The 288,358-nt window shown below is 42.1% G+C and overlaps 8 protein-coding genes and 2 long non-coding RNA genes across 26 annotated transcripts; 6 read left to right on the top strand and 4 right to left on the bottom strand.

The window, feature by feature from the left end:
* Nucleotides 1-50,324: 50,324 nt before the first annotated feature.
* Nucleotides 50,325-56,088, bottom strand: LOC140706867 (uncharacterized). The gene is made up of 2 exons (XM_078385537.1): nt 53,776-56,088; nt 50,325-51,168 (listed from the first exon to the last, which is right to left on the bottom strand). Exons 1-2 carry the CDS (start codon nt 55,696-55,698, stop codon nt 50,524-50,526), a joined length of 2,568 nt encoding a protein of 855 aa, XP_078241663.1. The 5' UTR covers nt 55,699-56,088; the 3' UTR covers nt 50,325-50,523.
* Nucleotides 56,089-63,578: 7,490 nt separating this feature from the next.
* GFRA3 (GDNF family receptor alpha 3) lies at nt 63,579-86,757 on the bottom strand. The gene is made up of 8 exons (XM_072989885.2): nt 86,381-86,757; nt 79,106-79,399; nt 76,600-76,692; nt 74,717-75,050; nt 73,770-73,882; nt 72,431-72,565; nt 70,134-70,282; nt 63,579-69,432 (listed from the first exon to the last, which is right to left on the bottom strand). The coding sequence occupies exons 1-8, from the start codon at nt 86,433-86,435 to the stop codon at nt 69,310-69,312; spliced, it is 1,296 nt and encodes a 431-aa protein (XP_072845986.2). The 5' UTR covers nt 86,436-86,757; the 3' UTR covers nt 63,579-69,309.
* A 50-nt stretch (nt 86,758-86,807) lies between these two features.
* LOC140704432 (uncharacterized) lies at nt 86,808-93,921 on the top strand. 2 transcript variants are annotated; one of them, XR_013541793.1, is made up of 3 exons: nt 86,808-87,176; nt 88,159-88,263; nt 93,449-93,921. It is a non-coding gene; the product is annotated as an uncharacterized LOC140704432 (long non-coding RNA). The 2 variants fall into 2 exon arrangements; XR_012083619.2 differs by lacking the exon at nt 88,159-88,263.
* A 5,354-nt stretch (nt 93,922-99,275) lies between these two features.
* Nucleotides 99,276-115,863, bottom strand: CDC25C (cell division cycle 25C). 6 transcript variants are annotated; one of them, XM_020789916.3, is made up of 16 exons: nt 115,681-115,863; nt 115,077-115,276; nt 112,425-112,522; nt 110,794-110,827; nt 109,608-109,641; nt 108,849-108,929; nt 108,445-108,546; nt 106,332-106,445; nt 105,437-105,517; nt 104,725-104,877; nt 104,416-104,517; nt 103,771-103,878; nt 103,197-103,295; nt 102,949-103,082; nt 102,702-102,813; nt 99,276-99,863 (listed from the first exon to the last, which is right to left on the bottom strand). In XM_020789916.3, the coding sequence occupies exons 2-16, from the start codon at nt 115,262-115,264 to the stop codon at nt 99,723-99,725; spliced, it is 1,581 nt and encodes a 526-aa protein (XP_020645575.3). In that variant the 5' UTR covers nt 115,265-115,276; nt 115,681-115,863; the 3' UTR covers nt 99,276-99,722. The 6 variants fall into 6 exon arrangements, with proteins under 6 accessions (XP_020645575.3, XP_072845990.2, XP_020645583.3 ...); XM_072989889.2 differs by having other exon boundaries at nt 115,776-115,861; XM_020789924.3 differs by having other exon boundaries at nt 115,761-115,831.
* Nucleotides 112,556-121,305, top strand: LOC144586772 (oocyte-specific histone RNA stem-loop-binding protein 2-like). 2 transcript variants are annotated; one of them, XM_078385536.1, is made up of 5 exons: nt 112,556-113,899; nt 118,804-118,902; nt 118,990-119,094; nt 119,345-120,532; nt 120,815-121,305. In XM_078385536.1, the coding sequence occupies exons 1-4, from the start codon at nt 113,877-113,879 to the stop codon at nt 119,547-119,549; spliced, it is 432 nt and encodes a 143-aa protein (XP_078241662.1). In that variant the 5' UTR covers nt 112,556-113,876; the 3' UTR covers nt 119,550-120,532; nt 120,815-121,305. The 2 variants fall into 2 exon arrangements, with proteins under 2 accessions (XP_078241662.1, XP_078241661.1); XM_078385535.1 differs by lacking the exon at nt 112,556-113,899 and adding an exon at nt 116,063-116,282.
* LOC110077210 (uncharacterized) lies at nt 119,486-139,877 on the bottom strand. The gene is made up of 3 exons (XR_012083620.2): nt 138,647-139,877; nt 120,797-120,889; nt 119,486-120,496 (listed from the first exon to the last, which is right to left on the bottom strand). It is a non-coding gene; the product is annotated as an uncharacterized LOC110077210 (long non-coding RNA).
* On the top strand, nt 122,870-138,605 carry FAM53C (family with sequence similarity 53 member C). Of its 4 annotated transcripts, none has more exons than XM_078385528.1 (6): nt 123,156-123,376; nt 127,582-127,824; nt 131,193-131,359; nt 132,822-132,879; nt 136,417-137,144; nt 137,923-138,605. In XM_078385528.1, the coding sequence occupies exons 3-6, from the start codon at nt 131,330-131,332 to the stop codon at nt 138,184-138,186; spliced, it is 1,080 nt and encodes a 359-aa protein (XP_078241654.1). In that variant the 5' UTR covers nt 123,156-123,376; nt 127,582-127,824; nt 131,193-131,329; the 3' UTR covers nt 138,187-138,605. The 4 variants fall into 4 exon arrangements, with proteins under 4 accessions (XP_078241656.1, XP_020645624.2, XP_078241654.1 ...); XM_078385529.1 differs by having other exon boundaries at nt 123,156-123,509; XM_020789965.3 differs by lacking the exons at nt 123,156-123,376; nt 131,193-131,359 and adding an exon at nt 122,903-123,002.
* Nucleotides 139,878-140,026: 149 nt separating the features above from the next.
* Nucleotides 140,027-158,283, top strand: LOC110077165 (C-terminal-binding protein 2). Its single transcript, XM_020789946.3, has 9 exons — nt 140,027-140,484; nt 144,396-144,550; nt 145,132-145,276; nt 146,532-146,738; nt 147,666-147,880; nt 151,573-151,703; nt 151,829-151,956; nt 152,757-152,877; nt 153,353-158,283. Exons 1-9 carry the CDS (start codon nt 140,436-140,438, stop codon nt 153,522-153,524), a joined length of 1,323 nt encoding a protein of 440 aa, XP_020645605.1. The 5' UTR covers nt 140,027-140,435; the 3' UTR covers nt 153,525-158,283.
* Nucleotides 158,284-158,826: 543 nt separating this feature from the next.
* Nucleotides 158,827-237,678, top strand: KDM3B (lysine demethylase 3B). Of its 2 annotated transcripts, none has more exons than XM_020789904.3 (24): nt 158,827-159,974; nt 170,277-170,444; nt 170,910-171,023; nt 172,083-172,188; nt 174,466-174,590; nt 177,844-177,912; nt 178,861-179,439; nt 183,269-184,508; nt 186,538-186,739; nt 196,186-196,400; nt 198,651-198,803; nt 209,726-209,833; nt 211,244-211,371; nt 212,753-213,029; nt 216,106-216,353; nt 218,390-218,656; nt 219,331-219,502; nt 220,268-220,358; nt 220,509-220,639; nt 225,176-225,295; nt 226,150-226,289; nt 229,472-229,648; nt 235,248-235,382; nt 236,429-237,678. In XM_020789904.3, exons 1-24 carry the CDS (start codon nt 159,804-159,806, stop codon nt 236,507-236,509), a joined length of 5,217 nt encoding a protein of 1,738 aa, XP_020645563.2. In that variant the 5' UTR covers nt 158,827-159,803; the 3' UTR covers nt 236,510-237,678. The 2 variants fall into 2 exon arrangements, with proteins under 2 accessions (XP_020645563.2, XP_020645553.2); XM_020789894.3 differs by having other exon boundaries at nt 212,750-213,029.
* Nucleotides 237,679-255,064: 17,386 nt separating this feature from the next.
* Nucleotides 255,065-281,371, top strand: REEP2 (receptor accessory protein 2). Of its 6 annotated transcripts, none has more exons than XM_020789862.3 (8): nt 255,137-255,319; nt 255,977-256,049; nt 264,174-264,250; nt 265,537-265,657; nt 270,409-270,522; nt 270,811-270,958; nt 271,802-271,962; nt 273,024-281,371. In XM_020789862.3, exons 1-8 carry the CDS (start codon nt 255,288-255,290, stop codon nt 273,096-273,098), a joined length of 801 nt encoding a protein of 266 aa, XP_020645521.2. In that variant the 5' UTR covers nt 255,137-255,287; the 3' UTR covers nt 273,099-281,371. The 6 variants fall into 6 exon arrangements, with proteins under 6 accessions (XP_078241657.1, XP_020645521.2, XP_078241658.1 ...); XM_078385533.1 differs by lacking the exon at nt 255,137-255,319 and adding an exon at nt 255,372-255,498; XM_078385534.1 differs by lacking the exon at nt 255,137-255,319 and adding an exon at nt 255,617-255,691.
* Nucleotides 281,372-288,358: the final 6,987 nt, after the last annotated feature.

Raw genomic sequence — 288,358 nt, 5'->3', positions numbered from 1 at the left:
CACATGATCTTTTAAAGTTTATGAAATTAATATTCAATGTTTTCCTCCACCACTGTTATTTAATCTCTGCCCACCCACTCCCGAAATAAAGAGACGGACACAGGTGTTGAAGTTAACTAGGGCCCTACTTTATTGCTTTTAACCTTCAATCACTCTCCTCATGCAGAGGGGCCTGGACGTCATGCGGATCCCTGGGGCAGGCTCTAGGGATATCTCTTACTCCTTCTCCAATCCTAAGCGCGTGAGTCCCAAGCCCCTGGTCAGAGTTGTCCCCTGAACAGCTCGTACCCAGATGGCCACAGATTGGGAAGAAAAACCTCCTTATCTGCCATTCATCCAATTGTCTAGAACTAAGACATGCAATGGATGGGACTATACCTTATTCACCCCTCATCCCAGCAAGTGAAACGCTAGATCCAGGTTGCTGTGATGCTGGGCGCAGTAGGACCCCATGTGCTTTTTGGGAACTCACTGAAACTCACCTTCTCTTCTGCACTACCTGACAGTTTGACCTATTTAAACGTGACTCAAACCTAGAATAGCCCTCAGAATCCCATGGGTAAACAGTGTGGGATAGGCAAAAATACGTCCGCCCACCTTTTATATGCCAATCAGGTGAGGTGGACCCAAAATTCCTATCCAGCCCCAAAGCGACCACCTCAGCCACACTGGACCCAGGGCGGGCAGGTTAACTCAAAGGAAAAAGAGCTGGCTGGGGGCAGAAGGACCTTATAATTGCACCAGCATCCAGCCCCAGCACAGCCTTGTGGGAAGTGCCAATTGGTGCCTCTACCTGCCTATATCAGATCAGGAGACATGGGAAAAATAGTTCCATGTGAGCGTATGAATCCATGCCGGCAGAGGTATACATTGCCCACCAGTTCCAGAAATACAGAGATGGACTCAAGCGTTGGAGTTAACTAGGAACACACTTAACTGATTTTAACCCCTCTATTGAGGGGTGGGTTGTGAGGGAATTGGTTAGGGACATGGAAGGGATGAGGGGAGTGCATAGTGGGATGCTTTTTGTCCATGTGGGGCAGAGGAGTCGTCATGTAGCATGGTGTGGGATTGGGAGAGGAAGACCTCCTGTAGGGGAGCCATACGGCTGGGAAGAAGGTAGAGTGTGTATGTATGAGAGGGGAGTTGGGTGGGTCTAGAGCTGATGGTGTTTTTTTTGAAAAAGTAATAGTATATCTGGGTATGTGCATATGAAGAGCAATGATGGGGAGCTGTGGGTAGAAGGAGAACAGAGATGTTCTGTCGGTTGCTGGAGAGAGGGAGGTGTGGGGAGGGCAGGTCAATATGATAGTGGATGAATTCAGATGTAGGGACTGAGTGGAGGGGGTGGAGACTTGGCTAAGGAGTGAAGCATATATGGAAGACAGCAGGTCTGGATAGGACCTTGTATTCCTCCCAAGCATTTACTTACCTTTTCTGCTAACAACCTATTTTGTTGTTTAGTTGTTAAGCAACTAAACTATGGACCAGAGCATGACAGGCCCTCCTGTCTTCCATTGCCTCCCGGAGTTTGGTCAAATTCATGTTGGTGGCTTCAGTGACTCTGTCCAACCATCTTGTCTTCTGTCGTCCCCTTCTCCGCTTGCTTTCACACTTTCCTAACATCAAGGTCTTTTCCAAGGAGTCTTCTCTTCTCATGAGATGGCCAAAGTACTGGAGCCTCAGCTTCATGATCTGTCTTTCCAGTGAGCATTTAGGGTTGATTTCCTTCAAAATGGATAGGTTTGTTCTCTTTGAAATCCAGGGGACTCTCAAGAGTCACCTGCAGCACCACAATTCAAAAGCATCAATTATTTGGCAGTCAGCCTTCTTTATGGTCCAGCTCTCACTTCCATACATCACTACTGGAATAACCATAGCTTTGACTATGCGGACCTTTGTTGGGAAGGTAATGTCTCTGCTTTTTAAGATGCTGTCTAGGTTTGTCATTGTTTTACTCCCAAGAAGCAGGTGTCTTTTAATTTCATGGCTGCTGTCACTATCTGCAGTGATCATGGAGCTCAAGAAAGTGAAATCTGTTACTGCCTCCATATCTTCCCCTTCTATTTGTCAGGAGGTGATGGACCAGTGGCCATGATCTTAGTTTTTTTGATGTTGAACTTCAGACCATTTTTTGCGCTCTCCTCTTTCACCCTCATTAAGAGGTTCTTTAAGTCCTTCTCATTTTCTGCCATCAGAGTAGTATCATCTGCATATCTGAGGTTGTTGATATTTCTTCTGGCAATCTTAATTCCATGTTGGGATTCCTCCAGTCCTGCCTTTCGAATGATGTATTCTGCGTATAAATAAGCAGGGAGACAATATACAGCCTTGTCATACTCCATTCCCAATTTTGAACCAATCAGTTGTTCCATATCCAGCTCTAACTGCTGCTTCCTGTCCCACATATAGATTTCTCAGGAGACAGATAAAGTGGTCAGGCACTCCCATTTCTTTAAGAACTTGCCATAGTTTGCTGTGGTCCACACAGTCAAAGGCTTTTGCGTAGTCAATGAAGCAGAAGTAGATGTTTTTCTGGAGCTCTCTGGCTTTCTCCATAATCTAGCGCATGTTAGCAATTTGGTCTCTAGTTCCTCTGCCTCTTCGGAATCCAGCTTGTACTTCTGGGAGTTCTTGGTCCACATACTGCTGAAGCCTACCTTGTAGGATTTTGAGCGTAACCTTGCTAGCGTGTGAAATGAGTGTAATTGTACGGTAGTTGGAGCATTCTTTGGCACTGCCCTTCTTTGGGGATGGGATGTAGACTGATCTTTTCCAATCCTCTGGCCACTGCTAAGTTTTCCAAACTCACTGACATATTGAATGTAGCACCTTAACAGCGTCATCTTTTAAGATTTTAAATAATTCCACTGGAATGCCATCACCTCCACTGGTCTTGTTGTTAGCCATGCTTTCTAAGGCCCACTTCACTTCACTCTCATGGATATCTGGCTCAAGGTCAGCAATCACACTACAGTGGTGCCTTGACTTATGACCACAATCCATTGTAGAAGATATGCAGAACTTGAAATGGTCGTAAGTCGAAACACCGTTTCCCATAGGAATACATAGAAAACCCATTAATCCGTTCTGGCTGGAAAAAAAATACCAATAAATAAATAAAATTAAAAAAAACTGGAACCCCATAGGAATGCGCTGGGGCCAAAAAACAAACACACCAAAACAAACAAACCAACAACAACAAAAAAAAACCCAGCCAGCCCCAGCAGAACACTATGGGGCTGGGAAAAAACACTCAACCTCCCCCCACAGGCAGCCCCAGTGGAATGTGATGGGGCTGGGAGAAAAAACCACAACCCCTACGTACACAGTCAGCCTCAGCGGAATGCTATGCAGCTGGGAAAAACACTCAAAAACAACCCCCCACACACAGCCAGCCCCAGCAGAATGTGATGGGGATGGGGGGAAAACACAATCCGCCCATCGCCAGTCCCAGTGGAATGCCATGGGGCTGGAAAAAACACACACAAAAACACCCCCCGCATAGACACAGCCAGACCGAATGCAATGGTGCTGGGGAAAAAACACAAAAAATTCACAGCACAGGAGGAAAGGCAGTATAACTGGAAAAAATAAACCAAAACCAGTTTTTATCTCTTACCTGCTCAGGATCTTTACCTGTATAAGGAGGGAAGGTGGTTAAAAATTCAAAAATTAAACCAAAATTAGTTTTCATCCCTTACCTTCTCAGTGTCTTTACCTGCATGAAGAGGGAAGGCAGTTAAAATGGAAAAAATGAACAGAAACTGCTTTTGATCTCTTACCTGGTCAATGTCTTCACCTGCATAAGGAGGGAAGGTGGTAAAAATGGAAAAAATAAACCAAAATTAGGTTTGATCTCTTACCTGGTTGTTCTCTTGGCCTGTATTAGGAGGGAAGTCAGTTAAAAAGGAAGAAATAGCCCAAAATTAGTTTTGATCTCTTACCTGGTCAGTGTGTTTACCTGTGTAAGGAGAGAAGGTGTTAAAAATGCAAAAAATAAACCAAAATTAGTTTTATCTCTTATTCAGTGTCTTTACCTGAATAAGGAGGGAAGGCAGTTAAAACGGAAAAAATAAACACAAATTAGCTTTGATTCCTTACCTGGTCAATGTCTTCACCTGCATAAGGAGGGAAGATGGTACAAATGGAAAAATAAACAATAATTAGGTTTGATCTCCTACCTGGTTGGTGTCTTGGCCTGTATAAGGAGGCAAGGTTGTGAAAATGGAAAAAATAAACCAAAATTAGGTTTGATCTCTTACCCGGTCAATGTCTTCACCTGTATAAGGAGGCAAGGTTGTGAAAATGGAAAAAAGAAACCAAAATTAGTTTTGATCTCTTACCTGGTTGTTCTCTTGGCCTGTATAAGGAGGCAAGGCAGTTAAAAAGGAAGAAATAAACCAAAATTAGTTTTATCTCTTACCTTCTCAGTGTCTTTACCTGAATAAGGAGGGAAGGCAGTTAAAACGGAAAAAATAAACACAAATTAGTTTTGATTCCTTACCTGATCAATGTCTTCATCTGCATAAGGAGGGAAGGTGGTAAAAATGAAAAAAAAACATAATTAGGTTTGATCTCTTACCAGGTTGGTGTCTTTACCTGCATGAGGAGGCAAGGTGGCAAGAATTGAAAAAATAAACCAAAATTAGCTTTGATCGTTTACCTGGTTGGTGTCTTGGCCTGTATAAGGAGGCAAGATTGTGAAAATGGAAAAAATAAACCAAAATTAAGTTTCATCTCTTACCTGGTCAATGTCTTCTTCTGTACAAGGAGGCAAGGTTGTGAAAATGGAAAAAATAAACCAAAATTACATTTGATCTCTTACCTGGTAAATGTCTTTACCTGTATAAGGAGGCAAGGTTGTCAAAATGGAAAAAATTAAGCAAAATTAGCTTTGATCTCTTACCTGGTTGGTGTCTTGGCCTGTATAAGGATGCAAGATTGTGAAAATGCAAAAAAAAAGAAGCCAAAATTAGGTTTGATCTCTTACCTGGTCAATGGTCTTCACATGTATAAGGAGGCAAGTTTGTGAAAATGGAAAAAATAAACCAAAATTAGGTTTTATCTCTTATCTGGTTGGTGTCTTGGCCTGTATGAGAAGGGAAGGTAGTAAAAAATAAAGAAATGTAAACTGAGTTTTGATCCTTTACCTGGTCAGTGCCTAACCATAAGATATGTTGTTTTACCTAGAAGATAGTTATGTGATACCTGTTAACATTTATAAACCATTATCTCTTTAAATTTTGAGCAAGTAATTAACACTATGAATATGGAAATAAATACAAGAGAAATCAATCCAGAAAGAGAACTATTAAGCTGAACAAGTCAATAGATCCTGGCATATTAACACATTAAATGGGTAAATATTTCAGATACAATTATCTTTGGAACCCTTCAGACTTGGAATCAATATGTAAAGAGGTCTCTTGTTCATTTCTGAACAACATAAATAAAAACTTTTTTTCTAATTATGGTTACTAAGGAAGGAGATTAACTGAACACAATCTAATGAATTCTAGGGATGAAATACACAGATTAATCATGCAGAGTTTAATTTCCAACAACTACACCCACCGCTCCATCAGAAGGGGGGCACCCAGAAAAGGATCCCCACAAATGCTACTCTTTCCCATCTGTGTGAGACGTCTGTTATTGAAATCCAGCTTACATCTGGCTGCCCCCTAAAAAACCCATTTATCTCCATTAAAAAGCAACAGCAACCTCTCAAAAGTACCACATCAACTGCCCTGCCAGACCTCACCACCTTAAACCTACACTACCCAGGCAATGCCTTAATGTAGTTTCCAGAGCTATTGACAAAACAGGAAGCAATCCTGTCCTTTGATACAGAGTACATTTCTACAAATTATGAACCTGAATGGCTGAGAAAGTCCACAGTTAAGCCTGGATGAAAGGTAAATGTAAGTAATTTTGAAAAGCCAAGGCCTCTCTATCTGACTCTGGTCCTAATGGCTGTTGAGGCAGGAAAGCAGCAAGTGGGCAAAGATCAACTGTCAAGAACTTAAAGCACTGTTGTTCGAGCAATCATGTGACCTCAGAGGTCATGTGACAACTTCTCTCATTATGTCCTCAGAGGTATGTCAATAGTTATTTAAATATCTCTCACACTCTTAAGCCCAACCAGGCTGCTTGCAAGAGTGAAATAAAAGTCTTGTCCTGTGGATCATAAATACTTCTGCATGGGCTGCTGTCGGGCTGTTCTGTTTTTATTTTTCTCATAAGCTCATAAATGATAAGCCGTATCTCCAAATGAGCATCCATTAACTATCTTAATTAATGAGTGGAGCTATTTACCTACTTCTTTTTAGGTCAAGAGTCAAGAATGGAATATTCGAAGATGTTGAAGAACTAATTGCCAATCAAAGCACTATTTATGTCACAGAACCCTGGTCCAAATTCAGAAAATGTTAGCACTAAAATAAATCTTTCTTTTCACGTCCTGACTTAGGTCACAATCCTAACTAGCCAGGCTGGCTAAACCAGACTCTCACAATTAGGAGGGAGATGCCTGTTAAAGGTACAGTGTGCTATTTCCCTCAAATGCAAGTCCTTTCTGCAGCTGCCATGAAACCACTGCAACACCAGTTTGTGCTGTAGAAGGCTAAGCCCTTCCTAGTGCATCTGGTGCAGTCAGAGTGCCCCATGACATCTGCCTTTCTCTCATTTAAACGTCCACCCACCCCACTGTCTGAGAGAACCACAAGAGGCAGCCAAAGAAAACTTCTGTTTATTGATCTATAGGATGGCCTCACATTACTCCCTCTTCCCCTTGCCCTAGCTCATGATTAGTGGCAAGGTTAGTGACTAGAGCTGTGTAAAGTTATACTTCAGGCAAGAATTCTTAGGCGCTGCTTCCCAGGGATCCTATAGTCTGCTGTCCATCTGACACAACTCTACACAATTCTACACAACTCTACATGGCCTGGCCCTTTCACTGGCCATCTTCCGGCTCTCCTTCCTGGTTGGGTAATGTTGAGTTTGCACTTGGACTCTCTTTTCTGTTTTTACTCAAATTTGGGCAGCTTGGGTCCCTTCTACAATACTAAATTAGTGGCATATGATTGGAGGGCCAGCTTGAATCCCTACCACTGTCAATCCACCTGCCCCTTACCTCCTGGTTCATGATTGGGGGGGGCAATTTGAATCCCTCCCACCCTCACCTCTTGGCTCATGATTGGTGGGGCCAGCTTGTATCCATTCCAGTGATATCTTCCCTACCCCCTACTTCCTGTCTGATGATTAGGGCACCAGCCTGTATCCATGCCTTGTCAGCAGCCTCACCCTTATGAGTCATCCCATTCACACAGCTCATGATTTGCAAACCATGCATTCCTTCCCACCCTTCCCATCTTTATCAATGAAAATAGGGTTTGTGTCCCTCCCTTTTTCCTGCAATATCCTTCCCTAGGAGCACAGCCCTGAGCTACCTTGTCTAATAAAGAAACTTGACCCAGAGTTGTTGTACATAGCATTTTATTGAGCAGATATCTCTCCTCAGAAGCACTCCTGTACCTTAGACAATGAGTAGACAGACAGCAGAGAGACATGTGCAAAGTACTTTTGTGTAGCTGTGCTACAGCTGATGCGTAGCTGTCTGACCAGACCAGCTGCAGGACTTGGGCAGTTCAGTGGCTGCAGTCACACATGGCTGGGTGCTTTTGGAGCTGCACCTGTAGCACAGCTGGCTGTTGATTCCAAATCTGGATCAAGGTGAGTGTACCGGTGAAAACCATCCTTGAGCCTTGTCAGGAATTCATTTGGGGATTCTGTGGTTTTTTGGGGTTTTTTGAACAATCTCATATATTCTCTGAAGGTTTCACAGCCTTTGGCACTCCTAGTTTGAGACCATGAATTACAGCATTTCTCGACGCTTTCAGCAGGTGGGCCTCAGCAAGTTTATTAGGATTGGGATCAATAACTCAGGTTATGAGGGCTGCTGCTTCAGGCCAATAAACTGTTCCATTGCCATTGGGTATTTGTTGAACCCTATGAGTAGTATACCAGGCGTAGGTCTTAGCAAGAGCCTGACATTTCTCATCTTCACGTAGGAGGCTGCTCAGAAGAGTGGTGAGTAATAATAATCCATTGGATTAATCCAGGTACTTCTGAAGGGCCTCTCAATATGGTGGAAGATCTTGTTTCCAGTTAAATAAATCAGCAGTGGGGAATGGGGTATGGGCCAGAACTAATTTATTTCCCATTGGAAGCTCCATTAAGGGGAGAACTTTTTCCACAGGTTAAGGTGTAAAGCGATCTGGGGGCACTCCCAGTGTGGTTTGTTTAGAGGTTGTGAGGTACAAAAGCTTACCTAGAGCTGTTCTGTGTTTACTATTATTTGATAAAGGTTCATTTTCCTCCCTGTTTTTCAGACAATCTGTTTGCATAGGTGTTGTAACACTGTGGGCATCTTGGAGGCCTAATGTCTCCAGAAGCTCAACTATCTTTGGTTTCTGATTTAGCAAGTATGACCCATCTGCCTCCCTTTCAATTTCAATGCCCAAATAATATGTTGCATCAACTAACTCTGATTTCTACTTCTTTGTTTACATGGCATACAATCTCTTTGTACTCTGTTGCCTTTGAGTAGCTACAGTTGAGTTATCTACATAGGGAAGGATAAAAGTTAAATGTCCATTTCTGCTTGTGGTAAACAAGCACTGATCTGTATCACCTTGCTTGAAGCCTTGTTGCAATAACATTTTCTTCAGTTTCTCATTCCATGCTTGAGCATCTTGCTTCAATCCATACAGGCCTCTCTTTAGTTTGCATACAAAATCAAGATGTTTCTTGTTCTCCATATTTCTGTTGGAACTCTTTGGCAACTAGTCTTGTCTTGTAATGCTCCACTTCTCAATTTGCATTTGTTTCAACTTGAATACCCACTTGCACCGGATGGTTTTCTTGCCTGGTGGGTTTCTTAGTCAATGTCCATGTCTCATTTTTGTGCTTCTCTCTTTCCTTTTGTAACTTTTCTCTATCTGGTGCCTTCAGCTGCCAGCATTTGTTCAATCTCCTCTCAGGTTGCGGGCTCATTTCTCTGTGACAACCTTGCAGGGTAGGCCAGTTTAGAAACTAGTACACATTTGTTGGGTTGCGATGAGTGTCTGGTGACTGGTCCTGGAATGTCTTGTGGCACAAGTGCCTTTTCCAGTTCAACAGCCTTGACATCTCCATCTGTGTCCCCTTCTCTTGGTGTACTGGTCTCAGTTTGCATGTCATTGCCTTCCTGCTTCATATCTGGCTCAGGTTGCCGAGGGATTGGCATAGCTCCATCTAGGGGAGGTTCAACATAGTCTTCTGTTCCACTTTTGTCAGCTTTCTTTTGTTAATCAAAATAAACCACATGTCTCATGTTGATTCCACCTGTCTTCAACTTCATTGCTTTATATCCTTTGTTGTCAGGAGCACAGTCAAGCAAAATAGTTCATTCAATTCTAAAGTCCAGTTTATGCCTTCTCTGTTTAGGTATATAAGCATATGCCAGGCTTCCAAAAACTCTGATATGTGCTATGCTTGATAGTAAAACAAAACAAAAACAAAACATCCAGGCAGATGCTAGCTTTTGAATCCTGCAAGACCCTTCACCAGACTAAGTGTTACAGGGCTTTAAACAAAAGGCTTTAAACAAAGGAGCACACAAATGGCCATGATTTAAGAAATGTTAATGTTTCTTGTGACTCACCCCCTAGCTCTGTTTGTAAGATTTTACTGATCTAATAAAAGTATCACCCACCCTTGCCTTGAGCTTGTGTATAGAAGGATCACAAAGATTTTTACTTTTTTTCATAGTTCCCAAGAGCAATGTTTTCAAACTTTGAGTGGGAACCCCATTCAGACATTGATTTACAATATATAAAAGAACATATCAAAGCTGTTCAGGGTGGACTGGGGTCTATATTTCTACATAACTACAACTTCTTTTGGCATTTGCAGAGAAGATACTTGTGATAAAGATGAACTTCTGCCTTCTTCTCTTCTGGTGAAAGATAATGGCACAAAAGGTGTATACAAATGTCTAATGAATATAAATAATTCAGTTTCAGAGTCATAAAAGTTAATAACTGTAGCAAATAACAGGACTCATACAGTAAACCTCCTAGGAATCTTAGCCGTCAATGAGTGGCAGGTATATTAACTGGAGATGATTGGACTGTATCCAGTCAGTTTATAAATGGAACAGTCAGTAGTCGGAGTACACTACAAGAATGTAAACACCAGACCTATCTGATGAACATTTAATTAAGCTGGAGAGGTAATGCAAGATGCATGTAGCTTTTCTAGTTCAAAAGTGGTACATCAGTGGATGAGTTATCAGGAAGAAGAAAACAACTAATGATTCTCACTTAACGAAGAGTATGTTTAAGACAGGTTTAAAGTAGTAGGTTAAATGGCTTCTGAAATATATTTGTTATTCTAAAATGATAAGATTAGTCCAGGCAATATCACAGCAACTGACAAAATGATGTTTAAAAACCCTTTATAATATTTTTATTTTTATTTATTATATTTTTATAGCCTATTCATAACAGAAGTTCTCTGGGTGGCTCATAAACAAATATAACATTAACATTCTACACCAAAACCTATTGAAATCAAAAGCACATTTAAACATACAGATTTTAAATTGAGGGAGCTGGGCTTAAAAGGGGGGGGGGAAGGTAAATAATTTTAATGGACCTGGATGAGGGAAAAATTATTTGTCTGGTTCCAAACAGAGCTATCTTACTGTCAAGATTAGGCCAAATCAGAGAGGCTCACACTAACTACTCAGCCACATTGCCCAAACTGTTGTGGGTAATATCCAGGAGGGTAAATGTGTTGATAGCTGGGAGAAATCTTCCTGTCTGATTCCCTCCTGACATTTTAATTCACTTTAAGCAGTGCTCCAGGGAGTTATCAAAAATCCACAAGGTTAGGCATTTTGACTCACACCAAAAACGTAAGTTAGGAATACAAAAAGTACCAACAAAATACACAGTGGCCTAGTAGATGATTGAAGAAAGGCCTGGTTTTAAGCAGCAACAAACCTCTTACTCCAAAATAACCAAAGAACTGTAAAATTCTGGTCATCATATTCCATTCCAAAAGAGTAATATTCATATTGTTTTGGATGTTTCTCCAACAAGTCCCACTATTTTTAACATTTTTTTTAATTAAGAAATTCCCATTCTGGCCTGTTCCATTCTGGCTTTTACATTTTTGTTGTTGTTTAGTCATTAAGTCGTGTCCGACTCTTCGTGACCCCCTGGACCAGAGCATGCCAGGCCCTCCTGTCTTCCACTGCCTTCCGGAATTGGGTCAAATTCATGTAAGTAGCTTCAGTGACACTGTCCAACCATCTCATCCTCTGGCGTCCCCTTCTCCTCCTGCCTTCACACTTTCCTAACTTCAGGGTCCTTTCCAGGGAGTCTTCTCTTCTCATCAGATGGCCAAAGTATTCAGGATCTGTCCTTCCAGTGAGCACTCGGGGTTGATTTCCTTCAAAATGGAGAGGTTTGTTCTCTTTGAAATCCAGGGGACTCTCAAGAGTCTCCTCCAGCACCACAATTCAAAAGCATCAATTCTTTGGAGGTCAGCCTTCTTTATGGTCCAGCTCTCACTTCCACACATCACTACCAGAAAATTCATAGCTTTGACTATGTGGACCTTTGTTGGCAAGGTGATGTCTCTGCTTTTTAAAATGCTGACTAGGTTTATCATCGCTTTCCTCCCAAGAAGCAGGTGTCTTTTAATTTCGGGGCTGCTGTCACTATCGGCAGTGATCATGGAGCTCAAGAAAGTAAAATCTGTCATTGCCTCCATATCTTCCCCTTCTATTTGCCAGTAGGTGATGGGACCAGTGGCCATGATCTTAGTTTTTTTGATGTTGAACTTCAGATCATTTTTTGCGCTCTCCTCTTTCACCCTCATTAAGAGGTTCTTTAATTCCTCCTCACTTTCTGCCATCAGAGTGGTATCATCTGCATATCGGAAGTTGCTGATATTTCTTCCAGCAATCTTAATTCCAGTTTGGGATTCCTCCAGTCCAGCCTTCCGCATGATGTATTCTGCATATAAGTTAAATAAGCCGGGGGACAATATACAGCCTTGTCGTACTCCTTTCCCAATTTTGAACCAATCAGTTGTTCCATACCCAGCTCTAACTGCTGCTTCCTGTCCCACATATAGATTTCTCAGGAGACAGATAAAGTGGTCAGGCACTCCCATTTCTTTAAGAACTTGCCATAGTTTGTTGTGGTCCACACAGTCAAAGGCTTTTGCGTAGTCTATGAAGCAGAAGTAGATGTTTTTCTGGAGCTCTCTGGCTTTCTCCATAATCTAGCACATGTTAGCAATTTGGTCTCTAGTTCCTCTGCCTCTTCGGAATCCAGCTTGTACTTCTGGGAGTTCTTGGTCCACATACTGCTGAAGCCTACCTTGTAGGATTTTGAGCGTAACCTTGCTAGCATGTGAAATGAGTGTAATTGTACGATAGTTGGAGCATTCTTTGGCACTGCCCTTCTTTGGGGATGGGATGTAGACTGATCTTTTCCAATCCTCTGGCCACTGCTAGGTTTTCCAAACTCACTGACATATTGAATGTAGCACCTTAACAGCGTCATCTTTTAAGATTTTAAATAGTTCAACTGGAATGCCATCACCTCCACTGCCCTTGTTGTTAGCCATGCTTTCTAAGGCCCACTTGACTTCACTCTCCAGGATGTCTGCCTCAAGCTCAGCAGCCACACTGTCTGGGTTGTCTGGGACATCCAGATCTTTCTGGTATAATTCCTTTGTGCATTCTTGCCACCTCTTCTTGATGTCTTCTGCTTCTGTGAGATCCCTACCATTTTTGTCCTCTGTCATGTCCATCTTTGCACAAAATGTTCCTTTAATATCTCCAATTTTTTAACAGATCTCTGGTTTTTCCTTTCTATTATTTTCCTCTATTTCTTTCCACTATTCATTTAAGAAGGCTCTCTTGTCTCTCCTTGCTATTCTTTGGAACTCTGCATTCAATTTTCTGTAATTTTCCCTATCTTTGTTGCATTTTGTCTCCCTTCTCTTCTCTGCTATGTGTAAGGCCTTGTTGGACAGCCACTTTGCTTTCTTGCATTTCCTCTTCTTTGGGATGGTTTTTGTTGCTGCCTCCTGTGCAATGTTAGGAGTCTCCATCCATAGTTCTTCTGCACTCTGTCCACCAAATTGAGTTCCTTAAATCTGTTCTTCACTTCCAGTAAGGGATTTCGTTTAGATTATACCTGACTAGCCCAGTGGTTTTTCCTACTTCCTTCAGTTTAAGCTTGAATTTTGCTATAGGAAGCTGATGATCAGTGTCACAATCAACTCCAGGTCTTGTTTTTGCTGACTATATAGAGCTTCTCCATCTTTGGCTGCAGAGAATATAATCAGTCTGATTTTGGTATTGCCCATTTGGTAATGTCCATGTGTAGAGTTGCCTGTTGTGTTGTTAGATTAGAGTGTTTGTGATGATCAGCTTGTTCTCTAGACAAAACTCTATTAGCTTTTGCCCTGCTTCGTTTTGACATAGTTGCTAAAATTGCAACTATACAAATAGCTACTTGAGATAGTGGGACTGTAACTCTAAATAATTATATTTTAAAATTAACTGTCCAAGCTCTGGAAGGTAAGAAAAGCACAAGCCTTTCTCTGACATCTTTCATATTCAGAATCACCCCTCTTGCTTTTCTGTCCAATGGGGAATGATATAGGTATCATACCTATGAACTTGGCAGTTCTATGTGAATTAATGCTATACCCTCTGAGGAAATAAACAAAACAATAAAAATGTGTTGAGAATTGCTGCATTGCTTGATCTTCAGACTCAAGTGTCCAGTGCTTGTTTTGGGGAGAGGGGCAGTCAGGAGACAGAAGAGATATGGAGCAAAGACATGTGAAAAGGGCTTGTCCTGTGACCTGTTAGGTGTGCGTATGGGGACACTGACAGCAATGGGGATGTGATGGTATCACGAGAAACTGTTGCTGTGGGGGATCAGAAGCACTGTAACATCCTGGCATATATAAGACATCTTACTAGGTGTGGATTCAGAAAGCAATCATTTCTTCAAAGGATCTTAATATCAGATTTAAGAAGAGTGAACCAGCATCCTTCTCTCCCCTCTGTATGGATGAGCACTTTGAGGATGGAGCAATGCTGCTTTGCCTTTAACGACTACATGACTGGCAAATACTGCATTGCTGCAGTTGGAAAAGCTTCAGTTTCTGGGTATATGTTTTAAGGAGGCTGAAAGCTTGTTGTGTGGTTCATCCAATTGTCATGTGACCTGGTGCATTAGTGAGTATTGTACAAAACAATGACTTTCATTGGAAATAAATCTTTTTTTAAAATACCTCTTCTCCCCAAAGTACAGGAGTTTTGGCCTTTGCATGCAAGCACTCTAATGTAGGGTTCTGAATAAATAAGTATTTATTATTGTGTAATTCAAACATAAGCCCAGTGTTCATTTGATATTTCCCAGGGCCATCTAAAGTGCATTTGGCAGGGTGGATCTTTGCCTTGAAGTTTCCAAGGGCATCATTTTTAGAGGCAGGAGTAATGTAAGCAGGATTTAATCATCCAGGATCTTCTCCCATACTCTTTAATAAATTGCCTTTGTGTGTTCAGTAAATGCCAGCTTATTTCTGCAATGTGCTGCAATGTGTTACCTACGCAATTATATTTCTCCCTAGCAATAATACTCTACAGCTAATCTTTGGTAGATAGCTGGCATTCTAGACACCACCCTCTTAGCACTGAGGACATTTCTTGTTCAGCTAGTTAAGTTCATAGTAACTGTGAAATGAGAATTTCCAAAATATAAACTGATATACTACAGAACATTTGGAACATCAGTGATGTCTGTTCCACTCCCTCATTGCTTTTACTTTCGGACTTATAATTTCCTCAGAGAGTTGCTAATTTTCTAATTGGTCCAGCTGCCTTTAGCAGGAACCCCCCTCTCTCTCACACACACATACATACCAATACCAAAATCTTAATTGCGCAATCAACAGATCATTGCAATATTAAAGTAGGATTAAAATACCAACTTAGTACATCAGTAATATCATACCACAAGTATTTATCAAGAAACATATTATGAAGTAAAATAATACTAATTTTTACACATGAATATAAACAATATATGGCAATTGTTTGATTATTTAAGCCAATTTAACAGGGAACCTCAAATAAGTACAGTATTAAATCTTTAAAATCTTTAACATACAACATTTGACTTATCATCTCAGGGACTGTATTCATACCTTTGAACCCTTATGACAATTTATACCAACATACACATTAGCCAATTAATATTTTTGCCAGCATGAAAAAAAGATAAAGAGAAAAGGTTACCAAAGGTGGGTGTGAGAGAATGGTGATGCTATCCCCACCTCCTCTTCCAGGTCTCGATAAGTTTCCTCTATCTCTTGGAGCTACTAACTATAATTTTTGACAGATACCCCATTCCTTAGTTCTATAAGCATTGGAAAACCCATGTTGGGAAATGATCTAAATGGAAAGGAGACCCACCATGGGCATGAACTGTCTTGGCTTTTACTAGGTTTTGGCCACAGGCTTTTATCTTAGTTTGAATAGGACTAGGTACCTCAGTATGCCAGTCATTACTTACTCTGGTATAGACCAGTAGGATTAGATTACATCGGAGAACAAAGGTTGGCCATGGTAACGAAACTGACCATGACTAGGTTGTTATAACAGACCCCAGAGGTAGCAACAGATGTGGAATAGAATTTGAAACTAAAATTGTAATGGAAAGTCCTTGAACAAAATTTTCCCTTGAATCTTCTAAGAAAAATCATAGCACAGAGGAAAATGAATTCTGGGGAGCATGTAACAAAGAGAAGGTAGCTGAAGAAAAGAAGCTAATTGGGGACAGAAACAAAGATCACAGATAAGCTGTCACTAGGGCTGAAAGCATGTCTGTGTTGGAGGTATGTGACTGAGGTCAAGTTTTGTGTTAGAGATGTTAAAAGAATCCCATGCCTCAACCTTGAAGACTAAATACAAAGCTAATTTGCAAACTCAGAGAAGTGAGAGAAGCTCCTGTTGTGACACATGTACACAATTCACCCTTAAGGATTTAGAGTAATTGTGAGTTATATATAATATCTGAAATACCTTGGTATGTTGTAGGCTCCTAGTGTATCCACTGAAAAACCCATTGACATTAACATCTACTACCTTAATTGTCCCATTGACTCACTGCAAGACATCATTGTTGTTCTCTGTAGTCTGTGGGACTCCTATGGATAGATGGATCCAAAAGAGTGGGCCATCCAGATTTAAGTGAAGATCCAATTGAATGTCTTTTGTGACAATTAACCAGCAAACTCTCAGCATGGTGGAGAGGGAAGTTGTCCACTGAAATACATGTGAGTAAAATGCTGCCTTGGATGTAAATACAAAGTTATTATCTTCATATAAAACAGAGCTTTTGTGTAACTGTTTGCTTGTTTATCACTTTTATGCTGACCAGCACTGGGATTCAAGGTGGCTCAACTACTTAGAAGTAACATAGCTACCTAGTGACTTTTTGATAGTGAGCACTGCAACTGGTAATTACAAAAATAATTTTTAAAAGACAGAAAATGTAATGTATGACTTACTGAGGTTAAGAAATAAAACAAGACTCCCTGGAAAAGACTGTGATGTTGGGAAAGTGTGAGAGCAAGAGGATAAGGGGATGACAGAGGACAAGATGGTTGGACAGTGTCATTGAAGCAACCAACATGAATTTGACCCAACTCCGGGAGGCAGTGGAAGACAGGAGGGCCTGGCATGCTCTGGTCCAGGGGTTCATGAAGAATTGGACACAACTTAATGACTAAACAACAACAAAAAAGAAGTAATACTTAATTCCTTTCAAGTGTTACATGTTAAAGGCATTTTAAGGCCACTTGAGAAGCATTTTGACAAGAATTTTCCATATTTTCTCCCATTCTCTCATTTGGACCGCCATCCCAACTGAGAATCATCTGACGCTGAAGCTGATGACATTTTGACACCAGGTCAAATTCTTCCTGTTCCAGAAGGCTTTTAATTGAAATAATATCAGCTGTGGGTACTGATGGCAACTTTTAGAGTATATATTTTAATTGTATTTTAATTGTTTGATCTTTTTTACTGTAGTTAAATTGCTCTAAGCCACCCAGAGTCCTTTGGGTAGTGTGGGCAGCATATAAATTAAATAAATAGATTAGATTAGGCATCCTTCATTCTCGAGAGACAATGGTAAAAATAATAAATGAATAAATGAATAAATGAATAAATGAATGAATGAATGAATAAATAAATAAATAAATAGATTTACGTGTCAAATGATTTGTGTGTGTGTGTGTGTGTTTATATACAGTAGTTACCTGCATTTTTCTAATTTGGTTGGGAAAACTGCGCAAGGCATTAATGACACAACACAGTGAGTTACTTTCATGGTGGAAGCAATGATAATCTGGCTACCAAGAAGTAATGAGCATTACAATTAGTTATTTTTAAATCTAAACATTTAAGCTTTGATATACAAGGTGATGCACATATTTAGGCATACAAAGCAACAAAGTAGTTGAAGCAACAGAAGAAGAATAAACTCCAACTCTTGATATGGAGATTAGGCTGCAGAGTAAGTGTGGGAATGGATGGTGCTAGGAAGGATGAAGAGATGAACTGTGACCGTCATGCGAACCATGAGTGATTCTTGCAATCTATCCACATTGGCCCCACCACTCAAAATGGTGCTGGCTGGTTTATCACGACAGCAGTGGTGGACATCAGGTGGGGAGTACAGGGGGGCAAAGACCTAGGTTGGGCTTAAGCAAAGGCACCAATAGCTTGACACACCAATAGCTTGTCAGATAAATCTTCCTTGGATTCCTGGCTACTTGAATAAATTAAAAGCAACTGATTAAGCATCATAAAGGCCAGGCTTCTGAGAAACAATGCGGTGAATGCACTTAAAAAAGAATGAGTACCCCAAAGGTGCTCAGGGAGTTGTCAGTCCCTTGGCAGGTCACAAGGCAAAGCTGCCAGGCTTGTGTTTGTTTAGGCGGCTGGTCCTAACTCCCAAGGTCTGCAGGCCTGTTAGGCATGCATTGCTGCCCTTAAATACACAGGAGTTGGGTCAACAAATTTCAGAAAGCGCAATGAGCTCAACTACAAATAACAATTTTTAAAAGATCTGTTCAAGGAAAAATATTTTTCTTGGAGTATTTTTCCCCCTTCTCATTATTGTGCTTTCTTTTCATCTTATTTATTTGGGACAGACATTTTGTGCTTCCTTATCCCCTCTGCCTTCTATGACGAAGTCCATTTGTTCAACTTGCAAATAGCCCAAAAGGTTTAAATGAAACCAAAACTGGCTTGTTGGAACTACTGTCTTGATTATTCCAGTGAGATGCCCTGTGAACAGAGCTGACACAGGCATTCTCAAATATTCTTTTAAACTCAGTCACACATTTTTTTTCTGATCAGGCTTTAAACGTCCAAGCTCCAACAATGTGACTGAGTAGAAATGAGATCCCATAAGACAAGCTGATTGCAGCTCTCATAAAAATACAGTCCCAAGGGTTGAAAGTTCATGGAGATCCTAGACCTCCACAGCTGATATACTGGCTCACTCAAGAAAATTAATCATACGTGCTCATCACTGTCTAAATGGAATTGTGGAACAAAGCAGAATCATCTCAGTTATGCTTCCTCTGTCTGCATAGCTATGCTCTTGTTTCCTAATCATTGTTTTCTTGGCTGCTCAATCAATTTCCTTAACTTGCGTTGGCCCCACATTAGTTCTCTAACCCTGTTCAGAAGGCCAAAGCAAAAGAGTAAACTCGTTTAGGAAGCTACCTAGCATTTCCTTTAAGACTTATTTCTGACATTTGTACCATTGAATCATAGGCTCGTGGAGCTGGGAAGGACCCTGAGATTCATCAGATCCAACCCCCAACAACAAACATATCAATCTTTAGTTACGCAGTCATAGATCTAGGAGGAAATCATCTCATGATTGGACCAAGAAACCTGATACGCTTCACCCCTATCAACATTCCTTTCTCTGTATGCTCTTTATGTGAGCAAATCACACAGGACAAGTCTGCAAACAGCTGCTGTCTCCTCTACAATATTGTTTTGAAGACACACCTTTACCACAGTGCCTACTGGAAACTGCCAAATGATAATGGCCAGGAAGAGGGCTGGTATATTCTGTCAAAAGATCTCATTTGCTTAATTGTTTAGACAAAGCTGATATCTCTCCAAACCACAGAGTCATGCCCCTTGAAAGTCCATATTGTTTGTGATCTCACAAAGCGATTTCATTCCTGTTAGTTTTTGTGATCTCACAAAGCAATTTCATTCCTGTTATTTTTATCTTTCCATTCCTCTGATTTTTGTATTGCTGATATGAAACAGTAAACCAGCAGTGTGGACTCAGAGAACAAATGCTGTTTAGAACACCAAATAAAAGCATATCCTTTACTGGACCAACTAATTGTTAAAAATATGAATGTGCTCCAAATTGTAACTTTAGACAACATTGTTGAGATCAAACAAGTTCGGTAAAGTGCACCTCTTCCTTTAACAGGAGCCTGGCATGCAGACCTGAAGGGAAAAAAGGTTGCTTGCTACATTTCCCTTGGGGTTAAAGGCACGGGAGGGAGTTCTGTGGTGTTATCAGGACAGGGTTTTCGGAGTAGGGGCCCAGGACCTCACTCAATAACACGATTCCAAGCAGGAGGCATGGCACACCAGCACTGGCTTAACTGTACAGTAGATCAAAATAATTGAAGAATATTAATATAAATATTAATACTGTATGCATATTACATTAAGGTAATATGCATATTAACATTTGTCTCGAATGTGCAAGACTTGAGCAGGGCTGCTAATTACAGGGCATTCGAGAAGACACGGATTGGACAACATATCAGAAGTTTTTGGATTACAGCCTCCCCCCCATCTTTGTTGCTTTGTCAAGTAGGACTGATGGGAGTTGTGATCCAAGAACAGCTGGATTGTCACACTTTCCTCAGCCCTGATCTGCAAGTTCCACCATGGGTACAGAACTAGAATCAGGACAAGTAAGGGGACAACAACACAGGAAATACTAGGGGCTTGAGTTGGGCAGCTTTGCGTTTTCCCCGTTGCCCATGTGATGCAAAGGGAAATGCAGATCAGTCCAAAGTTTTGCCCCTCCCCACAAATCTTTATTCCCCCCCCCACTGGGGCTTCTACTTTCAAAAGAACAGATCCATTCACATTGCTTCAGACAGGTGATCAGTTCAACTGATACATAAAGGGAGGATTCTGTGGGCACACACGCACGCACACGCACACACACACAAAATGGTGCTTTGCATTTTAAAGCACCTCTTACCTCATGAGAAAGGATGACCTGCACGTGCCAACACACAGAGCAGAAAAGCCAGCACATACACTCTCCAGCAAAGTCATTCTCTCTCTCTCTCTCTCTCTCTCTTTGGACAAGGCGCTTCTTCTTCTTGTCTTTTACAGCTTCTCCTCCCTCTGTGGGCAATGCTACTCAGGGCTTACTTTTAGATACAAGGGTACACTGGGCAGAAGGCTTGTAGGCATGTGGATCTAGAGTGATGTGGCTTATGGACTGGATTACTGGGCAGTGGAATGGCTTTCCTATGGAATGGCATTGAGGAAATCTTTGGTCTGTTTCATGAGCAGCGTGACTATTTCCTATTGGCAAAAAGGGCTGAGGATTTTTCGCAGCCTGGACAACAGAATGAGCAAAAAGGCAGATATTGTACTTGACTGCTGAGACAACAAGGCTTTGACCAAACTTGAAGATAATGGAACGATATCGTTTCGTTTAGTCGTTTAGTTGCGCCCGACTCTTCGTGACCCCATGGACCAGAGCACGCCAGGCCCTTCTGTCTTCCACTGCCTCCCGGAGTTGTGTCAGATTCATGTTGGTTGCCTCAATGACACTGTCCAACCATTTCGTCCTCTGTCGTCCCCTTCTCCTCTTGCCTTCACATTTTCCCAACATCAAGGTCTTTTCCAGGGAGTCCTCTCTTCTCATGAGATGGCCAAAGTATTGGAGCCTCAGCTTCAGGATCTGTCCTTCCAGTGAGCACTCGGGGTTGATTTCCTTTAGAATTGATAGGTTTGTTCTCTTTGCAGTCCAGGGGACTCTCAAGAGTCTCTTCCAGCACCACAATTCAAAGGCATCAATTCTACGGCAGTCAGCTTTCTTTATGGTCCAGCTCTCACTTCCATACATCACGACAGGAAAAACATAACTTTGACTATTCGGACTTTTGTTGGCAAGGTGATATCTCTGCTTTTTAAGATGCTGTCAAGGTTTGTCATCGCTTTCCTCCCAAGAAGCAGGCGTCTTTTAATTTCGTGGCTGCTGTCTCCATCTGCAGTGATCATGGAGCCCAAGAAAATATAATATGTCACTGCCTCCATATCTTCCCCTTCTATTTCCCAGGAAGTGATGGGGCCAGTGGCCATGATCTTAGTTTTTTTGGATGTTGAGTTTCAGACCGTTTTTTGCACTCTCCTCTTTCACCCTCATTACAAGGTTCTTTAGTTCCTCCTCACTTTCTGCCATCAGAGTGGTATCATCTGCATATCGGAGGTTGTTGATATTTCTTCCGGCGATCTTAATTCTAGCTTGGGATTCCTCCAGTCCAGCCTTCCGCATGATGTATTCTGCATATAAATTGAATAAGCAGGGGGACAATATACAGCCTTGTCGTACTCCTTTCCCAATTTTGAACCAATCAGTTGTTCCATATCCAGTTCTAACTGTTGCTTCCTGTCCCACATATAGGTTTCTCAGGAGATGGATAACGTGGTCAGGCACGCCCACTTCTTTAAGGACTTGCCATAGTTTGCTGTGGTCCACACAGTCAAAGGCTTTTGCATAATCAATGAAGCAGAAGTAGATGTTTTTCTGGAACTCTCTGGCTTTCTCCATAATCCAGCGCATATTAGCAATTTGGTCTCGGGTTCCTCTGCCCCTTCGGAATCCTGCTTGTACTTCTGGAAGTTCTCGGTCCACATATTGCTGAAGTCTACCTTGTAGGATTTTGAGTATAACCTTGCTAGCGTGTGAAATGAGTGCAATTGTCCGATAGTTGGAGCATTCTTTGGCACTGCCCTTCTTTGGGATCAGGATGTAGACTGATCTTTTCCAGTCCTCTGTCCACTGTTGAGTTTTCCAGACTTGCTGGCATATTGAAAGTAGCACCTTAACAGCATCATCTTTTAAGATTTTAAATAGTTCCACTGGAATGCCATCACCTCCACTGGCCTTGTTGTTAGACAGGCTTTCTAAGGCCCACTTGACTTCACTCTCCAGGATGTCTGGCTCTAGGTCAGCAACTACATTATTTGGGTTGTCCGGGATATCCAAATCTTTCTGATATAATTCCTCTGTGTATTCTTGCCACCTCTTCTTGATGTCTTCTGCTTCCCTTAGGTCCCTACCATTTTTGTCCTTTATCATGTCCATCTTTGCACAGAAGGTTCCTCTGATATCTCCAATTTTCCTGAACAGATCTCTGGTTTTTCCTTTTCTGTTATTTTCCTCTATTTCTTTGCATTGTTCATTTAAGAAAGCCCTCTTGTCTCTCCTTGCTATTCTTTGGAAGTCTGCATTCAATTTTCTGTAACTTTCCCTTTCCCCCTTGCATTTTGTTTCCCTTCTCCTCTCTGCTATTTGTAAGGCCTCGTTGGACAGCCACTTTGCTTTCTTGCATTTCCCTTTCTTTGGTATGGTTTTTATTGCTGCTTCCTGGACAATGTTTCGAGCCTCTATCCAAAGTTCTTCAGGCACTCTGTCCACCAAATCTAATTCCTTAAATCTGTTCTTCACTTCCACTGTGTATTCATAAGGGATTTGGTTTAGATTATACCTGAGTAGCCCAGTGGTTTTTCCTACTCTCTTCAGTTTAAGCCTAAATTTTGCTATGAGAAGCTGATGATCAGAGCCACAATCAGCTCCAGGTCTTGTTTTTGCTGACTGTATAGAGCTTCTCCATCTTTGGCTGCAGAGAATATAATGGAACGATATGGATAGGCTAAAAATTAGATAATTTCAGTGCCCCCAAAATGTACCCTGATAAGATGCTACAGTCACATTGTCTGCTGCAGAAAAAAAGGGATGATTTACTGGGAATAAAGACAAGTGGTGCAATGCATTTTTTTCCTCCCTACTTATCATCTACTAACACAGAACTGAATTTTAGGGGCACAGGTAAGGGAGCCTGCCAGAATGCAGGAAAATTAGAGGTTTACAGGGGAACAAAAAGATAATTCTTACTTGAGACAAGGAGACTCAAGACTCAGAGTCAACATTCAGTCACACTCACATTCATGCTTACATGCAGATGCTTTTCGTTTAACTTTTTCTCGTGTAATTTTTTTCTTCTGCAGATTCTGACTGCTCTGGGCTCTTTGGGCTTTAGTTTGCTTTGATCTACAGTTTTTACAATGGGTTAGATCACTCCTTCTGGGATATTGTACACCTCCCTGGTCATCATTTTTATTACACATACATATGCACCCACCCACACCCCCAGTGACTTCACTACTTTACCTTACATTTTTTCCTTCTGGTTTTCCCATCTGGATTCTTCTGGATTGGTTCCTGAGCCTTTGGGAACCTGTTCCTTGTAATAGATATCTTTGTTTCTTTAGGAACACAATGAGCTTCAATTAGAAGGCAGGCAAAACATTAAGGGCCAAACATAGCGTTTTACAAACGGCTAACTCTGTCTGATTTTATATAAATCTAATTTTATCTGATAATTTAATCCACATTATTCTGCACAGCACTTTTCATGTCATCATTGCACTGTACTGTGTTACTCTCCACAATTGGAAAGCTATACAGCAAACACCTTCTGGCCCATCTTAATACCTGGTCTTCTTCTGCAAATCTTCCAGGTCATGAGCAAATTGGTTTCCGCCCGGGTTCCTCAACACTAGACCACGCATTAATTCTCTCGTATCTAGCAGAGAAGTACACAATCCAATTTAAAGGGAAACTATTTGTGGCCTTCGTTGATCTGAAAGCGGCCTTTGACTCAGTCAACAGATCCATTCTGTGGGGAAAACTAGCTACGTGGGGAATTCCCCCCCGTCTCCTTTTTCTAATACGCAAATTACACCACGCTAACTCCTGTCAGGTTCGCTATAATCATAGTGGTTCCGTCTCTGAGAAGATCCCAATCTACAGAGGAGTGAGACAGGGATGTATCTTAGCTCCATCTCTATTTAATCTCTTTCTAGCCGATCTCCGTTCCCAGCTGGCATCTGCCGAAAAATCTGCCCCGTTCCTAAATAAGATACCTGTTCCCCTTCTGTTATATGCGGATGATGCTGCTCTCCTCTCTATATCTAGTCTTGGTCTAAGACAACTTCTCTCCTTGTTTCAATCTTACTGCTTACGTAATGATCTTGTAATTAACGCCGAGAAAACCAAGATTATGGTCTTCTCAAAATCCTGGAAGCTCCTTCACTGGAAAATTAATAGCCAACCGATTGAACAGGTGAGATCTTTTAAGTACCTAGGCTTACTTTTCCACTTTCAACTCAAGTGGTCGGTACATAGAGACTCTGCAACTGCATCCGCTTCACATTTGCTAGGAGCTATAACCAAATTCCATTATAAAGATGGGAACCAGTTTATCCCAGCTGCCACCCAAATTTTCCAGGTAAAACTGATCAATCGCCTACTCTATGGAGCTCCAATTTGGATTAATGCGTTGGATAACAAAGTTGACCTATTGGCTGCCTCTTTCTATCGCCGGATTCTAGGGATTCCAAACTCAATTAAATTATCGACCATAGCCCTAGAGCTAGGCACGCATTTACCCTCAACGACAGCGTGGGCACTTACCTTTAAATTCTGGCTCCGTCTCTTCTTTAAATCAAACCCAGACTCTCTCCTTGTGCACCTACTTAAAGATCATTACCAATCTAAGTGGTTTTCACTTTGTGAAACCAAACTTGAATCGATTGGTATATCTTTAAGCTCCATCTCTAATAGCAACTTCGTACAGGCGCTCTCTATTATTAAGGAGAAACTATGGGAGTCTGAGTATATTTATCTAGTTTCCAGTATTAACCAAACATGCTCCCCAATTTACTTCGGTATCTTCCCCACCTTTGGCTCCGGTCATTTTTATATACAGTCCCTGCTGAACCCTCTAACCAGGAGGGCTTTTATGTTAGCGCGGATGAATATCTTCCCTTCCGAAGTTCTCAAGGGACGATATGCCAGAATACCCTTTGAAGAAAGAACTTGTAACCTCTGTGGATTAGAACCCGATTCAGTTACGCATATTCTATGTCATTGTCCAGAGCTAAGAGATCTCCGAGAGCGTACTCTAGGGCCAATCATTTCAGGCTTTCCGGGTCCCCCCCAGTTTTTGACAGGTTTTCTTCTTCATGACTTCTCTCAAGAAACAACGACTTTAGTAGCTGAGTTCCTTGCACAGGTTCTCACCTCCCAGTCCCCAAAAAAACTAACTTGACTCCCCTAAGCACCTCTGCGGGCTTATTCCCCCCCTCCTTACTATTTTAATTATTTACTTAACTGTATGCTCAACTGTTTCTTGTTTTTATGCCAATAAAGGTTGTTGTTGTTGTTGTTGTTGTTGTGTTAGAAATTCTTTGATTCCCCTTTGATTTCTTTTATATTGCATGTTCACATCATGAATCTTATCCCCTGTTTATCTGCTAAAGAAGTGAGAGGAGGAAACCTTGATTACCTTTGTTTACAGCTTATTAGGTACTGTATTTTTCATGTATAAGATGCCCCCCTTTTCTAACCCAAAATTAAGAAATCAATATTTTAAACATAAAACAGAATACATTTTTATTTAGTAATTAGGTAAAATTTACATACCAGTACTGTCCCTGTTGCATCTGAGCACTACCCTACATGCTCCACCTCCAACGTGTGTTCCAATTGATTTGTTCAGCATCAGCTGACGTCAGTTACACAACCCTCATGACTGGAGGCAGCCTGTTTGCAGAGGCAAGGTATGGGTCATTTTGTTCTCGCCTCAGCTTACTTCCATGTATAAGACGACCCTCAATTTTTGGCCTAACGATTTTAGGAAAAGCTAGTGTCTTATACACGGAAAAATACGGTAGTAGCTTTGTAAGGGCACCACTTGTAGGGTTATGAATACAACTGCAAACAAGTGGCATACAAGGCTCTTCTTGCTCTCTGCCAGTATCATCGTTTAGTTGTGTCCGACTCTTCATGACCCCATAGAACAGAACACGCCAGGCCCTCCTATCTTCTACTGCCTCCCAGAGTTGACTCTGCCAGTATAGCTAGTTAATATGAAGAGACTTGGGGAAACCTGAATTCCTTCGTAGAACTTCACGAGTGAATCTGCATTCCCCTCACTATGTAGCCACACTCTAAGAAAATAGAAGTCCCAGCTTGAACAGATAGTGACAATAACACCCACAGAGAGAGAGAGAGAGAGTATGCATACTGGAGACATCACTAACTTCTTGTGAAAATATTAGTTTTCTAATGCTTACATAGTATATCTAAAAATTGTCCATACAAAAACTCAGAAAGCAACGTTATCATCATCAGTGAAATTTATCATCTCATATGAACCTGCAAGTTTTCCTTTTTATAGTATCTGTTGCTCAAAAAAAAACACCTCTCAGTAAATAATGGAAGCTGAAAATAGGGTTGTGCAATGAAAGAACTGTACTTAAACTGCAACTCGTATGATAACAAAACAGAGTAGTTGCAACTTTAGATGGCTATTGGTCTGTATTCTCTAGAATATTTTCTTTGCACAGAACCATGTCTGAAACATTCAGGCTGCAAATACCTGAAGTCACTGTTGCTGCTGCCCGTCAGTCTGAATACAGCACTACTAATACAGGACTGGTTATATCTGGGTGCAGTACAGGAGGCAATCTTAGATAAGCTTTTACAAGGCACTTCTGTATTGAATAAACATGGCGGAAAACATTTTGGAGGAAACATTGCATTACGAGCACCATTTGTGCAGCTTCATGTAATATTGCAATGTCAGATATCAGCTAATCATGAACGTTATTGATTTGGCATTTTCTGTTTATTGACCTGATGATTTCAAGCACGTCCCACAGTTTGATTTGTGTTTTTTTCAGAACATAAATCCAGCAGAAAAGTTTGTCAATCTGGCCTGATTACTGGTGGTTTATCTGTACAGAAGAAATCTAGGTTGTGGAGGAATAAGAATGAGTTTGGCAGAGAAGGTGGCAGGAATGGTTACTACAATTCTCCAGGGAGCCTCCCCTTTCTTGCCAAACATGTTTCACAAATTGTTCAAAACTATGTGCTTAAAAAAAAGAGAGACTGCTATTAATATGCCTCAGGAAGGAAGAAAAGTTATAATTAAAGAGAATATGGTCTCCCAGGCTCTGAGTTGTCCATCATTAAATTCTGCTTAAGGCTGATGTCTTGTGTAGCATTGATAATTCTAGAAAGAGTCCAATTAAAGTATTTCAAGAAGACATCCCAGTACAACTTCACATTGATTGCCTTGCTAATGTATATTGAGCTTTAGCTAAATACAGCCCTGGGTGCTGTACTGGAAAGTGTAGGAGCTCGCCGTCCAAAGCTCTTAATCTTTTTTCTATTGATTTGACCACTAATGATATAACCTTCTCCTTTAATTAACTGACATCTGCATTAGGCAGGACAAGAGCTCCCCTCTAACCAGAGTTTCCCACCCGTTTTCCCCCTCAAGTTCTCATGCTGAGGAACATTTCCTTCCAGTGACGATAATATCTCTGCCCAAACCTCCTTCCCCACAAGAACAATTGGTTTCTTCTTCATCATCCCATGTCCCTTTTCTGCACATGTTGGGATCTTTTCACTTATGTCCTCTTTTTCGGCCCAGGAGATGTTCAGCAGAGGAGCAGCTTTCAAGGCCAGTTCAACACAAGTTCAACACAGTGCTTCCAAAGATGTTTCAGTGAAGGCAGCAAGCACTACATCAAAGGTTTATACAGTGCTGGGTGTGATTGTTACTCAAGTGTTGGATTAGGACTGGGGGTTTCAGGGAGAGACTAGGGTTGAATTACACACTCCAGCAATTCTAAGATGATGATTCGAAAACATAAGACATAGTCTTTGACTAATATTATACAGCAGATACTAGTTTTAACAAAAAACCTAAGTATCAGTTAAATATCAGTGTAATATGTATGCTGTTCCTAATATTGCCATTTTTGCAGCTCTGATGGTGTTATTTCAGAGATCTGCAGCTGATTATAATAATTTATAAAATTCTGCCACATTGTTCCCAATGCCCTGATTATTATGGGGACCACTGAAATGTTTTTCATCCACAAGCAAGTTATTTCTGTTGCCAGGTCTCTGTATTTTATTAAGTTTTCCAATTATTTATCGTCAACTTTGGCATCCCCTGGAACTGCAGTGTCAATTATCCAGACATTTCTTCATTCTATTACTGTTACCGTATTTGCCAGTGTATAAGGCGACTGGGCGTATAAGACGACCCCCCAACATTTCCACTCAAAATGTAGTTTGTTATATACTTGCTGTATAAGACTACCCCCACTTCCGCATGCGTGATTCTGGTTCCTTTTGCTGGGAGAGAGCGAGGGTTTCCTGGAAGAAGGACAGCATCAGCGCCGAACAGCAGACTGTGGGGAAGCAGCAGAGAGGAGGCAGCCATTTTGAGAGGCAGCAGCCATGTGGTCGCATCTCAAAATGGCTGCCTCCTCTCTGCTGTTCCCGACACTCAGCTGTTCGGCGCTAGAGTCAGGCTGTTCCCAGGCTAGGAGCGGGGCTCTACTCGGTCTTACTACCTAGTAAGTGACTTAGCTGGGAGAGAGGGAGAGTTTGCTGGACCTGCACCCAGCGTACAAGACGACCCCCCCCCACTTGGAGGCATGTTTTTCAGGGCCAAAAAGTCATCTTGTACACAGAAAATATGGTATGTCTAGTGTACTAGGCTCAAGGTGTCGGTTCCTTTGAATCTGAAAGTCCCACAAGATTGGTGATTTTCAAACACCTTTTCTACCTGATGTTCCCACAGAATCTTGGATGCTGCCAGATTATATTTTTTACATAATGACTCTATTGTGCCTTGCTTTGTAGATTGTCTGTGCAGTCTTTGGACATTCACAGATGAGGTGTGACAGAATGTCATCTTTTTGTTGGCAGAGTCAACATTTGCTGTTTGCACTCCAAGAACTTGCCCATTCTCCAAGAGCCTGCCACAGGTATTTTGGAATACAGAATGACAGAATTCATAATCCCTTGGCATAGTGGCTGGGATTGTTCTATCCATAGACATGCACAGTAATTGAAAGCACCATAGCACAAAACTCCACCTGCATAAGACAAAATCTACTATGCCTTGGTGCTGGTGGTGTAAAAATAAAACACCAAATGTCAAGGAAAAATAGATGGGGGGAGGGAAATATCATTGTACTAATTGGTCAAAGGCAACATCATGTGGACTGCCACACTACAGTCCACAGAGGTACATAGGTAAAGGTAAAGGTTCCCCTTGACAATTTTTGTCCAGTTGTGTTCGACTCTAGGGGGCAGTGCTCATCCCCGTTTCCAAGCCATAGAGCTAGCGTTTTGTCCGAAGACAATCTTCCGTGGTCACATGGCCAATGCAACTTAGACACGGAACGCTGTTACCTTCCCACTGAGGTGGTCCCTATACTTGCATTTTGCATGCTTTTGAACAGCTAGGTTGGCGGGAGCTGGGACAAGCGACGGGCATTCACTCCGTCACGTGAATTCAATCTTACGACTGCTGGTCTTCTGACCCTGCAGCACAGGCTTCTGCGGTTTAGCCCACAGCGCCACCACGTCCCTCAGTGCAGAGTTACAGGGCAACAAATGCTCCATCAAAATAATCGCTAGATCAATTTCTCTTTGATGGAAAGAAGCCACAATATTAGGCTGTGTACTGCTGGATGTGTTCCCCACTGTTACTTCGCTGGTTTCCAAACTGACTATAAAGAGGTATAGGAGTGGATTCATGGTAGTACTGGAGAGGCAACCTAGGGCTTATCAATCAAAATTCTACGATGTAGTTACACCAGAGGAAGGTGAAAGGCATAACTTACTGTCGTGTTTCACTGGCAGTTGACAAATCCTTCATTGGCTTCTTGGGTATTCCCCAACACACCAGACTGTCACATGCCCAAAAATCGAAGCAGAGGTTTGTTAACTGCCCATGAGAAGCTGCTGCAGGTTATGTCATTCACCTTCCACCTACTGTACACAATTAGATTTTAGCCATTTTTTTCTTTGTCCATTACATTTATATCCAGACTTTCCTCCAAGGACTGAAACACAGTGTATATGCTTCTCTTTCCCATTTTGAAAAGCAGCAACAATCCTCTAAAAAGTTACAATGAATGGACATACTCCAGACTTACGTTTAAACTTAAAATGGCATGCTTACCGAAACATTGGTCTAGGAGCCGGGCAGAGAAGACAGCTTGCTGTTTCAGCTATGCCTCTGATTCGCAGAAGAGAGGGGCAGTATGAAGGAATGAACATGCCACTTCCACATTTATTTAAGAAGAAAGGTCAGTGTCTGGTTTGCAGCCATGGAGCGTAATGGCCCACCAGTGTAATGCTCTGCTGGATCTCTGGCTGGCTGATAGGCAGAGACTGGCTATTGCAGCTAATGGGGTTTGGCTGGTCTGTCTAGATCAGCAGTGGGCAGGCTGTAGCTCTTCAGATGTTGCTGGTCTCCCATCATCTTCACCACTAGGCAGGTCTGGCTGGGACTGGCGGTTGGGTGGGTGGAATCCAACCAACATCTGGAGAGGAAAAGCAGGTTTCCCAGTCCTGGTACAGCTGTTACCCTCTGTGATAAAACCTGACACTAGATTCATAGTGGCACTCCACAATGGATTCCCACGGAAAAGAATACATTTCTCACTGCGTGGAATCTCCGTGAAGCTGCTCAAATGCATGTTATGTTAATTGAGCACTAATGGTTTGCTACAATGAAAATGACATGCTCACCTAGATACAGGTTTAGAAATCTGCCAGAGATGACTGATGGCTGTTTAGGTCATCCCTCTGATTAGTGATGTGCTTAATAGCTTTTTGCATTTATGACAGCCTCATGGGTAAAAGCAACATAACTAAAGTCATCTTGATGAAATCATTCTTCTAATTCATCAAAGAGAGCTGGGATGACAGAGAGAGGGAGAAACCTGAGGTGTCTTGTCCTTTTCATTACGTTCTTTCCATCAAGGACAAGGGGCAGCTACCAGTGAATTATTCCCCCCCCCCAGAAGCAAACCAACCTATATCCTTTGCACACCACGATCTGTGCTATGCCATGGCTCTTTACTCTCAGTAACGTGCCATTGTTTGCACTTGTTTCTGTTTTAAAGGAAGAGTCAAAAAATGAAAGGGGCCACATCTGCTGTGTACATGCTACAGAAGTGTGTTCCGAACTCAGTTATTGAGACAGCAGACATCCACAGAGCAACAAGTAATAAGATGATGGCACTGGGCCAGTTTGAAAACAGAAAGTGCATTCTCCTTCTGTGATATTTGTGTAACCTTGAAGGGATGTGCATTTGTCTATGTGAGCACAAAGACGGGTCATTCAAGAAGGGAGAAATGTTCCCAGAATACGTAGAAATGTTCTCAACATATGAAGACTAAAGAGTATTGTGTTGTTCAGTGGGAGTGTGGATTGGTATTATTATGTAAGCCAGCAGTTCTGTAAAGCTGCTCAATGTGTAGAAGAAATGAGTTTTCTGAATGGGGCCTTAATTCCAGCATTTCTAAAGAAAAGTGTCATCTTATTACTGGTGACCAGGTGCTTGCAGACAGAGTCTATCCAGAATCACAGTGTGGATTTCGAGCTAATAGATCCACCACTGACATGGTATTCTCCCTCCGACAGTTGCAGGAGAAATGCAGGGAACAACAGCCATTCTTAGTGGCCTTCATAGACCTTACAAAAGCATTTGACTTGGTTAGCAGGGATGGCCTTTTCAAAATACTTCCCAAGATTGGATGTCCAACTCGTCTCCTTAACATCATCAGGTCCTTCCACGATGGAATGAAAGGCACTGTAGTTTTTGACGGCTCAACATCAGATCCCTTTGACATCCGAAGCGGAGTGAAACAGGGCTGTGTCCTCGCACCAACACTTTTTGGGATCTTTTTTGCTGTCATGCTGAAGCATGCCTTTGGAACTGCAACAGAAGGTGTCTATCTCCGGACTAGATCAGATGGAAAGCTCTTTAATCTCTCTAGATTGAGAGCGAAGACCAAAGTCCAACTGAAATGCATGCGGGACTTCCTCTTTGCAGATGATGCAGCCATTGTTGCCCACTCTGCTGAAGACCTCCAACAACTCATGAATCGTTTCAGCAAGGCCTGCCAAGACTTTGGACTAACAATCAGCCTGAAGAAAACACAAGTCATGGGCCAGGGCGTGGACTCACCTCCCTCTATTACCATCTCCACACAAGAATTGGAGGTTGTTCATGACTTTGTGTACCTTGGCTCAACCATCTCTGACACCCTCTCTCTAGATGTCGAGCTGGATAAACGCATTGGGAAAGAAGCTACCATGTTCTCTAGACTCACAAAGAGAGTATGGCTCAATAAGAAACTGACAACACATACCAAGATCCAGGTCTATAGAGCCTGTGTCCTGAGCACACTCCTGTACTGCAGTGAGTCCTGGACACTTTGTGCCCGGCAGGAGAGGAAGCTGAACACCTTCCATATGCGTTGCCTCCGACTGATTTTTGGTATCACCTGGCAGGACAGAGTTCCAAATAGAGTAGTCCTAGAACGAGCTGGAATTTTCAGCATGCATACATTACTGAAACAGCGACGTCTACGCTGGCTTGGGCACGTTGTGAGAATGGCTGATGGTCGGATTCCAAAGGATCTCCTATATGGAGAATTAGTGCAGGGAAATCGCCCCAGAGGGAGACCACAGCTGCGATACAAGGATATCTGCAAGCGGAATCTGAAGGCCTTAGGAATAGACCTCAACAGATGGGAAACTCTGACATCTGATCGTTCAGCCTGGAGGCAGGCAGTGCATCACGGCCTCTCCCAATTTGAAGAGACCCTTGTCCAGCAGGCCGAGGCAAAGAGGAAGTCACAAAGGAAGCAAAACCAGGGAGCTGGACAGGGGACAGATTGGATTTGTCTTCAGTGTGGAAGAGATTGTAACTCTCGAATTGGCCTCCTCAGCCACACCAGACGCTGTTCCAAGTCCTCCATACAGAGCACACTACCATAGTCTTTCGAGACTGAAGGATGCCTACACATACAAGTGTGAAAGTGTATGTCTCCTTGGGAGGGGTGGGAAATAAAAATGATGCCTCTGTGTCACTTTTCACGCTGAGGGAGACTTGGAATCTGTATTCAGTCGACTAGCAAATATTTATCACAAACAGTTTAAAACATGTCTCCACCACTCAATTCTCTTCCCTGAGTCCTCCAAAGGTGGATTAGCTTTAGTTCACAGAGTATGTTTGCAGGTGGTGAAGGAGGGTTATCTTCACCACACCGCTCACCCATGCAGCCTCAACCCCTGTTCAGGCCTGCAGGCCTTCAGTCTGCCTTCTCTAATGCCCTTTGCCAACTCATGTAAGCATTTGAACTGCTGTTTGCTGCCCAGATTGACAATTGCTCAATGGGGGTGAAATCCTCCCTCTCTTCAGGGCCTTTCTTCTTTGTTTCTGGAGTGATTCCAAGAGTGGCCTCTGCCTTGTTGGACTCCTAGGGGTCTTCCATAGTGAGCCCCTTCAGCCAGTAGCAGCAGAGGAAGGAGCCTAAGGAGTTGGATGCCCTTGAATGCTGCAAAGCCAGTGTACACAAGAGGACCTGCTCTTCCCCGCTCCAATCTAGGGCATTGGCCTAGCTCAAGTACGGTAGTTAGCTCAAGTCTGTGGAGTTTTCCTAACTCCTGCTGTGCAATTGGTAGAAGGCATTAATAAAGTCTGTGAAAAAAAGACAGCATATAAAATAAACACAGAATTACTTATTTAAAAGTAAAGAACAGTTCCCAAATTTCCAGTGATTCATAAATGATTTCACAATTGTTTAACTCATACAAAAACTTGTTTATAAGAAGAAAAGATCCATTAACATGAGGTTAAGCCAAGCACCACACACCCTGTTTGTCAGTAGCTCAGTGGCTCTAAGATTGCCACTGGACACAGTGGATATGCTTCCACAGAAGGAAGTAATGAATGCTTCGTACATGATGAGTAATAAGTGAATCAGAAGCCAACAAACCTGTGGAACAAAGTATGATCTCCAATTCTTTTTCACAGATCTGATAGTATCTGTATTCTGTATCCCCTACCCATCGACAGCCAATTTCAGTAAAGATTAAGATGCTTCTTCTGGTAAAATTGTCTAATTAAAACAGAACATGAAACATTCAGCTCAAGTTACCTTTTAGGACTTCTTTCTCCCGTAAGGCCAACAAGCGTCTCTTCTCAGCACTGTATCAGATGGGCACCGGGCCAGTTCCTCAGCAGAAAGGGTGCTGCATTAAAGTTTGGCACATTGTGTCATTGGTAGGTGACCTACCAATGTTGTTTTTCCCCCCGAATATTTATGTGTGTCTGTCTGTGTTTTCGTCTGACTTTATTTTGGGCGAATATAATGGCACTCTATTTCATTAATTATTTTGGAAGGTAAAATGTCCTTATACAGATTAAAGTTTGGCTCTAATAGAATCAGACAAGTAAGTTACTGGGGAGGGGGGGGTCAATGCAGATAACTCAATTAAAGCTGTATTTAAATTTAAATTGCCATATTTATATTTAGAAACTGCTGGAATTGAATGAATTTATGTTCATAACCACTATTTTCTCAAACACACTCATCCACCTTAGCAATCTTGCACAATTGTTTGAAGCATTAGATCTCCAAGATTTTTGCCATTGCCATTTCTTGTTACCATCCAGAAGGAGGGGTGGCTCAGGGCTGTGTCATGCTGTGGGAAAAGGAAGCAAGAAGTGGCCACAGACACGGAAGAGAGGATTCAGGTTGTTGTTGCAGCATTTTTAATTTTTAAAATTCCTCTAGTTGCACAGAGGAAGTGCAGGGATTCACAGAGCAGAATAGCTTCAAGTCTCCCCATAGTAGATCACCCCTTTTCTCTCATCAAGTGGCACTTACAATCTCAGTAACTCACTCTAAGACATTGGTTCTTCTTACTAAGGAATACGAAGTTTCATTTATTTACAATTGAACAGAACAAAAAGCATGCGGAACAAAAATGACTGTTTACAACCACAGGTCTCAACAGACTACTTGACTGCATTGATTGCTTCTAGAAGATTCTACAAACTACACACTAACTGCTAACAGATTAAAAAAGAGGGAGTGAAAATGATACAGAGCAGAGAGGCAAGGCTGTCTTTGAAATCAGAGGCAGGGAAAGAACAATTAACTACCGCTGGATTGATAGACAATCATCCCAGCCCAGAAAGGTTCCTCCCAGCCAGGCCTACTAGCGGCAGCATACAAACTTGAAATAACTCCAACAATTGTCCGAGGCACTTTTGCACATTGTGTTCTTTTCAGGGCACATCTGGGAAAACTGGCTCGCCAGAATCTCAGAACACAAGAACACAGGAATGATGAGACATGGGTGAGAGGTCAGGTGCAAGCACAAGCTACGTTGTGAAATGGAGAATTGCATTGTTGTTGTTGTTGTTATACTGTATTCTTAATCTGCCGGGCAGACATTCCCCAAATCATCTAGTTTCCTTATGCAATGGCTGAAATCGAGTAGTAAGTTGCAATTAGAGCAGGCCTGTTGAATCGATGGGAACTTAGTGATTCTTCTCCATAAGTTCTATTAATTCATTGTGCCTACTCTGGTTGCTTTTCACTGCTGGAGTTCAACTAATATGTTATTCTTTAGAAATAACAGATAAGATAGGAAGATATTCTTAAATGGGGAAGACTGCAGATGGATTTGATCATATTCTTAATCGGCTTGTCATTCTTCAGATGAATTTAGCAGAATTAACCAACCAATTCAGCTTTTAACTATCTGGATCAGAGATTTTTTTTAAAAAAATTACTTCTTTCAAGTTCTGATTTGGAATATATAAGAAACACATTTTGTTTCTGCTGTGGCCTTATTGTAGCCATATAGTATGAACTGTGGCAACTTAAGCCATTTCTACAATATTCACCACTCAAGTGCCTAAGAAAATCCCCCAAATCAAAAAAGATTATAAATGTGTGATGTGTCCAAGAGACACTGTAGGCCAGGGATGAGCAATTAATTTCTATAGGGGGCCACATGAAAAATCTGAACTGTGTTTGGGGGCGAACCAACTTTACTTAAAAATAGGCCCCCATTAGGTGGTATTAATAAGTCCCCAACTTGTGGGTAGTAATAGGCCCCCACTGGGTGACGCCCTGCGGTGAACGAACCACAAGGCTGACAGAATTAACTCCCTAAACTTTTTAGGGAGTTAACTATGTGGGCGCTGTAATTCATTCACCATTGGGGGGGGGGGAGAAAAAAAACCCGACACTGAGCTAACTCACCTGTCCTTCGTTCCCCCCTGGCCTTCCTCTCCGACTGTCTTCTATCCTGGGTAGGCGACGTGATGCGTCATCACGTTGCCTGCGCAAGGATTGCTTCTGGCCTCTTGAGCCGCAGGCTGCAGAGCCTGCGGCTCAAGAGTAACAGTCAAAACATACGAGATCCCAGCATCAGATCTCGCAAGTTTTGCTTACTGCCGTGCTGGGTGACCGGAGCTGGAGCTCTGGCTCACTCAGCAGTGACAGGCGGGCCAGACAGGAGCGGCTTGCAGCCCGTATGTGGCCCACAGACCGCACTTTGCCCACGTCTGCTATAGGCTATGCGAATAGGAAGGGCAACTGCTGCTGGCTCAGGAGACCTACTGCCAGATTCCCTTTTTATGCCATGTGTCAGTTCTAGCTTAGGGATATTTTGCTGTGGCTTGGCTTTGGGCCACCCCATCATGCCACTCTCTCTTTGACAGAAGCATTCTCCAAATGTGGCCAAGGAGAGGAAGGATGAAATGATCACAGTGTCCTCCATCCCATTAGACTGCTTCCTTTTGTTACATCCATGAGTATTCGTAATTTCCTTGTAATACATGCTTGGTGTTTTGGTCTTGCACAGCATACTGTATATGGCTGCTTTTCAGGTCTGCAAAGATCTCTCAAATTTGGAATGGGCCCCCATTTTACCTGCCTGCCTGCTTTCCTTCCTTCCTTCCTTTTGTATGCCCTAGCTATGTAACGTGTGTGTGTGTGTGTGTGTGTGTGTGTGTGTGTGTGTGTGTGTGTGTGTGTGTGTGTGTGTGTGTGTGTGTGTGTGTGTGTGTGTGTGTGTGTGTGTGTGTGTTTATAAGGAGTAGGTCTGTTAAAATGTCTCAGCGTTGGAATGCCCCCCCCATTTTGCTAGATGTTTGACAAGCATTTGTGTGTGTGTGTGTGTGTGTTTGTGTTTAATCTATTTTTAACCCAGTTTTCTCCTTAAAATGGACACAAAACGGCTTACAACAACTAAAAGATAATATTTAAGATTAATAGCAATGAGAATACAATACTAAAAGGATTAATGAATACAATACCAAAAAACATAAGCAACACCAAAAGGCATTCAAAATAGTAAGGTACAACAAACCATTAAAAAAAAAACTCTTGACAGCTGTTCATTCAGGGAAAGCTTGCCTGAAGATAAAGGTATTTGCCTTGTTGCGGAAAGACAGTCTAGCCTCCTGTGGGAGGGAGTTCCAAAGTCTGGGAGAGTAACAGAGAAGACTCTTGTGTCCCCCACCAAAGGCACCTGTGAAGGTGTTGGAACCAAGATTACCTCCTGATGATCTTATGAGCCAGGAACAGGCTCAGAAAGAGAGATGTGGTCCAAGCTATTTAGAGTTTTATAGGCTAGAACCATCACTTGAATTTTGCCTGGAAACAAATTGGCAGCCAGTGGAAAAGCTGTAAAATGGGGTTTTGTGATCCTTCTGTCCAACCTCAGTTAGCAATCTGCTGCTGTGTCATGGACGTGTGTGTGTGTGTGTGTGTGTGTGTGTGTGTGTGTGTGTGTGTGTGTGTGTGTGTGTGTGTGTTGAATAAATCTGGATCTGCCCCATTGTGTCAATTTACATCTTGTAATCAAGCCACATATTTGTGTTTTTTCCCTGAAAAATCTGCATTGCCTGTAGAATTCATATTTAATTGTATTGTTTACTTATATAAACATAGCACCCTGTAAACATAGCACCCGGTTCCTATCTGTCAACAGCTGAATAGGAAGAATGTGCTGGGACATATATTTGCTGGATTGTAATTCCAGCAGTTATCTAGACCCAAGAGAACATAAATACTGTCTAGCACAGCTTGTTCCTGCACTACAGGCTAATTGGGCCTTGAAAGGATTTATAAAAAAAAATTCATCCTCCATCTCTCTTTGCTTAATTTCATCTCATTATTTCCTAGTTACACTCCTTGGAACGCACCAAGTAACAGCACTTGAAGCGGAGCGACTAGGCTTGATTTAATTTCTGATCCATCACTCCCTCCTCTTTGAAGAGACGCATGTGCATAATGAACCCTGTCACTCTGAGTTAATAGTGACCCAGAGTCTAGCTGCATGCCTCAGTGGCAATAATGACATACTCCATTAGGCCACGGCACAATGCTCCTAGAAGCTGGTCTCTTTCCAAACCTCAAGTCCAAGAAATAGAAAGTGGCACCAGGAGCTGGTGTGTGTGTGTGTGTGTGTGTGTACATGTGCGGGAGTGTTGCAGGGAGGGCAGCATAAACCAGGTATACTAAGAACAAGGTATAGCAAAATAACAAAATATTATGTGTGCTTTTCCTAATAGAGAACCTATTTCTGAAGTTTAGTTGTTTCATCAGAGTCCTGCCTCACAAAGTGGGGGGTTTCAAATATTTTTTTACAGAAAATTGTTTGAATCAATCAAGTCTATAGAAGAATAAAGAACATTCAGAATAACCTAATTATCAGTGAATGAGAACCCGTATGCAGAGGAAGACATGAAATGCAAAATTATGAGGAGAGGTTCATTTTCATTAGAATAGCTTGGAAGGAGAGAAGAGGCTTAGCTATGAGAAGAAAAGCACATTTATTTGGGGTCTCACTAAAAAGAATGGAGAAATAAACCAAAAGCTGAAAGTGATCTTTCATCTGTACTTGATACACTTAATGACAAAAGTGCCTTGTTTTAATCACGTTGAATAATAAAAGATTCAAAGCAAGAAAATGTCTGAATAGATAGTAATTTTGTCGCAGTTCATAGCCTGCTCTGTTAAATGCCAACATTTCCCATCATAGTAAAGGAATCAATATAGGTCATTTATTGATGACCTTTCGTGGTTCTACAAATGTTCCAATGAACGTCTTAAATGGTTGGGTTAACACTTCAGATTACATTTATATGTGTGAGTGCATACCCACATGAGTGCACAGGGGCCAAATGTTATCTGGTAATGTTATCTGGTAATGGAAAAGTAAATAGAGATGATATTTATTCATTTGCCAAAGACATTCCCTTGGCCTTGAGATTCAAGGTAAATGTCAGGACAAATTCCCCCCTATTATCATAACAAGCAGCTTTGTTGGTGATGTTACAGCCTGCCCTCTCAACTAATATTTTAATAGACACGGAGAAACGGGTGGTCATAGGATGGTGACAAACTGCACAGCTTCTGTGAGAGACACAGAATGGGTACTGAGAGAGGGGGAAATGGTGACAGAGGACAGGGGCAGTGACAAAAAGAATGTGAGCAGAGTAGATCGAAGGAAAAAGTATGAGAGATGGATAGCAGAGAGGCTCTAGTGTCTTAAAAGGAAACTGATGGGTGGTACTGGAGGCCAAGGAGAGAGGACTCAAGGGGACAGGAGACCAGAAGGAGGCATACCAGCGGGCATTGGTACGTACATGGAAACGGCCAGAGAGCCAAAGCACTGGGAAGAACAAAAAGATGGAATTTTGCTTATTCATTCAAAATGGCCAAACGTCTTTAACAACAACTACTACTACTACTGCTGCTGCTGCTGCTGCTGCTGCTGCTGCTGCTGCTGCTGCTGCTGCTGCTGCTGCAGCAGCAGCATCATATATATGACGTATATATGATGTATATGATGTATACATGTATGTACTGTATATGTATATGATGTATATATGATACAGTATATATATATGATGCAGTAGTAGTAGTAGTAGTAGTAGTAGTAGTAGTAGTAGTAGTAGTAGTAGTGGTATATACTGTGAAGTCAGTTCTGACTTAATGGCAACCGTTTCCAGGGTTTTCTAGGTAGGTAGTACTTAGAAGTGGTTTACTGTTCCCTTCTCCTGGGGGCACCTCTGGAAATGTTCAGCTGACCCATGGCTACATAGGCTGGCTCTTCTCTTGACAAGCACACTGAAGAATCAAGCAGAGCTATACAGTCAGGTTATCTTTAACTATCAAAGTTAACTATCAAAGTTAAAAGGCCACCTAAAGATTTTGTGGTACATTCTACTAGAGTCAAGTTTACCACTGGGTGCACGTGTCCTGGCTGCTATTTGACCATGATCCAGGGGCTCAGCGATGCACAGAGCTGACAAGGCTACTGCTGCTGAGACTGAAGCGTGCAAGCATGCTTTGCAGAAGCCAGGAGCCAAGTGTTGCTACTTGAAGGCGTTGTCTGCAAGTAAAGAAAAATCCTGGAGGGGAAAAGAGCACCAAAGCATTTGGGGTGGCGGGGGGGGGACTGGATTATTAGACCCTCATGGAGTGAGGTCAGAGGGAACCATGAAGGGCAGGATAGATGAGTGGAAGACTCATACAGTAAATTAACACCAGCTTGGAAAGGGGTGCAGGGAAATGGAACACTCTGCCTATGAATCAAAATGTCAGGGAGAATCAGTCACACATTAGAACTACTGACTGAAAAATAAGATAGAAAAGGTTGAGATTGAAAGTCACAGCAATGTTTCCTATGTGTTTAATCTTGTGATGGCAAACAAAGATAGTTGCTGCTCTTATTCAGAATAAAGGCTTCCTGCAAAAGTACAAGTATCTAAGTCCAAAAAGCTGTAGCTTGGGGGAAATAGCCTCTATGATTTCCCATTTCTGAAAAATGAAGGGAGAAAAAAACAGGGGGAAAAAACACAAAAACCTCAAGCAATTCTTCCTTTATTGCCTTGAATACATAATGGATCTCTAGGGATCTCTGACAGAACTAGTTTCTCAGAGCCACTAGCACTTAGCAAAATTGACTTCAGTTAATCAAAAGATTATTTCAAAATCCCTTGGTCTCTGGCTTTTGTTGGCTGCTAGTCGGGGAGGTTGCAAAATAAACTGTTATCTCAGCTATTCTGAATTCAGAGAAATTCTCCCCCACCCCCAGTTCACATCTGTTTCGCCTGTACTGGAATGCAGCAAGGATGTGTGAGGGTTCACTCTCTTGATTGAGAATGTTATCCTAGGGCCATTCACCACAGACTTGGCTTCTGCTTTTAAAATTCAAACATTTATTTTTGGAACATCTAAACAACTATTAATGTTTAATGTATTCTCGAAAGTTTATTTTAACAGCCAAGAACTCTCCCATGCCCAATGGGGTACAGAAAGGATTCTTATTTTGAACAATAAATGGGTTCTCCACCCCACAATCCCAACACTCTCGAACATCTATAAATTCCACCTTGGTTAACGCTGGCTTTCGTGGTGTTGACAGCAAGGACATCTCTCCTCAGGTTGCACATTCATGTCCCAGCAATCTCTCTCCCGGGTCTGTGGTCTCCTATGTTCTGGAAGGTTTTTTTTTTCATATCTCCACCCCAAGCAAATAGATCATCAGGCTATCTCTCTCTTTTCTCTCTTTATTCTAGCCATCTTTTCTCAGATCTGCCTTTCCCACTCCCTGGTTTCTTTCTCTCCCCCAATATGCGGGTTTGTGTACTGTCGCTCCCCTCTTTTTCCTCTCCCCTTTTCCTCGGGGCACCATTAGTCTCTCCCACCTATTAGTCTATGCTATGGATTCTCCAGCCATATGCACTTCCAACCTGGTGGACAGGACTTTTCTTATCTTTTCAAATCAGCCTCCACTTCTTTTGCCTCAAACCATTTTCTCCCTTTTTATTCTCCCTCTGTTTTCCTGCCTCTTCTGACTGGCCAATTCTTGCACCTCTAATTTCTGCTCTTTCTAACTGACTTGTCACATCTCTCAATGGTTGCTCCTTCTCCTTGGGCTTTCTTTCTTCTTCACTCACCATCTGTTAGATGTTCTTTCTTCCCCTTTCCTTAGGACCTCCTCGTAGCTATTCTCTAGTGTTCTTTCCCTTTTCTCCATCAGGATGATGGGACAGCCAGGAATGATATCATACCTGCCTCTATCCTCAGACACACCCTTTGCCCATGGATCCTGTCGGGACAAATAATCTATGTTATTATGATCTTTCCCCATATGGTATTGGACAGTGAAAGCATAAGACTGCAAGGCCAAATACCATCGTGTCCAACTATGATTAATTAATTTGTTTCAGCCATCGCAAAGGGGCATGGTCAGTGATGAGGATGTAGGGAGCTCCCCGCAGGTAATATCTTAGAGCATACATAGACCACCAGATGGCTAGTGCCTCATTTTCAATCACAGCATATTTCTGTTCCCACGGAGTCAAGTTCATACTAAGATAAAGGGTGGGGAACTCTTGCCTGTCCCTCTCTTGGGACAAGATGGCTCCTAACTCCCTATCGGATGCATCTGCAAACAGCAGGAAGGGTTTTGAAAAGTCCGGGGTATAATGCACGGGTAAATCACACCAAATTGATTCAAGCAGCTGGAAGGCGCCATTGGGAGCTTTACCCCGAGGAATCTTTTGGGGAGACCTTTTTTTCGGTTAGATCGGTCTAAAGTGCCACTATGGTAGTGAACCTAGGGATGAACTGACAGTAGTACCACACAAGTCCTAACAATTGTTGGACCTCTTTCTTGGTTTTGGCTCGTGGCCAATTTGTGAGTTTGGTTATATTTTCCCTTTAAGGTTTGATCCCCCCCACTTCCCACTTGGAAGCCCAAATAATTAACCTTAGACTGGGCAATTCTGCATTTTGAAAAGTTTACTGTTAACTTAGTCTCTCAAAGGGGCATGAGGACTCTGTGAAGGTACTGCATATATTCATCCCAGGACTCACTGAACACAATAATGTTGTCTATGTACACTGCTGCACAATCTTTTATCGGTACAGTATTACCATCTTGTCCATACGTCTCTGGAAGGTGGCAGCACATTTCAAATTAGCTGATTTTTCTCCCTGTCTTTCTTCTCTGACTTTCTTTCCCAAAATATGGAAGAATTTTGACCTTGGTTTAACAACTACTTTGTGTTTGTGTAGTTAACTGATGAAAAAAGGAGTCAGCTTGTGAGATTTTCCTTTGCTTGGTGTCACTTTATGCATGGTAATGATCACAAGATATAGACCATCTTGGTTACTCCCATTGGTGTTTGTCAACATTTAGGTTGTCCTTTGCTATGTAAAGCTTGGTATCATTTTTCCTGCTGGCAAAATATTCACAGTATTGTACAGCAATATCAGGCCATTTCCTGGTGTTTTGAATCATGTACAAAAATACAATATCTCACCATCATAAACAGGAACTTTAAAAAAAGAATTGAATTAATTTTTTTACTCTCCTCAGTGAGATACATAAAACTAAACTCATGTTATGCTTTTGAAGAGTATTCTGCTTATATACTGTAGGTAAGCATAATGGGTGGTACCCAGCTAGCAAAATTAAGCATGTTTAAATCCAAGTGATTGTAACCATATTCAGGTGTCTATAGCTTGGCATCACCTTGTTATCCAAGATAGCCTTATCATTGGCTACTAGTGATGATAGCTTCAATATTATCTTTAGTATCAGACGAAGTATGCTTCTGAAGATTAGTCATTTGGGAGCACACGTGAGCACATGTTGTATTCATATCCTGCTTGAGAGTTACTCATGGGAGCATCTTGTTGGCCACAGTGGGACTAGAACGTATGATCAGAAGTTGGGACGAGAGAGATATTTGGTCTGATTCATCCAGCATGGCATGTCTTATGTATTTTGGCCTAGTTCCTAGATAACTCTGGATCAGATTGCATCCTTAGTACGTGTCAAGGTAAAAAACCTATAGCTGTGCCTTGCTTTACCAGAACCTATTTGATGAAACCAGTTTATCACAGGTTGGCTTGGAATAAGGAATGCATGGATTTGCCTTTTTGGAGTTCAACTCCCAGAATTAAAAAAAAGAAAGCGAAGCTTCAGGCAGAAGCCCTGTGTACTACATGTGCTGTTATGATTCTCAGGTAGCAGAATGTTTTGAATACGGCAAAAGACAAATAACCTCACTTTACATTGTTTATTGGAGCAGAGCAATTCCTCATTGTAGTGGAATATAATGACTTAATTAGGTGTCCAAGCCTCTTAGATGGCAATGCACACATCCAGCCCAACCTGAAGTCCTTGCTTCCCTTACTTCCCATGAGAACTGTTAGCACTGAGCTCTCCGGAGTATGTCTCTTATAAAGGGTCCACACTACACCGCACATAACTTTTGACTCATAGAATCATTGAACTGTTGAGCTGGAGGGGATCCCATTGGGCATTGAGTCCAAATCTCTGCTGAAGCAGGAAATCTATAACTATAGCTTTCGTGACCAATAGCCATCTAGCTTAGGTTTAAAAACCTCCAATGAAGAAACATCAACCACCCACTCTGAAGCAGCCCATGTGACCGTCAAACAGCTCTTACTGTCAATATCTTTTTCCTTATGCTTAGGTGAAATCTCCTTTCTCATCATTCAAATCTTACTGCTGTGGGTCCCACCCTCAAAAGTAGTGGTTCTCAACCTTGGGTCCCCAGATGTTCTTGGACTGCAACTCCCAGAAGCCTTCACCACTAGCTGTGCGGGCCAGGATTTCTGGGAGCAGTAGTCCAAGAACATCTAGCGACCCAAGGTTAGGAACCACTGCTCTAGAGCTACAGTAAACAAACTTGCTCCATTGTTCACATATGTAGCTCTTAAAACGTTTGACTCTAGCTGTCGTGTCACCTCTCAGGCTTTTCTTCTCTAGGCTGAACATACCCAGCTCCCTCAACTGTTTCTTGAGGGAGGGCTTGGCTTCCAGACCTTTAACCATCCTTCTTATTCTCTTCTGCATGTGTTCCAGCTGCTCCCCTCCATAGAAGACTGATGAAAATTGGGCAAACAGGGCCAAAAACGTTTCACTTTTGAGAAGTGAAAGGAAGCACAGAGTAGACTATGTCTAGATGGGCGGCATATAAATGCAATAAATAAATAAATAAGCTGTCACTTATACCCTGAAGTAGTCTGGTTCATTCTGTCACTTCATCCTGCTATACAGCTAGACCGGGCCTAGACAGGTTATGGGTGGGGAACCTTTGACTCTCCAGAAGTTTTGAACCACAAGTTCCAAACATTCCAAAAACTAGGGAATTTGGCAGTTGAAGTGTAAAACACCTGGAAGGCCAAGGATATCTCACTTACTCTAGGTCAGTGTCCCCAGATCTGGGAGTCCCCAGATGTTCTTCCCAGAAGCCTTCAGCACTAGCTATGCTTGCCAGGATTTCTGGGAGTTGTAGTCCAAGAACATCTTGGGACCCAAGTTTGATAACCACTGCTTTAGGTGACATAAGTGGTCACCCAGATTTATAGCTTACTATATGTACCACCATACATGAATATCGTGCATTCACACATGCAAAGATCTTAAATTTTCTATAAATGAGAGAGAGATATGAAGGCTTTGTTATGTAATTAAAAAGATTTTACATAAAGTATTAATTTGAAAATCAATGTTTTCAAAACAATTGCAAAACAATGTGGGGAAATTTAATTGTGTTCATCTATATTGTAAGCCACTTTATATGCTGTTGAGGTTGAAAGACAACATAACGCTTTTCTAAAACAAATAAACAGAAAGGTATTTTGTTGATACCACAGACATTAGCCAGTCAACTCTATCCACAGCTGTTTTCTCCAAACTGAACCACTCAAATATTGTGTAATTTAGACTTCCTCAGAGCTCTTCCTAACTTTAAAGACTTTACAAGAACAGAGCAGAGCTTGGACATTTTGGACACAAAAGTCTTTAATGTAATGATATGTTTAAGTACAGATAATATGTGATAATGTATAGCATGATATATTCCCTGTTATCCTGAGTTATTTCCCTTTACCCTAGAAATAAAAAAAATATGGATGGATGGAAGGTTCTGGGAGAAATAGTGCAAAAAAAAAAAACAACAATCACAATTTCCTAAAATCTGCAGGATCTTCCAGAGAGAATTTAAGTAAGGATGCACAGAAGATTGTAGTCTTGGAAGCATTGCATCCAAGAACGTCCTCCGGAATTTTTCATGTGGAGAAAGGGCAAAGCTTCACAAAGGTATAGTACAATTCATTCATGTAGGGCATGACATGATAACACATCTGCATTTTCTGTGTCTGTGCACAGAAGCTTTGATCCTTAATGTCACATATGGTAACATTTAAAACATTGCAAACAGTGGGAGGAAAATCTTCAGAACTTTCACACTGATAGCACTAATGTAGAATACAAGAAGTATATGTTCTCCAGCAAATATTTATGCTGAACTATAGGTATAACATGAACAATCTAAGGAGAATTGGGAGGGAAGTACTGATGAACAGGCTTAATATCTAAAAATGTACAGTGTATTTTGTACATCATCAGACCCTGATGTTGGGAAAGTGTGAAGTGTGAACGTGTGTTGTGAGAAGGGGACGACAGAGGACGAGATGGCTGGACAGTGTCACCGAAGCGACCAACATGCATTTGACCCAACTCTGGGAGGCAATGGAAGACAGGAGGGCCTGGTGTGCTCTGGTCCATGGGGTCACGAAGAGTCGGACATGACTTAACGACTAAATAACAACAAAATTTTGTACCATTACTGCCCTTATCATAAAATATTAATTATTCATGAAAATGACTCCCATGTTTTGGAAAGCCTTTTTCTGGGCCACTGCCTATAGATGCCTATGGCTGTGTCATATGTTCAATAAATTTAGTGGTTGGAATATCACAACCTGCCTCCAGCTATTTTCAGATTGGAACATAGGCATTATATTACAGTTAAGAGAAATCCTGGAGTCTAATGCATGTAGGTCCAGGATGATGCTGATGCTGATGCTGATAATAATGATGATGATGATGATGATGATGATGATGATGATGTAAATATACATCTTGCCTCTGGAAGAAGCACACTTCAGTAGTCCCTGTAGTCATTGGGGCTTTGGGAAAAATATCAAGAAATTTCACACAGTATTATAAGCAGTTTCAGATCTCAGAAATCACACCACCATCAGAGCTACAAGAAACGGCAATATTAGGAACAGCATACATACTGCACTGATATTTAACAGATACTTAGGGTTTTTTGGTTAAAACTTGTATCTGTTCTATACTACCAGTCAACATTTTTATAATTTTGACTGTGCCTGGTGTTTTTGAACAGCAGCAACAACAGCAACAGCAGCAACAGCAGCAGCAACAACAACATCTCACTATATCAATTCCCAACTCATTATGACTCACTCTAGGGTTTCCTACATAGAAAGTTCTAAGAGGTTTGCCATTTCTTCTTTTGGTGGTACTCTGGGACTGTGCAGGTTGCCCAAGGCTACATAGACTGGCACTTCTCCCAGTGTTTGTAGAGTATGAGAAATATTAATGTTTGAAGATCTTGAATTAGTATCATGCTTGTTGCGTTTAGCCAGAACAGGTCTTACAGCTGTTTTGAAATCCATGTCCTTTTGTTAGAGCACAGCAAAAGGACATCAGAAAGTGCTTTATTTGTTTGTTTGTTTGTTTAATTTATATCCCACCCATCTAGTCAACAGACTACTCTGGGCAGCGTACAACATATAAAATAAAACAATTTAAAATATAACAATGATATAAGACATTATAATCATAATCAAACTGATTCAAGATGGAAAAGGTGAAAAGAGTAAATCAAGTAGTGGTTGGAGGGAAGGCCTGCCTAAACAGCCAGGTTTTCAGTTGGCTTTTAAAGATGCCCAGCGAAGGGGCCATGCGGATCTCCAGAGGGAGATTATTCCAAAGGTGAGGAGCCACTGCTGAGAAGGTCCAGTTTCTTGTTTTTTCCTTCCGTTGGCGTTAGGCTCCTCAGCCTTACCTCCTGGCTAGATTGAGTGATACGGGTATATTTTGGTGGGAGTAGGTGCTCCGCCAGGTATCAAGGCCCTAAACCTGGGATCTCAAACATACGGCCCGGGGGCCATTTGCAGCCCCGCTGGACGATAGTTTGTGTCCCCCGCCTTGCCTGCCCCCGAAGCGCCCACGCTTCGGGGGCAGGAGGGTGCAAGAGGCACTGTCTTGGGGGAGAGCCGGCGAGCGAGGCCCACTGCCGGCCCTTTTCCCCGAGCCGCCGCCAAGCGATGCCTGAGAGTGGAGCTCACTCCCAGCCAGTCCTCGAAGAGTGCCTCCAACAGCGCCACCAACAGCAGCTGCTGCCGCTGCCCATTCCAGGGAAGCAGCTCTCTCGCTCTCTCTGCACCCCCAGCACCAGCCCAGCCAGCGGCCACCTCAGCACCTGACAATGCTTCTTCCTCCTCCTCCAGCCGCCTCAGCTCTGGAGGCTGCGTGGGCTCGCCTCGCAAAGTCTGCTTCTCAGTCGTGGTGGGGGTAGCTGCTACTGCTGAGTGCGCCTTTTTTTGAGAGGGCCCCTCAGAGGAAGGTTGCCGGACCTCTGTGTGTGTGTGTGTGTGTGTGTGTGTGTGTGTGTGTGTGTGCGTGCGTGCGTGCGTGCGTGCACGTGTACGTGCATGCATGGGTGCGCACATGTGGGGGGCCCACCCCATTCTGTTTAATTTCGCGGGTACTAATGGGGGCTTTTCTCCTTTGGGAAGGCAATTCTGTGATGGTTTTTTTAAAAAAATTATGGCGTGTCCTCCTCCCCCCCCCCGGCTAGGTGGTCGCCGGCGCTCCCTCCCTTCTCCCCTTCTTTGTCCTGCTGCTGCTGCTGCTGCTGCTGGTGGTGGTAGTAAAGAAGGAGCCAGAGGGGGTCGTGGCTGGCGATGAGGGCTCACACGCCCCTCCTCCTCCTCGGAGCCCCAGCCGGGCTAAGGAAACTCCTGGGTGGCTTCCTTGGGCTCTTGCTCCACTTGGCAGAAAATCTGATGCGGCGCAGCCTCACCCAGACTCTGCCTCCAGCGGCCCCCAAGTAAATTGAGTTTGAGACCCCTGCCATTTAGGGCTTTGTACGTAAGCATTAAAAGTTTGAAATTGACACGGAATAAAACGGGCAGCCAATGCAAAGTGGCCACCATGGGAGAGATGTGATGATATTTTCTCACACCACTAAGGAGTCTGGCCGCTGCATTCTGGACCATTTGAAGCTTCCACATCAACCTCAAAGGTAGCCCCACGTAGAGTGCATTACAGTAGTCTAATCTCGAGGTTACAAGCACATGTACCAAAGTGGTGAGCAGCCCAACAACATTATTTCCAGCCACATGGTCCTGCCTGCAACCAGCTTCAAAATCACCTTGAGATAGTTTGTCTGGCAAACATTTACCATGAATTTTGGGGACATTCATTTCTAATTTTCTGCACTGACCATAAATTACTGGTGTATGCCTGAAAATGGGATTTTTAATCTATGAAAGCTTGCGTTAATGGTTTGATTTTCTTTTTTGCAATCTAATAAAGGTATTGCAGTTTTTCACATAGGTATTGTGTCATGACCACATGGCGTTGTTTGAGGCTCTTTTTTTCATTAAAAGAGATTAAACATCATCTGAGAAGTTTGCAAAATCCTGTACTGCAATAAATAATTGGAATACAAATCCAGTTCTACTAGCACAGATTATGTAAGCTTAGGTTGATTTTCCTGCCCCCTCTGTGTATATCGATGTGATGTAGCCAGCACACGACTCCACTGAAGGTTAACTTACTGCTAATTAACTTTGATTCAGTCATACAATCAATATAACATCCCTCGGTTATTCATTTATATACTTGCTCAGCTTGCCCATATCCTGCTTGTACATGTCTCTCTGCACTTGATAGCGTGCGTTCTAACTGCAGAAGGCTGGGCAGATGTGGCTGATGCATTTTCCCACCCAAAGTCCCATTTGCTAAGCCAACATACAGTTACTGCAAAATTAGCTTTATTGTTTCATTCTTACTAGTTGTGACAAGGTTCGTCTTTAGCCGGGGGGGGTTGGGTGGTAAAGGCGGGAAACAGGCGCGGAGGCGAGTTCGAGTCTTGAGAAACAGCAATTTTATTTGTATGAACACTTAACTCCACTGGATCGAACGGATCCTTCAAAACTTCATCAGATAACAGAGTATACCTCTTGGGTCTAACAACCGGCTGACCCATCGCATCATCTACCAAGGGGCCGGGCCAAACCGCTCGCGATCCGTCAAGGGTCTTAAAGGCGCACTCCTGACGGCGCAGATGGTCCCACAGCAGGGGTGGCGGGCCCAATCCCCCTCCGGGGGTTTCTGTTGGAACTCGGGCCCCGGGCGGATAACTCTCCGTCCCCCACCATGGTAGCCCACCGGGAAGACCGAGACCCTCCATTCTAGGGGTTCGTAAGTCCTACCCCGACCGCTAGTAGCTGGAGGCTCAGGCAGCAGTCCTCCGCCTCCCGGTAAGCTTTTAGCGCCTGGGGACCCGTCCGCTAGGCTCTTGGCGTCCTTTAGCCAATCCGTCTGCACACCTCTCGTTGTGCATCTGCCCAGCTCTCCTTCCCCCAACCAACTGAACTCCCGCGCAAAGTCTCCTTCCCCTTTCACCTCCTCCCACATGATTAAGTCCATCTCGGCTCCGCCCTCATCCACCAAGCACACTTCGGTAGGCCTCCTCTGTAGCTCTTCCTCATTCTCTATTTCTACCAGTATCCCCTCAGCACAGCCACTCGCGTCCTTCGGGCTCTCTTCTTCTGGGGACGGCACACTGGGTCCCACTCCTTCACACGCCCCCCTCTCTGAGTGGGCCGTCCTCCAGGGAAGATTCTCCTTCTCCCCTTCCTGTCGAGAGAAATAGTCGGCATTAGAGTGTGCCTTCCCCTTCCTATATTGTACCTGAAATGAGAATGGTTGTAAGCTAAGATACCACCTGGTCAGGCGGGCATTGGTATCCTTCATGCGATTAAGCCACTGCAAGGGTGCATGGTCTGTCACTAGTATGAACGGAGCCCCCAACAAATAATACCTCAGGGCGTGTACTGCCCACTTCACCGCCAAGGCTTCTTTCTCAATTGTCGCATACTTTTGTTCCCGATTACTCAGCTTTTTGCTTAAGTACATTACAGGGTATTCCACCCCCTCCCTCCTTTGAGACAAGACCGCGCCAATTCCCCTGTCGGAAGCATCTGTTTGTACCCAGAAAGGTAACTTGAAGTCCGGAGCATACCTAGAAGGTAGAGTTGCCAAGGTTTCCTTAAGCAGTCTGAACGCGTGCTGTTCTGCAGCACCCCACACCACACCTTTCCCCTTCCGTTTCCGCGTCAAATCTGTGAGAGGAGCTGCCACCTCCGCAAAATTGGGCACAAATTGTCTGTAGTATCCGGCTAGTCCCAAAAATTGTTGAACCTCCTTCTTAGTTTTGGGCACCGTCCATGATACAACTTTGTCCACTTTATCGGACACCGGTTGTATTTTGCCACCTTCCACCTGAAACCCTAAGAATTGTACACCTCTCCGCGCGATCTTGCACTTATCAGGATTTACTTTCAGCCCAGCTTGCTCAATTTCCTTGAGCACCCTCCTTATGTGTTCCAGATGTTCTTCCCAGGACTTACTATAGATCAAGATATCATCGATGTAAGCCCCCGCAAAATCTTTAACTGGGGCTAAAACTTGATCCATTAGTCTTTGGAACGTTGCGGCGGCGCCATGCAACCCGAACGGCATTTTCCTGAACTGGAATAACCCCTGGGGTGTCACGAAGGATGTCTTTTCCTTGTCCTCCTCTCTTAAGGGTATCTGCCAATAACCTTTAGTAAGGTCAAGTGAGGTCAGATAGACCGACCCCCCCAATTTTTCTAATAGGTCATCCACTCGAGGCATGGGGTAGGCGTCAAATTTGGAGACTTCGTTCAATTGTCTGAAATCTACACAGAGCCGCATCTTCCCATCGGCCTTTGGCACCATCACCGGGTAGCTACGCCAAGGGCTCCGCGAGGGTTCTATAATGCCTAGTTGTAACATTTCTTCAACTTCCTTACTTATAGCCTCTCTAAGGTGGTACGGCCAGGTTCTGTTCCCTGATCTTGTAACAACCCCTGCTGGGGTGTGTATCTCGTGTTGTATTAGCTGAGTCTCACCGGGTACCCCTGAAAACAAATGTTGGAATTCGCCCTCTAGCTGCAATAAGTCTTGTTGTTGTGCCGTGGGTAAGGTCTCATCTATAGGTAACCGGCCCTCTATCCGTCCCCAAGAATCAACTTCTGGTCCAAATTCATGCTCCTCTACTTCCCCCCACAAAGCCTCTCTTTCTTTCCACTCCTTAAGGAGGTTGACGTGAAAGATACCTTTCTTCTTAGTCTTGTCTGGCATATATATCTCATAGTCAACATCTCCTATCTTTTGTACCACCTCATATGGGCCCTGCCAAGTCGCGAACAACTTGGCTTGTTCAGAAGGCATCAACAACAAAACCTTTTGCCCTGGTACGAACTCCCGCACCTTCACTCTTTGATCGTATCTCCTCTTTTGCCCGGCTTGGGCCTGGCCAAGGTTGGCCTTGGCCAGCCCCGCTGCTGTTCTTAGGTGCTCCCTCATTTCGATCACTTGTTGAATAGTTATCCGCGCATCGTCTGGACCTTCCTCCCACCTCTCTTTTACCAGATCCAGAATACCTCTGGGGTTCCACCCATACATTAATTCGAATGGAGAAAACCCGGTAGAGGATTGTGGTACCTCCCTTATGGCAAACATTAAGGGTGCTACCAACAGGTGCCATCGTCGGGGCTTTTCCATGACCAATTTCCGCAACATGCCCTTTAGGGTCTTGTTGAAACGCTCCACTAAGCCGTTACTCTGAGGATGATACACGGCGGTGTGGATGGGTTTCACCTCTAGGAGGCGCCATAATTCTTTCAAGGTTTGGCTCATGAAATTCGTGCCTTGGTCGGTGAGTATCTCCTTGGGGAACCCCAGCCTCGTGAATACCTGCATTAACTCCCGCGCTAGAACTTTGGCCGTGGTGGACCTCAGTGGGATCGCTTCGGGGTACCGGGTGGCATAATCTATGATCACCAGAATATGAGTATGTCCCCCTTGTGACTTGAGCAGCGGTCCCACAATATCTAATCCAATCCTTTGGAAGGGGTGATCCATAAGGGGCAACGGGATTAACTCAGCCCCCGTGGGTGGCTTCCTTTGGGTTTTCTGACATTGAGGGCATGTCGCACAATACTCTTTCACCTCCTTCCGCAATTCAGGCCACCAGAATCGTTGCTCTATTCTGGCCCGCATTTTCTCTTCCGCCAAATGCCCCGCCAAGGGAATATCATGAGCCAATTCCATAACTTTAGGTCTCCATTTGGAAGGTACCACCAACCTTCTACTCGTATCCTCCTGCACATAGTACAGCAGATTATTATCCATTTCCCACCCCCTTTGTCCTCTTACAATGGTTCCCGATGGCTGAGCCGCCAGCAGGGGCTCTCGCAGCGACGCGTCATCCTGCTGCATGGCTCTCACTTGCTCTCGCGACGTTCTCTGCAAAAAATCGGACTGATCCTTACAAACCTCCTCATCCCCTTGCAGCCCTTCCTTTACCGACCCCACATTGCGGGAGCCCACCCAGTCCCGACCAAGCAACATTTCGCGCGTCAGTCCTGGAACGACCCCAATTTTCATTTGTCTCTCATCGTCCCCTACTTTCACGGTAGCCCACATAGTTTGATACTTTTTAAGGTCCCCATGGATGCATCGCACCGACAATCCTCCGTCCTTCTTATCGCCCGGCAGATCCCTCACCAGGGTCGTCCCGCATCCCGTGTCTATGAGGGCTCTTTTTTTCATCCCATTCACCCAAGCGTCTATTTCCCATCGTTCCGAGGTTGGGCCCTGAGTTTCTACCGCGCGCGTTAATCGCCCCACCCACGAACAGTCAATCCCGGGGCAATTTCTTTTCACGTGGCCCGGAACCCCACAGGAATAACAGATGATCCGCCCCTCTTTGTTGTCCTTCCCTACCACTCCCGGGGTGTAGAGGGGGCGCCCGTCCTTGCCCTCTTTCCAGCCCGTGCCCGGCGCGTAAATCCTCTGATCCACGGTAATAGGCCGGACGGGCTTGGGTGCGAACGGCTCGAAACTTTTCCCGCGCGCTCTAGCAGGTCCGCTCATGTCCGTGCCCGCCTTCGCAGTAAGGTTGGAAGTTGAAAGCGAAACTTCTCCTCCTCGTGGTCGCTGTTTCTCCGCCCAGGGGGCGGTCACTTCCTTGCTCGCTTCTTCCGTGTTGCTGAAGTCCTCCAGCAGCGTAATCGCCCTCTCTAGCGTTTTCGGGTTGTTCTTCTGCACCCAGTTTTTAGCGTTGGTTCCCAAGGACTGTACCAGCTGTTCCAGCACGACTGCATCCACTAGCCTTTCCCCATCGTTTTCGGCTGGTTTCAACCACCTCATCGCATTAGCCCTCATTCTCTGTGCAACCGTACGCGGGTGGGTTCCTGGCTTCCACTTCAATTCCCTCAGTCTTTTCCTATAAGTTTCCTCCGTTAGGTTCAGGGTGCTCAAAATAGCGTTTTTCACCGCGTCATACCGCGTTGCCTCCTGAACTCCCAAGGTATCAACCACCTCCTGCAACAAGCCGGTGAGACACGGTATGAGCACCAGAGTCCACTGGTCTCGTGGCCACCCCGCAGCCGTGGCCACCCTCTCAAACGTATGTAGGTATGCCTCAGGGTCATCCGTGGCAGTCATCTTCTGTATTCGGATTGGCGCCGGCCCCGCCACCAGGCTGCCCCGTACGCTGGCAAGATTCCTGCCACCCCTCTCCTCCTCGTTCCCTCTCCCGCGCATCTGTCGAGCCATCAAAATCTGCTGCTCGGTCAGGTTTTCTATAAGTCGAGCTTGCCTCTCCATTGCTTCGCGCAGCCGGTCCACCTCTTGGTTTCCCGCCACTTCCTTCCCCCCGGCCCCACGTTGGGCGCCACTGTGACAAGGTTCGTCTTTAGCCGGGGGGGGTTGGGTGGTAAAGGCGGGAAACAGGCGCGGAGGCGAGTTCGAGTCTTGAGAAACAGCAATTTTATTTGTATGAACACTTAACTCCACTGGATCGAACGGATCCTTCAAAACTTCATCAGATAACAGAGTATACCTCTTGGGTCTAACAACCGGCTGACCCATCGCATCATCTACCAAGGGGCCGGGCCAAACCGCTCGCGATCCGTCAAGGGTCTTAAAGGCGCACTCCTGACGGCGCAGATGGTCCCACAGCAGGGGTGGCGGGCCCAATCCCCCTCCGGGGGTTTCTGTTGGAACTCGGGCCCCGGGCGGATAACTCTCCGTCCCCCACCATGGTAGCCCACCGGGAAGACCGAGACCCTCCATTCTAGGGGTTCGTAAGTCCTACCCCGACCGCTAGTAGCTGGAGGCTCAGGCAGCAGTCCTCCGCCTCCCGGTAAGCTTTTAGCGCCTGGGGACCCGTCCGCTAGGCTCTTGGCGTCCTTTAGCCAATCCGTCTGCACACCTCTCGTTGTGCATCTGCCCAGCTCTCCTTCCCCCAACCAACTGAACTCCCGCGCAAAGTCTCCTTCCCCTTTCACCTCCTCCCACATGATTAAGTCCATCTCGGCTCCGCCCTCATCCACCAAGCACACTTCGGTAGGCCTCCTCTGTAGCTCTTCCTCATTCTCTATTTCTACCAGTATCCCCTCAGCACAGCCACTCGCGTCCTTCGGGCTCTCTTCTTCTGGGGACGGCACACTGGGTCCCACTCCTTCACACTAGTGGTAAGCCTTTTGGGGAAAAATAAGTTGGAAGAAGGCTGAAGTTAAGAATGGTCCTGCAAAGGGAGCTGCATCTTGTGCCAATTTTTCCACCCATAGGTAAAAGCCTAGTTATCTCTGTCATTTATCAGGTACACCACTGTAGCACAACTGTTTAAAAGTAGGGCAATGTCTCCCCACCACCACCACCTTAATTAGACAATAATTCATTGGCTCCATGTAAGCCTTCATCTTCTAATTATTTAGTACACAATTTAATGTCATTAAACATCTTTTGAGTGGATGGAATTGCTCTAAAAGCCTTCACTCCAGAGCTCTAATATTAGGTTCTTGGCAACCATCCCTGTGTGTGAAAAGCAGCCAGTTTGTTTACCAGGAATTCAGACTCACATTACAGGGCAAATTAGCAGCCAGCTATTAGTCTGATTCAAGCACTTAACAATTACTGATCATCTCCTCCTGGTCTGTGGATAATGGAAGTGATCAGCTGCAAATGGAAAAGATGAGGGGCTGTTTGCTTGTGGGCACTGCAAAGAAAGCACAGCTCAAAGTAACCTCTCTTGACCCCAAGCTTTTTTTTTTTAAGAGAAGACTAACATGGAGAGAGGCATTCTGGAGGAGGAGCTTCTCCACTAGAGATCAAACCAGCTCTTGCACAAACTCATCATCACTAGAGCAGAATTTCAGCCACAGTGTCCCAGAGGCAGAAGTAATTAGTTGCCGCTGCTCTTTATCGTGGGGCTGTTTCACTGGAAACTACTGCAGGACAAGAGTGACTGAACATTACCATGACTGATTACACAACAAATGTGCATGTAGTAAAATTCTGCAGAAGACCCTGGGAGCATGGAGGCAATGAAATAGGTGCCAATCCCCTTTTTGGTAGTGTGACTACCTCTACCTCTACACAGTAAATCACAATTTATCACTCTCTCTTTCCTCTCCCTATACTCTCTTTTCTTCCTTGTCTATCTCCCTTTTATATCCTGTATGCTCTTTCTGACTGGCTCTCCTCCTGAATTCTTTCAGCCAATCAGTTTATTTCTGTTGTTACCAGCTAAACCTGGTGAAGGTTCTGTCACAGGTAGCAATACACACCTGAAAATCCAAAGGAAAGGGTGAATGATACTTTTATTAGACCACTAAAAATTACAAAGACCCTATACAAGATGTCAACAGGCTGGGCACCACAGAGCTGTGGATGGTGCAGAAAATATAAAAGTTCTGAAATCATGGCCAGATATGCATGTCATTTAAAAAAATACTTATACCCTAATTTTCCACAAACTTCCTAAAAGAATTAAGACAGATAAAACCACATTCAACTCATAAAATAAAATCAAGTAAATTTGTCCCACCATAAAACCATTAAAATCAAGTGACTCTATTAAAATCTCTAAAATCAACAAAATGTACCATTAAAGGCACCACAGCAAGGCAGGCTATATATCATGTGCTAGTTTTAAAAAGATGTGTTTTTACTTGCTTCTTAAAATCAATCAGAATGAAAATACTGTAGATCACAACTCTGAAGGGAGTGCATTTCATAGTCTGGGAGTCACACAGGCACCTTTCCTTGTGGCACAGTGGTTAAAACCGCTGTACTGCAGCCAAAACTGTGCTCACAACCTGGGGTTCAATCCCAGGTAGCGGCTCAAGGTTGACTCAGCCTTCTATCCTTCTGAGGTTGGTAAAATGAGTACCCAGCTCGCTGGGGGGGGGGCAATGTGTAGCCTGCATAATTCACTTGTAAACCACCCAGAGAGTGCTTGAAGTGCTATGGGGCGGTATATGAGCAGCACAGTTTGCTTTTTTGCTTTCCAACATGCTTGTTAGGTAGGTCTCTGAAACTGCTGATGTTTCTAAGAGAGCCTCTCCTGAAGATCTTAACATCCAGAAAGGCTCATAGTAAGGCATGTGGCCCCTTAGGTAGATACGAGTAGTAGGTAGATGCTGTTTAGGACATTAAAACCAGGACCTTGAATTGGGCCAGTAGGCAATTGCCAACAAGTGCAAGTCTTTCATTACTAGGACCATACAATCAGAATACGATGCAGAAATTAACAAATTAGCTGATGCACGTTGCATCTCTTGAAGATCCTGGGCCCTCTTCAAGGGCAGCCTCACACAGCGTGCACTTCAGTATTCAAGATGTGATGTAACCGAGGCATGGGTGACTGTGGCAAAGTCTTTTTATTAAAATTAAGTTTCAAAATGGGCTCAGGCAAACTGAAATCTGAGGTGTAAGTTTCAGAGTCCAGTGCTAGTGGTACTGACTAGCAACCTCTTGTCTAACAAGACTGACAGAGATACTTCAGTGAATACCACCAGAGGTGGAATCTGAAAGCTATACCTCTGATATGTCTCTACAGTCCTCATTTTCAAACCTACATTTAACAAAGAAATTTGGCATGCACATCTAGTCATGATTTCTTTCTGCACACCAATAGCTCTGTGGTGTTCAGCCTGATGATGACCTGCACAGGGTCAAAATCATGTGTTCATGATTTATAATAGTATAATAAATATATAATCTACTCTTGCCTTCAGATTGTGTACCACAGTGGTTTTCCTCTTCTTTTTTTGGTACAAATCTGAAAAGTTATTCTTACTATTGTATAATCTGCCTCTGCTTCAGGGGACACATAAGAAAGAGGGAGGCACAGAGAAAGAAAAAAATAACTTTTTATTCCTCTCTATGATAGCTTGCTTTATGTTCACGTAGGCAAATTATTTGGAAATAGGTGGCATATAACTGTGGATTGGTATGTGACCCAAATGCCAGCTTTACTTCCTTAAGGCGGCATCACCCCTGTTTCTAGGGTCTAGAGATGGGCACAAACCACAATTCAGTGGTTTGACTCAATTTGGCTTGGCACCTGTACAAGTGTTACGCAGGCGCTGTGCACTCCCCTCTCCCACCTCATTTGGATGCTTGCCCATTCCCCGGCTGAAGTGCACTTCCCTCCCCTGCCTCCTCAAGATGACTGCCCACTCACCAATCACAGTGCACACTGTGTTTCCTCTGTCTCCTCCAGCAGTCACCCACTGAGACAAGGAGGCAGAGCAGGGCAGCCTGCAGCATTGCCTTTGAGTGGGCAGCTGTTGGAGGAGGTGACGGAGGGAAGTGTGTGTTGTGATTGGTGAGTGGGCAATTATGCTGAGGTGGGAGGAGGGAAATGCACCTTAGCTGGGGAATGGGTGAGTGCACAGAGGAGGAGGGAGAGGGGAGTGTGCAACACTCGTGGAACACCTGTCTAAGCACTGCACTTAACTGGCCCAAACCACTGACGTAGAGATTCATGCCTGACCTAGAGATTCATGCCAATCTCTAGGTCAAACTATACACTACAGATAGCATATCATTAGAACAGGGAAATCCTTAAGTGTTGAAAATGGCCCGGTTTTCAAAGATGGGATTTTTACACCTTCTATATTTGCAAGTTGGCAGATACAGGGTCATCAGGAGGTAGACATGGAATTCGTTTTGCAAGTATGATTGTTTAGACACCAAGACCTGGCAGAGTTATGTTTATGGAACAATAATCTTAATTCTGCTTCTGTTGACATGCTGTCTGGCTTATTTAAGCCATAAAGTTTTGTTTCTGACCTCAAAATATTGTCGAACACCATTATTGATTTTTCAAATCACTTTATAACAAACCATCATGTGCCGGTCTATACATACTAGGTTCTGAACGAAGCCTGAACTGGCTCCTTGCACCACAAAACATGTCTTCATAAATGAATTTGCACTGTATTTATAACAAGTCTGTCTAACTGCATGGATACACCAAATGGATATACAGATCTATATAATGTAGAAATTCCGTTATATCCCACCTTTTAGGCTGAAACTCTCTCTAGGAGCAATTATAAATTGACCTTTTTTTTTTTTAAAAAAAAGCAAAATTAATGAAGTATTGCTTTAGGAATAAGAAACATTCATTTTTACATTACACATGTAAAGCATTAGGGACACATTCAAAACAGCCGCTTTGGCTGTGTACAGACAGCAGCTTTATACAGTACATCACAGAAGTGAGTACACCCTCTCACATTTCATAAATATTTTAGTATATCTTTTCATGTGACAACACTGAAGAAATGACACTTGACTACAATGTAAAGCAGTGAGTATACAGCTTATATAACAGTGTAAATGTGCTGCCCCCTCAAAATTATGTAACACACAGCCATTAATGTCTAAACCACTGACAACAAAAGTGAGTACACCCCTAAATGACAATGTCCAAATTGGGCCCAAGTAACTAGTTTCCCTCCCCAGTGTCATGAGACCCGTTAGTGTCACAAATCTCGGGTGTGAAGGGGGAGCAGGTGGTATCGCTCTCTCTCTCTCAGACTGGTCACTTGAAGTTCGACATGGCACCTCATGGTAATGAACTGAGTATCTGAAAAAATGAATTGTTGCACTACATGATGTCTTAGGCCAATGGTGGCAAATCTTTTTGGGCTCGTGTGCCCAAACTGGGGGGAAAAAACAGTGAGTGGGGGGGCGCAGTGGCAGAACCAGAAGTGACAGCAGAAGGGGGAATCCCAGGCACAGAGGTGCCTTGAGACCCCACTTCGGATCTGGCACCAGTATCAACTACTCCGGATCCTGACTCACTGCCTGTCGCGGCGCCAGCACCATGGCTGCAACCACCTCCTCAGGTTTGGCGGGAGGGGAGGAAGGAGCAATCTGGCAACATATGGCTCGCATGCCTCCAGAGAGGGCTCTGTGTGCCAGCTGTGGCAAGCATGCCATAGGCTTGCCATCGATGGAAGCCTCTTCTAAAGATGATGCACAAGAAAGCCCCCATATGGTTTGCTGCAGAGAAGCAGACTAAGGACATGGATTTCTGGAACCATGTCCTGTGGTCTGGTGAGACCAAGATAAACTTATTTGATTCAGATAGTGTCAAGCGTGTGTGGCAGCAACCAGGTGAGGAGTACAAAGACAAGTGTGTCATGTCTACAGTCAAGCCTGGTGGTGGGACTGTCATGGTCTGGGGCTGCATGAGTGCTGCCGGCACTGGTGAGCTACAGTTCATTGAGGGAACCATGTACCATGACATACTGAAGCAGAGCATGATCCCCTCCCTTCAGAGACTGGGCCGCAGCGCAGTATTCCAACATGGTAACAACCCCAGACACGCCTCCAAAATGACCACTGCTTTGCTAAAGAAGCTGAGGGTCAAGGTGATGGACTGGCCAAGCATGTCTCCAGACCTAAACCCTATTGAGCATCTGTGAAGCATCCTGAAATGGAAGGTGGAGATGCGCAAGGTCTCTAACATCCACCAGCTGTGTGATGTCGTCATGGAGGAGTGGAAGAGGACTCCAGTGGCAACCTGTGAAGCTCTGGTGAACTCTATGCCCAAGAGGGTTAAGGCAGTGCTGGAAAATAATGGTGACCACACAAAATATTGAAAGTTTGTGCCCAATTTGGACATTGTTACTTAGAGGTGTACTTACTTTTGTTGCAAGTGGTTTAGACATAAATGGCTGTCTGTTGCGTTACTTTGAGGGGACAGCACACTTACACTGTTATCCAAGCTTTATACTCACCGCTTTACATTGTAGCCAAGTGTCATTTCTTCAGTGTTGTCACATGAAAAGATATACAGTGGTGCCTCGCTTAACGAGCGCACCGTATAACGACGAAATCGCATAGCGATCCGTTTTTTCGGATCGCTAATGCGATCGCTCAACGTTTTTCCAATAGGGGAAAATTCGCTTTGCGAAGACCGGTAAGCGTTTCGCTTACCGATCTTCGCAAAATGAACCCCAACGATCAGCTGTTCGGTGGCCAAAATGGCCGCCGGAAGCCTGGAAATGGCCCAAAATGGCCGCGCGCAGCGTTTTCGCGCCCTCGCTAAGCGAGGGAAGGCTGCAAAAATGGCTGCCGGCCATCCTGAAGCATCGCTGAACAGTGAGTATTTGGCCCATTTGGAACGCATTAAACCATGTTTAATGCGTTCCAATGGAAATCCCTGCCCCGTTCAACGATGCTTCAGCATAGCGAAGGTTAATCCGGAACGGATTAACCTCGCTATGCGAGGCACCACTGTACTAACATATTTATAAAATGTGAGGGTGTGTACTCACTTCTGTGATATACTGTACATAGAAGCAATACAGTTAAGTTCTAAGATACTGTTTGGCCCTCCTACATATATTTGTTTTTGAATGTCCCATTAAAGTTTCTGGACAAATTGGTTTCATGAGGTGTTGGTTGTGCTTCAAACTTGAGAAATCTTCACATGCACCATTATCAATGTGAAGAACATAACAGAAATACGTGTATATCTGTTCCAATGTGAATAATATGGGTACGATCACTGCCTGTGAGGAATAACTTCTATACTGTACATCCACTTTTTAAAGAGGTACCCATGTTAGTCAGTTTTAGCATGTAAAACAGAAACAGAAATAAAAACATAAGTACATTGTGGAATCTTAAAGATTAACAGATTTATTTCAAGGTGAGCTTTCATAGATTAGAGTTCACTTCCTCAGACACATGAAATGAGATATTTAGCCATAGGTTTATTTACAAGTGTATGCTGTGAAGATGGGGGCCCTAGTAAAATGGATATAGCTACACAAAATGCAATTTCAAAGCAACAATCGCAGTATCAATATCAATAAGGAAATGCGAGAGAATAAATGACATAAACATTCTGACATAGCTAGATGAATTAGCCATTTGGCTTTGGCTCTCTTTGAGGTGCAAAAATGTGCAGCCAGGGAAATGATTCCTATTTTTTTTTCCAAATCAACTTCTGATTCTGTGGCTATAATCAATAACTTTGTCTATGCACAAAATATAATTGATTATTAATAAATTTATATAATATATAATACATACGGCTAAGAATCCTTGGACTTTTTAAAGCTTTTAGCCACTTTTACCGATGAAATCTGTTTCTGGTGTCTGTCCTATGTGGTTCTCCCCCCCCCCACACACGCAATTGTCACTTTCAGCTCTGCACCTGCCTTGGGAAGTTGAAGAATTCTGATACTGGCTTTTGTGCGCTGTAATTTCTGAGGTCACATTGTGTCTGTTTCTTCTGTTCTGTAGACACTGTCTTGTCTGCCCTGTGTAGAGTGTAAAAGCAGCATTCCTGGACCAGAATGTCAAGTTCACATCAGCAAGTGAACATGCAAAGGAGCTCCCAATGGTGTGGGTGATATTACTGGGGCCAGAGTAGACCTGGGGATTTGTAGCAGCGCCTTTCCTGCCTCTGTCACTGTGTCATGCCTCTTGTGTTTCAGCAGCACTCATTGAAGACTGAGGAGGTGTCTGTGCCATTATATGTAGACTACTATCACAATGATTTAGGCAAATGGATCCTCAGTGCTCTTGATAGTCACTTCCACTGATCCAAAGTTAACAAAAACATGCTGGATAGGATCATTCTGAGAAAGGAAAATGGATTCTCCCCCTTGCCTTTTATGGGAATAGAAATATCAATATTCACAGCACTCATTTGTTTGTTTATTTAAGCATTTCCATTTTGTCTTTCCATTTTTCAAGTCACCAGGGTAGCTTACAATTAACAATAATCAATCACACACTTTAAATGGAAGAAAGAGAAAAAAAAACAAGCAACAGTAGGCAAACAACAAAAAAGAGCAATAAAAAAGTAGTAAGTGCTCATCAATTAACCGCTCAGACCAATAAGGTGGTTTTAACCCGGCGCCTGAAGTATCACAGAATTAGCGCCAGGAAAACACCTATAGCCATTAGAAAGAAGCAGGACTTTCAGCAAGGATTCTGGAAAACAAGCAACTTCACAAGGGAGAAGACATGATCTTTCGGCTACCCTAGTCCTCAGATCTCCTGACATCAGAGATTGAAACAAGCCCTTTCAGTTCTACCAGTCAGACCAGAGTCTTTTAGTATCAGTTTAATACGCTCATTTTATTAGCCACTTGATTAAACCAGCAGAAGTTTCACAGGCAAACCTAGATGTACCTCAATGTTTCAGCTTGGATTTTACCCAAATACAAAATGTTGCATTAACATTCCCTCCAAATGGAGAGGCAGCTGGTAGACTTTGCATGCCTGATGCCACGTAGCATCCAAGAAAGGACTTAAGAGCACTCGCCTCAAGAAGGATCTCGTCCAGAACAAGATGAGCACTGTCTGTTGTAGGAATTGCTGAACAGCAATGCTTCCATCTTATCCGGCTTCAACTTTAGTTTATCGTAACCCTCCTTCATTCCATCACTGGATCCTAGTATATGTTCAGGACATCCTTTGTCATATCTGGATTGCACGACAATTAGAGATGCTTGTCACCTGCACAATGAAGACATCTCTAAATCTTCAGCCAGACCCTTATTTGGGTTTATTGTGGATATGGAACAGCATGGAGCACCAAAGAGAATCTTGAAAGACACCATGAGAGATATAACATTGGAGGCTCCCTGCATTATCTCCTTTTCCCATCAGTTGGGCTAAGATTTCATCCAAAACCTGGGAAACTTCATTTTGGGATACAATTCCCAGAATCCAACAACCTTTCTGGGTGGTAAAGACCAGAAGGGACTGTGAAGAGCTCCAGAAGGATCTCTCCAAACTGGGAAAATGGGCAGCAAAATGGCAAATGCATGTAAAATTAATGTAAAATTAATGCACATTGGGGCAAAAAAATCAAAACTTTATCAGCTAATGTGTTCTGAGATGTCCATGATGGATCAGGAAAGAGATCTTGTGCTCATGGACAGCTCGAGGAAAGTGTCAACCCAGTGTGCAGCGGCAGTGAAGAAGGCCAATTCTGTTAAAAGGGGGAATTGAAAATAAAATAGTTAACATTATAATGCCATTATACAAAACAATGGTAAGGCCACACCTGGAGTATTGCATACAGTTCTGGCTGCCGCACTTCAAAAAGACATATTGGAACTGGAAAAGGTGCAGAAAAGAGCGACTAAAATGATGACTGGGCTGCGGCACCTCCCTTATGAGGAAAGGCAACAGCGCTTGGGGTTCTTTAGAGAAAGGGTGCCTAAGGGGGGAAATGAATGACATATTAAATGATGCAGGGCATGCATCAAGTGGATAGAGGGAAGCTCTTTTCCCTCTCACGCAAAACCAAAACCAGGGGACATTCATTCAAATTGAGTGTTGGGAGATTGAGAACAGACAAAAGAAAATATTTATTTACCCAGCGTGTTGTTAGTCTGTGGAACTCCTTGCCACAGGATGTGGTGATGGCATCTGGCCTAGATGCCTTTAAAAGGGGATTGGACAGATTCCTGGAGGAAAAGTCAATCGCAGGTTACAAGCCATGATGGGGATGTATAATTTCCAGTCTTAAAAGGATGGTAACTCAGAAATGTCAAATGCAGGGGAGGGGTATCAGGAGAGAAACATCTCATTGTCTCATGTGCTCCCAGAGGCATCTGGTGGGGGCACTGTGAGATACAGGAAGCTGGACTAGATGGGCCCTTGGCCTGATCCAAGAGGGCTCTTCTTAATGTTCTTAAGGTAACCCACACTGTACCTCACCCAGCTGAGGAAAATATGATGTGCACAAAGCCCTGATTGCAACAAACACAGATCAAGGAGCATTCCTTGAGCAAATTTAGTTCTGTTGGGAGAAGCTTCATTTGTCCTGGTGCCTTCCCTAACTGGGAGTCAAACATTAAAGGTAGCCTATAATTAGAAGCAGAAGTCCATTTAAATTTGAAAGTCATGAAATCAGGTAGACTTCCAAGACCAAACTAGCATATGCGTAGAGAAAGAGTGTGCTTACCTCCCAGTGACTCATCACAAAAAGTAAGCTGACTAGCAAAGGAAGAACCTCTACTGTGACAGATCAGATGTTTATATTATTTTAGTAACTGCTTTTATAATAATCAGCTAACTCTAATATATAGTATGGTTGAGCCCTCAGAGAAGTCGGAGAGTAGAGAAAAACTCTGGGAACCTCTTATTGTTTGTTTGTTTGTTTGTTTGTTTATTCATTCATTCATTCATTCATTCATTCATTCATTCATTCATTCATTCATTTCTTTTCCATTGTAGGGAAGCTAGGACCCCTGCTATTGTTTTCAATGATTGACTGCTCTCCCCATTTTATTCCAAGAGGACAAGGCCCAAGAGACAGGGTGATGGAAAGACTGGTGTGGAAGTTCTTCTCGCCTGACCTATAAAGAGCATCTGAGGGACAATGTTTCCTCTGTCTAGTAATATAAATGCAACTAAATTCTAACAATACAGACTGCAAGGAAAGAAGAGACAGATCTGTCTGGCTTAAATTCACTTTTATACTTTTTGTGAGGCTGCCTACGTGTTGACATTCAATGCTTCTCTTGCTGAATGAAAAGGAAGACGACTCCCAGTGTTGTGATGGTAAACTTTATTTTGGATATTATGGACTGAATCACATTTTGAAGATATTGGAATTTACATTACAGCAGCTCTGAATGTTCCCACTGCTGTTATGTTTGCTAAGAGACCTAGATTCTATACTGAAGACTCTTGATAACATTTTAAGGATTTCTATTGCCCTGGTCTTTCTTTTTCAGTAGAGACATAGGAGGAATGGTCAACGTACCCAATACAACAACTATTGTAACCATGTGGGTAGTATGAAATTATGCCACATTGGAAAGTCAGCAGAGCTCAGCACTTAAATGACAGATAATGGAAACACAATTCTAGTGGAATATACTAAAAATAAAGAGAATTGAGGTTTGGGATTGGAATATGATGCAGTCCACTACAGGTACACTGCACAGTTTTGCCCTGTCCATTCCTACACAAATGTGGATAAACAGTGCTAGAGGCTGTTGGAAAGAAGGTGGTGAAGCCCTCTGCATGCTTCCCCATCCTTCATCTTCCATGGTGCAAACGGCTTGTGATCTGAAGGAGAATACATTTGTGATGGGGAAAGAAAGAAACCGGAGAGAGGATGATGGGCACTTTCTACATCCTAACTGGGGAAGGAGAGGAAGACAAAGCTCTCTTGGGACCCTACACTCTGCCTAAGAGTAATAGGCCTGCCATGAGCTGGAATGTGCTCTTAAAATTGTAAGCCACCTTGAATACTATTTTCTAGTGGAAAGGCAGGATATAAATGTAATAAATAAATTAAAATAAATAAAATCATGCACTAAGCATAATTCTTAATTCATGACAATTTCAAAGGTTTATTTTTGTAACTGAAAATTGCTACGTTGATGTATCTGTATCACTTGTGAATCCGTTTTGGGCACAGCCACTGCAGGTGTTGTGCAAAAAAAATTAAGCCTGATCTAACAATGAAGCAAATATAGAAAACAATGTTGTCATTATTAATTTTAAGAAAAGGAATTTGTCAATACACTTACCTGCAAATGAAGATCTTTCCATGGTCTCCCAGTCCCTCACCTGGGGACAGCTGCAACCCACTTCCGTTGCCAAGGGGGTCCTCAGCCTGTTTCTGCTCATTCCCAAGCTTGGATTCATAAAAGACTTCAAATGCCTTGGACCAGTGTGATCCACATCTTGCCAAAATTGTATTGCCATCCCCCAATTGTTAGAAAAATAAACACAACCTATCCTGTAACAGTTCTAATGTTCTTCGCATTTAAATTCTTTTGTTTTTAAAGCCATGCTTCCATATTTATTTGTACAGTCACAATAGCTACAGACAGACACTTAAAGGCTGAATGCCAGCCCTTTAATCATCGTCGTCATTAAAGAACTGGGATAATGATAAACTATAGTGACTGCAGAATGGGTCACCAGGCTTAGGCGAATCAGATATCATGATTTGATACTGGATGTGCAGTAAATGCACACAAAAATAAGGCAAGGTTTCTCTCTGTACTAGTGAGCAGTACAGAGGCTCTTTCACTGGGCAGGAGTAACAAGGAACAGGTGTCCGTTACTGAAAGCGGCAGAGTACAGACAGGAAACCTGCGGCCGTGACTGTCCGCAAAGGGGATGGTCCGCTTCCCTCCAAAAAAAGCCAAATAAAACAAAGCCCCCAAATTAATTAATCATTTTAATCTAGATGGGCCCACTGTGTCGTAGTGTTGCACGCTATGTACATAACTTACGCTAATTTATCACAATGGAGCTTCATCTGCAATGCCTGGAAACGTTCCTGCAGATAATTTCCTCATCTGTGGCACTCCTTGACTACAATTCCTATTGTGTCTGACTGTTAACTCTGCTGGCTATGCCTGATGGGAGGCAGCCTAGTCATTCTAGATAATGAATGCCAACTGAACTCAGGCCACCAAAACATTATCTGGTCTGAAGACAAGAAATGAATGGATTGCAATACTGACCACACATTCCATAGACACTGGACAAAGCAGAGTTGCTGAGGCTGACTTGCTGCCTCTTCCAGAAAGCAGTCAAGTCTAAACTGAGGCAACAAGGTAATGGTCTCATGTAAAGGGCACAAAGTATTAACCTGTCTCTCTAGTATTTAACATACTATTAATTGTACCATAGGAGAACACCACAGAAATCTTAACATCCAGAATTATTAGACCACAGATAAATGTTTAGTGTTACAAAAAGCACAGAGAAGCCTAGAAAGTGATCCCAGGTTATCCCACACAGCTAAGGGCTTGCCTCTATGGTTCACAACATTCAAAGTCTGATGTCCCTTCAGGGAATTGTGACACATAAACCCTAAGTACGCTTGTACGCACCATCTTATGACAGCCTGAAGGGTCTGCACAACATTGGACAAGGAGATAAACACGGAAGCCCAACCAGGCCAGATGGATTATATTTCTTATAAGCAGTAATAGAGGAAGGTAGGTTGGGCAGAAAGGTATGAAGAGCTGAAGCTACCATCCAGCATCACTAAATTCAAGACAGCTTTGTTTTGTATGATTAAAGAAATTGACAAGTATACAACATCATGGTTCTGAATACCAGTGGATAATGAGGTGCATCAGATTCCTGTCCTTCATCTTGCACTGACACCAAAACATCTTGGAACACACTGAAAACATTTCAGTTATCAAAAGCAGTCCCACAAATCTGCCTGTTGCTTTTTTATTTCCCCTTGTGGACGACAGGAAAAGAATCAGCCCACAAGCCTAGAAGAGTGACTGAAAATGTCAAGAGTTCTGGCAGAAGGGTGCACATCAAGGAGAGGCCAGCTGTGGTCCATGCTTCCTCTCTGGCATGAAAGAGATATCCCTCTTCATGGAAGTACATGAAAGAATCAATGCCGATTTCATTACATTAGCCGAGTAACAGAAGGAGACCCATCAAGGTCAACAGGGGTGCAGAAAGCCATGCTCCAGAATCTATAGGATTAGGAAATGCTTTCTGATGCTCCACCAACTTTTTATTTTCCCCAGGTTGCTAAAAAGGCAGAGAGAGGGAGAGAGAGAGAGGGAGGGAGAAAGAGAGAGAGAGGCTGAGAATTCAGTTCATTGTTGGGTGCATGTAAAATGCCTTCCCACAGTTATACGGCATCTGCTTCTTCACAGCTTTTTCTACATAAGGATCTGGAGACTTCCCTTAGGTGATCACTTCCTTGCTTCAATTCAGCTTCACTCAGTTTCCACTTCTCTACCTTTCTCAGAATTCCATCACTGTTTTTCTCCCATCCAAATTCTGCACTGGGTTGCAAAGTTTTTTTTTGTTTTTTTCATATAAATGAATTACATTTTGGTACACATGTATTTCTTAACCCATGACATTTATTATTGTGCACATTTTTCAGTTATACACATTTAATTATGCCTGCTTGCTGGTATGTAATTTGATGGGTGGGGGGAGAGGAAAGAGAATGTCAGTTTTCTCCTGAGGACAGGAACCTTAAAGATTCAATCATCCTCATTTATAGTTCCACAAACTGGATACTGGATTCCTTTGTAAAAAACTCTTGGTTAAGGCAAATTTCTTTTCCATCCTTATGTTCAATCTTCTCTCAAAACAGAACTAATAACCTTATTATGCAAACCAATAATTTTCATATACATGCAAGACCTTCATCTCCACTTATGTTAGAAGTGAAGAGGCCAGTTGCGGTATATCAAATGGGCTCAAGAGATTCATACCTGAGACATTTTTGCACTGAAAACTGTGCTGGTGCTGGTGCCATCTGCCTGGATGTCTAGGGAAGGTGTGAGCTGCAGCACTCTTGGCACTTTTTCATTCAGCACCCTTGTCACCTGGTTCAGGCGCATCTGTGACTGAATTGCACTTCCTGTAATGTAGAGAATATATAGGAGATTATGTGAGGATCTGGAACTATATATGCCATCAGGGTTCAATTCCTCGGCCATGGGGAGACCTGTTCTGGGCCTCTCGGTTACAAACAGTGTTCTTGGGAGGACCTCTCTATCTATAGGATCAGCATGCATTGACTCACTTACCTGCTGCCTGAAAATGCTAAACAAAACCCTCCAGAAATACGTATTTAAATGTATTTCCAGAGTATAGCTACCAGAACTGGCCGCTGGAGGGAGTCAAAAACCATGCAATGTACAGCATTTGATAATTCAAATATTTTTCTTTTCTTTTCTCTCTTTTTTTGCATCCATGGGGAGGCGGAGCTTGGAACGAATCCCTCCACAGATATCATGGTCCTACTGTAATGACACTGTCAGAAGCTGGATGAACAAGCATGTGGGTGGGAGAATGCTTTCTTCTCTGTTGCTCCCAAGTTTGGCAATGCACTCCTCATGAGGTTGTGATCAGTTTCAACTCTCACTGCTTTTAGATATGGTTTGAAGGAGCAACTCTTCACAATGGCTTCTAAAAATTTATTACTGAGTATTGCACTGCTTTTCATCAGTTGATTAGGATGATACTTTAACCGTCTTGCTCATTTTTTTTCTAAGTTCTATTGATTATTACTGATCTCTGAATAATGTATGTTTGTTGCCTTAACTGTAGTTCCTTAGAGCATTGGTTCCCAGCCTTGGCTAACCCAGGTGTTCTTAGACTAGAATTCCCAGAAGCTTTCACCACCAGCTGTGCTAGCTGAGGATTTTTGGGATTTGTAGTCCAATAACATCTGGGTTACCCAAGGCTGAATCATTGCCTAAGAGGAAACATAGGGAGAAAAGGAATAAACAATAAAATAAATATGGTCTTCACTGGTCTGTGACAGAATTCTGTGACAAAGAGAATCAGGTGTTTCACATGAGAATTTGGATGTGTAATTTACATGATATTTGTGATGTCTTCTACAGACAGGGTGGTCAGATGCAAAAGAGGGCAGGCTTTCTATACCTACCGTAACCATTGTGTAGAAGATGATATTTCAGCAGTTATCGCTTCATTGATAAGTTACGTCTATGCAGCTGTGATTATATAGATGCAGGGGCCTTGTTCTGTTTTATAGCTGGTCACCCTATCTGCTTCTGGAGCATTTTTGCAGTTCATTTATTGCAGTTTACTTCTGGTGAACAAAACAACACTCTGGTTCCAATGCTATCTACCACTATGCCTGAGCATCAGAATTTATCCGGGGATAGGGAAGTCTTCCCTTCATGTAATGTGTCGGAAACACAGAGAAGCTGGTGTTTACAGCGTTCTCCATGGGTTGGTGAAAGTAGTGACCACATCTTAATAAGCATCTCCAATAAACGAAGCCAAAGGTGAGCTATTAAATATTTAAATTAACAGATTTAGCTCCTTATTTGATGTCACCTGGAAACTTTTACTGTCATAAAATGTTTAAATCTTAATACAGTATTAGAGCATATCATATGAGAGGCAGACAATGACAGACAAAAAACAGAAGTCTTGGACACAGGTGTAACTGGCCTCTGATTTGATTTTCTCTTTATCAACAGGATTAAGGAGTTGATGCTCTACTCTCTTGGGCCAGGAGAGTACCTAGTTCTGGTGGTGTGAGGCTATGTGGTTGTTCCCTGATTTGCCTAACAACCACGCCCCCAGGGCATGTGTACCTTGTTCACATAACATAGGCTCCACAACTTGTCAAGCACAGCTGGGTTGAGCAACCCAGTGCCGGAGTCATTCTCCATCGGTCCTCTTTGACTGCTACGTATTTATTTTCAGCCCCCAGAGAGGTCCAGTTTTGAAGGCATGGGGGCCTTCATCCCTGGGATTTTGCCTGGGAACAGAGCGGACCTTCCCTGAACCCTCCATGGCTTGGATTATGTCTCGGTTCAATCCTCCCCTTATATATCTAGTTATCAGTTTCTTTCCAATAGATGAATTAAGGAAGTTTACAACAGAAAACTAAATTTTTGTAGATATATGGAATATATGTTTAATTAATATAGACATGATATTATAGGAGGGAGGGAAAAGTCTGGCTTGATGGATCAAACCTCTATCAGTTAGGATAAAGCAGCATCATATGTCCATGTATACTTACTGAGACATCTGTTGTTAGCAAATAACTCAAGAATTTGATCACAGTCCTCCTTCTGATTGCCACTCTTTGTGCAGGAACACCAGAGTGTGACCTCATCACTGGAATTGCTGATGTAATTTGGGGTCATGGCTGTACCTAATTCAAATTTCAAAAAGCCAGAGTCAGAATTTGTTCTTGAAGAATCCCAAATCCAAGGAGATTAGAGACATAACTACCAAATTAGGTGTAATTTCTGTAAACTCAGGTCTGCCATCTGGCACAGAATACATTGTTCTGAGAATCTCAGCCTTCATTGAAGTTAAGCATGAGTTTCTGTGCCTCGTGGAAGAAGAAAAAACCTGAAAATGTTTCTCTTTTCATTTCCCCATCTCTAGAGATGGGATTTGGGGATTTTTTTGGACTACAACTCCCATCTTTTTTGCTACAAAAAGAAAAGGCAAATACTATTTTAACTGCATGAACAGAAGTATAATCTCCAAATCCCACGAGGTACTAGTCCCCCCTCTATTTGGCACTGGTTAGGCCTCCTTTTGAGTACTGTGTCCATTTCTGGACACCGCACTTCAAGAAGGATGCTGACAAATTGGAACAAATTCAGAGAAGGGCAACAAGGATTATTAGCGGGATGGAAACCAATCCATATAAAGAAAGACTGAAAGAACTGGACTTATTTAGCCTTGAGAAAAGAAGACTGAGAGGAGATGATAGAACTCTTCATTTATTTAAAAGGTTGTCATTAAGAGGGGGGGGGGTGTCAGGATCTGTTCTGGATCATCCCAGAGTGCAAGAGATGCAACAATGAGCTCAAGTTATAGGAAGCCAGATTTCAGTTGAATATCAGCAGAAACTTCCTAACTGTTAGAAGCAGTAGGGCAATGGAACCAATTACCTTGAGAGGTGGTGAGTACTCCAACATTGGAGACATTCATGGCAAATTTAGACAACCACCTGGCAGATATCCTTTGGTCTTTATTCCTGCCCTGAGCAGGGGGTTGGACTTGATGGCCTTATAGGCCCCTTCCAACTTCACTATTCTAATTCTCCATTCTAAATTTCATTTGACAGAGACACCTTACTGAAATCAAAATTTTGTTCACCTTGGAGAAAGGTATAAAACAGAAGGCTCTGAAGCCTAGCTAGACCTAGTTCTGTCTAGAATCCTGTTCAGAAAGAAAGCTCCCAACTAACACCAAAGCGAGAGCAGAGAGTTTAGGAAGAGCTAGACCTCAAAAGCCACCATACAACAAAGTCTATGGCAGCTTGCTTTTGCTCTCACCCCTGGACTAATGACATAGCCTACACCAGTCTCAATGCATTTCTTTTCACCCAATGCACATACCAATCATCCCCATGTAAGCCTCCAGACATGCAGCATGACTGTGCTTCAGAGAACAGCCATCTGAGGATGTGCTTGAAGGTTTGCATTGTTTTTGGAAGTCAGCCAGTCGAGATCTAGTGAAAGACAACCGTAATCAGAATAAGAGTCTCCTTCACTACTCAAGGCACCTTGTCCTGTGTTTAATGGTTAATCTGTCCTGCATTTAACATGATAAACCAAAGTGGCTTCCTATACAGAGTTAAGCAAAATAGGAGCACATAACTCTAAAGTAATCTCTTGTCACATATGGGCAACTTGAAGGCCCAAGGTCTGGATGTGGCCCATTAAGGCGTGGTTTTCTCTGTTGCTGGTCCTACTAAAAATGTGCTTAATGCACAGCTTTCCTGAACTTGGTTACTGCCTCTCTTGAACATGCTTTATGTGATAGTGTAAATGTATGTATTGAATACATGTACTCCAGATGCTGGAGTCCTTACTGCCTCCTTATAATGAAGCTGACAAAAGGCTGAGAGAATAAAATAGCTCCCAGTTATGTACAAGTTGCCCATTCTTAAGCTAGCTGATATCCTATTTTAAAAATCCACAGACTCCAGTTTTTATGCAGCCCAGCACTATATAAATAGTTAGGAACTTTTCTGCACAATGTAACACTGTATTTGCTTTTCTTATTTCATCAAATGCATGTCACATGTTAGGATCCCATGTGCTATAAAACAGTGGTGGCTGGGAGATGCTGGGAATCAGCTGTGGGGTTACAGGATGAGTTACAGTATGGGAATCCAAGGTGCTGAACCTATCACGGGAACAGAATTCAGCACCTTAGATAGCGTCCACAAAGTACACGCTAAAATTCAAGTGCCCCTGATGTTGAGGTCACCAGCCACCACTGCCATCAAGCAGGCTGCCGTGGTCATCCCAAGGTGCTGTTGGTGCCCAGGCCTACTTACTTGCAGATATTGTCCTTCAGGCAGGAGTCCAGCAGGACAAGACAGTTGGGTTTGCTGGTGCTCTGGAAAGAGCACTCTGGGACGATAGTGTTCCAGCGTCGCTCCCCACAAATCTCATCCTGGCAAGGGCAGAAGAGGAGCGGCCTGATGAAATCCATGCTGACTCTCTCAAAGAAGTGCCTCAGATTACGGTGGCATTTGCGTTGATCACAGGGCTGCCCTGCACTGCAGATCTGGGCGTAATTGGAGCGCAGGCGCATGCACTTGTGGTTCAGCTGGCAAACATTGACAGCTTGCAGGCAAGGATTTGTGGTGTCCACAAAGACACGTGAACCTAAAAAGCCACAGAAATGCAAGGAGAATATAGTGAATTCCAGAAAGAGTTTCCCAGAGAGAATTAAGTTCTCAGAGAAAACAGTTAAGTAATCTCTAGCATCAGTCCCCGGTTTAGAGAGCCATTTTCTGGCATTTCTCCTCTACCTCCCTTCTTTTGTCATCTACCTTGGGTTGTATTTTTACATAGCAGGCTTCTTGGGTCATCTATGTATTCTGTCAACAGAGAGCCTTACTAGCTAAATAAATAAATAAATAAATAATGAAATAATGAAATCAAGAAAAATATTTGAAATACCATCCCCCATGTAATATTTCTTGGAGTATCTAGAAGAAAGCAAAATCAGTAAAGTTTCTTTGGTCTTTTGCAGCTTCGTCATCAAGCTAGGCAACAAAAATCTAGATTACACAAGTGACAGCTTTTGTAGACTGGTGGATACAACCTAGGGTTTTAACATCTTTGGAAGAAGCTTTTTTTCTCCATCCTGCTGCCTTTACAGGCAGACTTAGTGCAGAAAAAAAGAGAAGGCCTTTGCAATGGTTGCTCCCAGGAGGTGGAATACCCTCCCTTGAGAAACCAGGTTGCTCCCCACCCTTTGTCCTTCTATAAGTAGGCTTTTAATAAGTACATTGCTGCAAAGAAAGGGGATTTAATGAAGTTCTTTTTCTGTTTTAAATTTATCTTTAAACAGTTTTACTGGCTTTCTATCTAGTATGTTTTAATCAATGTGTTTTGCTGTTTTCCATATTATAATTCATTGTATTTTAAATCGTTTCTGTAGTTGTATTTAAAAAAAATTGTAAACTGATCAGCTTGGTCAATGATTGCCTGTTACACCTTCCCATATACAGTGGTGCCTCACTAGACGATGATAATCCGTTCCACTGAAATCGCTGTTGAGCGAAATCATTGTCTAGCGAAAAGCATTTCCCCATTGGAATGCACTGAACCCTGTTTAATGCGTTCCAATGGGGAAGAATCGTCGTTTAGCGCAGATCGGCCATAGGAAAGCCGCTTTGTGAACCACGGATCAGCTGTTTAAATCGCTGTCTTGCGAAGCTTAGGTCCCGAAAACACCTGTTTGCGAGCGCGGAGGGAGCTGTCAAAATCGTCGTCTAGCAAAAATCGGTTTGCAAAGCAGGGACCAAACATTGTCCAGCGAAATTCCCCCATAGGAATCACTGTTTTGCGAATCGCTATAGCGATAACAAAAAGCCAATGTCTAGCGAAAAAACTGTCATGCGAGTTAATTGTCTAGCGAGGCACCACTGTATCATGTTCTAGTCCCACCCATTTAATTATGTTGTCCTATTTCATTTACAAGGTCATTGTCTTCATCCATGGGCAACACAGATCAGAGGACCATGTCTCCCCTGCTGAGACTCAGACCTTTATCTATTCTTCTAGTCATTCTAATCCTCATTCTTTTAAGTAACCTTTAAAAGTTCTGTTGCCTGCAAAACCTTTCCTTCTTCCTGCAGAAATTTACCCTCATTCATAGCTCCAAAATAAAAGAAAGGAAGCCAAATATGCCATATGTCGGCTGTACCTGAGAGCTGGGTTTCCAGGTGTTTGTATCTGGTCTTTGAAGGTTCTTCATCTACTACATCCTCATATGGAGACACCTCCAAATGAAAGTCAGCTGTGCAAAAACAAACACATAAAAACCCCATAATTTCCTCTCTGCTTTTGTCATCTAATATTTCCAGTTACTCAAAACAAGAGGACAGCTTTTAAAGAACCATTTGTTATCTTTCCTTCTAATAAACATCCTCAACTAGAGTCAATGGGGTGATCTTGTTAGTGTAGTCTGTCCCCCTGCCGTTATTTAATTTTGTTTTTTCCCCACTGCATTTACTTGCCTGAAGTTAACCTCTGACTTCTTCCCAGGGATGCCAATACTAATAACCTTATTGTGAATGTAAGGATTACTTCCTTCTTCTGAGAGGATAATTATGTTAATCTACTGCACAAACAATAAAGATGCAACTGATGAAACGGGCTGCAGGCCACAATACCTTAGGGCAAGAGGGGCGGAGTTCTGTTAGCAATCTCTTTTTTTCTTTCTTCTGATACCCGAACTTCAATTTTATATCTGCTCTGCTGATGTTAAGCTTAGTGTCAAAGTATCCCTAAGTAATATCACTGTCAAAGGAAAGACTTCCAGAAGGTGAATTTTCTGAATCATAATTAAATATTTAAATATTTCAAAAGATAGGTGTCTTCTCTGGCAAATTCTGCATGAGCAGCACTTACCATTGCATTAGCTACAATTGAGAACTCTAGGAGCTGAAGACCAAAAAATATCTGGAGGACCAAACTTTACGAACCCCTGAAGGAGACAATACTTTTGGAGTTTGCTGTCAGGTCCAAGGCTGTTCTTCTCCTAGGATTTCAGGTACTCTTCTCTTCCTCCCTCTACTAATGTGTCATGTCAGGGGGTCTGATACCTGAACATGCCCCCAAGAGCCCTACAGAACTTTATAGATCTCTTGGGAAAAATCAGAAGCTTGTGTTTGTCACAGCTGGCATTTATCCCCCCCCCAAAAAAATTGGATTAATTCTTGAATGAAACCAAACAATAATTGACAACCACATCAAAATTGATCTGAGTATCAAGGTTTAAGTCTTTTCATGGTTTCACTGATTCCAGGCAACATCAACTTGTCTATTTCTACAAGCTTTATTCATCTACATGGCATCTCGGTTCCATAAGCACAGAAATAATTGATTATTGTTATAAAAATGCAAAAGTCTTAAAGGTATGAAAAACTGTAGGCATAAAATAGATACAAAAACTAAAGCTAAATTACAGGCAACTACTTAGGTCAGAATTCAATCCAAGATACAGCAAAACATATTTTAAGAGTAAAAAATAACATTTCAATTGCATTCAATTGCATGTAAGCGCTTATAAGCTAAAATTCTCAAAAAATTGAGAATACAACTTTTAAAAGTTGTTAAAAATAAGAATATATAAAGTAAAAAGCATTTCCTAGCCTTTAAAAGCATATAAAAATTCACACAAATTACTCTTACATGCTCACACAGCCAGGCCAATTTGAATTTATGGAGGGAAATCAATGTTGACTGTTGTTGCTTCTACATTGCTACATGATTGTTATTGGTATCTGGTGTGAGCAGCATTACATGGAGTGTTGCCTTGTCTTGCCTTGATGAGTTGAATTCCTGAATGCCTGTGTGTGTGGCTTATCTCTCTATATTTATAATTCTTTTAGATGTTCACATCTCCCTCCAATCTGTAAAAAATCTCTTTCTCCGATGGTCTACAGTTCCAAAACATTTTTTTTTTGGACAGGAATCTTAATTGTTGTTGTACTACTGTAACTCCAGTTTTGTAACTTAATATCTGGCAGGCTTCCACTATGGCAACATCATCATTGTTCTGACTAAAAGGTTTAGAGTCTGGAATAACAAAGAAATCTGGAATCCCAGAATATCATCACAACAGAACCTTGTAATTCCAAGATACTGAAACTACAAAGAGTGCATATAAGACCTGCAAACTTCACCTCCATATTTACAAATTAACAAATTAATTAATTAATTAAAAACATTTCTGTTCCACCTTTCTCCTTAAAAAGGACTTAAGGTCTTCAAGGACATAACTTAAATATTTAAAGCTGGAAACAATGAGTATACAACAGTGGTTTGCAACATTCTACAGCTGACTAATTGTTTTGAAATGACCATAGTAAACTATTATTCATGCCTCATTTTTAAAAGCACTTTCATTATCACAGCTACTTTTTCTACACACACAACTTTAATAATTTTAACACTCTATAACAGCCATTTTCTACCTTCTTTTGGCCACAAATCTTTTAGGATCTCTTCTTGGATTCCTGTCAAATACTGTAAGGAAAGACTTTGGCTGTGTGCAAACAAGGATACAACACAAAAAGATGAAGCTCTGCCCCCTCTTTAAATGTGGCAGATGGCCCCCATAGAGAATGACTGCTCTATACACACAAAATTTCAAATCTCGGCAAATGGAACTACAAAATGAGGAGTGACCCATTCTCCTATCTCACCTTGTGTTGAAGCAGAATGAACAGTCCAGTAGATGCGTAGGCACTGCTCTTCCTGCTTTCGTGTGCGCCTGTGACATTTGCAATCCTTAAAATAACTGGTTTGAATAAACTTTTCTGCCTCTAGGCACCTGTCCCTGGCTTCATGGTGCAGAAGGAAGAAACTGCTCTTAGCAAACGATTGGGAACAGTTTTGCAGAATCTGATAGGATGCATTGCAGGCAGAGTCAGCCACACAATTGTTCTCAGCTGTTATGCAGTTGTTCGAGTGTTCAAAAGCTAGAACAAGGAAGCCTCCTGTTTAAGAAGAATAAGAGAAAGTATTACCATTTCACTTATTAAAACAGCCGTTACTTTCTTGTCTCATAATTCAGGTTTCCAGGGCAGCATTGAGAAGCTCATGCTTTTTTTTAATTCTCAGAATGTAACTGGAATGAATATTTACTGTGCCTTTGTCTTGTCACGGTCACAAAAAGGAACAGGACACATAATTCAGGACACTGTCAAAATCATCATTTTATGCAGACCAGTTCATGTGCTTGTTTTACCTATCCTTTTGCACATGTAATCAGAGTGACAAAAATGATGTTGCAATGTGAATTTTACTTTGCTCCTGCAAAAATGTTTCCAAAAGAGCTCTGATGATTGTGCATTTATCTACATCTTGCTATCAGTAGTAAGAAACTCCACTCCTAGCATTAAATGCTTTTTGAAGTGGAAGAAAATCCTACACTTTCAAGTACTCTGCTGTCATAAATTAGTATCTTTTTTTACAGCAATTTCTAATTGACGTTCAATTATTATTTGGTATTGAATTCAGGCAGAACCAATAGTTTTGGGGGACGGGGGTAGCAATGGAAATGGGCACAAACCACTGGTTCAGCAGTTTGGCACTGCCCATTTTCAGACTGAACAGCTGACTCGCAGTTCAGCATCCTGGCCCCTCCAGTGGATGCCCACTAGGAGGCAGCACCTGGAGAAGGCGGGATGGGGCACTGCCACTGAATGCACGCCTCCTGGAGAGGGGAGGGGTGCCAAACCTCAGATCAGCTATGCGGCTGGGAAACGAACTGCAGCACCGAATTGCTAAACCAGCTTTTCATGCTCATCTCTCAGTAGGACAGCAAGCTGTGCAGATCCTGGCCATGTGGAGAGGCTGTGTCCTGAAGAAGGATCCCTGCAACAGCCCAATCATCACAGACCAGAAGCTACTGCCTTATGCAACAGATGCAGCTTGAAGTCTTCACAACAGTGTTGGATCTTGCTTGCTGTCATGCAGGAAAGCTGCATGGCTCTGTCGTGATCTGGGTTGTGGGGTGGAGCCAAGGGAGTTACTGATAGGATATTCAGAGTGGGATGGCATGGGCAGCATAGATCCAGACAACACCAGCAGCACAGCAACAGGGCGGGATGGCAAGATGTGTAGGTGAACAAAAGGGTTCTCCTGAGATTTGAACCAATTATACGTTTTGTTTCTTTTTCTGCATGTGCTGGGTAGGAATTGTTGCCTCCTGGAGGGAACCGAGCTTGCAAACTTGTTTTTCTACTTGTGTGCCCCTTTGTGAATAGTGTCTTGTTGGCTGGGGTTACTGGGCTGGCTGCAATCCTCTATGTGTGCTGTGGGTCATAGCAACATACCTATGCAGGCTGTGTGGATGTACTCCCTGTGTCTGGGTGGGTGTGGGAGTGTTGTTTCTGTTCCAGATTGCGGTTAGAGAGCATGGTGACCATGCGCATGGAGAGAGTGCCTGTCATTTTTACTCCATTTGTATTTTTCAGAGCTGCCTCTTCCCTCCTCTACACACTTAATCCATTCCAGGCTGAAGAAGTAGAGGACTGGATGAACATTACACTAACAAAGAAGAAGGGTAACTGATGGTTGGTGTGGGTTTTTCGGGCTCTTTGGCCATTTTCTGAAGGTCTTCCTGACGTTTTGCCAGTCTCTGTGGCCGGCATCTTCAGAGGACTGGAGTAGGAACTCAGTCCATGTTCCCGGCCGTGAAAGCTTTTGAGAAAGAAGGGTAACTCTTTCTCTGATGTAATTGGTGTACAGGAGTTTTCGTTTAACCACATTTACATTAAATTCAGAAGACTATTATGGCTTTCTCTATAAGTCATTTTTGGTTTGAATTAATTATTTAGGAGACTCCCTACCACCTTGAAAGAGGCGGTAATTCGACCACTCCTTAAAAAGCCAAACCTGGACCCAAGGCTGGTGGCTAACTACCGACCAGTAGCGAATCTCCCTTATTTGGGCAAAGTGTTGGAGCGGGTTGTGGCTGGGCAACTCCAGGCGCTGCTGGATGAAACAGATTTTCTGGATCCATTTCAATCGGGTTTCAGGCCGGGTTTTGGTACAGAGACTGCCTTGGTCGCCCTGTACGATGACCTTTGCCGGGAGAGAGACAGGGGGAGTGTGACCCTGTTGATACTCCTGGACCTCTCAGCGGCTTTCGACACCATCGACCATGGTGTCCTTCTGGATAGGCTGGCTGGGTTGGGAGTTGGGGGCACTGTTTTACGGTGGTTCCGCTCCTTCCTGGCTGACCGTGTCCAGAGGGTGGTGCTGGGGGACAGTTGCTCTGCCCCATGGCATTCATGTCATGGGGTTCCTCAGGGCTCGATACTGTCCCCCATGCTGTTTAACATCTACATGAAACCGCTGGGAGAGGTCATCAGGAGGTTTGGGCTGAGGAGTCAGCAATATGCTGATGACACTCAGCTCTACCTCTCGTTTTCCACCAATCCAGGTGAGGCGGTTTCTGTGCTGAACTCGTGTCTGGACCTGATAATGGACTGGATGAGGGTCAATAAATTGAAACTCAATCCAGACAAGACGGAAGTGCTGTTAGTGGGTGCTTCGCCAGACAGGCTGGAGGGCCTTCTCCCTGCCCTGAATGGGGTTACACTCCCCCTAAGGGACAGGGTCCGCAGCTTGGGGGTGCTCCTGGACCCCAGTCTAACACTGGAAGCCTAGGTGGACTCGGTGGTCAGGGGCGCCTTCCTCCAGCTGCGGAAACTATACCAGCTACGGCCCTACCTGGACGAGCGGAGTCTCATGACAGTTACACATGCACTGGTAACATCCCGTATAGATTACTGCAATGCACTTTACGTGGGGCTGCCTTTGAAGACGGTCCGGCGACTGCAACTGGTTCAGAATCGAGCGGCGCGGCTGGTGAGTGGTGTGGCCGCCAGGGAACATATCAAGCCGATTCTGTACAAGTTACATTGGCTACCAGTTGCTGCCCGGGCCCAATTCAAAGTGCTTGTTTTGACATATAAAGCCCTAAACGGCTTGGGCCCTGGATACCTGAAGGACCGCCTCCTTCCATATGAGCCTACCCGGCAGTTAAGATCTAGCCAGGGGGCCCTTTTGAAAGAGCCATCCCTCAAGGAGGTAAGAGGGATGGCTTGCAGACAAAGGGCCTTTTCGGCAGCTGCCCCCAGACTATGGAATGCCCTCCCGACTGAGATTCGTCTGGCGCCGACACTGATGACATTTCGGCGCCAGGTCAAAACCTTCCTGTTCCAGAAGGCTTTTAACTGAAATAATATTAACTGTGGGTCTGATGGCAATTTTATATATATTTTAATTGTATTTTAATTGTACATATCTTTATTGTATTTTAAATGCTGTAAGCCGCCCAGAGACCTTTGGGTAGTGTGGGCGGCATATAAATTAAATAAATAAATAATAATAAATAATCAATTGCTCAGGTTTGCCAACATATGCATAAGGGAGGGTTCATTCACACATTGCATTTGACATTATATGATGAAAAGTGACTGGTCTATAATCTGTTATTTTTCATGACATACTCTGCACAACTGTCCACAAATAAACACAATTGCATTGAATTTATTTATAACCCACCACATGGCATATCAGTGGTCTCAGAGTGGACCAACAATACCATATCAGAAACACAGTTTCTGAACCATGGGTTTGTAACCACGCATGAAAACTTCAGAAAAACATGAAAGGTTTCTCTGAAGATAATCATTATCTCCCATCATACCCAAGAAAAACTCATGGAAGTAAAAAAAAAGTTGCCACCTATTCTATTCTATTCTATTCTATTCATTCTTTCATTCTATTTATTTATTTATTTATTTATGATAGTTTTACCATGCCTTTCTCCTTAAAGAAGAGCCAAGGTGGCTTAGCTTGTTAAAAGACAACACTCCATTCAAAAGCTTTAAAAAACTAAGTAGACAAATATTTTTAAAGGATCAAACAAATGCCACACTAAAAATGATAAACAAAATCAACATCAAAACACATCTAAAACAACCAGGCACAACAGTGCAATCACTAACCATCATACTAACATCCTGTGACAGGCGGGAAAAAATAAAGGGCTGAAACAATGATGTCTGGTGTAATTTCAGTGTGGAAGTCAATGCTGGGACCTCTAATGCTACTTAATACGGCATCTTCTGTCCATACTGAGTGTTGATGGTGTAGCACAGGGATGGTGCAACACATTATTCTTATGAAAGATTATTAGATACAGTGGTTGTACACTAGCTCTGGGATACATCTGAATATCATTTTCTAGGCATGAATAGTAGGAAAAATGCTCTTGTTCTCATGTTGTGCTTGTGCTCTCTCCATATCTGATTGGTCACTGCAGGAAACAGAATGCTGGGCCAGATAAGGCTTTTGCCTGATCCATCAATGTGCATCTTATCATTTGTGTGTGTATAGGTTAATTACCACTTTTCTTGGTGTAATCTCTCTCTCTCTCTCTCTCTCTCTCTCTCTCTCTCTCTCTCTCTCTCTCTCTCTCTCTCTCTCACACACACACACACACACACACACACACACACACACACACACACACACACACACACACACACACACACACACACACACACACACACACACACACACACACACACAGAGAGGGAAAAATATGAAAGGCTGGGGTATACCTATTCAGTTCAGTTCCATGAGTTCTAGCTTTTGTTTCAAGATTAAAGTACAGTGGACCCTTGACTTACAGATGGCTTGACTTACAGACTTTTTGAGTTACAGACTTCTCTGGCCGCAAAATTTAGGTTTGACTTGCAGACTGAGATTTGACTTACAGACCAGAAAAAAACCAAAATGGAACAAAAATGGCCTGTTACGGGATTAATCGGTTTTCAATGCGCTGTAGGTCAATGGAGACTTGACTTACAGACTTTTTGACTTGAGAACCGCCTTCCAATACGGATTAAGTTCTCAAGTCAAGACCCCACTGTATTGACAATCAGTCCTGTGCTGAGAAAAGATGCAAATGATAATCAACTGTGCGCAATACATGCATGAGAAAAATTACCCTGAAGATACCTTATATAATTACCTGAAGAGGTCAATTATAAGACCAACCCCATGTTTCAGTAATAAATCCTATTGTGTTCTTTGGGGCTTCCTGTCAAAGCCATTCAGGACTGTGGATTTACATGTGTCTCTTGTCCCTCATCAAATGTTAGGAGGCCAACATACTTTATCAACAAAAATATATTGCACATTTTCCTTAGTATAATTGTCTCATTATTTTTTTTTATTGGAACAGGTCACTTGTCAATGTACACAGTACGAAGTAGAAAACCGAATTCTGTTTTCACACTTGATTAAGCACTTTGACCTTCTCTCATGAAATCCATGAATGTGCCAATGCAGGAAGAGAACAGATCCAATCAATGTATGCTTTATGTTTCTAGTACAGATATAGGGAAGACAAAATGCATCTTTAGGATCTTTTCATCACAACACTAATAAGCTGTGTACGTATTTCAAAACAACCCAAAATGGTTTATACTGCTATACTAAAATCTACCTTAAACAGAATGTGCATTTAATTTTACAGGAGTTCTCTTCTGCTTTCTATCCTGCATTAACAACCTAAGTTAGATCAGACCAAGGGTCTATCAGATAGATTAGACAGACTCTATCTAATAAAGCACTGTGTCGTTTGACAAACTGTATCTGACAGGTGTATCCAGGGGAGCTAAGGAACAGAGCAAGAGGGAGATAGCTATCTATGCTTGCCATGAAAAGCACAAAAGAGAAGCACTTTTAAGTCAAATATACAATTTAGTTATGACATAATATGGAGCTGCAGATTGCAATGAGATAAACAAATAAATACACCATCTGTGAAAACTCTCCTATTCAAATTCCATACCAGGAAAAGCTCTAAAATGTGTCGCTTATAGAAAAAAAAGGCTTTCTTTTAATGGGGAAAGGGACTTTGTCCACTGCAAGCCGTTTCTGTCACATGCAGTTGAATTGCTCTAATAACTCCTGTCCCGGAGAAAGGATCGGTGTCTTTCTTCCTTCCGCCTGGAAATCGTTCCTCTGGCACCTGCTGAAAGTTTTCTGCGAAAGCCCAAGCTCTGCCGGCTACTTCCACTGGAAATCACCCCGCTCATATTTAGTCCGGCAAAACTGCTTGGAAAATACAGCCTGATCAGAGTTGTTCCTGATCCGACCCGCTGGGGATGGTTAATTTGAAAACGACGATTGATTCAAAGGGTTGTCATCCGTCGGAAGCAACCTGGAGGCAGGCAGCAACAACAACAACAACGAGAAAGCAGAGAAACTCGGGCTCCCGCTCAAGGCGCTTCGCTCTTGCGTTTCCCCTGCAACCGCCATCCCTAGCACCGCGAGGGTGCCCGTCCGGAGCGCACCCCAAGGCGCTGGCAAATGGTAGAAGGATCAGGCAGCCTTTGGCTTCCCCGCTGCACAGCCAGACATCGGGCGCCGCAGGGGGCTACAAATCAGGACAGCGGGGAAAGTCAGCGCTGCGGCGCCGCCGAGCTAGCGAGGATCGCGCTCGGCCCGATGCTAAGCGCCCTGACGCGGGCATTAGCGTCCTGCGCGGACTCGTCTCCTAACAAGGCGCGCCCGAGGCAGCAGCCCAAGATCTCCTTTTCCCCTCGGCGAAAAGAGAGGAAGGACCAGACCAGACCCGTTCACGAAAAGCAACGGCTGACTTAAAAATCATCTCCAGTCCACACGCCAACCTATGGGCCGGTCCGGTGACGGCGCCTGGGAGGGAATGAACCGAAGCGCCACCCGACAGGCACCTCCATCCCATCCCATTCTCTCCATCCGACTCGTCGCCCGGAGGCCCGCGCCCCGGGATGTGAGGGAAACCCTATGCCGGGAGGCGCATGACCATGCCCGGGAGACGGAGCTGCGATGCCATCCCCCGCCGGCCAGGTACCCGCCTTCCCTCTCTGCCCGTTCCCCCCCCCGGTCCCCCACCCCGGTCCCCTTACCGGTTCGGGAGAGCAGCAGCCCCAGCAGCAGCAGCAGCAGCAGAGGGAGCCCCATGTCGGAGGGAAGGCGGGAAGGCGTTGCGCGCGGGGCGCTCCTCTCCGACCTGGTCCTCCTGAGGGGAAGCCTCACCTGCGCCACTAAGTTTGGCGGGGACGGGGCACCGGGCACCTCAGCTAGCCCGCCTCTCCCTCCTCCGTCCCGCTGCCTGCGCAGGGACTGGTCTCCCCGCGCTGACTTGCCAAGGGTGGGTGAGTGGGTGGGTGGCTCCGGGTGCGCGGACGCGTGCGCGCGCGTGGAGGCAGAGACGGGAGGCGGGAACTCTCGATCCGCGCGCGAGGGGAGGGGTGGCGGCACCCTGGCGGAGCGGGGCGGTCATGGCCTGTCTGCCCGCGGGACCGGGGGGGGGAGAGAAGGTGGTGGTGTGTGGGGAGCGCGGCAGAAGTAAGGGGGCTAGGCTAGCTCTCCTCCTGCGGAGCTTCCCCCGCCGGCTTCGTTCGAGCTTGGGGGGTGGGTGGGCCTCTTCCGGAACTGGGGCTTTTCTGTGCCAGAAGATACTCCAGATGGCCGCCGAGTTTGGCCGGTCTCTAAATTATGTGTCAACTTGTCGAGCCCCGTTCCTGACAGGAGCAAAGTGGTGTGCCCTGTGCCAGAACCTCCGTTGCTGAACCAGAACTGGCTCATTTTGCGCCGGAGGCACGGAAATAAATTTGCGACTGGAGGCGTCCGTCATGACAGCCCCCAAAAGGAGAGCAAAAACATGGAGGAGACTGGATTCGTTTCTATCAGCAGCTAAAGGTCAGGTCTTTTGCAAACTTTATGGCTCTTGCTTGCCCGTTTAAGAGCAAACCCCTTTGCAGTACTTGGTATTACAAGGAGGATAGCTTGCAACAGTATGCTGTTCCTTTTCTGACCCTGTTATTGTAAAGATTGTCTAAACTCAGAGAGAACTGGGGGAATCTGAGGAGGGCAGCTGGAGATGACATTGTCTCCCCTACTCAGGCATTCCCTAGGCTTTGACCCTGTGAGCCTTGGCTCCACTACATCACTGCTAAGGCAAGAGCAGACATTGTGCTCCAGTCTTTCTTGCTCTTTGAAAAGATGAGAGAACAGGCAACATTGAACCATGAGCACACAGGACACTGCATAAAGTTTAAAATTCACAGTGCTTCATTGCATTTGAATTTATGAAATGTGCCCTTCTAATGACATGGCTTGTTTGGGACATGAAACGGATACTTTATATAGCTTTTCCCCCTGTACCTCTTACTTTTAGTTGCTCAGTGAAACACCTCCTTTGCCCTTCTTACAGTGGCTCTGAGTAGTAACATAACCTGGGCCGGGGGAAAAGGTGGACCATACTGTATTTAACTTTGTCAGGCAGCATTGCTCCTGTGACTATGATTTGTGAATGGGGCAGACATGTCCCTCTGTGCCTCCATTGTCAGACCAAGCTAAGATGCCAAAATGAGAAGACTGGAAATCCAAACATATCTGGTACAAAACTTGGAAAAATTAGTTTTTGACTGGAGCTCCTAGAATCACCAACCAGTTGGGGAATTCTGAGAGTCTTTCCACAACCCTAGCTGCTCCTTACCTGGGGCAGTTGTCTTAATGAATATTTTAGCATGGCAGAACTGTAGTTTAGGCAGGCATTTGCAAGAAAAAGGAATCCCATGCTTAAGTGCTGGTGACCAAACATAAAACAAAGCACTCAGCTTAATCTACTGCTTATATGAGATGGTGAAAGCTAACTTTTCTGTTGCACTTTACCTTACAGAGAGGTAATTGTGATCACCGTGGAGCAGAATGGAATATACAGCTTTATCACTGGGATTTAATCCATCCATTTACTATGTTCAGAAATAATTCCCTTTTTGTTAAGGTATGAAATAAATGTATTAAGGACCCCTCTTAGACACACACACCCTAAAATGGTAAGGGTTTTGAGTATTTCGGACAAGCTGACAGCAATTTAATCAGGAGGCTAAACTTCATTACGAGCCTAGACTCCTTCTAAGCTTACTCAAGGAGGAATGGTCACAACTGAGACAGATATATCCATGTTCTTCAGGACTCGGGGATCACATCAGTAGAAGAGAATTAATAGTTCCAGTGGTAATGGAGTAAAAAAACTACTGAAGAATAGCTCCTGGGCTGCAGCACTTGTGGAATATCTTTCATAGACATTGCAGTGACACTCAAAGTAACAGTTGCTAGTATTGTGCAGAAAAAGGCAACACTAAACCACTTCTTAATATTTTATACCTTGAAAACCCTATAATGAGACAATCCAAAATGGAACATGTGGTAGTACCAGAAGATGAGACCTCCAGATCAGAACACTTTCAGTCAGTTACTAGAGAAGAGCAAAGAACAAGTACTGTAACTGGATTGAAGATCGATGCAAAATCATAAAGCAAGAAATTGTATGTTTAAACCTTACAGTGCCTAATGTGAGTGAAGTAAAGTGGACTGGAATAGAACATTTTCAACCAAACAATTATGATGTTTCATGTTGAAAATGACAAGCTCAAAAGAAAGAGTGTGGCTCTAATAGCGAAGCAAAATGTAGCAAAAGCCATTATGAGCAATAATACAAAGTGTAATTGAGTAATATCAATCAGACTTCTTGGAAAGCCTATCAGCTACAGATACTTTTATACCAATGTTCAGGAGAAAATTACACACAAAAACAAGATGTGCTGATTATCACATGAAGTGGAATGGAGAAGTAGGAAATAAAGCTAAACCTTATTAAAGAATTTGGCATAGGGTCAGATATGAAGCAGGGGAATTTTGTGAAGCCACCAATTTTTAAAAATTGCAAATATATGCTTTGGTCAACTAAACAGAAAACTATGCACATGGGTGTTTTCAGACAGCCAATGCAGAAATCAGTTTTAAACATTGCATATTTGAAAGCAGAAGATGAAAAGGCTGGATTCTGTCAAAACAAGACCAAAAACAGACTGTCATACAGACTATCAATTACTATAGAAAATTGCAGTAAAGCTGAAGAACACCACTAAAACAACTATTGTGTCAAAATATAATTTTAATAACATTTCTGATAAATTTAAAATTCTTATAAAGAACTGATTTGCATTACTCAACTGACTGTGAACCAGAAGAGTTGAGGGCTGAAACCAAATATATTATGAGGAAATAATTCAAAAGGACTATTCTTTTAATCAAAAGAAAAGAAAAGCCTTGATGGATGACTGATGAAACTCTTGAAACTGGTAATGACAGATGAGAAGAAAAAGTAAAAGGTGACAGAAGTAGGGTGGAAATCCCAAATGCAACTTTTCAGCAAGTGTCAGGTAGGCACAAAAGGAAATATTATAATAACCAATACAAAAAAAAAAATAGAAGAGAACAACGAAAGAGGGGAAAAAAGGATCTTTGATTCAGATCAAGAACAAGTGAAAATTGGTAGAACAAACAAACACTAATAATTTGGGATATACTGTTGACACCATATTACTGGAAGAAAGCAGCAATGACTTCAAATTACTACTATGGAAGATTTTAAAAAGAAACTTAAAACTATGTTCACAGCTGAAGATAAAAACAAAACTTTCATTAGAGAACAATTACATAGCTGTAATGTTGACAAGGAAGCCATCAACATTGTTAAAGATATTTAAACCTATTTATTTATTTATTTGAAATGCATGCGGGACTTCCTCTTCGCCGATGATGCAGCCATTGCTGCCCACTCTGCCGAAGACCTCCAACAACTCATGAATCGTTTTAGCAAGGCCTGCCAAGACTTTGGACTAACTATCAGCCTGAAGAAAACACAAGTCATGGGCCAGGGCGTGGACCCACCTCCCTCTATTACCATCTCCATGCAAGAATTGGAGGTTGTCCATGAATTTGTGTACCTTGGCTCAACCATCTCTGACACTCTTTCCCTAGACGTCGAGCTGGATAGACGCATTGGCAAAGCAGCTACCATGTTCTCAAGACTCACAAAAAGAGTATGGCTCAATAAGAAGCTGACAGCATACACCAAGATCCAGGTCTATAGAGCCTGTGTCCTGAGCACACTCCTGTACTGCAGTGAGTACTGGACCCTTCATGCACGGCAGGAGAGAAAGCTGAACACGTTCCATATGCGCTGCCTCCGACGTATTTTTGGTATCACCTGGCAGGACAAAGTTCCAAACAGAGTAGTCCTAGATCGAGCTGGAATTTCTAGCATGTATACACTACTGAAACAGCGACGCCTACGCTGGCTCGGGCATGTTGTGAGAATGGCTGATGGTCGGATTCCAAAGGATCTCCTGTATGGAGAACTAGTGCAGGGAAATCGCCCCAGAGGGAGACCACAGCTGCGATACAAGGATATCTGCAAACGAGATTTGAAGGCCTTGGAAATGGATCTCAACAGATGGGAAACCCTGACATCGGAGCGTTCAGCCTGGCGGCATGCGGTGCATCACGGCCTCTCCCAATTTGAAGAGACCCTTGCCCAGCAGGCTGAGGCAAAGAGGCAGTCACGAAAGCAGCAAAATCAGGGAGCTAGACGGGGTACAGATTGTATTTGTCCTAAGTGTGGAAGGGATTGTCTCTCTCGAATTGGCCTCCTCAGTCACACTAGACACTGTTCCAAGTCCTCCATACAGAGCACGATACCATAGTCTCTCGAGACTGAAGGATGCCTATGATGACCCCGCCTATCTGGACTACCAGTCCACTAAGACTTGGAAGGGAAGCTATGAAGGAACTAGAAAAGATCTTTAATTTTAAGGATTTGTTGCTGGAGACCAAGGTCAAGATGATAGATTTTACTCTACTACTATTATGTATGTGAAAGCTTGACAGTTAAGAAAAGTGATCAGGAAAAATGGATTCCTTTGAGATTGGTGCTGGGGGAGAATTGTATTGATACTGTGGATTGCAGAAAGACAAATAAGTGGGTTCCATATCAAATGAAGCCTGAATGGAAAAATAACTTAACATAGGATATTGTACTTTGGGCATATCATAGAAACATAAAACTAAATTAAAAAGACAGTTATCCTGGGAAAAGTTGAGGGCAGCAGGAAAGAGACTAAACATGACATGAATTGGCTCAATAAGGAAGCCACAGCCTTCAGTTTGCAAGACCTAAGTGGGACTGAGAATGAGAGGACCTGATAGGATTGAGAAACATTGGAAGTGAGTTGATGGTACACAGCAGCAACAGGAGACCACATTGTTTTTCTATTTTTGCTGCAACATAGACTTATATGGTTCTGCATCTAGAAATTCTTATACCGATGGGACAATGGCATTTTTCTATATTTTTGGACTGCAGGCTTGTTCTTTTTCTATAATTTGTATATAACAATCTCTGCTCTTGGAAGCAGATTCTGGGACTAAACCTTGGCATAAATTCAGCCCTAAAGGAAAGTGTGCTAACTTGGTTCCTTTTTAACACCCAAAGAAAAGTAAGTGTTCTTTAGTGACTATGGAAACAACATCCAGGCTATGTTAATCCAGGTGATATAACAGTTGCTGAAGGAAACGTAGAGCTCTGTGCACAGCTGCCCCTTCTCTGTATCCAGTCAATATTTTATTAAGAATGAATCTGGATATGTAAATATATTGGCAGCTCATGAAAAATAAGACAAAAGTTTAAGAAATAACTTCAGACAAGTCATGTGCAATTTTCTAAACCAGTTTCATATGATTTGGTTGCAGGGACTGTAGAGAATACAATCTTTTCATCCTTTCTCACCAGTGTTTGCTAGTAGCTTGCAGAAAAGTTGATCCACTTTTTGGCACAAGTCCTCTGTTGAATCAATTGAGAGAACTAATTAAGACCCTTCCAGAACTGGATCTGGTAACTCTTTGATATTGTAAAAATTCCACATGACCTTTAAATACTACAATAACTGGGAGAGAACAAAACATGTTGGGTGGAGGAGTAACAAGCTTTCAAAGGTTTGTGTATTCTGCATGAAACCTTTTCTTCTACTGCACACCATCTTCTTAACTGAAGTGCACTTGGGGTCAAACATTTGTCTGTAGCCAACTACAAAAATTTTGGAAGAAACATTGCAAGAATATAGTGGTTAAAATCCAATAGTAAGTCACAACTAAAACAGACCCACTGAATCCATGGAGACATAGTGAGTCAACACCTGTGTACATTCCAGTGATTCAATGAGCTTACTCTAGTTGTTAATACAGTATTGAATTTCAGCCACAAAGTTTATGGAACCTTTTAGAATTGAGTGTGAAGTCAACTCTGTATGCACCTATGTGCTGAAGAAGAAGTTTGGGACAACCATTGATGCTCACGCTAGGTCTTACTCCACCCCCATATTACAAGCTAGTGGTTACGCCTTGAAACTAAACTTTGTTTCCCTTTGTGTGCTGCTTTCCTGGAGATATCCATAAAGATTTCCTCCATTTTGAATGAGCAACAGACGCTTTGATCAGTTGCCACCTAATGGAAAAAAGGCCAGAATCCAGTTTGTTGCCATGTAATGTGAAGTTATGCAGGTGTACCATTGACAGGTAATACACTTAGCCAACACAAATTGCACAATTTGATTATGCAGTTGGTCACATGGTTCCTGTCCCAACTAGGGGTTGGCACTTCCACTTTGGTGCTATTGTATCTCCTGCAGGCGTAACGTCAAGTTATGCCCATCTAGCTATGCAACAGGATTTCATCTAGATAGTTACTGCTTTAGAATTCAGTGCTTGGACCCTTTATTCAAGGCAAGAACATGAATGTCCTGACTGCAGGAAGCTGTGTAAACACTACTTTGACTAGGTTAGTATTTAGAACAATACAGTCGCCTCATTACTGGGACAGTGACAGACACACACAATGAAGCCAAAGCATGTATTATCAGCACCTGTGCCACACAGAATTATTAACCTCCAGCAAACAGCCCAGCAAAAGCAAATGTCAACATTTGAAGGACACAAATACAAGCACTGTTTTTTTCTTAACATCTGTTCATTATGTACCTCATAAAGCACATTCTGCAATTTAGTACAAGATGTTCAGAAAGAGAGTCTGCATATGGGACTTAAAACCTCTTTGCTTTTGTCTTCAGAATGAAAAATGGATGTACCTGACTTCAAGATATTCCAGCGCAGAGGAACTGTGTCTCTTTCAGGATAATACAGAAAGCATTCAGCTGAGAAGTTTTAAGAGCCGTTTCCTCCCTTTTTTTAAAACTGTAGGCTCTTTAAGAAGACTTGACTAAGGCAATTGCACCAACAATATGAATATCATAATCTTTATAGTATGGCAACTATTTTAAGTTGCACAGAGTTAAAAAAAATAATACCAGGTTACAAGCTACTCACTAATTTAAGGACTATGTTGTTGTTACTGATTTTAATTGCATTCTGACTCTAAGGAAACCTTTCTCTTTTGCTTTTAAACCTCAGAGATGCATCTAATGAGGTCAGAACTTCTTTACAGCATCAATGAAGCAGGAAAGCCTGCCTCTTAACAAGAGAGACATAGCAAAATATATTTAAACAACAGCTTCTCCAAAACAAAGCAGCAGCATAATTTTAATGTTAAGGAAATAAAATAATAAAAACAAGTACTTTCTTTGTACACATTTTCATGGAGTTGAGCAGTAACAACATGTCACGAATAATGACATTACAGTATCTGTATCAACTTATATTTTAAAGTAATGTAACAAGTGGTGATGATTTTAACTGGAGTTTTAATAGAAATAGCAACACTCTATGTTTACTTTTCCTGTTTGCTTCTGAAAGGCACTTTAATGTGTTTCAGAAGCATTTTGAATAGAAATTTTCATGTTTAAGATTCACCCCCCCCCCAAACCAGAGCACAGGTTGCTGTCCTCTGAAGATGCCGGCCACAGAGATTGGCGAAACGTTAGGAAGAAAAACTTCAGAACGCGGCCAAAGAGCCCGAAAAACCCACAACAACCATCACCCCCCAAAGTTTCAGAGAAATTTTTAAAAGAAGCAACAAGGTATGCACTGATCTAATTGACAAAAAAAAAGTGAATAGTAAAACTGTGCTAGCAAAGAATGGGAAATTTTTAATTTCCAAAGTGTAGCCTTTCACCAGATATGTAAAATGGTGATAATATTGGCCAAAGCACAGATTGTGTCCTCATGTCATAAAAGGTCCAGATCCACAGTTAGGCAGCAAGGCCAGTCTTACCAGAGGGTGAAGGGAGTCCCCTCGCGCAGCTGATTCTGATTGGCAGCTGGGGCAGCTCCCTGGCCATTCTCAGATGACTGAATTTTGTGTTCTGCCTTGTCCTGTCTTGCACCCGAAAAACTAGACCACTGACCTTCAGTGTGTGGTTTATGATGCCCTCTTGCTGCCAATGCTGGCAGTTTTGGCTTCCGTACTTGCAACGGAAGGACACAGCATCTTGGTTTTTTTTGCATCAGGCAGCAGCAAAATATCTCGAACCAGCTCTGGATTAGGCAGATGTTCTCAAATAGTGACAACCATCACAGTGAGCTCTCCCAGCTGGATTTGGGGTTATGCAATAGTTGAACAACAATGAAAATGAGTAACTGCTCAAGCGTTTTCTATTTTGCTGAAATAAAACCGCAGTTAACGACAGGGATTGAAACGTACCAGCAATTCATTTATGGGTAGCTTTTAGATAATGAGACAATAGATAAGGTAGACCAAGCAGACAAGCCAAGCAGTGCATATTAGAAAGAAACAGTGCTTGGTGTGCATCGCAGGGTAAATGGTCACCACCAAATTCCAGGAAGCATTTCTTTTAATTTTAGTAGCTTTGTAAATTTGGCAAAAGAAGACATTTTAAACACACACAGCTCAAAATCAATCAATCAATCACAAGTGGCCACCAAGTAGCAGTTCTACATCTTTTTTCATTCAACTATCTCGTATATATATAAAAGTTAACATTAAGAAAGCCAGTAATAATTTAACAATGAAAGGGCAAATTGAATGACGATTGACCCATGAAAATCAGAGGTGGCACCAAGTAGGAGACAGGGAAGCTTATTTTCACTACTTTGGACTTTGTGGATCTCTGTCTAGAATCCTGTATCTCTGGCCAATTCATTAGATTTTGTTTGTTTTTCATTTTTCCAATTTTACCTTTATTTAGTCCCATTCTGCATCTATTTGCAACATTGTAAAAGTTCTCATAAAAAGGTGAAAGGATTTTTTTGGCTGTTCCTGCAGTAGTGAGGGTTTTTTTGTAGCCACTTTTGCCTAATATAAGCAACCAATGTTCATAAATTTTTAGCAGTCACCCACAGAAATTCATTTTTGTGTGTGTTTTTTTAAACTGGAGAACAGCATCACAAAACTGGGAGAAATGATGTTTTGAATAATATGTATTCACTTGGGAAGTAGAAATGAGGCAAGCTGGCATTAAAATAAAAGTAGTTTTAATTCCTCCGTGGTTTTTAACTCTTTAAGAATCACAGGCAAGAGACATTTGAACAAGAACATCAGCTTAAAAAAATTCTGAATCTTCTCATTTTAAGATGTTCTTTTCCCTAGCTTTCCTTTTACTCTCTGTATCTCCCTGTTTGCTGTATGGGCTGTAATAGCAGTTTACCTCACCTTGGTCAAAACAATACTGGATGAGTGTATACTGGCAGAGATAGAGACGGGCCAGTGCCTTGCAACAGGAGTTACAATGAGGACTAGTGTTCTGGAGAGCCTGTGGTAAGGAACAGTTCAAAAGAGAAAGCAAGACTTAATGATCAATGACGTTTTAGAAATATTGTTGGAATGTCACAAACACGTTTTCTACCCTCATTTAGAAATAATGTCACACCTGCTGGCAAACGGAAGCACTATTTAATGCACACTCAGAAAGGGGCATATGACAGGAGCAGACAACAGTAAGCAAATCCCTCCCTCTCACACACATTTATACCACCTGAGAAATCTTTTAAGACTTTCAGCTCCCAGAATCCCCAGTTTGCATGATGCCTGGAAATGCAGCAGCTCTGGGCAGGCGTTTGCCATTTCTAATGGCTGGCTGTTACCACACAAGCTAAACCAAGACAGATGGGTCAGCGTAGCTGATAGCAAAAAAGAGGACAGAAACAGATACAGATTGAAACTTAGGCAGGCCAGCCCCAGAAATGTTGCTGCTTGAAGCAGAATAGCAAAATGTTCCCCACCATTTCTTGAAATCAAGATGCACGTCACCCTAGGCCAGTCAGGTTATTTTGGCACCTGGAGAAAAAATTTTTTTAAAAAAATTCCACAAGTATTCTTTCCTAGCAGCATCATATGATCTGCCCTTTGTTGACAGCCAAAGTATGATACCTGAGGCATCTGCTTCACTCTGCAAAAAAGCAAAGCTTGACCTCAGGAAACTCCTGCAGGAAGAACAGTGTTAAGCTTAAGCCTTTGTTATTGGAGGCGAATCGAACTATGCACTACAGACAGCATGTCATTAGAAGAAGGACTTCTTCAAGTGCTGAAAGAGGTCTGAAGACAACCAGAGCTGTTTGCACCTCCTGTGGTTTACAAATTAGCAGGCTTGGTTTTGTGGTTAGTAATCAGGAGACAAAGATGGGCTTTGTGTTCAGGTCGGATGACTCAGAGGGAGTTTCCACTGACAGGCTGTCTGGAACTTTAGTGCTTGAGCCTGTGTCTCTCGGCAGAAAAGATGGACACATCTTAATACCAAAGGGGTGTAGGAGCACCAGCATTGAAGAACTGTCTCGGGGAAAGGGCAGAAGGCGAAACAAGAGGAAAGGAACAGCCATAGGCTAGGCTACTATATATGCAAACCACTGAGAGACCCTTAAAAAAGGAAAAGAAATGACAGGGAATCTTAACCTTAGATTACTCCATCATAAACAGATAAGGCCTGTAAGGATAGTTGGACCAAGAGGAAGGCCTCTCCTAATGATCTCAACACCCGGACAGGCCCATAAAGGGAGACATGGACCTTGAGATACCCATTTAGGACTTCATAGGTTAGAATCGGCACTTTGAATCATGTCCAGAAATGGATCGGCAGGCAGTGGAGCTGCTGTAACAAGGCAGTTATGTGATCCTTGTGTCCAGCCTGCTAGCTGTATGGCAGCCATGTTTTGGACCTGCTGAAGTCTCTGAACACTTTCCACAGGCAGCCACACATAGAGTGCATTACAGTAATCCAGCCAGGATGTAACTAAGGCATGTGTCACCATGGCCAGATCGAACCTCAAGGAATGGATGCAGCTGACATCATTGCTGTTTCCAACCTCTCTTACAGAAATCTGTATGTAAGTATGCCATCTTTGAGAGATGCTAATTTAGTTACCTGGGGTGTCGGGAGGGGAGAGGCAGGGTTCTGCGCTATTGCTTCAAAAAGGCCCTCAAGCACTTGCGTATTATTTGCATTTTTGCAAGCAGGTACTCCCAGATGTTGGAGGCACTTTTTACTCTTATAATAATGCATCATTGATTACATGAGCATACAAATTCAACTTAAATAGCTTATCCATATGCTCTTTATGCTGGATGAGCAAAAATTGGGCAAGAGCAACCAAAAAGAGAGAGATAAAAATGGAAATCCATGGTGCCACCAGATTATGACTGAAATTCTAAATTTAATATTCATGTTATGTTCCACATACTAAGCAGGTAACACATGGACATATTGTGGAGCCCAATAATCACCAACAACTTGACCAAAGGAACTAAGGAGAAGGTAAAAAAGAAGGACCTTTTCTGGACCAAGAAGAAAGACTCTTGCTGTACGTTAGGAACATGAGCAAATTTTCTGTCACCCGAAGTGTGAAGGCAAGAGGAGAAGGGGACGACAGAGGACGAGATGGTTGGACAGTGTCATTGAAATGACCAACATGAATTTACTTGACTGAATTCTGGGAGGCAGTGGAAGACAGGAGGGCTCTGGTCCATGGGGTCACAAAGAGTCGGACACGATTTAACGACTAAACAACAACAAAGTGTTCATAAACAACAGCCTATTTCATCAGATCTTGATGGAATGGACTTCAGATTGCAAAAGCTTATGCCTTAGTAATTCTGTTAGCCTTTTAAAATGCTGCATGGCACATCATCACTTTTCTTGCTAAAGACTAAGATTTTTGCCCCTTAGGAAATTTTCAGCTCTAGTATTTGAGGGCAAAGAAATGAATGAAAGGTGACTGCCAGGTCTCAGGACGATACCTATGGTAAGCAGGGCAGGAGGGGGAAAAATAATTTCCTGGTAGAAGTAACATGGATGGCTCAGCCTGGTCACATACCCCTTTGTTTTGCCCTCAGATGGCCTATCAGAGGTGCGACAGAATTGCTTGCTGTTGTGCAAGCAATAGCCCTAAAGAAACCACTTAGTATTCACACTGTTCCTCAGCACATGTGGTTTAGCTGTCCTCCCTTCATCTCCTCCCCTGGCATTGCTACCCACAATAAAGAAGCAGCAAAGGGGTTCCCACCTTCAGCTTGAGTATTGCAGTGGTGCCATCTGGTGGCTAATCTGTTGTCTGACAGCTTTTGTTTTTTTTGCTTATTTTACAGTCCTTCCTCAAAGATTCCTAAACCTTCAATTATTTAAAATAGCCCAGAGCTTTAGGACACTCTTCTGTTTTAACAAGATATTATTATGCTGGCTCCATAAGTCTAAAAAGCACACACTCTTTCACAATTGCTCTGGGCAGAAGTAGTTTATGATGATAAGGAGGATGTAGTAACATGGGTTTCACTAGGTTTTTGGACTGGGTACTCTGTAGCCAAGTCACATACAGACTGGATATTTCTGGGAGATTTGACCCAGGAAGATGCTCTCCTATGTTAAAGTGCTTTGTTTTGATTCTCCACACATTGTAATCAAGGAGCTATCAGATGTGATTTTCTAAAATTGTAACCTGCTGGCCACTACTACTTGCACAAAGGCAAAGGTGTTTACAAATGAGCCACAGTCCTTATATTCCAGAACAGTTTATTCTTCTTTATAAAACCTGACAAACAAATGCAGAAACCCTAAAAGTAGGGAAGTTTTCTTACTGGCAACTACTGGATGACTTGGCAGTTTAGCTTCCTACCTCCAGACAAAACTTATGGGACCACGTGGGGACCACATGCATGCAAGCTAGCCCCTAAGAACCGTGCCCAGCTTTCTCACAGGTACCCCCCACCCCACCTCGTGGCTCCCCTTCTGCTATGAAGCTGGGAAGCACAAGCGCCACCTCACCCGAGTGAAGCCTGTGAGGTGAAGGGGCCTCTCCGTGGGTGTGCCTCCTTCAGTGCCATGTGGTCCCAACACGTCGACTTTTTAATCGCCTCTCAGCAGCCGCCTCTACTGCTGAGCCCTCAGGCTTCCTGATTGCCAGGGGAGAGTCCAAGGAGAGCAGAGTGACTCTCTGGCCTCCTCACAGCTTCATGAGGCGAGCAACTTGATCCCTCCGTTTCCGTTCTCCTGCCCACACTTTGCTTTTGACACGGCACTTGAGCAGCTCGGCCTTGAAATCCTGGTGGTGCATGGGGCAGTAACCCTGAGGCTCACACAGCTCCTGACAGAAATGGAGATGCATCAGAATATACGTTTCTTTTAAATCTGTAGGCTCCAAGAAATTCACCCCAGAAATATAAAGTTGCAATAAAAACATCCAGTAAAGTTTTGATATGTATGTAGTCCCAGGAAACGAATTTTCATGAACCACTTCTGCCATACACTCATGATCTCAGGCACAATACCCACACAAGGTTACAAGATTCCTATAACACTATAATACATGCTGGGAGCTATGAATGTTGTTGGGTTGAAATCTGGAACAGCTACTTGGGTGCCTATAATTTACAGAGAGAAATAAAATTGTTCACAACTCCATCTGCAGCAGCTATGCGAGCTAGATCTTTGAATGTCCAAATCAGACTACAGGAACATAGATTGCAGGACTGCCTTTGGGGACAAACACAGGAACTTCAAAAACTTCAAATGGTTTGATAAAGTGCAGCTAGGTGGTTCACTAGGACTCATCAAATTATTCAGGGGATGGATTAAGTGGATAGAGGGAAGCTCTTTTCCCCCTCAGGCAACACTAGAACCAGGGGACATCCATTCAAATTGAGTGTTGAGAGAGTGAGAACAGAAAAAAGAAAATATTTATTTACCCAGTGTGTTGTTAGTCTGTGGAACTCCTTGCCACAGGATGTGGTGATGGCATCTGGCCTAGATGCCTTTAAAAGGGGGTTGGACAGATTCCTGGAGGGAAAGTCCATCACAGGTTAGAAGCCATGATGGGGATTGTATAATCTCCAGCCTTAGAAGGAAGGTACCATATTTTTCTGTGTATAAGACACCCCCATGTATATGACGCCCCCCCCACTTTTCTAATCCAAAATTAAGAAATCTAAGTGGGGCTTAGCAAGTGTAGGGGGAAAGAGATCAAAGCGCTGCAGGATCGCTTTGATCTCTGCTTCCCCTCCACTTGTTTTCGTTCTCTCCTCAGTTTACATCCATGTATAAGGTGACAGTCAATTTTTAGTCTAAAGATTTTAGACAAAAGTATAGTCTTATACATGGAAAAATATAGTACATCAAAATGCCAGATGCAGGGGAGGGGTAACAGGAGACAGGTCTCTAGTTGTCTCGTGTGCTCCCAGAGGCATCTGGTGGGGCCACTGTGAGATACAGGAAGCTGGACTAGGTGGGCTCTTAGCCTGATCCAGCAGGGCTCTTCTTATGTTATGTAAATGAAACCCTTCCCATCAATTTTAGCATACTACTACTGATGATTGTTGTGGGTTTTTCGGGCTCTCTGACCGTGTTCTGAAGGTTGTTCTTTCTAACGTTTCGCCAGTCTCTGTGGCCGGCATCTTCAGAGGACAGCACTCTGTGCTCTGGTAACACTGCTCTGAAGATGCCGGCCACAGAGACTGGCGAAACGTTAGAACAACCTTCAGAACTTGGCCAAAGAGCCCGAAAAACCCACAACAACCATTAGATCCCGGCCGTGAAAGCCTTCGTGAATACATACTACCACTGACTTTGGCTGTGTGTGGTTTCAGAAACAAATCAAAATGCTGGTTTCAGTCCTTGAAGTCCTCTATAGTTGTCACTGTAATATCTCACACTTGGCTGCTTCTATACAAGCCAAAGTGCTCCTTTTCAAGGGCAGCCATCTTAGGCTGCCTAGGTCTTTCATAGACTGGGTAACTAGATCACTTATCTGTATTTGAGTTATTTCTGTGCTACGATTTCTACATAATATTTCTAGAGATATACACCCCTGAAAAAGGTCTATTTGTCTAAAATGCCTTGAGATACAGTCTCTCTTTTGCTAGTTGCTTTCCAAGATTTAAGGAACTGGAGGCAGGGACTTCTATGTGGTGACACTCCTTCAGAAGAACATATTCCCCTTGCAGTGTTTGTCTAGAACCTAGGTTAGTGCATTTTAAGTGCCACATCAATTTGTCCCAGCTTTTAAATGAATGACTCCCAATTACTTCTTGGGGGGTTTATCAATATACATTATAATGATGTCTGGTGTTTTCTGGCTTTCGTTACTATACATAACTGTATAAATGTTTTGCGTTACATCATAAAAGCACTCTGAATGTTGAACAGAAGCCTCCTGGTACAGTGGTTAAACTGCTGTACTCCACTCATGACCGTTCAATCCCACGTAGCCGGCTCAAAGTTCACTCAGGCTTCCAAACTTCCAAGGTTGGTAAAATGAGTACCCAGCTTGCTGAGTAGGTAATGTGCAGCCTGCATAATTAACTTGTAAATGAGAGAGTGCTATAAGTGCTATGATGTGGTATATAAGCAGCATGCTTTGAACACCAAAGTGTTCAATAATGGGCAAAATCCTATTGGTGCAAGTTCACATAACCAGGTTAGAAGGCCATAAATATTTAATGTAAAAAGATGGAAAGTTTCCTACCCCCATCCCCCTTTCAAGTTTTAAGTCTCCTTCGGCCTTCCTTTTGCCACGAGGAACTCTTTGAGAGCGTCAGGAAGTGAGGGTGGGGAGGAAGACTTTAATAGTAAAAAATGTCCTGCTGATTCACTGCTGGTGGTCCGGATCCTGGTGATGATTTTTTTTCTTTTCAAGACTCCACTCCACCCCTGCATCCCAAGGCTCTCAAAGGCTTCCCCAGGATGAAAGGGGGCCCAAGGGAGCCTGGTAATCTGAAAGGGGAGGGGGGAATAAGAAACTTTCCATGAGTTTAAATTAAATGTTTCTGATACATGATCCAGATTAAGGTCGTGCAACAGGATTTTGCCCATGGATGATTAAACACCAATCTTTAAAGGGTGATAGAAGCAACCAATCCTTTGAACAATGTGACAGATAATTATGTCACAGCGCTACAAACCCTTAGGTCAACAGTCTTGTTGTTACCTTGTATGTGGAGAAGAAGTCCTTGTAGCCGCCCTGAAGGACATAAAGTTCAGGATAGTGCAATGCAGGATACTCATTCATGGCTCGGTCTTCTTCCCTCAGGTAGTGACACCTTTAAACAGTGGCAAGGTCAGAACAGTAAGTAGAAAGGAAAAAAGGAGGCACCTTGCAAACCACCTGGCCAAACCCTGTCTGTTCTCCTGCTCTCTCCCTACTCCCCGGCTGCCTGTCTGGGACCTTCACTCACATCTTGGGGCCCCTCTCAGAAGAATATTCGCAATGGAACACGAGGATGAGACGCTTTTGCGGCGCTGAGGGGAAAAGAGGCTTCCTCAGGAAAAAATCAAAGAGATCCTCTTGCCTGTGGATGTTCAAAGCCCCCTGCAGTGGGAGACAACAAGAAGGGTCCATCAATAGTCCAGGATAACAACCCTCGTGCAACTCCCAGACCAGTTGCTTTCTTGGTTAGGGTTCCTCTGGCAATGAGCCCTTCACCTTAATATGACCCACATGATACTCATAGGGGTAACGACAGTCAATGGTGAAGAACTTCTCTATAAGGCTTTGGAACTGATCTTGCAGCAGAGCAGCCATCTACAAGAAGAGGAGAAGAGCACTCACATGTAACACAAGTACCATCAGGCAGCTTTGCCTTCTTTGCAAGGCCGTTGTGAGAATAAAATAGGCAATGGAGAGAGAATCATATACGTCACCCACAGCTCCTTGGAGGAAGAGAGGCAGAAAGTATGACATAAATAGAAGTGCAGGTTCTTTCTCTCCCACTCAATATATTCTCATTAATGTTAAGGCCCGATCCCTTCCCCATCTGAAGATCTACCCTCTTCAGGGTTAGAGGACAGGTCTAGGAGGCACTAACATAATGTTGGTGTTGTAGAAAAAAATTATATATATATATAAAAAACCACTTTAGGAAACAAACAGCAAGACTTTCAAAGAAGCATCTGGGATTTTTACAGAATGAAGCAACAGCAAAGGAAGGAGGTTGGGAAGCCAGTATTCATTCAAAGTAGAAGAGAAAGAACAAGTATGTAAAGCTAAGAACACATACGGGGGAGAGGGAGGGAGGGAGAGAGTAGTAGTACTCATGGCTCACAGTCTCAGCAGAGATGTATTTCAGGTCCTGATGCCTCCCTGTTACTGTTGGCAGTGCATACACCTAGAAAGACATAACCACATTGTGTTTCTGGCTTTGCAGAAGCTTCAAAGGCTCCTGGCACTTCTAAGCCTCAGGTAGACAGATTCTGGGTTGAAGGTGGTGATCCTATGTTCACTTCCATGGGACCTAGCAATGGTGCATTCACTAGGGTTCCTTCTGACCAAACAGCCAGAATCCTACATTTATTTTTAGGTGTGTCAGAGATGGGTATTCAGGGGTGCCCACATCCCCTTGGTAGGTACTGCTCTCTTGAGGCTGTCAGGTTGGCGAGTGCCTAAATAAGACTTAAGTATTGCCTATCAACATGCATGCGAAGCTTCCCAAATGCTTGGCGTTGACTCAGGCTTCGAGCAGCATAGCGTAGGAGCAAGTGCTATTAAATACGTGGAAAGTGTGCTTTTCCCAGCATACGCTGTTTTTTTCAGATATCTTGTATACATTCAAGCTCTACATGGCCAGAGAAGGTCTGTTCTGGTACACCATGTCAGCCTTCATTTCCCACCACCCCAAATGTTAAAGGAGCCAAAAGAAACCTACACTAGAGAAATCTCCAATCAGTTGCCTGATGCCATAGTCTTGATCAAGTGCCCTGATGATTTCCATGTCAGAAAGAGAGACCGTCTTCTTCAACAGCATCATCTAGAAGGAAGGTGGCAGTCCTCAGTATGATGGAAGCAACTGAGTCACTGATACTCTAATTTGTGTGGCTAAAAAGAGACTAATACGTGCAATATGAGGACTGACTGACCAACATCTACTGCCTGCTAGCAACACCTTACCAGGACTGTTACTCTACCTTCAGGATAAGGGTCCTAGAGCTCAGACTTGAACCAAGCAGGAGCTTACCCCATCTGGCTCCTCTTGGACAAGGTTGTTGTTTTGTTTCACCTTGAGGACAGTTTCATCGCTGTGGACCTTTACTGGCCTCTTCTGCAAGGGCTTGTTCAGTTTTTCTGGCAGTGATGGGGAGCGGAAGAGACGGCTCTTGTTCATGGAGACCTGCTCAAAACCACACATGAACGAGAAGACTGTCAGGAGAAAGCCAGGAAAACTCTCACAAGCATTTAGAAGGCATCAGGGCTCATGTGCTTTAATGGTAAGCAGCATGAGTCGCAGCAGGATTTTAGCCATTCTTTGTTAGTTCCGGAGTGGGAACACACAATTTATGGGCCAGGTAAGGCATTTTTGTCTCTCCCCCCCCTTAAGTGTGAATGCTATACTTTGTACAGAATTATATACTTTGGCAAAATGGGACCAAAGGCAGATTGCAAGAGAGTTAGAAAGAAAAATAGACTTCAAATACAATAAAGCTAAAAATATTAAAATAGAATTAAACTTATTCTGTTATTTAAATACAATTAAAACACCTTAAAATCTCTTAATTAAAATACTAATAGTCCTTTTCCTAACAAAGAGAGAAAACCAAATCCAGGTGTTTGAAGCTACTAATTGCCAAAGGCCTGCCTAAAGAAAAAGAGTTTTGCCAGCTGGTAGAAGAAAATAATTGTAATTACTACAGGTATTCGGACATGGAGCTTGGTTTAAACTTTGTACTTGCCTCACTGACATTGATGTCCTGGGTAAGGAGGGGTCCAGAGAGCAAAATAGCCATGCTGGAAAGGTGATCAGCAAGTGGTTTCTGTGGAACAAAATGAGGTAGTCAGGTACACAAGAAGCCAGAGCTCTCTTTCACATTTAGGAGTAGTATGTAAGAGGAGTTTTCAGCAGGCATTGCTTGCCCTGCTCTCTTTTGGATTTTTCACCGTTCTGTATATGAAGGCTAGGAAACAATTAACCCCTTATGTTTACAAGAGCACAGTGCAAACTTCCCTTTAATACCACTATTTATATACAATTTAGACTGCAATCTTGCAGCCGGTCAGCTGGTCCCCAACAAGCTGCAGAAGTGCCACTTATGCCCCTGGTACGCTGGCTGAAAACCCCACTGAGAGTTGTACTGCTAGCAGTGTTTTGCTAACAAGTGTTTGGGGGAAGAGAAAAGGACAGACTGGGGAAGAGCTGGGATCTACAAACCCCTTGTTCTCCGAACATGCCCCTCCCCCATGGAAGAAAACCTATGCTGCACCTGGAGCAGATGCTCCACTGTCTCAGTGGTGAGAGGTAGAGGGGTGTCTACAACAAAACACAAAAGGGGAGGAAGTTTCTTTGCAAAACAAAAGGCAACCCATGTGGACAAAACATCACAGTTCAAGAGTTCAATATCACTCGTGAATTCACTGATCAGGACTGAGCATGGAGCAAACCCCTTCTCAAATTCCACAAGGCACTCCTTTGTTTCATAACTTGGAAACCTCAACCCCTTACTGTATTTTAAGCAAATACTTTAGAACCCTGGCGGAGGGAAATGACGATGGCTGGAAATAAAACTGGCCTGCATCTGCATCCTGATCAGCACAGTTGATTACCGGGGAACCTTCTCATCCCCTCCTCACCTCTGCTTCCTCTTGCTCATCAGGACAAAGCTCTGAAAAGGCACCTGGAATTCTTGGTGGTGCCACTGTAGCGATTGGGCTGCCAAGATCTTTCATCTCCAGCCTTCCTGCTCCCTGCCAGGAGAAAAGGCCCACAGCTATCACTTGCTCCTCCTCATGCAGTAACAGCACTTATTCCAGGTCATTGGCTACTGACACCAGCGACCATTTCAGTTTCGTAGAATATATGGATGTCTCCTAGAACTGCTAGCTCTGAAATTCTATGGCTTGTAGAATCCATAATTCTGCTGATTCTCCAATATTCTTGCAGGTGCAACTGTGTGTGTGTGTGTGTGTGTGTGTGTGTGTGTGTGTGTGTGTGTGTGTGTGTGTGTGTGTGTGTGTGTGTGTGTGTGTGTGTGTGTGTGTGTGTGTGTTTTGGGTTTTTTTAGGTTAGCCATTCAAGACGCATCTGTATGCAATGGCTCATTTATTCCTTCTGTGACACACACCTCTTTAGTAATAAACATCACTTGTGATGCACACACATACCCCCACAACAACTGTTGGCACCTAAAATCTAACAATGCAGAGGTCTTACTCATGAAGGGACCACACTATGGCTTCCATCCACCATCACTGCATGCATCATGCTTCTCCCCCCCACACCGACAAGGCTTCATCTCCATTCATGCCTATGGGGAAGGCGTCATGAGGCATAATTAATTCATACAACCTGTAATTTGAGCCCGTTATTACGTGTCTTGCACCCTGGGATATTTGAGCACAGATCTGGCCTCTTCTCTTTATGACAATCTTTCAAGTATTTGAAATGTCCTATCATTTTCCCCCCAGGGCTAAATATGCCCAGTTCTTTCAGACTTTCATCACATCGCTTGATTTCCAGTCCCCTGATCATCCTTGCTGCCCACTTCTGAGACTGGCCCAATTTGTTGGCATCCTTCTTAAAGTGCAGTGTCCAAAATGGGACACAGTACTCAAGATGAGGCCTAACCTGTTATGAATAGAGGTAGTTCTGAGAGTTCTTCAGTCAGTTCCTTCAACACTCTTGGATGCAGTTCATATGGCCCTGGAGATTGAATTTGTTCAAAGTAGTAAGCAATTGTGTGACTATTGGTCAATCTCAAGCTGCAATCCTATTCCCTCCATGTGTACTTCATAGACAACTTTTTGGGAAAAGATTAAGCTAAAGTAGGAATTGAGCACTTCTGCCTTTTCTTTGTCATGTGTTATCATTTTTCCATCCCCATTGAGTAGCTGAGCCGCTGTTTATTTTCTCTGTCTTTCGCTACACAGGTATCTGAAGAATGCTTTTTCATTGCTTTTACGAAGCATCTCTTGCTAACTTCAGCTTATTCTCAGCTTTTGCCTTCCTGACACCATCCCTGCAATTCTTTGCTAACCATTTATCTTCTTCCTTTGTGGCTTGGCCTTCCTTCCACTTCCTACACGTGTCCTTTTTATTTTCAAGTCCTCTTTGAGCTTATTGTAAAGCCACAGTGATCTTTTTGCTGTCTTCCAGATTTTTTTTCTTGCTGCAATTATTTGTAATTGTGCCTTTAGTAGGCGTCCTTCAGTATTGAGAGATTATGGTAACGTGCTCTGAACAGAGGTCTTGGAACAGCGTCTAGTGTGGCTGAGAAGGCCAGTTCGAGAGTGATAATCCCTTCCACACTGAAGACAAATACAATCTGTCCCCTGTCTAGCTCCCTAGTTTTGCTGGTTTTGGGACTGCCTCTTTGCCTTGGCCAGCTGGACAAGTGTCTCTTCAAAATGGGAGAGGCCATGATGCATCGCCTGCCTCCAGGCTGAATGCTCAGATGTCAACGTTTCCCATCTGTTGAGGTCCATTCCTAAGGCCTTCAGATCCCGTTTGCAGATATCCTTGTATTGCAGCTGTGGTCTCCCTCTGAGGTGCTTTCCCTGCACTAATTCTCCATACAGGAGATCTTTTGAAATTGTGCCTTTAGAATTTCATTTTTTAGAAACTCCCATCCATCTTGGATGCCTTCTCCTGTTGGGATCTCCTGCCATGGGACCTTACCTATGACTGGACTCGCTATGATTTCCAACCTCAGGTAGATTAGAGCAGCTAGTAAGAATATAAAGTCACCTCCACTGCATCATAGCAGGCCTGCTGTGAGATGGGTAGTCTCTTCTGGAACAGCAAGGACTTTGCCATGTGCCATCCTGGGTGCTTAAACGGCCTTCCTTCCTGGGATGAGGAGAAGGGAAAGAAATAGTCTTTAGCACTGAGAACTGACTCTAATTTCAAGATCAAAAATTTTCAGGAAAGATAGTGTTAGGCAGCTTGTAGTTGTCCACATGGGATAGCTACCTCAGCCTGCTGGGAGTTGCAGTCCAGCCATGTGTTCCTCAGCCAGGCAAGCATCACTACCATAAAATGGAGACCATGTGCTCAGACGCCGTGCCCTTTGGGCCTAGAACACCGCAGAGAGCCCATTCTGCCTACCTGTCGGTTGGTGGAAATACCCACCTGTGGCAACAGGTACTCACATTCTCCTTGTTTAAGGAAGGACTGCTGATCTCCCTGCTGCCTCGGCGGATGCCGCTTGGGGTGCTGCACAGGACCTGGGGCTTCAGTGCCAAGGGGAGGAAAATTATCAGCGTTTGCTGCAAATACTGATTGTGACTCTCAGAGCAGTGGCAACCGGTGCCCAAGATTATAATGACCAGTAGTGAATGATTGCCCCATCTTCCAAGAACTGGTCCAATCCCCTCTGAAAGCTATCATCACTTCCTATGGTAGTAGAGCTCAGAGTCCAACTATGCACTGTGCAAAGACCAACCTAACCACATACATTGACCAGAGAAGAAAACACAAGCTGCTTGTTCCTCCCTTTGTTGCCTGGCACACTCGGTTCCAGAGCTGGCTGTAGCCCTGCAACTAGAAGGTAGAAAAAGTGCTCTGCTTCCCCCACCCCCACCCCCGGGCCCTCGAGAAACAAGAGCTACTAACTGGTAATCCACCAAGACCATCACCAAGGGATGGTCTAAACTCCCCTAAAGTGCCTGCTTGACATGACTTTGAGAAACTGCCCTCCTCTTCCTTTTCCTTCCACCCCTTGTCTCTTCTCTGTGTGCCTCATTTCCATAGACTGTACCTCTAGTGGCAGAGCTCTACTTCTCTCTCTCTCTTTCTCTCTCTCTCAATTTATATGAGCTGCTTTGGGAGATAATGCTCGAGTGTAAAGAAGGGTAAAAAAAATACAGCGAGAAAATAAATACATTCCATCCGATGGGATAGATGCTCACCTGGAGCTGCTGCACACATTGCCTCCTTGAGCCTCTGTTGGGAGAAAAAGGATGTTGGAGCACCCTAGTATGGGCAAATTAGGCAACAAGCCCCCAAAGGTGCACTGGGATGACAACATTCGGCAGACAGAGATGTTCCCCAGCTCACCCATTTCCCAGGGGGAAGAAGACAGGCTAAGGTTCCTGGCCTTCCCAAATCTCACGAGATGACTTGAAAAACATGATGCCACACATCCTCTAGCTTATTAATAGGGCAGGCCCATTTTTATGAACGGGATGCACACGCAAACTATTCACTCACTTTGCCCGAAAAAATCTGCCTGAAATCCTGGACAGTTACTGCCGGACAGAGTTGGCAATATTGGGCTGGGGGACCTGAGGATCTGACTCAGTATAAGACAGCATGCAAATAAGCAGCAAAATGCTATGAACTTCTTCAGTTCATAGCAAGTCCAATGGGATCCTCAGCGCTGAACCAGAAATTACCAGCTTAGGAGAAGTGAGCAAAATGTCATTTGGAACTCGTCAGAGGACAGAAGCTACAAAAGGAATCACCTTACTTTTAAAAAGGTTTTAAAGCAGCAGATAAGTACATTCCCACTCCAGCCAAAGGGCATATTTCACAACATGCTATTCTTCAAGCCAGAGACAACTGAGAGGAAAGTCTTGGAGATCTTGGTAAGCTTTGCTCAAGAGACCAAGCATTTCCACAATGTGCTCCAGATTCACCGGTTCTCCTGGAAGCTTATAACTCAGGCTCAAAAGAGGAAGCAACTGTCATCCATGATCCCTCATTATTCTCAGGTTTCAAAGCAGAGCAACATTTAAAAAAAAAACAACCCTAAACTAAACAAAACAAGTCAAATACTACCCTGTTTCCCTAAAAATAAGACCTAACCTGAAAATAAGCCCTAGTAGGGTTTTTCAGGATGCTCGTAATATAAGCCTACTCCCCAAAATAAGCCCCAGTTAAGTGAAACTCCACCCTCTACCATTCTGCAGCAACCAGAAGAAGATGGCATGACTGTATTTGAGTAAAAGTAGTTTGTTTTACATTAAAAAATAAAACATCACCTGAAAATATGCCCTAATGCATTTTGGAGTAAAAATTAATATAAGACCCTGTCTTATATTTGGGAAAACATGGTATTAACCTCTAGAAATGTGTACTATAGGCAGAACTTACTGGGGATCTTCAGGACCTGTTGAGCTCTTCTGACCTGCAGTGGGGCAAGAGAAGGAGTGGGGAAAAGAAAGGATTCAGAGGTAAAAGAGAACGGATGGAATGAAAGCTAGATGTTTGTGATCAGAGGCAACCATGAAAATATCCCATGGGCTGCGTGGGCTTCTTTTCCACTTTTGTGGCTCCTCCAAGACACCTTTGCACCTACTTTTTTAATAATTAAAAAAGGGAGCATTGTTGCTCTTGGAAGCCTTTAGAAATGATAAGTGTCCTCTAAAGCAAGTTTTATTTCAGGACTATGATGTTTCCATGCACTCTATATACCCTGAAAACCAACTGATAGGGCAGACCCCAATCGTTTTGTATAAGGAGAGGCAACATGGTCTTCTAGATGTCATTCAGCTGTAACTCCCATCATTCTCCAGGCCAATAGGGAATGATGAAGGTTGCAGTTGCAGACCAACAACATTTGGAGGGAGGGTCACCCCTTGGCTGCCTGCTGTAGTACGAATGATTCTTAAATGCAAGGAAACGAAAGAACGGTGTTTTCATTTGCAGCAGCTTAGCAATCCCCTTGCATAGGCTTCCGGGCTCCTGCTGGTCCTACTATTGCTGCCAGCTGACACACCCCCCCCCCCGACAGTGCATGTTGGAGAGAGCACAACACTGCTCGATGGCAACTGTGAACTTTAGATTGGTACATCTGGTCACTTTTTAAAAAACTGCCATTTGGAAAACTTCATGGGAGCATGAAATACGAGTTTTTGAATTGAAAATGAGGCTGTCTTAGCACTGAGTTTATTTAAGAGTCTAATCCAGCCTTCTCCAACCTGATACCCTATATATATTTATAGGGAATGATGGGAGCTATATTCCACCATATCTAGGTGATGCCAGGCTGCAAACAGCTGACCTATGCCCTTCAGCATTCCTTATCTGTTCTGTCTCATAACCCCAAAACAGAAGGTCAACATAGAAGGACAAAGATTAGAGAAGACCTATTTCTTAATAGAATGTAGCACCAGGGCTCCTTGCTCAGACTCCTAGATAATACAGAGATACAGTAGTACCTTGGTTTGTGAACGCCTCAGTTTACATAATTTTTGGTTTACGAACCGAAATGCATAAGAAATAAAGCCCCGGTTTACGTTGTTTTCTTCCCCCCTCCCCCGCACTACGAAAGGGTTTTCCCAGGGTGTACTGCACCTATAGCGCCACCCCTTTTGTAGCACAATTGGAGTTTCAGATTGCAAAATTTCTGTACTATACTTATTCTACAGAGCAGAGAGGATGGTTCATTTGGATTGAAGGTGCATTGTTGCTGTTGTTGTTTAGTCGTGAAGTCGTGTCTGACTCTTCGTGACCCCCTGGACCAGAGCATGCCAGGCCCTCCTGTCTTCCACTGCCTCCCGGAGTTTTGTCAAATTGAAGGTGCATTAAGCCCCATTAAAGAAAATCTAACCAAAATGGCTTCAGCAGTTCAAGTATCCCAGCTAACTGGTTTGAACAACAGAGTAACATAAAGGATGAAACTGGCTGGCAAGCTGGCCGACAGTGATAAGGGACACTCTCATAGATCAAATGACTTTTTTTAAAAAAGCAGCAGAAGGCAATGCTGCGGCAGTGGTCGTTACCAGTTTCCAGTGTTCCTGGGGAGTGGCTGAAGCTAAAGGCCATTTCCTCTTCCTCGTTACTGAGATTGGACAGATCTAGGCAACGTCTTGGAGTATCCCTGCAAGAATAAAACTATAATGTTGGTGCAGAGAACAGGCATACAGCTGATACAAATTCTGTGTGCTGTCGCAGCTAGACCATTGGACTTAGGCTCAAATAGTACCAGGTTCCAAATTCCCACTGAGCCATGAAACTCACAGGTTGTTCAAGTTGTTATTGGATCATTCTCTCTCTATAGAACTCAAGGAGTCATTGTGAGGATAAAGATAAGCTGGAAGAGCCATGTTGGCCGCTTACAGCTTGTTGGAGGAAAAGCAAGATATAAAAGCAACTAATAAATTAAAAGATCAATTTTCAGTACAAGTTTTTAAAAGAAAACATAAGGCTGTTTCAGTTGTACCAGCTTTGCAGGGTTTTTTTTCCAAGACTTCTTCTGCTCTATGAATTTTTAGGCAAAGAGACCATTCTAATCTGCGGCTGGATTATATTGGGCAGCCATTCTACAAGACATCACTGGTGAAGATGACTAAAATGCCACACCATCCTACATTTTAAATTATGCTATTGCTACTTTTTCTTTAAAAAAATGTGTTTCCTTCTTGTTACAAGTTACCTTGAGAATGTTTATACTGAAGACGTGCACAGAAATCAACTACCTAAGCAACAGAAATACATGAAAACGTTTTCCCCCCTAACAGCTATGATTATTTGAAAGGAACTATTTATTTATGAAAAGCAATTCAACAATGTGGTTTAATTCATACAAATGGGATCTTGTGATGTAGTGGCTAGAATTGGGTTCAAGGCTCCATTTGGCCGTGAAGTTCATCAAGTGATCTCAGGGCAGGAACATTTGCTTGCTGTGAGGATAGATGTGGGAAGATTTTAGTCTAAAGTTCCATCTTGTGGCTATTAAGGGATATATCAGTGGTGTTTAGCATAATCAAGCTATTGTAGTATAAAGATGCATTGTTCTATGATTCTCTCTCTGAGCATGTGTGGAATGTGTAGACAAGATAAGTTTCTCGACCCTCTTTGGCTAAATCTTCTCTTTATGTAAATGATGGTACTTAATAAAAAAGACATGCCTCCGGAGAAGAAGGTAGACATTTTGCAGACATCTTCTTCACCGGTGACATGCATCATAACTAAAGACTTTCCCCACACTTTTGTATGGTACCAAAATGATAAAGATCATAAAGTCTTCAATAATCATATGATAAGAAAGACTTTGTTATGGATTTGGAATAAGACACAAAAGAAAATGTAGACTAAAATTCCAGGGTGGGTGTCACCATTCGAAGCATTTATACAGCCAACCTTAATGGACTTAACAAAACTTTTGAGGTATAGAGATTTGCTTAAGGACTACAGAGGAGCTAGAGGAGCAGAAAGCCTTTCTAGATTGGTGGATGAGATTACAACTAGACTCCAGGTATGTAAAAGATAAAATAGTGGACTTTTATGAAAAACAAATGGCATTTGATAAATTAGCGTTAGGAATAGGTGATAAAATAATTTTTTAAATGTACAAATATCTCCTAAATATGAAAATGGAAGATGAAGTGCTAAAAGATATGATAAATTGGGCACAAAACCTTAGTAATATTAATTTAGAAAAGTGGGCACAAATTTGGCAGAATATTAAACTCATAAAATCAGTAAATTTAAAAAAAAACGTTTTATAGATGGCATATGACTTCCGCTAAACTGTCTAAAATGTATGAGAATATCTCCAACAAATGTTGGAAATGTAAAATCTAGGAGGGTAATATTTATAATATCTGCTGGACATGTAGGGAAGCAAAAATTATTAGAGATCAGTACATGAAATGTTACAAAAAATGTATCTTGTGCAATACCATTTAAACCGGAATTGTTTTTATTGATTATTATGCTTGAAATTATAAAGAAATGAGATATTTGATAATAAATGTAGTTACTGCAGTGAGAATACTATATGAGAAACACTGAAGAAAGAAGTACTGTCTCTTGAGAAGTTGACAGAAAAGATACTGGAAGTGGTGGTGATGGATGTACTAACAGAAGCATTAAATGAAAGATAATTTCAAAAAGGACTCAAAAACTGGGAATGATTTTATAATTGGATTGGAAATATGGATTGGAAAGTATAGATAAAAGAAGAATGTGAAGGTCCAAAGGAATTGAGAGATTAGATACTTTGGTAAAAATTGCTAAATTGTTTCTTTTGTGATCTTTCTTTTTAGAATAATTGTGGAAGTGGATGTAAGAATATTCTTTCCCTCTCTGGAATTTTACCCCTTCCCACTCCTTACCTATCCCAATTCCTATTCCCTATTCCAATTCCCATTGAAAATGAACAAAATATATAAAAAAATTACGATTTCTGTTCTGAGTACATTCATTTCTGTGGCGCTTTTATTCACCATCTTTGTTCACTGGCCCCAAACTCACATAACAAATATACACACACACTTTCTGGAGATACCCATCAGAAAACATAACCTTCAAAACTACCTAATATGACTTACATTGTACGCACTCCTTGTATTACTCATGTAATCTTACAAAACAATGTACTGTGAGAAAGCGATTATTTTCCATTCTATAACGGTATCCTGAACAATTACCCTGCTAATGTGCTTAGATTCCCAAATTCCCGGGTTAAATTCATGACTGGGTTGAGATGCTGTTCTGGAGTAAAAGGCAGCAAGATCTCGGCTTCCTGGCACACATTAAACATCATCCTGCAACTCGACTGGCACTGATGGTGTGAGCAAGAATGATCAGTCTCTCTTTGAGGAAAATTCTCAGACATGATGAGCAAAACCTGTGGAGAAAAAAGTTTTTTTAAAAATATCTTCCTTTACTCTTACTATACGCAGAGACACTTAAAATGCAAATACATAATCATATCACATAATGAAAATAACAGTCAAGAAAATTGCCAAAAGCAGCAATACAAAAACATATTACATTTCGAGACAAATTTTGACAGCAAGATGGCCTTTAAACATATACAAAATCCTTTCAGCAACGACTGACATTTGTTATGTGTTTAAATAAAAAAAAAACAGATTCCCTAAAGCTAAACCAAGCGAAACGTGACGGATCAGAGACCGAGTTAACTAGTTCTCGATTCTTTCAAATTGGATTGTACAACGGCCATTATCTACGTCCGCGCTTCCAGACGTATATAACCCCGCGTGTATCCCTGCAAGGACATTCGCTCACCCGGGTACCACCTGAAACGGGCGGCGGCGGGGCGGCGGCTACCCCAACTGGCCCATCGCTCTCAAACCCAAAGGACTCACATCCCTTCCACCCACCCAGGGCGAGGCCGCCTGGAAAATAAACAGAATCCTGGGTCCTTAAACCTGCCGCCAGGTCGTCAGCCAATCCCTGCACACCGCCCACAACCTCAGCCAATCATCGAAGCACAGAAGAAGAAAAAACACCCGGCAACTCGTTTAACAGCATTTTAATTGGAAAACGTTACGTCGCCGGGAATCTCTCAGATCCAATAGGAAAAGAACTGGCAGACGGGGCTTTGTTGTCACGCTTGTTATGGTTCGACGGCCGCTGAGATTTCCGCCCTCTTTTGTTGCCCTTTGAAGCCCAGCCAATCGCTTCACAGAGACAAGGCCGTCTTTTCTACCACTCCGTGTTGATAGGCCGGGGGGGAAAGGGGGTGTTTCAAACCCCGCCCTTCCCACCTCCTGGAGGCAGATTTAAATTGTGGGAAGCTAATACTAATAAGGCTCCTTACGTAGGCTGATGCAAACGATGCAATGTGTGGGTCCTGCACCGGGTGGCTGGGCTGCTGTGGCCAACAGGTATCTCACCTCTTGAATTCCGAGGCGGCAGAAGTTTTGTATTGGTCTGAGGACGCTGGAGTAGTGGCTGCAAGGGGTTCTGTTCTTTCGTTCACATTACTGGATGCCGCAGGGGTGCAAAATATACAGCGGTTTGCTTACTAGCTGTAGGGCATCATCGCAAAACAATGTTAATGCCAGCTGAAGATTATGGGAAAAACTATTCAGGACCACAAGCCTTGGAACATGAAAATTATTCAAGACGTTCTTAGCCTGCTTAATCCCCCCCTTCCGTCATCCATAATCATAGTTATAGCTAAAAGTGTGCAGGTTTGTGTCACAACTGCTACAGTTCTCAGGAGATTATTTCTGACTGTAATTTGCAATAACCAAGTAAGAGATAAAGTAAGGGGATCCACCTCTATACAGAGCATGAGCTGGGATACAAAGCTGAAAGTAGCTTCTATCTTTTAAATTAGTCCTTTAGGTTAGGAACTTGGTTTATGAAGGTTTTAATGAAGATTTTTAGGTGTGTTAGAAAGGAATTGTGTAAAATACCATGAGAACTTTTTTAAAAGTGTATGCCATTCATTGACTTTTAAAGGATAAAGCAAGATACCAGAATGTAGTGAGAACAAAACTTATTCTCTTGCTTAAATGCTGGTGTCATCCCGTAAATTTTTGCTTCTTCAGCTGCAGAAATTCTAGAATGCAGCCAGCCTTTAATTAATTTTTCCATTAGATGTTGAGCAGACCCATAATTTTTCATGGAAGAGGAATTTGTTGTGAAGTTCAAAACAAATAAGAATATCATGGAGGCAAGAGACACATGGGTGCAAGGCTGCACAATGCTACACTACACACACCCCATGCCAACAACAACCATGTAGCAATGGCAGCAGATGAAGGCAACATAGATTTAAATTAGATTCAAACTGGCCTTGCTGGGCGAGCACCAAAGAGTTATTTTCTCTGTGTGTTATTCTGATAAAGACTAAGAAAATAATTTCCTTTAATATATTCTTATTTTTTAAAACTTAGATATTTTAAAAGATGCATTCTCTGACTTTCCCCCACCCCAATGTGCCTTTTTAGGCTATAAGCCTAAAATTAAACAAGCTGATGTTGCCTGATTGGAAATGGCTGTCTGATTTTATTCTGGAATTAACCCTTAACTGAGATAAACACCAGCTGTGATGAACACATGCTTCTGATTTTTTCCTAGAGATCTATAAAAAACTCTGGAGCTCTTAGAGAGATATTCAGGCATCAGACTCTCGGGTCCAATAAAAGTATCATCTGCCCTTGGTAGTCTGTAAAGTGTTACAATATTTTGCTTTTCTCCATATTTTCTTTTGCCAATGCTACTTATTTGGAAACTGCTATATTTTATTTGGCATATGGACTGCAACCTATTTTATCAGTGCCATTCCACAAATGATTATGCCAAATAAAATGCACTAACGGTTCAAAAGTGCTACAAAACTTTCAGCTGCGCCAGACTAGCACAGTTACTGCCCTCTTAGTTTTTTCATATTAGTATATGCTATCTATGATTAAAAATTCATTGCAGTAGATGCCTTGAGTGGTCAGGAAGTGTAGCTGGAAACAGGCAATGTTCAATAATATAAAATACATTTATTAAATTTAAAAAGGTATGTGTACCAAGCTTGCTATAATAGCTATTTTTTTCCTGCCGGCAAGTCTGGAAAGTTTGTACATCCCCAAACATGTGAGGCTGTGGCCTAACACTGTGTGATTCAGGCAACCCTGCGCATGACAAGGTTTATCCATTCCTTACAGATACAATTATTATTAAAATTAGTAAATGTTTTGTGGGAAGACCAGAAAAGGATAACTTGAGTTTGGAAACTTCATCTGTTCGAAAAGTGGCAGTCAGATCAAGGGATTCCTATAGTGTTTAATACAGTCTAGCACACTGGTTCTTAACCTTGGGTTACTCAGGAGTTTTGGACTGCAACTCCCAGAAGCCTTCACCACCAACTATGCTGGCTGGGGTTTCTGGGAGTTGCAGTTCAAAAGCATCCGAGTAACAAAGGTTAAGAACCACTGGTCTAGCATGTTGCATTTGGAAGGAGATGTAGAGTAGAACAATATAAATGTGGACTTTTCTTCTCAACTTTGTATGTTTAAATTAGAATTCAGTACAGTATAATAAAAGTCCACAGAAAACACCTTATGTTTGTCTCATAGCTGCTGGACAGCCTCAATAATGTCTAAAACAGGAGGTTTAAATCTTAAATTGGGTCTCAAATTAGAACAGTTCTCTTGCTGCTGGATATCAGCTAGTTAGTTCCTCAGGGATTCTTGTCAGTATAATACAAAATTTTACTTTCCCAAGCTATGATCTAGTTTGCAGAAACTACTTAAAATAGTAAACGTCGTTGAATAAAAGGTCATTTTGATTTCATGGTGGATAATGTAACAATAGTGATTGCTAGACTGAGGATTATGACATCATATCTGTAGATGGTAATTCATTTTCGTGGTCTGTAATCAAAGCTTAATTTTCTTGGAACAGGCCTCAAGCTGAGCCCTCCTCTCCTGGAGTAAAGATGGTGAGTGTGGGTGTAGGCACAAGGCCACATTGGGCAAGAGAATCCAGGCCAGGAGGATCTGGGTGAGTTTTATTAGGGGCGCTGTTGTAGCTTTCCAGGGCCTTGAATAATTTCTGTTCTCTCTAATATTGCCTCTTTATCTTTTACAGGTCTGACGTGGAAACAGATGAGGTTGTCTTGCAAAGGAGGCAGAAGCAAATAGACTATGGGAAAAACACAATTGGTTACCAGTGTTTTGTTCAGCAGGTTCCCAAGTGAGCAATGACTTTTGCTTTTATCAAAGTTTCTATCCTCATATAGCAGAATGTTGACATCTGGGGCCTTTCCAAACAATGATGGTGGCTACCAATGCTTATTCTGTAACCCCAGCCCAAATTTCAGTATTTGGCACATTCACTTTTGTATCCTCTCTAGAGGTACCTTTGTGAAGCTATCAGTCTGTCCTTGTGTTTCTGTTCTGGTAGGCCTTCACATGGCCTGCGTAACGTTCATATTTTGTTCCAGGTTTGCTCGGCGGTTGGGTGTTCATCCACGTACTCCAAATAAATATAAGAAGTACAGTCGCCGTTCATGGGACATGCAGATCAAGATATGGCGACGAACATTGCATAACTGGGACCCACCTGGATTGATCAACTATGATGCTGAGAGGGAAGTATTTGCTAGTTTTTATTGGTTCCTTTGGACTGTTTCGGGGATAATATTTTGATGCCCCAGATGCCCAGTGTTTCCACCAAAACATTTTACAATGGGGAACTTGCCAAAGACATTCATTAACCAACAGATCTGTACTTGCTCTTGTTTCTGTCTTAGGAAAAACTATCTTTGTTGTGCAGCATTCTTTGCCAGCAACCTGGTGACCCATTTATAAAGTTATTCATACATACTATTCAGGAATTGCAGGCAACGTGTGTGTACACATACATAAACACACATACTCTCCCTGGTATTCCTTATCACCACGGAGACAGTTTTCATTCTCAACAGAGCTGTGATGCTCCTCAATGAGAGCAAATGGTCTTTGTGTCTGCCAGAGCTTGAAAGTATTTTACACTCTGTTTTGAGAATACCCAAGGCGCAGTGTTCACATGTGCATAGACAAGAGAAAGAAATACAAGTGTACCATAAAAGTGAGGAAAATGTGACTGTCTTCATAGTTTCAATTACTTAGAATTGTTGACTGTGTTTTGACACCTAGTCAGCCTTCTCAGAGTGCAGGTGATGGAGAAATAGCTAGCCATTGGTGTCCAACTATTATTAGTGATTTTTAAAAAACCTTGCATCCCTTTCCCAGTAAAAGATATGGTCTAAGGAAGTAAGTTTTCTAGGCTTAATTCTAGGGTAGGTTGGAGAAATCTTTTTTTTCTCTCCTGACAAGGGCCAAATTCCCTCATGGGTATTCTTTCCAATAGCCATAGGGAAGCCATGGGTAGGACCAGGCTGATAAACACACAGGCTGCCCTCTTTTTCTGGAACTGAATATTGGCAGAGGGATTAGACCAATTCTTTCCAGGTTGCTCAGTGTAGCCATTTGTTCAATGTAGCTGCCTGGTTCAATGTGAATGAAGCTGCTCTTTCTTTGCAAGGCAGGAGTTGGTGACCAATATGAATCCTGCATCTGATCTCTCGGATGAATGGCTTGGTGTTCAAGGGAATCTGGAAAAGAAGTATAGAGAAGCATTGGGAGGACAGGTATCAGAATTAACATCAGCTATGCATCTCAAAGCTTCAATCTGAAATAGTTACTGTACATCACCAGGACATCTTGGCTGTGACGAGCAAACTTAACAGAATCCTCTTGATGATATGTGAAGCTGTGGAGTCCCAGATCTCTACCAGACATGAGTTCCTAAGGGTACCTTTACTATTACAGTGTGGAAGAAAGGGAAAAGGGAACCCTCCCCTCCCCCAAGGGTACTTACTAACCATGGTCCCTTTAGACTATTTGTTTCTCACCATTTCTTATGTTTTTAGTTTGCTGGACTGTCACCTTCTGGATCCTTTTCTATGTGGCTGCCTCGGAATGCTCCTTCCACTTGGGAGAGTTTCCTGAAAGACACAGAAGACTGTCCGTTTCATTCCTGATTGCCAGTTTCATCTCTTAGAACCCCAAAGAGGCAGTGCCTTGAAAGGGGAAATCTGAGATATTCTTAAGTCTGTGATCTCTGTAACTCATTGATGTTGCTGGGCTTGCTATGATACTCACAACATTTTGAGTGGATGAGGCCCATTTCTACATTTCTGCCAAGGTTTGCTTGATGCAGTCTTCATTCACACTAAGTGTTTACAATTGCTTTTATGTCATCCATTTAATTCAAAGAAACTTGTCACATTTCTATTGATGAAGTGCATGCAGAGGACATAAAGTCAAAAAATATTACAAAAGTGTTGCTCTTGCCTGCCGTTTCATCCATTGTATGTTTTGTGCAAGAGTACCAGTTGAGAATTAAAGCTATAACAATGTCTATTTGCATCTAAATTGCTTTGGAAACTGAGCACCCTTATTCACCTTATCATTAGCCCCCCCCCCTTTACTCTCAGCTAGTTCTGATCTGCTTGACACTAATACTGTATTACAAGAAAGCCTTTCCTGAAACTGGAGATCCTTCAGTTGCTTGGCTGAGATTTCCATCCCCAAACTCGGGTAGGAAATACAGAATGCATATGCTTCAATTTCCATTGAAGTTGAAGGGAATGACGTTTGTGAAAGGCGAGCACTTTTGTCCCTGTCAAATGTGAAACCGGTAAAGGGGCTTTTATGTATGAGTATCCTCCTCACCTCACAGTGACAGAGTTTACTTCCTTGGGCTGCATGATCACTGCGGATGGTGACAGCAGCCACAAAATTAAGACACCTGCTTCTTGGGAGGAAAGCGATGAGAAACCTAGACAGCATCTTAAAAAGCAGAGACATCACCTTGCCAACAAAAGTCTGAATAGTCAAAGCTGTGGTTTCTCCAGTAGTGATGTATGGAAGTGAGAGCTGGACCATAAAGAAGGCTGACCGCCGAAGAATTGATGCCTTTGAATTGTGGTGCTGGAGGAGACTCTTGAACTGCAAGGAGAACAAACCTATCCATTTTGAAGGAAATCAACCCTGAGTGCTCACTGGAAGGACAGATCCTGAAGCTGAGGCTCCAATACTTTGGCCATCTCATGAGAAGAGAAGACTCCCTGGAAAAGACCTTGATGTTAGGAATATGTGAAGGCACGAGGAGAAGGGGACGACCGAGGATGAGATGGTTGGGCAGTGTCATCAAAGCAACCAAGATGAATTTGACCCAACTCCTGGAGGCAGTAGAAGACAGGAGGGCTTGGTGTGCTCTGGTCCATGGGGTCATGAAGAGTTGGACACGACTAAACAACAACAACATCCTCCTTAGGTACTTCCTGGGATCATGGGAAGGTTTCTTGGGAGGGAAATTTGCCATGATTGTATGGCTGTAGTCTCTCAATATGGCTGGGTTACTGAAACCTAGCCTGAATAATACAGTCACGCCGTGCTCTGACTCTTCTTCAGCTCGGTAACTTCATTTACATATTTAAGCAGGTACAGTTCATTAAGCTGTAGAGTAGCATTGCTGTCAAACATGTGCCCATTAATGCATCTCTTGGCAGGTCCACAAATATTGCTTGCTTTATAAAGAGACTTGTTGAGTTGTGTCCAACTCTTAGCCAGAGTTTAAATTTTAGATTGATGAAGGCTTGACAAGAGATGGTCAGAGAAGAAAAAACACTCTTAACATGTTTACAGACAAGGAATATGCCATTGGTTTTTTGTTTTTGTTTTGGCAAAACAATATTTCACATATAGCACCACTGAGCATTTTTGCTGAAAGATAGATGAGTCTTGCTCTAAGTGAGTTTGGCTCAAATTAAGCGCTCCGCAGAGGTGGAAATTGCCTCTCAGCAATGGAGTGGAAGGAATGGGCCAGAGGCGGGGGTATAACATACCATTCTCCCAGAGGGTCACATCGGACTACATTCCCCGTAGTGCTTTGCCAGATGGTACGGTCCATGGGCGGGGAGAAAAAAGAAAAGACAAAACCTGGGGCAAGAGAGGAAGCAGCAGAAAGCTAAGATCTGCGTTGCCCTCTGTTTTTGGGGGGCGGGCGGGAAGGGGGTTGTAGCAGGTGCGCAAGCCCTTTCCTGAAATTATCCTGTAAGTGGTTCCTGAGGGGGATATGATCTCCCTCGTTTTGTGGGAGTGGTTTGGCGCAAGCAGGTCGATCCACTCCCGACCGAGGGGGGGGGAAGAAAGAGAGGGGGCTGGCGGGGCTGGGAGCCCGGGCTACCGGGTGGGGGCGGCAGCTGGACGGCGAAGGGTCGGTCAGCGGGTGCTGATGCTGGGGTTGGGGGAGAGAGCCCAGGAGCAGGAGCCTCCCCTTTGCGGATGGTTGGTCCTGGTGCTGTTTAGTGTGGTGGTGGTGGTGGTGGGGCTGCGCGCGCAAGACTATTGGGGTCGCCCAACCGCTGTGGCTGCGGCCCCGCGAGGAGGTGCTGGAGCCGCCGCCGCCGCTGCCTCCGGCTGGCACGGTGGGTACCCGGAAAGGTGGCGCGGCGGCCAAGGGGGGGGGGGCTGCGGCGCTCGGATACATCTGTGTGTAGTGTATAGAAATACGGGGTGGGGACGACGACAGCGATGGATGAGGAATGTTGGCGATTCCAGGTGTGAGGGGGGGAGGGGGTGCCTTTGTGAGGGGCCTGGTTTATAAACATCTGCTGTTGTCATAAAAGAGAAGCGCGAGGCTGAGGCGGTTCGGTTCGGTTTTTATGGCCTTTCATTCGGGGTGGGGGGTGTTTCTTCTTGGGGGGGTAGTGTTGCGGAGGGGGAAGATATGGGGTTGGAGGTTGCTTGTGGGAAAAGTGAATCTGTATGGGAATTTGAGGTAGAATGGAGGGCCTTGTTGGAGAAACGGGGCGGAGGAAACGGGCGGCGGCGGCGGGGGGGCGAAAGAAAGTGGCTCCCCTCGGAGGAGGGTGGGATGGTTCTGCTTTGTTAGCGATTGCGTCCCCTGTGGATGTTATTTCTAAAACTAGGTGGACGGGACCCGTTCTTTAAAACAGTGTGATAATAATCACACCCTGCATGGCACCGTCTCCTCATGGAGTCTCACCCTGTGTGTCTACTCCGTCAGGGAGGCTGGAAATTGCTTCAGGCCTGCATGTGTTTTGTGTTCAATGAATGGGTAGCTGGAAAGGAATTGGGGTCCTCGCGAAATCATGTCAGCTAGCAAAGTGGCTACAGCTAAAACAAAAGAAACAAAAGCCAGTCCACTTTTGTCAAGCTATTGCAGTTCTCTGAATCAGTTTTAAAGACTTCAGGTATAAGTGGCTTGAGGTACGGTGGCTTTCTGTGATCTGAAGCAACGTATTACAATAAGAAGGAATGGGGTAAGATGTAAAATCCATTGATAATTGCCAAAGAGCAGGAACTGGAAAACATGAATAACTTTACCAAAAGCCTTTATAGTGAAGAGTAACCTGCAAGAGGCATGGCATATCACATAAGACATATTAATTACAGATTTTGTTTTTCACCCTGTCACCGAGACCCAAAATGGGTATTGTACATCTTTTATCTCATTTTATTCTCACAATAGTCACACTACAGAGGTCCTCCTGCAGAGGTGCTGACTTATCCAAGGCCACCCAGTAGGCTCCATGACTGAGCAGGGGTCTGAATGTCAGTCTTTCAGATGCAAATCTAGTACTTGTGGGTGTCAGATGTTAAATTTGCCAGGATTAAGGGGTTTGGTAAATTGCTGGTGGTAGAAGATTTCTACACCAGGGACAAGGGAGGGAGGACTTAACTCCAGAAAAATATCCAAGGCACCTCAGCACACAGAAATCTATATACATCTATGCAGTAAACAGTTTATTAAAAGGAAAATAGTGGGTTAACCTCTATTATTGTCTTGCTTATATAGTTCTATTGATGTATACTGTATGCATGAATACAGTGGACCCTTGACTTACAGACGGCTTGACTTACAGACTTTTTGAGTTGCAGACTTCTCTGGCCGCAAAATTTAGGTTTGACTTGCAGACTGAGATTTGACTTACAGACCAGAAAAAAACCAAAATGGAACAAAAACGGCCTGTTATGGGATTAATCGGTTTTCAATGCACTGTAGGTCAATGGAGACTTGACTTACAGACTTTTTGACTTGAGAACCGCCTTCCAATATGGATTAAGTTCTCAAGTCAAGATCCCACTGTATCCAACTACTGTATAAAAAGTCAGCCTTCAAAAAGTATATAATAAGGAAGATGGGGCTGAATACAAGCAAATCTGCTTAAGCCTCTTACTAGATTCCTAAAAATTACTTTTCACCTTTGTTGTTTGTATAATTTGCTGTCTTTGGAATGTTGCCATGCTGTCTATTAATGAAATGTTTCAATATTTTCTTCTTTAAACCAATCACTAGTTTATCAACAGAACCTAACTCTTGTATTGCCACTTGGTGATAGCTGGTAGTACTTCAATACTTGGCATACAGTTTCAGAAAAGATACAGTATAGGTAAATTAAAGGTGCAAAAAAGAGGACTTAGAGGGTATATGTGTTTTTTATTTTTAAAAATGTAGGCTTTTGGTAATGAAGAATGTATGTAACGTTTAGCAAATATGGTATGTAGACATGGTTCAAGAGTTGTATGGGCTGCCAGTTTGTCTCACCTGAAATAAAATGAAACATGGGCTTTATCAGTTGACTCTCCTTATCTACCATCTTGAATTAAGTGAGTTCACAGGTATCCCTTTATTTTTGTTTTCCTTAATGAGGATAGGGCCAGTTCTAGTGCTCTTGCAAAAGGTACAGTTAATGCTAGAGCTCTATACCCACAGGAAAGAAGTCTGATGGAACTTGGTAGCCTTTATTGCTGAGAAGGCATACATAGGATTGCAGTTACTGTTTTGAAACTGCGAGTGTGCATACCATTTTACTGTTCCTAGAATGAACACCATAAATAGGTTGTCTTTACTTTGCCTTTTTAGCTCTGATACATCTTAAATGTTACTCACCTTGGTTTTAAAAATGCACATAAATGATGCTGTGTGGAAAACCTTAATAAAGTGATAGTATAGGAAAAGATTCTCGCTCACTTCTAAAATATAAGATGTGCAGTAAATAAGTTCTAATTAACTGTTCCTTTGGAATGCATCTCCTCAGAATGCTGACATGGAAAATTCAGCAAAAGGATTGTTTACCAGTATCAAGAGAGGACTAGTAAGCAGGATAAAGGTGTCTGGCAAATAATAGAGTGTAGATCTTGTGACATCTCTAATATATTGAGTGCTGAGCAGTGCTGATAATGATAAATTAAATCAAATAGATTGTGGATCTGGTTTCAATTTTGCTAGACTTTCTTATTGTGAAAATTTGTACCCTTTGCCATAGTTTAAAAACACAGAGTGCATCCTTTATGTTTGTATACAGAATTTGCAAGGGCAAACTTATCCCAAGTTACTTAAGGAATCAAAAGCAAATCTGAAAGTGGAGGCCAAAATGAGACCTACCCTGTTTTCCCGAAAATAAGACCTAATATGATTTTTCAGGATGCTCGTAATATAAGCCCTACCCCCAAAACGAGCCCTAGTTAAGTGAAACCCCGCTCTCAACCATTGTGCAGCAACCAGATGACATAACTGTATTTGAATAAAAGTAGATTGTTGTCCATGAAAAAATTAAAACATCCCCTGAAAATAAGCCCTACTGCATTTTTGGAGCAAAAATTAATAAAAGACCCTGTCCTATTTTCGGGGAAACACAGTAGCATGGTTGAAGTCTGGTAATATTGAAATGAAATGGAAAATAAATGCTAGGAAAACATTATAATACAATGGATGGACTGCAGAGGTTCATTTGGGGAGACCTGGGTTCACATCCACATGCTGCCAAGAAATCTCACTGACTGGGTATGGGTTGATCAGTGTTTAACTGAGGAATAGGGCACACACAGTTTAACAGATGATGGACTTGAGTTCTCATCATCTCTTAAGTCTTGTCTGTGCTAGCTGTGGCTGATGGAAATTGCAGCCAAGTGATACTCTCCATGCCAGTCTCCCTCATAACATGCATAGTTATGAGAAAAATATGGCAGAGGGATCATGTTTGCTGCCTGATTGTTCCTGGGAATAAAGGCAGGGCAAAGAGGTTCCCAGTGTAGTGTAGTTATTAGTGTGATGGACTAGGACTCTGGAAAAGAGAATTCAAATCCTCGCTCAGCCGTGGAAATTGACTGGCAAAGTGGAATTGGTGAAACCACTCCTTAAATATCTCACTTACCTTGAAAGCCCTATTAGTGTTGCTATAAGTTGGTTCTGACTTGATGGAGCACATGCACGTGCACACATGCACGCGCGCGCACACACACAGGTGTAATAAGTAGTTTTTTGAAATCTATCTGGATAGATAGTAACTCAGGTCAGGTTGTGCAATAGCGGAGGAAAGAATGTGGCATTGGATATGGAGGCTGGGACCTTTATCTACAATAGCAGTTGTACTGATAGCCATAAGTCACATCTGTCACACACACTGTACCATGGGAACTTAGCTGAGAGAGAAAGAGCATCGTTTCTTCAAGTCTATATTTGTTTCTGACTTCACCTGCTTCCTCCATTTTGCAGATGTGGGTAATGTAAGGAAACTGTGTGTCTATTTTTTAAAAAAATAGAAGGAGCGGAGAGAACAATTACAATGTGTGAAATACTGTATATTAACATGCCTGTTTCTTGCAGGGTCCCTAACAATGTCATGGAATATGGCTAGTTTGTGATGAAGACAACAGCTTAGCAGATGTGGTAGCTGATGATGATGCTTGAACACAGCTGGATTTACTGAGGGAGGCAGAAGGGTAGCAGAAATCTCACAGGGGTTTTGGGGCTAAGTCCCTGCAAGAAACCATGATCACCCTGATAACGGAGCACTTGGAGAAACAGAGCCTAGATGAACTGAAATGCACATCCTTCAGCATCAGTTTGGTAAGATTTGTTCTGCCTTGCCATGGTACTAAAACTGAAGTCAGTGTTAGAGATACCTTTTGCATTTTTCTTTAGGCATTTTGTTGATGAACAGGAAAAGACTGAGATAGTGCAGCTAACTATGGCCAGGATACAAAGAACTGTGAAAGTAGTGCTGTGAACTTAGAGACTCCATTGTTTTTGTTGAACAGCTTTCTGGCTGTGGTGCTTGGTAAACTGCTTTAGATGCTGAATAGGGCTTCAGAAGCAGGTTTATCATATAATAAGAGGACTTTTTAAACAAGAGGTATTTTTGGAAAATCTCATGGGCTAGCCTAAGCCCATTGCATGATCCAATAATTCTTGTATTACAACCTACAATGTATGTTTATTAATGACCAGTAATAGGTTATGTGATGTAGGAATAGGATTTCTATGACATGTCATATTTTTTTCTGCAACCTGTGTTTGAGCTTATGGGTGGGTGAGGAAGGCCAGATTATTCATAAACATGTTTGAACTTCTTATGGGTTCAAATGTAGATTGCACAGAAAATGAGAAATGTCATAGAAATCCTCCCCTTAAAGATGTACTGTAGGTGCAACACTCCCTGAAATACATGTGTGTTTTGTTGTTGCTGCTTTGTTTTCTTTTGTTGCATTCAATTACTATTCACTTCAGATTTTTCTGCGCTTTAGTCTATATCCTGGAAAAGCTAAGAAACACTGAACACATTTTGGTGTGATCATCACAGGCAAGGATTGATCAGTGCCCATGGAATTACTCATATGCCCCCTCCCCATGGCCAGAGGAGATTTAGAGATTTTAAAAAAGCTTTTTAGCCTATGAAGAGATGAGAGTACCTGTGTAGCAAGAGAAGTCTTTAAAATTCAGTGAGGTTATGAGGAGACAAGACTATCTGTGATTCAGAATTAAGCTTACTATCCCTCCCACATCTAGCCATTGAAAAATATTGCCCTCCCTCAGGCATAAAAATGAATAGATCAAGAGCTGCTTCTGATCTCCAAATCAATTTCTTCATACTATTGATAGATTTTTATTACAAAAATGGGCTGCGGTTTTAAAGTTGGGAATGTGGTACAGAAAACATAGCTTTCCTTTCCCTTTACACGTGACATCTGTACAGTTACACACTAGTGCTGTGCTAGTAGAATATAGGTTCTCATGCTCCTGACATTATCACTTGCATACTGTTAAGACAGCATTCTATACAATACATGAAAGTAATCTTCATTACCATATGGCAATGCGACTAGGGTAAACAGATCCTTAAAGCTGATTATTGGTCATGATAGGCAAAAGTGAAATCTGCATGTTTGGAGGGGTTGGGATACAACTGACTTGCAGGTGAAAAAGGCCTACTGGTGATGAAATCATGATTATGTCCTATTTGTAAGGTTAACTGGTTGATCACTAAAGAAATAGAAATTTTAAACGATGTGCATCTTTGCTCTGATTAAACATGGCAATTCTTACATTGCTGTAGTGGAAGAAGCAGCTGGAATTTAGTAAAAGATAGCAAGGATAAAAGGAGTGTTGACAGGTGACAACACAGAGTACTTAAGAGGATGGTGTTTGCAGAAGATGGGCTTCAGATGATAAATAAAACTGAATCGAAGTTAACTTGGATCACATAAGCAGCCCATGTTACTAGCAGGTGTTTAGCCTGAGGCCCTAGCTTGGCCTATCCTGTTCTACTACAAAATCCAGACTTTGTGACTGGAATAAATTAGATAAATTAGAAAAAGCTGTATACGTTTACTTCAGTCATGGACATATTTACATGAAGTGAGTTGCTCACCTCCTGTTCTGTTCCTATTTTCTGCTGCTTTTCCTTTCCATATCCTTTCTGATAGTGTTCCTACTGCTTCTCTTCCCTTCTGGTTTATAAGGAAGGATAAGGGATGGGCCTCATGTGTAATCTCTATAGTTTTGCAATCTGTTTAGCCAAGATTTGTGCTGTTTTAGGTACACATATACACTGTACCTCTAGAGTCGATATCAGTAGCTCTTCAATGCATGATATGCACAATGTTTATTATATAGAGAAATGTATATGGAGCACTCTTGGACTTCTAGTGCTGAAAGATTACTGTGTGTCTTGATACTAGAAGAGTAAGATACATGCCATCCATTGCATGGCTTAGTGCTAGATTCCTCACAGTGACGTAAAGTCATGCACCTAGGTGTATCCTTGGCCAAAAAGGCTTCAAAAGAACACATAAAAATCAGAAATGTCTCTGCTTCTAGTCTAAAATGGCACATCACAGAAGGAAGAGAGTGTGGAAGTTTGCACCTTGGGTACTTATATGTACCCAAGAGTGGTCCTCACTGACCAGATAGGCGGGGTATAAATTAAATAAATAATAATAATAATAATATGGGATGTTTTGGCTTGCTGCAAGTGGATGATACATTGTGTGGCTGAGTTTCATAATTTGCAGTTTTGTTTTAAACATGTGACATATTTGGGAGACTTTTACACAAAAGTAATTTGGGAGTGCAGAATGAGGGACAATAATTTAGAGATGGAGGAACAAAGATTTAAAGCTGTAGGTAGGAACTGGATTATTTGATTAGAGACAGCTTTTTCTTAAATACTGCAAGATGTGCGGGAACCCTTACCAACGCCATCACTTTTAAAAATATATTTGTCAAAGATTGCCTACACTATAGCCATAAAAGCCAGAAATTTTGTAGCTTTCTCTTTTACCATGCTGGTCCTGTCAGCAATACAGACAAGCAAGGGATAAATGTGGTCTAAAATGATTGCTATGGTTTGACTACACAGATATGTCCCAGGTTAATGTTACACCAGCTGTTGCTGTGAACACAGAAAGGTCAAAGAACCTTTTGTCATTGAATGACTGGGTTCTGATTAGCAGCCTTCTGTCTAGAGAAGGGGACTGAAGGAGAATGAAAGTGAGGGTGATGAAGCAGAAGAATCAAGATGCTGATCCAAGGTGCTTACTTTAAAATATATATATATTCAACCTTATTTTTATTCTTCATTGTATTACATTGTTCCTTGTTTGAAGATTTTGGAGCCCCTTTCAGAAAGGAAATTGGCCTGCAATTTTCCAGGTTCTCCACCAACCTCTAGCTTGTGCGCATGTACCTTGTTTCCCAATTACCCTGTTTGTGTATGAAATCTAAAGCATTTCTGGATCTGTACTTTCTGCATATATTTTAATAGGAACAAAATTAGCTTTGCAAAGAAATCTTCTCTACCAATTATTTCTGTAACCTAAGGAGGGGATGCCCAACTCGGAAACCCAATGATAAATGTGCTCCAGTGTTTGAATTTGAAACTTTACAAAGGAGTGTTTCAGTGAAATATGAAGCATGTACTTCCTGATTCTTTTTAGGTCTGGAGTCCATGGTGAACGTGCCTGGAAATTAATAAGTTAAATCAGCACAAAGTCACTGCAGGTGCAGCCAGGAACAGAACTCATCTTTTCCATACAGAAGTTTGAACACTGAGGTGTAGACTTCCAAGAATGGGATGTGGCCTAATGAAGCTTTTGCAGGGAAGGTACAATCAAGAGCATAATGTTATCTGAGCAAATGAAGCCCTGTAGCAGAGAGCTAATTTTTTGGAGTGGAAAACTTTTATTAGCTTTAACCTCCTGGATAAAAACAAAAAAGACATGTTACTCTATCAGCACAACTGGAAGCAAAACATTGTTACAGGGGTGGTGGTTGTGAAAATCGCAAATCCTCTAACTGTTTCTTGCCCTTGAGATTTTAGTTAAGAGCATATTGTCTGTTACTGCCAAACAAGAGATGTGTGTGTGTGGGAGGGGAGATTAGATACTAGCTCATTGCTTTATTTAGTAAGAGGAAATTATCATTTATTCCATCTAATGGCTAGCTCTCCAGCACATTAAGAGAACTAACTTTTTATAAAAATTATTTTTGTTCAAACAATATGCTTCACTAAAGAATAGTGTGGTTGGATATAAGTAAAAATTTAAATATTTTCCATGGCTATTCTCAAGCATTTAAATTTATTGGTCTGACTTTTCACTCTGTCAGAAGTTGAAGGGAGCATCCTGAAACCTTTCTTATTGCCTGAAATCCTGTTGCAGAGCTTTGTGTGTGCAAAGGGAATTATATAATCATCAACAAATAGCTACTAATTAAAGATTTTCTTTGTTGATTTGGGGTGCATGCAGCAAAGTCATGTGCACCCTGAAACTGCTCTAGAAAGATTTAAGTCAGCAGTGATTTGCCACTATAGCTGACATCATTCTCTTTGCACACACAAAGCTGTGCAAGAAGATTTTTGCCAATGAATCTAATATAAATAGGACACTAAAAGGAAAATTTAAAGATAAGGATGTGTAGGGGAGGGGTATCCGGAGACAGCTATCTAGTTGTCTCATGTACTCCTGGGGGCATCTGGTGCGGCCACTGTGAGATACAAGAAGCTGGACTAGATGGGCCCTTAGCCTGATCCAGCAGGTCTCTTCTTATGTTCTTTATGATAGCACAATGGAAGGAACTATCAGCCAAACTGGAGCAAGTTAGAGTTTTTATTTAATTATTCTCCTTTTCCTGACTTTGGTTTTTAATGTTCAGATTAAAACAAGTTTTAGAAACTTTTCGTACAGACAAAGTTAGCCCTGAGATGGGTGGAGTTGGGAATCATTGTGTGTGTAAGTATGTCACTGTTTTAAATTTCATTTGCCAACTCATTCACCAAATGAGTTTGGCTTTTGAAAACAGTTGCTAGCACAGTTGCACAAAAGCCAAGACCTAAAAGCCAAATTAGAAGTCCAATCACATTTTGTGACTATGGTGATCAGCAGGTGACCCCAGGGAGTGTCATGGGAACTGGGAAATTCAGATAATGCATGATATCTCAATGTTGACAGAATCCCATAGCTTATACTGGGATACAGTGATAAGCCATGTGTTGGGAATTACAGAGCCAGAGGTGCTTATAAGATGCTGATCCTTGCTGTGATGACTCCTTGTGTTTCCCTCCCTAGCCTTTGCCTGATCATGCTGATGTGGCCAGCTGTGGCAGCCCCTTCCAGATAGCACCTGGTAAGAGCATCTGGCTGGACTTCCACCTTTTGTGCCTACATCTGTTTCTGTCTTGTCTATCCTTTTAAACTCACAGTGTTCTCTATGTGCAGTTAACTGCTAGTAAGATTAGTCTGCTTTCCAGAGATAATGTATTTTATGACACCATTTCCATTCTTAAATGAAAGCTTGATGAAAATATAGGACCAGCATTGGGTATGCTTTAGTAACAATCATTTATCAGAATTAAAGCTAGGAAGGGTGTCCAAATAAATGAGTAGCTATCTTTGATGAAATAAATATTGTTCTTTTGAGGAACAAAGGAATGAGATTTTCTGGAAAGTATGGGGAAAATGTTGCATTAATAGCTTTTAAAATGAATTTTTCTAATACTCTGTTTTTGTGTATCCATTTTTAAATTGGCAAACATCATTGTTTTATTTATATGCAGGATCCATATAGATACTGATCATATTTAAACTGTTACATATGACTGACTACCTCCACTGATACTCTGATGCAAACACTTAAGGACAGACAGTGTAATGTAGTAGATAGAGTATCAGAACAGGACTCAGGAGACCTGGCTTCAAACCCCTGCTCAGCTATGAAAACTCAGTGAGGTGTGACAATGATAAATCCCACCTTGAACATTCCACATACCTCAAAAATCGTATTACGTAGTCACCATAAGTTGGAAGCAATTTGATGGCATATAACAATACTAACAAACATAAGGCATATATTTTTAATTTTAAAATTAGTATTTTATTAACAGTCCTATTGGCTTTTGTTGCTGTTGGCTCAAATACAACATTGAAACACAGTTAATTTCAACTACACAACATTAAGCTGTCTGTGTTCCTGGAATTGTTAGCAAATCTTATGTAAAGAAATTCGGCAATTCAGAGTGTTCCTGATATGAAGTACTGAATAGAATAGTTTACAGTTACACCTTCGTTTTCAGCACACACTTTTCTTTAGACACATACTTGAACAAAACAAAACAAAATCTTCCCAAGTAAGTAATTCCTACACTATACTGGTCACTTGTATGAGAGCCATCTGTTGATTCCTTGTTTGTGCTCCTTACAATATGTTCCATTTTAATCAATTTTCTATGTAATATATGCCGGGGGTAGAGTGGAAGATGAGTGTTTACATTTAAGCAAAATTAAATAGCAAAAAGGCTCAGTGTTGGTTTATTTATAGACATTTCTGTCTCACTTATAAGGAAGCTCACAGAACGGCTTATAAAAAACACACAAAACTGTTGACTTCAGACTTTTTAATGTATCCCCATTTCTTTGTGGGCATTACTAACCTGTCTTTTTGGCGGTTTTAATGGGTAACCTCAGGGAGCTTTTTCCTGTGCACAGTATTGCTCCAGGAGAGAATCCAAAGAGGTCATATGTTCAGATGCCTCAGCATTCTAATAAATGTATTGTGCTATAAGGCAGTTACTTTGTCAGATGGATAAATAACTGATCAGTGAATGTTTGTGTGTGTGGCTTTATAAGCACATGTGAACAGAGGGGTCTGTTTTTACCAATTAAAAATTAAAGCAGAATCCTCATGGAAAAATGGGCATAGAATGGTAGGTATGCAGCTATTATCTCCTTTTTACAGGGTTTTCATAGCATTACCAGTCATGTACTAGTTGCAGAACTTGTCACATGACAGACACATCAGCAGAAGCAGCAAAACCAGGGAGCTGGACAGGGAACAGATTGTATTTGTCTTCAGTGTGGAAGGGATTGTCACTCTTGAATTGGCTTTCTCAGCCACACTAGACGCTGTTCCAAGTCCTCCATGCAGAGCACAATACCATAGTCTCTCGAGACTGAAGGATGACTATGCTATGCTAATTACCAATCTGTGCCAGATTTTTTCCAATAGGACTTCAATAGGTTTTATGCTGTCTACCTATTAATTCAGTGGGCTTTGGCCTATTGGACACTTAAACTGAATCAAATAATTGTTCTATGTAGCCTAATAGTTTTAGTGGCCATGGCTCTCCATGGCTTCAGCCAGAATTGTTTTTTTAGCTCTACCTGGAGATTTGTTATTCCCCTGTGGTCCCCTATGCAGATCTTAGCTGCTGGAAATAGACAAGATTACTGTGTTCAGGCTAGTATATTGACCTTAAAAAGTATGTGAGAATAAATTTGTTAGTCTTAACATTCTGCAAGGCTCCTGGCTATTATTACATAAAAGCATAGTCTTATTATATGACTATTGTTTGGAGCACAGATAGCCTATTAGTGTATTGTCATGTGGGATTTCACAGGATTGCTTCCTTCTGTCCTGTCTGAAATCATGGGTTTGTGTTTCTGTTCCTCTCCCTTGTCGACGTAGTGTGTTTATAACCTTTGCCCTGGTCCTCTTAATTTCTGTTTGCGAGTCTGACACTGAATCTTGTTCTATATATTTTTTCACTGATTGTCCATAATAACTTTTTGTCACTTCCGGAGGACTGTGCTATACATGTCTTAGATACAGACAATTCCTAAACTGGTTAAGGGTTGTTTCTTTTGATTTACGTAGGGCTACATATATTTTGATTTAGTCCACTCGTTTGATGATTATCACTAATAGATAGCTGCGGCTATTTCTGTAAATCTGCGCAATGGCAAGCAAAGGAATCTTAGAATGAAGTCGTATTATAACAGTTTCACTGGAAGGAAATCATGTTTGAAACACAGGGCTGCTTCTTGAATTATTGTTCTGAAAATATTAGGAAGCAAGGGATTAGAAGGTTTTATAACTTGCTAGTTAAAGAAATATGCTGGTTCTTTAAAAAAACCAACACTATATACTTAATGTGTGAAGTTGCATAAAGTCTTTAGTGGTAGTAAACATGGAAACACTTGGAAAGCGCAAGAAGTGTTCAGCCTCTATTTGTTCTTTAGTTTCATTTGAGTCTGTGTCATCTGTGCTTATTCATTATTGCCAGTGGAAGAAAATCTTAGGGAAGCAAGGATGTTTTAATCTCTGTTCCTGACATCTTGCTCTAAGTGTAACTGGGTGTAATTACAAAGTAAAACTTGCTTAACTCCAGTAGCATTATTTTCCTTCTCTGATCCACAAACATCTCCTTTCCTGCATGGCACGGTAGCTGTTTAAAAGTATAGAGTGCCATTATGCACTTGAGGAAGAATAATGTTATCAGGAACAGCAAACTGCCTCTGATTGAAGCCTTCCTTTTGTGACTTCAGGATGCATGTGAGTTTGTCCCATTGTATACAAGTTGCATGCACCTCAGTATTGTGAAAGGAAGCTTTGAATCAGTGATTATTTGCTACTGCTGATAAGGTTGTTCCCATTGTGCATGAAGTTATGCATTAAGATTGCAGCTGAAAAATAACCTGTAGCAGGTAGCAGAAACTTTTAGAGGGGGTGGTGGTGAAGGGGCTCCCTGTATAGTCCTGTTTAATAAAAAGAAGGTAGCCAGAACTGCTAGTTCCTCACATATCATAGGACAGAATTAGGCATCTAGGATACGGATCTTTGTGGTAACTGAAGCCCTTGTCTTAAATTTTCTAACATTTCTTGCAGAGGGAGCTTCATGGAGGGACCTGACTCCCTGTCCAAAGATCCATCTTCAGGACAACCTAGGTCTTTACCAGCACTCCAGCTTGAGCCTTCCCCAGCCCCTCTGCAACCCAGACACCAGCCCTCAGAACAGCCTAGCATCCCAAACACTGGCCACCAATTCACTAGTCTCAGAAAAGGCTTCTGTGCCCCCCACCAAAAGACACTGCCGTTCACTCTCAGTGCCCGAAGACCTCTCTCGTTGGCAGGCAGTCTGGAGGCCCTTGGGCTCCAAAGTGTGGACACACGTCAAACGTCGGGACAATACTAGAGAGGACACTTTAGCAGTACAGCCTCAGATTGTGGCCCAGGGAGCCAACAGACTTTGCTTCAATCCTGCCCCCAGTGCCTCTCATCAGGCTGTTCAAGATGGTGCTAGTTGTGGCAGAAGCCCACCTTTTTTCAGCCTGGCTCTATCCAGAGAATCGCCAGCAAGTGTTCCATGGGAGACTGGAGAGACTTTACAGCCCTATCCTCTACAAAGACGTTTCTCCCTGTCACCTGTCAGATTCTTGCCCTCCCAGCGAAGTTCTACCACCTCTACACCAGAGCTGCTTCGACACCAGCACAGCCTCCCTCGGAGCCGCTCACAACCCTGTGATTTGGACACCAGGAAATGTGGTCTTAAGCGGCGCCATGATGAAGATGTGAGGTGGCATAGGCCCTCGCTTGATTTCTACAAAATGAATCAGGTAGGGACAAAGTGGACATTATATAGAGAGAGAATGTGTAGTCATTTCACATCTTTACCAAATCATTTAATATTCTTTGTGGTTTATAAAGGGCCCATTGTAAAGATAGCATCTTCCATTCTTGGTTTCAAGTATTTTGTTTTTGTTCCAGATTTTCTTTTTCTGTATGCAGCAAAGATAATCTATTCTTATTAAAATGTAACAGTGCTGAAATTAGCGGGACTTGACTACTACTGCTACAGAAGTGTGAATGAATGACTAGTTGAGAGAGGACATGGATCCACATGTGAAGGGAAAAATAAGGTGACACTGAAAATTATGTAAAGCAAGAGTGATTCAGGAAGGCTTTTGTACAATAGCCTGAAAGCAATGCCTAGCTGCACATTTGGCAGCAATGATCTGTAATTAAAGGTGTTTTTTTTTTTTAAATTCAGGCTTTGTCCTAAATTTTCTTTTCCAACATTCTGGATAGCTCAGTGGCTTAGGCTTCTGGCTGTAGAGCCAGAGGTAGAGTGTTCAGTTTCCCATTGTGTCTCCTTGACAAGGACTGGACTTGATGATCCATAGGGTCCCTTCCAGTTCTGCAGTTCTAAGCTTATTGTTGTTGAAAAGGTAGCTTTTCTTATTTCATTTCATTTTAGGAAAGTCAGCCATGATAAAAAGTCATAGCTAATAGTACAACCAATCATAAATGGTTATAAACTCTCATTAGAATAAAATAATAGTAAAGGAGGAAAGGTGTCTTGCTATATTAATGTCTGGCTGTTGTTTTTTTCAGAAGCCATTTGCAGGAGGTGTCTGTCAGTTAGAGAACTCTGAGGAAGGTGGCTATCCATCATGGCTTTTGGACTGCAGCCCACAAGCACCCTCAGCTTCCTGCAGTCCGATCAACAATTACATCCAGGTGCTTAGTGAAAGTGAGGAAGAGGAAGAGGAAGCAGCAGCAGCAGCAAGTCGACTAAATTGGAATTTAGCAAGCAAAAGAACACTTTTCCAACCAGACTTTAGTGACCTTGATCTAACTTTAATCGAAGAGAACTAGGGATTGGGTGTCTTTTTGCAAAACTGACTCTGGGGTCAGCAGCAGGAACAGGCTGTGCTCCTGGGTGAGGGCAGGGGGAGTGGGGTGGGTGGAAAGGGGAGAGTGGCAATGGGACCAATGGGGTTTTGTCTGCTTGTTTCTTTTGTATTAAAAAAGAAAAAAAATGCTAAAGGAAAGTTGTATATCTCTGGGATGGTGTGACAAAACCCTGCCAAAAGGTGTGGAAAATGAACTTTGGCAGCAATTCTACCTCAGCAATCCCCATGGGCCTCCCAGCACCAAATCACAAAAACATTCCCCTCAAGACAAATACAAGAGTTCTACATAGACTTCAGTTGCCCCAATATGTAGAAATGGTAAGATTGGTATGAGGTAATAGGTACGTATTAAAAATTTAAAATAAAACAGTCAAGGTTGGAGGCTTTCTGTTGCTGTGTTGTGAAATGATCATGCCACTCACCAAATTCTTCTGCTCGGAGGAAGAGCCTGCTTTCCTGTGACTGATTAAAATAGAATTCTACATTGTAGCAAGAAGGGAGAAGAGAGGGATCATCAGCCAACAAACAGGTGTATTTCTCAAAACTGTTTTGTTGTGTGTTTCAACTGATCTCAACCTACTAGAATGTCATGATTCATTTCACTCTAAAGACTATGGCAAGTATCCTTTGAACATATCTTGAGTAAAAGTGAGTAACTGGAAGACCCACCAAAAACAAACATATGCACTTGGGTAGCAAATGAAACACAAGTATTATATCGATAAGAGGCTATTAGAATATATGAAAATATAGCCAATGCTGAACTTGAACAGGAAAAACATATGTTCCTTTAAAAGGCAGCAAAAGTGGCAGCAACCCAACATAAGGCCCCCAACAATCCTCTCATGTTTTCAACCCATATATAGCTTGGAAAAGTGTCATGATGTAGGTAAGGCTATGCACTAAAAAGACTACAGCTAGGTGCCTTGAAAGCTGAATTAGGTAAATTCCTCCTCTTAGATTTCATTCATACTGCTTGATCTCTATTAGATTTCTGCTTGTCTGGAGAGATTAACAAAAACAGCAGGAGTCCTGGGTAGGGGGGGGTGAGGGGCCATTCCCGCATTGCTTTTGTTCTGGTGGAAATGGATTACTTAAGGGAAAAAAGTATAATAAAAAGGTACCATCTATATGTGCGTCTCTTGTCATGCGCTCTGAAGTGGCATCAGACTAATGGCGACCCTACTATGGCTTTCAATATAAGGAATATAGGTTAGAAACAAAACAATAATAAAAAGTTAAAACAAAAACGTGGTGCAATGGTTAAACTGCTGCACTGCAGCTAAAAATGCTCACGACCCGGGGTTCAATCCCAGGTACCACCTTAAAGTTGACTCAGCCTTCTTCCGAGGTCGGTAAAATGAGTACCCAGCTTGGTGGTGGTGGGGGCAATGTGTAGCCTGCATAATTAACTTGGAAACCACCCAGAGAGTGTTTGAAGTGCTATGGGGTGGTATATAAGCAGCACGCTTTGCTTTTAGGCGCCTTAAAGACTATTTTTAGTGTGAGCTTTCGTGGACAATAAGGAAACTAAGGTGCAGTTGTATTAATTCCAGTCTCCCTCCCGAGCTTCCATGCCCAAGCGAGGATTAGAACCTAGATCTCATTAGCCCTAGTACGTAACTCTATCCACTGCACCGCACTGCCTCACACACACACCTACCTTTACCTATTTAAATACTGTAGCCAGTACTGTCACCCATACTTCGCGCGCAGAAGGATCCGATTTAGGAGCCTAGGCAACTCCTGCTTCCGCTGAATAAATGACGTACACCGGAAATGAAGCGACGGCCGTGGAGGAGAGCGGGAGAGAAAAGGAGAGCGGCATGGTCCCGGCTGTTCTGGCCGCTCTAGCCGCCCTCTACTCGCTGGTGTGGCGCGGCCTCTCTCACTCCGGGCTGGATGGGAGCCTCGCTCTCCGCGGACGGAGGCCAGCCCTTCCGCTTCCTTTCTGGAGGCCGGTGGCGGAGGGAGGGCCGCGCGGCGACAGGGAAGAGCTAGGAGGAAGGCAGGCAGGCAGGTTCTCTCGCGCACATCCGCCGAGCCGGCCTGGCCTCCCCGCCCGCAGCGTCCTTTCCCGCAGGCAGCGGCTCCGGCCCGTGCGCCCTCCGTTCTCTTCTCCGAACCGGGCTGGGCTAAGTTCGCCCCTCCCTCCCTCCCTCCCCGTCGGGGTTCGAGAGAGAGTTTCCCGGGCCCATCTCGGTGTGTCCCATGGACAGGCACAAAGTGAAGCGCCAGAGACTGGACCGCATTTGCGAAGGTAAAAGCCCCGAGCTGAGGTGAAAGGGTGGGCGTGGGGGGGGGATTCGGCGGGCTGGCGGCCGGAGGATCTCCCTGCAAAGGCAGAAGGTTTTGTCAACGGGGGTTGTGCGTGCGCGTGTGTGTGTGTGTGTGGAGGGGGGTTGCGGGAGTTTGCAAGCCTTGGACCATAGGACTGTTTCAAAATGGGTCCTCACGCTTAAGATGCACAGTATAAGCTAGCCGACGGAAGGGCCAGGCGCGCCCTCGCTTCTAAACGCCGCCCGTTGCCCGCTTGTTTCCTGTCGGGCATAATTATTCAGATGGCCGAGAGGGTTTATTAAGATGCCCTACTTCGGTAGTCTGGCTCCGGGACCGTTTGAGGCCACTGTTTGCAGATGGCGGGAGAGAACAATCTTGAGAGTGGGAGCGACTGATGAATTAAGAGCTGGACCCGAACAGTCGGATCTAAATTACAGCAGAAAAATGTGCGTAGATCTTCGGAGGAGAGTACATTCAAGGGTAGGAGAGAAGTTTAAGCCTTTCTGGAATGCACAGAGTGACTTGTAGAGAACGTCAGTTCCACAAAAAGTTTCCATAATCGGGTGGAAATAGCTGAGGTGGCCAGGCGGAGCAAAGAGAAGTTGGTAATTTGAATCTTGGCAGAGTCAATATAGGTATAAAAAAACAAAAAACAAAAAGTGTATGAGTGGCCACTAGAAACCCTAGTTTGTGACTTGTGCCTTCTCAGGGATTCTCAATTTGCATTTCCAGAAACATGATTTTGGACACTTCCAGAGACTATTCATCTTTCTGGTAGATGTTTCAAAAATCTAGTAATGAGTAGGCAATATTAAGTTTTCACCAAAAACAAAAAACATTACTGACAGATACTTTTTGAGGCTGAGAGAAGCCTGGGGTCTAAATGCTACCTTGAGACCCTCTTTTTTTCTCACCTTACATCATAACGATCCTCATTACATTACTGTATTTCTTAGCTGAGCATACTCTTTGTGGATATTGGTGCGGCTCCAGGTTCAATGATGTGAAATGGTAATGAACATGAATTTGGCAAACTACTTATCTTGAAGTGTGTATTATGTTCCATCAAGATACATCTACCTATCTGAGTTCTGTTCTATCACTATATCCACTAGGCCACAGAGGCTTGTCCTTATTTTTTTCTGGGTTAAGTGGAATCTGCAAGGATATTTTAGAGAGAGATGTTGAAAAATTATAGAAAAGAAGAAATTAAATGTTCATCAGCAAAGATGTGGGTACCTTCAAGTAGAAAGAATTGAAAGAAAAGGGTTGTCTTACTAGCTCAGCTGTTCTTTGATATGCTGATTTCTTGTCACACAATGATTGTCTAACTAATTGAGCGTAGTTTCTAATTAGGATGCTCATAAGAGGGGAGCTTTGAAGGATCTGCCATGGGTATAGTGGCCTGTTGTCTGATGCTACTATACAAGTAATCCAAGATCTATTTAATATCTGTGGGAGGCACAGGAAATTGTGGGTGCAGGTGTCTCCCTTCTCACTTCTTTCCAGTTTGTTGTGACTGATTCAAAAAACAGAGTGTTTAGATTCTCACATCTTTGTAGTAATTCTGGTTTTGTGATGACAAGAGCCTCACACACCTCCTCCCTCTAAGTAGGGAGGCAGGTGGCTACATAATGATTTTAGAAGTGTTTTGTTTCTATAGCATTTTCAGTTTTCTATTCATTTGGATGGGAGAAGACTGAGCACTGCCATACAGATTGTCTTTACCTTGCATTGCAACATGCCCTGCACTTGGTTTTTTCTTTTTCTGCTCGTCAGGTAGTATGGTAAGTCCTGCTAAATTCACTGGGATTTATTCCCATGGAAAGGCTGATCATCTTGCTCGCTCTTTAGCCATGGTGAAGGCCAGGATCTGGTGCATGAGATGAGCCCAAGGCACCATCTTTCCATTTGTGAGCTCATGTACCTTCATGTCTTGTGGAGGTGGAGCAGGGATACACATCCTCTGTGCTTTGTCTTGTTAAAAGAGGCAGAGCAGCTGAAGCAACTCTGTTTCCCATGTCTAGCCAGATGGGAGGCACAGGCATTGGGGGGGGGGGCTGCCTCTGCTTTCTCGCTTAGCATTCTGAGCTGGTTTTGTTCCCTGTCTACAGGTCTAAGCTTAGAGTTGTCAGGATGAGCTACCCTACTTTCATGCTTTAGAAAGATCCCCGGGGAACACATATGTTTGGTTAGCCAGTGAGCGCAGTCAAAAAATCTGTTGATCTTTGCTCCTGTTTAAATGGCTTAGGATTTTTGGCTATATAATAATTGTGTGTCATTAAATCAGTTCTGACGTATGGCAACCCTTTTCAGGGTTTTCTAGGTAGAAAGTACTTGGAAATGATTTACCATTTCCTCCTTCTCCGGGTACCCCTGGGCTATGCATCTTGCCCGTGGCCACATAGACTGGCTCTTTTGGAATGCACAGTGGGGAATTGAAATCCCAACCTCCGGCTCCACAGCCAGACACCTAAAGCTCTAAGCTGTCCAGCCAGTTTTTGTTTGTTTGTTAGTTTTTGTTTTAATATGAGGGAAGTTTATTCTTCTTTGAGGGACACTTGTAATGAGATGGTTTAGATCAGTGGTTCTTAACCTTTGTTACTCGGATGTTTTTGAACTGCAACTCCCAGAAACCCCAGCCAGCACAGTTGGTGGGGAAGGCTTTTGGGAGTTGCAGTCCAAAACTCCAGAGTAACCCAAGGTTAAGAACCAGTGGTTTAGATAATCTTGATCTGTATAACTTTGCAGTGATAAATAATATGCCCGTTATGCTTGTATGTCTCTTTTTCTCTTTCCGTACTAGTAAATCTAGTAGTGCCTCTTCCATTTTTATTTTTCTACATGTAACTCCCAAGCTGCCTGCTTGTGTAAATGGGTTGTCATTAATGAATACATGGTTTTGATTTTAAAAAGTATATGAACTGCCAAACTTCAGAACTGTTAAGGGTAGTTCACCAGTCTGTTTGTGCTCTAATGATCCATCACTGATTCAGACAATGTTTCCCTACAGGAATAGAGTTTAACTCTTAATGGGAGTCTCTGCATGTCTAAAAACTATAATTTTGAAAGCAGCAGAGGAAGTTGCTTTAGTACTAGCTTAGTTGCATTTACCCTGATTGGCATCAGCTGTTGAAGATTTTAGGCAGAATTCTTTCTGCTAGTCCTCAAATGCTTTCCTCAGATTCCCTCAATCTGTAAAATAACAAATGAGAAAGTACGATGACTACAAAGGGAGTTCTTCATTCTATATGTTCTAATTATAATAACCACTTCCTGTACAAAGAATTACTTATCTTTGAGGTGGCAGGAGTGTGACTGGAAATAGCAGAATATTCGAAAATCCCTATAGATGTAACAACAGATTGTTATACTTTCAGAGAAATTGATAGAAAAATAGTGGGAGACCCATGAAAACTCAGTCAGATAATTTTTCAAAGTACGGTACTTTTGTATTCTCGAAGACTTTCAGTAATTTTATTACTTTTGAAAGAAAGAATAATGTATATTTAGAACAGCAGAATGAAATCTTGAACAGCATTTTGAGTTAAAGCAAGCATCTAAAATTTTAAATACGAGATTTTTCTAGAAGCAATACACCACAAGTATCTATTGTATATAAATTCTGTAAGGTATTGATAACATGGTGTATCACTGATAAACACAAAAGGTGGGTATTTTTATAGGTGTAAGTGACCATTGGAGGAATTGAACATGATCACTTTGAGATGAAAAGTATGTGGTTTACTAATGAGCTATGGCTCTTCCCGGCCCTTATGATTAAGATGCTGTTTGTTCTCTCTATCAGTCTGACCGTTACTGCTTTAGGACCAGTATACATATTTCTTTGGTATATTGGGAGCTAATTCAAGTTGTGGGCTTTTTCTTTAGGTATAAGGCCTCCCATTGGTAATGGCCCAATGCCAGCCCGTCCATTGGTTGCCCTTCTTGATGGCAGGGACTGTACTGTAGAGATGCCTATCCTGAAGGACGTAGCAACTGTGGCTTTCTGTGATGCACAGTCAACTCAGGAAATTCATGAAAAGGTAAGTGCACCAAAACAAAGGGAGAATCTCCAATTCTAATGAACAACTGGAGATCTAATTCAGGAACCTTCAAATTTAGCTTTTGCTTTCATAGCTGAGAATTATTGTACTTGCCTCTAACCTTCTTTCTCCTGCAAATTCTGCCAAAGCCCACTATGAACTCCCGTTTTTATCTTCACCATGCTGTGATTTTGCATGAGGCATGGGTCATGTTAATTGTTTCTGTCTTCTGCAAAAGTCCAGTGGAAAGAAACCTCTCTCTTGAATTTGTCATTAACTTGGGAGGATCTGGAAGAACGGGAGGATGATACTTTTGTAAAAGAAATGCAGCATTGTTTCTGTCTTTTCAGACACTTTGCAAAGAGGAAAAGGAAACCTTCCCTTCCCTGAGTGTTCTGTATTTCATAGAGTTTCAGGGAAGAAATGTGTGTACTGGGACTCTGGGACAGGACTGGACCATTCACTAGCGTGGAGGGGGGTATTTGCTGCGGAGGAGAAATAAAATTGGTTAGCAAAATCCTGATCTGACTAGCTCTTTTGCTGTTGAGTAAGCATTATTCTGTTGTTCTGTTTTCCCATAGGTGCTAAATGAAGCTGTTGGGGCTCTGATGTACCATACCATTACCTTGTCACGCCAAGATCTAGAGAAGTTCAAAGCTCTTCGGGTCATTGTGCGAATTGGCAGTGGCTATGACAATGTGGATATCAAGTCAGCTGCAGAATTGGGTATGGTGATCCTCGTGGGGAGGGGGAGCAGGTTAGATAATGTGTGAATTCATAGAGTAAATAATAATTACCCATTCCCTCTTTTAAGTTTGCTAGGTCTAAATTGGAAGTCAACCAGATGCTTAAAAGTCCCCAGAAGAATGCTTACTATAATGAGGATAGGTAAACATGCCAACCACACCACTGTTCTTTTTGCTGTGTTGCTCTCATGAGCCCTGTGGATTCAGGCAAATATTCCTATTTCAGGAGTAGAGAAGTGAATTTTAAAAATAGGTTGCACAATGGGATTTGAAACTCATGCAGTTTGCACATGTAACAGCACTTATCTCCCCCATGATTGGTTTCTTCAGACCTGTTATACTGGTTGCTGCCTTAGTTTAAAAAGTGATAGCCCAAATCTTTAATCCTGTTTCTTTGATCTTTTTTGAAATTACTTTCGCACAAGTATGTGGTGGCTCAGTGTCACTTAATTGAAAAAGTAGACTAAACTAATAGTTTTTCAGTCTACAGAATAAACAGTTAACAAAGCAAACATAAGAGTAATCTATACATGTATAGATTTTTTTGAAGCAGCCAGCAGTTCACCTGCTTTTCTAGACTGATGTGAAAGCTTGGCCTAAAGGTTTTCCCTGATTTCCTTAAATGTTATAGTCTTGTTCAGTGTATACACAGTTGTCATACGAAGTTGATTATAGAGTGTTGGTTTTTTGTTGTTCATTTCACCCTTGTGTTGAAATTAGGCAATTTACTGCAAACATGGCTACTGCTGCAATATTTAAATGTTCAGGGGTTCTACCACTTCGGCTTGCTGCGATAAAGAAGGATTGAGCTATATAGACCAGTTATGTGAGCACATTCCATGCTGATTCTCAAGCCTTCCGCAACTGATCAGATATCTAGCACGAACAATGTTCCCTTCCTGGCAGCCTGCTGGGCATGGGGGGAGCAGGAGACAGACAGAGAATGGGCATCTGAAAGACAGAGAGGAAATAGTGCCACTCATCACTGGTATGTGGCCCTTGCAGATTACTTGTAAGGGGAGTGCTTTAATCAGCAACAACACAAAAAGATTTCCACCCTTGTTCTGCATGATTGGGTTGGCATTAAAAAAGTGAATTGTTATTATCACGTGGGCAGTGAATTGTTTTCATTGGCTCGGAATGTTGGCTTTTTTCTTTTTATTCTTGTTCTATGTTGAAGGATTATTTGACAATAATATTAGTCTTCTTTTTTTAAAAAAAACCTTTCTCTCCAGGCATTGCAGTGTGCAACATCCCTTCATCTTCCGTGGAAGAGACAGCTGATTCTACCCTCTGCCACATCCTTAATCTTTATCGGCGGGTTACCTGGCTTCACCAGGCCATGCGGGAAGGAAACAGAGCCTCAAGTATGGAACAGATAAGAGAAGTCGCTGGGGGTGCTGTGCGTATCCGTGGCGAGACCTTGGGCATCATTGGTCTTGGTAAGAAGTGGCTAGTATTTAGAAAGACTTGGCTACTTGGCCTTAATTATCTGAATGGTCAATTTGGGAGCCTAGCAGTTTCTCTCATCCTCTCATGTATGGCATTTGCTTTGTGTGGCAATCAGCAAGGCATTGCTTGTCATTTGTAAGGTAGACAGAGCATGGTAAAGTTGCCTTTTTGACTACAGCTCCCACAATCCCCCAGCCAGCATACCCAGTGGGTGTCTTTGGAGTCTGGGGATTGACCATCAAACTGGAGGGGATAAGCAGATGTTGCCTCTGAAGACTGACAGTTATATTGAAAAATTGCAAAAATTAGGTGTTAGATGCTGAACAACGGTTCTGATAGCTTTATGTTTTTCTCTGTTCTGCTTGTTATTTGGCTCAGTTTTGGTCCTAATCACGGAGAGAGACTGGGGAGAAATAACTCCATAGGTTGTTCATTTACTTACTGCTGTGATTGGTGGTATTTCTTTGAGGTCTTTGGCAGAGGTTCTTACAGGCTGAAGTCTTTTAGCTGAAAATGTCAGAAACATTTTTTGTGCAAGACATATATGCTTTCAATGACCTCAGGGCCTTCAGATGTTTGGCAAGAGCTATAGCATACATGTGTGTTTCATATAATATAAAAGGCAACCCAACTGAGTAGATGTTTGTACTAATTTTTCCTTTATTGCTGTCCCAAAAATGTTTAGATAACATTGAAATTTCTAACAGCTTTTGGAACATTGTTTTGGTTAGGCTTCCATACAGTGCTTGCAAAGAACCTGTACCAGTCCACTGAACAATAACTATTTTTATGGTATGCTGGTAGGGCAAGTTTCCTGGGAAAGACTGTCTGGAAGATGTGAATGATTCCAGCCCCTTGACAAAGCAGGATATCCACAGCAGAACTTAATTCCGATGAACCTGTTTCTTTTCTCTAAGGTCGAGTTGGGCAAGCAGTTGCCTTGCGTGCGAAACCGTTTGGCTTCAATGTGGTTTTCTATGATCCATATCTACCTGATGGAGTGGAGCGTTCCCTGGGACTGCAGCGGATGGCCACTCTGCAAGATCTGCTCATGCACAGTGACTGTATCACGTTGCACTGCAGTCTAAACGAGCACAATCATCACCTCATCAACGACTTCACTATTAAACAGGTGCAACCTTGCAGTATGGTTGGAATACATGTTGCTTTTGTGAAGGTTTCTTGAAAGCTGGGATGATGTCAATTTCATGCTTGCATTTGTGCCATGTAGCTTTCTGTGGAATATAGGAGAGTGTCTCTAACAATTAAATGTGTGGGTCCTGTCTGCATGTAAGAATTTCCTTGGCCAAAATTCTGTTGGGGATGGAATCTGTCTGTACAGTGGTTATGACATCATTGGCAAGGGCAGACTGCCACGGATTAGAGGTTTCAGTTTGTGATTTTGGCATGCATGCAACTTTGATACATTGTGTACAAGCACTGCATGCCTTGAAATCAAAAAGGGAAACAGTTAATATTTTTGCACCTGGTTTCCACAGTTGGGTAATTTAATTCAGTCTGTCATTAGGATCTGTTGTTTTATAGTATATTGGATATTCACTTATTTAACTGTGGACTTTGCTTTTCTTATATGGGCTTCCATTCACACTTCTTATTACGTGGTGCTATCCAGTGGTTCAGATGTTGAGTCCATCCATCATGGGCAGTTTCTATAGAGAAAAAACTTGATTTGGGCTGAACTGAAAGATGCCATATCTCTTCTGCTTTTGTCCTTTGCCTTCTTTCACTCCAACTCCCACTGTTTTTAACCATTGGCCATGCTGACTGGGGCTTCTGGGGTTTGCAGTCCACAACATTTGGGAGGACCAAATGTTGTCATCTGTTGCTTTAGATAGTTACAGCTTCAAGTGCCTAGTGTCCTGCTTAGTTTAGATAGCTTTAGATATTGGTTTTTCTATTGTTTAAAAGGAAGTCAGAAGTGAAGTCACTGAGATTGCAGCATTCAAAATCTAGAGGTAGGCAAAAGAAAAAAAGGACACTTTTCCCTCATTGTTTTTTCCATATAAGATTTCTGGAGAGCTCAAAAACTTGCATATTTTGTGATTGTAGATCCCAAGAAAAGTATTTTCCTGCTTGTGGATTTTGGGTTTGGTTGTGTTCCTATTGACCAAAATGGCCCTTTTTCCTTGTTGGAGTCACTGACAGTGCTGGGCTATTACACTTACCTTGATTCTTGTCTAGGATTTAGCTAGAGACATCTTCTGTTCAGTATGAAACTGTGTGGCATAAAGGAGATTCAAAGGTATGGCTTTTCCTGTCACTGCACTTCTTCTCCGTCAAAAATAGTGAAGAAAAGTTGTGGCTTAGTTCTGCAGCCTAAGTCCAGTCTGTTTTCCCTAACCCTCATGCTCATCTTACATATACTGTGGCAGTGCTCTCTCCATCTTTCTCTCATTGGTGGTCTGTGTTTTCCTCCATTTTGTTGGTCTTTGAAAGGGGATAGGTAGTTCACATGTGACAGTTCATAGATGTATAAATTTTGTTGGAAGAGGCCTGTAAGGCCATTGAGCCCAGCCTCTTTCTCAGTGCAAGAATCCAAATCAAACCAGATCTGACAGATGGTTGTCTGATTTTCTCTTGAATGCCTCCAACCTTAGACTGCTCGCTATTTCCTGAGATAATTGGTTCCATAGTCGTACTGCCCTAACAGTTAAGAAGTTTGTCCTTACATACAGCCTTAATCTGGCTTCCTGTAGCTTGAGCCCATTCTTAATAGGTGGGTTGGGGTGGGATGGTGGTAACAGGATTTAGAAGAGGTCTCCATGGCCCCTTCTCACATTTCAGGTAATCCATTTGGACAGTTGCATGGATGACCCTAAGTACAGTCTGAGACTGGAAGCAAAATTTAATACTGATACCAAGCAAAAAACCTTTTGAATCCTGAGACTGCATAACTTTCAGGTGGGATAGAAACATATATTACTGTTATTCCTATTACTTTTGGCTCAGAGTCCCAGAACTGGACACTCCATCCACTATTGCATCTCCTTTGTGCCACAGTTTTATAGGGAGCAGGGGCTGATATTAATCACTTTCTACCCCGATTTTAGGTACCGTGTTTCTCCATGTATAAGATGTTGCCATGTATAAAACTCCCCCCACTTTTCTAAATCAAAATTTATTTCTTTGTAAGAAAGTGGAGGGGGAAAGCGATTTCTGCTTTCCCCTTAAGTTTTCCTTGCAAAAACCATCTTTCCCCCTCCACGTTTTGCAAAGAAAATGCAAGAGGAAAGCGATTTCTGCTTTCCCCCTACATTTTCGTTGCAAACATTTTGTTGGTAAGAATAAAGGGAAAAATTATAATTAGTTTAAGGTGGTATATGATCCGGTGAAATTGAATATAATAAATTCAGACTATTCTAAGGCCTGTTGGAAATCTGAAGAAGAAATTGGCATGTATTATCATATGTGGTGGGAGAGTAAATGGATTCAGAAATTTTGGAAACTGATTTTTATGGAAATATGTGGTATATTTGGAAAAGATATCAAATTCAGTTTTAAAATTGCTTTGTCAATTTTTGATACAATAGAACTTGATTATTGCTCAAAGGAATTGATTTCCAATTTTATGACAAGTGCTAGACTATTAATAGCTAGATTCTGGAAAGATAAAAATGATATTAAATTAGAAGATTGGTATAATGAAGTATGGGACATTGCATTAAATGATAAATTGACTACTGAACTTAAGATGAAAAGAGGGAAAACAAGTTCCAATGTTTTTATGCTATTTGGGGTAGATTTGTTGAATTTGTATTAGTGAAAGGAAAGGGGAAACCTCTAAACAACAAATTCAATTTTGGAAAGGAGGTTCGTATTAAAAGTATTGGTCCAAAGGGTCCAGTAGGTATGGGGGAGCACTGTGGTTTAGATTGTATTAGCAAGTATTTTGCATGTTTGTGTTTGTTTTCATTTTGGAAATTAAAAAAAGAAAATGTAGGGGGAAAGTAGGAATCGCTTTCCCACTCCATTTTCTTTGCAAAACCTGGAGGGGGAAAGCTGCTTTTTTGCAATGAAAATGTAGAGGGGAAAGCAGGAATCGCTTTCCAAAACGTGGAGGGGGAAACAGGGATCAAAGCACTTTGACCCCTTTCCCCTCTTTACTTCCGATTATAAAACGACCCTCAGTTTTTCCTTCAATTATTTTAGGAAAAAGTGTTTTATACACGAAAAAAATATGGTACGTCCGGGAGTGCCATACTTTCTATCTTAATCTTTGATGAGTATTCTGAGTAATTTACTGTAAAACTCTTACAGACACCAATATTCCGACTACCGAGTCTGTTGCCACACTGGCAGAATCTGCTATGTAACATGTAAACAAGGCATGCAGGTTCATCACACCTTTTTTTTTTTTTTAAAGGACAATCACACTTCTGCATGTCTCCAGAAAACATAATTCTTCGTTGGCAGCAAAACCTTTTTATGCCTTACTCACATATGAAATGTGACTGGTGAAATTGGAAGAGTGGGAAATTTTATTTGGCTGCCATAATTGATACTAAGCTATCTGGGACCTTTTAAAAAGACATTGTATGGGAGGTTTTCCTCAGCCTTTCGTGTTTTCTTCTGTTTAAGATTTGTGTCAGTCTTCTGGACTTGTTTGAGCCCCAGATGTGGGTATATTGGGTATTCTTTCCATTACTTTATGTGAGAGAATTGTAATAAAGCTGCACTCTTATTTCCTCCTGTTATCTCATGGCCATGTTAACTATTTCAGTGTCTCTGGCAGCTGCCCCAGTGTGTTAGTTGGACTCAAGGAAATTATTAACAGATCAGTAGCCTCTGTATTTTTCCCTCCAGATGCGTCAGGGCTGCTTTTTGGTGAATACAGCTCGTGGGGGACTGGTCGAAGAGAAGGCTCTTGCTCAAGCCCTAAAAGAGGGAAGGATCAGAGGGGCAGCATTGGATGTGCATGAGTCAGAGCCCTTCAGGTAACAATTGCACTGTTACCCTGCTAACACTGCCCTTCTGAATTTCTTAAAAATAGGACACTTCTCTGGGTCTTAAGGCTGCTGGGGATTATAATAAAAAACATACCTGTTTCTCTACATCACAGCTTTGCAAATGGGCCCTTAAAAGATGCTCCTAATGTGATCTGTACTCCTCACACAGCCTGGTATAGTGAACAGGCTTCCATTGAGTCTAGAGAGGATGCGGCTAAGGAGATCCGAAGAGCCATCACAGGTAATCAAGAAGACAGCTCTGCAGTTGCTTCTGAGATTGCTTCCCTGGGACTGATTTATTAGTGGAGATAGAACAGCAGTTACTTCTTAGGCAAAGGGTGGGTTATCCTTTTCAGGCCTGGGCTTCTGTAAGGTATTGATAACATGGTGTATCACTGATAAACACAAAAGGTGTCCAGGGGCTGTGTGCCAGCAGAGGTTGGGTCACATAATATGAATCTATTCTGTCTTCCTCTTTCTCATTAATGCTTTCATATGTGTACATACACTCTGTCATAGAGGCACACATACATGCAGCAGTTAAGCTTGAAAATGCACTTTTAAACTTAAGTCTTTTTTACAAAAGATTGCCTGCATGGGTGATATCGTAAGCTTTAAAAATCATGTCAAGATTCCTGAGGAATTGGGGTAGGGAAGGTCTTGGGACCCGCCCCAATTTGATTTATAGTTTGTCCTTTTATCCTAATATTCTGAGTATATGTGCTCAAACGTATGTATAGTTAGCTTTTTAAAAGCTGTTTCTTAACAGTATTTGTATTGAACATCACTAGGTGCCTAGAGGTTGCGATTTAGGGAATTCTTTCTCATGAATTTTCCTCCTTGGAGAGGAAAGGAGAAACCATCTCTTATATTTGCACCATTAAGACTATATATAGAAGAGGTCTATAATGCTGTGTGGATTTTTCTTACATTCGTCTGTTAAAATTAGGGAGGCAGTTAGAGGACCTTTCCCTTGTTTTCAGGATGAAAATACATTTTAACACTGACATAATCTGCTTCTGCATTTCCCCCTCGCTATAGGTCACATACCTGATTCTTTGAGGAACTGTGTTAATAAGGAGTACTTACTTTTAGCAGCTCAGTGGTCCAGTATTGATCCGGCAGCTGTACATCCAGAGCTTAATGGAGCTGCAGCTTACAGGTGCGGCATGATGCATTTTTATCAATAGCTTTTTGCTTGAATCAGTTTCATGTCTATATCCTGTGTTTTCTGAAGCCCTTTTTGCGAGGTTTTATCTAGCTTGTTCGTGTATCTTACATTTAACAGCAAACTCTGCACAGAAATAAAATAGCACTTTGCTAATAGATATTCATTCTTGAGCACCTATGAAAATGAACCAAAGGGCTTCAGAACAATGCTTCAGAGGGGTTCCTAGGTAGAGGTGCACCTGTATTGATTGTAACTTGCAAACTCTAGCACTAAGAACAAACCTGGTTACTTGAAGGAGGGTGACTAGCTAAGGCTGGTTGAGATGCTCATGTCATTTTGCATCAGTCTTCACTGCATGTTTTCAGAAGGAATTGCCTACCATGTTAGGAAGTGTTGGCAGTGAAATTGTGAAGGGCATGCTCACCAAAGTGGCCTGTAATCACTGTGTGTTTTCTTTTTGTGACAGATTTCCTCCAGGAGTAGTGGGAGTAGCAAATCCGGGGCTGCCAGAACCACCAGTAGAGGGGATTGTAGCTGCTCATGGCATTCCCTCCGTGTCTCATTCTGCACCACATACTCCTTCTCCAGGAGAGTCAAGCAAGTTGGAGCCAGACAGAGAAATCTCCACTGACCAGTAGCATCTCTGTTTTTCATTTTGTCCCTCATAAGAAAACAGGGGAACTCTCCTGTTTTTAGGACATATTGTGACCCCATGAACTGTTTCCTGTTCACACTGGACAGGAGAATGCATTTCATTGTTGGCAAATTCTAGCTCTTGCCTTTAAACAGGTATTTTATAACAGATTTAGTTGAAATTTCTTGGTAAATCTCTTTCCTTGTCTGGAGGCAATGAAATAGTCCTCTTGATAACATTTAGTTTTTAACAAGCAAGTTCTTGTGCATGTGCCTCCACTGTGTGCTATGGAGAAGAGAAGTACCTGGCTGAACACTGAAAACACCAGTCATTCCGAAGCTGGTGTGGATTTTTTAAAATGTGGCTTCTTAGGTTGAAGAGAGCTAAGTCTCAGGTACCAAGTGACAAAGAACACTGTAACTGGGTTGGGAAGGAGGCTGTGCATACGGACTGTCCTTGCTCATTGATGAGGACCTGCTACTTTGAACTCTGCCTACGTGCTGTTAAATTGATGTGGTTGGTGGATTACTTGCTACCAGTAGGCTGAGATTAGGTAATAACGAAAGCCAGGGAAATTTGAAATTTTGCCTGGTTTCTGATTTGTGTTCAAAACATGTACGAAGAATCAGTTGACTTTTCTTGACAGCAAGATGCTTCTAAAATTATGAGAAGGAAGATTCAGCTGAAATTTGGGCCCAGCTCAGGGAATGAACACTCAGCCCTACATAGAGGGGTCGAAGTTTCCGAACTCAAGGCTTTAGGTTGCATAAATGTCTGCTCTTTGTTCTCATAATAGTGCAACTTTGCTTACAAGAAGATGATTATGCTTAAATTTTAGAATTTAACTTATGACCTAAGTGTCTTTGAGCCGTCTCTTTAACACACATCTAAAGCTGAACCTAGGATTATTCCCTCTGTTGTCTAGTGCGAAATATCCCAGGTGTATGTGCTGAATCTTCATATTCCTTACTTCAGACATTTTTTTTCTGAATTGAGTCCTTATCTCGCAACAAACAAAGCCCAGCAAAACTCACTCTTGAATACCCTGCAGATATTTTTCTTGAAATTATATAGGTGGCCTATTCTGTGCCAATTTCTAAAGTTTTTCTGCCTTGATTGTTGTAAATGAGGCATTTAATCTCTATAAATTGTCTTTTATGGAGGATAAATTTATCATTCCCTGGTACATTGTTCAAGCAGCATATATTTCATTGTGAAACCAAGTATTTTCTCTTGCTGGAAGACAGCTTCGTCATGTCACTTGGACACCACAGAACTTCGTGGCCATGCAACAACTATGGTTTTTAATGAAGACTGCTTCAGAATACAGCTTGAGAGGTGAACTTTGGGAGTGAAAAATGGGAAGTCTTTGCTCTAATAGAAATCTATCTTTCCCTTGGTTTTTCCAGATAAAAATTCCAGTTGGGTAACATAGAAACCCCAGCTTAGGTATGATTTACAACCAACATTCCCTCTAACTTTCTGGAATGCCGGGCATGAGCTCTGTCCTATGTTTGCAAGCTTCTGGTCTCAACCAGAAGCAAATAGGTGGCAACACTGGCTTGGTTTTGTGACCTTGATCCAGCACTGCATGTGCACATGCAGCTTAGAGGGAATGGTATTTACAACTGATCTTGTTAAAAGGCTAGCCTGTTCTCGGGCTTCCCATTGTTTTCTGAAGTGTTTTGCAAATGTTGCAGGATTTTTTTTCAATGGCAAGGGCTAACTTGCAGGCACATGATCCCTTAGGTTGTGTGCCTGCCAGTTGAGAATGTGTTGAGAACCAATTTCGTTCTTTCCTTGAGGTGGTATATGGTTCCCTGATAGTGTGTGCTTTTGTTAGAATGTGAGTTGGAAGTGTTTGGTGTAGTGTAGGCTCTGGTAGTTGGGGAGGCACAATAGCTTTATAGTCTCTTGGATGATTATGACTATGTGTTTAAAATTCACATACCTCTTGGGTTGCTCAGGGTTTTTAGCAGTATGTGCATGGGGGAAGTGCTCTAACCAATGTTAGTGCTAAGTGTGGCAGAAAGAGGGGGGTGAGCCTTTGAATGAAGCCTCCAGCTCTGAAGTGCTTTAGTTTGACACAAAAGCAACAACAATTTTTTTTAAATTAATATTTGTACTAATCTGCTGTAACTATCCTAAACTCTATAATCATGAGCCATTTGTGCTGGTGCAGGCATATAACACGTTGGACTCTTAGGAGTTAAAGGATTGCCTCCGTTCCATACCTTCTTCTTGTGTTATGACTTTCCTGTATGCCCCCATTCCAAAATTAGGTTTAGACTGTTGCAAAAAACTATTGGTTGGGAGTAGTATTGGTCAGATGTAGCTCTAAATCAAGGTATAAAGGGCAGAAGGGATGAATCTGAGAGGGGAAACACAGCTTGATGTCCCATGGCCTGCTGCTGAGCTGTTAGCCCCAATTTGAGGCCCAGCATTCTATTATGTCTTCATAAACCCTTGAAAAGCTGTATTCTCTAGTGAGTAAACTTTCTGGCTATGAATGGGCTGCATATATTGCCCTTCGCAGTCTATTTATTTAACAGAAGTCCCATCTACAAAGTATTTAACACACTTTTTATTCATCCTAGATAGTCATATCATCAGGTGTTGCTCCTGTGGGCAGTTCAGGGCTTTGTATATTTTCTGTCAAATTCTATTCCACTGCATCCATGTTTTGACACATAATGCCCAGAATCCTTTTACTTACACCTGCCAGTGTAACTACAGTAGCATAAATGTCAACAGTGAATTGCTACAAGTTAGTGCTAGCTTTTCTTGTTACACAGCTGTTGGATGACTTGGCACATGATAAGGAAAACAAGTGCTAAGTTTTAAATTCATGGAAGTTCATTGATAAAATTTACATGGTTGGAGTTAACACCAGCTTAAGTATGTAAGAGGATTCTAGCCACTGAATAATATCCAGAGAGATAGCTGTGTTAATATATTACAGTAAATACAAGCGTATTGTGGCATGTCAGAGACAGATGCAGTTATTAAGGTATAAGCTGTTGTAGACCAGTGTTGACTTTGTTATGTGCAAGAACTGTAATTCTTAATTGCCAGGTACAAAACCTACCAATTTAACATGTGGCAAAGGTGACTCTGCTCCACAAAACATACCATAATAAATCTATCAGTCTTTAAGTTGCCACAAAGCTGATTTATAATAAATAACATAAGTATGCATGTATTTCTACTTCCAATATATTTTCATTATATTTGGGATGCTGTACTATGACTGAGGGGGCAAGGAAGTGCACAGTATGAAGGACATGGAGATTGGAGTAGAAAGACAAAGGGTAGGAAGTGGTAGTTATGGAGGAGGAGCCGAGAGTTCTATAGGGCCCTTAGGCCCTTTTAGTTTCTTGAACTTTACGGAATTATACAGAATATGTATTTCCTCCGATATAATGTCTCTCCTCTTACTAGCCAGGGCACCAGCCCCTCTTGGAGATGTTGGTGTATTAGTGGCCTATTACAAACCAGCTAACTCCATTGGCTTGATAACTGCCTCTTCTATGTGGGCAACCCATAATTTGAGTGTTCCTTCTTTATAGAATCAGGACAGTGATTCCCCTGTGTCATATTGTATTACAAGCAGAGTACAGTATATCAGCAGTTTCTTTTCCTCAACTTGCTGTTGGCAATTCCTGTCTTCTGTTTATAAGATTTCTAAATCAGGTCCCAACTGTGGGAGTGCCCAGACTCTGTTATCTTGCCTGTTCAGGGATAGTGTAAGATGCACTTAATTAAAGGTGGCAGCCGTGTATTAGTAAGCAAGATATTTTTTACACATGAATACCTCTAATGATTTATCAGGTAAAGTCTCCACAAGAGGAGAGATAGGGATGATAGCTGGCTAGCACTGAGCTTCTTGTTTTCTAGAAACCATGCTGCTTGCCATACAAGGAATATATATCCATCAGTGGTAGGGTTGTGTTAGTCTCTGAATGCTGATAGAGCATGGTTCAAGCCTTAAACCTTTGAAAACAACCAGTATTATCCAGACCTCCATTTGAGAATTAAAATTACTTCAAAATTAGCAGAGTGGCATTACTTTGAGCATTCAGATTAGGACACATTACTTTGAGCAGCCAGAGACTCTAGCTAATCAAGCTTCTGTTCCAGAAAGCAGGACTGGCCGGGTGCTGATAAAAGTGCTCCAGTTGCACATGTGTATTGTTGGTTAGAACAATAATCAACAGCAGTTGCCACAGAAAGGGGTGAATCATAGGTATAAATACTAACATCAGATTCTCTCCTGACACCTAATGTTCATTCAGGAACCCCTTTCTCATATGTATAATGTGCAACTTTTTGCTCCATGTTTTTTGCATGCTGGGGGAGGAAAGGAATGGGTGAAATTAAAACTCATGTTTAAATTGCCTTCCTTCTGAATTAATGTGGAGCGTAATCCCAAAGAACGTATTTTTCCTAATGTTGAGGCAAGAGTGTCCTGGGTCATACCAAGCTAATCTGCAGGAGGAGCTCACTCTGTCCTAAGGTATATTCTACTTGTCAAGTTTGCTGTTGCTGACCAGCTTTTTTTTATAGAGGACTCAGAGTTTCAGAAATATATTTTTGTAGACAATAACTAAACTGTGAAACTTAAACAATAAAGCATGTAAAAGCATTTCCAATAATGTTTCCTGTACAGTTGTTTCTCCCTTCAACTTTCTCCTGGCTTTTGTTAGAAGTTTGACAATTTCTTGAATATATTTTAATAAATATTTCCTTTATGGTGACATCAATCTCCTTATTTCACAGTGGTTTTTTATTAGTAGGGATGGAATCTATAACACAATAAACATTTGTCCTTTTGTGCAGCTAGAATACTGTTTGTTTATTTTCTTTAAGAGGCATATAGTAAGCAGGGGTCAAATGATTGGGGTAAATTCATGTCATAATTAACGATGTGGTCTGAATATTAAAATCCTCATATTTAAGATATTCCCCAAATTCCAGTGTGCTGTGTGTTATAAATAATATCATGGAGAATGAGTACTTTAAACTACTCTATTTCAAAATATCTTTTAAATATATTTTCTCTTGTTGTTGACAAAAAAACCCCTAACCACATATAGTTATTTTATCTAGTTAGGCCAGTAAAATGGAAAAATTCTGAGAACAATTACAAAATTATCAATGCAGGTTACAGTAACCATAGTGTAATAGTGCCTTTATGAACCCTAGTTCACTTGGAAAGAGAAGATAATGAAGTATTTATTTATTCTAGCCAACCTTCTTTGCATGCCATGTCACTGAATGACAGAGAAATAGCCACATTTTACAAGGAAAAAAGGATTTTATAGTGTATACTATTAGACTGGATTTTTTCAAAGTGCCTAACTATTGTTTTGTGTACACTTAAATGATTTACAGTTTCAGATGGTGAAAGTCTTTCATTGTAATTATGATTCTAAGCTGTCTGTGACCTTTCCATCAGTACACTCTCTGAAAGCAGATCTTAGTCTCCCTCTACATTGAACTTCAGAATAAGGCAGCCCTTTTATCTTTCAGCTCAACTAAGGTATGATGGAATTAACTTTTGCAGAACTCTCCTCAGCAGGATACCTCAAGTATGTTTATGCAAAGTAGGCCTTTTCTGGGGGGAGAGTTGAATAATACTGCAAGTGATATGGGTACGGGATAGTTAGAAGTCGAGATGTATGCATGTAACTTTCCTCTTAGTATCAGTTGCTAGGGCACATGAACAGGATGCTATTATGTCTGGTTTGTGGGCACTCCATAGGCAACTGTACAGTATTTAAATTGTTGTAAGCCACCCAGAGAACTTTGGGTAGTGTGGGCGGCATATAAGTTAAATAAATAAAACTGGTTGGGCAGTCTAGGAATAAGATGCTGGAGTAGACAGGTATCTATTCCCACCCAGCACAGTCTGTCTTAAGCCCTGAGGCGAGCAATACTGTACAGTACATGGGACAGACGAGATAGGCCTTACACTGCCCCCTGCAGGGAAAACCAGGGGAGGGGACGCATAGGGCAAAAGCGTAGTGGCCGCAAAGCATGCCGGGAGGAAAGAAGTAAATAAATAAGAGCTTTCGCAGTGCATGCTGGGAACAGAAACTACGGGAGGGTCTGATCAGCGCAGAGTACGCTGGGATCGGAGGAAAGCTTGGCGCGGGGCACACTGGGATCAGGGCGGGCTGCGTTCTGGGGGCCCAGCGTAAGGGCTGTCGCTGGCTGGCTCGATTTCTGAGGCGGCTGTTGAGTTCGAGGCGGCGGCGGCGGCGCCTTCTGCCCAGCGGGGATGGCGGACGCGGCAGCCTCCCCGGTGGGGAAGCGACTCCTGCTGTTGCTGGTAGCGGGGCCGGGCGAAGGGGAGGCGTCGGGGCCGGAGCCTGGGCCTGCACTGCCTTCCCGGGCCTGGAGAAGCGGAACCGTGCGGGCCATGAGCGGAGCTGTACCCCAGGACCTAGCGGTGAGTCTCCTCGGGCGGTGGGTGGGTGGGTGGAGGGAGCTGGCCGCCTGGCGCGCCGCGCTCCCTTTTCTGTTTGTGTAGAGGGGGGCTGGGAACTGCTGCTGCTGCTGATGATACCGCTTGGGCTCCGGGGGAAGAGGAGGAGGAGGAGGGCGATTTCTCTCCTTTCTTCCTTCGCCGGGGAGAGGGGGGTCGACGACCTCGGGCTCTTGTTTCTTCTCTTCCTTATCCGGGGACAACGGGCGGTGCTGCAGGAGCTCCTGCTGCAGTCGGTCTCGGGTTTCAGGTGTCGCCCTTATGGTGGTCCTTGCTCCTTTTCGTGGAGCCTATTTACCTCGGAGAAAGGAGGGCGGGCGGGGGCGTAGGTGCGCCGGGAGAGGGTGGAGAAAGGAAGCGGGCCGATAGATGGCTTGTCGGGGCTGCAGTCCCCTTTTACCAGAGGCAGGCCTTGCCCCTTCCAAGTGCAGGGCGTTTGAAGCTGGGCGTTTAATCTCGTCTTTTTAACGTTTGGTTCTAGATTTTTGGAATTTTTCAGTATAATTATCAGCCCCTTTCAAATGGGGAAATTATTTTCTCTGTAATAGAATTCTTTTTAAGGTGCACGGTGAACTTTTTCCTCACCAGTTATGGTAAAGGGCACAGAAACATATTTCTGCTGATTTCGTTGTGATCTGTTACGTGGACCCTTCCTAAGTTGTTGATTGTGAGGCAGGGACACTTTGTTTTTCTGTAGTAATGTCCACCAGAATTACAGAAGGACAATTTTGCAGCCCTGTATTTTTTTCTTGCAGAAGGAATAATCTAAACTTTGTAAATGTTTTAAACAGAGCACCTTGCCTGCAGTATACTGCCTGTTGGAAAGACAACCTCCTGAACACTTTCTGGGTGTCTTATGGTTGTTGAGTGTATGACCATAATGGCAATGGGGGAAGATGGAAGGTTGTGTGCTCATTCTCCCCTTATGGGCAGCTTTTAAATGGAGTATCTACTATAGTGTGACATTGAATTGAAGCTGAGGTGCGTCTTAGATGCTGGTTTGGAGCTCCTGCTTTGGAGACAATGTCATTTTTGGCTGTATAGCAGAAAACCCAACACTCTGTATTTATATATATGAAAATCCCATACAGCCACCACTTAGTTCTTTACTTCCAAGATACAGTATGTTTCATGATCTCTTGTTTAGCTTAATTTTCTTCAGTGGATTGTAGCTGTTTACTAAGAGTTCACAGATGTCTAGAGCCTGTGTATATGTATATGAAATTTGAATTGTTTTGAGTATTGCTGCAGAATGGTGGTCTGGCTGGTCATAAGAGACAAGTAAGCTTGTCCAAAAAAATAGGTTTGCTGCCAGAGGGGAGCAAAATCACACATTTGTCCCTATTTAACTCAGGTCTCCCCATTTCTCAAAAATAAAATATGAGAATCTTATATTTGTTCAGGAAACTTAATGCAAGCAGAATTTAGATTTGAACTAAACACATCTTATGTAATTCACATTTTCAAATTACCTGGTTTTTTTTTCTGAAGAAAACTGGTGATACTGTGTGGGATAACCAGCACAAACTCCCATACTGGCAGCAGCACCCCTCTGCACAAACATGCCCTGATTCATATTTCTGAGAAAAGTAAGGCAAAAATACACACAGAAATTTAAGCAGAGCACCAGAACGCTTCCCCAGGGTGCCCTCACTGTATTCCCCCAGCCTCTGCAGATAATAGCAAGCCCATTTTGCACTCTCTTTTAAAGGGTGGTTTGAGCACCCAAGAATGTAAGCTTCAGTTACCTCATTCTCCTCTTTTTCATAGGTTTCCTCTAGGGGAAAAAAAGATAATATGGCAAAGTGATTGGAAGCAAGTCTTGCTTTCAGAAGATATTAAAATAAATTTATTTTCTTTCTTTCTTTCTTTCATTGATTGATTGATATTTATTCTGCCCATCCCAGCTGCCAAGGCTACTCTGGGCGGTTTACATGGTTGAACCACATATCATTAGTAAGAATTAAAAAGAAGATAATAATATAAGTCAGTTAAATATAAACATGTCAAAAGAATTTAACTAATAATAACTAAAATGATAAAAACTAAGGCAGCAGGATTGATAATATAAGTCTTCAGTACTATATTAAGATTTTAAAGGTCCAGAAAGGCCTGTCTTTAAAACCATGTTTTTACCAGCCGCTGAAAAGTTTCCAGTGAAGGGGCAAGGTGGATTTTTGGCAGGAGGCTGTTGGGGGTGACTACCAAGATGGCCTGATTTCTAGTCTTCACTTTCTGGATATTCTTAGCTGCCCGACCTGGGAGGATTGTATATGACGGGCAGATCTAATTGGGAGGAGATGTTCACATAAATCACATGGGATAGGGAAGAAGTGACCTCTAGAGTGCCAAGGGAAATATATGGAGGTTACTTATGAGCACTGTGTTGGGCTCCTCAGATGTATAGAAATTAAACACCCAGGGCTGCAGATAGCTACATAGCAAATGTCTCCTCTTTTGTATGTTAATATTGCCATCATTTTACTGTCCCAGTTACAGTAGTATGGTAGATACTGAATACTGTGCTGGTACTTCATTTGGTATGGACTCTTGAGATTGTCTTTCTGGGACTTAATGGAGGGTTATTGTATCAACCTGATCATCACAACTTTAAGGGGTTTATAAACACAGTTGTGTTTTGTGGAGGGTGCAGAATAGACGGTCAGATCCAGTTTTCCACTGGATTGCTCCTATGGGAGCACATTTTCTTCTCAAGGTGAGTTGCAAATCATGCCTTTGTGGCAAGAGGATAAGCCTTCTTATGGATTACAAATGTAAGGAAAACAAAAAATAGTGTGTCAGCTGACAGTTTTCATGGTAGACTATAGAAGAGATAGGAGAGGAGGAAGTGCTTAGTCTGGTTCTTTCTGGTGTACAGTATAAATAATCTGATAAAAATATTGAGACAGCTTGACTGTGCCAAAAAACACACCACTCATGTTAGTAAGAAAAACACCAAATGTACTAATGACCTCGAGAAAGCTCTTTTCAGTCTGAATAACATAACAGAAGGATGTACTGTATTCTATTTCAAATGAAAAAGTTAGTGTTATATAGTTTGTAAGGACCATTGTAATATAGTTGCTAGTGTGTCAAACTAAGATTTAGGAGACCTGGATTCAAATCCCTGCTTGGCTTTGCAGCTCTCTGTGTGACTTTGGATTAGTTATACTTTTCTTAATCTGATTTCCCTCATAGGGATTTTTGTGAGGATAAAACGAGAAGTGCACTTCCTTAAGTTTATTGGAGGAAAGGCAGAATATAATGTAAGAAATAATTATAATGACATGCTTAGTATTATTACATGAAATGCATAATGAATTCTAAGCATATGAAAACAAAGGAAATACTGACTTAGATTAAAATAGTTGCACAAGAAAATTTTTGGAAGTGTGTGGAAAGTTAGCTAAAATGTCAGTTTAAGATAAAAGTTGCCCAAGTATGTAGACAGACATGTGAAGTCTGAAATTGTTCAAAACATGTTAGAAATAATAACGTTAGGTTGACTTTTACTAGTCCAAAAAGGTGGCTTTCTGTTATGAGAGTCACTGTTATCTCTGCACCACCTCTTTGTGGAATTAACTGCCTTTGAATACTCTTTAGACTGCTGTAATAGTTGGAAATACTGTACAGTACAAATGTGTAAGAAATAGCTAACATCTATCATAGAAGTATGTTTTTTTAAGTGTTAGGTGAAAGATAGGTGGGTGAGATGGAAATGTGTATAAAATAGTAGCTGAAAGACCACATAGATTGGATCTCTAGAATGAAAAGGACAGCTGAGGAAAATATAATAGACATAAAATTTGAGCTGTGGAGACAGCAGGTAAGCTAAATTATTTTTAAAGGCTTCTATTCCTGATAAAATCAGGAAAACACAGGATAATGGGATTCTTGTGACATTTGTTGAAATTGATAGAAAGGAGATTTAGGATGCAGTGGTTATATCATCAGCATCGCTATTGTTGATGATGATGATATTCTGTCTTTCCTCCAGTGAGTTTAAGGCAGTGTATGTGGTTCTTCTCACTTTAGTCTCTAAACAGCAATCCTCTGAGGTAGGTCAGGCTGAGCATCTAACTGACCTGAGGTTACCAGTGAGTTTTGATAGATCAGTGGGGATTTGAATGCAGGAGTGTTCTGAATCTCAGTCCAGTATTCTAACCATTCTGCACAGTACCTTTAAGCTTTGGTCAACAGCTTCCAGAAGAGAGCGTTGGACAAGAATAACCATTGAGGTGTCTCATTATGACAGCTCTTGTTAATACCATGCACTAAGCAATAAGAAGAGGGCCTGACATTTGCACACCTATCCCCTGATTTTAATTTCCATTGAGTGAAACTGAAAATGGAAAAACCCAGCATATTTTTAATCTATCTATAAGGGGATACAATCTGTTTTGTCCATAGGTGATGTGTTTTGTAAATAAGATCATGTTTGTTTTGAAGAGAGGTTTCATGATCTGGTGTGAGATAGCATTATTCTGCGAGAAAAATACAGTGTGTGTTATGTTTTATTTGGTTCTTTATTTTACTTTAAGTGAATTTGTCCTTCTCACCCAAATCAGTAAAAGACAGTCTGTACTGCCTTCAGGCTAGCAGTCTAAAAAGAGACAATGCAAAAGGGAAAAAGAATGGTGAAAAATAAACAAAAGAGAAGATATTATTTTAACAGGGCTGATGGGATAGCAGTGTGGATAAAAATCAATGTTTTTTAAAATCAAATTGCTTTTGATCATTATTTCAATTACAATTTCCATAAAATCATTTTATTTAAATTATCAAATCATTATTATTTAAAAAATAAATTGTGATTTAAGTCTTGATTTAAATCAAATCTGACCTTTGGAATAGCCTCCTACCATCTTCATCTCCCTTTGCTGCAGTCTTCTGGAAGGGCTGTTGGGATGACAGTTGAAGGAAGAGCCTTCTGGGAGGCATTTTTTTCAACAGAATTTGGTGAGGTGACCAGTGTGTCTAGTCTGGTAGCTTGTTGGAGGTCTGCAAGGATGTTGGACAATAACAAAGAAATTAATTTCTGTAGGTCAGAAATTTAGATAAAATTTGATTGTAATGATATAGTGATTTAATTTTGTTAATCATCCATGATTATTGAACATCTGTAGTCCTAATTTGTTGTTAGGGTCTTGTGTTGCTTATTTCAAGTACCGGTACTTATTTTAAAGTACCTTGAAGGTACAATTGGTTTCTTTCTCTCCCCCCCCCCCAAGTTCTTTTAGTGAAAGTTGTGCCTCATCTATCCTCAGAAATTATAAACTTCAAAGTTTGTGTGCCTTTTTGCGATATAGTTAATTTTTGTACATTCGTTTTTATTACATCTCAATGCCTGGTAGAATTCAAGGAATTAAGAGCAAATTATTCCTTCCTTTCCCTATTGGTTTTTGTAGCATTTTGTCTGATGAAGAGATCAGTGATCTCAAAGGCTCGACTGTTTGGGGGCGGGGTGTTAGGCTGAGTAACAGTGTCAGGCTAGTATGGATTTTTGAGTTATTTTATTTCTGTGGGTTGGGTAGACTGCTTTTCTAGCTGCCATGAGCTTTTTGGAGGAGCGGTCTTTGGAAAGGTGGGGGTTTTTTTTTGCTCAGTTTTTTCCATCTATGTGGATAAGTTTTAAAATGACAATTGGCATATATGAGTTTCACTGCAGGAAATGTATTTTCCAGTCTAGTGATGTATGACTAGCAATATAATTCATAATACAGTATCTTCCATACAATTTGAAGAAACCTTTCATAAAATTTCTGTATTTGGTGCCATCTGACATAATGTACATAAATTATTTTAAGAGATGGATTATGTGCCAGTTATCTAATTGAATTGATTCATATTTGAAAGCTAATATTTACCAAATAATGGGACGTGGTGGCGCTGTGGGCTAAACCGCAGAAGCCTGTGCTGCAGGGTCAAAAGATCAAGCAGTCGTAAGATCGAATCGGAGTGAGCGCCCGTCGCTTGTCCCAGCTCCCGCCAACCTAGCGGCTCGAAGGCATGCAAATGCAAGTACAGTGGTGCCTCGCACAGCGAGGTTAATCCGTTCCGGATTAACCCTCGCTGTATGAAACATCGCTGTACGGAAGTAAAAAAGCCATTGAAACGCATTAAACTACATTTAATGCGTTCCAATTGGCACGTTTACTTACCGTACAGCGATGCCGGCAGCCATTTTCGCGCCCTCCCCTCGCAGAACAAGGGCGCGAAAATGGCTGCGATCAGATGTCCGTCGGGTCCAAAATGGCCGCTGGAACAGCCGAAAGGGGCCGGGGCGCAGCGTTTTCCGCGCCCTTGGTAAGCAAGGGGAGGGCGCGAAAATGCTGCCGGAAGCCCCGAAATGGCTGCGCGCAGCGTTTTCGCACCCTCCCCTTGCTTACCAAGGGCGCGAAAATGCTGCGCCCCGGCCCCTTTCAGCTGTTCCGGTGGCCATTTTGGACCCGCTGGACAGCAGATTGTTGGGTTGCAAAGCGAAGGTCGGTAAGCGAGCAGCTTACCGCCCTTTGCTCTGCGATTTTCCGCCTATAAGGGCACCGTTTTGCGATCGCATTTGCGATCGCAAAAACAGCCTCGTAGAGCGAATTCATCGCTCTACGAGGCGCCCGTTCTGCAAGGCACCACTGTAGATAAATAGGGACCACCTCGGTGGGAAGGTAACAGTGTTCCGTGTCTAAGTCGCACTGGCGATGTGACCAAGGAAGATTGTCTTCGAACAAAACGCTGGCTCTATGGCTTGGAAACGGGGATGAGCACCGTCCCCTAGAGTCGAACACAACTGGACAAAAATTGTCAAGGGGAACCTTTACCTTATTTACCAAATAGTAAAGCTATCTTGTCATGTGACTTAAGTCTAAAATTATATCTCACATGACATTTCTGGCATATTTTTAAGCAATCTGCTGAACCCCAGTCTGAAATCTCTCTCCTTGAATGCAGATATAAATTTATGTTTCATATATCTGTCTTGAATGTTGTGTACCTAAAAACACTATAGGTTCTAAAAGACTTGCAACTGATTCACTTTATCAGAGACATAAAACCCACTACTGTACTAATATTTTTCTTCTTGGATTTTCATCCTTGCTGGCTGAAATTCTATTGAGTAAGTAGATTACACCTACAGAAGATGAGGCTGTCACCGGCAGATTATAACTTTTGGTCATTAAAGACTTCCTTCTTCTTTCCTGCGGTTGGTCTGATATGAGTAATCTCTTTCATCTGGTGGGAGCAATAGGATGGAGAGAGGAAGTCTTTATTGGAAATCTGCTCCAGTGGGTGATGTCACTGGCAGGGAAAGTTTTTGGTAATTAAAGACTTCTCACTCATGTGCCATGGTTTCCACATGATGAAATGGGCTAGGATTACTTATAAATCAGACAAGCTACAGGAAAGGAGGAAGTTCTCAATGAAAATTGCCCTGTGGCAGTGATGTCATCCCCTCCCACAGGCGTAACTGATTCAACAGGATTTCAGCCATTGTATTTCTGTGTAGATGTACTTTTATTTTTTCAACATTAAAAGGTGGCAGTATCCAGTTAACACTATCATACCTGAATATCTTCTGCCTGAAGAAGAAGGATCAGAGAATTATTCCTTCAGTCCCATGTGCATACTCAGCATCTGTTCCAGCATCAGATCATGTGATTCAATACATAACTGTCAGCTCATGTCTGTAGTGATTTCTTAACTTGAGGCTATTTGCCTCCCAAAGTTATACTGTTAATGTTGCACAAGAGGATATTTACCAGTGCAATAAAAATGTTTTTACCATGCATAGAGATGATAGTGCGATTAATGGTGTTAGATTTTATATTGTCTTTCATAGCTTCCATATGCCAAGTGTTTTTTAAGTTTATTTAATACAGATATGAAGATTAAGGATTTCAGTTCATAACTTCAGCCAAAGATTCTTTTTCTCAAGAGAATTATAACTTTTTCTAGATTGGAAATTTTAATGTTTTTGTAGAGAGAATCATGATTTCTCTTGCCTGTTTTTTGGGGGGGACCCAAAAAGCAAATAAACCCCCCAAGACCCATCGGAAATAGGGGGAGAAATACCAAAAAAACAAACAACCCCCCCAAGACCCATCACAGCACAGAAACATAACCTCCCCAGCCCAAAACCACACTGCAAAACCCATCCAAAACACTTTTTAAAAAGCAGAAAGTAGCACCTTACCTTATTAGGCAGTCCGAAGCTTCCTCCAATCGTACTCACTCTAACCGTTGGGGTGAAAGAGCTACAAAGAAGCAGCCTCTTCACCTACCAACAGTTAGCAATTTGAATTTCCTGCCTTTTTTCCCTACCTTATTCTGTTTGTAAGTGGAAGCTCTGGCCGCAAGTCGAAGCAAAATTTTGCAGGCGGAACTGGTCGTAACTCGAAATATTCATAGGTTGGGACATTCGTAAGTCGAGGCACCACTGTACTTTGGTAATCAGTTGACCCAGCACTGTAATTTACCGGATCAATAGGAAGGTGCCCATAGTGGTATCTTTGATTCCTTTGTTTTTTTATATTATCTGTTATGTCTCGTTTTTGCTTACAACATAACAAAAAAAATGCAGACTTTTCTCTGTGTAAGCCAATGGTTCCCACCCTTGGTCCCCCATATGTTATTGGACTAAAACTTCAAGAAGCCTTCATTGCTAGCTGTGATGGTCAAGATTTCTAGAAGTTGTAGTTCAAGAACATCTGGGGACCCAAAGTTGGGAAGCCCTGGTGTGAACAAAGCATGTTGGTCTTTGTCTTTTGCCTGAATCTTTTCTGATTTTTTAAAACTATGAACAAAGCAAACAACCCAGATGAAATATATGGTATTTCTGTACATGTTAGAACTTTGGAATACTGCCACCTTTTCCAGAACACTGTACAGCCCTTTCAAAACCAAGCCACTTGACAGCAAATCATAAAAGGATTAGCAAAGAAAGGACCAGAGGAAGAAAAGAAATTTGGGGGCTGGGGGCTGAAATGTGAATTGCATTGCTTCATGTGTGAACACCGAATTCCTGAGTCGATTCACAGTCCTTGTGGATCGCTGACTATTCAGGCATAATACAGGCTGTGAATGAATATGTTGTCTCAGACTAAGAGAGAGCCAGGTGTGTGATGCAAAACAGCAACACAGACTTACAAAGAGAGAGATTTCCACAACATATAGTTCATAGATGATGAAACAATAAGGGATGTAGGCTATATTTTGCACAGGATTAAATTGCACAGCAGTATATCACATTAGGTTAATGTGATTGGACATTGTGCATGTGAGGTTTTGGTTCTCTATGTCAGATAGCTTTGATATGTGGTTCTGATATATTATGTTCAGGCTCTTCTATAAAAAGGAAAATTTTCATCATTGGACATCTTCAGTGTTATGTGTTTGCTAAAGTGAATGCCCTTCTCTCTTACCAAGAGACAGTGGTGTTTGATAGGCTCCAGTAGCACTTTAAATATGACAGAAGGCATTTCCCCTGCTTTTCCTTTTTCTCTTGAAAACTTTCTGGGAGAGAACAGCCCTCTAAGATTAAATGGGTTTTTCTGCAAAATATTGATTCTCTGTTTCTTCCTTCTCTAAACTTGCTGAAAGAGAAGACCCCTGTCTCCTCTCCAGTCTGCCCCTGCTTATAGAGACTCAAGGAAGAGGCACACTGGTTTTTTTTTATTTGTATGAAACTAACAAAGGACAAAAACAGCAGGCATTTTCTGCTTTCTTTATGTTCTTCTCCAGAATTTTCTACAAGACTGAAAAGGTTCTAACTTTTTTTCTTTTCCTGAAGAAATCACAAGTGCTTGGAAAGAAAATAAACTTTTTTCCTCTCACTGAGATATGTTTGCATAAGAAGCAAACCAGGCATTTTTCCAGCTGTGTCTTACTTCACCCACACATCTGTATAGATAAGACTACTTCTCCCCCAAACCTTCTGTACTTTTCAGAGAGCTTGGGAGAGAGATGTTGTTGTTTGTAAACACACTCTCACAGCAGTTTAGAAATGTTAGAGAAAACAAGATAAGCACTTCTGCCCTTTTTAAATTGCTTCCACACCACAATGGAAGCAACAGAACTGGCCTTTAAACAAGCAATTGGGAGATTTTTAAAAGAAAGGAGTTGAATTAATATACTTGTTAGATGGAGACTTGGTAGACAAGCTGAGCTGGTATTTGTAAGCTCCACCCCCTTTAAGAAAATACATTTGACTGCCTGATTATAATGTCTGCTCACCTTTGTGTTTGAAAGAATCCATTCTGGAATCTTTTGCAGATATTTGTGGAATTTGACCGGTGCAGTTGGAAACAGCATGCCTGGGTAAAAGTTCATGCAGAAGAAGTGATAGTTTTGATGCTGGAAGGGTCTCTGGTTTGGGTACCTCGAAATGAACCAATTCTCCTTCAGGGAACCAGAATATCAGTTGAACATTGGCCTGCACTAGTGAGTATCTTAACCTTTTTTGTTGTGTTAAATCAAATGAATGTCTATCATGCCAAATACTGCATTGTATTTCTTAATTTTGCATGTCATCAAATCAAATCTTGACTCATGCCAACCCTTTCCAGAGTTTTCTACGTAGAAAATACTCAGAAGTGGTTTAATATTCCTTTCTTCTGGGGGCACCCTGTCTTTGAATGTGCAGCTTGCCCAAGGCTACACAGGCTGGCTCTTCTGGGAGATATTTTGCTGAGTTGAATTATGGACCTCTGGCTCTACAGTCAGATAACCTAACTCACTGAGCATTTCTAAGGCATGTAAAATGTGGGAGGAAATGCTTTCTGTATCAAGCACTTCAATAAGAGAGAAGATTAATTTGCAAGTCCTGAATCTTTGATAGTTTTATTTCAAGTAAACATGCTATAATTTGCTTTCAGATACTCATTTTCATTGTTCTCTTATTCACAGACTTTCACTCCTTTAGTAGATAAGCTGGGGTTAGGCTCTGTGGTTCCAGTAGAGTCTCTTGTAGATCGAGACTTACGATTCCTCTCAGATGCCAGTGGATTGCGTCTTTTCCAGGTAAATTTGAGGTGCTTGAACTTGAGGTAAAGATTTCATTTGTCTTTATTTTAGTAAAATTCAGAGGACAGTATGTTACTGGTATTTGAATGTGGTTCCCCTTTAGCTTTCTTACTCCTCGATATATTCATTGGCAGCAGGAAGAGAAAGGCAGTGAACAGGCAACGTATCTAACTGGTATTAATTCAAAGAAGTGTGGACTTATTTTCATATGCCCCAGAGGACTTGAGGTTTATGATTCTCAAATAGCAGATACCATGCTGTTTGGCAAACCGCTTTTGCAACTGGGAAATTTCAGAATCAGTTTGTAATATGGCATGGCAAACTACAAAGAAAACAAATAACAGGTCCTTGTTTGGATATATATTGAAGAGTTCCATGGCATCTGGGGCCTTTTAATTTAAAGAACTCTATAATGTTGTAATGTTGCAGTCACTGGAAAACAAGTAGTTGTAGTAAACTTAACTTCTAGAGCTTCATATGTTGTGATCAGATAACAGACACCTGAGACTGCTTCTCACATTCTGTTTTGCTGGAAAAGCCAGCTCTCTATTACATGACTTTGAATAAGTTGCTTTTCACTGTAGAAGTTAAAATAGTTTGTCATATATCTAACAGAGAGAAGGCCAGCTACCTGTACAGTCTTGAGTTATGGAATATTGGCTTCCGATTGCAACCTTTCATATTATGTTGCAATGATGTGTTGTGAAAAAAGAGCCTCACTGTGCTCTGTTACTTAACAAACTAATTCCTTAGTAAATATGTCAATAAACTATAAACATGTAGAGTAAATGCATAGGAGTGTTTGTTGTTCTTTTGGCCACATCTGTGTTTTGCAGAAAGTACTTGCTGGGTATGCAGAAGTCAGGGAACTGACCAGAATAGTATCAAAGTGACTTGCAGCTTCAGAAACAGTTCTGAAATTCTTGGTTCTGTTATCATGGAGAAGAAAGATGAAGTAATAGGAAACAAAGAAATCATGCTGTATTCCTGGACTCTTGTCCATTTCCTGAACAGGATTATTTATTTATTTTCTAATTAAAAAACCTTTCCTGGCAGATGGCAACAGAAACGCAGAACCAGCTTCTTCAACAACAACCTCTATTGAGGGAATCTGTCAATGCATTGATTGGTGATCAGAAACTTCAGGAGATATTTAGCAGAGGTAAGATGAGCTGGCTGTAAATCCTGAAATAAAACCTGTTTCATTTTGGTTTTTCTTCTCATTACAGTTTAAAAATTTTCGTAGCTGCTTTAAAAGACCCATTCTTCCTTTTGCAAAGCTTGTTTTGTCATGTTGTTTCTCAGACTGAGAAAAGGGATTAATCAAATCTTGTTACAGATGACCTGGGAGAGGATTACTGCTATTTAGGAAATGGGCTGCAGCAGGTATTGTGGCAGCATATGCATATCTAGTTTGAATGGCTTGATATTGGTTTTAGAGTGAAAGGGAGGTGGAGATATATTGCAGAAGTACTTGTGTTCTGAAATCGGGCATATCAGGATGTGAGGTGCAGTCTGTTTTAAATCTGAGGTAGCAAATTTAAGACTCAGTTTGTAGTTTGAATATCATCCTTCATCTAGTTTTGATCCTGGACATCAACATATTGATAATGGCCTGAAGTGGTTTCATATCCATCTAATGGCATATTTGTGCATATCAAGCAGGAGGGAAAATCCAATTGCAGTGTTTTCAATTTCTGTATGTGAGCTGGTCATGGGACGTGGTGGCGCATGGGACGTGGTGGTGCTGCGGGCTAAACCGCAGAAGCCTGTGCTGCAGGGTCAGAAGACCAAGCAGTTGTAAGATCGAATCCACGCGATGGAGTGAGCTCCCGTCGCTTGTCCCAGCTCCCGCCAACCTAGCGGTTCGAAAGCATGCAAATGCAAGTAGATAAATAGGGACCACCTCGGTGGGAAGGTAACAGCGTTCCGTGTCTAAGTCGTACTGGCCATGTGACCACGGAAGATTGTCTTCGGACAAACGCTGGCTCTATGGCTTGGAAACGGGGATGAGCACCGCCCCCTAGAGTCGAACACGACTGGACAAAAACTGTCAAGCGGAACCTTTACCTTTACCTTTATGTGAGCTGGTCACCTGACCATAATAAATAAATATAAAATTTCTGTATGTGAAATTGTGAATAAGAAGTAATTAGGAAGCTGGAATTTCTATGTTATGTATTTTCTTAATGAGTAACAACTCCCGCCAACCTAGCGGTTCGAAAGCATGCAAATGCGAGTAGATTAATAGGGACCATCTCAGTGGGAAGGTAACAGCGTTCCGTGTCTAAATCACACTGGCCATGTGACCACGGAAGATTGTCTTCGGACAAAACGCTGGCTCTGTGGCTTGGAAACGGGGATGAGCACCGCCCCTTAGAGTCGAACACAACTGGACAAAAATTGTCAAGGGGAACCTTTACCTTTACCTTAATGAGTAACAAATTCAAAATAAACATAAATCTTTTATTGGAAACCAGCGGAAAATTGGCTGGGTCAGAAATCTATTAACACACACCCATTTTAGTGATCTTTTTCTCCCCGATCCTGTCCTGCCACCTTTCTTTCTTGCTAACCTTTCTCTCCTTTCACCCTCTACTTGTTCTGCCTATGTGAGCTTTACCTGGCTTATCTATTCCTTAATTTTTTACTCACTGGTTGCCTCCCTTTTTTTCCTGTTGGTCTTTTGCTCCACCTGCTTAGTGTGGCAACTTTTCATGGGTTAGAGACTCCTTTGTTCTTTCATGTTTCTCCACTTTGCTGCTCACCTTTGCTTAATCTCTTCCCACACCATACCTGGCATCATTAGTTTCTCCATCCCCTCCTGTTGGGGTTGCCGCAAAGCAGCATATCATATTAATCTACCAGGCCTTTATCAATTTAGGACTGCTCCAGCAGCTAATGGCTTCAGATGGTACTGCAGGTACAGACTGATTTTAGTTAATTAATGCATTTAGAAGACAGAATGAGTCTGGGATGCACCTTCACCAGAGTTGTCTTAGTATCCATGCTAATTATCATATTTCATGGTCTCTGGGCTATGCCGGGGAGTGCATGCATGCACGCACGTACAGTCATATAGGTTTTTGGAAACTGACGTGCAAATGAAAACACAGAACCTCATGGCATGGTGGTAACTAGTGATATGTCTAATGTAGGTTGGGGTGCTATGGCCTTTCAGCTGTTTTGTACTACAGCGCCTAACATCCTGGCAGGGTGCCAGAAAGTTGAAACTCAACAATGTCTGGAGGGCCATATGTTCCATCACACCTGATTTGAAGGGTATGATCCTGTTTCACAGAAAGTCTGGATGAAACATGATTTATTTATTGTTTCTAAGAAATGTATTTCCATTTATAATGTTTTATTTGTTAAAAAAATCCTTGGTGTGGTGGCATAGACATGACTGATAGTATTCTCATGTGGAAACTGTCCATAGGTCCTTACACCATCCAGGGTCAAAGAGTGAAAGTGTACCAGCCAGAGGAGGAGAACTGCTGGGTCTCTGCTGTTGTGAGCTGTCAAGATCCTATCACTCGTCTGATGGAGGTGGTTTTGACTGAGGTGTGAAGTTTTTTTGATGGGGTTCCGATGTCTAATTTCCTCACTGTCGTTCATAGAATCATAGATTTTAGAGTTGCAAGATATGCTAGAGTCACCTAACCAACCTCCTCCTCAATACAAGTTGTACAGTCCTGAGTGTAAGAGCCTTGTGGCACAGTGGTTAAACTGCAGTACTGCAGCCAAGACCTGAGTTTGCTCCCAGTGGGCTCAAGGTAACCAGCTCAAGGTTGACTCAGTCTTCCATCCTTCTGAGGTTGTTAAATTGAGTACTCAGCTCACTGGGGGGGGCAGTGTATAGCCTGCTTAATTAAATTGTAAGCTGCCCAGAGAGTTAAGTTCAGTTGTAGCATCACTGACAGGTAACTGTTATGTTCTGAATTGTTTCCAGCAAAAGGGAGACCACCATCATCTAAAACAACCTGTTCCACTGTTTAACAGCTTGTTACATGACAGAGTTGTTGCTGCTGTTCTGCTGATTATCTGCTTCTTGTAGTTTCCATCATTATAATACTACTCTTTGGTGTAAGAGAGGCATGTCTCATTTCTGAATACACAGTGGTGCCTCGCATAACGAGCGCACCGTACAACGACGAATTCGCATAGCGATCCCTTTTTTGGGATCGCTAATGCAAAGGCATACTGGCAGCCCCAATGGGCAAAACTCGCATTGCGAAGATCGGTAAGCGTTTCGCTTACTGATCTTCGCATTGCGATGTCGGGAAATCAGCTGATCGGCGGCTCCAAAATGGCCGCCGCTCGACCCAAAATGGCCACGCTCAGCATTTTCGTGCCCTGCCCTCGCTTACCGAGGGTGCGAAAATGGCTGCCGAATGGGGGAAACTTTGCTAAACGGTGAGTACAGAAGCCATTGGAATGCATTAAACTAAGTTTAATGTGTTCCAATGGCATTTTGCGTCCCGTTTAGCGATGTTTCCCCATAGCGACGGTTAATCCGTAACGGATTAACCTCGCTATGCGGGGCACCACTGTATCTCCTCTTAGTCTTCTCTTCATTAGGCTAAACTTTCTTGTTCATCTGTGTAATGTTTGTTTATTGCAATTATGGAGATTTATCTTTGTAGATGGGGGGCACTATATAAGAATCATTCTAAGTCCTAAATCATTCTAAGTGCCATTAAATTGATGTAAGAACTCATGAACAAAATAAAACCCCAAAGGGCAGGAATCTCAACTGTTCAGCAGTTGTGGAAAAAACTTGGATAATTTCAATCATTTATATAGCTGCAGAATATGGTATTTTAGGAGCATAGTTCTGCTTTTCATTAAATCCAAACTTTGGTACTCTGTGGATTGAATAGCTGGGGAGATGTAGACTGGTTCTTGAATCTGGAGTAGCTCTTTTGTGAATGAAACTAGTTCTAATTCAGTGGAACTCCTTGCTTGGGAATTGTCAGAGCTGAGGCATTTTTCAGCAGTTCCACCATCCTGCTAAACCATTTTCTATGCTGCTCCACAAGACCTTTCAGTCCTGTAAGGCAGTGGCCCCCAACCTTTTTGGAACCATTGACCATTTGCGGGGTGCAGGCTCTGTGCACGAACTGGTTGGGGAGTGGGGCACCCCTGTGCTCACCCGTTGGCATGTCACGCTCATGTGTGGAAGTGTAAAAGGCAAAACATGGCCACGACAGCCAAATAAGCAAGTGCACAAAAGCCAGGGGGTGTGGGTGGGGCTGCACGTGGGCACCCGTCTCCCCGCTCGACTGATCCGTGTCCCAGCCACATCCCCAGGCGGACCCACTGGCTTCGCCCCACCAAATCGCCTGTCACGGCTTTTGTGGGGCTTGGGCAGACTTTGGCCAGCCCGACACTGCCTCCCGCCTGAGGTGAGCGAGGAAGGTCAAGCCAAGCCCAGGGCCACGCGGATTAAGTGGAATGCTGCCCCTGCAAAGCGCCCGCCTGTCCTGGGTTCAAGGATCACAGCTTGGCATGGGGGACAGGGTCAGAAAGCTCTCCTGGCGAGCCCACTGCTGGTCTGGCCAGCTGTTGCACTCGCCTTTTGTTCGGCTCCCTTTGCTGGGGCCTCCTGGGAGGGGAGGGAGGGGAAAGGGGCATCTTGCTACCAGCCGGCCAGTGCGCTCAGCTCTGTGTGTGTGTAGGGAGGGGTACTCGCATGCATGCGCCTGTGTTGCAGGGGGCGTGGAGGTGGTGGCAGTGCTGGACTCTGGGGATTTGAGGTGTGTCACCCCAGCTGCAGCCCAGAACACACCAAAGTGAGCAATGCTGCCAGACGGGCAAGATGGTGCAAGCCGGCGCAGGCTCCTTCCCCGCTGCGGCTCCTCTGGCATGAGGCAGAGGCTGTAGGCTGGCCTCCTGGAGTCTGAGCCCCATCTGCCTTGCACTGCCTGGCCACCCCTCTGGACGCACGTGTGGTTTGTGTGCTGGGGCAACCGTTGCCATGCCTCCGCCACCACCGCCCACTTTGCTATAATCATAAACATTCCAGGATTGGAACTTTGCTTATGAAATCTCTGGATCTCCTCTGACAATAATGTTGGTATCTATTTAGTACTAACATAGAGGAAACAATGTACAGTATTCCCGAAGGCTTTCACGACTGGGATTTGATGGTTGTTGTAGGTTTTTCAGGTTGTTTGGCTGTGTTCTCAAGGTTTGTCTTCCTAATGTTTCGCCAGTCTCTGTGGCCAACATCTTCAGAGGACAGGACTCAGAACTCTGTCTGTGTTCTGGTGCCGTTTGTGAGATAGTTGAATATTGTGGTATTAGCTTTTTGTACTTTTTAGGAGATTGGGTGATTATGGTGATCAGTGTGTTTTTCCTTGTGGGTGTATTGTTCTGATAAGGGGGAGGGATGATCTGTCACTGTGATTGATGGGAGTCATTAGCTGGTCTTTTGTGTGCAGTGATCACCTGTCCTTGTGGCTGGGTAGCACCAGAGCACAGACAGTGTTCTGACTCTTGTCCTCTGAAGATGCCGGCCACAGAGACTGGCAAAACGTTAGGAAGAAAAACCTTCAGAACACAACCAAACAGCCCGAAAAACCTGCAACAACCATAGAGGAAACAGTTGTAGTGTTCTGATTTAGGCAGTGCAAATTTACTAAGTAGAGTGGTGATGATGGAGAAGCAGTAGGAACATTACTTTGAAAGAAATTAGCAAAATAAGATATTGAGGGAGCTAAAATCGGCTTCACATTTATTTTGTTATTAGTCCTTTGTGTTTGCATTGTCTTTTTCTTCCCCCATGCTAATTAATTCTCTATAAAAAAATCAGACAGGTGAAATCAAGTCAGTGGATCCTCGGCTGATTCATGTAGTGATGGACACTTCGCTTTTGAATGAGGTACTGTATTTTACCAGGTCATGACATAAAGTATCATGGTTATGAGGGGATGAAAAGTGAAGCATTCTCTGCTGACATCTGAATGCACCAGCTGAGTCCTGAGGTCAAGATTCATCTGGCATCTGCAAATGCTGGGTGAAAGCGAGGTCAACATTGCTCATTGCACCTTCCTGCTCTTCATGCAAGAAGTGTTTGCAGATGTGCAGGAGCTGACATTAGTAAGATCTAGCTGGAAGGGAGATACTTCCCGTGATGGATTGGATGAAGCAGGAAGAACTTTTGTCTCCATGCCCTGGAGGGTAGAGTGGGTGGGGTTTCTGCAAATAATTTTTGCATTAAATTGGTTAGGCCTATGACTTAGAGGTTGCTTTCCTCCTCATGTAAAAGATTGATCTCAATAGAAGTGCTTGTCCTATCATAGTAGCTGAAATTCATCTATATGTATCTGCAGGATTTTGTACATTTAAGAATTTCACTTGATAAGTAAATTACAACTAGTATTTTTCTGTAGAACAAATGAGTGTGAATTGATTTTAAACAGCCTGTTGTACACTTGAATGATCATATTGAAATGGGTTACAGTGGACCCTTGACTTACAGACGGCTTGACTTACAGACTTTTTGAGTTACAGACTTCTCTGGCCGCAAAATTTAGGTTTGACTTGCAGACTGAGATTTGACTTACAGACCAGAAAAAAACCAAAATGGAACAAAAACGGCCTATTACGAGATTAATCAGTTTTCAATGCACTGTAGGTCAATGGAGACTTGACTTACAGACTTTTTGACTTGAGAACTGCCTTCCAATACGGATTAAGTTCTCAAGTCAAGATCCCACTGTATTTGAAGCAGTATTGCATTAGTTGAATATCTCAGTTTCTTAGAATCTTCATATTGATGAAGATGATAGCATTTTGCTGACTCATGTATGCTTTTTATTTGTTATAGGGAGGCTCTGTAAAGGGAGCTAAATCATCAAAAGGGAAGAAGAAGAGAGAGAATACGGAAGGGAAAGATGGACGAAGGAGAAGAAATGCTTCTGAAGCTGGATGTGACCATGCTACAAAGAAACTGAAGGAGAGGGGTGAAATGGATAGTAATGGAAATGATGGAGTTGAGGCAGCCAGGGGAGCTTGGAAAGGAAGCATCAGCGGTGACATGACTCTGGATCCAAAAGCCAAGCAGCTTCCACCATTTGTTCCTCAAATTAATCGTAATGTTCGTTTTGCCACATACACAAAGGAGAACGGTCGAACTCTTGTGGTGCAGGATGAGCCAGTAAGTGGTGACACAACCATGCCCTTCACTTCCTTTTCTTCAGCTACTGCCCAAGCACTACTGAGTGGAGCTGGAAGTCAAGAAGTGGTAAAATCCTTAGAACAGGCCAGTCAAGGCCCATCGGCTGTCCCTGCAGTGATTACTACTGTGGGGCCAGCGTCAGCTACTGCGCGGACCTCTGACACTGTCTTGTCAGCAGTTACTGGACAAGAAAAACAGAAAATGGGCCACTTGCAGGCCCCAGGAGAGGTAAGTTGTCTATAGTCAGCATTATTTTAGTAGTATTAGGCATTTGTGTAACACTTCATTGTGTTCAAACACTTTGCATACATTATCTCATTTTAGTTCTTTTAATAACTCTCTTGATGATGTATACGAAGGTGCAGTGGGAAAGATAGGAGTCCTGAAATCTGTGAATGCATGCTTTTTCAAAGCTAAAGTACTGAAAACACCGACGTGGGATGTTAGGATCATATAGATATGTTAAGGGTAGTAGGAGTGATGAATGCTTCCCTGAAACAGAGTAAGATTCAAGCATGCTTAAAGCATGCTTAAAGGAAGCAGTAAGAAGACCGTTACTGATAAAACCCTGCTTGGATCCTATGGTATTAGATAATTACAGTGGTGCCTCGCTTTACGATTGTCCCGCATTACAACAAATCCGCTTTACAACGATCTTTTTGCGATCGCAAAAAGATGGTCTATATGGGGGAATTTTGCTTTGCTTCGGGAACCGATTCTTCCAAAACAATGATTTTTAAACAGCTGATTGGCGGTTTCAAAATGGCCGCCGGGTAACTAAAATGGCTCCCCGCTGTGTTTAGGGACAGATTCCTCGCTATACAGGCAGCGAAAATGGCGGCCGTATGGAGGATCTTCGCTGGACAGTGAGTTTTAAGCACATTGGAACGCAATGAAAGGTTTTTTATTTTCACTTTACGATGTTTTCGCTTGACAGCCATTTTCCTGGAACAGATTATCGCCATTAAGCGAGGCACCACTGTACCAGCTAGCCTCTAAAAGGTCCTTTAATGAGAAAAGTGGGATAAAAATATTTTAAACAAATTAAATAAATAAAGTTCAATTCTTCGGCAAGGTGCTAGAGTGGACTGATTTCTCAGCTCCAGAGATTCCTGGATGAGACGGATTATCTACATCCATTTCTGTCTGACTTCAGGCGTGGTTATGGGACAGAGACTGCTTTAGTTACCTTGGTGGATGACCTACATTGGGAACTGAACAGAGGGAATATGTCCCTTTTGGTTCTGCTGGACTTCCCAACAGCTTTTGATACCATTGACCAAAGTATCCTTCTGGGATACTACTTGGCGGCGCTGTTTTATGGTGGCTCCAGTCCTTCCTGAAGAAGAGAACTCAGAAGATGTGCTGGGGGACTCCTGCTTGACAACCTGACTCAGGGTTCTGTTTTGTCCCCTATGCCAGAGGTTGTCAACCCCCAGTCCACAGCCCGGTGCTGGTCTGTGGCCGGACCGGGTCATGAAGACAGACCTCCCGTCCCCCTGAAACACTCCCCTCCACACAGCTGCTTTGTGCATGTGCGCGCATGCCAGCGCTTCCGCACCGCTTCGTGCATGCGCCAGAGTCCCCACACCAAGGGGTGGGCGGGCAGGCGCCCCCACTGCTTCGTGCATGCACCCGAGAGAGCGCACAGCCAGTCCGCGGTCCGAAAAAGGTTGGGAACCGTTGCCCTATGCTATTCAACATCTACATAAAACTGTTGGGATAAGTTGTTTGGGGTTTTGTGTCAGAAGTATGCGGATGACACTCAACTCTGTCTCCTTTCCATCTGGAATCAGTAATGGACTGGATGAGGGTGAATAAACTGAAATTTTATTCAAACAAGACAGAGGTGTACCTGGTCACTTGAAAGGCAGATGAGGGAACAGGATCCAACCTGTGCTGGGTGGGGTAGTACTCCTCTGAAGACATGTGTGGAGCTTAGATTGCTCCTGGATTAATCCCTGAGCCTGGATTGCCTGGCTTTGAGCAGTGGCCAGAAGTGTATTTGCACAATTGAAACTGTTGTGCCAGTTGTACCTGTTCCTTTGGCCAGAGTGACATATGCCTTAGTTACATCCTGGCTGGATTACTGTAACATGTTTTATGGGGGGCTGCCTTTGGAAAGTATTTGGAAACTTCAGCAGATCCAAAATTCTGCAGCCAGATTGTTAACAGGCAGATGACCAGGATCACATAACCCCCCTGTTAACAGCAACTTCACTGCCTGCTGATCCATTTCCAGGCACAATTCAGAGTGCTTGTTTTGACCTACCAAGTCCGAAGTGCCTTGTGCCCAAGCTGGCTCAAGGACTGTGATTCCCAGTTAAATCTTCCCAGGTGTTAACATCATCAGGAAGTTCTTTCTCTTGGTCTTGCCACTTTCATTTTAAAAAATGATTAATTAAAATGTGATTTAAATCAATTAGATTTTTATCTTGCCCCCCCCCCGACACAAGAGAGGGGCTTCTCTGTTGCTCCCTCCTACAGAAAACAAGGTTGATCCCATCTTTCCTATCCTTCTGCAAGCAAGCAACGACATTTCTCTTCAGTCAGGCTTTCCTCTATTGACTGGGTTTTGTCTAAAATTTTTTTAAATGGAACTGTTTTCTTTTTGTTGGTTTTTTAAAATGTGTTTTAATTATTTTTTTCTGTGAGTTTTTTATATGATACTTGTTTTATTCTTTTTTTAAATACTCTAATAATTTATTGTCTTTAGCTTTTATACTATTTATTTTTAATACTGTAGGCTGCCTTGGATCATTTTTGGGAGAAAGGCAAGGTAGACATTTTAAATAAAATAAAATAAATCAGGATAGTTTCAGCATGCACATTGACACGTTACAGAATATACAGTGGTGCCCCGCATAGCGACGATAATCCGTGCAGCAAAAATCGTCGCTATACGGATTCGTCGCTATGCAAAATAAAAAAAACCATAGGAATGCATTGAAACCCCTTCAATGCATTCCTATGGGCTTAAAACTTACCTTTTAAGCGAAAATCCTCCATACGGCGGCCATTTTAGCTGCCCGGTAAGCGAGGAATCCGTCCCTGTTTTACCCGGCGGCCATTTTGGAACTGCCGATCAGCTGAGGAAAAATCATCGCTATGCGAAAATCGGTAAGCGAAACAGCTTACCGATCGTCGCAAAGCGATTTTCCCCCATAGGAGACATCGTTGCTATGCGGATTTGTCGTTAAACGGGGCGCCTGTTATGCGAGGCACCACTGTATCTTCAGAAACTGAAGATAAAATTACGGTATCAAGAAGGATTATAATGGCCCTCTGCTACAACACTACCAGAATCTGTTAGAACTGAGAGGCGAGGATCCCTTCTTCCTGCACAGCCCCACCACTACCATTATCACCCCAGCCAAAGACTCTGGAGTGCTGGAAAACTGCCCAGAGAAGGTTTCTGAGTAGGTCACCAGGCTATAGGGGCCCTGAAAGGAGAAATAGTTCTGTTGGCAAAGTATTTGAAATATACCATTATTATTTGTTAATCATAACATACCTTCAGATTCTGCCTTTGCTCCGGTGAGAAGGCAGTGTGGCATACTTGGTAGTTCTCTCGTTTCCCCCTCCCTCTTCATAGTAGCCCTGTGAAGTAAGTCAGACTGAAAGTGCATGACTGGCCCATGGTCAATTAGGGAGTTTCGTGGCTCAGTGAAGATTAGAACCTGGATCTCCCAAGTCCCAGTTCAGCACTTGAACCACTATACCATTCTGGATTAGATGAACTCATTAAAGCTAGTAGGTATTTCTTCTCTATCAGATGCATTCATGTGTGTATTTAGAAATTATACGACTAACCAGTTAATTTTTGCAGTCTTAACAGAATGTTTGTTGGACAGTGTTAGGTGTGTTCAGTATGATATGGTATAAACTGAATAACTGGTAAAAGAACTGTCTTTTCTGGAGAAAGGCAGGACAGAAATAAAGTGAATAAAAATAAGTAAATAAGTTTGTGTTGATAAAAGTTTTAATATACACAATGAGAGTGCTTTGAATTGTAGATTTTGAAAGGAAAACTAGTTGATGTCTTATTTTGTTTCAGAGTTCCCCAAACTCTATGTTGGCCTCTCCGGGTTTTGGAGTGGCACACTCCAGTGCTTCTCATCCTTCAGTGTTTGACAGTGGTCGAAGCCAGTCCAATGGAGTGATAAGTTCAGAGAAAAAGCCTGTTGGATTTTCATTTGTCAGTAACACTGGTCATGAGATTCAGAAAGATTCTGATTTGTCAAAGAACTTGTTTTTTCAGTGTATGTCCCAGAATCTTCCCTCCAGCAACTACTTCACAGCTTTGTCAGAGAATCTGACTGAAGAACCGTCAAGTGAGGACTCCTTAAAAAAAAATTCAGAGAGCCTGAGTGTGGGCATCTGCAAAGGTCTTGCAGGAGAAGCTAAAGTTGGGACTCATTTGGGCAGTTCTGTGGACCAGAAGCTGCCGGTAGAGTCCATGCCCACCCTTACTCCGGCTTTTCCACGAAATCTTGTGAGTTCGCGACCTCCTGAAAATCATGAGAATCTCTTTCTGCAACCCCCCAAACTGTCACGAGAGGAGCCCTCAAATCCTTTTCTGGCATTTACAGAAAAATCGGAACCCAGTCCTTTCAGTAGCTTTGCATCCTCATCTCAGCCTGGAGTGTCTGTTAGTCCCTCTTCAGTTCTTGGTTCCAAGACAGTTTCTGGCTGGCCAGATTTGCACACATCAAGTGACTCTCTAGCTAAAAAGAAAAGTTTATTCATAACAACAGATTCCTCCAAGATGCTGTCTGGAGTACCTAGTTCAACTCTCTTCGCTGGTGCTCAGAGTTCGTCTACCCTGGGGAATGGCCGTTCCAGCTCGCCTATTGGCAGCCTGACACAACCTATTGAAATGCCCACACTCTCCTCCAGTCCAACAGAAGAAAAGCCATCTGTTGGGCCTGGACAACAGGACAATCCTCTTATGAAAACTTTTTCTAATGTGTTTGGCAGACATCCGGCTGGCTTTTTCTCTTCACAGGCGGAACTACCATTGGAGAACAAAGCCCCCTTTGAAACAGTGAAAAGATTCTCTTTAGATGAGCGAAGCATGCCATCTAAGCAGGATTCTGATTCTAGCACCAATAGCGACCTCTCTGATATGAGTGATTCTGAGGAGCAGCTGCACACCAAAGCTTGTCTCAAGGGAATCCCAGAGCATCTGATTGGGAAACTTGGTTCCAATGGCGAGCGGAATGCTGAACTGTTAATGGGCAAGGGAAAAGGGAAACAGACCCCCAAGGGCAGGCCTCGCACAGCCCCCCTGAAAGGTGAAGGTTTTTAAAGGCTAGCCTTTGGGGAAAGGTGAAAAATGGGCTACTTGGTTCTGTATTTGCATGTGTTTTTATGGTCATTTGTGTCATGTCCATGCTTCTGTGAATCTCTCCTCTGTAAGCCAATCAGGGAACCATTTCAGGTGAAAATTGGTTTTAATAATAATATGTCCAGAGGACGATAGCAAGAAGAAAAATAAATTAAGAGTTCTCAGATAATCAGTAAGTGAAAAGGGTTGTAGCTTAATGTAGAGCATAACCTTTCTAGACAGAAGATCCCAGATCCAGTTCCTGACATTTTAGTATTGGGCTGGAAAAGTTGTTTCAACTGTGATCAGATGGAATCACTGTTATTTACATTGGCTGACAGAAAATGGGGATTCCCCTTGGTATTCGTTTTGCTGTCCCATTGTGGGTGAGGAGTGGTACTGTCATCTTTGTTCATGGATGAGAATTAACAGGATTCCTTCATGCTTTTCCTGATTGAATGTAGCAACTCACACACTCAGAACAGGCAGTGCTTGCCCTCCTAGATAGCAAGGAAAGTGGGGAAATCTATGTACTCTGACAACCAGGTCTTAAGGAAGAGAATAGAGCTTTTTTGGAACCACAGTTAGTCCAGGAAGTGATGTTTCACTTTTCTTGATATAAATTCTGTCATTTAAGAAAAAGAATAAACTATGGCTGAAATCCTGTTGTTCATTATAGCAAGTCATAGTAGAGTAGGCCCATTGAATCAGTGGGGATTTGATGAGTCAACTCCTGTAAGTTCCATTGATTCAGCGGATGTACTTCAGTGCAACTTATTGCAAGGAGCAACAGAATTTTAGCCTGTAAATGAATTCTGTTGTATAAAACTCTTCTAATTTTTCCACGTTTCACAGTGGGGTTGTTCTGCAGAAATTTTAGTAGAAAATGGGGGAACACCTGTGTGTTTGGAGAAGAGCAATGTACTGTATAGGGACAGGAAAAAAGTATTGGAAGAAAAAGTATGAAAAGCACAAGGAAATTGGCAAAATGTAAATATACCAGTTGGTTGTTTGGTGTTCTGTAGACAATTCCTAACCACTTTTATCATAAAAAATAACCATAAAAACAATAACTCAGAAACATTGAAGGCAAGATCATGTTGGTAAGTTTATCCAATGAGATAAATGTTTATGTGTTTGATGTTCCTCATTTCATTGATTCATCATTCCAGTATTACTCTGTGTGCATTCCTATTCAATTAAGCCTGGGGGGGGGGGACACACAGTCCTCATCTGTCTATATCCTCAAGCAGTTCATATTCTGATGACAGTATTAACATTTTTGCTTTAAATATTTTTTAAAACTGTTGACTTGTTGACCTGTTTCTGAGACCATGGGACTTGATGAGACTTGATCATTGATAGAGTTGTGTGCATGAAATAAATGGAAGCTTAGAGATTACTGCTTTAAATGTACTCCCTGATTGAATCTAGGTTTTGTGCAGCTTAAACTGGCTAAACTGTCTGCCATGGGTTAAGGATTTTTAGTATAAATACATAAGATATATATAGAGGGAGAGTAGAGATAGATTCTAAAGACATTGTAGCAGTTTGCTCATATCCACAACTGTCTTTACCTGATGTTTGCATATTGGATGTTTGGTTTAGTTAGGACTTGTATGTATATAACCCAGGCTGTGACATTATATGGTATAGAGTGCTTAGGTTAGGCCTACACACTTTGATTCTTATGCAAAAGACATATCTTGTACACGAATGCCAGGTGGGTACAAGAGCACTATGGGAACTGTAGTCTCTGTGCAGGGTGGGGATGAGGAGTCTTTGGTCCTCCATTCCTATCATACTACATCATGGGTCATACTGCCTAGGGATTATGGAAATCAAGTTCAACAAGATCTGAAGAAAACAAGTTCATTACATCCTGATTAAGCCTACATTTTTGTAGGATTTAAGGTTAGATATACTGTATATGACTTGGAATATGGCACCCTTTCCCCTTGTAGTTTGAGTACTCTAACCATTGCTTTGTTTCATAGTTGGTCAGTCTGTACTCAAAGACATGAGTAAGGTGAGGAAGCTGAAGCAGTCAGGGGAACCCTTCCTCCAGGATGGCTCCTGCATCAATGTAGCCCCACATCTTCACAAGTGCCGAGAATGCCGCTTGGAACGCTACAGGAAATTCAAGGAACAGGAACAGGATGATTCCACTGTAGCCTGTCGCTTCTTTCATTTCCGCAGGTAATGACAGTGTCTGGGTTTGCCTTTACTTCTGTTTGTTGATGACTAAAGAAGTGCTCTTTTCATTATTTATTTATTTATTTATTTATTTATTTATTTGATGTAATTTTGTAAGTAACATAATCTTTTTCAGTTTTGGTGTACTTTCTGTAGTAACAGCTATCATTTTCATTACAGCTTCTGAGATCTGTGCATCATACCTCATGGGAAAGTGACATGAATGAATGTGCAGATGAATAGAAAGATTTTAAAAGTTCTCTTTCTCCCCAAAAAAACTAGTTCAGATTGGATCTTTTCTTTGTGGAAAAAGCCAGATACTATGCAACAAAACTTGGGTTTTACAGTGAAATGTAATTATATAAGAATGTAATTATAATACAGATGTAGTGAATTTCACATTTAGAACCAAATCAGTCAGACACTGGCCAGAGTCTTGTTGTGGATTTAGGGAGCTGTAAATGTAATTATGAATTGTGGCATGAATTGCTGCTGGCATTTCTAGTCGTATGTCATGTCATAAGATTGGGATATTACTAAGAATGCTCCTAGCATGTTGTTAATTAGTGGCACTTTTGCTACCATGATGTATGCATTACCTAAATCCATGAGAGGAATTCTAATCACTAAGTTCAAGCCTAGTTTTCTGTAGAGAATACTGAACATTAGAGAAAGTAACTGAATTTTTGAAACTTGATTATGACACTGTGAAACCCAATTGAATTTCTGAATAAAAACCACATTCTCTGTATAAAATAATGAAATACAGTGGTGCCTCACTTAACAATGTTAATTGGTTCCAAAAAAAACACATCGCTATGGGAGAACATCGCTAAGCGAAACACCATTTCCCATAGGAATGCATTGAAAACCGATTAATCCGTTCCAATGGGAACGGATTACCGTCCTTAAGCGAAAATCCCCATAGGAAACATTGCTAAGTGAAACAATATTTCCCCCATCGGAAAGCTATTGAAATACATTGAAGCTGACTCAATGCATTTCAGTGGCTTTCCAGTGTCTGTTTTTGCTCATTTTTAAGTGACTTAAAATGTTTGAAACCTGTTTTAAATGCTTGGAATCGGTAGTGCACCTTGTGAAACATGTGCAAACTTAATTTGGCTTTGTTCTGAATCTTCGTTAATTTTTGGTGATTTTTTGTTTTCCCCATTTAAATCCATTGAACTGTCCGTCCAATGCCTTTCAATGAGGGGAAAACAAAAAAATCACCAAAAATTGACGAAGACTCAGAACAAAGCCAAATTAAGTTTGCACATGTTTCACAAGGTGGACTAACTATTCCAAGCATTTAAAACAGGTTTCAAACATTTTAAGACAGTTTTAAATTAGCAAAAACGGACATCGTTAAATGAAATTCCCCCATAGAGAACATTGTTAAACGATGCAGAAAATTCCTCAAAGAAACCCATCACAAAGTGAATACATCGTTAAACGAAGCAATCGCTAAGCGAGGCACCACTGTATAGGGGAAGGTATTTAATTTCTGAGGCACATGTTTTAAACATAGGGATATATTTATTTTTGCGACTCAACATTATCAATCAGTGTGGACATTTACTTTCTAGATTACAAAGAAGTCTTTCATTCATAATAATTACCATCCTTTTTCTTAGAAAGTTCTTAGAAAGTTATCCACAGTCCAGCCCACGTGATTGAATTGTGTTCTTATTGATTAAATAGAGATGGGGATATTTGTATTCGTATATGAATACCCCCCCACAGGTGAACATAATGAAGGTCCAGCCCCAGGGACTGTCTACTCACAGTCTGCTGTTGCTGTGGGCTTCACAGTTGGCCAGCCACTCTTCGACTTGGCAGAAATGCTCATTGTCCCACCTTCTGCCAGGAGTGGCTAATTGACCGCAAGCTCTGGAGGGGGCAGACCCTCATTATGTCCACCTATGGGGGGGTATTCGTATACAAATATGAATACCCCCATGTCTAATCAGAAGCTTTTGATTATCTCCTGAATTTTATTGTAGTTGCAAAGCAAGATGTAAAAAACAAATAACTGATATACAGGAAACACATAGATTACCAAATGGGAAGATTGTTATTAATAAGTTGTGTTTATGTATTATTCTTTCTTTTTTTGATATTTATTTATTTGATTTATACCCTGCCCATCTGGCTTATAAGACCACTCTAGGCAGCTTCCAATATAGTGTAAACAATAGAGTACTTAAGAGTAACAGCTGTTTTTTAAACAGCATTGATTTTGAACCAATATATCCTATAAAATGGACACACTTTTCATGGAAGTGTCATTATAAGTACATCACTTTTTTTGGAAACGTTATATCATTTCTTGCTGTAGAATCCTTCATTGCTTGATGCTTATCACCTATGCTAGTAAAATTTCCTGTAGCTCCCCAAAGATGCAGAGAGTTTTAAGATGGCAGTATATTTAAAAGGCTCAGCAGGAAATTAATGTTTAAAAAATATTGTCAAACAAACTTAAAACCAGTTTGGCACTTTTGAATGGTAAAGTAGTATATTTATGTGTTTAAAAATAGTAATATGTACCTATCTCATAGTCCTAAATAGCAATTCTCCCTACATGGAAATGCATAAGTTGGCCATCTGTTAATTATTTGTATAAGAATGAAGAGAAGTAGCAAGAATAAAACATCTATTTTACCCAATGTTTGTTCATCTTAAATTATTCTTCCTGGATAGTTTTGGAAGAGCCTGAAAAGGCAAGGAAATGTGGGACTTGGGATCTTAGAATAAGGTCTGTGTTGTGGGAAAATGGCTCATTCCGGTCAGATTTTTACCCAACAACAAAGGTAGGGAGCATCTGCTGCTTCTTCGTGATCTCTGTGAATGCACACTAATGGGTTAACATGCGCCTGCACAGAGTGATCTCGAAACCTTCTAGAGCTCAGGCACTTGGTGCTGGGACCTCCCACACGCTGCCTATAACCCCACCCCGGCACCAAGTGCCTCAGTTCCATTTCTGTAGCAGCATCTCAAAGCTTTCTCCTTGCGTTCTTTCCTTTTCCTCATTTTACTGCTTCGACCTCCCGATTTCTATGATTTTGGAGTGTTGACGATTCGTTTGGTTTGTGAGTTTGGCAAAGAAATCATATAACTACTTGTCTTTTTGTTTGTCGTTTGGGGCTTGTTTATGGCCTCGTCGGGCCCCTTTAAGCATTGCTCCTCTTGTCCGAATAAAGTTCCCCTTTCAGATGGGCATTCCTGGTGTTTATTTTGTCTAGGAGAGGAGTACCAGCCAGCATTGTGTGCTGTTTGTAAAGGATTTACCAAACCGGCTTTAAAACAGAGTCACCAGCGTTTGTGTTCGTTTTTATAGCGAAAATCTCTGTGCCCGTGCCGAGAGCCGGTCATGGAGCTGCCACAATTTACTCCGGTCGAGACTTTGTTGGCTCCAGCCTCTTTGCCCAAATAGGCTTTAAAATCTGCAGGTGTCATCCTCAGGCTCGAAGTTAGTGGCCTCAGCTTCAGTGCCAAAAAAGAAGAGGAAGTTGCCCCAGAAGCCCTCAGGCGCACTGCCTGTTGCCTTGCTGTCTCCCCCACTTTGGCCCTGACCGCAAAGAGGCTCTTTGGGCCCGAGCATGCCATTGGGAGATGAAAATATGTCGGGCTTCACATCTCTGCACCTTGTCCCTTTCCCCAGATTGGGCGGACACCTCTGTGGAGGTTCAGTTGGTGGCGCAAATCAGCCCTGGCTCTATACTTGGCACGATGTTGAGACAGACGTCTCCATCTCCGCCTACATCTCTAGCCGAGATGCCTAAGAAGAAGATGCAAAAGATGAGGCACCTGGAACCAGCGCCTGAGCCGAAGAGATACCGCCATCAGCATCTCTGTCCGGAGGACTTCTCCTCTCGTCGAGACTGCCCCAGATCTCACTGGGATAACTATGAGAATTTCTTTGAGCCCAAAGAATTCGGGCTTGGTCAGCATAGGTATCGGGCACCTTATAACTGTGACTTCTACAGGTTTCATCAGTGGTCCCAATATTATGGCTGCTATTCTCCTCCACCGTCTTCTCCTTGATATCAACGGCATCCAGGCACCTACTTCTATCCAGAGGACGAGCCTGTACGCGAACCTTTCCTGAGGGCTCACGTGCCTGCAATGGATGAGCCCTCTCTTCCCATCCTGACAACTCAGTCTCGCTTAGTGCCGGCACCTACACAGCGCCCTCCTGCGGACTCGATTCCAGCTACCCCTTTGCCTGGGGTTGAGGACAACATTTTACCTGACTGCTCCCTTTTGAGAACCTCAGCCCCGATAGTTTACTCCATCTCCAGGCCCAGAGGAGGCTTATACAACTGACTCGGAAGCTTCAGTTGAGGAGTTAGATAAAGATTCTCCTCCTAATCTTTCCACTCCAGACTCTGAGGTGGCGGAGAGCCACCCACCTTCTCCCTCAGAGGATTACACAGCTTAATCGCACCTGATACGCAGGATTGCGAAGGGAATGGACCTGGCAGTAGATCAGCCTGTTGTAGAAGAGGTAGTATGAGGACATTACAAAAGATCAGTCGCCTTCTCTTCGCATAGCATTTATTTCTTCCTTACTCAAGCTTCCTAAAGAACCTCGGGACGAGCCTTCTACCTCTTATCAGATACCTAGGAGGGTAGAGAACTTGTACAAAACACATGGCTCTGGCACAGAATTCCTATCTAAGCATCCCTTGCCTAATTCATTTGTAATGGATGCTACACAAAATAGAGCGAGGAACTGGTCGGCCACAACCCCTAACAATAAGGAGGGCTGGAAATTGGACATCCTTGGTAGACGGATTTATTCCTTGGCATCCTTTGTGCTATGGGTGGCTAATTATTCTGCGGTGATGAGTGCTTACCATCACCACCTCTGGAATACTGCTTTGTCAGCCTTGCAGGCTGCTCCAGTGGAACTTCGCTCGGCCGCCCCTACCTGCCATCAGAAAGCCATGTCCCTAGCTCGGCAGGAAAGGATTGCCGCATGACATATAGTAGATGGCACGTCCAAGCATGGTAAGTCAGCAATATCTCTTCAACGACATGTCTGGTTGAGATTGGCTGGTATCTCTGAGGATGCTCATGCCAGAATTGAGAACCTCCCATTTGATGGACTTTGTCTTTGTGACGGAAAGACCAATGAAATTTTAGATAACCTCCTGAATTTACGCAAAATGGCCAGGTCATATTCCAATCAACAGAGTAGGCCATGAAACTCTTGGCGTCATTCTTTCCCTTACCGGCCTTATCTTGACCATCAGAGACCACAAAATTCAACTTATTCGTTCAGGTCCGTTTCGTCAGCAGACTGGCACACAGCAGCCTTGCCAGCAGGCACGCTGTTCTATCTGTAGGCCTAAGCAGAACCTTTAACTCTGTAGGCGCACCAGCAACATCTCACTTTTCAGTTTGTTTGGCACCCTTCCTTTCTGCCTGGCAATCCATCACTTCTGATGCCTGGGGTTTGGCCATTATAGCTCATGGCTATGCTATTGAATTTGATTCTTTACCGGCTACAGGGTTGTTCAGGAACACCATTCCCTCACCCCCTCTAGAAGAGGAGGTAGCCGCTCTTCTTCAGAAGGATGCCATTGTTCGGGTTCACAACCCTGTTTTTGCACTTAGTTTCTTTTCCCATTATTTCCTCATACCAAAGAAAGATGGCGAACTTTGGCCCATTTTGGACCTCCGCCCCTTTAATTCGTATATCACACCCCGAAAATTCAGGATGTTTTCCCTCGATAGCACCGTCCAGATGTTTAGACACGGAGAGTGGTTTGCAGTCATAGACTTGAAGGATGCTTATTTTTACATCTCCATTTGGTCTGACCTTTGGCGTTTTTTGATATTTTCTCTAAACGGGGTGATCTAAAAGTTCAAAGCCCTCCCCTTTGGGGTATCCATGGCACCGCGGGCATTCATGAAGTGTTTAGCCCCAGTGGTAGCTTACCTTCGTTTGCACAGTATCACTGTTTTTCCATATCTTGATGATTGGTTGCTGGTGGCACCAACACAGGCCCAGTTGAACACAGACATGTCGTTCACACTGTCCCTCTTATCTGCTCTGGGACTTCAGGTGAACTCCGGCAAGTCAACTCTGCAGCCCGCTCAGAGGGTTTCATACATCGGTGCAGTTCTGGATGCCTCTGTGGGCAGGGCCTTTCTTCCAGAGGACCGTATATTGAAGATCATGCAGATGGTGGCTCTCTTCCTCCTGGACACCAGAGTCTCTGTGCTACAAGTACAACATTTACTAGGGCTAATAGTGTCGATTACAGCGGTGCTCCGGCACACCAGATTGAAGATGCGGTCATTACAGGTGTGGTTTCTGTCACTTCGTGACCCCTTGTTGGACCTGCCATCTAAGCTCCTATCAGTCACTGTTGAGCTCGCAGCGCAGCTGTCCTGGTGGAGCTTCCGCCCGAATTTGCTAATATGCAGATCTTTTGGTCCTTTGGCTCCAGATGTCCAACTAAATACAGATGCAAGCCCCTCTGGCTGGGGAGCTGACTTGGGACATCTAACGGTGCAAGGCCCTTGGTCACCGATAGAGCAGCCGTTACATATCAACCACCGGAACTGTTGGCTATCTACAAGGCATTCTGTGCATTCGAAAGACTTCTCCTAGGCAGAGTAGTTCAGGTGGCATCAGACTACACCACAGCAGTGTTTTACCTCAACAAACAAGGCAGCACACACTCCCTCCATCTTCTGTACTTAACAGTCCAGGTGTGGGAGTGGTGTTACACCCACCACATCTATCCCATGGCGGTTCATGTGGCCTTGGAGGACGGTGTGCTAGCAGATCAACTGAGCAGGCTTCAAGTATGCACCCACAAGTGGGCTCTGGACAAGGAGGTATTCCTGTCCCTCTACTGTAGATGGAGCGTGCCCCAAGCGGACGTCTTTGCTTCTCCGACCAACACAAAATGCCTCCACTACTGTTCAAGGGTGGGAGTCGGCCACTGCTCATTGGGAGGCATGTTTATGATCTCGTGGGTGTACAAATTTCTGTACATGTTTCACCTATACCACTGGTACAGAAGACCATTCTCAGGATATGCCAGCAAAGAGCAGATGTCATTCTGATTGTCCCTTGGTGGCCACGTCAGTCGTGGTTCTCAACCCTACATGGGCATGCTGTAGACCATGTACGTCTTCCTCCGCTCCTGCACCTCTCCCTGCACAACGGCACGACATTTCACCCAGACCTACAATCTCTGCACCTCACAGCCTGGAGACTGCTCCCACAGTAGCCGACGTCCTTGGACAGGCACAATGCCGTTCCACAACCCTCACGTATTTGTGCAAGTGGAAAACTTTTTCGGCATTTGCCTCTACACATGGCTTTCTGGTTCTACCTACCTTACTTGATGCAGTGCTGCAATTCCTCCTCCTCCTCCTTTTCCATCGCAGCCTCTCGCACTCTACCCTGAGGGTTTACGTGGCTGCAGTAGTTGGCTCATCAGCCACCTTCAGAGGTGGTGGGCTTTTCCCGACATACAATGCTCAAGCGTTTTTTGTGCGGGTTGAAAAATCTGCACCCCCCTTACATGTCCCCCACTCCTCAATGGTCCCTCCAGCTAGTCCTTAACAAACTCATGAGACCTCCTTTTGAACCACTAGCCTCTGCTTCAGACAAATTACTCTCACTAAAAACTGAGTTTCTTCTGGCTGTAACCTCTGCGAAGTGGACTAGTGAGCTTGCTGCCCTGCGAGTCGACCCACCCTTCCTCCAATTTCACCCAGATAAGGTGACCCTATTTCCCAACCTTTCTTTCCTTCCTAAGGTGGCCTCGAGTTTTCATCTAAACCAGCCAATAATATTGCCGACTTTCTTTCTGTCTCCTGCCTCTAGCCTAGAATGGGCTCTCCACCCTCTGGACGTTAAGAGAACCCTTGCTTACTATGTCTAGCTCGGCTGCCTTCTGCTGGTCCCAGCGTTTGTTTGTCTTCTTCCATGGACAATCGAGGGGTTCTCCGGTCTCTCCACAGACAATTTCTCAGTGGATAGTTTCCACAATGCACCTTGCTTATGATTTAGCCAAGACTCCCCTACCATGTACTGTACGAGCCCATTCCACCAGGGCTGTGGCTTCCTCTATGGCCTTCCTCAAAGGGGTGGACTTGACAGACATCTGCAAAGCAGCCATGTGGGCCACGCCATCCACATTTACAGCTCACTATCGCTTGGCCATCCGAGCTAAAGCCGAGGCTGCTGTCGGCTGTGCTGTCCTGGCATCTGTTCTTTCGTGATGTCCCGCCACCTGATAGGTAAGCTTGTTAGTGTGCATTCACAGAGACCACGAAGAAGAAAGAGAGGTTACTTACCTGTAAGTGGTCAGCTGTGAATTCACACTTCCCGCCCTTCCTCCCCGCTAGCCGTCGCGTGTGCCTCCTGGCATGCTGCGCAGCGACGGGCAGTTCTACAGAACTGAGGCACTCGGTGCCGGGGCGGGGTTATAGGCAGCATGGGAGAGGTCCTGGCACCATGTGCCTGAGCTCTAGAAGGTTCCAAGATCACTCTGCACAGGTGCGAGTTAGCCCATTAGTGTGAATTCACAGATGACCACTTGAAGAACCAGAGTTACAGGTAAGTAACCTCTCTACCTTTCTCTCAGAAGAAGAGCCAGCCTTCAAGGCCAGTTCAGGCTGCCTGGCCTGGTATAGCATTATCTATAGAAGTGGCTTCAGCTGGGTATTGAGGGGCGGGGTGAGAAGCTGCCTTTGTCTTTGAAGCTTTAGAGAAGAACTGAGTGTGGTTAGCTCCCAGTGTGGAAGAGTCTGGGATTGGGACTGATGTTTATAAGGAGCTCAAAAGTTGGCTTTGGTTACTCCTAGGAGATGTTATGCTCATTAATTGTCGTGTCATGCCATTCCAGTGGAACTGTACTGTGCATAGCCTCTGAAGCTATGCCCTATGCTGATAGTGGATAATGGATTTTTAAAAATCAACTTTCTTATTTCTTGTGTGACTACCTATCTTTTTCAAGCCTTTCTCAAATTGCCTTTTGACTTTTTTGAAATTTTATTTGCTGCTTGTCTTTTTTACTTTTGTTTAATCAATATGAATTTTTTCCACAAATAGTCCTGGTTACTGAGTTGAAATTTCTGGTACTAAATCCACCCTTGCCCTTAACTACCTATAGGGAAAATGTGGCTTTAAAGTTTGTGTGCTGGCAGTCCTACCTTACAGGGCTGGTGTGCCAAGCAAAGAGCACAGCTTTGTGGATTTTTAGTTCCTGGGGAAAACAGCCAAGTCAGAGCTGGACCAGTGTGCTACAAGTATGAGTTTCAGGCAAGTTTGGAGCCAAAAGTACAGTTTGTCCTCCTGGGTCTTGTACATAGGAAACAAAGGGATACCATGCTGGCGGAAGACTTTTTTAAATATTTATTTTAAAAGGTAGATAAATTGCTGTGCTTTTTAACAAGTTCATTTTGTTCTATTCCAGACTAATATTTACTCGGAAGGGTATTTTAAGAGTGGAGGGATTTTTGAACCCTCAGCAGAGTGATTCTGATGCTATGAGCTTGTGGATCCCATCATCATCCCCAGCAGAGGGCATTGATTTGGAGACTTCCAAATACATCCTGGCCAATGTTGGGGATCAGTTCTGTCAACTTGTTATGTCTGAAAAGGAGGCAATGATGATGGTGGAACCACACCGTAAGTTGCTATTTTCTCTTTAACTTGTGTATCTAATGCAGTGAAACTTGAATCATCTGATGAAAAGTTTGCTTAAGCCATTCTTTAGTATTACTGTTGTTTCTTTGCAGATGCTTAATAGTTTAATGGTGCCCTTATAGGATTTAGAGTAAAGCATTTCCTCTTTCTTTCAAATTAATTTTGAGCAGTCTTTGAACACTGGATACTTTCATGCATTGTTTTTCAGATACTGTGTCACCTTTCTGTGTTACATACAGAAGTGTCATGAAGGGCATTTTTTAACATATTATAGGAAAATACCCAAAACACAAAGCATGCACAATAAAATAAATCCCAGTTAACTGATGTATTAAAGGACAGGGTTTCTTAATGCAGGGTTACTATTATATGACACAATGTAACAAGATAACAAGATAGAAGTAATTGCCCGAAGATTTTGTGTGAAAGTTGACAGAAAGAACATGTGGTTAATGAGGTGCAAAGCCATGTTGTTTGTGGTACCACACCCTTAGATTTTAGTAGTGCAGTGGCAGTAGAAAATAGTAAAACTCTTTCTTTCCTCTCCTGTAAGCATGCTTCGAAGGAAGAACAGTTTGTCTTAAAAACAAGGGTGTGGGAAACAGGGGAGTTGTTCTCACAAATTGAATGGTAGCAAATGCAGCAGTTTTTACATGTAAACCATTTTAAGGCAGATGGCACTTCCTGGAGGATTTTGGCAGTGCAATCCATCATAAAAATAAGGATTATGGTCCTTACCTGCCTTGTTTACAGAATAAAAAGTCGAGGGCAGTCTCACTCCCTTTGTTCACAAGAAACAAGGCCTGCTGAGTTTTTTTTTTTAAGTGAAGAGATGAGATGCAGCGCCTGAGCTGGGCGCTCCAGCAGAGCCTCTCACCACCTCTGTTCTGTTGTGTTTGCATTATGGGACCTTTTAAAAAATAGTAGCAAAATCCTTTTTTTGCTACCAGATTGGATTCAGGTTTAATCACAATTTGAGTAATCCTACTGAATGATTAACTTAAATCCCATGTTTCTGTGCACTAAATGTGGTCAAATGTGGAACTAATCCAAGTTCCTCAAAGACTAGACTCCTACTACCCCCTATCCTTAGTCTCAGAGAGACACCTGCTTCAAGTTTTGCTATGTTTGATTAAATTCCTAAGTTTCAATAAGGTGGTTATTAGAGATGGAGGTATTTGTATTTGTAGATGAATATCCTCACACAGCTGGGGCTAGACTGTCAACTCATGTGTGCAGCAGCGGCATCATTCCAGTCACTCTCTTCCCACTTGGCTGGCCACTCGAAAGCCGTGCAGGGAAACTCCTCCTACGTTCCCCTGCCTGGAGTGGCTAGCTGAGCAGGAAGAGAGCAGGGTCCAGGAGTGATTGGAAGGATGAACGAGGCTGCCGCCGGCAGATGAGTAAGTGGACAGTCCGGCCCCAACGGCCAGACCCTCATTAAGTCGAGCTGCGCTGGGATATTCGTATACAAAATACCCCCATCTCTTATGATCATGTATTGGCCGGAATCTTGTTGGTATCTGTTTAAGAATTGTGTACTAGGCATGGGACTTTTGGAATTTTTTCATTACAAAGAATGTGCCAAGAATTCCACCAGCTATAATACTGGAAGCTTTAGCCAAGAAACAGAAGACCTTAGAAGAGTTTCAAGTATACATAATGGCCTTGACAACTTTCTTCCTGAAGCAGTAGCTATTAAGCATGAAGAAGAAAGACATAGATGGAGCTTTTAAAGCTCAATTGGAATTATAAGGCATTAGGGGCCGGTAGTTTTTTGAGAGATTCATGAACATAGAAACTAATACCGGCCCCTAATACCTTGCAGTTCCCATAGAGTTTTTGTTGCTTCTAACCTTTTCTTTCTTCTGCATACTTAATGAACATAATCACAAAGAGAAACCTGCCAAAGGACATGTGTGTATTCTGAAACTCCTCTGAGGACTTTTTTTTAAAACTAAAGCTAACAGAATACTAGCTGGAGGAATTCCTAGTAACTACAGTGAAAAAAAATCCCAAAGTCCCATGCCTATTGTATACCTTGCCATGGCTAATTAACAAAGTGGTGGAGCCTGCTTCAGTTGTGAGCTTGATTGTGTAACTAGATGCATCTTGCCACATAGCAAGTTAGTTGCAAGAGGTTATATACCCTAACCACACCTAAAAGATTCCGGCCATAATTTACTATGACATGCATATTTGAATTTTTATTTTGTTCTGTTTTAATTGTAGAAAAAGTGGCCTGGAAGAGAGCAGTACGGGGAGTTAGGGAGATGTGTGATGTATGTGAAACAACGCTATTCAATATTCATTGGGTTTGTCGCAAATGTGGCTTTGGGGTATGTCTAGACTGTTACCGACTTCGAAAGAACCGTCCACGCAGTGGTGAGTACTTGGTTGTGAACTACTACTTCTGAAAAGTTTAGATAGGTATTTTACATTTAGAGAGGTGTCTCATGACACTGTGACTTCAGGAATGGACAGAAGATAGATTGTAATCTACTGGTAGATCTTCAGGTGATTTGCAGTAGTTCACTAAGGGTTATTGATGTCCACTTGTTCAACAACAAAGGGTTTTATTTTCCTTCTAAACTACATTGCTGAGATGCAAGAAAGCTCGGGTTGGTTGGATATTTGTGTGACTGGTATGTGAACTTCATTTAGTCTTGCAAACAAATTTCTGGATTGAGTGTGGGCTTGGGTTCCCTATTTCTTAATTCTTAGCATGTGCTCAACTCTCTGTGCTACTGTTTTGCAACTGCAACTAGTTAGTAAACCTCAGCCTTCTGGTTAAAAATAGTAATAAAATAGATCCCACAACCATGGAGCGTGCCTACCACAGGGTTAATAGACTGCTTTGGTTTATCATTATAGGGGAATGCTATAGGTTGAGAACATTAACCTAATTTACTGTTTCATCTTTGATTTCATCAGGCAGCATTAGAAGTTGGAATCTTCTTTCTGTGTTGAACCTAACCAGTTTACCGTGGGCATGTCTATCAGTCTCTTGCACTCATACTCTCCTTGGAGAGAATTCAAAAGGGAAAATAACGTCTTAGCAAATTATCAGAAGGCCTCACAAGTTGTCTTCTCTTGCATGCACACCTTACCATAGCAAGGGGGAAAGTTTGAGTGTGTCACAGAAGCTGAGAATCAGAATGCTAGTCTCCATGAAAAATTTGGATTCCTGGCAAGGTCACCCAGGGTGGAATGGCCATCATTGGGACAGTATATAATGATGTATTCACCCTCTTCAGAATTAGTAGTCCCATCTGCAGACGAGAACAGGCAGTTCCTATGGAGCTGGGGATGACGAGACTTTGGGAGGGTAGCTACTAGGGAGCAGCAGTAGTGGAAGGTGACATTGGTAGAGGATCCTTCACAGGCAGTGGCAGTGACAGTCAAGCTAGCATTTTTAGTACTGTTGAGAAGAAGGCAGTGATAAAACACTGCTCTTATTTTGAAAGCCCTGCGATGAGACAGTCCAAAATGAATGAGAAGGTGCTATAAGGTGAGGTTCCCAGGTCCATCAGCTATTTGGGAAGAGAAGAGCAAAGGAGAGACACAGATAGCACTGTCACTAATGAAGCAACTAGATTAAAGCTGAAAGGATGTCTAGTGGCCAGTATCTTTAGAGCAGGCTTGTCCAACCTGCGGCCCGAGGGCCGCATGCGGCCCAGGTCAGCTCGTAATGCGGCCCAGTGCAATTTTTTATTTTTAATGAAATTCCAAAGTTTCGAGTTACACTGCCGGCACTTGCGGCCAGAATGTGGCCAGGGCATGTCACAACAGTAGAGGGGGAGAGAGAGAAGGAAGGAGTGGGAGGGGAGGGGACAGGGGGTGCGTGACTGCATTGCACTGTCCCCGTCAATAGGTGGACCCCCTCCCGGCCCCATAAAGCCACTGGAGTCGAAGCTGGCAGCCTCTGCTGTCTGAGATTGCCGCTGCCGGTAAGCGTGCTTGGAGTGGGGCTGCGGAGGATGGCTAGGGCTGCCCCCCCATGCGTCCCAAACCAAACTTTCATCTTCTAATGTGGCCCAGGGAAGGTGAAAGGTTGGACACCCCTGCTTTAGAGGTAATGCTGCATGACTTGTACAGTTGGAACATGGAATGTGAGAAGTATGAATCAAAGTAAATTGGAAACTGTAAAGCAAGAAATTTAATGTTTAAACACTGTAGTACTTGGTGTGAGTGAACTAAATGGACTGGAACAGGACATTTTCATTCAGACAGTTACAAAATATTATGCTCTGGAAATGACAAACCCAGAAGAAATGGTGTGGCTCTAATACTGAGGCAAGATGTGGCATAGGTAGTAAGGGGATATAGTGCAATATATGACTGAATGATATAAAGCAAACTTTAAAAAAATCTCTCAGCATAACCATCATTGAAGTCTGTGCTCTCACTACAGATGCTGAAAAAGAAGTTGAAAAGTTTTATGCAAGAATCCAGGAGTAAATTGGTTACAAACCAAAACCAGATGTGCTGATAATGATAGATGACTAGAACATAGAAATAAGTAACAAAATAAAATAAAATATTGTTGGAGAATTTGGCGAAGGGGTCAGAAACAAAGCAGAATAACATAGAATTCCTTGAAGCTAGCAGTCTGTTCTAAATACAGTGGTGCCCCGCTTGACAATTACCTCGTTAGACAAGGAAATCTCTTTACGATGAAGTTTTTGCAATTGCAAAACTACGCTTTAATGGGGAAAAACTGCTTCACGACGTTCGATTCCCTGCTTCGGGAACCGATTTTTTGCTTAATGGCGATCTTTACAGCTGATTGTCAGGTTTTCAAAATGGCCACCTGCTGTGCAATATGGCTCCCCGCTGTGTTTTAGGACAGATTTCTCGCATTACAGGCACCGGAAAATGGCCACCCTATGGAGGATCTTTGCTGGACGCTGAGGTATTTCGCCCATTGGAACACATTGAACCGGTTTTCAATGCATTTCAATGGGCTTTTTCATTTTGCTTGACAAGGATTTCGTTATACAGCGATTCTTCTTCGTGGTCTCTGTGAAATCACACTAATGGGTGAATCTGCGCTTGCGCAGAAGGCCTCGGAACATTCTAGAGCTTAAAGTAACACTTTTGGCTCTGCCCCCCAGGACCTCATGGTCCACCCGCCCTAACAGCCACTCAGTTCCATTTTTTCCGCTGCTGCAGTTAGGTCTCTTAGCTAAAGCTCCGTGAAATAGTGGAAAGATCTGGAAGATTCTTAGATTTGGCTCCGTTTTTCATTCATCCAAGGGAAGTACTTTACTTTATCTTATTATTAGGGGAGTTTTGGACTTTGTTTGAGGGTTTTCCCTCTCTCCCCTACCCTTCCCCCCTTATTTTTCTGAGACTGTTTTTCCCACCTTTTTTCTTTTATGGCCTCCAAGGCACCTTCTTCACCTAAAGTTACTTTTAAAAGCTGTGCCGCCTGTTCTAAGAAGATCCCATCTACAGACGGCCATCGTTATTGTTTATTTTGCCTTGGGGAGTCACACATCCCCCGGGCCTGCCGCCATTGTGAGAGGTTCACTCGGCAGGGCCTGAGACTTAGAGAGCAACGTCTCTGTGCAGCGCTTTGGGAAAAATCCCTAAGCGCACCAACTATGGAGACAGCTTCTACAGCTGCAGATTCGGGCCCTTTACCCGGCCCTAAGGCCAGGGGCAATAGTAAGCCGGCTGCGTCTACGAAGAAGGCTTCCAAAAAATCCAAGCCTCCTAAAAGTCAGGCCGCTGCCGCCATTTCTCCTCCGCTCTTCCCTGCGGCTACGCCTCAACTCCAACTGTCGCCCTCCTTGCCTGCTCTTACTCCTCAATCTCCCATTGAAATTCCGTCGCAGGCTTCGTCGCCACCATCCTCCCCAGCCTCATTACCGCCGCCAGCCGATACGCCGGATATACCCCTCTTCCCATCTCCCCAAAGGAAGAGGAAAGCTAAAACGAGGCATTTGGAAACAGCCTCTGGAGATTCCTGGTCTCCGAGCCCCTCGGGACCGAAGGTCTCCCCCCACGGGGCTGGACATGTTCGCCCCGAGAAAGCAAAGAGGCACGGGACTATGGATGAGAGTGCCACTCCACTCAAACTCTCTAAGAGTTACCTAAATCGATGGCAGAAACAGATGCAAAAGCTTTATGACCCACGGCTTCTATACAGCCTGGCTGCGAAGAGTTCCTCGTCAGACTCTTCTTCTTCATCGGATTCTTCCGATTTCTCGGTATCGTCGGTACCGTCACTCCACGATACCGAAAGAGAAGGACACCGGCACGCCCCGTCGGTACCGTCATTTCCCGATACCGGGAGGAAAAGGCTTCGGACGGTACCGGAAGAGCCCTCGTCCCTAAAGAAGCCCAGGCCACGGGCTACTACCTCTGACCGGACACGCCCTCCAGTCCTGATACCGAGCGGTATCCCGCGCCGTACGGCACCCGGTACCAACATCGGTACCGCACCATCCGGTACCAACGCTGCGCCCCCGAAACGCAAGCGTCCTCACGATCCGGTACCGTCTAAGCCACGCAAGAAGAAACGACGCCACGCTTCTTCTGACTCTGACTCCTTTCAGTTGGATTTCTTCGATACCGACACCGACCCCGATACTGGACATGGTACCGGGCACGGTACCGATACCGGACCGAAGGACAAGAAACGCCCCAAGAAAAAGGGCAAAGAGATACCGGCCCCCGTTTTTCCCATGCTGGAACTCCCATTCCCCCCATCCCTACTTTCTGACCATCCCGACGATTCATCATCGGAAGACTCATTTTCGGATGCATCTGCTCCTAATGATAATACCCCGGACTCTGCCATTATCGATAAGAACCCGGTTTCTCCGGCAGCCGATTTTCCAAGCTATTCCCAATTGATACATAGAATAGCCTCCGCCTTGGAGCTTCCTGTCGAGAGGCCGCCAGAAATTGTCCCCGACAAGGTTTATGGCGACATAGATGAGGATCAGAACCTGCCCATGCGTCATTCCGTCACTACTAAGAACCCTAAAACAGCCTTGGGACAAACCCTGTTCTACCCCCCAAATGTCCAGACGGGTGGAAAATTTGTACCGGATTCAGGGATCTGAACTGGACTTCCTTGTAAAGCATCCTGCCCCTAATTCCCTGATTGTGGACGTCGCCCAGTCTAAGTTTCGGCCCGCATCAGCCGCATCCCCGAATAATAAGGATGGGAGGAAAATGGACATATTTGGCCGGCGTTCATATGCCTTTTCATCCCTAATTGTGAGAGCTGCTAATTATGTGGCCGCCATGGCGGCATACCACCAGCACTTATGGGACTTAGCCTTACCATCTTTACAAGCTGCATCTGAAGAGCTGCAACCTAGGGGTCTTTCTCTTCATCAGGAGGCCTCACAACTCATTCGTCAGGAAAGGGTCAAGGTCCGTCATATTTTGGATGCTGCGTCGCGTAATCTAATGACGGGTGTCGCAATAAGGAGGCAAGCATGGTTTAAATCCGTGGCGATTCCTGAAGACTCTAAGGCCCGTATTCTTGACCTCCCCTTTGATGGTTCAGGTCTCTTTGACCCTAAAACAGATGAAATTCTGAAGGGTCTCCATCAGGCTAAGAAGGCTGCCAGATCCTATGGTGCTCAGCCATTCTACAAACAGCGCTATCCATGGAAGCGTCTACCCTTTTATTCAGCTACGCAACCAGGGAGGCCCTACCCATCCAAACAGAGGTACTACTCTCCCTCTGCCGGCTACACCACTAGACATGACCAACGACACAAGATCCGCTCCTCCTTCAAAAAGGTCGACCGCAAGAACAAACAGAGCCTTTGACTGCTCTACAGGCATTTTCTCTCCTTCCTACGCCACCCGCTTGTCTCCTTTCCTCTCCAACTGGTCTATCATCACTTCAGACAAATGGGTCCTTTCTATCATCGCAAAGGGTTATGCGATAGAATTTTTGGAAACACCTCCTTCCCGTCTGGTCCTCACCCCTCCGTCCGATCCCCTAAAGCAAGAAATAGACACCCTGCTGCGGAAACACGCAGTAACCAGGGTGTTCCCAAATCCTGCCGATCCTGGTTTTTTCTCCAGGTATTTTCTAGTGCCGAAAAGGGATGACTCCTTTCGTCCTATTCTAGACCTAAGGCGCCTCAACAAGTTCATCGCTTATCGCCGTTTCCGGATGGTGACCCTAGAGAGAATTCTACCTCTCCTGCGGCAAGGCGACTGGTTCGTGGTCATAGACCTCAGCGACGCCTATTTCCACATAAACATAAGGCACGATCATCGTCGCTTCCTACGTTTTTCGCTGGGATCAAAGTGCTACGAATTCTCCGCTCTGCCTTTTGGACTTTCCACCGCGCCCAGAGTCTTTATGAAATGTATGGCCCCAGTGGCACCTTTCTTTTGAACCAAGGGTATAGCCATCTTTCCATACATAGACGACTGGCTACTGGTTGCACACTCCAGGCCCCAGGCGGAACATCACACGCTTACTGTCCTCCGCCTCCTCAAGACTCTTGGGCTACAGGTAAACTACAAGAAGTCTGTCCTTGTCCCTTCGCCTGTTGCTACTTACATAGGCGCCGCCCTAGACGCTCGGGCGGGACAGGCATTCATACCTCAGGAAAGGGCGCAAAAGAAGGCTGCTCTCATCGAGCAATTTTGTCCACTTCATTATGTCACCGCTCATACTGCTCAGAAGCTGTTGGGCCTGATGGCCTCCACCACTTCAGTCATCCCTCATGCGAGGCTGAAACTTCGTTCGCTGCAGGTGTGGCTTCTGTCACTTTTCAACCCTCTTTGGGACTCCCCCAAGAAGAGACTCTTGGTGTCGAAGGAGTTGTCAGAACAACTAAAATGGTGGGTCAACCCGGACAATCTGTTCATGGGGCGCCCATTTGCTCCCATTGTCCTACGAACTCGCATTACGACGGACGCCAGCAACATTGGCTGGGGTGCTCACTGCTGCGGCCTGCAAGTCCACGATCGTTGGTCTCCAAAGGAGCTTGCCTTGCACATCAACAATCGGGAACTTCTAGCCATCTTCAAGGCCTGCCGGGCGTTTCTGCCCATTATCAAGGGCACAGCTCTTCAAGTAGTCTCGGACAACACGACGGCAGTCGCGTATGTCAACAAACAGGGAGGTACCCACTCTTTCTCCCTCCTGTATCTTGCTGTCCAGCTATGGGAGTGGTGTCTCCAACATCATGTCTTTCCATCCGCTGTATACATTTCCACTCACGACAACATACTTGCGGATCGGCTCAGCAGGACTGCTGTTACCATGCACGAATGGGTGCTGGACCAGGCAGTGTTCCTGACCCTCTGCGAACTCGCGAGGCGACGCTCTAATGGTGGCGTGGAACAACCACTTTCTTTACATGTTTCCACCGTTTCCCCTTCTACTGAGGACACTGGTGAAGGTTTGCGACGACAACGCGAACACCATTCTGATTGCTCCATTCTGGCCACGGCAACCGTGGTTCGCAAGGCTCATCACAAGGGCGACGGAGTACGTCAGGCTACCTTACCTTCCTCATCTGCTGACCCAGAACGAGGGGACAACTTATCACCCGGACGTGCAGTCACTCCACCTCACTGCCTGGAGGATAGTCCCACGGTAGCTCACGTCCTTGCCCATTGTCGTAAACCGTCTACTGATACCCTGTACAAGAGCAAGTGGAAGGCCTTTCTGAAGTTCACCACTTCTCGTCGACTACCCGCGTCGCCTACGACGCTCCATGCTGTTCTGCAGTTTCTGGCTTACCTTTTCCAGATGAACCTTTCTCATTCAACCCTGAAGGTTTATCTCTCCGCTATCACAGCCCATCAACCACCGGAGGCGGATAGTGCTCTTCTATTCAGACATGCGAAGATAAGATGTTTTCTCCGAGGGGTTGTACGCCTTCGTCCACCTACAATCAATCCAGTCCCACAGTGGTCCCTCCATACAGTTCTAAACTGTCTCTCGAAACCACCATTTGAACCACTGGCTACGGTTTCGGAACGCCTCCTCACCCTCAAGGTGGTTTTCTTGGTCGCTATTACATCGGCCAGAAGGGCCTCAGAATTGGCTGCCCTGAAGACCGACCCACCTTTCTTACAATTCTTCCGAGACAAGGTGGTCTTGTACCCTGACGTGTCCTTTTTACCCAAAGCCACCACGGACTTTCATGTTAAACAACCGATAATCCTACCAACCTTTTTTCCCCAACCTTCCTCTCCGATTGAGAAATCTCTTCATCTACTCAACGTAGATGAAGGACTTCCTCGTTTCGCCTCTCCAAGCGCCTGTTTGTCTCTCATCAGCAGCCTCACAGAGGTCGAGAGGTGTCTCCACAAACTGTGTCCAGATGGATAGTTCAGGTCATCCGCCTGGCCTATGAACTGGCTAAGAAGCCTCTCCCGGCGTCTGTTAAAGCCCATTCCACTAGGGCTGTTGCGACCTCCACAGCCTTTCTCCGTGGAGTCCCCTTGCAGGACGTCTGTAAAGCTGCCACGTGGTCCACGCCTTCCACGTTTGCATCTCACTACCAACTCGACCTGCGAGCCAAGGAAGATGCGAGGTTTGGTCGGGCTGTCCTGTCGGCGGTGCTGCCGTGACGTTTCCCTCCTCCTTTCAGAGGTAACCTTGCTAGTCACCCATTAGTGTGATTTCACAGAGACCACGAAGAAGAAAAAGAGGTTACTTACCTGTAACTTTGGTTCTTCGAGTGGTTCTCTGTGAATTCACACGGCCCGCCCGTCCTCCCCACTTTCCGTCATGGCTGTCTCGCTCTTAGAGCAGCAGCGGAATTTGGGGAACTGAGTGGCTGTTAGGGCGGGCGGACCATGAGGTCCGGGGGGGCGGAGCCAAAAGTGTTACTTTAAGCTCTAGAATGTTCCGAGGCCTTCTGCGCAAGCGCAGATTAACCCATTAGTGTGAATTCACAGAGAACCACTCGAAGAACCAAAGTTACAGGTAAGTAACCTCTTTTTTTGCTGGAACGGATTATCCTCGTCAAGCGAGGCACCACTGTACATAGTTCAGGCAACGAAACAGATTGTAGAAGTGAACTTCACCAGGTGGCTAAAATAGAAATCACATAAACTATGTAGTTGGAAGTAGGAGATAGAGAAGTTGTATTCTGTCTGCTATAAAAAGACCAGGAACAGATTGTTGCACTGACCATAGCTTGCTAATATCAAAAATAAGAGCAAAGCTGGAAAAAAACACTAATACTAAAAGAATCATAATGCCATATTATAATTAAATAGCATTTCTGGTGAATTTCTAATTCATATAAAAATAGATGCATTACTAGTCTCTATTGACCATGAAGCAGAAGTACTAAGAATTAAGTTGTCTCAGGAATGTTGGTTCTTAACTTACAGGTTTTTAAATGTTGTTTCAATTGTTTTTATATATGACTGTTTTAATCTTAATGTATGTTTGTTTTTTAAATGTTATATTTATATGGTATTTTCAGATTTTTATTTTATGTGTTGTGAGCCACCTTGAGTCCCCTGTGGGAAGAAAGGAGGCATATACAGTGGTGCCTCGCTTAATGACGATAATCCGTTCCAGGAAAATTGCCGTTAAGCAAAAACATTGTAAAGCAAAATTAAAAACCCCATTGAAACGCATTTAAAACCGTTCAGTGTGTTCCAATGGGGTAAAAACTCACCATCCAGCAAAGATCCTCCATACGGCGGCCATTTTCACTGCCTGTATAGCGAGGAATCCGTCCCTAAGCACACCGGGGAGCCATTTTAAGCATCTGGTGGCCATTTTGAAAACCCGACGATCAGCTGTTTTGGATCATCGTAAAGCGAAAATCGGTTCCCGATGCAGGGAACCAATCATCACTAAGCGAAATTCCCCCATTTAGACCATCGTTTTGCGATCGACTGTAAATAAATTTAATTAATTGACCGGGGAATGAAACCTGAGATGTCATTAGGGAAGAATGCAAAAAGACTATTCCTGCAGTTTTAAAAAAAGCCTAGCCAGGTGATGGAGGAAAAACAACATTGTTAATGAAAAGCAAGAATCCAAAGTAAGAAGTGACAGAAGTAAGGCCAGAATTTTGAATGCAACTGTTTAGTGACTGTTATGTTTAGTGTTTAGTGACTTCTATAAAGAGAACTATTACAGTAACCAATCAGAGAAAGAGAAGAGAACAATACAATAGGGGAAACTAGAGATGTCTTCCAGAAGATTAAAAAAAACAAAGTAGTTATAAACCTAGGTTAGGGATGCTGAAAGACTAACAGGGGAACATACTGTTTGACCAGTATGCAATAAATATAAGGTGGAAAGAAGATGCTGGAGAACTATATATAAGAGATGCAGAGATGAAAGATTCATTTGAAGAGAATTCTGTAATGAAGACCCTGCAATTTTAGAACATGAAGTGAAAGCTGTTGTCAGAGTACTTGAAAGAAATAAATCACCAGGAATAGATGGGATACTAATAGAATTGTTCCAAGCTATAGGAACTGGATCTGTCAGTATCCTAACAAGAGTATGCCAGCAAATATGGAAAACAAAACAATGGCCCAGGAACTGGAAGCACACAATATACATTTCGGTCCCTCAGACAGATGTCAAGGGGTACAAACTATAGGCTCCAATGCATTAATTTCCTGTGCAAAGTTTTGCAACAAAGACTTTTACCCCATTTGTTGTTATGTGCTGTCAAGTCACCTCTAACTTATTGCAACCTCATAAATGAATGATCCTCAAAATGTCCTGTCCTCAATTTCCCTGCTTAGCTCTTGTAAACTCAAGCCTGTGGTGTCCTTTAGGGCAGAGGTCCCCAACCCACAGCCCGGTGCCAGTCCGTGGGCTTCCTGGAACTGGGCTGCGGAGACTGATCCCGCCTGCACACATGGTGGGTGTGTCACACTTGCGGAGGGGCCTGTCGTGCTTGCGGGTGGGCATGCACACGAGCACGACACGCCCAGCCGCGAGCATAGGGGTGCATGGAAACTGCATCCCCCAGTCGGTCCACAGTCCCAAAAAGGTTGGGGACCGCTGCTTTAGGGAATCAATCTCGTATTTGGTCTTCCTCACTTCCTACTTCTTTCTGACTTTCCCAACGTTATTATCTTTTCCAGAGAAGCTTGCCTTCTTATGATGTGTCCAAAATAGGACATCCTCAGTTGGAACAAGAAATGCCTGATGTTCAAGTTGGATTCTGAAAAGGAAGAGGGTGGAATTGTATTAGAAAGAGAAAATAATTTCATGTTCTGATCTAGATGTGAATTTCAGCTTATCAGCTCTTGTAATACTGCAGTATGAGAGGAAACATTATCAGGATTTAAATATCTGACTTAACCTTCTATTTCAGAGACAGAGGAGATGGGTGATGAAGAGGTATTTTCATGGCTGAAATGTGCAAAAGGACAGTCACATGAACCAGAGAATCTCATGCCAACACAGATCATCCCAGGCACAGGTAATGCTTCAGTAGTCACTTCTTTCACTAGTCACTGATTGTCCTTTGTCAACAGACTTAGACCAAGATACAGTATGCCTGAGGCAAAGCATATTCGTCTTCTACTTGCATAGTATCCAAAGCCCAATGGACAAAGATTCCCAAAGTTCCTATCTCCACAGGAGTAAAAATACAGTGATAATTCACTAATAATTTGCTGCTTTTTTATGGCACCCTAAATTTGTTGCCTGCTGCTAGTATGTTACCACTCTTAGGTTTTGTTACGTAATTTTTAATTGCCTCTGCATAAGGATAACTCCATCTATCTAGCCTTGTCTCATTCTGATTTGATCATATTCTTATACAGGTACATGCAGTGGTGCCTCGCTTAACGGGCGCTCCGTTTAGCGACAAAACCGCATACCGACAAAGTTTTTGCGATATTCCCTATGGGGAAAAATCGCTTTGCGATGATCGGTACCCTGTTTTGCTTACCGATCATTGCAAAGCGATGATTTTTTAACAGCTGATCGGCAGTTCCAAAATGGCCGCCAGGTACAAAAATGGCCGTCCACTGTGTTTAGGGACAGATTCCTCACTTAAGAGGCAGCAAAAATGTCCACCGTATGGAGGATCTTCACTTTAAGGTGAGTTTTAAGCCCATAGGAACGCATTAAACAGGTTTTAATGCGTTTCTGTGGGCTTTTTAAGATCACTTAGCAATGTTTTCAGTTAGCAGTGATTTTTGCTGCACGGATTAACATCGCTAAGCGAGGCACCACTGTAGCAGCAATAGCAGAATCTACATTACTTTAAACAGGGACAGTTAGATCAGAACATATGGATGATTAGCAGTAGTTTAATGTGCATTTCCAGTTTCCAGTGACTTAGCAAGCAAAGCATAATGTTTCTTTCCCAAATTAGACTTTTAAAGGAAACTAGGAGAGGAAAAGAAGTAGGCTTGTGTGAAAGAATTTGTGGGCAAATTCCATCTCTGCTGTCAAAAACAAATTGTTAAGCTTTGTTATGTGTTCAGAAGTACCTTATTCTGCAATTGTATGCTAACTTTCTAAGTTGTTGTTTGTACTGAACTCTTACTGATGCACCTGTAAATACTGATGAGAAAAAAAGATCTTGAAAAACCTAAAAACTGTTACAGTTGTTTTATATTATGCTCCTAAGATTGCTTAAGACAAGTGCTAAGACTGGTTCCTAGGTATATTGTTACAGCTAATGAAAGGATTACATGCAGGTAGAAAAAGCCTTTCTGTAGCGTCTGCGTGTAAACCTTGTCTTAACCCTAACCCTCTGAGGACAAGTTTTTTGTTCATGTAAAAATATTTAAATATTTATCAGAAAAACACTTATGGCTGCATTTAAAGCTTTCAGATTTTGCTATGTGATTTCATTCCAAAATTTCTAATTTTACAGCACTATATAATATTGGGGACATGGTTCATGCAGCACGTGGCAAATGGGGCATTAAAGCAAATTGTCCGTGTATTAATCGGCAGAACAAATCTGTGCTGCGGCCTGCTGTCACCAATGGAATTTCACAGGTATGTCAACTTCTCTGGTTATGGTATCCTTGTGAAACATGTCTTTCTACTTGGAATATTCTGACTGGAGTTGCTATCTTTAAAAAGACCATGGTGATCATTATATAAATTGAAATAATTTTAAAATTTCTTTGAGCAGATAGTTTATAATGCTAATATTTATTTTTTTATTTATTTTATTTATTTAATACTGAAGGATAATATAAATAAATAGCTATAATTGACCGTATCTGATTTATTTATTTTGCTTTTTAGAAGTCTTCTGACGCTATGTTACATTTAGTTACATTTTTCTGATTTCTAATCAATCTGCTGTTGCTGGTAACATTCTGTTTATTCTTAGACCCTACTCTCATCTACATTTCATTTCTTTCTATTTTGATTTCAGGTTTTTCCAAACATGATGACCCTCCTTTATTAACAATATTAAACTAACTATATGGGTTGATTAGTAATCCAACTACTGTACAGTGGTGCCTCGTATAACGATGTTAATTGGTTCCAAAAAATTCATTGTTGTGTGAATCATCGTTCTGCGAAACACCATTTCCCATAGGAATGCATTGAAAACCGGTTAATCCGTTCCAATTGGAACGGATTGCCGTCCTTAAGCGAAAATCCCCATAGGAAACATCGTTGTGTGAAACAATGTTTCCTCCATTCAAATGCATTGCAGCCTTTCCAATGCATTTTAATGGTTTAGCGAAGTCAATTTTTGCAAATTTAAGTGTGTCATAAAAGGGTCAAAAACGGTTTTAAATGCTTGGAATAGCTTCTGCACCTTCTAAAAAGGGTGCAAACTTAATTTGGCTTGGATCTCACTTTTCGTTAATTTTTGCTGAATTTTTCCCCCCACCAACTTTTGACAGCTGTCAAAATCTGACAGCTCCATTGTTTCCTATGGGGCACAAAAATATTCACCATAAATTAACGAAGACTCAGATCAAAGCCAAATCAGGTGTGCACCCGTATTAGAAGGTGCTTCAATGATCCCAAGCATTTAAAACTGTTAACAGCCACCTTTCCTGCTCTTTTTTGCAAACATCGTTCAGTGAAACAGGGGACCCAAAACGCAATCGTTGTGTGAAGCATGGTCCCAAAATCGTTGTGCGAAAATTCCCTATAGGAAACATCGTTGTGTGAGGCGGCAAATTTTTCAGAAAAAGCCATCGTTGTGTGAGGCATTCGTTGTGCGAGGCACCACTGTATATGTTTTCAGTTTATATCAGGTGTAAATTTGAACACAGTATTAACACAACAGTTAAGTTTTGTGTTTGCCAAATACTTCTCTTCAATGAATTCAGCCCTGTTATGTGCTTTTAAAAAAATCTATTTCAAAAACTACTCCTTTATTGTTCTGTGTGTTTCTCACTTTTAGCAGCTGCCCAGTATGAATCCTGGTGTATCAGCTTCTGGAAATGAAAGCACTTTTTCCAGTGGCGCAGGGACAACAGAAAGTGTACAGCTGGACACTAATAGTGTTCCTAAGCCAGAAACTACAGAGGGCAAAGTTGAGGAACCTATAAAGACAGAGACCCCAGCCACCAGCAACACTGAGCCAAAACTGAACAAGCCATTATGTCCAGAAACAAGTCCTTCCTCAGCATTGCACTGGCTTGCAGATTTAGCAACGCAAAAGGCAAAAGAAGAAACAAAAGGTAAGCAGTCTGGAGCTGAAGAGTTTCATTCGAGCCTGGTTATTACTCTACCGTGCTACTTCCAACCCTAGGGTCTCCAGATGTCCTTAGACTACAACTTCCAGAAATCTTGGCCAGTACATCTAGTGGTGAAGGTTCCTGGGAGTTTTAATTCAAGAACATTTGGGGACCCAGGATTGGGAGCTGCCATTTCTAGCAGGTAGGAAAACAAGGAAGGTTTCTGACGCTAGGGAACTGGGAAACAGACTAAAGCTTTTTTTGGTTGTTGGGGCACAAGAATTTTGTACATTTGGTGCTCATAAGCCACAAAAGCCTATGGACGGATGTAGCCAAATAGCAAATGGGGGAACTACTCTGTTTTGCTGAAAATAAGACCTAGTATGATTTTTCAGGGTACTCGTAATATAAGACCTACCCCCAAAATAAGCTCCACTTAAGTGAAACCCCGCTCTCCACCATTGTGCAGCAACCAGAAGAAGATGACATGACTATATTTGAATAAATGTAGATTGTTGTACATGAAAAAAAATAAAGCATCCCCAGAAAATAAGCCCTAATGCATTTTTGGAGCAAAAATGAATATAAGACTCTGACATATTTTCGGAGAAACACAATAGCAGGATTAAAATGGTTATCGCTTTCTTTAAAGTAGGATGAGACAAACTTTTTTATATTGACGGCTTCAATCCCTGGGTGTAATCTATGTCAACAGGGATCAGGGCTGAAATAGTTGTGAAAGCAAACTAGAGCAACCCACCCATTTTACACCTTTCTGCTACCTCTTTCTTCCCCTCCTCTAACAGCATGCTAGGTAAGGGGCAGATTGCTCCTGGAAAGACTTGAGCAGTGGTATGAGGCATTTTGAAATGAGGTCAAGGGCCATTGTTCTCCAGTCCAGAGAAAAGACCTTGCTCTATTTAGATTTCTTCCACTTAGCCTGGCAAAAGCATTAAATCATGGAAAGGATTCAATCCAGGCTGCTTTGATAGAGGAAGATCTCTGTACTGTACTGGGTCTGAATAGGTTTCCTCAGATCTTGTGCCCTAAAGTTAAATACATTTTAAAAACGTTTAATATAGTCTAAAAATGAGGGGATTGTAGTGAAACCAGCCTTAAATTAAGGTATATTGATCCATATTGTATCTTTCAAAACAGTTCACAGTTTTCAAAATGCAAGAGATACTAAAATTGCTTTTGTTTCATTAAATTATATACAGGTGTGTTGGAGAGTTCATTTCAAAGGCTTAAACTTTTTGGGATATTTTACGTGCATTGAAACTAAATTGAAATACCAGTGGGGTCTTGACTTGAGAACTTAATCCGTATTGGAAGGCAGTTCTCAAGTCAAAAAGTTCTCAGGTCAAATCTGCATTTCCCATAGGAATGCATTGAAAACCATTTGATCCGTATCTGCTCTTTTCCGTCTATAGAAACTAATGGGAAGCTGCTATTCCGCCTTCGACCACTGGAGGGGGATATTTTGTTTCTTTTTTTCTTAGGTCAAGAAAGGTTTAGGGAAGGCAGGGAAAATACAGTCCAGGCAGTACAGTACCAGGCAGTCCGAAGACTGTCTCCCAGTCCACTCTCTAAACGCTGGGAGGAGTGAGGAAGCAGACAGGCACCCTTTTCACTGGCCAACAGTTAACTGAAAGTTCACATTTTGCACTTTCCCTGCCTCCCACGTGGTTTTTTTTTCAGTTCTTAACTCAAATCTAAGTACTTAAGTCAAGTCAATATTTTCCTATGAGAGTGGTTCTTAAGTCAAAATGTTCTTAACTCAAGCCGTTCTTAAGTCAAGACCCCACTGTATAGTTGATTTTTTAAAAAATGTTTGCCTATTTGTAATTTCACATCTGTTAATATGTGTTTGTATTTGTTTACATTTATTTAAAAAGGAATATTGCATCTACCTTAAACATAATAGGGACTGTAGTGTACTGGGCAATACATTTTGCCCCCTCCTAAATTTATATATAATTTTCATTAATAACTATATTTAGCAGGTTCTTGGTGCAGTTCTAACACTTCTTGAAGGCTGCAGTCCTGTCTGCACTTAACTGAAAGTGAGGTGCATTAACCCATTAGGCTGTCTTTCTAACTGTACAGGATTATGTTATAATTAAACCAAGAAGTATAACACATGTTTTGTAATTGTTTGAGCTTGGATCTTTTATTTTTAAGATGATTTTTGGGTTGCACATTTAAGAATTCTCTGCACTGGGGAGCTATGTTTGTTACATGCTTATTGACGTATTGTGTGAATTACTGATGCTTGGGCAGCTGCCAGTAATCTTCCATGAATTTTAGAAGGTTTATGTTGTCACCAAACTAAACTGATGCTAGCTGGATCATAGCTTGGTCCATGTGGGTCACATGCGAGACTTGCCTTTTGACATTCAAGCATTCCAGGATGTTTAGAAAGAACTGTAATAAAGTGTTATGCTCTGATTTAAGAATTAGGTTTACAGCTGAAGAATCTTGAAGGATACATAATATTATTATTCCAACCTTTGATTTCTTTATTTTTCCCCTCATACTTGATACCTCTTTTTATCATCAGTGCATATGTTGCTTGTTTAGTCTGCACTCATTAAAGTGGTAGTAATTTTGTAAGGGACATGGTGGCGCTCTGGGTTAAACCGCAGAAGCCTCTGTGCTGCAAGGTTGGAAGACCAGCAGTCATAAGAGCAAATCCACACGACGTAGTGAGCTCCTGTCACTTGTCCCAGGTCCTGCCAACCTAGCATTTGAAAGCATGCAAATGCGAGTAGATAAATACTGTAGGTACCACCACGGTGGGAAGGTAACAGCGTTCCATGCCTAGTCATGCTGGCCATGTGTTTTCGGACAAATGCTGGCTCTGCGGCTTGGAAACGGGGATGAGCACCATCCTCTAGAGTCGGACGTGACTGGGCGAAATGTCAAGGGGAACCTTTACCTTAATTTTGTCCATAGGTATTAAACTTACGAAAGATCATTGTTTAACAATAGCCTTAAAGATCTCTTATATTGACTTCCATTACCATATTTTAAAGTATCATTTATTTCTCTGAGCATTGCCTTATCTGTTTTACAGAAGCGGGTTCGCTGAGGTCGGTGCTCAATAAAGAATCTCAGTCACCTTCTTCCTTCAACTCCAGTGCTAAGGCCTCCCCTTTAACACCAAAGCTCTTTAACAGTCTTTTACTTGGCCCAGTTGCCTCAAGCAACAAGACAGAAGGTTCCAGTCTTCGTGATTTGCTTAACTCTGGGCCTGGAAAGCTGCCCCAAGCTTCTCCTGATACAGGGATACCATTTCCTCCTGTCTTTTCTGGAGCTTCCACAGTAAGTAATATATATATATAATTTTATAGTTATATATTTTTCCTTTTTGAAAAGTTGTGGTTCAAGTGGAATAAATGAAATGGTATTTTTCTGGCAAGTGGCAAAAATATTTATGATGTGATTATAAATCTACATTATAAATGACATAATTATAAATTATAAAGGCATTTGATAAGAACTGATATGTCACTCTGATTAAATGATATGTCCATGTTGCATCATCTGGCTTTGTTTTCTTATTTCATCTCCACTTGTTTTATTTTCATGTGTTTCAGTAAGTTTGGTAGAAAGAGAAAGAATATTTGCTTATAACCCCTCCCATTTATAAATACATGCCAGCAATACTGGCTCAGAAGACCAAGTGCACGGGAACTCAACAAATGATCTTTCTTGTATCTTGCAGCCCTCAAACCTCAGTACTTTAGAGAATGGGTGGGACTGTTGAACATTGTGATCTGTGTCTTAAGAAGGAGCAGTCCTAAGATGGAGTTGCTCCAGATCTGTTGGGAGAACATATAATTTTGGATATAACCCCATCCTAATGCCTTTCACTTCCAGTAGATGAAATGCTATGAAAAGAAAGATCCCCCCCCCCCAGTTTTTCCCCTCATCACAGTGCAGTGGTAACAAATCAAGGGGTAGGGAAGAAAACTGTTCTGCAGGCAAAGATGGGTAGGCTACAAGGCTTATGTTATTTACTAGAAGATGAGTTATTTAATTCATGTTAGAATTTCAGAATATTCCCTTGTTATCCCAGTATGGAATTAATTTCTTATTTGGTCACTAAGCCATTCTCATGAGGAAAAGACTTTCCCAATTAGCTGCACTCCAGATATGTTGGACTATAATTCCTAGGCATGGTTTGTGTTGTTGTTTCATGCATCTTAGAAGGCACTACATTTGGGACGGCTGCTGATAGGGCAGTTGGGAGACTGGTAAGCTCAGTTTGTCAGATGGTTGGAGCTTCAGCTACCTAGCAATTGCACAGATAAATCTCCACCATCCCTTTCTAGTTCAGAATTTAAATGTGGGTAGTTTATGTATGGAGATGTATCCCAGTGCATGTCAGACATTTGGCTGTAATAGAGGCAGAGCAAAAAGCTAGCTATGCCTTGTTTTTCAGCTCTGGACATGCCTGCGGTCAACTGCAACCCCTGTTTGATATTCTCTATCCATTTCAACCTGTGTATCTTTAAAAGGCTTTGTTTGCTTGCTTGAATGTCAGTAACCTGTCTTAAATTAGTATAGACAAATTATCAGTTTGGATTTTGTTCTTGTTAAAGGGCTGGAGCAGTTTAATCTCATATGTGGTGTTCAATCTGGATGTTCTAATAAATAAAGGAACAGGGCTGTGGAAGTATGCACGAGTGCATAAAGCTTATTGTTGACCACCTTGATCATTGGATTGACCAATGAGATTGGGATAAACATCATCTGAATAACATAAAATAGATGGAGAGAAGGATGTCATCAAAGGAAACAGTATAAGTTTCGACAAAGAGAGGGAGCCATACCTCAACAGTCACATTGTTTTCTCAACTAAATTGTATTCGGAACACTCTGGAACCACATGAGAGGTGCCACTGATGGGTCCAGTGAGAAGAAATATTGATAAAAATCAGTTCCACTCTTCCTTCAGTGTGGAGATATCTTGGATTATGGTCTCTTCTACAAGTCTGGATTCCACCTTTCTGAGCTCATCTTTCTGAGAATAACATTACTGTATTTTATGGATTTAGCACACAGCAACATAAGTATATTATGTCTCAAATCAGTAATTACTGAGATTATTTTAAAAATTGAGTATAGGACAGTAACAGCTCAACAATCTCTAGTCTCCAGTAGCAGCACATATGCTGAGCTTTTTCAGGGATTTAGGTTTCCCGTTTGTTACCACTCCTTCTTTTCTGCATTTTAGCCACCTTAATATGTTCACTTTTCCAGTAAGTATCTAATTGGTTGAAAGTTTAGAATTTTTGGCAAAGATGTACTTTCCAAGTTTAACCTAGATTACTCTGTGCATTAATATATTCTAGGGGGCAAAGAGCAAAGCCAGTTTGCCCAACTTCCTCGATCATATAATTGCCTCTGTGGTGGAAAATAAGAAGATGTCTGACACTACTAAGCGAACAAACAATTTGGCTGACACACAAAAAGAAGTAAAAGAAATGGTAATGGGATTAAATGTGCTAGACCCCCACACTTCCCATTCTTGGCTCTGTGACGGAAGGCTTCTGTGTCTTCATGACCCCAGCAACAAAAACAACTGGAAGATCTTCAGGGAGTGTTGGAAACAGGGCCAGGTAATTCAAAAAGTCAACCTTGCTATCTTCCATACCTGCGAAGTAAATTAGCTGTTTTGTAAGGACTGATATTGTTGTTGGCTTTGTTATTGATATAATGACAAAGCCCTGCGTTGCTCTGTGTGTGATAATAGCAGATAAAATGCATTCAGAGCCAAAATCAGTATCCTGAGAAACGGCTCATCTGGTTAAATAACTAGGTAGGTTAAACTAAATGGAAGTAATGTGGTATTCGGAGAAGTCAAAACAGGTTGAACAAGATTTTTAGCAGTCAGGAAATGGTAATCTACTTTGCCCATTACTAGAGATAATAGAGTAAGTTATGAAACTATGAAAAATACATTTGCATCATTTGTACTGAGTGTGAAAACGGCTTCTCTTAGCACATTTTGAGTTTTCTGTGTTGTCCAGTGTATGTTACCATAGGCTGCTGCGGCGTCCTAAGAGTGGAAGCTAGCATGCTACAAGCCAAGTTCTTTTTATATACTGTATGCAGCTTTGACTTGTGGATATAAATGTCATTATGCTAACCATTTTTTTCCCTGTCCTAACATTCCTTCCATGATTTTATTTGGCTGTGTCTTACAGTAATTTAGATGAAATTCTTAGGTTCATTTGTTGATGCCTTCTGAGAATTGTCATACTGGAATAATCCCTTATTAATCTTTCCACAGCCTGTTCTAGTTTCTGGTGTTCATAAGAAGCTGAAGCCTGAACTCTGGAAGCCAGAAGCATTTAGCCAAGAGTTTGGAGACCAAGACGTAGATCTGGTCAACTGCCGAAACTGTGCCATAATATCAGACGTTAAAGTGCGTGACTTCTGGGATGGCTTTGAAGTCATTTCTAGTAAGTCCAGTCTAAGTTCATCATGCTTTTCTTCCCCCTCAAAACTAGTTTTGTGAATTTTGTAAATATTACTTCTGAAAAGTTACTGATTTCATCATTGTGGCTATTTTTTATTTTTTGCCAAAGGACTACTCATTATAGCATTGGTGTCCTCCAAAACAATTCAGTATTAACAAATCGCAGTGAGTTTTTTACTATTTTAGTAGAGAGTGAGGATCAGTACTTCATGTCCTTTGTTTTCCCTGTTAACAGCTCAATTCTTCACCTTTCATTTTCTGAAATGGAAGATGCAGAGTTCAGCAAAGTTATGGTAGTGTTTGAAAGTCTGGACAATGGTCCTAATTCCTGTTACACTTTCATATAGTCTTGATGCTATTTTAAATGTCCTTTCCCTGGTATTTATTAAGATCACTACAGGAATGTCACCTTGTAAGTTGCTAGTTATATTAAACTCTACTGTACAGAGATATTTTTTATAAACAATAGCAATCCATTTTTAACCAATTTGACATTTTTGGTACCTTACAGTAATGATCCTTCTCTTTGCAGTATGCAAAGGGTTATATACAGGATAGAAGTTTTACTTGCCCAAGGTCATCTTCTGAATTGAAGACTAGGATTTGAACCCAGATCTGCCTGGTTTCCTGTACATACATGCTGTTTATTATAGACTTAGGTTTTTATTCCCACTCCCCAACTAATAAATTGTAAATTTTTGAGGAGAGGGGAACAACATGTAAGCTAAGTGCAACTACTGCTTTACAGAACGCCTAAGAGCAGATGATGGGCAGCCCATGGTACTAAAGTTAAAAGACTGGCCTCCAGGTGAAGATTTTAGAGACATGATGCCTACAAGGTAAGATCTCTTGTTGCTTTGGGTCTTTGACTTGGAAATAATTGCTGATGTTCTATCATTTATTCTTATCTTCACTTTATTTATATAAATACTATCCTTCTCCCTATGTTAGGAACTCAGTGTGCCTAATGTAGAATTTGTCCGTTTTAGGTTTGAGGATCTGATGGAAAACCTTCCTCTCCCAGAGTACACAAAGCGGGATGGAAGACTAAATCTGGCATCAAGATTACCAAGCTACTTTGTGAGACCTGACCTGGGTCCCAAAATGTACAACGCTTATGGTATGTAAAGTGGAGATCCATGTTTTGTTCCTGGTAGTAATCATCATCATTATTCAAAAACTCCAGGCACAGTCGAAATTATATAAACATTGACTGGTATTATATAATGGTACAAGTTTTAACCAAAAACCTAAGTACCTGTTAAATATGGACGTAGTATGTATGTTGTTCCTAATATTGCCATTTTTTGAAGTTCTGATGGTGTTGTGATTTCTGAGATCTGCAGCTGCTTATAGTACTGTGTGAAATTCTTCTTCTTCTTCTTCTTCTTCTTCTTCTTCTTCTTCTTCTTCTTCTTCTTCTTCTTCTTCTTCTTCTTCTTCTTCTTCTTCGTCTCCTGACTTTTAATTCACATGTTAATTTATTATCACTAGCAATCTTCCACATTTCTTTATACCTCTATGGCAAACTGGTTGTTGTGCTTCCAATTTCTTACAAATATCAATCTTGCAACAATTATCATAATATTTCCCTTCCCCCCATCTATGTTGATATTTCTAAACATATTTAATAAAGCAATCATTGGGCACATTTATATATATAAATCCGTAATCTCTTTAATCTCTTTAAATACCATGGCTCAATCTTTCTGATTCTTTTCAAGCATCCACCACATACGAAAACAATTTTTTTCTTAAATCTCCAGCATATAGCTTTCTTATTCATTAAATTCTTTTTCACCAGAGTTAAATGCCATCTCCATATTATTTTATAGCAATTTTCCTTAATTCTTATGGATAAACTCTTCAGTATTCTTTTATTTCATATCTTCTTCCAATCTTCCCAACATATTTCGTCCTTTAGGTCCCCTTCCCAGCCCTCCTTACAATCATTTAAATTATATTATATTTGTATTAATATATATTGCACTTATCCCTTTTCTACTTTTAGTCTTTTTTCTATAATTTTTAAAAATTTAGTTTAATCTCTACATACTCCTACTTTTTCTCTATTCATTAGTCCAGTTTTTTAACTGAATTACATTCAGTCATGAAATTCTTCCTTTACTTAAGACCCCTCTAATTTGTTCTGTATCATATATTTTCTTTAACCAATCTCTTTTTCTTATACCTCTTTAACAATATTCTTTTTATATCCTCAAGATTGTCTGGAAATCTTTCTAGTTCTGTCGCTTGACTTAATGGAGAAATTGGTGGACCGAGTATTTTCCTGTATCTATTCCAACACTGGAACATATTTATTATATTAATTTATTTATTAGACTTCTACCCCACAAATCTAGACCAAAAGTCTACTCTGGGTGGCATTACAAATTTTTAAAAACAGTGAAACCAATAAATGTATACTGAGTCCAAATTGGCAAAGATGTCATAATTTAAGATACGGCAGGAGGGAAAGCCTGCCCAAATAGCCAGGTCTTAACTTTACTCCGGAAAACACCCAGAGAGGGAGCCAGGCGGACATATTACTTAAAAAGGGATTTTTAATACTTTTAACATTACCTTTAAAATTTTCTTTAAAAATAACATTTCTAAGTTTCATTCCGTATTATGTAGCTTGAATTTATACCAAATAGTCTCTTTACTATTAATCATAATTTCAGGAATATGTCTCAATTGATTTGCTATTGAATACAATTTAATATTGGGTATACTCAATCCTTCTTCCCCTTGTGGTGGATACCATAAATTTTTATTTATCTTCAGGCTTTTATTACTGTTACAAAATACATTGGTCAAAATCTGCTATTCTTTTAACTCCTTATCACTAATATTTATGGGTGTCATCCAAAATAAAAAATAATTTTTTGAATAATCTTCATTTTACATAATTCTTTAACTTGTTTTTTCACTTTATCAAAATTTAATTTTATAATATCTTGCAGGTTCCAAGTAATATTTATCCCTAAATATTTAATTCTATTATTTAAATAACCTTCAAATTTATCTTTCAATTTTCCCCTCCATATCATAATTTATTAACATAATTTAGATATATTCCAATGTATGTGTAATCCTGTTATTTCCTAAAATATTTATAAATAAGATTAATATTTTCTGCTGACTTTATTGGATCTTCTATTGTGAGTAAAGTTTTATCTGCAAATAAGCTTACTTTTACTTTTTCTTTACATCCTATTCCTTTTTTTGTTTTATTGTTCTTTGTTATGTTTGATAAAAAATTATATTAAGGCAAATAAAAACTTTAAAAAGTGAAATATGTTGGAGTTGATTATCAACTGTTTTAATTGAGCATATATTAGCTTATCATATGATTTTCTTTCAAGGATGTGTGACTACAGTGAAGATTGAAAACCTGTGCATATCAGCTGTAAATTTGTTAATTGCCATGTCATTCAAACTGTGGCAGACGGATATGTGCACTTCCATACTAAACTGTGTCTGTACAAGATCTGTTCTAGTAGCATTTGTTATCATTTGTTGTAAGCCGCCTAGAGTGGTTGAAATGACTAAATAGGCGGGGTATAAATACACTGGTGCCTCACACAACGATGTTAATTGGTTCCAAAAAAATCAACGTTGTGTGAAACATCGTTCTGTGAAACACCATTTCCCATAGGAATGAATTGAAAACTGGTTAATCCGTTCCAATTGGAACAGATTGCCATCGTTCAGTGAAAATCCCCATAGGAAACATCGTTGAGTGAAACAATGTTTCCTATATTGGAATGTATTGAAGCCGACTCAATACATTTCAATGCCTTTGCGAAGTCCTTTTTCGCTCCTGTAAAAGTGTCTTACAATGTTTGGACACTGTTTTAAATGATTGCAATGGTTAGTCCACCTCCTGAAACCTATGCAAACTTAATTTGATGTTGTTCAGAGTCGTCCTTAATTTTTAGTGATTTTTTGAATTTTCTCTCATTGGAATGTATTGAACTTTCCGTCCAATGCATTCCATTGAGAGAAAATTCAAAAAAATCACCAAAAATTAAGGACGACTCAGAACAACACCAAATTAAGTTTGCATAGGGTTCAGGAGGTGGGCTAACGATTGCAAGCATTTAAAACCTGTTCCAAATATTGTAAGACCCTTAAAAATGAGCGAAAACAGAAGAGCTTCAAAAGCACTGAAGCCGGCTTCAGTGCTTTTGAAGTCTTTTCCGATGTCCCTTTTTGCTCATTTTTAAGTGTCTTACAATGTTTGGAACAGGTTTTAAATGCTTGCAGTCGTTAGCCCACCTCCTGAACCCTATGCAAACTTAATTTGGTGTTGTTCTGAGTCGTCCTTAATTTTTGGTGATTTTTTGTTTTCCCTATTTAAATGAATTGAACTGTCCATTCAATTGATTTAAATGGGGAAAAAAATCATCAAAAATTAATGAAGACTCAGAACAAAACCAAATTAAGTTTGCACATGTTTCACAAGGTGCACTATGGAATCCAAGCATTTAAAACAGGTTTCAAACATTTTAAGACACTTTTAAATGAGCAAAAAGGGACATCGTTAAGTGAAATTCCCCCATAGAGAACATCGTTAAACGATGGGGGAAATTCCTCAAAAAAACCCATCGCTGTGTGAATTCATCGTTGTATGAAGCAATCGTTGTGCGAGGCACCACTGTACAATAAATAAATAAATAAATAAATAAATAAATAAATAAATAAATAAATAAATAAATAAATAAGTAGCAGAAAAGCTGTTTGATGTGCTAATTCTGGTAGAAAAAGAGACTTTTCTGAGACCCACTCTAATACAGTACTTGGTAGATAAAATCACTCATGTTAATTCCATTGTGAACTCCAATATAGATGGTAGATCTTGCATGGTTATTTACCTTTGATTGATATACCATGTCATTCGTGCAAGCATTACTCTGGGTGGTTTACAAGCTTAAAACCTCAAACCCCCCAAAAATATATATATTTTTAAAAAAGATGGTGCTAGATAGATAGTAATTAAATCATAAACATAAATAACCTCGTAAAATGTAGAATTAGTGGAGAAAAATTGATACATAATATCCAGGAGATTTTCTTATTAAAGGCAGCTTTAAATAATTCCGTTTTCACCAGTTTTCTAAAGAAAGGAGGGAAGGAGCCTGACGCATCTCTGTCAGTATTTTGTTCCAGAGACGAAGGGCCACAACAGCATTATTTCTTGTATTCACTTTTTTTGCCTCCCTCAATGTGGCATGGACTGAAGAACAGGTGGAATGGGCGATTTCTGGGAGAGACATTCCAACATGTATCAAGGTCCTAAACCATTAAATTTATTAGTCCTGATAATTATCTGCCTCTTTTTGTAGTTAGGAATACATTCATAGAGTTAATGAGCTTTATAAAACTGTAAAAATATCCATTTTCTTTATCAGAAATTTTACTTTGAAGAAAAAGTGTTTGAATGTTCTTTCTTTGATTTTTTGATGAATCTGATTTTCATGCTGTTCACAGAATTCTTTATGATATCAAGTTTCTTTGTTGTTGATTGCTGTTTATTATGATAAAGTAGTGCTTGATGTAACATACTAGAAGGCACACAGCCATGAAAAGTACATGAAAGGTACAAATAAGCTAAATCTTGAGTAGCAGTCTCTTTGCTGTTTATTTACAGGGTTAATAACAGCAGAAGACAGAAGAGTTGGTACAACCAATCTACATTTGGATGTATCAGATGCTGTTAATGTTATGGTTTACGTTGGAATCCCCATTGGGGAAGGCGCTCATGATGATGGTAAGTTTTTTAAAAGATGATTTTTCCAAGAAACAACTTCTTAATCTTGTTAATGTATGTGAAAGAGTACTTGGATTAGGCCTGCACTATTTCATTTTGATGTGTTCTTTGTACCTGTGTTGCTCTTCCTGCTTGTAGTACAGTATACAGAAACAAAAATCATAAGAGGAGCAATGAGAGGGCCAGTTCAAGCTCCTAGTCACAAGTGAATTTGCTCATGGGTAGGTGTATCAGCTTCTTTTGAAATAATGGCTGTTATGACACATCTGGTTTTCATGAGGAACGTTATGAGCACTTCCTTGTAGTAAGTGTTAAGTGCTCCAGGATAGCCATTTTAGAGTCTTGCTTACTGTTTCAGCTGGGTGCAAAGTTGAAATCGCAGCTTTTTGAGGGGTTTTTTTTCTAGAATATTTATTAGTTATTAACATTTTGCAGGTGTAGGATTAAATGTTGCTAAGGGAAGTTTGGTGGTGCATTGGGATTTCCATTTCTCATCCCCCCAAGACACCCCAAAATATGTTCTAGATGGATTCACAGCCCTCAAAAGCAGGTGTTGAGGGTGAATGGGAAGCTTTGGGAGAAGCAGAATCAGCCCCTCCAGGTTCTCCTGGTAGTAGTACTTCCATCAGTGGAATGACACTATTGGGGCCAAGTTGTTCTCCTTGAGTTCTCCATAAATAGCTGTGGTGTATATATACTAGTTGATGTCCTGTCAACAAGGAAAAAGCATCCAGTTTCTTTTTCAGAATGTTACATACAACGTGGTGATTTAGACCAAACCTTGTTGCTTCTTGCATAATGCATCCCACCCAAGAAACACACCTTTTCATACAGCTTATTGATGTAACTTTCAGAGGTGCTAAAAACCATTGATGAGGGAGATGCTGATGATGTTACAAAACAGCGAATCCATGGAGCTAAAGAGAAGCCAGGTGCGCTGTGGCACATCTATGCTGCTAAGGATGCTGAGAAGATCAGGGAACTTCTCCGGAAGGTACTGTAACAGAATATTGCAGCCCAGAGAACTTATTTGGCATACTGATAAGTTGCTGACAATCTTAAAAATCATATATGCCAATAATTTTATTGGACTATCTCATAAACTTTGCAGAAGGAAAGGATATATATATTTTTAACAACCAAAAATAGATGTTCTGAATTGTGGATACACATGAGCAGCTGATTAATAAAACTAATGTTCATATTTTGATTTTTCGCTCATAATTGTTTTGAACTTATTTTTTATTACTATAAAACAACTAATTAAAAATTAAAATATCTAATAAACAAAACTAAAAAAAGAGAAACACTGCATGCACTGTGCTCCCCACCATTGGGACAATTTGGGAGGAACCGCTTCTACAATTTACCTTTCTGCTAAACCCATTCCAAAGTTGCATAGACTCATGTTAAACTTTGTCCTTTCCCCTTTGTCAATACAAAAGTTAATTGTCCTCATACATCTACAAACACATATTTACTAATTATCCCCTTCTTAACTTTTGTATTACATGTATATCATTAATTGCTATATCTCAAACATCTCTATACCAATCACTTATGAGTTCCAGTTCTTAGCAATAATCAATCTTGCTGCTGCTAATAAATTAGAAATTAACTACAGTGGTGCCTCGCTTAACGATGTTAATTGGTTCCCAAAAAAAATCGCTATGGGAAAACATCGCTAAGCGAAACACCATTTCCCATAGGAATGCATTGAAAACCGGTTAATCTGTTCCAATGGGAACGGATTACCGTCCTTAAGCGAAAATCGCCATAGGAAACATCGCTAAGCGAAACAGTGTTTCCCCCATTGGAATGCATTGAAGCCTATTCAATGCATTCCAATGGTTTTGCGATGTCCATTTTTGCTATTTTTAAAGTGTCTTAAAATGTTCAAAAACTGTTTTAAATGCTTGGGATCGTTAGTGCACCTTGTAAAACCTTTGCAAACTTAATTTGGCTTTGTTTTGACTCTTCATTAATTTTTTTCTCCCCCATTGGAATGCATTGAACTGCAGGTTTGACCTGCAGTTCAATGCATTCCAATGGGGGAGAAAAAAATTCACCAAAAATTAACGAAGAGTCAGAACAAAGCCCAATTAAGTTTGCGAAGGTTTTACAAGGTGCACTAACAATCCCAAGCATTTAAAACAGTTTTTGAACATTTTAAGACACTTTAAAAATAGCAAAAACGGACATCGTTAAGCGAAACAGGGGGACCTAAACTGTCATCGCTAAGCGAGGCAAGGTCCCGAACATCGCTATGCAAAATTTCCCCATAGGAACATTGCTAAACGGAGCGCAAAATCGCTCCAAAAACCTCATCGCTAAGCAAATACATCGTTAAACGAGGCAATCGCTAAGCGAGGCACCACTGTAGTTCTGTGTGTTCTTGAAGGCTTTCACAGCCAGGATCCGATGGTTGTTGTGGGGTTTTTGGGCTGTTTGGCTGTGTTCTTGTGGTTTTTCTTCCTAATGTTTCATCAGTCCCTGTGACCAGCATCTTCAGAGGACAGGAGCTAGAATTTTGTTTGTATTCTGGTGTAGTGTGTGGGATTGTTGAGTGTTACTAGTGTGGGATAAGGGAAAAATCAACACTCATCAGTAGCTGAACACGCCTTGAAACAAATTGGACATGAAATCTGATTTCAAGATATAGAAGTACTAGACAATACCAGCAATCATTATGTTAGACTACACAGAGAAGCTATTGAGATCCACAAACACTAGCACAGCTTTCACAAAAAAGACGAAAGTCTAAACAAAGCTTGGCTCTCAGCACTGAAAAATACAGCCTGCAGAAGATCAGTAAACTCTACCCAGCTACAAGTACCAGCAATCACTGCACACAAAAGACCAACCAATGACACCCATCAATCACAGTGACAGATCATCTCCCCCCTCCTTATCCCAACAAAACACCCATAACAGAAACTTATCACAGGAAATCCCCAATTTCCTGAAAAGAAAAAACAAACAAACAAACAAAAAACGCTTATCCCACAGCTACAAATACTCAACAATCCCACACACTATACCCGAACACAGACAGAATTCTAGCTTCTGTCCTCTGAAGATGCCAGCCACAGGGACTGGCAAAATGTTAGGAAGAAAAGCCTCCAGAACACAGCCAAACAACCCCCCCAAAAAAACAACAACTAACTAGTTCTCTCACCATCTACTTGACTATTTCCTTTTTGAATATTGATAAATATACTAGTTTAGGACATACAACTAAATTTAAATTGCTTATTTCATTTAATTATTTAAAAACTAATGGCCAGAATTTGTACTGACATCCCCAGTGCATATGAAAATAAGTTCCTGTTTTCTGGAACTCTTCCTAGAACATCGAAGAACAGTTGTCATCTATTTGATTAAGTTTCACTGGTATTACGTATAATCTTCATTATAAAAATTCTGTTTTATTCTTATTGACATGAATCTCAATATTCTAATATTCCACATATTTTTCCAAATATTACAGCTTATTTCTTCTCCCAAATTACATTCTCATAACATTTTAAGTTAATCCTCCTGTTCTTCTGCTTCCAGTACATCTCCTATGCTTTCCCTCTGTAGAGTAATTTCTTCATATTTTGTAACTTTCCTACAATTACCGTTTCTTTTTATCCTATTCCTTGTCCACTATTCTGATTGAATAACATTATACATTATAGTATTTAATCTTTTCCTAACAGTTCTTTTATTTGTTCTTTATTCAGCATTTTTCTAGTCAATCCTTTAACCAGACTTTTTGGATTCTCTGGGAATTTTTCCTGCTCTGTCATTAGGCAAAAAGAGCTCTTGGTGGATTAAATCATTTTCTGTAGTTTTCCAAATTATGAACATATTAAGAAAAGGACTTTCTGGTTTTTTTTACTATATTTTTATTATTTTGTAAAAAGAAGGTATTTACAAAGGTCAGGTGTAGCCCTTTCCTTTCCTTATTCAACCACATTAGGATTACAGTGGATGTTCTGACCTGTGGATAGACCTGAGCAGTTGATCCTATATTTACTAAAATTAATTTTCACATTTTGATTTTTCTCTCATAATTTTTATTGCCAAAAACCCTCCTTAAACAAATCTAAGAATCCAATAGTGAAATAATTTGGGTTGGGAGCGCCTGCTGCATACAGATTCCGAAGAAACCTCATATCTTTCCATTAGGTTGGTGAAGAACAAGGACAAGAAAATCCTCCAGATCATGACCCAATCCATGACCAAAGCTGGTACTTGGACCAGACCCTGCGTAAGCGTCTATATGAAGAGTACGGCGTGCAAGGCTGGGCAATAGTGCAGTTTCTGGGAGATGCAGTGTTTATTCCTGCAGGGGCCCCTCACCAGGTGAGTTTGGAGTGCTGGGATTTTAAGCAGATGGCATGCTATAAAACAAAGTACTCAAGTGGAGTATCAGAATGACCCAAGGTGTAGGCTGCAACGATTAGGTTAAAAAAGAAAGCATCTTTTGCCAATAATCAGTCTTAACCATGAATAGCAAAATCATGTTTGTTTGTATGGAGAGTGTCCCAAAGCGTATTCAGCAGTCTTTCCCAACAGTTGTATAACAAAGTATTTATTATTCACTTGTACGTGCAGGAATCCTCTTCTTTTCAGTGGGATGATATTCAGCTTGTGTAACACTAAACTGGAGTTTAGTGTTACACAGGGAGCACTTTGCCCATGGAGCAACTATGCGGTGTGGTTGCTTTGGAGCATTGAAAAACACATGAATGGTGCTTGTGAAATTTCAGACACAGACCTAAGGACTGAGAATGTATGTGCACTTAGATGTATTCTTGCATCACTCGTAAGTTTAAATACTAATAATAAATGTGTGAATAGCTGTATGTTTAAATACTCATCTAAATTGTGCATTATATGAAATACAGTGGTGCCCCACTTCATGATGATAATCCGTTTGAAAACCGGTTAATGCATTCCAATGGGGGAAATGCCTGATCGTCCAGCGAAGATCCTCCTTAGGGTGGCCATTTTATGATCCCTTTGTTGCAAAAATAGGTCCGGAAAACAGCGGGGAGCCATTTTACGAACCGCCAATCAGCTGTTTTTAATCGTCGTCCAGCGAAAAAACGGTTCCCAAAGCAAGGACTGAATCAACGTAAAGCAAAAAAACCGCATAGAAACATCATTTGCGATCGCTATAGCGATCACAAAAAAGTCATCGTAAAGCGATTTCATCGTCTAACAGGGTTGTCGTCAAGCAGGGCACCACTGTATGACTTCAGTTATGTGTTAGTAGCTGTAATGTTTACTAGTAAGAACCTTACTCTGCACTTTGAATCAAATCCAAGTCCTAGCTGGAGTGGGTCTTGTAATCCAGTCCACTGTCATTACAAGTAATTGACATATCCCATTTATTTCAGGGAATATGCTTTAGGTAATATTGAACTTAGCCATTCACTTTGTTGTTGTTTACTAAATAAGTCATGTCCGACTCTTCGTGACTCCATGGACCAGAACACGCCAGGCACTACCATATGTTAAATTTTTAAAATTTGTTGATTGTTCTTCAGGTGTCAGACTATAATTTGAAGGTTCCTTGTTAACTGTTCTTTCCTGACTCAGACAAAAAAGGAAATTGTGATCAATTGCAAATCTGGGCTTATTTGCTGCAGTGTGTGCCAGGGGAAAGAGGATGGGCTGTGTAAGCAAGCAAAATACTTTTGCGTATCTCCACTTATTCAGCTAAAAGCAAATACAGTGGTGCCCCGCTTAATGATTACCTTGTTAAACGACAAATCTGCTTGACAATGAGGTTTTTGTGATCCCTTTTGCTTTACGATGATCAGTTCCTTGCTTCGGGAACTGATTTTTCGCTTTATGACTATCAGAAAACAGCTGATCGTCGGGTTTCAAAATGGCCACCCACTGTGCAAAATGGCTCCCCGCTGTTTTCAGGACTTAATTTTCGCTGTACAGGCACCGGAAAATGGCTGCCCTATGGAGGATCTTCGCTATAAGATGAGGTATTTCGCCCATTAGAATGCATTAACCGGTTTCGAATGCATTCTAATGGGCTTTTGACTTTCGCTTGACAACGATTTCGCTGGAACGGATTGATGTTGCCAAGCGAGGCACCACTGTAGTGCTTAAAGTACTCTTTGGGTGTTTTTTTCAGTTTAATTATGCAGGCTTTATTGCCCCTTTCCCTCCAGCTAGATACTCATAAGGATGGAAGGTTAAGTCAACCTTGATGGCTACCTAAGCTGAGGATCAAACTCAGGTCATGAGCAGAGTCTTCACTGCAGTTGTTGTTGTTTAGTCATTAAGTTGTGTCCGACTCTTCGTGACCCCATGGAGCAGAGCACGCCAGGCCCTCCTGTCTTCCACGGCCTCCTGGGGTTTGGTCAAATTCGCGTTTGTAGCTTTGGTGACACTGTCCAACCATCTTGTCCTCTGTTGTCGCCTTCTCTTCTTGCCTTCACACTTTCCCAACATCAGGGGTTTTTCCAGGGAGTCTTCTCTTCTCATGAGGTGACCAAAGTATTGGCACCTCAGCTTCAGGATCTGTCCTTCCAGTGAGCACTGGGGTTGATTTCCTTCAAAATGGATAAGTTTGTTCTCTTTGCAGTCCAGGGGACTCTCAAGACTCTCCTCCAGCACCAGAATTCAAAAGCATCAATTATTCGGTGGTCAGCCTTCTTTATGGTCCAGCTCTCACTTCCATACATGGCTACTGGAAAAACCATAGCTTTGACTATGCAGACCTTTGTTGGCAAGGTGATGTCTCTTTTTAAGATGCTGTCTAGGTTTGTCATCGCTTTCCTCCAAGAAGCAGGCATCTTTTAATTTCGTGGCTGCTGTCACCATCTGCAGTGATCATGGAGCCCAAGAAGGTAAACTGTCACTGCCTCCATATCTTCCCCTTCTATTTGCCAGGAGGTGATGGGATCAGTGGCCATAATCTTAGGTTTTTTGATGTTGAGCTTCAGGCCATTTTTTGCACTCTCCTCTTTTACCCTCATTAAGAGGTTCTTTAAGTCCTCCTCACTTTCTGCCATCAGAGTGGTATCATCTACATATCTGAGGTTGTTGATATTTCTTCCAGAAATCTTAATTCCGGTTTGGGATTCATCCAGTCCTGCCTTTCGTATGATGTATTCTGCATATAAGTTAAATAAGCAGGTAGACAATATAGCCTTGTCATACTTCTTTCCCAATAGCCTTGTCATACTTCTTTCCCAATTTGGAACCAATCAGTTGTTCCATATTCAGTTCTTACTGGTGCTTCCTGTCCCACATATAGATTAATCAGGAGATAGATAAGGTGGTCAGGCACTCCCGTTTCTTTAAGAACCTGCCATAGTTTGTTGTGGTCCACACAGTCAAAGGCTTTTGCGTAGTCAATGAAGCAGAAGCAGAAGTTTTTCTGGAACTCTCTGGCTTTTTCCATAATCCAGTGCATGTTAGCAATTTGATCTCTAGTTCCTCTGCCCCTTCGAAATCCAGCTTGTACTTCTGGGAGTTCTCGGTCCACATACTGCTGAAGCTTGCCTTGTAGGATTTTGAGCATAACCTTGCTAGCGTGTGAAATGAGTGCAATTGTACAGTAGTTGGAGCATTCTTTGGCACTGTCCTTCTTTGGGATCAGGATGTAGACTGATATTTTCCAGTCCTCTGGCCACTGTTGAGTTTTCCAAACTCTCTGGCATATTGAATATAGCACCTTAACTGCGTCATCTTTTAAGATTTTAAATAGTTCAACTGGAATGCCATCACCTCCACTGGCCTTGTTGTTAAACAAGCTTTCTAATGCCCACTTGACTTCACTCTCATGGATATCTGGCTCAAGGTCAGCAACCACACTATCTGGGTTGTCCGAGATATCCAAATGTTTCTGGTATAATTCCTCTGTGTATTCTTGCCACCTCTTCTTAATGTCTTCTGCTTCTGTTAGGTCCCTCCCATTTTTATCCTTTATCATGTCAATCTTTGCACAAAATGTTCCTTTAATATATCCAATTTTCTTGAACAGAACTCTGTTTTTTCCCTTTCTATTCTTTTTCTCTATTTCTTTACACTGTTCATTTAAGAAGGCCCTCTCGTCTCTCCTTAGTATTCTTTGGAAGTCTGCATTTAATTTTCTGTAACTTTCCCTATCTCCCTTGCATTTTGTTTCCCTTCCCTTCTCTGCTATTTGTAAGGCCTCGTTGGACAGCCACTTTGCTTTCTAGCCTTTCCTTTTCTTTGGGATGGTTTTCTTTCTGCCTCCTGTACAATGTTGTAAGTCTTCATAAAATTGGTCAGTTTCAGTCTCCTCAGCATTGGTGGTTGGTACATAAACTTGGATTACTGTGATGTTGAAAGGTGTGCCTTGGATTCATATAGAAATCATTCTATCATTTTTGAGATTGTATCCCAGTACAGCTTTTCCCACTCTTTTATTGACTATGAGGGCTACTCCATTTTATCTATGGGATTCTTGCCTACAATAGTAGATATGGTAATTGTCTGAATTGAATTCACCCATTCCCATCCATTTTAGTTCAGTGACACCCAGGATGTCAATGTTTATTCTTGCCGTCTCCTGTTTGACCATCTCCAGCTTACCAAGGTTCATAGATCTTACATTCCAGGTTCCTATGCAGTATTTTTCTTTGCAGCATCTGACTTTCCTTTCACTTCCAGGCACATCTGCAGCTGAGCATCCTTTTGCCTTTGGCCCAACCACTTCATTAGCTCTGGAGCTACTTGTGCTTTTCCTCCGCTCTTCCTCAGTAGCATGTTGGATGCCTTCCAACCTGAGGAGCTCATCTTCCAGCGTCATATCTTTTAGCTTTTTGTTTCTGTTCATGGGGTTTTCTTGGCAAAGATACTGGAGTGGCTTGCCAGTTCCTGCTCCATGTGGATCATGTTTAGTCAGAACTCTCCACTATGACCTGTCTGTCTTGGGTGTCCCTGCACGGTATAGCCCATAACTTCTCTGAATTACTCAAACCCCTTTGCCACAACAATCCATGAAGGACTGCAGTCTAACCACTGTACTATGAAGCTCAAGTTAGTTGGTATAGCATCTTTCAAATATGCCTATTCTGTTACTTCTACCATCATTTGAAGTTCAGTAAAACTAGATGTTGAAGTTTCTTCATAATTTCTAGAATGGCTGAACAATTCAGGGTTTTTTTTAAAAAAATCATTTTTAGGCCAACATGTTTTATTCCATGTCTTGCATTCAGAATAATACGCTTTTGACATTGTCATCCCCTCCTCCCTTAAATTGCTTAATCTGAGTCAGAAACCAACACATTTTGAATTGTGTATCTTTTTTATTCACATACCTAGTTGTCTAGACTTTCTTGATCGAGCTTATCTTTTTTCCTTCCTTTAAATCAGAATGGGGAAGCTCTGGATGTCTGAAACCAGTTTTCTGTCCCCTGGGGCTGCAATGATCCTGACACATGTTTTTAGAAGTGAGAACAGTTTAGCAGAAATGGCATTTTAAAATGCTGCTTTGTATGTTTGGGAGCCTGTATTTTCTTTAAAAGAAACATCACTGCTTCTTGAAGTTTTTGGCAGTGGCTGTCAGTTTTTCTGTTGGATGCAGTTTTCTGTTGTCTTTTGGATGCACACACAGTAGGCAAGAAGGACTGTGAAGAGCTACAAAAATTATTTTGACAAATCAAATTGAAGCCTAATAACTTACGAAAATCTAAGTTATACTAGAGAAACCAGTTGCAATTTTGCCATCTAATCTTCTTGTATTGCTGGAAAAACTTACTTTTGTTTTCTTGTGGAGTTGTTTTCTTGTGGGGCAATTTGGAAAGTCAGCTTGGATCAGCTTATTTCTTCCTGTTAAATGTGTGGCCAGGAACTCTTCAAGATGACATGTACTTACTTTTACTGAGGGGAGCAACAGTGAATGAGTTTGGCTGTTGAGCTTTGTAATGTATTTAGTAACAAGTTTTACTGCTTAATTTTTCAGGTTCATAATTTGTATAGCTGCATTAAAGTAGCAGAAGATTTTGTATCTCCTGAGCATGTAAAACACTGCTTCCGACTGACCCAGGAGTTCAGGCACCTGTCTAACACTCACACAAACCATGAGGATAAGCTACAGGTAAGCAACCCTCAGTCTGGTGGGACAATCCCTGAGATAGAAACATTTACGAAGGCTTTCACTGCCGGGATCAAATGGTTGTTGTGAGTTTTTCTGGCTCTTTGGCTGTGTTCTGAAGGTTGTTCTTCCTGACATTTTGCCAGTCTCTGTGGCCGGCATCTTCAGAGGACAGCCCACAACAACCATTAGAAACATTTACACTTGAATTAACAGAAGGATAATTGTAAAGGGAGGATCCTGCAGCTTAGTGAAATGAATCCTGACATTTTTATGGCCTTTCTTTCAAACTTTTGTCAGAATCAGAATAGTGCATACAATGGGTTCCGTCCAAGGAAGGGTAAGCAGAATTCTACTCAGGCAGGAGGGTGGTGTGATTTTGTTGTTGTTGTTTGTTTGTTTGTTTGTTTGGCTGCTGCATCTACCCAGCCCTCCAGAGCTCTTGAGGGTTGGGAACTTGTGGGTGGGTTGGGACCCGAGGAGAGAGGTTGCCAGAATTTCATGCAGCTTCTGCCTTGTGTAAACAGAAGTACTGTTTGGTACAAGATACTTTTGGTGCCAACTCAGTGATATAGAAAGTTTAATATATACAGTACTTTAAAAGCATTGTATTTTTAAAAGTCTCTTGTAATACATATTGTTGTAAAGCTAGCTATTCAGCTAGCTATTTTGAAAGCATTTCAATAGATTGATTTTTCTTACAACTTCGCTTCAATATAGCACTTCCATTATGCACATGGAAATTAAAATTGTCCTGTTCTGTAGCATCTCTTTTACAGGAAAGATAGAAGTACTTGTCAGTTTTCCCAAAAATTCTTGCTTAGGCTACAAAATGTGAATAGCAAGGTGAATAGTTAATTTATTAATATGTCACCTTCAAGAAATATTAGAGGCTCAGACAACACCTCTTTGTATTATTTTCTTATATATGTTCAGCTTTAAGTACAGGGAATTAATATTTAAGGAACTCTGATGTATTAACATGAGAGGAAGGAGATCACTATTTGAGAATTTCAGTGTTTGGAGTTTTCATTTTCTTCTGTTTACAGGTGAAGAACATTATCTACCATGCAGTCAAAGATGCTGTTGGCACACTGAAAGCTCATGAATCCAAACTGGCCAGGTCTTAGGAGTGGGAGATTCCAGGCCCCCTTCTGGAGTCTTTTTATTTTTCCTCACAGTGTAGAAGGGGAAGTGCTCATGCCTGTCTCTGCAGGAGCCAGAGACCTCCTCCAATTCAGAGATTCTGGCATTCATTACACTCTCCAGCCACTGTCTTCTATGCTGCCTCAATACAGAACATCTGAAGAAAGGTCACTGTAATGTAGAATTCCTGACTAATGAAAGGTGCTGTGTCCCTTTCCTGTGGCCTTTTGCAAATTGAAATTGTACGGAAACCATGTGGTGTTCGTGCATATTATGAATAGAAAGTGTGAACCTTTTTCATGCCTAGTTAGTCTTTCCAAGAAGTTAGAAAGAATGATGTGAAGATGGACATTCTGTTGCAGATTTAAGTAGCTAGCTCTGAATCAGTGTGACCACCAGGATGCCAGCTACAGAAAACATGGACACAAGTCCTCCTGAATTTGACAAAGGCCAAGAAAAAAAGGAATGTACTTCATGCTCCCTGTAATACTTCTCTGTATGCTGTAGAAATGCAGAACTTGAGAGAAAGAAACCACTGTTTTTCCCAGATGGCTCCAGGATTAAAAATTGTGTATTTAGTGAAAAACTAGGTTTGTAGTGAAACAGTATTTCATGAAAGTAGATATTTTTAGAATTTGAAATATCACAACTATTCCTGGATTATAAAGAAAGGCACATTGTTGTTTAGTCTTTCTCAAATAAAATATTTCAGGAAACTATTCTTAGAAGTAAATCCAGAATAGCACAATTGGCCAGAGGAGAGCTCAAAGATACTGATTTCTGACACCAGTTTTCATGAAGATAGAAGTAAAGGGGCAAAAGAACTTTTATGTTTTAGAGATGTTGTACATCTCTCCCTAAGCAGCTAAATAAGGCAATAGTTCACCAGTTGTCAGTTTTAGATTGGGACTGCTACTTCCCAAAACTAATTTTCAATATCGGCTTTGTCCAGAAATATTTTCAGTAAAATGTTCCTGCTTGATAGAGTTGTATTCTGAATTGTCACCATTGAACTGATGGATTCCATTGTTTTGACTGTTCATTGGGACTATATCTACCTTCTATCCAGCTGTACTGTAGTGCCACCTGCAGGCCTGTTAATATGTTCACGGTTATTTCATTTTTTAAAAAATAAAAGTCATTTACTGTAGAATCTTCTTAAACTCAAACTGTATCTGTGCAAGAGGATTGGGGTTGGGAGAAGGGAAGGTTGCATACGCATCCATTTCAATTGGCTTTGCTTATTAACTCCTATCTCACCTCAAATTCCTGACAACTGCATTTACACATTCCTTGGAGAGGCGGCTACAAAGTTTTCAACACCATTTTGCTTCAGTATCTGCCAGTCAGAGTCCTTTATTCAGGAAGCAGGCAAGACTGCAAAGTAACTGAATCAGCCAGCCAATCATGGTTAAACTACTGCTGTGCCTACAGATACAAGCAGATTAATTTGATCCATGCAACATTCTGAGGGATCATGAGTTTCACCCCAGTCTGATAACATGCAAGACAGTAAACATTTAGGTAAGGAAAAGTACTTACATAACAGTAATATAGAAGAAACTGGGATGAAACAGCTGTTATTCCTGTTCCTTTGTGCCCATGGGGCCCTGTGTGTGATTACTTTAGAGAAACAGGGAAGTAAAATTTTCTTTAAAATTGTAATTAATACTTATAAAAATTGTAATTAGTATCAGTTACTTTTGAGACCATAGAACTATAACAGTAACTAACTACTTTTTAAAGCAACTTTGCAAATTCTGATGCAGCTATATATCCACATTTCTGTATGCTGATATGTGTAAAAGATTAGTGTGGGATTAAGTATATCACAACATAGGGCTCCACACTTCTGATTGTTTCAGAAATGCTGCTGTATATAAGAGCTAAACTACATTCTATGTTAATGTATATATTTATTACAATTCCAGCAAACTGGTCCTTGAGAGAGATTTCAAAGGGAAGCATCCCAGGGAGTACTTTCCAGAAAGTTACAGGCAAAAGTGGCTCCATGTTCATTAAATGTCTGGAGATGCTCAAAAGAACACAGCAGAGAAGGGTGGGCGGTGCACAGCCTAGGGAGAAGCAGCAAATTGACTTGGTATGTATACTGTAGTTTCTGACTATCTTGCCGTAGAATTAACAAGAGTTCATCTAAGTTTTTTATGAACTTTCCTTTGTAGGCTTCTGTTAGTCAGTGACAACTCTGACTCCGTTTTTCCCACAAGGCATTAATTGGCTAGAATCCTGTTGAAATTGTAAAGATATAATCATGTAAGCATCATGTAGAATATTACAGGCTATCAGTTGTGTGCTCAGGTATGCCCGGCTTATGCACTCAGTTGTATGTCAGCTTACATGGCAATAGGAAAAACATGAACTCACTTGTGATTGCCCTTACTCACTTGGTATTTCACAGTAGTGATTTTAGCCTTCATATTTTGAAGTGAAATTCTGAACAGCAAGCCACTTAGAGAAGGTAATGGTACTTCAAAGATTTGGTTTTATTGATGAGAAATGTATTAATTTGGAATCCTCTTACTTTCCCCTTATTTTCTCTTCCATATTTCATGATTTTTAGTTTTTACTTTCCATTATTTTCTTCTCACTTGGAATTTCTGAATTTCCTTTCAACTTCCCAAGATACTTGTTCTGTTCTCTGTCCTCTAAAAATTATTTAGCTGCCTCCTCTAGTAAATGGTTTTCACAAGCATCTAAGCTTCAGGGCAAAACATCGTGGAAATCACAGCAGCCACTGCAGTTCAAGTTGCAAACCATATTTTATGTGTGGTGTTTTCAAGCTGACCTGGATTTCATCTTTCATTATCTATGATCTGGCACTTCCGCACTAAAAAGATTGCTTCGTGCTGTGTAGATGCTTATGTAAAATGATGTGTTACTGTTGGTTTGGTCTGAACAATTAGAAAAGCATAAACTTTAAAATAGGTAGCATTAAAAAAATATTCTGTTACTGAAATATTTATATAGCACAGGTACTGGAGGAACATATAACAAAAGCCCCCTCAATCCCAAAAGAAATTTATGACCTAAATCAGCAAGTGCATATCTTACTCAACCTTTCAAAATCCAGTCCTGAAACTAGAATGCACAAGGAATGAAATGTTTGTAATTATATATAAACTTATCTTCTAAGTCAAATTTTTGTTAAATGACAAATACTTGTCATGCTTGATCCCAGTGCACATTCTGAGATTTACAGTTAATAGTTAACAGTTTAAAAAATATTAAACCAAGTTGCAGATCCACAGATTGTACTCAGACTTTGGAAACATTAGCTTCTTTTTCATGGTCTCTGTGAATGCACACATATGGGTATTGTCTGTGCCTGTGCTGACTCTCTCGGAAGATTCTAGAGCTAAAAGTAACAATTTTATGCTGTGATCCTCCATGAGGCATATGCTCCTCCCACCCACCATCTTCCTCAGTTCCTTTTTTCCGCTGAGCTGAACCGTTCTCAGGAAAAATAGAGCGCTTCGCTATTGCCTTTTGGCTATTTTTCTAGGCTCTTTTGAGCTTTTGTTTTCTTTACCTTAATTACACTACATAGTGATCCTCCAAGCCCTTTGTTTGTTTATTTTTCCCTTCCCCCCCCCTCCCCTGTCTTTTCTGTTTTCTTTTCGCTTATGGCCTCTCCGTCTCCTTTTAAAAGGTGTTCCAACCTGTGCGAATAAAATCACACTTTTGGACGCGCACAGCCAGTGCCTTTTTTGTTTGGGTGAACACCATCCTACCCATTCGTGCCCTGCTTGTAAAAGCCTCACCAAACCGGCACTAAAACAGAGGCTCCAAAGACTTCGGTCTTACCTTTGGCAAGCAGCCATGAATCCCGCTTCATCCTCAGAAGCGGCCAGATCACCAGCTCTTTCTGCTGATAGACTTCCAGCGGGCCAATCCACTTCTGATTCGACTCCCGTGCTACCAGTTAAGGACACTGTTGACAAAGCAAAGGCGCCTGGTAAGCACAAGTTGCCACCTTCTCAAAAGTCTCTAGCACACGATGCTGGCTCGAAGAAGAAGCCCAAGCCCGCTCCTAAAAAGCCCAGAAAAGACAAACTCCCTAGAGTGGAACTTCCACAGTCCTCTCTGCATTCCCCTATCCTAGAGGAATCATCCAGAGAAGTCCCCGACTTAATCTCGGATGGAGATGACACCCATGATGCAGCGCCCCCCCCCCCACAATGCCGTCCCATATCCCAAGCATTGGCCTCAGCGCAGCTGCACCACAGTCCAGCCCGGCCTCAGCTCATTCCAACCCTGACTTAGGGAGGGCACCTGAAAGCTCGGCGTCTGACCTGGAGGTTCCTCCCTCGCCTCCAAGAAAGAAAACAGAGAAGAGAAAGCTTATCTCTCCACCGGCATCGGCCCCGTCGCATGGTGACTTCTACCCTTTTCCGATGGTACCATACCATTTTGACCCCCTCATGTGGCGATCCTGGCACGGAGGATACCAGCCTGACCAGGCTAAGCGACCAAGAATGACATCGGAGCTCCCTTTCTAAACCCGGCTCGCCCTCATGCGACTGCCCTGGCCTTGAGCGCTGTGGCCCCTTCCGCTCGCCCACTCATTCTGTCCAAGCGGATGCGCGATAAAGTTCACGAGGCCTTGCCCCCAGAGCCCGAACTGTCTGACCCGATACCATCTCAGGTTGCCTTCGAACACCTCCTGATCCAGGAGCATCAAGCCCCCCCTGCGGAGGGGTTTGGTCCATCGGACTACCCCTCATCTCCAGGCTTTCCTGCATCGTCAGAGGCACGCCGGAATCCTCCCATGAGCCCGAACCCCCGCCTATCCCAGGTACAAGGGGCAGCCATGCTTCATCCTCTTCGGATGACTTCTTGTATTTGGCTCTCATGTTTCAAATGGCACAAGCCCTCAATCTCGATGTCGAACAACCTCCGTCCACTGATGCCGACCCTGTATTTGACAACATCGATCAGGAGAGACAAGTTTCTTTAAGTCTCCCCTTTAACAAATCCATTCTTCGTCTTATTAAAGACCCTTGGGGTAAACCTCCTTCCATCATGCAAATATCTCGCCGCACCGATGGTCTCTATCGAACCCACGGTGCCGATGCCGAATTCCTCAACCAACATCCAGTGCCCAACTCTATCATAGTTGAGTCCAGCCAGACACGGACCCAGACTAAGTCCAAACCAACCCTTGCCAATAAGGACGGCAGGAAAGTCGACACCGTGTCCAAGCGGATATATTCCCTACAGGCTTTCTTACTTAAAACTGTCAGCTATCTAGCGACCATGGGCGCCTTCCAGCATCATCTCTGGAACCAGATCCTCCCCTTCATTGAGGCTTCTCCTGAACCCATGAGATCTGATCTCATCAATATACATTCACAAACTATTTCTCTGGCCAGGTACCAAAGAATTACAGCGCGTCACTCTGCTGAGGTGGCCGCGAAAACACTGGTCACTGCTATCTCCATTCGACGCCATGCCTGCTCAAATCTTCCACCATTTCTGATGACACCAAGTCACGTATTGAGGACTTGCCCTTTGATGGTGCTGGTCTCTTCAACTCCACGACTGACGATACCATGGAGAACTTTCATAAGAAGCGCAAGAATGTGCGTTCTTATTCTACCCAGCCGTCTTCCGCTTACCATCGGCCTTTCTACCGCTCGACCCAATTCCAGTCTCGACAATATCAAACCCAGAGATATCAACCTTACAGGCAGTATCGCCCTAATCAACCTGACAGGGCTCTATCTGCCCCGCAACCTCTCATGGCATCGTACCGTCCTCAGACCCTACCTCGCCAACGCCAACCATATCGCAAAGGGCAGAGAAAGGGTAAGCAATACTGGCAACTATCTATTCTTCCCTTTTACAACGTTCCTTTCTGCCCAGTGAACTCGACCAGGTTGGCCCCATTCTTCCATCATTGGCAATCCATCACTTCTGATAAATGGGTTCTATCCATCATATTCTCTGGATACCTTATAGAGTTCTCCGAGCTACCTCCCTTGGGACTCATTCGGTACACCCCCTATTCTTCTGCGTTGCAAGGCGAAGTCACTAAACTTCTCCAAAAACATGCCATTACACCAGTCCCCGCCTCGGACTCTTTTAACGGCTTCTATTCGAAGCACTTTACTGTCCCTAAGAAAGATGGAGGCCTCCGCCCCATCCTTGATCTCACTCACCTCAACCGTTTCATATCTCCTTGCAAGTTTCGCATGCTCATCCTGGACTCTATTATCCCTTTGCTTTCTCAGGGAGACTGGTTCATAATCATCAACCTCCAGGACGCCTACTTTCACATATCCATCCACCCGGATCATCAAAAATTCCTCCAGTTCCACTTCAACGGCACCGCCTTCCAATTCTGCGCCCTCCCGTTCGGGCTCTCCACCGCCCCACAGACTTTCACAAAGTGCATGGCGCCAGTAGCCGCCTTCCTTTGGCTACAGGGAGTAAACATCTATCCCTACATCGACGACTGGTTGATTGTAGCGGCATCGTACCACGACGCCATAACAGCTCGAGACATAACTCTCCATACTCTGCACAAACTCAGCCTCAAGGTCAATCGTGAAAAGTCGCATTTCACCCCGCGACAGACGGCCAAGTTCATAGGCATGGAGGTGGACTCCCTTCAGGCAAGGGCATTTCTGTCCCTGGACAGGATCGAGAAACTCCAAAAAGCCATCCGCCCTTTTCAGTTGCACCACTATGTCTCAGCACATCACGCCCGGCACCTCCTGGGACTTATGGCATCGACAACAGCCGTCGTACAGCACGCCAGGCTCAAAATGAGACCCCTACAGGCGTGGTTCCTTTCCCTCTTCGACCCCTCCTTAGACCCCCCATCGGCTCTGTTACCAGTCACACCGGCACTAGTCGCTCAACTGGACTGGTGGTTCCACTCACACAACCTGCTGGTCGGCAGAACTTTCTCGCCTCTGAGACCTTCCATACAGGTCACTACCGACGCCAGCCCCATGGGGTGGGGTGCCCATTGCCTTCAACACACAGTTCACGGACTTTGGTCCAACCGAGAGTGGTCTCTGCACATAAACCACCTAGAACTATTGGCAATCATCAAGGCGTTCCATGCTTTTCTTCCCCTCATCAGGAACCGAGTGGTGCAGCTAGCGACGGACAACACCACCGCACTCTTCTACGTCAACAAGCAAGGGGGCACACACTCCGCCTCTCTGCTCTACCTAGCTGTTACCCTCTGGGAATGGTGCTACTCCCACCATGTTTTCCCCATTGCTGTCTATATTTCCATGGACAACAACACCCTGGCGGACCGACTGAGTCGCTTACCTGCCAGGATGCACAAGTGGTCCCTCAACGATGTCGTGTTTCGCCAGCTACGCCGATGGTGGGGTACTCCTTCAATAGACCTCTTTGCAACCGATGCCAACAAGAAATGTCCCCGGTTCTGTTCCAGAGCGGGACAGAACAGCAATTCTCTGGGAGATGAGTTCCTAATGGACTGGTCCCGAGATCATCTCTACATATTTCCCCCTCTGCCTCTCATACAGAGGGTAATCGTTTGCATCTGACAGGACAGGGCCAATGCGATCATCATACTGGCCTCGCCAGCCGTGGTTCACTCACCTGGTCTCAATGTCGTCAGACATGCTCCGCCTTCCTCTCCGCCCAGATATCCTGTCGCTCGACCACGGCCTCGTTCTTCACCCAGACGTTCCCTTTCTCAGCCTCGCGGCATGGAGGATACTCCTGACATCATGCACATCCTCCTTCGGGCCCGTAAACCTCCCACGACCCTCCTGTACGAGAACAACACCCAGGACAATAACTTACCTGCCATACCTGTCTCCTTGGAAACTCTCCTCGTGTATCTCCTCCATCTTTTCGGCTTCGGCCTCTCCCAGTCCTCGTTGAAGGTCTATCTATCAGCAATCATGGCTCACCAACCTGACGATTCCCCTTCTTCCAAGTTGTATTCTCACCCAACTGTCAAAAAGTTTCTCAAGGGGCTCAATAACATTCACCCCCCTCAACAACATATCTCCCCTCAGTGGTCGCTACAACTCGTCCTCAATGCCTTGATGCGGCCCCCGTTCGAGCCCATGGTATCTATTGACTTCAAATTCCTAACCCTTAAATCGGCTTTCCTTGTGGCAATTACATCAGCCAAGCGGGCCAGTGAACTTGCTGCTCTTTGAGCAGATCCTCCCTTTATCCAGTTCCACCCTGATAAAGTGACTCTTTATTTTGATGTCTCCTTCCTTCCAAAGGTGGTCTCCGACTTCCACCTCAACCAGCCCATCATACTACCTTGCTTCTTCAATTCTTCTTCGTCGCCCCTCAAGCGTATGCTCCACAGTCTCGATGTCAGACGTGCCCTGGCTTTCTACGTCGAAAGAACAAAAGTTTTCAGAAAGTCTAATAAACTCTTTCTCTGCTTCCATGGCCCAAATAAAGGGACCCCAGCTTCCTCTCAGTGAATAGCACGCTGGATTGTACAAACTATTTCCCTTGCCTACACCTTGGCGGACAAGTCCCCTCCGGACTCTTTAACAGCTCATTCTATCAGGGCACAGTCCACCTCTACTGCCTTTCAACATGGCACCGATGTTCCTGACATCTGTTATGCTGCCACTTGGTCCACGCCGTTGACGTTCGTCAAACACTATCAGCTGGATGTCAGAGCACGCCAGGATGCTGCATTCGGCAGAGCTGTTCTGTCATCCTTCTTACCGTGACGACCCACCAACCGGTAAGTGCAGCTTGCTAATCACCCATATGTGTGCATTCACAGAGACCACGAAAAAGAAAAAGAGGTTACTTACCTGTAACCATGGTTCTTTGAGTGGTTCTCTGTGAATTAACACAACCCACCCATCCTTCCCCACTATCCGTCACAGGTTAATTGGCTACTTAATTGTTTCCTTCGAACCCGGCGGATAAGTTTGGAACTGAGGAAGATGGTAGGTGGGAGGAGCATATGCCTCATGGAGGATCACACCATAAAATTGTTACTTTTAGCTCTAGAATCTTCCGAGAGAGTCAGCGCAGGCGCAGACAATACCCATATTTGTGAATTCACAGAAAACCACTCAAAGAACCATGGTTACAGGTAAGTAACCTATTTTTTTGACTATAACTTCCAAATCTCCTACCCCACATAGCAGTAATATTCTCTTACTGAATTTGTACCACTTCAGTTGGGGTGGAGGACTCAATTTTCACGTGCTTTCTTGGCAAAATATAGTATGCTATATACAGAGCTAACACATCAATGTGGTCCAAGACCTGACTTAAAACTGAAACGCTAAGATTGAACAGACTAACAAGTTCCTCTGCATGATGCACCAGTGGAAACAATGGGGCCCTCCTCCCTCTGTGCCAGGTATAGTATGGATAAACAATAAGAGGGCAGGTGTGCAGAATCCACCCATTGAAAAAAATCCACAACACTGCTTCCTTGGCTGTCATGCAGCTTCCTCCATCATAAATAGAGCTTCCTTCCCATGGGCAAGGGAGCTACTTCCATAAGTCTCCCACAGACATTAAGATCAGACAACGCATTAACAATTGATGGAAGCCTCTGCATTTGTTGCAGACATATCCCTAGATGTAATCCAGTTTGATGTCCAAGCCAACGCTGTAAAAGTGTTGGGCGACAGGAGTGAATGAAACACTGCCTGCCTTCTGCACCTAGGAAAGAGGGCAAAAGGTTTCATAAATCAGGCACTGTTCCACTATTGACCCTTTTACTCTAACAGAACAACACCAAATAAACTCATCCCCATTGGGAGGATGAAAAAAATGTTCCTGGGCGGCCAAACCACAACTCTTTCAGAACACAGACTGGCCAACAAAAGCCCCAATGTAAACAGCACTCAGCCTGAGGCCAGGCCCTCCACAAGTTGAGAGGGGGGTGACTACAGCACGTATAGGTGCATGGGACACCCACTGTACATTTCAGTGGGCAATACGTACAATTGGGATTGTTACAAAATAGAATGCCAAACTCCCCTCCCCCCAAATTTTTTCATACACTCTCCAAAGCCAAGACCTTTTTCCACTTGCTAGAACTAGGGGTCATAGAATTAGTGCCATTGCTTAAAAACTCTTAGACTGCTACTCCATATGGTTCATGGTGGCCAAAAGAACAGGATTTACAGGCAATTTTGGATTTGGAAAAAGGTAAGCAGGTATGTCAGGAAACACAGATTTAAGGTAGAGACCCTGCTCCATCCTGAAAGCTTTTCAGCCAGATGAGTTCCCGACTTCGCTGGACCCATGGAAGCATACCTGCACATACCTATTCATCTAAATCACCACCAGTAGCTATAGTTAAAAAAAACAGGGATTACCAGTACAGGGCCCTACTATTTGGCCTTTCCTTTTTTTCCCATTGGGAAAAGATCCTAGCAGCCCAAGATCTAAATTGGTCACTGTTAGAATGTCAGGGCCAGAAAGATGGACAGACCACATTAGACACATGGTTTTCTGGTCAGTCTTGGGAAGAGCCACGTACGGTATTTTTCCATGTATAAGATTATACTTTTCTCTAAAATCTTTAGATTAAAAATTGAGAGCTGTCTTATACAAGGAAGTAAGGAGGGGGAAGGGATCAAAGCCCTTCCACTTTCTTGGAAAGAAAGTGGAGGGGGAAAGCAAGAATCAAAGCACTTTTATCCCTCCCTTCCTCCTCCACTTTCTTGTGAAGACATTTTGGATTAGAAAACTGAGTGCGCACCCCCCTGTGTATAAGATGCCTCCATGTCTTATACATGGGGGCATCTTATACATGGAAAAATACGGTGTTTCCATCTCAGATCATAATAGACACTACTACCAATTCAAGGTTTTCCTCTCCAGCAGCAGAATGGAAAATATACAATCTACTATTCTAAAAGTACCACTAAGCCCTACATCAGATGTCATGATTTTACATCACAGCTTTCGGGCAAGATGATTTCCATAATAGACAATAGGGAAGGTTTCACTCCAGATTTCTTCAGTAGTTGTTACTTCCTCATCAAAAGGACATACTGTAGCACAATCAAAGAACATGCCCATCCTTGTCGTGAATCAAATACAGTACACCCGTCTCTGTACTGGTGGTTGAATGAGGGAATGAACAGGGGCAAAACGATTTCTGACTTCCATTTGGATTCCAGTCATGGCATCTGCAAGGTTTTGGGGGCGGGGTGCATACTTCCACTCACTCCTAGCTCAGGAAAAGTGATCAGCAGAGGAGCTACCCCCTCCCGTCCCCGTTGCATAAGTTGGCTAGAGTTGAGAGCAGCGGACAGTGTGTGACTGCATCAGGGGGTACACATTCAAAGCTTCTGATGAAAATGGATCTGCTGATGTTTTGGGCTAAATCTTACCTATCTTCCCTAGACGCAGAGCATGTCCAGGTAATAAAGAACATACCGTCAGACTGGCTGAGCCATGTAGACCTGGACAGCCAGTGGAGCTTTTCCAATACAGTGTTCCAATTGATCACAGTAAGGTTCAGAGTACCGGTTGTGGACCTCTTTGCCTTACCAAAGAACAACAAGGTTCCAGCCAGTGGGGACAGAAAGCTTTGATGTGCTGAACTCCTCCTGACCTCCAGGACTTCTGGATGCCTTCCCACCTATACCTATACTCAGGAGTGTGAAACTAGAAGGCAATTCTCATAGCCCCCCACTGGCACAGACAGGTTTGGTTCTCCAAGCTCCTCAGTTTACAGTTGTGTGTTCTTCCTCCTCCGTGCCAGAACCTCCTAAGCCAGGGCAAAGTTTTCCATTCAGCATGGTTGCACCTTGCTGAAAGTCTGTTGTTGAAAGGGTGATGGCTGGAGCATAAGGAGAATGAATCAAAGGTTGCAGGAACCATCTGGTTTTGAGGAGGAACTCCACCTCATGCTTCTATAAGCCTCATTGAGGGCGATCCAAAGATGGTACGGTAGCAAGGGTAAGAATACTCTGTTTTCTTTTGCAATAGTTCTCTCTTCTGCAAGATAAAGTAGACAAAGGACTGAGACCTAATACAGTATTCTCAAGAGACAGTTGCCAACTTTATCCTCTATTCTTCTAAGCAGAGAGAGCAAGCCTCTACAATCAGACCTAGATATGAAGAGGATTAATTTGAGGAGTATCCCTCTTTCATCTTCCTAAAATCTGTAGATTGTCTAACAGGGGTCATTACATAGTCCTGAAAACCTTAACAAAGCCACTCTTTGAGCTAGGAGGGTGTCTGATCTACAAACATTTTCAGTGCAACAGGAACTATTTGTTATTCATAAAGACATGGTTGTACTATGTCTGTCTTTCCTTTGTCCCAAAGATAAGCTCTACCTTTCACAGGAGTCAAGAGGTGATATGGCCTTCCTTTTGCTCCCATCCCTTTAGGCCTCTCAAAAAGATCTGGCTTAAATTGGATGTAAGGAGAGCATCAAAAAGCTCCCTCCCAATCCAAACCATCTAGACACTTCAGACATATTGATGCCTTGTTTCTGTCCTTCCTACCTCCCAACAAGGGAAAGGGGGCTTTCTAAATCAACTCTAACTAGGTGGCTGATAGCATCAGTCTGCACTATTAGAGTTCTGATTCAAGGCTGAACCGAGGCATCACTGCTGACTCAGCTACAAATGTGGACGCATCAACTGTATTTAGAACTAGGACACCCCCCCCCCAGAGGAGGTTTACAAGGTGGCCACTCAGAGAGTGCACTCTTCATTTATCTGCTTTACCTTGGCTGAGGTGGCATCTTGGAGAAATGTTCTTCAGCAGGTGGTGGATCTCTTCTAAGTCCAACTTGAGTGATTTTTGTACTTGTAGGGAGTAGGTGAACCCTAAGGCATTGGTAAGGTAAAGGTTCCCCTTGACATTTAGTCCAGTCATGTCCGACTCTAGGGCACAGTGCTCATCCCTGTCTCCAAGCCGTAGAGCCAGCGTTTGTCTGAAGACAGTTTCCGTGGTCACGTGGCCAGTGCAACTAGACACAGAACGCCGTTACCTTCCCACTGAGGTGGTACCTATTTATCTACTCGCGTTTTTACATGCTTTTGAACTGCTAGGTTTGCAGTAGCTGGGACAAGCGACTGGAGCTCACTCTGTCACGTGGATTCAATCTTACGACTTCTGGTCTACTGACCTTGCAGCACAGAGGCTTCTGCGGTTTAACCCGCAGTGCCACCACGTCCCTTCAATGCCTAATGCCTAGGGCATTAGGTTTTGGTAAATCCCATCTCCTGAGGATGTACTCTACTCACCATGAAATGTTCGTTTTATGTAATGGAAGGAGGGCATCCTCCCCACACCTTCAGTTATGATAACCAGGTCCTCAGAGGGGCATGTTCCCAGTCTGCTTTTTCTCTATATTGTTTATCTTAATCCTTGCAGCTGGAGACAAAGACTGGTTCAGCCGGAGTTGGTCCCTCTCTCTTAAGGGAGTTCTAGAGCCACTTGGTTGGCTGATTAGTTCTGCTGTGGAAGCAAGTAGGAGGGACATTCCATCTCTTGAGGATGTCTTCCTCCTGCTCCATGGAATGAATATTTCACGGAGAGTACCAATGTTCTTATTTGCAAATCCAAGCAACACTTTCCCCCTGATCTTTCTAGTTTCTGCTGCTAATTGCTATTACTGTGGGCTAATAATTTTCATCACAGATCTATGAAATGTTTATGGAAATCAAATATTGCATAGTTGGCAAAGAGATCGTTTCATATTGAGACAAAAGGTTAATTCCTTATAGCTTAGTTTTGCCTTTGTCTTTCAAGCCCCAAAGTGTTATGTCAGAACCAACTTGTAGCAACCCCAACTAAGTTTTCAAGGTAGGTGAAATGTTACTTAGTCCCGCACCCCCAATGAATTTCCCTGGCTGAGTGGGGATCTGAACACAGGCTTCCCAAGTCCTAGCCTGTCACTCTATCCATTGCCTCACACTGGGTATCCCAAATAGTCCTTAAATAGTTTCTCAATATTTCTTGGTGAGTGAGACTTCAGGTGACATACTCTTTATTCCCCAACAGGTAGCTTGAAGATTTATAAAGCACTATCCATATAGCTGTTTCATCCATTTTTATTAGAAACATCCTATTTAACAAATAAATGTATTTTATGCTGAAGAAGGGAATTCTGGAAATTTCTGCTCTGTGAGCACATGAGCTCCCCAACACTGATGTCAGTACTACTGTGTGTTCCCCAAGTGGAAAGAAGTTTGAGGAATAGCACTCAGAGATTTAGTTCATTTTTATAAAAACACTGGAAACTCAGAGGGTTGAAAGTAATTTTTGCCTTCTTTCCAAATACATAGGCAGAGAAATAAATAGACTACATTTATATAATCATAGAAGGGATTCTTAAAGAGATTCTGTTCCCCAAGGTGCTGCACCTTGAGCAGCTAAGGGCTCTGTCAGCCATAGTAAATGGTAAATTATTGTGCCGTGTGCACTCACCCACCTGCCAACTTCTCTGTTGGGACAGCTAATCATTCCATTTTCTCGGAAGGTCCACATCAGAATTCAGTTTTGTATTTGAATGTACTTTTTCTACAACTACTCATAGCTGTAAGACTTTTGGATGGCAATCACACCTGTAACTTTTCATAAGTTGCAAAGAGGTATTTTTAACTAATTGTGTCTTCAGTTTTCTACATAGCTATAAGACTTTTGTACTTTTGCAACTCTTGAGGTATTTTGTACATATGGAACATAGAAGCAATATAGATAAATAAAGCTTGTAGAAACAGACAAGCTGATGTCTGAAATTATTGCAACAATAAAAAAAGACATACCTTTAACACTCAGATGAATTTTGATTATATTTGTGATTGTGTAATTTCATTCTGGAGTTAACCCTTTATTGGGATATGCCAGCTGCAAAAAACACAGGATCTGATTTCTTTTTCCCCGGATAGCCATAAAGTTCTGTAGGATTCTTAGGGAGATTCAGGCTTCAGGTTATCTGACAACCTGGTTGGCAGGTGGGGGTTAAACTTAACTCTTTTACAGAAGATTATATTCCAGAGAATAAAGAGACGAATGTCGTGGACAAGAGTGTCAGTGATGTATCAGAAACTGGATGGTGGTGCAGAGAGCAACCAACAGAAGGGAAAGGACAATGAAGCAGTGGAAGAGAAAATACTTCAGAGTGCTGTCCTCTGAAGATGCCGGCCACAGAGACTGGCGAAACATTAGGAAGAACAACCTTCAGAACACGGCCAAAGAGCCCGAAAAACCCACAACAACCATTAGATCCCGGCCGTGAAAGCCTTCGCGAATACAGAAAATAATTTGGTTTGAAATGTGTCTAAATCAATGCACAGAGCATGGGAAACAAGCAAGATGAGCCTGAATTCTTGGTACATGAAGGTAAATTATAATAAATATTGTTGAAACCAGGTGGGATGAGACTCATGACTGGAATATAGTGATTGAAGGGTATAAATTACTGTATTAACAAGGAATAGACTACACAGGAAGGGAAGGGAAGCAGCATTGTATGTGAAAGATACGTACAACTGTGAGGAGAACCATGTACTGGAACATGAAATTCTGGTAGAGAGCAGTTGATTAAAAATAAAGAGTAGAAAGAAACACATCACTCTGCGTGTGTGTGCGCGCGCGTGTGCTACAGACCTCCTAACAAAACTGAGGATTTTAATAATGTAATGGGCGATGTCAGCTCCCCTGGTATCTGTTGGAAGTTCAGTTCTACCAAGACTATACGGTCCACAACGTTCACTCCTTTTCATCTCCCAGAATGTAGAAGAGGTGACAACAAGAACAACTCTCCTAAAGGGTTATAACTAAATGGGAAGAACTGTTGAATGAAGTATAAATAGTGGGAACTTCATATTGAAGTGACCATATCTTCTTGGATTTGTTAAATATGAGGCATAGGTCTGTCAGTACAACCTGCTCAGAAATACGTCTTCAGTACCATTACTAGTTTTACCACCACCAGGAACAGGAGTTTACATCTGCAATTGACTCTTGTGATGGTGACCACAAGCTCACCAGCATTTAACATAGTTCTTGTAGTCCCAGCAACAATGATGACAGTGACACTTTGTTCAGTGCAGCAGTATATAAGGCATCCACATCCGCAGATCTTGGATCAAATGCAGACTGCTGCAGTTCTGACCTGTGTTCTGCTTTTTCAACCTGCTCACTGGAAGCACTGGTAAGCAAATCAGACCCTGTTGTTCCATACCCATCAGTGTACAGCTTTTTGCTAACTAAGGGTGTAATCAGGCAGAGGGAAATGCATACGTCCAATTTCACCAGAAATATTGCTTTACAGGGAGCAATCTCCCATAAAGCACCTCTTCTGTCTGTCGGGGAAATTACTCCAGCTTGTCACTCAAAAGTGGTAGCCCTGCAGCTGGACCAAAAAGGACTAGTTTGGATACAGATTGGTGTCAGGCTGGAGTGCAGTTTCCCCTACATCATGTGATTGCCAGGAAACAGATTGCATTAGAATGCTATACAAGCAGTACAAAATGCTATCATTTTCCCTGTGTGATGAAATTCTAAATCCATCAGATATAAAGTCCTTGGGCCCGAATACTAACCTACTTCAGTCTCTGTTGCAGATCCTATTTCACACAACATTCAATTCAAATCATTGTGACAGTGTCTGTTGCCATATTGCTAATCCTATGCCATGTTACAAAGGGACCAAGGCAAAAGCTGTCCTTTCTTTCTGGAAAATAGAAAACTTGTATAGGGGAATTGAGCAATATATAAAAAAGTTAAAGTCAACACAAGTTTATGATTTAATTTAACAAAAATAAGAAAACAAAACCAAAAGTTGTCATACAACGTGAAGATTATTTTCCTTTGTTTCTTTTCCATACTTGGCCCATTTTCATTCTTCTTTCTGGATTCACTGAGTTGCTGTCATTCTCTGGGTAAATCTGCTCACAATTAAATTTTTGCTGACTAATCCATTCAGTGGGAATTAACTAGGTCAGCAACACATAATCAGCGATGAGAGATCATCAGAACAGTGTGGCCTTCTATGGCTCTTTCGCATTCCCCTCCTTTCTCCGTGATGAGAGCCAACTTACTGAGGAATGAGCAAGAGTTCTAGCCCTCTGAAATGCTTTGAAGGTGCCAATGAATGGTTTCTCTTTGCTGCCTTTTACTAAAAGAAGCTCTCTAGTTCTTTCAAGCTATGGCTCTTTTCGGCACCAACATACAGTACTTAAGTGTTCCAGACTGAGCATAACCTCTTTTTTCCCTAAACATATGACTGATAAACTGTGGGAACACTTAGCTTCTGTTGGCGATTCTCAGACATCTCTAACAACAGCAGCAACATAATCCTCATGAGTAAACCCCATGAACCTGACATCTGTAGTACGTAACAAAGCTGGGAAAGCAAAAATAGATCTAGAAGGCAACATGTGTGGTGCTCGGCTTAGGGTCAAGGAGGAAACACCAGGATATATAAATACTGAAGATTGTAGGGGTCCTTAGAGGCATCAGATACTGTATGTAGGAGTAGCACTCTGTGGAGAAAACAAAGGTGTGTAGTTTCCCCAAAGTCTGTGAAGGGTTTGTATTGTGGAAACCCTTTCATCTGCTGTAATGAACACCAGAGGACCACAGTAACAGGTGTAAGGAGAGAGCTGCAAAAGAAATGGGCAGCACATTACCTATTAATTTTCCTTACAATTCATCTTTCTAGCCTTGATTTTATTGTCTGCTTGGGTTGTTTTAATTTTGTGGAGTATTGCTGAACATGGTTTTAACAAGTATAAACTATTTCTCTATTTTGTTTACCAAAAACAAAGGCTCATATCTTAGTACAGTCTATTTTACTATCACAGCACAGCAAGCGTGGAGTGTTCCATTTTTGACAGCCGAGAAGGAGCCAGAAGCATTAAAACAACAACTGGGAGGAGGTCTAAGAGGTGTCACTATAGCGGAGAACCATGAGAATCGAATGAATAGAGCGTAAGACTAGGAGTCAGGGGACCTGGGTTCAAATCCTTGCTCAGCCATAGAGATTCGCGGAGGGGCGGCCCTTATAAAACAAGTCCTTCAGTATCTCACATGCCCTGTCTGGGACATCTTAAGCGGGAACGGAAGGGACTTGTGGGCACATACAGTACCGACCAAATGGTCGGTCAAGGGGCGTTGCACGACACGAGCCACCTTTTTGTCCAGGCAAAAGGGGAACCTCTGCATTTGCAGCAGCATCAGGGAGCTTTTCGAACGATCCCCCGCCTTCCTGCCTGTCAAGGGCTCCTAACCCGCCGTCGCTCTAATAAACCAGGCCTGACTGACACTAAGCCGCGCTGGATCCTGACCAGGCTCCTCAGGTCACCAACTTTATTCGCTCAGACCCTTCTCGCCTGCCGGCTGCGCCAGGCGGGTTATGTCGCGGACGGGGTTAAAGTGCTGCTGTAATTCCACACACACCCCCGCCACCGCCTCCCCTCAGTTGGCAGGACGAGGGTTGCGGCTTCCCGCGACGCCTGGGGGGGGGGAGTCCGACCCTGGGAACGGGAGAGAGGGAGGAGAGGAGGCGCCTCTACCTGCTCCCGCGCCTCGGCCCCAGCCCCGACCAGACGGCGGTGATGCGGCGCGGTGCCCTTTTCCCTCCGACTTGCCGGCGGCTCCTCCCCTTTAAGGAACCGAGGCGGGGCCACGCTTGCTGCAGGAACCTGCCCTTTAAGAGCACCCTCTCTCTCTCTTTCCTTGGTGCTGCCGGTGCTGAAAGCCCTCTCCCCGTTTCCTCCACCTCCCCCCACACACACACCCCGAAGAAGCCGCCGCCGCCTCGCCATGGTGTCCTGGATCATCTCCCGGCTGGTGGTGTAAGCGCGCGGCGGGGAAGGGCGGGGAGGCCTTCTCTCTCTCTCTCCCGTTGCTAGGCAACGGGATGAAGATGGGGATGGGGATTTGCGGGGAGTGGGGTGGGGGAGAGAGAGAAATTGCTGGCCGGGTGGCTCTCCCGAAGAAGCCTCTGTCGCCGTCGTCGTCGTCCCCCTCCCAGGTGCTCTCCCGTGAGCTTTGAGGGGGGGGCCCTCCGAGGGCTCTTCCTCCTGGCAGCGTCTAGGTGGGAAGCGGGGGCGCCTCTTCACCTCGCTCCCACCCCCAGCGGATTTGAACCCGGACGGATGACCTGCGCAGCCCAGGGGCGTCGCCTGAACTCTCAGGCTCCCTCGCCCCGTCAGCCTTTATACTGTGTGGGTCCCTTGCTGTTCAGTATAGTATGTGGGCTGCCGGTTGTCCGCGCCGTCTGGCTGGCGGCTGAAGGCCGGGAAGAGCCTGCAGGTGGTCAGCAGAAGCCGTGGGGCCTGCCGCTTTGGGGCTGGCAGCCGAAAGGGAAAAGCCGGGCGAGCGGGCGAGGGAGAAGGGGCCAAGGGCTTGGCAGAACTCCGTAGGTGAATGAGGGGGAGAAAAATCTGACGGGTTTTTTCCTTTCCCCCCTCCCTCGCCATCCCTCCCCTGCCCCTTTACTGTTGTTCCAGGCTGGTTTTTGGTACCCTGTACCCTGCGTATTCTTCTTACAAAGCTGTGAAGACGAAAAATGTGAAGGAATACGTAAGTGTGCGGCAATTGCTCTGTCCTTGCTTTAAGACTCTACAGTACAGTACTGCCTTCTTCCTGTCATAGCTTGTCTCCAGCACTAGCTAGGATGCTAACCGTGTTGTGTATATTGGCAAGAAATTGGGATTACCTTCCAAAATAATACTATGATGCCGTTACTTTTTGCGTGGAATGCTTAAAAAAAGTAATTTGCATATCCTATGGGTTTTATATTGTGGACGGATCATTATTTCAGTTTGAATCCATTAAAGTTCTAACAGATTGTTGTAGCCGTATTTAAACACAAACTTTTTGTGTGAAATTTCTGAGGAGCTTTCCCAATTTACTTTAAAAGCTGTGCTTTATCATCTGGGCATCTTTGGTGATTTCACCTCACTGCTGCTCCAAATGATTTGCATCACCTCTGTCTTTTCTGCTATAAAGGTTACAGCTAGTGTGGTCCAGTCTGGAATATTAGTCATGTGCATAGATCACACAAATCATTGTCTTATTGCATACCCTTCAACAGACCTGGAAACTGGATTTTTTACATATTAAGAACTGTACTTCTAAGTTGCACAAACATGAGAAGCTGGAAGTTGCTTTTTAATGTCAAATGTTCACTTCTGTAGTCACTAGAAATTCTGGTTAGTCTAATGATGGGCATCTTCCCCCTTATGGTGAGAAATTAATGAGCATGAAATGAGCAAATTCTGAAAGCTATTAAGAAATCGAAAGCAACAAAGCTATTTTAAAATCCAATTCAATTTTCAGTGTTAAAATTTAAAAGTTATCTTTGTCACTTATGGAAGTGCTGACATAGAGAGAGAGAGAGAGATGAGGATATTGTGTAGTTCAAGCACAATGGTGTTTGGGAAATACATAAAAACTGGTACCAGAAGGAGTGCAGGGAAGGTGTGCTCTCTTCTAATATTTGTTCTAGAATTGAATTTGAAAATATAGAAGGATGTATATAAAATATTAAATGGCCGTACTTTTCTTTAAAAAGACTTTTATGTACACCCACTTTATGGTTTTTAAATGAGTGTTGTTTCTTAAATTTATTCACCAGCTTTCATTGTACTTTTTGTGATTACTCAAAAAAAAGGAAAGAAAAGAAAATGCAGTGTAAATTAAGAAAATTCAGAAATGTACTAACAATAAAACTACATTAAAACTATCTCCTAAAGAATAAAGTTAGCAATGCAGGAAATGTTCTGCAATATTATCTCTCACTGTAGAAGACCAAGGTTTCATGAAATAAGAATCTTTGGGGCCTTTAAAAATCTGGCTCTGCAAGTTTCCTGCGAAATGGGACTCCATAATTGAAGTGCCCACGGCTGTATTGATGTTATTAATATATTCATGGCATGTCAAATCTCCTAATAGCTTCTCCTATTGATTTACAAATAGAATAGAGTCCTAAAGGATAACTTCCCATAAGGAAGAATAGTAGTTACCAGTTTCTCAGTCCACTTTTAAAGCCTGATCAGGTCAGAATGGAACCACTGCAGTCTGTCCGTCCGTCCGTCCATCCATCCATCCATCCATCCATCCCATCCATCCATCCGTGCGTGCGTGCGTGCATTATTGCTTTGTTGCTGATCAGGCTGTATGCAAGAGCATAGATTAGACCAGTCTTAAAATAGTATTTCAAATCTAATGTAAATGCATATAAACAAGCAAAGGAAGCATAAAATAATGCAATAATAGTAATAAAATAATAAATTAAACATTCTCAAATAAAGTTAACAAGATGTGAAAGTAAACAATACAGTGTAATGGCTAGACTGTTGGACTAGAATGTGGGAGATCCAGGTTCAGGCTTCCACAGTGCCATGAATATTGTTGGCTGATGGTGACTAATCTAACTTTTCCAGCCATACCCACTTCACAGGATTGTTATGAAGATGAAGTAAGGAGGAGGAGAACCACAAGGAAAGGCATTTCATCAATGTAACTTATTAATAAAATAAAGTAAAATCAAGGCCCTATTGTAGCCACAGCACACAACCTGTCTAGATTAGTATTATGGCTGATGGTACTGAAATCTGCCAGAAGTCCTTAAGGATCAACAGAATCATGCTGTTCTAAGCTTCCTTCTGGCACAAATTACTCTAGAGTGGCCAAGCTAGTGTTTTTTCTGAATTTCAAATAGATAACAGACTGAAGTGGATCTGTGTAAATGAATCTGAAGCAAAATACTGAACTGTATTCACTCTGAGTGCCCAGTGATGCAAAAACACACACCTTTGTTTCATGGAGAACTGCACTTTCTGTGATTTCTCTTTAATAGCTTAATAAAAGGATCCAGTAGAATGTAATGACTGGAAAAAATGGCACATTCTCTGCAAAAGGTTGTTAGAAAAAGTACTGAAAATAGAATGTCTAATATAATAAAGTTTTATATAAAACTGTATAATTCTCTGCTGTGTGGGTGATCATGGCCACTGAGTGTTCATGGTTTTGAAAGCTGCTAAAAAGAGAGAAATAGGGGATAGTTCCATCAATGGTTATTAGTTACAGTGGGGTAAAAAGCCCTCCACGATCAGAAGTAGCTTACATCTGAATACCAGTACCTGAGAGCAGCCAGCTTGGGAGAGTTATTGCCTTCATGCCTTTTTTGTTGACTTCCTGAAATAATTTGGAAGAACACTTTGAGGAATGAGATGGTAGATAAGAATAGACCTTTTGATTGATTCTTCAGGACAAATTAAGATTGCTCCATTGCTTTGGCCAAAACAGGGAAGCTTCACACAGTGCTTCAGTCCCCAGCAGTAGTCTTACTACTATTTCCTTTTTAAGACAGCAGATACTACCATCTTCCACAACAAACACAATTCAGTCCTCAGGTATTTGTCATTAATCTTAAGGATTAAGTGGAGAAACACTAACACAGTGCCAAGCTCCTTGAAGATAGTCTTGGGTGTCAGCAGTCAAGGGTAATTTAATATTCTTAGGAAGGGTATTCCACAGCTAGGGAGCTGTTACAGAAAGTATCCTGTCCCATGTTTATCCCAACTTAACCTTTTTTGATGGCAAGTTATAAAATAGTGTCATCAGTGAAGATTATAGATTATAGGTAGGTTCAAACAGGAATAGGCTGCATGTAAAACATGTTGGCCCCAAGCTTTTTACACAAGAGAGAAAACTTTCCGTGCCCTTTGTAGCCTATTAAAAAGTGAAGTAAGTGAAAAAGGAGCCCCCCCTTTTATTCCCATCACTGAACATAGATAATTTTCTTCACGTGTTGTTTAGCTTATCATTAAGGAGGCAAACAGGGGTGAGGGTAGAACCTTTGTTATCACAGGAGATGGGGCTTCACAGAGGAGGAAGACTATTGCAAGATTTTGCAAATTGGATTGCAAATTGCATTGGTGGCTTATCCCACCAATAAGGTCTATGGGCCAGAGGTTGCCTTCGTAGAAGCATTTATGTGGAAGCATCTGGGAACTGTCATATCAACCTTCAGAGTAAATTCCGAATTTTAGGACCACCCAGATTTGACAGACCAGCTGGGCAGGATCAGTCCCCTAAGACAGTTCAAAAGCTATCTGGATCTTTTAGGATTTCAGGATGAACTATTCTAATGGCCTTATCATTACTTGGAACTGGTGGGATTTATTCCCAGCACAAATAAAAGCTGAAGGAGAAATGTCATCCTGGACTACAGTGCAGCAGGAAGAGTTAAATTCCTTCTTAGCAGATAGTATTTGCATTATGGCCTCCAGATTAAAAAACCTTAGTGGGATGGAAGTATCTGGTCAGGACTGCCCCCTCTGTCCTGTACAACAAAATTTCCATAATAGTTTTCAGGTTGGGCCATTCCTCTATGATTAAACCATGAATAGTAGTTGTTTCCTCGGGGATAAACCTTATAATTGGAGCAGATGATGATTCACTGGGTAGCAGACAGAAATAAGAGCATAGGCAGAGCTGTGTTGGATCAAACTATGGATCTGGCAAGTCCAGCATTCTGTCCCTGGGGTTGCCACCCAGATGTAAAAAAAAAAGCATAACAGAACCTATAACCAGGACTTAATGGCAATAACACCTTCCTTGCTCATGTTCCCCAGCAACTAAAATCCAAAATACTACCTTCTCTAATAGTGGAGATAATAGAAGCACTGTGATTTGTAGGTATTGATAGCCATCTTTTTGAGTCAACTTGTACCATCTCCTTTTAAAATCATTCTGGTTTATAGTAATCAATATCATTGTATCTTGTACTATCAAATTCAACAGTTGAAATACTTGTGGAACGATGTTTTATCTGTCCTGCCTTTCACATCATTCAGTTTATATAATGTTGGTTCTAGTGTTATGAAAGGACCTTTCACTTTCTCCACACCATGTATAATTTTATACAATTCTGTGTACTCACCTTTTGTCTGTGGTGAAAGTCTTCAAGGTAGTCTCTCACAGAGGAGTTGCTCTGGCCCCTTTATTAATTGGGTCGACTCTTTCTGCATCTTCTGTATATCTGCAATATTCTCTGAAATGCACTGGGCTGAAAGTACAGAGGCATGACATTGGCATTCTTATATTTGATCATCACATGATGATCACTGACATGGAATTTGTCCTCTTCACAGCAGTTGCACACCAGACCAGGTTTTTTTCTTGAAGATTCCTGCTATAGCCCCAATATGTCTTTCTGCACCAGTGACTGCTGTCTCAGACCAAATTATGCAGTCAAACATTTTTGCCCCAGTGTGATCACTTCATACTTGCTTACACCAGTAAGCAATTAAACAATAAAAATCTTGATATTTTAATGCTTCCTCTTTCAGTTTAGAGAGATTATTTCAAAGTGGTTTGCTGCCCTTTTTTGTTTTCAATATAACTACTTTGCTGTTGTCAGTTTCTGTGTGAGTGTGTAAATTGGGCAGCAGATTTACAGGAAGAAAAGCTTACAGATGTATAATTCATTTCACTGTAGACTTGCAATATTACTCTCACATCACCACCTTCTCTCTTTTTGTACAAAGAAGAAAAATGTTTATCCATTTCTGGGGGTAAGTGGTAGCCATGTTAGCCTGTTACAGCAAAAATCCACTCTGTAATTTCGTACCTTCAAGTTTCTTCATTATTTATATGCACACTAAAATGCACCCAGCACTTCTTTGTGGCTGCATGTTACCTATTTGGTACTTGTAGCAAGCTGCTTTTCAGGTTAGTTGGTCTCCCATTACTGATCTTCTTATTGAGGAACTCCTGATGAGCTTATGTTCCCTGGAACACAGTTTCATAATCACTGAAACAACAGGCATGCTTTGCATTTTGTGGTAGTAGCCATAACCACTTTGGTGCTGAAAATACGTAAATGAAGTACCACAGGATGACTAGGGTGGGAAAATGTAAAGTTCTTCTCATTGTATAGGGAGGAGATCTGTATAAATATTAAATATTAAAAAGAATAAAGCAAGAACATCAAATCATATATATTATTTCCAGTATTCAGTTGCTGTTGCTTAGGTAGCCAAAATGGCAATACCTGTGGACTGGGTGAAGGCTCAGCAGACTTACAGGAGCCCTGTGTTGTGCAGAAAAACATTTTAAAAAAGGGAAAATAAGCCTTAACAGAGGATTCTCCTGAGTAGCCCACAGAACAGTGGCCAGATGTTGAGAGAAAAGAATGGAGTGAATGGGGTCCTGAACAGGAACCATGGCAGACTGGAATATTTTATTGCAGGTTATGTTCATTATTAAAGATATTTTTGTTTTTAACTGTAATACACTCTGGGCGAAGTGGTTAAAAGTGACACTTTAAAGTGTTACATTGTAAGAAAGTAAATCATTGAGGTTAGGATCTGCATGTTTAAAGTGACTGTCAGAAAGAATCTGTTTTTTAGCCTCTTGGCATACTCAATTTCAAAAGCAAGATTTTTAAAAATATAATGCTTGCAATTTACTGGACAGTAGGGGGAGCTGGCTTCTCTTTCTTAAGCTCAGCAGTCTAGTTAAATTATACAGAAAAAGGGAGCTTAACCTTCCTTTAAAAACATTCCTGCTGATGTTGAGTTTTATTATAGCAAAATAACATGTAGTAGATAGTGTCATTTCTTTTCTTGTGTTAAAATAGCTGGCTTATAGTGCATTTTTATCAGGAAAAATGTTCTGATATTGATAATAATACCCTGTTTCCCTGAAAATAAGACCTAACCTGGAAATAAGCCCTAGTATGACTTTTCAGGAAGCTTGTAATATAAGCCCTATCCCAAAAATAAGCTCCAGTTAAGTGAAAACCTACCCTCCACCATTGTGCAGCAACCAGAAGACAATGACATGACTGTAAAATAAAACATCCCCTGAAAATAAGTCGTAATGCGTTTTTTGGAGCAAAAATTATTTTTTTTTGGTAAACACAGTAACTGTTTGCCATCAAATCAATTCTAACTTATGTCATACCTTTCCAGGGTTAGAAAGTACTCAGAAGTGGTTCACCATTCCCTTCCTCTGGCGAGCATCCTGGGACTGTGCAGCTTGCCCGTGGCCATACAGGCTGGCTTTTGTGAAATACACAGTAGGGAATTGGACGCTCAACCTCTGGCTCCTCAGCCAGATACCTAACTCACGGAACTATTCAGCCAGCTCTCTGTTAGTAATAGCTCACCATATACGGTATCTACTTTTTTGGGGATTATTCTGGAGCAGCTGGATAACAATTAAGGAAGTATAGACATGCTTAGTCTTGCTCATCCCGAGCATCATCTTGCTAAAAGCTGTGGATTTTGGGATAGCCACCTCAAACTGATTCCCATTTACAAAGACTCTTCTAAGGGTTTTCTAGGCACACTCAGAATTGATTTATCATTCCCATCTTCTGGGAGTGCTCTCAGACTTTGCAGCTTACCTAAGGCTGCACATAGGCTGGCTCTCCTCCCAGGAGGCACAGTGTGGAATTGAACTACTGACCTCAAACTCTGAAATCAGAGACCCAGTCCAGTTCTCAAGTATTCTGCATTTTTTGTGTTGAGTCCCATCATGAAACCATTTAGAGATCCTAGTGAATATCACAACTGTGCACAGCATAACCAAGGCAGAAAAAACCTACAAACAACTTTTTCAGGAGTCTGGGAAAGGTTAAAAGGATGAGGAATGAGAATGAAAATGTGTATGGTTTCTAGTACTTCTATTGTGTTCATAATTTGTCTATACTTTAAACCATTTGTACAGGGTCTTGAGTCCCTTATACAGGAGAAAAGCAACATCAAAAGGGAAATGTTATGCAAAAGCACCACCTCTAAAAAGAGATATGCAGGATTCATGTTGGTGTGGGTAGCACAGAGCCTGTTCCATTAGGCAAAAACAAAAGAAAAGACAAAAGACAAAAAAACATTGTGACATCTATTCCATTAGGGCTATTGTTTACCAGCCAGTTTCTGCCTGCCTCCTTTTCCTCCACTGTTCATGTGAATGTTTGTCTGTCTGTCTCTATTTTAGAGAATATTTTGTGGTATGTAAATGAACTCCTGTGCACATACTTTTGCCCTTGCTTCTCCTGCCATCCTTGTCTGATGGACCCTCTGCTTTACCAGCCACAGACATGTGGTAGATAGACAATTTGAGAAGCTGTTGTACATACAGTACTTAGATTCCTTGATACTATCAGTGCAGATGTTACACATGATGTATCTTATCGTGTAACAGAGACAGTTGAAATGTGCATTGTTTATGTTTCATAACAGCATAAGTTATTTAGTAAGGATCAGTACAAATACTTTAGTTCATCTAATTGAATAAAAATACAGTATTTATGGCTTTTAAAAATCTTTGTGGGAAGAGATTCAAGATATAATTTCTATCTTAGACACTGTCCCCTGAAATCTCTGTTAATCAGACAGTGGATAGGTCTGAGCGAGATCAGCAGTGGCTATCAGACCTTGGACTGCTGATATTTTGTCATTGCCATAATCATATGCTAAATTATTAAAAATGCTTGGATTTGGGATCAGTCAAGAATGTGTTTTAAAGCAGGTCTCGGTGCTCAGCAAAGCAAAATGTGCTGCTTATATACTGTCTCATAGTGCTTAAATCACTCTCTGGGCAGTTTACAATTTAATTATGCAGGCTACACATTCCCCCATCCCCCACAAGCTGTTCAGTTGATTTCTAATGGGATTGGCTCTCTTTCAGGTCAAGTGGATGATGTACTGGATTGTGTTTGCCTTCTTCACTACAGCAGAGACACTTACAGATATCATTCTCTCTTGGTAAGGTTTCTGCCAATTGTTAGAAATTAAATAGTAGAGTTGCTGGAAATTTTATTCTCTTTTAGTCATCTGGAATTGCGCTGTCAAAGTATTCAGATTCTGTGTCCCTAAGATCTGTAAACATTATTTCCTATTACTGTAAATTATCAGATGCTGTGTTTTGTACTGGATTATCTGAAGTTGGTAAAAATATATAGTTGCTCTGTTTCTTTACCTGTGATTTGGAGAGAAAACAAATGAAGTTTGGAGTTCTTGTTTCAAAACTCAAGCTGAAACCTAGTGGAATAATTTTAGAAGCAACCTCTGAATATTAGGATTTTAGTTCTGAATAATACTGTAGTTTCTGGCATCGAGGCATGCCATCCATACGTGTCATGCTTTGCAAACATTTGTTATCATAATATTCTTTTAAGGAGAATATTGTGCAGACTGACATATTCTGACTAGGTATTGAGAAGTGAGATGATGCTGTAATCCTGCCAAGATAGCAATGTAAAGTGGCCAGTAACTTGTCTTAAAACATTTAGCAGCGAACTTCTTCAGAAGACATAAAATGGTTGGGGTAAGCACTAGCTTGATAGTATCAGTGATTCTCAAGTAGAGGGCCAGTCTTGCTCCCCTAAATTATGGTGGTCTATAGGGATGTGGTGGCGCTGCGGGCTAAACCGCAGAAGCCTGTGCTGCAGGGTCAGAAGACCAAGCAGTCGTAAGATCGAATCCACGCAACGGAGTGAGCTCCCGTCGCTTGTTCCAGCTCCCGCCAACCTAGCAGTTCGAAAGCATGCAAAATGCAAGTAGATAAATAGGGACCACTTTGGTGGGAAGGTAACAGCGTTCCGTGTCTAAGTCGCACTGGCCATGTGACCACGGAAGATTGTCTTCGGACAAACGCTGGCTCTATGGCTTGGAAACGGGGATGAGCACCGCCCCCTAGAGTCGAACACAACTGGACAAAAATTGTCAAGGGGAACCTTTACCTTTACCTATAGTTCTTTAGCAGATTATCAGTAAGACTACCATCACACAGATGTGTATTTCCAGGGTTGAGCAGTAACCCAGAGTATGGAATTATTTTAGCTATAGATGATGTTTGAATTGAGACTTCAGAAAGGTACTTCCCAGCAGTAGAATGTGTGGCCCTTTCCACAGCTGGCCTTGTCATGTTGATTCTGTTTCCTCTACTATTTTCTCCTTCTCTCTTTGTCTCAGCTGTACTACTCTCTGGACTGTCAGCTTTTTCTCTGTCTCTGACTTGAGCTTGATTCCCACTTTTCCATTTCTCTCAGGTTTCCCTTTTATTTCGAGTTGAAAATCGCATTTGTGATTTGGCTGCTCTCTCCTTACACCAAGGGTTCCAGCGTCCTCTACAGGAAGTTTGTTCACCCAACGCTCTCCAATAAGGAGAAGGTACTTCCTTTAGATTGCCCTACATCTTGGTCCTGAAAGTTGAATGACATTAAATTTAGTTAGGTTGAAAGGAGTATAACAACAGCAACAGCCGTCACTCCTGTGCCTGCTTATAATGAATGCATGGCAACTGTTTATTTTACAGAATAAGGGAGAATCCCTAGTTTGCAGCCTGATGTGGGACTGTTTTAGTTTTAACTTGAATGTTAATTTGGAGCTGACAGCTCCTAATTGTGATCGAAAGGGCCATACATAGCACTGCATGCACACTACAAGTTCCCCCTTCTTTATTGCATCCTCCTGAAAAGCTGTATCTTAAGAGTCTGGGGAATTATTTGGAGCAGCTATTGATATGGTTCAAGGGGTTTGCAACAATCAGGGAAACTAGGCATTGTTATTTGTGTTCAGAGGCATGTTCCACCCAGCCATAGGCCAGTTTGTATCCTGGCCTGCTTTTCAGCATTTATTACTGGTACTTCAGTTACTTTTACATCATGTGGGCTACACTGAAATTAGCAGTATATATATCACAACTCTGTATCATCTCATAAAATTTTAGCACATAGTAAATTGTAAGCACACCCATCTTTTCAGTGTGAGTTTACAGACAGAAGAAGAGAAAGTTACCAGATGACAGGCATATCTTGGTGAAAGCTCATCACATATAAGTACACATTTTTAAGTGTGAATGATGTATCACTGTGCTAGGAGAAACTACAGAGAGTAATGTTCACTGGAATATTGAATATAATTTCCTTGGTAAATGCTGTGCAAAATGTTAGGATTGAGGTATAATTTCAAATGTCACTGCTTTAATGTCAAGACTTTAGGGACATGCCACCACACATGGAAACATTGCTTTCTTCTCAGTATGTTTTTCCAGAAATAGTTTAAGGGAGCTCATTGCATTTAATTTTTTTTATTTTTGGAAGCATTGAAAGTCTTACTCAAACCAGTACAATATTTAAAATTGGAATAGCTAAACATGAAAAAAAAAGAGATCTGTTCCAGTGCAAACAGTCCTGTATGTACAACAGCAGGATTAAGATTTTATGCAGATCATGTCTGGAAATTCCAAAAAATTATGTTAGGCTATTGTCATATTCCTTAAGCTAGAAAATGGGAATGTGTTGTACCATGAAATATTCTTTGTAGGCAGCTTTTCATTTCCTGAATTACAGTTTATTATTTCTCTGGTAGCTACCTCAGGAAAGCTTGACCCGCAAACCAAAAGTTTTCCATTTCATCTGAGGATTATTTATATTACTTTTCTGTATTTGGCTGAAGGTCTGTGTGTGATACAGGCATGATGAGTTACAAGTGCTGAGTTATATATGCTTAGACCATGACTTTCCTTGTCAAAATGCACAGATCTCACAATGGGAAAATGAATAACCTCTTTCTTCTTATTATTTGATATGGACCATGCAGGTCTTCTGTTTAATGCTTTCAAAGACAATTCAATATTGATGATTCTTTCAGCATCTAAAAGTGTTAAAAAAAACATTGACAGACCTTATTTTGTCTGGGACACAGGATTGATTACTTTTGTTATCATTTATGTGTTGTCATTTATGAACAGGACTGCTTTAGCTCTATCCAACATTGATTGACCAGGACTAACTTCCCAGACTGGTGCTCTTTCCCCATGCTGTGAAAAGTTCTTTTTGAAATTTATACGCCTTCATTTCTGAATAGACCCAGGGTGTGAGCTCAGCAGGAACTCATTTTGTGCTATCATGTTTTTAACTATACAATAGCTCTGTGCTGAGCAATACAGCTTAGTAAGATGACCAGCAGCAGTTATGAGAAAATGTTGATATGGCGATTTCCCACCAAATAGTCCAGTTGTTCTTCACTTGCTGGGTTCAAGAACGCCATTGACTATTGCCTTAGAAGATCATGTCGCTTGTGGTGTACAGAGCCATTAAAGGATTCAGTTATTTAGTATGCAGTATTATGTGTGAATATCTAAAATGTAATAGAACTTATAATAGATGAGGTTTAAACAAATGATTCACAGGAATCATGTGTTTTTATATTCTATAGTGAAGTTTTCTCTTCTCTTTTTTACGCTGTCAGTATTGAGAAACATTGGACTTGGCACAGCAAATATAATATTAATAGCAATACTTACATGAGCCAAATGGATTTAGTGCTCGTTTCTGATCCAAATGTCTATACCTGCCTTTTTTCTCGTATGGATTCATCATTGATTTGTATGTAACTTTCCCACAAGTAAATTGCACTGAAATGACTCACAGCATATCAAATGTCATTGCTACAGAATTGGATCAAGGGTTGATTTCTCTTTGATCAGAAAGAAAAACTGGGTTCAGCAAAGGCCATTAACCAAAAGAAGGGGATTTGAGCTACAATTTTTGTTAACTCGTTCACACTGTGTTGCCCAATGCTATTTGTACAGTGTACTTGACCAGCTCACAGTCCATCACAACAAATTTTAAGAGGCACAATGAGCTTCGAGGGTGTGGGGAATTGGTAGAACCTCTTCCCCACTCTTCTGTCTGCAGGATTATCTAGTTTGTGAAGTTCTGTTCCATATAACTGGATACAATCAATTAATTAATCAATACATGCACACACATAGAGCTTTGTATGAACTGTATGAACCTTACAAATAAGCTGACATAATCCAGTAGCATAGAACAAAACAAAATATTATAAAGTCTGTGTCACAGTAATATGTTACACAGCGCACTCTTCAAGGCAGCATGTGTTTATCAGGCTGCAATGCAGTTGTTAAGAATGGAATTTCACATATTATTGTGTCAGTTAATCTTTCATTTATTGTTGACTTTTTAGAGCCAGCATGGATAGGAGAACAGTCATGTTCTTTTGTTCAACATATCTGTGCTGTGTAATTACCGTTATTAAGTGGAGTAGAATATGTGTGTCTTATTTTTACAATGAAAAAGGTATGCAGGTAGGGGAAACTGAAACCTATCTTGCTTTGGCTCTGCCACTGTCTTTAGGCAGTGTCTTCTTCTACTCTGGAAGCAGAGGCATGCTATGAAAAGGTGCCTTGGCTGAAAGAGCATGGGTAACTAAGAGAAGGGAGGTTTCTGTATTCTTTCCTGATAAACATTACTCTTTCCACTATGTTCATAAGTGGGTCTGTAATGTCTGAAACAAACATGAATGCCTGCATCCAATCTAATTTGCTCCTCAGTTTTGCCAAATGTTAATAGGCTATGTTAGTTTTATGCATTCCATTTGTGTCCTTTGTATATCATGTGCTGTCAAGTTGGAAATGACTTCTAGCAACTTTAATAGGGCTTTCAAGGTAAGTAAGATATTTAAGGACTGCTTTTATTAGTTCTGACCCCCTACCCCACCCCCATGAATTTCCATGGCTGGGCAGGGATCCGAATCCAGATCTCTGAGTCCTAGTCCATCGCTCTGTCTACACCACACTGGGTATCTTCATGTCCTTTATCCAACTGAAATGTACCTAAATAATGAAGATAAATACTATGTTCTAAAATTTATTCAATTCAACAGTTTATGAAAACAGAATGACTGGATTGCAGCCAAATAACAAAACAGCAGCAATTGTGAATAACAACTAGTGTAATGGAAGTTTGTCATGACTTGTTGTCTGCTGTGTCAAGAGTAGGCTGTGTTGGTGAGACCGTATGATATAGCTTCATGATGGGCACAGAAGTTCTGTGGAGGGATTGATTTTGAACCACCTGTTCTGCAGCTTTGAGAGATTGCTCCCAGAGAAAAAGCCTTAGCTTTGATTTTTTTTGAAGACAAAGACGAAACAGGAGAGGTAAACTGAAAAGTAAAACTAAAACGAAATAGGCTGAAAAAAGGTACAACAATTGAATAAGAAAAGAGAGGTAATAAGATAAGAGAAAAACTCACAAAAATTGCTTAGGAACGTTTCAGTGGCACTCTGAAGACAGACAAAAACGAACTGAGGGCTTCTAGCCTGGTTGCAAGTTTATACGTGTGAGGGAGGGTGTAGGTGAGATTACCACCCACATACTTAGCTGTAGAATGTTCTGGAATAAGGTCTGCACATATGCAACATTCATTTGTGTGATCCATAGAGACCACAAAGAAAAACAGCTAGTTTATGTAACTGAAGTTTACCAGGATTTAATCCTTTTCAGATTAGATGAAACAAAAAGCACATCAAACAGGGACATAATCTTAGGTCTTGACTACATGTCATAATACTCCTGTTTTTGTTTTGGGTTTAGCACATGGAAATTGATTTTAAAGTATCACCTACACAATGCACAGCTAAGCACACTTACAGAGTTGCTTATATTCTGTATCAATGAGTCTAGAAGTAGGAGGTGTGTGGTTTCTTCATTATTGTTTCTTGCTGAATTCTTCTGTGTTTTGATAGAGCCAGAGAACTATATAACATATGGCAAATTAGTGTAAGTTTTTATCTTGTTTTCAAGAACACATTGATACTCTCTGGGTGATTTTTTTTAAATTCCCACAGGCAAACTATCCAGGATTAGTTTGTAGTCATTGAATAGGAAAAATTTACTAGAGCATTTGAAAAAAAATCACAGTGATTTTATTCTTGATACAGGATAGTTTGAGAACATAATCTGAAAAGTTTTCTTCTATTTTTTATTCATATTCTGTGAACTTTCTGTACTTTGGAAGGCTTAGAAGTTATTGTGTGAGTGCATCTCATGATGGAGGGAGACTCTTATACAATTTTTAATTATTTGTGTGCCCTTCTTCCAATTAAATCCTAGGAAATTGATGAGTATATCAGCCAGGCTCGTGATAAGAGTTATGAAACAATGATGCGAGTTGGAAAGCGTGGATTAAATTTGGCAGCAAATGCAGCAGTTACAGCAGCCACAAAGGTAAGTCCTTATGCTTATGTGCAATATCTATTCTGTTCAATCCCACTGTGCTGATATTTGGTACCATATACCTTCACACACCTCCTTTCTACAACTTGGCTTTTGCTGTGTTTATTCAATCAGGTTATATATGAAACGGATTTTATTCTGGCCAGCCTGTGTCTGTCATATGTTCTCATCCTGTCCCCTCATATCTTCTATGGGCAGTTCTTCCAGTATTTCCCTTGTGATGTGTTCTGAATGGTATGGTGTATTTGGATAGTTGTAACTAGGTACTATGTTTTAAAGGGCCAGGGAGTTTTGTCTGAAAAACTACGGAGTTTCAGCATGCAGGACTTGACTTTGATTCGGGATGACGATGCCGTGCATTTACGGAGCCCTGAGCCACACATGCGCACCTCTCCTACTGGCCTTCTTGAAACCATTGATGATTCAGGTATAAGACATCAATTTCTGTTATTTCAAGAGAGCAGGAGGCCTTGAGGTAAATGTTAAGTGTCTAGCTTCAGTGGCCTGTAGCTTTGCTGCTATTTCCTGGTGAAGGACTGCATGTTGTAATTTCATTTTCAAAATCATTCAAAGCATTTGCCATTATTGTTTCAAATATTGTATTTATCTAATTAATAACAGATACTGTCATAATCACATTACATGAAGTACTTGGATTTGCAATGGATATGCTGTTGAGGAAGGAATTCACTCTGTTCAAGCAACAAAAAGTTTTCTGGGTCAAACTATGTATGATGGCAGCATGTTCATTCCTTTAAACACGAGTCCTCCTAGTTATATAAAGTAGCAAATGGAAGCATGAAAGGGTCTAACACGTATTAGTTCTACTTTTCTCTCTGAAGACTGTCTCTCAAGCTTCTTTTGAGCCAACAGTATTAAAGAGAAACTGCTAGAAGGGGGAAGTTATTGGCAAATAACATGTTTTTACCTCCCTTCTGCCTGAACACTCAGTCTGCCCTTTAAATTACATCCCCAACACTGAAGAAATGAATGAAGGAGAGACTTAATTTCATGATGTGACACCACTCTAGATCAAGGAGAGAGACCTACTGATGCCGTTAGTTAAAAAAGAGATTAAAAGTAGTGGAGAATCCCAAGCACAGTATTGAAGATGTTTAACATAATGTCTAGCTTGACCATGAGAGTTTAACTCTCACCCTATTTTCATTTGTCCTCCTTGTCTCCAAAGGTCTGAGAGTTAGGGGTTGCATTTTTCTCTGTTGCTATATTTTAAAATAAGAGAGAGCCCTTCTATTGGTTTTTAATTTAGGTGCATCCTGTTACTCTTCATCAGAGGAGATGCCTGTGCCTCAAAGATATAATGGAGCCCACACTGATGCCAGAACAGATCCATTGGACGATGACACAGGAGACAAAGTTCCCAAACGGACTCAGAGTCTTAAAGCTCCTAAAAAAGTGACAAAGACAGAGGTGAGCATGCATGTAATTGTTTGCATGACCTGCAGTTGGGTGATTGCTTTGCCAGAAAATATGGGCAAAGTGTGGGAATATGTTGAAGCTCCTGCCTTGTTCCCTGTGTTCTTCAGCCTTGCATTTAGTCTTTTTTTAAACAGTGACTTTTCAGCCTAGAGCACATACCTTCCCATGAGAACCAGCTTCAGTTTGCCTTTGTTGTCCTTCCACTGTACCATCAACTGGTAAAGAAGTATTTGTGTCTTCTGCTTTGCCGAGACCATTATATTTTCATCTTAGATACCTGGGACACTACTAAGGACAAAAAGATGTGATGGCATCAGCCACTGATTTATTTTTCCTGTGTCTGCATTGCTCATGTATGAAGCAAGATGTGGGATGTGTATGCCTAATTTTAAATACTAGGAAGGGATGAGGAGAACAGAATGAACATATTCTGCCTTACCCTTAATCACATTTCATTATCCAAACTATCCATCTGAGCTGACCTGTGAAGCATGGGAAGGCAAGAGAAGCAAGGGAGATTCTGCTCTCTTTTCCAGTTTTACCCTTATGATGCACTTTCCTCCTAGATACATGAATGAAACAGATGAATGTACACAGATGGCTGCCAGTATCACATCTTCTTTGGCCTATGGGATGGATCCAGATGACTGGAGTTTGTTTCATTATCTTCTCTTAACTTTTATTGAAGGAGGAGACACATCCTACTTACATGTCCTGACCATTTAATACTTACATGGACATGAAGTTTTCTGTTACTGCTGCCACAGAGTAGACTTACTTAGGCTGAGGGCAATAATGGTGTTTGAGCATTAATTGTACTAATAGGATGTAAAGGACTTAAAAACCGTGTAGCAATAAATCAGTATTTTTAGTGGTATTCCTCTTCTGGAATCAGTAGCACATTGAAAAGTTGAAGAAAGCAATTTCTTTCTTTCTTTCTTTCTTTCTTTCTTTCTTTCTTTCTTTCTTTCTTTCTTTCTTTCTTTCTTTCTTTAGCAGTATTCTATTCTCATTTGCAACTAATTTCACATAATTTTTCTCTTGGATTGCAGCCCCCGCAAAAGACTGTGAAAGCCCGTCCTAAGAAGAAAGTTACAGGCTCCAGTACTGCTGGCGAGTCAGCCTAAGGACATCCCAGCCTGTCTGTCCCAGGGCTCTTCTGTCACTTTGAGGGGCACTCTCCAAGGAAAGAGAGCTGAGATAATGTACATAACAGCTACTGCTTTGTAGAGTTCATTCCAGGGCAAGAGGGTGACTGAAATTTGGCACACAGATCAGAGGATGGCCATCCTCAGGAATTATTTCCTCTTCATCATTGTGGTGAAGAGAATGCTAATCTGTACATAGCCTGTTGCTTTGGGATTTCCTCTCCTTGTGCAACCCTAATAGGGAAATTCTTTGCCAGAAGTATCTCTTTAATTAGGGTTAGAGCCATCTTTGGCAGAAAGGCTGGGGAACAAAAGACTTGTGCCACCAAAATTCTAACTGGAAGTGGGGAGCTCCTCATAATATTTCAGCATTTCACTGGATGTCATGCTGTAGCTGCTATGAGAATTGGTAGGAAGTGCCTGACATGAAGCGACTGGTACTGAAAACAGTGTCATCCAAACTTACTTTGAAAGGAGAAAGAGACAGAAATACTGGTTTGCCTAATGATTTGCTTCATGGGCAACAACTGAAGTGGGGTGACAGTGACTTTGGGTAAGGGCTTTTTAGCAAGGACTGAAGGAGGCTGAAAAAAGATTGTGGGTGGCCAGCATCTTGGCTAGTATCTGCTGCCTGTTTCTAAGCATCATCCTTTGCCCAGATGGAAGTGTTATAATTTTGCTTGTGGTAGGTGTTGGGAAGAGTAAAACGTCTGCATGTTTTTCCGAGTAGAAAGAAGGCAGGAAGGAAGATGAAGAATTTTTGAATGATTAAGAGGGCCATGGTTGGAAGAGAATGTGGAAGACACCTGAGCATAGAGCAGTATTTCAAAGAATTTGAATCCTGAATAGTCGCTCTCTCACAAACCAAACCTTTTGGCCCCTGCTTTGAAGTTGCCTTCACATTTTAAATTTTACAGGTCAGTCTGGTTTTGGTAAGAATTGTTGGGGAAAGGCACATATGAAGAAGTTGAAAGGCCATTAGCTGGATGGTTTCTGGCTTCTGCTGTGTACTTAATATTGCTTTATTTGCACTGAGAATATAAGTTAAAAGCTTGATCAGTGTAGTATAGTGCAGAGGCAAAAAAATAACATCCTTTTGGAGAACTTTCCTAAATGGCATCTTGTAATAAAGGAAGTGTTTGTGACATTCTTAACGATTGTATGGGTAGACATAGGAAAAGACGACCCAGCTCTCAGGAACTACCCATACCTACCACCACTTTCTTTTATCACTTCTGCTAACTCTGGTTAGCTTGAGAAACAATATCACATGGTGTTTAAAGCCACTTGGTGTTTTCTAAAAATCGGAATTTGCTGTTTATGTTGAACTGCAGTCAAGTAAATGGCTGAAAAACCACCAGCCAGCTGAACATAGCTGGATATGACTATCCTCATCTAGGACTGTGGTGTGGGGATGTTACAAACAGTGTAATAATTAACCTTCTGTTTTCCTATGGTAAATGTTTTGTTTTCTGACTATGTGCCAAACAACCAGCCTTTTAAATGCTGGAGAAAATATATGAGATTTTGATGCTAAAGGAACCAGCTTTCAGTGACACTTATTTACAAAGGTCAAAATCCTCAGACTGCAGAGTGTAGTGCCCACCACAAGCTCCATTGAGCTGTTGTATGAATCATAGGTTGCCCAGTTAAATAAACAGGGTTTATGGTTCCACAAGGAGATAGTAAGAACCTTGTTACACAAGCTCTAGAAAGCCCCAGCCATTCTCACAAGGGATTATTGCTTGAATGGATATAATGAAGAAGAATCTGTGTTGTCAATTTATTCAGAGGACTCTGGAATGGGTGACAGTATGGATTGAGTTTGGTTGTGCAGCAAAATGATCTTGCAGCTGCTTTAGCTGTGCGGATTATATCCCTCCTTTTTTCCCCATTGCAAGCTGATATTTCCTGCTCCTTAAACAAGTTTGCTCAAATGTTAAGCTCCATTAACTTCAAAGGGGCTTTCCTTCTAATAAACATGCTTTGAGGATTGCACCTTTAAGCTGACTCCCTTAGGATGTATAGTTACAGGCAGAAATGACCTGTCCTTAAGATTACATATGCATTTCTGTTGACTGTACTAATGTCTTCAGTCCTTCACAGTTCTGTTACACATCTGCACTTTTGTGTTGTACTTCTAGTTTAACACCTGGCAGTTCAGCCTCTGCAAGAACAAAGAGAGTGCTTCACAGCATTTTTGCCCATTTGTTTTTCCTGGCAGCAGCTGTCTTAGCCAAAGACTTGGCAAATGATAACAGAAATTTTGTAATTTGTCACAGATACTGACCCTAAATCTCAGATTAGCCATTTTAGTAGTTGAAAGATTGCCTTGGGTTTGCTGAGTGTGAGAACAAAGAAACAGATTTCACACAGTTGTTCACTCTTTTCTAGTTTTGTGCTATTAGTTTTGAGCAGTTCTGCTTGAATAGAGATTATATATGAACCAGTTCCAAGCATATATAACATATGACTGGTGAAAGTGCATTTAGATGCTGGCTTCACTGTAACAGAGGCCTTTATATTTCTGTAATATTGCCAAGGGAAGAGCAGTCTATTCTACCAAGGACATAGCACTATCTTATCAAATTGCTGTCTCTGGTTAATAGCACATTGTGTTTTTTGTTTGTACATATCAACTTGCATTTTCACAGCACATATATTGGACTCTTCCCAGGATCCTTTGTGTAATTTTTGTGTGAAGGCGGTGATTTTGCATAGCAGGTGATGGATTGAGATCAGAACTAGCAACATTATTCTAAATGAGAACATAGGTTTTTTTGGCAGTGGCCATCAGCAGTGCTTGCAGCAATCCACGGAAAGTATGATGCTGGATAACTTGACCCTTTATACCAATCAAACTGGCTCCAACAATATTCCCTACATATTTTTAAATTAGCTTACTCTAGATTTTCATACTTGTCTTCTCACCACATCAGGTGAATGGGCTGATGGAGTTTCAGTAGAAGCTTTTGATTATTTTAAATGTACCACTTCTTGGTATTGACACATTTGGTTTCCTTTCCTTTATAATATTTTCTACTTCAAAAAATTCATATCAATAGGTTGTGTTTAGCTTACTTGTCACAGTCTCAGTGAACAGCCTAGTTTTTGCTGCCTGCCTTAGGTGGTAAAAATGGAGGCTGAAAAAGTCAAACATATGGCAGCGCCTATTATTTGGATGCTGAGTTGCATTTGCTTGGTAGCTTATGTTTTCCAGATCTGATTTAGTGTCTATTAACAGCTGCATGTTGCATTTCCAGTTGGTTGTCATAACATAGTTTCCAACATCATCCTTTTAAAAAAATGCTTTGTGAAAATTGCAAGGAATGTTAGTTTCTTATAAAATATTTCACATGGCTGTCTTTCCTTTTCATGCTTCAAAGAGTAGTCTGACATGATTCTTGGAGTGAACAAGGTCACCCACGTTGAAATTCTGTGTTTGAAGTCAAGTTCATTCATGATGAACTTAGACCAAAGTACATGAAATGTTAAATCTGTGGCTTGATGTTCAGAAGATGCTTCCCCAGTATAAACAGTAGTCAAGAAGGTCATGGCATGAAGGAAGGGCATTTAACTGTTTCCTCCCACACTGCCATCTTGATTAAGTGTGACAGAGGAAACACTGAAACACTCCTTTCAGCTGTGATTTTACTTGCGAAGGAAGCTCTCATTTGTATCACTGCATGTTTAAGGGAAGAATTCTTGGCAAGAAAATAGCATGGGAGGAGCAGGTTGGTCTTTCCACACACTGTGGTCTTGATCACTCTCCCCCTTTGTGGCTTCTGTGTACATGGGTTGGGAGATGACAGACCACAGGATTCATATCACACAATGGCCAAAATCCTGTTTCGTAGCATAATAAATTACACTAGAATAGGCCCGTTGAATGGGGATTAAATGAGTAATCTCTTCCATAAATCACATTGACTCAAATGGGCCTACTCTAATCATTACTTAGTATGCTAAAGCAAGTTGCAGTTAGAGTAGGCCCATTTGAATCAATGCAATTTCTGGAGTTGACTCACCAAATTCAGTGAGCCTGTTTTAGTGTTATTTTCTGCACTAAGCAACAGGATTTTAGCAAGTATCACTTAAACTATAACTTTTTAAAACCCTGTTTTAGGGGAATTATAGACCTGGAATGTAGTTTTTTCCTCTTCTCTGACTGCTACTACTGGTATCTTCAAGAAACTATCACAATAAGGCTGCAGTCCTATGCACACTTTGTACATAGGACATGTTTATTAGTAAAGGATTGCACTCATAATCATTTTGTGATTAAGATGGCTAACAACTGGACTATCATGGGAAGATTGAAATCACCATATAAATGTTACGACAACCCAAATGTACTATTACTTTAACTTCTCTGTGTGCACCTCAAACTTGCTAGAAAATTAGTGGTAGAAGAATTCAGATCTTTTAGTCATCGAGCTCTAGGTACATAGTAAAACACTACTACACGTAAATAATATTGGACAGCTTCATTGGCATACAGGAAACCTCAAATTCTACAGGGGTTACAATAATATTACATTATTGCTCCTGCATGTCTACCATGGCTGTATTCTGTTGTGGTGATTGAGGACAAAAAGGTGGCAAGGATCAGAGTAGGAGAATACACAGAGGTGGGAGAAGCTTGTAGAGTGACCATAGATTTTGTGTTATTTATTGGAGGATTGAGTGTCCTATATGGTTTGCTGTAGTGTGTTTCTCCAGGGGCAAAATATATCTCCAAAAACACATCGCTATGGTCTTTTCCATCCCAGGCAAAAGAGTGCCTTCTAACATTGTTTAGAGCAGAAGAAGGCTAGCCAGCATCCTCTAGTTAGTGCCTTTTGAACTACCACTCCCATTGACCCTAATCACTTGCAGTGGTAGTTAGGGCTGCTGAGAGTTATGATTCAAAACGTGGAGGGTGCCAGATTGCCTGTCTCTGGCTCAGAGTAAGATGTTTTTCCTTCTTGCTGTAGGAAGAGTCCCTTTGTTTTTGTCTTCTGTTTCCATTTCCTTGTGTCATAGTCTTGTGAGACACAGCATGTAGGAACTCTCTGGGATGTTAATGTTATTAACAAATAGTATTACCTTTAGATAGAAAGTTTGGGTACAGAGGGGTTATGGTTTTCTTTGTGGCTGAATCACATTCCATTGATTTAAGCAAATACAAGCACTGGAGTTTTATAGAAGTTTTCATTTGGGAACAAATTGCCCACTGCCAGTGCATTCCTGTTCCACTGTTAGTACATACACAGTTGATCCTCAGCTCGAAAAGTTATAGTCTGTGTTTTTTCTGGCACCTTTAGCCAGAATTACTGTAACCTACGCTAGTTCTAGTTCTTCTGTTCTTGGGTCACTGTTTTGTAAAGGATATGCTGCTGACTGTCATCCCTTTCCAAACATTCAAAGTGATTCATTTGAATGTGCATGGCTGATCAGAAGTAGAGCCATGAATATTGGTTCATTATGTTGAATGCCAGCATTTTCCTTGTTTGTTTGAGCAGGCAGAAGTGACAAGAGGTAGCATACTTTAGCCATACAATAGTGAAACATCAAGAAATGGGCAAGAACTAAGATTGGCTGAAACTACTTAAAAGTCTTAATCCTTTTGACAGGTATTTTAAGCCTTTTCCCTGGTGGTCCTATAGCACCTTTTGCTGGTTCCTTCAGTGGCTCACTGGCCCCAGTGTCTGTCATTCTTAACACAGATTGTGGCGGTTATGTTTTTCAGAACACTGAATTAATTGTTCTAGAGGGGTAATTGACTATTACACCCACTGATTGTGCCACATTTTCCTCATACTGCCATGGTCTCTAGTCTAGCTGATTTTAACGATTTTGAAGCATTCCAAGCAGTATGGGGTAAGGAAGAGCCAGGACATGTTATTGCCACAAGCAGAGCTGCTACAGTAGATTTGCCAGTCATGGGTAACGCTTATCATAAATAAGTCCCAGAGTCATACATAGAACAGTTTCTAAACTGATGCTCAGAATTTCTAAAAACTGAGGTGGGGCACATGTTTTATCCACATTCATTATACAGTACATTAAGTGTATATCCCCATATAATAGACCTTTAGAAAAAGAGCATGTAAATGCAATACTGCCTCTCCCTATCAGCAATGTCCCAACGTTCAAGAGCATTTTTAATTTTTTTTAAAGTTTTTCTTACGAATGAAATGAATCAGGCAGAAGCTGCTTGTAATCTGGCCTAGTCAGTGTTGCTCATACTTTGACTTGAGTGGGACTATGGGAAGCTGCTCTATTTTTGGATTAGACAAAGGATTTAGTGAAAGAACCTGTTCCTTTTTCCGTGGGGCCTGCCACCAACCTCTGCTTAGTACTGTTATCATGCTACCAGTGCCCGATGGAGGCAATTTCCAGGGTAGCATTAAAGGGGAAGCTGCATGAATTTTTCCAGGGAAATATTTGTACACAGCAACTGCCTGCATGGGTGGGAGGGGAAAGAATGTTTTGACCACAGAGCAAGGCAGGCTTGGTCAGGGAGTGGAACTTGTTAAACAAATGACAAGAAGTGGTCCTGCCAGAAAGTTTGGATGACTAAACTGAGAAAAGGAAAGGGGATTTCCAAAGAGATTGGATAACAGCCAGTTATTTTTATTTAGATTCCTTTAGACTAAGAGGGTGAGTCAGCTGTATGGGCAAACAGAAAGAGAGAAATATGTCAATAGACAGCTTGAGTGAAGCCATATCCTACTGTTGTTGAGAGTAATGTTCTCAACCATTTTGCCAGCTGCAGCACACCAAGCCTTATGTTGTGGAGCTCAATGGGCAAGAAGAAACTCCTTCTTGAAGGCTTCTCCATAGTGTTTCCTCTGTCAAGGTGTTATGGATGTGCACGACTAACCATGCTGACCTTACCTGCTTAGACCAGATGTTTAGAAAACAAAAGAAACGTAATTATGTTGAGTCTTGCAGAGTTCTTAATACCCACAGCACTGGTAACTGGTGCTATTCTGTCTAGCACAGATGCTGCTATCCCAGAAAAGTTCATCCCAAGATTCATTCATTCCCTTTGTTCTGCCTCAGTGGAAGTTTTCTTGGAAAGTATGTCTCTTCTTCCCTGTGCCCTCCCAAATCCAGAAAAAACTTCATAACCATTGGACAACTGCTGAGAAAAAAGCTTTTTACCTCAGCTCCTCAGAAAACCTGTGTCCTGTTATCTTGCAGGAAGAATCCTTGATCTCCTATGGAGAGAACATACAGTTCTCTTTTACTGCTGTATATGAAGATGCTGCATTACAGGGGAGAGCGGAATTCCCTCTATTCTTTAGGAAACTAATGTTCTCTCAAGATGGCAATCTGTATAGCATGCTATGGCTGACATGTTTAGAACATATAAAGTGGATGACAGGAAGGTTTAAAAGCAAACTTTAACTACAGTATATGCAAAAGCTCTGGAATCTGTGCTCACTTATCAGGAACATGTATTGAAATCCTTGAATTCTGTACACATGCAATCACCAGTATTATTTGTTGAGCTAGTATTCTGTGTACCTTCTGCAAGTTCTTAGTGCTTGGTGAAACCCTCTCTTAGATAATTTTATTCTACTGGAACTTGTATTTGCCTGATTTTGACCTGAACCCTTTATAGAACTATGATCCAATAAGAAAAGATATTTGGGAACCATTAATTTACATGGTTACTTTAGTATTTTCATACTTTATGTACTAACTGCAGTCATATCACATGAGGACTATGGCAGGAAGTAACAGCAAGTATGTTAAAGATTGCTTGAAGGCCACAGAATGTACCTTGATCAGTCCTCCAGTTAGCCTCTAGCATAGCTTCCACACTTAATCTCACTAGCTAAATAATGACTAGATTGTGTCTCTCTTCCTGTTCACATATCCCAAGCTAGCCTTAAATTCTCTTTAATTAAATATTTGCCACTTTGGGACAATGGTGGCTGAACCTCCACCTTCCTCAACAGAGGATCACAAACCATGGAGAGACTGCAATCTGGGACCAAACTTTTGGGACCAAATGTGTGGTGGGATTCCACAGGAGGAGAAAAAGTTTACAGCAGCCAGTTCCAACTGTGAAATCAACCTTTCCTGGAAACTCTGGGCCAGAAAGATGAACTTTGATATCAGAACTTTTGAGTCTTTGAGAATGACGGATGTCTGAAGAAGTGTGTGTAGCAAAGTCCAGTATCAAAGCTGCTACTGTTTGTTCTGTTTGCAATGACAAATTGGAATCCAAAACAATATGGAATGTAGACAAAATATATATTGGTCTCTGTCTCTTCAATATTCTAAGTACTATAAAAGTGAATCAGTCTCCATTCCTGGGAGGCTTGTTCATAATTTGCTTCCTCCTACCAACTGCTGCATTGGTTACACTGTGATTTTAGAATTTGGTGTTTCTTTCTGAAGTCTGCTTTCTTAGTGGAAACGTGTCAAAGACAAGTTTGCTAAAAACATATCGTTTGATCAGTCTAGAAATGGAGCTGTTTTTTTTCCGCCATGGACATATAATGTTGCCAGTTCACAGAAGCTCTATGCAGGTTATCTCCCCACTCCCACTCACTTACATCAGAAGTTCATGGGACAAAGAAAGCAGAGATGAGTGCCCGGTTGACACTGCCTTCTCTACGGCCTCTGCTTCGATCCTTGGCAGCAGTCAATGGGCTTGGTGATGAACAGCAGTAACACATTCTGCTAATGTACATGACTCTTGTTTGGAGAGCCTGCGTGAATAGAGAAGGCTGCGTTGCAGATGTTGCCTTGGTGGTTGGAACAGAGCCCATGGGATTGTCTAGGTTTTCCCCTTCACATGCTTCAGAGCTAAAGTTATTCCTAGAGCTTTCAAGATTTCAAGCAACTGCTCTCCTCTGGTGTCACCTTTATTGGGTAACATCACTTTCCAAGTCCTCTAGATCATACACTAAAAAAGTGAGAAGTTTTGATCCACAACATGGATTTTTGAATTGATAGTCTCCACTGTCTCTGACAGTCTGCACATCTTTCAGTTCAACAGGATATCTAAATGCAGTATGTCTGATTAACCCTGCAAGTGCATTGACAAATAGTACAGGATTTGCTGTGGAAATAGAACAGCTGAATTCAAACTTTTTTTAAAAAAACTCACACAACACAAAGACCTATGCAAATAAGCCCTGCCCTGTTTGCTTTAAATATAGAGGTTTTCCCCCTGCCACTGACAGCTTCTAATTTTTAAAGCCAGAATGATTTGAATTGTGTTTCCCCCATGTGATCAGTTGATTCATTCTCCAAAAGGAGAAGGGTGTGACTAATATTCCCTGTAAGCTGCATGGGTGTGCAGCACTGCATTGGTGCCTCACACCTGCAGCCAGTGTGGCTGCCCATTTGGTTTCGGTTGAGGCTGGAACATAGAGATTGAGGGGGGCACCCAACTCTGGCAGAAAATTAGAGGGAAAGTTTGATATGACTGTGGCTGGTATTCTAGTGATGCACTAAGCTGGGTGTGATGTTGTAGACAACAGGAACACCAACCTCACAATCTTTCTCCCTAGTAGCCACAAAGTATTTTTTAAAAACAAACTACTGAGTTTAGTGCTAAATCACTTTATCACTGCATTGATACATTAGTTTAATGCAAGATAATTTCTGTATGGACCAAAAACAAAAGAAAGATAACAATTAACATGAAATAGAAACAATTCCATTGAACTACTTTAGACTAGTGTTCTATGATGTATGTGTGTGTTTGTACATTATGTAGTTCTTTGAAAAACTGTTCATTGTTCTAGTTCTGATTTGCCTTAATCATGCACCTGCTACATATGAAAGGTACACAGCACCTGCATTTTCCCTCGAATATGCACCCAGTTACAATGCCTAGTTAATGTAATATTCCATGCCATGCCAACTGTCAAGAATACAAAGATCAAACCTCCTGACAAGAGATGCCCATGCTGGTCAGATACTCCAAACACTTTTGAACATCACTTGTAAGCCCCTGACATGGGATGCAAGAATGACATTCTACAAATGAAATATACAAAGATTTGAATAGCTAATATTATAGTATGAGCATATCAATATAGTTATGTGCTAGAAGAAATAAATGGGGAAGGGAAGAGAAGCCCTCCCACTTTTTCAGAATCCAAAATAGTCTTACCTCTTCAGTGTATGATCCAAATGCTGTGGAATTCATATGTCTAGTCCATCCATTCACAAAGTTCTTGGTGTGGATGAGAGTGAGGAGAAAAAATATCAAAAATTCAATAGCAATTAAAATGTGTATATCATTCAAAACAGCTTAAATCCAATAGTAGCCAGTAGGGGAGAGGCCTACACCTGGTACCAAAACAACACCAGGTTCAGTCCAAGCAAGCCTTTCTGACAAGGGCCTTTCATAGCTAGGTTTCCTCCACTAAAAGATGCTGTCTCCCATTAGCTGCTAACTACATCTGACTTAGGCAGTGGCGCTTTTTTTTTTTTAAACAACGATTTCAAGGGCTGAATACACAGCTATGTGAACAGAGAGACAATTTCTCAGATAGTGGTTGTTGTGGGTTTTTCGGGCTCTTTGGCCGTGTTCTGAAGGTTGTTCTTCCTAACGTTTCGCCAGTCTCTGTGGCTGGCATCTTCAGAGGACAGCACTCTCTGAATTTCTCAGATAATCTAGTCTGAAGTAATAAAGATTAATAAAGAGCCTAAAGCAGTGGTTCCCAACACTGAATAACCCATGTGTTCTTGGACTCTAATTCCCAGAAGCCTTCACCACCAGCTGTGCTGACCCGGGTTTCTGGGATTTGCAGTCCAAAGAAAGCATTTATTAATGCCAACAGGAAAATGAATTCATACATATCCTAACAAGTTAGTATAGAAGTCCAAAGGTTCAGAATTCATTGGATAGCTTTTATAGATGGTTATATAATGCACCAGAGTTCTTTCTCATATAATTTTCTTTGAAGTATCTTACTCACAAGATGTTTCTCAAATTGGAACATTTCCTTTTGCGTCTGGCCTGTCCAAAATGATGGATTTGGTTTGTGTGTGTCCTTAGTCTGTTTACTCAAAGGATATGAGTCCTGTGTTTTACTTGTTTTATGAGGCTTCTTTGCTGCAAGAATGCCTATGTGTCTGCAGGTTTTGTAAGGAATGGCTGTTTCCCATAATATATTTAGTTAGCTATATGAAAGGTATAAGTACACTGGCTATTTAAATGCATTTATATACAGTAATTGCTAAATTCTAACATGTGTGGTTATATCTCAAATGTCAGAATGAGGAGGAACCTCCTCAACATCTAAAAAAAATTATATACAATATGAAAAACATTAAAATATTGAAAGCATCCATGTATGGAACACAAGGCGTTGCTAAACACTGTAAACTAATACACAACCAGAGCACAGACAGAGTTCTGACTCCTGTCCTCTGAAGATGCCGGCCACAAAGACTGGCGAAATGTTAGGAAGAGCAACCTTCAGAACAGGGCCAAATAGCCTGAAAAAACCTACAACAACCATAATACACAATCTATTATTAAAGAATCAACAAGTGCATTTCCTTCTATGCCTGAAGAAAGAGGTACTCTCTCTTCTGTAGAAGTTCTGCTACAAAGCACTAGTGAACCATCTAAAAACAAGTTACTGTCTTTACAACTATTTTTTTCTTATGCAAATGTAATCAACTGATCAGAACTGACACAATTAATCAACCAGGATTTCTTTAATTGGGTGACTACCTTTGCAAATATCATTAGGAATGGAATTTATTACACTTCAGTGGAGACAGAGCTAAACCTTAGAATTATAACCCATTCAATATGCCACCTTTAAATCATTATTCTAGTTCTCAAAATGTTTAAAGCCAGTTCTCCAAGCTGTTATTTTCTTCTGTGCTAATAAAAGGTCTGTTATGTTGTCAGGAAACAAATGATTATCTCGCAGATAAAAATTTTTATCTTAAATTTCAGAGATTGACCTAGATCATTTACATTTATTTATTTATTTATTTATTTATTTATTTATTTATTTATTTATTTATTTATTTATTTATTTATTTATTTTAATTTAATTTAATTTAATTTAATTTAATTTAATTTAATTTATATCCCGCCTATCTGGTCGGTTAAGACCACTCTAGGCAGCTAACAGCATAGAATAGTATAAAAAATTTAAATAGAAGAAACCTTAGGAGAGGGAGGAAACAATAGGAGAGGGAGAGGAGAGGATATCAGGAATTGTCTGGAGGGACAATTCTGCCGAAACATCCATGTTTTTAGTTGATTTTCAAAGATAACCAGCGAGGGTGCCACGTGAATCTCAGGAGGTAGGTTGTTCCAAAGGCGAGGAGCCACCGGCAAGAAGGCCCGATTTCTTGTCTTTACCTTCCGGGCCTCCCTCGGCGTTAGGCTCCTCAGCCTCACCTCCTGACTCGCACGAGTGACACGGGTAGATCTTGGCGGGAGAAGGCGTTCTGCCAAGTATCGAGGCCCTAAACCGTTTAGGGCTTTATACGTAAGCGTCAACACTTTGAAGTCGATGCGGAACCTGATGGGCAGCCAGTGCAATGCAGCCAGAGTGGGTACGATATGTTGGTCTTTTTTCACTCCACTAAGTAGTCTGGCTGCCGCATTCTGCACCACCTGTAGTTTCCGCAGCAGCCTCAAAGGCAGCCCCACGTAGAGCGCATTTATAGTTGCTGAATTTAGTGTGCTATTTCAGGGGGTTTGAGAGGACCATTTCAAAATGCTATCTTTGATCTCTTAGGTCAGTAATTCCCAAACTTGAGTAACTGAGCTTTCCTGATACTTCACATCTTAATACACCTCCTGGCAGATTTCTAAGGAAAACGTTTCCCCAATATCTTGCACAAATTGATGGTCATTTCTTGCTTGGAATACTCTACATATATGGTCTACTAATCAAAACACTGCCATAATCAAAGCCAGTGAACAGAAGAACATAAGAAGAGCCCTGCTGGATCAGGCCAAGGGTCCAGCTTCCTGTATCTCACAGTGGCCCCACCAGATGCCTCTGGGAGCACACAAGATACCAGTCTCCTGATACAGTACCAGTCCTCTGCATCTGGCATTTTGAAGGACCTTCCTTTTAAGCCTGGAGATTATACAATCCCTATCATGGCTTGTAACCTGCAATGGACTTTTCCTCCAGAAATCTGTCCAATCCCCTTTAAAGACATCTAGACCAGATGCCATCACCACATCCTGTGGCAAAGAATTCCGCAGACTAACAACATGCTGGGTAAAGAGATATCTTCTTTTGTTTGTTCTTACTATCCCAACACTCAATCTGAGTGGATGTCCCCTGGTTCTGGTTTTGCATGAGAGGGAAAGGAGCTTCCCACTATCCACTTGATCCATCCCCTGCATAATTTTATACGTCTCAGTCCCCCCTCAGGCACCTTTTCTCTAGACTAAAGAGCCACAAAAACTGTAGCCTTTTCTCATAAGGGAGGTGCCCCAGCCCAGTCATCATTTTAGTCACTCTCTTCTGCACCTTTTCCAGTTCCACTATTTCTTTTTTGAGGTGCAGTGACCAGAACTGTATGTGATACTCCAGGTGCGGCCTTACCAGGGTTTTATACAATGGCATGACAATGTTGGCTGTTTTATTTTCAATCCCCCTTTAAATGATACCTAGCATGGAATTGGTCTTCTTCACTGCTGCCGCACACTGGGTTGACACTTTCATCCAGCTGTCCACCAGCACACCAAGATCTCTTTCCTGATCCGTCATGGACAGCTCAGAACCCATCAGCTGATAAATAAAGATTTGATTTTTTTTGCCTCAATGTGCATTACTTTATATTTTCTTATATTGAAATGGAGAAGTGACATAATATGGTTACCAAGACAGAGCATCTAAAACCATCAGAACAATTGTTGTACAAGTTCAAGATGCAGAAACAGAAAGGATTAAATAGAAAACCTGCAGAAAGTCCTGCTCCACACAGAAAAGGGAACATCAGATCCTAAGCCAGAAGACCTTGTCACGTATCTGCCACCAGTTTAATCTCAGAGGGTGATGAAAACCAGTGCAACCCAGACAGGATCACATAGAGGCATTTTTTTTCAATAACTTACATTAAACATCTCTTCTCACAGGCACCTTTTTAGATTAACAAAATGTTTTGAATGAAGTAACTGATAGGTTGGCTAAATGTTGCAGCTCTAGTAATACTTACGGAGTCCCTATTAAAAAACTTGGTGCTATATAGAAAAGTATGAAAATCAGACAGACACACCCAAAAGCGTATACAGGATTGCTTCTTTGCCAAATACTTTTCTCCTTGTTTGAGAAAAATGATGTCTGAATGCTGATGAACTGAGATCACAAGTGGTCTTGGTAAAGCCTGAGTGGAGCACAGAGAACCTGAGCAAAATGCTCTATTCTGTAAGATTCTAAAACTCGTTGTCTTAAACTTAAGCACTATAGATTTACTGGAACAAAGTACTGATGACTATTTATCTCGACAATAACATAATTCAGACACTCTAAAACTATGAAGCACAAAGCTTGATAGCTGCGTGTTACGGCTTGAACTTTTTAATTCCAGTTTGTGCATCAATCAAATATGTTTTATTTACTTCATCCACCAGAGGGCGTAAGTATCACACCTGCTGAAACTTTGTTAAAAGTGCACAACTGGTAGGAGGTAGGCAAGAATGATTTCGATAATGATACAGGCTGAGAGTCTGAAATACGTAGCTTTTATGTAAAGACTGTACATTTATGTGTAAAATTAGAGGTTTGAAAAATCATGAAGAGACCTTAAGAATGAACTTAGTTTTAGCCTTGGGCTACAAAAGCCATTCCAGCTTATTGGTGGCGTTAATGAAAAACTCACCAGTTAAACATACTTGAAGAGTTTTTCATTTCCATTATTCTGTATTTTTCATTCCTGCAGTATCCAAGCAGCCTTTTCAATGGCCTCTCTACAGGCAGAAACTACATGCATGGACTTGTTTGTCTTGTAAGCCTGCTACAAACACTGTTTGTACTTTCAACTCTGGTGTCTTTGTTCCCTCCTCTCTCCTGCTCACCCATCTCAAATGCCAACTGCCCAGTGGGATCCTCTGGGATAAGGTGGGAGAGCAATGCTTTTAACCGGATCCATCATCTACCAAAAAAACAAAACAAAACCCCCTTCACTGTGAAATCTAAAAATACAGAAGTACCTAATGGTTTCCAGGGTAATAGGTGACCATGGTAACTAGCTTTGTGATCTGATGGAAGGATAGTTTTTAAAAGCCA

The sequence above is a fragment of the Pogona vitticeps genome, chromosome 2 (genome assembly GCF_051106095.1).
Source record: "Pogona vitticeps strain Pit_001003342236 chromosome 2, PviZW2.1, whole genome shotgun sequence".
In the NCBI taxonomy this organism is placed as follows: Eukaryota; Metazoa; Chordata; class Lepidosauria; order Squamata; family Agamidae; genus Pogona; species Pogona vitticeps.
The sequence above is the reverse complement of the archived record's forward strand: the minus strand, read 5'-3'. Positions and strand labels throughout refer to the sequence as shown.

What these genes read in the sequence shown, in the direction of transcription:
- LOC140706867 (XM_078385537.1), bottom strand. Translation starts at nt 55,698, where the DNA reads ATGGAGGGTCTCGGTCTTCCCGGTGGGCTACCATGGTGGGGGACGGAG. An exon ending in CTCAGCCATCGGGAACCATT is followed by an intron (nt 51,169 to 53,775) that starts GTAAGAGGACAA and finishes TTCTCTCGACAG; the next exon opens with GAAGGGGAGAAGGAGAATCT.
- GFRA3 (XM_072989885.2), bottom strand. Translation starts at nt 86,435, where the DNA reads ATGGGGCTCCCTCTGCTGCTGCTGCTGCTGCTGGGGCTGCTGCTCTCC. An exon ending in GCTGCTGCTCTCCCGAACCG is followed by an intron (nt 79,400 to 86,380) that starts GTAAGGGGACCG and finishes CTTCTTAAACAG; the next exon opens with GAGGCTTCCTTGTTCTAGCT. An exon ending in GGCTTACATGGGGATGATTG is followed by an intron (nt 72,566 to 73,769) that starts GTATGTGCATTG and finishes AATTTGAATTAG; the next exon opens with GTACAGCCATGACCCCAAAT.
- CDC25C (XM_020789916.3), bottom strand. Translation starts at nt 115,264, where the DNA reads ATGTCTGAGAATTTTCCTCAAAGAGAGACTGATCATTCTTGCTCACAC. An exon ending in ATGAGCAAGAGGAAGCAGAG is followed by an intron (nt 105,518 to 106,331) that starts GTGAGGAGGGGA and finishes TTTGTTCCACAG; the next exon opens with AAACCACTTGCTGATCACCT. An exon ending in TCCCTCCCTCCCTCTCCCCC is followed by an intron (nt 103,296 to 103,770) that starts GTATGTGTTCTT and finishes CTCTTCTTGTAG; the next exon opens with ATGGCTGCTCTGCTGCAAGA.
- LOC144586772 (XM_078385535.1), top strand. Translation starts at nt 116,224, where the DNA reads ATGCAAACGATGCAATGTGTGGGTCCTGCACCGGGTGGCTGGGCTGCT. An exon ending in TGGGCTGCTGTGGCCAACAG is followed by an intron (nt 116,283 to 118,803) that starts GTATCTCACCTC and finishes TTCTTGGAACAG; the next exon opens with GCCTCAAGCTGAGCCCTCCT. An exon ending in TCCAGGCCAGGAGGATCTGG is followed by an intron (nt 118,903 to 118,989) that starts GTGAGTTTTATT and finishes TATCTTTTACAG; the next exon opens with GTCTGACGTGGAAACAGATG.
- FAM53C (XM_020789965.3), top strand. Translation starts at nt 127,747, where the DNA reads ATGATCACCCTGATAACGGAGCACTTGGAGAAACAGAGCCTAGATGAA. An exon ending in CATCCTTCAGCATCAGTTTG is followed by an intron (nt 127,825 to 132,821) that starts GTAAGATTTGTT and finishes TTCCCTCCCTAG; the next exon opens with CCTTTGCCTGATCATGCTGA. An exon ending in CCCCTTCCAGATAGCACCTG is followed by an intron (nt 132,880 to 136,416) that starts GTAAGAGCATCT and finishes CATTTCTTGCAG; the next exon opens with AGGGAGCTTCATGGAGGGAC.
- LOC110077165 (XM_020789946.3), top strand. Translation starts at nt 140,436, where the DNA reads ATGGACAGGCACAAAGTGAAGCGCCAGAGACTGGACCGCATTTGCGAA. An exon ending in ACGACTTCACTATTAAACAG is followed by an intron (nt 147,881 to 151,572) that starts GTGCAACCTTGC and finishes TTTTCCCTCCAG; the next exon opens with ATGCGTCAGGGCTGCTTTTT. An exon ending in CATGAGTCAGAGCCCTTCAG is followed by an intron (nt 151,704 to 151,828) that starts GTAACAATTGCA and finishes TCTACATCACAG; the next exon opens with CTTTGCAAATGGGCCCTTAA.
- KDM3B (XM_020789894.3), top strand. Translation starts at nt 159,804, where the DNA reads ATGGCGGACGCGGCAGCCTCCCCGGTGGGGAAGCGACTCCTGCTGTTG. An exon ending in TTGAACATTGGCCTGCACTA is followed by an intron (nt 170,445 to 170,909) that starts GTGAGTATCTTA and finishes TCTTATTCACAG; the next exon opens with ACTTTCACTCCTTTAGTAGA. An exon ending in ACTTGCAGGCCCCAGGAGAG is followed by an intron (nt 179,440 to 183,268) that starts GTAAGTTGTCTA and finishes ATTTTGTTTCAG; the next exon opens with AGTTCCCCAAACTCTATGTT.
- REEP2 (XM_078385531.1), top strand. Translation starts at nt 255,080, where the DNA reads ATGCGGCGCGGTGCCCTTTTCCCTCCGACTTGCCGGCGGCTCCTCCCC. An exon ending in ACAGATATCATTCTCTCTTG is followed by an intron (nt 264,251 to 270,408) that starts GTAAGGTTTCTG and finishes ATTAAATCCTAG; the next exon opens with GAAATTGATGAGTATATCAG. An exon ending in TGAAACCATTGATGATTCAG is followed by an intron (nt 270,959 to 271,801) that starts GTATAAGACATC and finishes TTTTTAATTTAG; the next exon opens with GTGCATCCTGTTACTCTTCA.